Source organism: Phaseolus vulgaris, chromosome 3 (assembly GCF_051622355.1).
Source record: "Phaseolus vulgaris cultivar YP4 chromosome 3, ASM5162235v1, whole genome shotgun sequence".
NCBI classification, from domain to species: Eukaryota; Viridiplantae; Streptophyta; class Magnoliopsida; order Fabales; family Fabaceae; genus Phaseolus; species Phaseolus vulgaris.
Genome location: NC_143500.1, coordinates 49,440,071 through 49,728,428, shown reverse-complemented (window position 1 = coordinate 49,728,428; position 288,358 = coordinate 49,440,071). Strand labels below are relative to the sequence as shown.

The following is a 288,358-nucleotide window of genomic DNA, read 5'->3' as shown; positions in this document are numbered from 1 at the left end:
ATTAAAATATTGATAAAATTTATTATAGATATAGTGATTTCTTTATTCATATGAATTATGTTTTTTCTCAGATAAATGAGAATAGAGTTAGTATTACTTATATATTGGAGGCACCGATCAAAAATCATGATCTTTCCATATTTCATTTGACCTAAACATTAAATTGTTATTGTACAGTGTGTGTTATATTCTAAAGCTATGTTATTTTGCATTGGAAAGCTGGATCAGAAATTAGCATATAAATGGATACTTCTTTTAATTTTCTCATTACATCATTTTGAATTTTTTGTTGTTTTGAATAGCTCATGATAATTGTTCATCCAATAATCACGCGAACAAAAGTGTTTGACACAGCTGGACAGTCATTAATTAACAGTAGTTTTTTCAGACAACGTCAAAGAAAAATTAGAAATTCAGCCTTTCCATGCAGGGACATGCTACATGTGATATTGTTCATTAGGGTTGGCATGTTTCATCGAGGCTTCTTCCTTTTCCAATATATAAATATGTTAGAAACTCTTTCTTTAATATAAGAAAAATATATCAGACAAAAAAATATATATTAATAGACACTGCATACTATTAGATAAAAGCTTTACACAGTACATCCACTGGACTAATGCACCAATCCAAAATAGAGAAGAAGCGGCTGAAAAACCCATGACCTCAGCTTGGTCAGCTATATATTTAGAAGTTTATTCAAATTGGGTGAAAATGAGTTATAATGGTTGATGATAATCATGTATGATCTATATCGATTTTCACTCCCAAAAAATCACCCTAAAATTAGGTTTTTCTTTTTACCAGCGCATAGTTTAGGTTAAAGCTGGCTCCAACTGCTTTTCCTTTTCAGTTCTTCGAACCATTGGTTTTGTTTAAATTAATCTGTACTACCGGAAGACTTATTTTTATATTTTAAAGTAAAAAATGTTCGTAATTTTAGTTAATTGATACATTCACATTGCTATAAGGTGAATCCACATGACATACTTTCCGTGATATAATGAAATATTTTTACCTAGAAACTAGGCTCTTACCATGAAAGTGAATGCTTCCAACTCGTTTACTACCAATGCATTAATATTTTAAATTTTTGCACTGTCCTTTTAAGTTTATTTATACGAACTGAGATGAGCTGAAAACAGGAGTGTTTGTAGAATATAACAAATCATGCCATTAATGAATTACAGAGCAACATAGCTCATAACAAACTGCACTAATGGAACATGCATGCATGCATAATAATATATATATATATATATATATATATATATATATATATATATATATATATAACCTAAGCATAGGGAACAAAATGATAGTGGCTACAACGAACATAAACCTACCCAATTTCAGAAATACCAAAGCAGTAGAATGGATAACACACGACATTTGCTGCAAATGCAAATTTACTAATTGTTTGTTAATGGCCTACTCCAGGACTGTGCCCAGGAGTTGTGGGCCTAAAAGCTTCAACATCTCCAGCTAGGCTTCTAATGATACGGTAGCTTTGGCTTGCAATAGCACTTTTTGTGGTGCTTCTTACAATGCTCATTGCCTTGGTAGCATCAGATGAAGAATGAAGGCTTTCTCTCAAACTCCTTCCCTCACTGCCGAGTAGTTCATGGGACAAAACCAAGACTACAAGGAACACGCAAATGTGAGTGAGACGAGCCATGGATAATGTGAGAATGAGAGTAAAGAAACTGATTTCAAGGGTGGAAAAGAGAAGGGAGATTGTTGCTTGAAAGTTCTATTACCAAATACTATTTATAGACCCCAAAAGGTGTATAGCATATGTATGTCCTCCAAATTCTAAGGTGGAAAAAAATATAAAAAAGAATGAAGGACAAGTTAAAGCATTAAGGAGATTCCACATAAGGACTGACCTTCTTTCTTCTCAACTACGCGCGTGTAAAATAAAGTAATGGTAGAAAAAAATGGACGTATCATAAATAATATATGATACAATATAGAAAAAGAGAGGTAATAATTAGTGATAGTGAGAGATATTTGTAATTAAATATATTATTGATGTATAACGTGAAAAACACTATAATAAAATCAATGAAATATAAATAAATTTGTATAAACTAAAATAATTAGTTGTAATAATAATTAAATTAGAGACCATTTTAGAAATTAAAAAAAAAATTGATTTTCAAATTAATTTTTATCATTTTCTATTATTGTTAAATAGTTTCTAAATCCGTATCTAATTAGCAACCAAGGTTTTTTGCTACCAAATTTAGAAACTAAATAATTGGTAGTTAAAACCTTAATTGCTAATTAGATATCAATTTAGAAACTATTTAACAATAATAGAAACTAATTTAGAAACCCATTTTTTTTTAGTTTCTAAAATGGTCTCTATTTTAGTTTCTATTGTAACTAATTATTTTGATCTCTAAAAATTAGTTTCTATTTCATGATTTTCTTGAGAGAAAAAAGTTACATAAGATATTATTGTACATTAAACTCTATTCAATGCATGTTAGGATAATCGAGAGAAGATTAATGAGAGATTAAGCTCTATTTATACATGTACTGTAAACACAAGATCAACGGAGATAAAACTCTACTGTAGGATACAGAGCTTGTACACAAATAGTTTATCTTTGGTTTTGTGGGTATTGGTTGGAGGTGTAGATAGTTTATCTATCTCTTTTATATAAAAGTTGAAACACACTTCAAGTGTTGAATATTTATTTAATTAACTTTTTACCAATAAAAAATAGAGATAAATTAATGATAGAAGATACTTCATACTATTGTTAATGCTTTCAAAGTTAATAAAAATTATTCTCACTGGACAAATCAATATATTATTATTTTAATTATATATTTTAATATATATTATTATATGAGTGTAAAGTGAGAGTATTTTGTCTTATATAATTGTCAAATCATCATTTTTTTTATGTAAAATGTCTCATATGGAGTGAATTGGGATATATTAAAAAATATGTAAATTCTAATACTAATATCAAAGTTATCATTATAATGGAATTTCTCATAAGCTCCTCTATATAATATATCTCTTATATTCTTAAAATATAGATCCAAAATCTCAATATTTATTATCATCGTAAAAATAACTACTTGTCATTCTTTAGTTTTAGGCTTTTTTGTTATTTGAGTTGTTATTTTAGGGTGTTTTTTATTATAAAGGTTAAAAATAATCTTTATTTATTTATTTTTATTATTGATAAAAAAACTATTAAAAAAATAGTGAAAAGAAGAGAAATATAATATGATATAATTTGATAGAAAGAGAAAAATTAAAAAAATTAATAAAATGTTTAACTCCTATTTATAGATTTTCACTCAGTCAAATAAAAAACTGCCGATAAAAAAACAGTTAAAAACTATAAAGTTATTCATCGAACACCCCCAATTACAGGTGCAGAAGAAAGAAAGTATGAATATAAGTGACGTGATGAAATGAAAAATAATAATAATAATAATAATAATAATAATAATAATAATAATAATAAGTGTTTATGTAAGAGAGATGCCTATCGCTTGTTACTCTAAAACCCAAAAAGAGCAAAAGGACTTCTTTTCTTTGGGAGAAGCAACAAAAATTTATAGGTTGCAAGTTAATTTGTCCACACATACAACTTTATTACAGTTTTCTTATAAATAGTTGAGAGTAAAAAGTTTAAAAAAATCAATTCATATTTTTTTACAACATTTTCATATTAGGGGAGATCAAAAAAGGAAAATGTAATAAAACAATTGAGAGAAAACAACATAGAAAGATAAAAAGAAAATAAAAAATAACTACAAAATAATTTTTTTTTTCTTTGCGGATAAAAAAAGTTGTGGGCGAGAAATGAAAAAAAGTAGGCTGATAAAATGGACTAATGGGTTATCATAATATCTTGACAAATTTTAAGTGGTTGAAAGTGGGGAGTTCTTACTAAAAATGTATATTTTGCCACAAGGTCTTCGGATTACGTTTTAGGGACGGGAAAAAATTGTGGTTTTTTTTTCAGTAATAAATAAATTAAATGAGATAAAGAAATGAAGTTAAAACGGGAAATCTTATAAAACATGCATTCAGATTTGTAGTTAGAGATTATCTATGAACAAAATTGTGAATACTTCGTATCAATAATAATAGGATTTAAAAACACTAAAACGCTTCTCAGTCGATAATAATTATAATCTTTTACTTAATTAAATGTACTTGTTAATTAAATCAAATTCATTGCCTTTTTTTTCTGGCAAAACGTGACCTGCTAGCAGATATTTGGAGGGTATACTTCAAATATTTTCTTCTTTTTATTTTGTTTCTATTCGGCCAATCATTGTACAATTGAAAGTACGCTTGCAATTTAAAACAAAAATACAGCGGTAGCCATGAGATGTATTAAGGTGTTCTGGACTGTTTTTAAAAAGTAAATATTTTCAAATAAAGAAAAAATTGACAACAAAGTCAAAAGTTGATTTTAAATGTTTTTAATTACTTTCTATTTTTATTTTCTTTTTAATTTTAAATTTTCAGGACTTGAAAATAAAATATTCTAGACATTTTAAATTGAAAGAATTTTAAAATTAAAAAACACTAAAAATTTATAAAATCATTTTTAATTAATTTAAAATAAATTTGAACTTACAATAAATTATAAAGCGCTACTTAACAACATAGAATGTCTAGATTTGTTAATAATAAAAAAGCAGTTTTTATCAATATATTAAAAATACAACAGAATGACAAGATTTGTTAAATACAATAAATTGTGATTATAAATTTAAGTATAGCATTACTATAAAAGTTTCAATAAAAAAAAGTTCTATTAAGTTTCAAAATGTTCTTATACACAGAAAAATTACTATAAAAAAATATTAAAATAAAAATTAATTTAAAAAAAAAATTAATTAAGTTAGATATTATTTATGAATTAAAAAATTATTAATATCTAAATAATTTCTATTATTAATAAAAAATTTCAAAGTATTTTCATTATTATGTAATTAACTAATTGATTTTTTTTATCAACAATAAATTTATAAAATAAAAAGAAATACTTTAGGAATATCTAAATTCTTATAATAAATGACTCCTAATTTAAGCAATCATCAATACAAAACAAATTAAGTGAAACACCACTTAATTCAAAAAACTTAAACTATTTACAGGATCCGTTAATAGTTAATTATATATCAATTTAAAAATTAATTATAAACTTTTATTAATAATAAAAATTATTTTAATCTATAAAATAATATCTCAATATAATAATTAATTAATTTTTATTTAATATTTTTTTAAGTCAACAGTTTGTATTTTAAAAAATATACGTACATTTTACGCTACAGTTTTCTTTATTGTTTTAGAATAAAATTGATTTTGATAGGATCAATGTTGAACATAATTCAATTTAGTGAGAAAGTTAACTTAATTGCAAATTTAAACACGTACTTTCATAAGAATATATAACTTAAACTTACCGACAGCAAAGTACATCAACTTGTTTCTTCAAGACTTGAAAAGTTCATAAAATAAAGGTTTTGCAGGAGGAAATGTAGGTAGTGGTCGTAGGATGAGTTTGAAAGCAGGCCTTACAATTCTGAAGTTAGTCCTTAATAATTAGGAAAATGAAAAGGCAAATTTAGCACGTGGAGGCAGTTAGCAGTTGTATATTGATACTAAATCTTGGTGGCAGTGTGGAGTTGATAAATAATTAGAATGGAAAGAATCGGTTTAGTATATTCGCAATTTAAAATGCAAAGGCAGAGGAAGCTCTGTTGTGCAAGTTGCATAGTGTCTCATCTGTAACTAAGCAAACACTGACTAGAAACCAGTGTTGCACATGCTGCCGGATTTCACTCTTTTCTTCACCTCCACCTTTTCTGCCTTTTTATTCCTCTTGTCTTTTCACATATAGGGAATCTAGCTTATGCCCTAGACTACAACTTAGGATCACTCTAAGATTTGCGGCTCAACGGAATTACCAAACCAACCTTTTACATTTTAACATTTTTTTCTTAATTATTAGAGCCTTAATAATATTGAACCAAATCATCTCCTTGTTTTGTGAAGAGAGAGGAAGGTAAAGGTAAAAGAGTAAAACAGAATGAGAGTTTGAGAAAAGGAAAAATGTATATCAAATATTTATATCAAAGATTACAATTACAAGTGTATATAAAGGAGTTATAACCAATAGGTGGTTACAACAGAAAAGACTAAAAAGCAGTGAGATATATTATCTTTTTACATCCCCTTTAAACTTGTGGTGGGGATGTGTTCCATCATAAGTTTACTCCTAAAATTAAAAAAGGATGCTCCTAAAATAGGTTTAGTGAAAATGTCAGCTACTTGATATTGACCAGGAATGTGCACCAGATGAATGTGTTTTTGTTGAACTTTTCTCTGACAAAGTGTAAATCTAATTCAAAATGCTTAGTCTTGGAGTGCATGACAGGATTGGCAGCCATAAGAACAGCTCCTAGATTATCAGAGTATATTGTAGGAGGAGAGAAAACTTGTCGGAGTTCTATTAGAAGGGATTGAATCCATAACAGTTCGACGAGAACAGCAGCAACACTTCGATACTCAGCTTCTGTAGTGCTCCGAGAGACCAACTTTTGTTTTTTAGAAGACCATGAGATAAGATTCTTTCCCAAGTAGACACAATAGCCAGTTGTGGAGCGTCTATCATCCAAATCAGTTGCCCAATCAGCATCACTGAAACCCATTATGGATGATGTAGAACTGGGATGAAGATGGAGACCATGCGCAGTGGTGCCAGCAACATATCTTAGAATCCGTTTCACAACTTTCCAGTGGTGTTCTTGAGGAGCATGCATGAACTGACAGACTTTGTTCACAGAAAAAGCAAGTTCAGGACGTGTGATAGTGAGATATTGAAGTGCTCCAACAGTAGATCTGTAAACAGTGGGATCTGGAACGGTTGTGCTACCATCTTTAGTTAACCGCAAAGAAGAAATCATTGGTGTGGGCTGGGATTTGGCATGAAGCATATCAGTTTGCAGCAGAAGATCATTTGCATATTTTTCCTGAGACAAGAATAAACTACCATCTGGTAGTGATGAGACCTAAACACCAAGAAAATAATGCAATATTCCAAGATCTTTTAAAGGAAAAACAGTTTGTAGGGCATAAATAAATTTTTGAATTACATTAGATGAGTTACTGATAAGTGCCTAATTTCAGTAATATTTCATATTAAAATATAGAAACTTATGAGGATTTATTGCTAATTTACATATAAAATAATCCTTAATTTATGAATTTATACCTTTTTATATTTTTTATGATCTTTATTTGAATAAGAGTATTTTATTCCCAAATTTGGTGTTAATTGCAGATTTCTAAGGAAGATTGGAGATTTGGATTTAAGATGAATGATTTGAGCTAAAAAGATAAAGATAGAAGGTCCCAGAATGGAAAAAGATGAAAAGAAAGATTGAGCCTTTTTATGTTTTATCATTTAGCCCATTAGCGCGACATAGGAAGCAACCTAACCCTAGAAAACTAGGATAAATAGAGGGCTAGAGGCTCAATTGTAGTGTGCCAGATTGAGAGGAAAACACAATAGAGTGAATTGTAACTTAATTGGGAGAATGGAAGGTGATAGAAGTATGCGTGGCTAATTCTACCATTTGGGATTGTGAGTAATATGCTCAAACTCTTATGTATTGAGGTGATATCTTATATATTAATATTCAGTTCTTGATTGATTATTGGTATTGTTGTTTTACTTTTAATTTTCCGTGACAAATTGAGAATCTTAAATCTGATCGGGAGGTATTTTTAGGGTTTGGACCTAAACAACAATACTTAACATATTTGAGTGCTAGGAATAGACTTGAAATGTTAATTGCTATTAACGTCTGAGCTTTGTTCTAAGTTGTTTTATAATTATGCGAGGTATCGATAGTTAGGGAACATTCTTAAGGATTTTATATGCGAGGAATCGATATAAATGATTTTTATACGGGCATCAATTTCAATTAAAGAACTTAATATTGACATGTTAATCAAAATACATGAGAGTGAGAAAGATGAAACCTAATCCCTATTTTTCCAATTGAAACAACTAATTCTTTGTCTGTTTTCTTATTGATCATCGCCAACCCAACCACTTTCAATACACTTTTAATTGTTTTGTTTTATATTTAGCGATTATTGTACTTGATAATTCACTATTCCTTGTGGGATCGATATCCGTCCTTAGGGACAATTATTAGTTCTGACAAACGCGGTGCACTTGTCGTAAAAAGTCATCAGTTACCAGTAATAAGAATGTCATCAACATAGACAAGAATGAGTAAGACATTACCATCCCAGAACTTTATGAAAAGAGAAGAATCACTTTTAGAAGATTGAAAACCCATATGTGTAAGAGTGTGATGAAGCTTCTGAAACCAGGACCAAGGAGCTTGTTTTAGACCATATATAACTTTGTTCAGTTTGCATTCATGTTGAGGATGCGCAGATGAAACAAAACCAGGTGGTTGAGCCATGTATACATGTTCTTGTAAGTCTCCATGCAAAAAAGCATTGTCAATGTCTATTTGATGTAGTGGCCAATTGTGGGAAACAGCTAAAACAAGAACAATTCGAATTGTTGTAGGTCGAACAATAGGGCTGCATGTGTCATTATAATCTAGACCAGGAATTTGAGTAAAGCCTTTTGCTACAAGGTGTGCTTTGTTGCGATGAAAAGTCCCATCAAAAGAGACTCCATAGATTCACAAGATATATGTGCAGTGGTGCAAGCAGGAGCAGCAGAATTATTATTATTAGGAGCAGAATTATTATTAGGAGCAGATGGTAAAGAGGTGGATGAAGGAATAACAGTGAGGGGCACATTAGAATGAGTAGAAGATGACAAATCAGAATCAATAGAGAAAGGATTATTTGTAAGAGAAAAAGGAAAAACAGTTTCATTAAAGATGACATGGCGTGAGATAATTGTCTTACCAGAAGGCAACAAGTAAAGGTACCCTTTATGATTGGAATCATAGCCCAAAAACAGACATATAGAAGCATGATATTCAAATTTATGATGATTATACGGTCTAAGCAAAGGATAACAAGCACAACCAAAGACTTTAAAAAATTCATAAGTGGGTTTTTTGTTAAAAAGAACTTCATAAGGTGTATGATTGTTAAGCACAGAAGATGGTAAGTGATTAATAATAGTATTTGCAGTAAGAAAAGCTTCTCCCCAAAACTTATAAGGTAAAGAGGCAGTTGATAATAAGGCTAAACCTGTCTCAACAACATGTCTATGTTTTCTTTCAATTGCTCATGTGTGTGAGGACAAGTTAGCCTATGTTGTATCCCATTATTATGCAGGAAAGGTGTAAGAGCAAGAGATTCCTTAGCATTATCTGTTTGTAAGCTTTTTAATATGCATCCAGTTTGTTTTTCAGCCAAAATTTAAAAACGCTGGAAAACTGAAAAAACTTGAGATTTAGAGGAAATGAGATAAAGCCATGTAAAGAGCGAATAAGCATCAAGAAAGGCTAAGTAATACCGAGATCCATTAGAAGAATAGTATGGAGAAGGACCCCATATATCAACAAAAACAAGTTCAAGAGGACAAGTATAAACAGTTTCAGAATCATGAAAAGGTAATTGGTGATGTTTAGCAATAGTACAATTTTCACAAAAAACAGAGTGTTTAATACATGGTACGTTGCACAATTTCATTACTCTAGTAACAGTGTTATAGGAAGCATGACCAAGGCGATTATGCCATAGTTGAAACTTAGAACACACAGAATTAACACTAATATTGCATACAGAAGGTTTGAGTTTGTGAATAAACGGAGGAAACACATAAAGACCATCTTTAAGTTTTCCTTGTAGAATGATCCGCTTTGTATCATGTTGTTTGACAAGGCAATAATCAGAATAGAATTAAAAGAAGACATTATTGTCTTTAGCAAACTTAGAAACACTTATAAGATTTTTGGTGATGTTTGGAACATGAAGAAGTTGATGAAGATGAACGACAGTGTTATGGTAAGGAGTAATATAAGTGGCAGAGCCAATGTGAGTAATGGGAGTACCTGAACCATTACCTAACTTTACATTCTCGGTGCAATTATAATTGGATTTAGTGGTAAAAGCATTGAAGTCACTTGTGAGATGATGTGTAGCACCGCTGTCAAGATACCAGAGAGGATCGGTGACCGTAGATGGTGCTCCCAAAATAGATGGTTCAGCAGATTCATTCGATGAAGCAAAAAATTCAGTAGCATTAACATTGATAGAGGTATTTGAATCGGTGTCATACCTTTGCCAACAACGGAGAGTTGTGTGACCCATCTTTCCACAGATTTGGCACTGAGTCTTGAAATTAGGGTTTTTGTTTGATGCTCCAGAAATTCGATTTGACACTCCAGAGAAGCGATTTGGGGGTCGTCCACCACGACGACCACCTCTGTGAGTTTGATTCATCCATGGTTTGCTGTATGTGGGGTTTGACGGTTGCCAAGAAGCTGTTGAAAGATGTGCTTGAACAATACCAGAATCCAACAATCGATGTTTGTCAAAACGCTCCTCTTGAGCAAGCAGAAGAGCCTCAATGTCTTCCACTGTGTATGGATCGATGCGAGAGGTGACGGAAGTAATGAAACTGTCATATTCGTCAGGTAAGTCGTCCAGAATAGCTTCGATTTGATCATCGATCGAGATTGGGGCACCGACAGCAGCAAGTGTATCCACGATTTTCTTTTGATCAAGAAGATAGGTGGAAATGGAGCTATCTTTCTTAGGATTGTGTAACTGTACCTTGAGTTTCTTAATTTTGGCTCGAGACTGGGTGGCATAATACGTATGCAGTTTATTCCAGATTTGATACGCTCTGTGAAGACCCACCATTTTCGTCAAGATTGGCGTTGTCATGGACGCGAGAAGCCGGGCAACGAGAAGGTGATCCTGTTGCTGATGCCGAAGAAAAAGAGGATTAAGGGTGGACAATTTTGAATTTTTAGCAGTGAGAAATTCTGGGGGTGATGAAGAATCCTCGAAGAACCGTGAAAGGTTGAGACCATGTACAGTGGCAGTGACTTGTTGCTGCCAGAGAAGAAAGTTATCATCATCCAATTTCAATGAAATTGTAGTAGAGAAAGTATGAGGTGTGAAGGAGGAAACACCAAAAAAAATTTCAAGATTGGTACCCGAAGAAGAAGAAGGGGAAGACATGATGAAAAAAAGCTTTGTATACCATGTGAAGAGAAGGTAAAGGGTAAAAGAGTAAAATAGAGTGAGAGTTTGAGAAAAGGAAAAATGTATATCAAATATTCATATCAAAGATTACAATTACAAGTGAGATATATTACAACAGAAATAACCAATAGGTGATTACAACAGAAAAGACTAAAAAGCAGTGAGATATATTATCCCTTTACATGTTTTAACACAAAAAGGAACGAAAGAATCTGGCCAAACAAAATTTTACGTTTTGGGATCTTTCTATTATTTGGCGATGTTATAAGTAGAGATAGAGTAATTTATGCGTTTTTCAGATTGAAAAAACAATAAGATAAGAGCTTTTAAATGTAAAGCATACCAATACTTTCCACCAAAAACAGTTTCAACAACATAACTTAGGCCGACGAGAAGCATAGACCATGTTTTGAATCTCGTTAAAACTCATATTCAAACACTTTAGAGCTTATTGATCTTAGCTGATAAAAAAAAGAGCTTTTGGGTTAATAAGGTTTTCTCAATGCTAAAACTCACAAAATATGATAACATTAGTTCATCTTTTCACAGCACGTGAAGATCCTGGTGGTTTTAGGGTCTTACAGTTCTTTTATAAAAAAAAAATTAATTTTCTCTAACATCCAAGCGAATAATACTATTAACTCAGATTGAAAAGCGATCAAAATGTGCATTTGTATCTGTTTGTTTATTTATTAGGAGAGAAAAGCAATGATTTGCAAGAAAGTAGTAAAAACAATCTTCTATCTACAGCAAAGAAAAGAAAAAAAAAATTACATAATATTACGAGAAAATCAAAATTATCCTTGACCTTTTATACATATAAAATAACAAAAAAAAAATTTATATATATATATATATATTATAATAATAATAAATTATAAACAATAAAAATAAATATAAATTACATACTTAATAATAATTAAAATAAATTTATTAAATAATAATATTAACAATAATAAAAATTAATTTTTATTTTTATTTCATTTGATTTTAGGAAAATATTTTTATATATATTTATAAAATTTTAATTAACTAAAATTTATATAAAAAGTCTCATATTTTATTATTTAAATATTTTTTAAGAAAAGGGTAAATCTGTAAACTTACATTTTATATATTTAAAAATAAATAAAAATATTCTTACAACCATTATATCATACACAAATTTCAATAAATTTTCCTTACAAATTCACTCTAATATATTATAATCCAAACAACTTCACTTTCTTTACACTTTCTTCTCAAATCACTCCAAATTCACTCTATCAAATCCTCACTTCAATCCAAACACAACCTAAGATACTCTTACTTGATCGGGAAGTCAACCTGCTATATTCATTAGACTATATTCATTAGAGGAGCTTCATGCTTCGTAGATGATTGTAGCATGTCCTTTCATGTTTTTGTGTAGTAGGAGCTAGCATAGCCTTCTAAATTGGGAAAGATACACTAACTATGGTCTACAAGCAAACTAGGAGACTTCTAGGCTAATAAGTCTGGAAGTTGTTTATGTATATCGTCATATATATATATATATATATATATATATATATATATATATATATATATATATATATAATTCTTCCTGCATTTTTATATGTAATCAATTACTTCTACTCTGTGAATAAAAAGAATTTATTTATCTCAGTTCATGTTTTGATATTATTTAATATTGTATAACTAAATACAATAAAACTTTCATTTCTATATTTTTTTTTTCAATTTTTAAACTGTCATCAAAGAATTCAGTTCAATTAAACTACTATCTAAATGCTAATTTAACAGTTCAGTATTTAAAACTAAATTAACAAATTAGTTTAGTTTAATTTTTATTAAAAACACTTTAGTTTTTTTTAAAGTTTATTTTACTACAAATATTACAAGTTCAATTAGTTCAATTATTTTTGCCCACCTTAGATGTCGAATTACTACCACGAGTGAGAAAAACTCAAACGATCATCTTCAACGTAAAATAACATAACTAAAGAAATATTCTTAAGAATTCCAAAAAAAAAAATAAGCACAATAAAAAAATCATTAGTAAAAATATGGAACTTCTAGATTTATCAATAGTTGAAAGGAAATTGAGTTACTATAAATCAGAGACACTATAATGAAAGGTAGGTTAGATATATAGAATCCAAATTTTCTAAGAATAACTATATAAATAAATAGTTAGGAAGTAAACAATACCCTTTAGATATATGCATTTCGGATCATTTTTGTCTCGGCATTGAGGAGAAACATATAAATTAAGGATCAAAACCCTTTAAGTATTTATATGATAAAAGATTTGGAGATCTAATTAAGAATTCGTGGGATGCTTATATGGGGAATGTTGTGAAATGAAGTTATGAAAGGATAAACTGAAAAGATTGAAGCAATATTTGGAATAAAGAGATATTTGAGGACATAATACAGACAAAGGAAAAGATCTTTAGAAAGATCCCTCACTTGGATAATATAGATGATGATGATGACAATGAATCGGATGAAAGTTTTTGTAGAGCTTCCGTAACTTAATAATCAAATATGAATCCAAGTACTTCTGTTCTAAAATTAAGTGGAGAAAAACAAAGAACGAAATCTGAAAATACAAGTGTGAAGACTGAAATATTGTAAAGGGTATGATTCAAAAATACTATGAGAGCACGAGGGAATCAGTGTAACATCAAATTAGGAGATATAATATTTCTTCAATTACGATATAACAGAAGAGAATAACATATTCTCCAAATTTTCTGAAACTAAAATAAAAAGTACAGTATAAATTGTGAAAATGTCATGTGTTCTGATCTTTAAATTTTAGTAAAGAAAATAGATAAACTAACACAAAGTAATTAATAAATTATTTTGATTAAACTTGGGAATATGGCTTGTCATGAAAAAGAAGTTAGTTTTATTTGATCAACATGAGACATACACAACCCCACATTGTAAGCCCATTGGATGAAAGACATACACATCGTGGGCTCGAGTCTATGGGTCTATCACTCCCTAAACACACGAATTTAACCATCTGCATCACACTGTCACAGTTAACCACTGATTATACTAACTTTTTTTTTTCTAAACAATTGTGGTCTTAACTTTATTAAACTAAATAATTTTTATTGTAAAATTATTATTATTATTTTATTATTAATAATAATATTATTCGTAACTTATTTAAAATTTAATTAAAAAATAATAAATAATAATATTAACAATACTTAATAATATTAACAATATTACTAATATTATTAATATTTATAATATTAATAATATTTATAATATTAATAATATTTATAATATTTATATAATTAAAAATAATGATAATAAATATAATAAAAATTATAATATGATAGAAAAGAACTGTGGAGTAGTTAAAGTTTTTTTATAATAAAAAATTTGATTTCGGAAAGTTAGTATCTATATATATGAATCTTTAAAATTTATTTATTATTTTTTCTAGATAAAAAAGGAAATTATTATAATAGGTTATAAATAAAGAAAAAATACTAAAATATATTTTTCAATTAAAAAGTGATAGTTGTCAAATATTTTTTATTATCAATATATCATACATAAAATATAATCTCTCTCACTCTCCCCTATCATGTTACTAGCATGTCCCTTCTCTTTCGTTCTAAGTAACTATAGGTTATGATGGATTAAAGTCGCTTAGTAAACTACAGGTATCGATATGATAGATGTTTTTCTCCTTCTCAACTCATCCCATATGCACATCTTTAGCTCAAACTCACAGTACAAGTAAATGTTTATGTACCGGTAGGCATCGGACGAACACACGTGGCCGACTGACCGAATGCATAATAAATGTAAAGGCATTTATGTAACAAGCTAAGGTGGTTAAGATACACCTCCGAAGAATAAGGAATATGCGTTTAAAGAATATATGTTCCCCGGGTATTCCGGAGCACGACTGGCAAGACCTATCCACCATAACCACCCTGAGCCCAAGAGGTAGAAAGCCCATTAGGCAATCCTATAAATACTGTACTCAAATCAGAAAAAGGTACGTTTTCATTCACTCACTAAATCACACTTAAAATCTCATACTTACTTGAGCGTCGGAGTGCCTTCGCAGGTACCCTCCCCCGCCCGACCGAAGGAGACACCAAGAAGGAACGACCGACCGAAGGAGAAGAAGATCGACACGTCAGCAATTATACCACGTCAACCGACCGTGCCTGGGCCTCATCTCTCCATTCAGGTACAATTGGCGCCCACCGTGGGGCCGAAGAGGCTCCTTCGCCCATCAACTAGGGGGATCCACTCCCCTTAGACCTCGACTGGGGGGCTTGTTCCCGTATGCCAATACAGTCCCACATCGCTCAGGAATCGAGGTCAAGGACAGTTTATATACTCCATCTTCCCTTCACCCTTCGAGGTGCCTTTTAAGGACAAAACCGTGACGGAGCACCGACCTCCAAAGCAGACAATACCTCGAATGTGATGATTGACCCTAGCGATACTTTCCAACGATTTGAGGTTGGAACAGTTTATAATAACTACCTTTATCTTTTTGTGCTTACGTTAAATCCTGTAAACGAATCATTGAGTCTGTGATTTGGGCTTTAAGGTATATGGAAAATAAAATATGAGATAACACAGAAAAAGATAGAAAGCTAATTAACCAGTACCCACCACATTGTAAAACTAATATTATATACTACCGTGACCTTTCATCGAGTCCAAGCGCTGCAATTAAATATGCTATATTTTAAAATTTGAAGGTTTCAACTGGGTCGATTGATCACAGTACTAGATTGTTTTTTTCCACAGACAAGAATGAATTGAAGAATTATGAGAAACCAATAAAGAAGAACTGATCAACTCGCCCACAATCAAAATGGACCCACCAGAAAGATATGTTTGTACTTTTAATTAATCACTATAGTGCAAGTGAATGGTCTCTGTTTAATCTCAGAAATCTGTCTACTCTGGTGGACAAGTTTAAGTGAAAAAATCTATGTTTGTGGGATCCTCTCTGTTGTTTATGGGACTAACTTTCAAACGGCCTGTCTGGTTGTGCAGCCGTAGATTCAAAAGATAAAGAAAGAGAAAGATTCTTGTAGTCCTATTTTTGTTTGATTTGCATTAAGAATTGGTGCACTGCATTTATAGCCCATTTGATTGGAGAGACACCAAGAATTGCCATTGATCTTTAACCAACCTCTGCTTTGATCGAATCACAGTGTGTGACTTGAAACTGCACTTTAATGTACTTGTATTCAACATCGAAAAAATAAATAAAAAACCATGGTTTTGTGTGTTTATGTATATATTATCACCTCCAAACAATTCATAGTGGAACACTTGCTCTCGCTTAGTGCGTTACAATGCTATATATCTATCATTTCGGTTTCATTTAGAACTCAAATAATTCTGCAATATACTTAGCGTACAAGGGAAAAAAAATAGATGGTTTATGCATACGTGAACCATAGAAAGCACAATGGTTGTGCATAAGTGAACCGAGGAAAGCGACAACCGATTACAAAATAATAGATGGTTCTGTTAAGAAACATGATTTGATCGAATTCTAATAGCCTCTTGTCATAAACTAGTTTTAACATATTAGTTTATAAACTCTTACAATATTGAGAGTTTTAAGTTATTAGGGAGTGTTTTGAGTGAAAAAAAATACTTTTAATATTAATATTTTATTTATTTAAATTTTATTGTTAATAATAAATTCATCGAACATAACAAAGATGTGAATATATGTAGAGTTTTCTTTCTTAAATTTTACTTTCTTTTTTAAATTTTGCTTATATAAGTTGGTTTCGTGAGCAGAACAATCAGTATTTTCGGATACATAAAAAGACATTAACTCGCAATTTTTGAATAAAACAAGTCCATTTGATATTTTTTACAGAATAAATGCAGAAGAGATCAAAACGGACTCAAAACAACCTAAGTTATTATCACTAATATTATTTTCAAACAAATTGACACTTTATTTCAGTATTATCGATCTTACCTATCCGGACGTAAATAATAATTACCATATTCCCAAACTTGAAACAAAAAATATTTTTTAAATAAAATCATGATGGGATTTCTGAATTCTAAAATAAATAATATTTCAGATGTGGTGATTAATTAGAGATATTATCTCAATAAACTTGAAAATTGGAATATCAAACGTGAGAACGAAAATATTTTCTTAAACCTCTACTATGAGAATTCATTTCCTTAATCCTCAACTCTAGGCCGTTCTGTTTTGCATATGATTTTTTTCTCATGAAAATGATTTAATATCGATTACTCCGATAATAAATTAAAATATTATACATATTAGTTCATATATTTAAGAATATAAACAATTCTATTAGAAATGTTCTTGGTATCAATCAAATTATAAATATAAATGAAAAGAATAAAACTTTTTTTCCCAAAATTAATAATCAAACTGGCTGCTAGTTACCAGTACACTCATGTGCCTGAACTAACCAAATAAAAAATTGTGCTGAAAAAAGTGCAAAACAAATAAAGTCAAAATAGCAATATCTCACTGTCCCACCAATTCGAAATTGTCACCCTTCGAGTCATTATTGTAATCAATACTTTTTGCTAAGCAAACTCCTAATCAATAGCCGTCAAAAACAAGTTAACAAATTAATGAAGCAAATAAATAAAGTTGGGGTGGAAATGGAGAATCTTCCAACTGGTTGGCTCCTAGAATTTGGGAACCCTCACATCTCACTCTTTACCTAAAAATATTAGTTTAGGTACGGAGTATAGAGATTAAAGAAATAAATATAATATACACTACTGATATCAGATTCAAAACTTTATAAGTTTAAATTACATTTCAGTGACATTGTCATACTTTTTAATAAAACAAAATAATTCATTAATTACCGTCTTCAAGATACTTGTTAGCAAATGTTACACAATTTTTCTTCTCCGAAAAAATATCACATTAAATAGGATTTCTCAATCATATCACATAAAAGAAAATGATCACTGATGGATGAAAGATGAAAAATATGGTTATTTTAGCTTTAAAACGACATCTTTTAAATCAGTGTTTTTCAGTGCGTAGTTTATTATCTTTAAATAAAGAATCATCATGTTACATCAATCTAAAACGGCGACAATGGTAAAAGTCGTCGTTTTATTCTTTTCAATTAATAATCTTAAAAAAATTACAGTTATTTATTGAATGAGAAAAAACATGGTACCCTAATCTCACCGCACATGATGCCCTAATCTCAGCACACATGGTGTCCTAATCTCAACAACGATGATGGTGAAGAGCAGCGATGACAAATGGTAGTGGCGACAACGACTAGCGGTGACAAAGAGCCAATAGAGGCACAAAAAACAACCAATGAAGACAACGGTGGTGGAAGGCAATGAAAACATCTACCAATAATTGAGGACTGAAACGAATAAGAGAAAAAAAAAACAAATAAGCAATGGTGAGTGAACGAAAGAAACACTAGGAAAGAGCTTGAAGATGAAGAAGAAGCAGAAAGAGCACGAAGCAGAGAAGGAAGACAAAGCGCAAGAAGACAAAATAACTATGAAGGCATAATTAGGGTAATAAAATGAATGTAAAACGGCAGCTCTAAGGTAAATCTATTGTTTTAGATCAAAGCTCTCGGTTTACAAAGACGACTATTACATTACAATAAAATCATGAAATATAAACCAACTTTTAGAGGCCAAAATAATTAGTTGCAATAGTAACTAAATTAGAAACAATTTTAGAAACTAAAAAAATGTTGGTTTCTAAATTAATTTTTATTATTGTTAAATAGTTTCTAAATTTGTATCTAATTAGCAACCAAGGCTTTTGTTACCAAATTTAGAAACTAAATAATTGGTAGTTAAAACATTGGTTGCTAATTAGATACCAATTTAGAAACTATTTAACAATAATATAAACTAATTTAGAAACCAGTTTTTTTTTTAATTTCTAAAATGGTATCTAATTTAGTTACTATTGCAACTAATTATTTTGGTCTTTAAAATTTGATTTCTATTTTATGATTTTCTTGTAGTGTTAGTGGTAGTCGTTGTCTTAAAGCAAGTTTCTCTAAGACAACGACTACCATTATTAGTCGCCTTTGTAGATCAAACTCTTTGGTCTAAAACGACGCTTTAACTCATAGTCGTCGGACATACGTATCAGACACCGACATTCGTATGACAGTCATAGGACACGTATCACTGAAGTGTCTAATTCTAAAAATATTTGTTAGATTTTTGACAATTCTGACACAATTAAAAAAAATACATTAATTTTCTAAAAACTCAAATTTATTGTATAAGTTTTTATTATGATTATAAAAATAATGAATAAATTCTTTTGAACCAGTCATGAAAAATATTTTCTGCTAAAAAAATCTGAAACATATTTGTGCACATAAATCTTTATTGTCAATTTATATAATTCATAATTATGTAATATATAGATTTGTATCCTCGTATCTTATATTTTAGAAATTATACATATTTTTGTGTCTGTATCTGTATCGTATCAGTATCTGTATCAGTGTTTGTGTGTTTGTGTTACATAACTCGTATAGCTTAATTACCCTCCTCACTACTACTTAATATGTCAAAAGTTCTCATTTCTTCCTTTTGGAGCATATACGTAAGGTTTTTCCGTCTTCTATAGACTAAACAATTTTTTCAGGAAGATATGCGTTGTTGTAGCTTCTGTACACTGGTGTAACCTAAACAACAAATGTATGGCAAGGACTAGCAAAAGATAAAATTTCTCGCTCACCCACCGTTATATTAGAAGTTTTATATGTATTTTTCTTAATAAATTTAAAACAAGTTATTATATTTTATACTTTTAATTTCTAATGTTTTAACTTTATACTATATAACCAATTAATTTTAATATTTTATGTGAATAAAGTACTGCTTTTGAGTTTCTCTAACTGTAAGACAAGATATTATATATCGTTCTGTATTATGAAAATGAACATGCAAGCCCTTTATAAGCCTTTTTTTTCTATAATATTAAAATTTTACTTTAATTAAAAAAATACTTCAAATACAAACAAGATACTTTCTTGTACAAAGAGCATGTATGAACCCAGATGTTTTATGGTCTTATATATTCTACCAAAGTCACTGTGCGTGCCCTTGAGACTGCATGAAAGATTCCTTGTCTTTCCGTCAAAGGCGGCACGACAAATAAAAAAGTGAGCACTTCACAAACTTTCAGTTCCGATGGTCTGGCTACATTTGTCCCTTTCTCCCAATGCCAATAAAATATAAGGAAAGGTGAATAAAACTATAGTTGTGCTACTGCAACTTAGTAAAATATCTCTATAACTTTTCAACTACTTTGTTATATATTTTTAATGTAATTATTGTTAATGATATTTATGAGTATTGTTGAAGAAATTATTGAAAACTTAAAAGAACTACGATGGGAAAAACGCATGCGGAAGTAACTGTAGAAAATAAACAACACATGATTTAACGTGATTCAGTCGTCAACTGCAACCTACATCCACACAAACAACTATTAGGTTTTCATTTTGTCATGTTACACACCAATTACAAGTACAATGATATCTTTAAATAGAGATTATAAAATGGATACAATGATTAATCTCAATCCAATTGGTTCTGACTTCGTACCCAACAATCTCTCACATAAAGTCATGGAACAATGTTCACCTACGCTTAATTATATAAAATGATTAAGCTCACTCACTAAACATAGTGTCTAGTCAGCTCAACTCAATTGGTCATGGTTTCATACACAACAAACTATTGATTTCAGAAAAAAAAAAAATTGTTTTGAAATGGAAGGAGTAATAACAAAACCAACTTGGCTCCCTTTATATTCTATAGAGTTCCAACAAACAATATGTTAACATTTGAATCGATATAATTTTTAGTATATTCCAATTTGCAACTTTATTATTGAATGAAAAGCCAACATCATACATGCACTCCCCATGTTGGAATGTTCAAAGTACACTTTTTCTAGTTGTGCTTTGTGGTAATGATATCAACCATAAACACTTGGGGTGGTTATAAAATCACTTCAATGCCCAAGAATAAGATTATTTTTTACATTATATACATTCTATGTACCTGCAAAGAGAGTGCAAAACTCTATAGTAGCTGTAATTATTATAGATTGCGTATTGTAATTGATTTAAATTACCCCCACGGAACTTTATTTAATGCTTTGCAAAACTGGTTTCAGGTTGATTCAAATTGGATTTTATCAACATCAAGTAGTCAACTTGAGTGATATTCACCATTTAAGTTTTCTAATGAATTTTACCTGTTCAATTTGCATATAACTGAACTATCAGTTCTCTCAAATTATTCAACTGCGTATCACTATGATTTTTTTATCAGCGAAATAACATTTATATAAGTTTAAAAGAACACTTTCAGATATTCCAACCCGTTTACATATACTTATTAACCCACAAAATTGAATATCTTATTAATGGTGAAAACAAAAATTACTGTGTCTTTTTCTTTGCTTAACAATAACAGAGATAGTGTACGAGAAGTATAAAATATTTATGAAAAGTAATAAGTGCTGGTTGGAAAGGTACGTGCCTGCGTGCGCACTTTTTCCAAGATAGAGTATTAAAAGGTAAAAGAGTTATTATTATTATTTCTAAACCTAGGAGTTGAGTGGCATCTAGGGTCCACCCTCAGCCCTATAAAAAGTCACCATGGGATTCTTTCTAAACATCTCAACTGCTAGATTCCTGCTTCGTAGCTGAAGTCTAGACATTCCTCATTATTTATTCCGAAGAAAATCGTTGGTTCTTGTTTGCTACTTCAGCAACCTAAGTAATCTCCTTTCATTTCAAAAGTAAATTTGTCACCAAATATACATGGCACGGAACAAATTCATTTTCACTATGATTTTCTTTTCACTGATCATTTTCTGCCAGCGATTTCATTCCACTGAAGGAAGACATCTAAAACACAACAACCAAGTCCATAGTGACGTGCATGGTGGGATTTCAGCAACAAATGCAGCTACATTGAAAAACGTGGCTCCACTAACGCCATCAACAATGGTTGGTGCAACTCTGGCGGCACCGCCTCCAGGTCGTGGTGTTGAGGATTTTAGACCTACGACCCCAGGACACAGCCCTGGTGTAGGACACTCCGTTCGCACCTAGCTTCCACTTGCACGCTGTCATTAACTTTGTATCCTTGCATTCTTTAATTATTCACTAATGTCTCTTATTAGCAAGAAGTTGAAGAACAAAAAGGAGTGGTAATAGTCAGTGTAGTCCTGTACTTTTGTTTTTGCAGTGTGCTCAGACTTGTCTCAGATTAAATTCTTCTAGGAAGGTTCTAGTGTTGAGTCCTTTGAGTTTTAAAATATTCCTTGTTATGTTGTTCTAATTTTGTGCCTATATATATATATATATTCGTTGGTGACTTTATTAGATAAACTGATTGTTATTATTATAAATTTAAACCCTAAACCCTAAACCCAATTTAACTTCACATACAATAAAATATTTTTATTTTTAGTTGATTTGGGATCTCTAACCGGTCTTATTCGTTTTATGAATTTTTTAGAGTTTATTTGTTTAGAAAAAAGTGTTAAGAAGTGAGTTTTAAACCTAACTCAACCTCGTAAAATCGACTTATAAGTAAAGTCTGCACCCACTTATATACGATGAAATGTTTTCATCTCTAGTCAAGGTGGGATCTCCAAGAGAAAGCATAAAGGTGGGATCTCCAAGAGAAAGCATAAGGAAAAAAAAAGGAAAAAAAAAACACTGTTATGATGAATTTTAAGGAAAATCATATAGCCATGAAATGATGCACATAAAAATGTATAAAAAAAATCATGATTCAACCATATCAAGATATAAAATGAACTATTTCTAGTTTTAATATTAAAATAAAGATGGGAGTATAAGAGATTGCAGAAATTTGTCTGAGGAAGTTTGTATGGAATTTATTACGTGTAATAGGGGGGTTTTGTATGTGTTTTTTTATATGTTTTTTTTTTGCAATTTGAAGGGTGAAAAGTGTCTTAATTTAATTTATTTATTTGTTGATAATTTTTTTCATAATTACTATATTTTTAGAATTTTAAAATATTTTAAATTCAGTTTTCAATAAAACATTAACTTTTATTTCAATAATTTATATTTAAATTAAATATTATATCTATCTCCATGTAAAATTAATGTATCTATTGAAATGCTATTTTAATACCTTATTTAAAAAATTAACGTATTTAATGTTATTACTATTTTGGGAAAAAATAGTATATTAGTAAAGTAAATAATTTTTTTTAAAATATTTATTGTTATTATAATTATTATTTGGCATGAAAGAACATTAAATTCAGTGTGATTAAGGAAGTATAAGTCACCGTTTAAAAGATATTTAATTTTTTTTACAAGACATTTTATAATTTCTAGAAATTATTAAATTTACAATTTTTTTTCTCTATTTTCCCTTATGGTGGTGTGTAGCTTTTTCAAACTTTAACATCTTCACGTTACCCACGAAAGCTAATACATACTAATAAGGTATTATTGGTACATTAATATATAATTTCACGCTTGCCTAATTATGTTATAAGCATCTTACAATAGGATTGGACGGAGTAATAAAACTATTTAATATATTCCATAATTTTTAAGATATAAGTTTAAAATAATTTTGGAGTTTGAAAATTTTATGATTCTAACTACTATATTTTGATGACATAAAGAGTTGAAGATTTTGATAATGATTAATTTTGTAGTAATTTGTAATTTAAATATGTTGTGAGTAATTTATTAAACAATGTTTTAGCATTGTTGAAATGTTGAGTTCTAGCTTAGATATATTAATGTCCATCACGAACACTAGTTTTAAGTTAGACTTATGGTTAAAACATCTTTAAATGTTTTTATTTATTGATGATAAAAAAATCTTCATAATTTTTTTTTTAAAGATTAAATATGTTTTTCGTCCATATACTATGAAATTAATTTTTGTTCATAATCCAAAATTTAGGTCATCCAAATATTTGTAGTATGAAAATTATTGGAATAAGTTATTCTGTGTGTAAAATGATTGTTAATTCTTTTTAAAGATTGATAGTTTTTTCAAATAATTTATTGTTTTGATTGAAGATGGATGCTCATACTAACCACTTTCAATGGATTGTCAAATTGAACTAATTTCACATACAAAATGTTTCATTCTCATTCTAATCATTTCTATAGTACAATTACCTGAATGGTTTAAAGTTTAGATTAGTAATTTTTTTAATATATTCAAATCTTCATAAGGTTGTTGAGTTTTTAAGAGAATAGAAAATTTTAATCCACTGAAATTTTGTTTTAATTTATTAAAACCTCTTCAATATTTTCATGTTACATGTGCATTGTTTGAATAGATTAAACCAATGTTTTAATTGTTTAAAATTACTTAAATTGATATCTTAGTATTTTAATCCACTAAAAACGTGTTTTAAGGAATTAAAAGTTAGACCATGTTCTATTTTAATAGGATTAAAATATATTTTAATTCATTAAAACGTATAAGTTACCCCTGGTTATATAACTTAATGCAATCAATTTTTTTTTTAAAAAAATGTTTTGAATCATTTTAGGGTTTCAATTTATCAAAATAAACCATTTGGGGGCACAATCTTGTCCTTCCCATGGGGGAATAAGAGACGTAATTGATGACCTTAAAAAAAAGGACTTGCGACTAATTAGAGTGAATGATTTTGAACTGTCTCTACAATAATCTTATAGCAATGAAATAGAGTTGCTGTAAGATATAAAGTATAGGTGAGCAATAAAGGCTTTCCAATATCTCTATGATGAAAATGTGCTTTGTGAAAGTGATAGCTAATTTTAAAACTTTGGTGGGAATTGAAAAAAACAAAGAAATGAGACTTTTTTTTTATTGATTAAAATAAATAAATAAATATGGAAGTACTTGTGTACTCCAAGTCCATGTAAAAAACTTTTAAAAATGTACAAGCCAACTAATTGAAGCTATAAGCAGTCAGATCCTAGTAATAGTGAGAATATTCATTCTCCAAATTTGGTTAACACAAGAAGACCATCCATGCTACATAATACTTGAACTATAAATAAAAATAAAGGCACTCATCAAGAAAATATTGTCTACCCTATAAACAAATACCTTCAATGTTTTCCTTAATAAATTTCTCAAGTATTACTACTGTTCTGACAACTTGTATTCCAATACCAAAGTAGTTTTGCTGTAAGGTCTTTTTATCCATGAAATTCGATGCATCTTTACTATCTTGACCAGATTTTATGATAAATAGTTCTTCATTTCACAAGTGGTCCTGATGTAACTTATCTAGTATGTTGTATCACTATGAAAACATTTAAGATTACTTTGTTGCCCATATGCAAATACAAGATTTCAAAACAATTAAAGATTATGATGTACACGTTTGTGGTGCTCCATAGCTTTACAGACCTGATTTAGTCCTTGCATATATCTTGTATATTAACCCCGCACAACATTAGCCAAAGATATACGCTAAACGATTTCATATAACTACATTCTTTATAATTATTGTACAAAAACATAAGGAATGAGTCGACATAGACACCAATCAGAATATGAGAACATAATCTTATAATATTTGTTGGTTACTAATCAACGTGAATACTTCTATATCATTCATATTGTGATCATTAAAGATAATATTATTTTTATGTATCCACCAGGTCTACACTATAACAATCCACATAACTTTCTAAATTTAATTGTCTTTTCTATTCAAACCAACATGATGGAAACCTGAGATAAAATGCTTAAAATGGAACATTTTAGGGATATTCCACGCTTACACAAAATTTGACTTGATGTTAAAGTAACGAAAACAGTAGTTACTTACCAACTTCAGTTTGTGAGTAAATCCATAGGTAATTCAACCTATTTTATTTTTAAATTTTTCATTATTATTTGAATCTTTTTTATTATTTTCAATTATTATTTACAAATATTATTTATTTCTATTTTTAGGATTATTATTGACAATTATGGTATATGCTATTATAATTATTATTAATGTTAGAAATAAATTGCAGTGGGTAAGACCCGTCGAAACTAAGTCCTTTAAATGAACAAAAAAACTTTAATCATTACACAAATCAAGTTTTGTTGTCAATGTTATGATTATTATTACACTTATTAGTATGATTATCAATATTAATAATATAAAATTATTAATATTATTCATATGTTTAATATCATTCATATTATTAATTTTATTATTATTATTATTCAAATTAATAACATTATTAATTATTATAATAATATTATTTATAATTCTAAGATTATTATTATTCATAATATTAATAATATTATTAATGCACTACAAGAAAATCATGAAATAGAAACCAATTTTTAGATACCAAAATAATTAGTTGCAATAGTAACTAAATTAGAGACCATTTTATAAACTAAAAAAAAATGGTTTCTAAATTAATTTCTATTATTGTTAAATAGTTTCTAAATTGGTATCTAATTAGCAACCAAGGTTTTAGAAACCAAATTTAGAAACTAAATAATTGGTAGTTAAAACCTTGGTTGCTAATTAGATACCAATTTAGAAACTATTTAATAATAATAGAAACTAATTTAGAAACCAATTTTTTTTTTAGTTTCTAAAATGGTCTCTAATTTAGTTACTATTGCAACTAATTATTTTGGTCTTTAAAAATTGGTTTCTATTTCATGATTTTCTTGTAGTGATATTATTAAATATTATTAAGTATTATTAATATTATTAAATATTATTTATATTATTAAAATATTGAAAACTAATAAGATTATTTATATTTTTAACATTATTAATAAAAATATTTATATTAATAGTTTATAATAATGTTGAATTTATTTTTAGATATTTAATCATGGACAATGTAAAATTTATCTACGGATAAAGATTTGTGGATAATAATATGTAGGTAAGGCTGAATTTACCTACGGATTCAGATTCGTGAATAATATTCGAAGATAATTCTGAATTTATCTATGAAGTCATATCCGTGAGTAATATCTGTAGGTAATGTTAAATTTATCTTTGAATTCAAGTCTATAGAGAAAAATCTGTCGATAAATCTAAATTTGTTTTGTAGTGTACTTTAATAAATAAATTAGATAATAATTTTTAGACTACAAAAGTTATTAATATTTAAAGTAGTTTTTATTATTAAAAAATAGTTTCCAACTTTATACTAGCTACCAATTTTTTTTAATAGAAATTACTTTAGATACATTAGAAAAACTATTTATTAATAATAAAAATTACTTTAAATATCAATAATTTTTTTAATATCTAAAATGTAATCTAAATTTACTTAATATTGTAATCACTTGTTTTTTTCTCCAAAATTAGTTTATATTTAATTATTTTATTGTAGTGTATATAAAAAATAATTTTCATTAATATTGGTAAAAAAAATTCTAATAGATAAAGAATGTGTTTATGGTCAAAAAAATTGTGGTTGACTAACTAAACTAACAAATCTATGTTGGTGAAAAATAATGTGAATAAGGTTGGACAAAAAACAACTATTATTAACTTCAATGTGATTTTTTTTACATAACACTAATAAAAAAAATGATATTTTTTTGCCGACAAAGAAAATATATATATGTGAAGTATTGAACCCGTGTCTAAATATATAAAAGAAAAAGTTACCTCTATATTACAAAATCTATTGACAAGTTTTTGGCTCATCATCATCATAACCTTATGTCCCATTTGGCCTCAGCATACATATTTGTTATAGTTTAGAGTTAATGAGATCTTGATAATGATCTAGTTAATGACATTTTAATTGAGATCAAGCTAATATAACTCTACACCTCAACAGAGTTGACAATATTGTTTCGAATGAGACTGAAATAAGAAGAGAATATACATAAAAGAGACATGGATATCAGTGATGAAAGAATACCTCAATCGAGTTGATAATGTTTGAACTATACTGAGATAAGAAGAGAAAAAATTGACACAAATATAAGAGATGAAAGAGTAGCTCAAAGTTGAAAACGATTAGTTTGAAACTGGAATAAGAGGAAATATAACTAAAAGAAACATTGATACGACAGAGGTGAGAGACACACTTGCTGCTAAGTCCACACAATGCAAACACACATAACAGAACCTATATTGCCCCAAAAATCGCCGGCGCACTTGTTTTTCATTGATGTTATGCAATCTCGGCTTATAAAATGCAAATGTTATTCATTCCATCTTTGCCTGCTTGTGCACAATTGGACAAGTTAGTGTTACTGCACATGTTAATAATATGACTCAGCAAACAGTTTATCAACAAGAACAGCTAAATAGTCTGTTAAACTTGATAGAGATATGATCCAGTTGTTTAGTTGAGTCAAATAAGTTAGACAAAAAAGACCACTACTTAAGGCGACTATGGAATTAATTAAAAATTATTCACTACAACTAATTAATATTTTAATCCCTAAATAATATTGAATAGTTTTCTATTTTCAGTATAACAATACTTTCCAACATTTGTGTATCTATACGAGAAGAGATATAGTTTCTAAAAATAACAACTTTATTAATTTTCATTTGGGGTCACTATAACCCGACAATTGTAAATGGAGCAAATGCTGACTAGCATTTTGAACGATACATAAGAACCTGTTGAACGCAACCAATGATAAGCTAAGCTCATGCAACATGCATGATTATTGCAAGTGGCATGCAATGCATGAATAATACAGAATCTGAAATATGGAATGAAACATAGGACACTATTACATACGTTCAGATGCAACTGGACTAGTTTTGGAAACCTATAGGGAATTGCTTATTTACATTGCTAATTTACTGTCCAATTTGGTTGTGCTGAGCATGACCAACACCGGGACTGTGACCTGGGTTTGTAGGTTTGAAACCACTTTCTGTGCCCTCAGTAACGTGAACTTTAACATCAGGGCTTTCAACTGCTACCGTTGCTTTCATATCTTTATCTTGTGTTGCAAATTTTCGGTGACCTACACCAGGACTGTTCCCTGGTGTTGTGGGACGGAAAGCATTTGTGTCTCCAAAATTTTCAACATCATGTTTTGCTATCGCGAATGAGTCAACTTTCTTCTTCTCTGATGATGGAGTTGGAATATTAACACTGGCTTTAAGAAGAGGGGGTGGATTGTTCTCCAGCACTACAGTGTCTTTCTTTAACGACGAATGCTGGTTCAATGGTTTTATTTGTCTGCAATGAGTCAAAAGGGAACCATTGAAGGCAACTAGTGCTAGAAAAATCATAACACATTTTGGCTTGGCATGAAATATAGCCATGACTATAAGGGAGACTAAAGAGAGAACAATCAAATGGGAATTGAGCTAGTTAGCGAAAGATTCAGGAAGCAAATGTGAGAAGGTAGATGATATGACAAGTTCGGAGGATCATCGGGTATTTATAATGATGTTGAGTGTGTTGATATTCTGACTCAGTTTATTTGACTAATTATGTGGTGCGCATAAGATTTTAATGTAGGGTACGTAACACAGTCAACATCCCTAAATAATAATATTCGAACAATATTTATTTTATTTTTTAATTTAAATATATATTATTGTATTATTAAAGTGGGTTAAAAATATAATTTTTTTTAAAGAGTGTCAAAAAAGGAAACATTTTTCTTAAATGTAGTGCTTATATATGTCAAATAGTTTTTATTCTATGGCTCCTAGCTCTCGGGTGGTGGGCGAATATGTTCTTTGTGTACAAGTAAATACATTGGGTTATAATCTTTTATAGATTATTAACTCACTTGATGCATCTCTCTTTTGATATTCACCTCTTATTCTACTGCGTATGTAACCACTTTGAAAGTTAATTTGAAACTAAATTATCATTGACTATATTTTGGCTTTTAATGGTGTCCAACTTTTATATTTAGTATAATATATTCAGTTATTTGATAAATATTAGTGTGGTTTACAATTAAATGACTTAATTAAATAAAGAGCGTAGTAGTTACACGTGGAACAAACAGTTATAACTCCCGTTGAATAAGTTAAACACGTTCTCTAGAGCACTCCCTTGAATTCAGGGAGCTACCAGCCATAACTCAAAAATCACTAGCATGTCTCTAACCATTAGTTGCTTGGCCGCCAAGGCCCAAGTCAACCTACTAAAGGGTTTTCGGAAAGGGAAAAAATGTACGTTTTTCATGATATCAGAGAATTCTCATTGAGCACTATCGCTGACTTGAGCGTCGGAGTACAATAGCAGGTATCCCGCCGACTGGCCGAAGTACACGGAAAGGAAGAGAAACTCGAAGAATAAGACAACTAAAGACACAGTAATCATTGTATATCGATGTGGACCAACATCGTTCAGCCCCAATATCCATACCGCTACAATTAGTAAAAAAAAATTATACATTCTCTTATGCAGTTTTTTTTCTATTTTTATTTTTTTAATTAGTTTACTCAAAAAGTGTAAAAAACTATTAATAAATAGTTACTTTATTAAAATATTTTTCTGAAATAAATAAATAAAGATAAGACAGCACAACACCTTAGATCTATAAATGACGTATTAGATTTAAACTTTATTAATTTCTAAGGACGAACTTATTTTTGTTATCGTGTTGAGCTGGTAAATTATGTTATTTTGAGCATGCCTCTATACTCTCCAAATTTAAAATCGTTCTATCTTCTAAATAATTGTACCTAACCATTTAGCCAGGGATCTTACCCTCACCTCCATTTGTTAGGAATAAAACTATTGAAACAAATTTGGAAGATTTTTAATTCTGATTATGAATGAGTGCAATCGAGGAGGGCGAGGTTCTATCCTATTAGTATTTTATTACGAAATGAACTTTAAATTTAGATAAAAAAAATAATTAGTTACAATGACTAAATTAAATATTATTTTAGAGATTAAAAAGGTTTTGATTTCTAAATTAGTTTCTATGATTGTTAAATGATTTCTAAGTTTGTGTTTAATTAACAATCAAAATTTTTGTTATCAATTATTTAAATTTTAAATTTTTAGTAGGGTATATTTAATAATTATTTGAGTTAGTATGTATAAAATATAGATTATTATTAATTGGAATGTTGTAAACCGTGTGAATTTGTTTTAGCTGATCAGAACATACAATTTTTTTTTATTTCACTCTTTTTTATAAATCTCCTAATACTTATGTCTTTCATCCATCTTTTATATAAGTCTCCTAACACTTATGCCTTTCATTCATTATGAATGAATTTTGATCTTACAATAATCTCTTCATAAAACTCTTTCGACTTAACTCATGAGTTTTTTTTTTATTTGTGTTTTTTTTTTGTTGAAGATGACAATGAAAATATTGTACGAGAAACAAATTATGACAATGTCAATCATATCAACATAAATTAAATTAATATAAAAATAATTTTTTATTAAATAAATTTTAAAATAAAAATGTACTAATGTCGATTTGTTCAACACTAAATTTCTTCAATTAAAAATTAATTTAAAAATCAATAATAAATTAATGTTGACTTTAAAAAATTAACACTAATAAATTGACATTTATGATTTTAAAAAGTGTTACATATGTGATGCAATATGAAACTATTGACATCAACTTTCTCGTATAAGTATTTATTTTATTAATAAGAAAGATTTTCAGGATTTTTTTGTTCAGGGAATTAGTATAAATTATTTGGCTTTGGTTTCTTTTGGTGAACTATGTGTGCTAACTTTTTTTATAAGTACTGGAATATCTTTTAAATATTTTTTATTTTATTTTATTAATTTTTTACTGATAATTTTTTTTAAGGATATCTTTTGGACTCTAAGGCTATGTTTGTTTCTGGTTGTTCACTGTATATAAAGAAAGAAAGGCGGAAATTATGTACGTTTGTTTTCACTGATTTTTGTGTATTGGCGAGCGAAGAAAGGTGCTGAAACACATTTTTCTATCTTCACGGGTGTCCAAAGATTTGCCAAGAAAGCCACATGAATTAACTATATTACCCTTGATGTTATAAAATTATTTAATAATATTATTAATAATAATTAATTATAATAATAAAATAATAATAATAAATATAATTATTTATAACAAATGATAATTGATATAATAATAGTATTAAATATAAAAAATAATAATATAATATAGAAATAATTTTAAATTCATTTATATTTTTTTAAATGAAATATTTGATCAATTATATTTTAAAATGTATATATATATATATATATTAATAATAATAATAAATTATTAACAATAAAAATAAATATAAATATAAATTACATATTTAATAATAATTAAAATAAATTTATTAAATAATAATATTAACAAAAATAAAAATAAAAGTTAATTTTAATTTTGATTTAATTTGATTTGTGAAAATATTTTTTTTTAAAAAGGGTAAATTTGTAAACTTACATTTTATACAATTTAAAAAATAAATAAAAATTTCCTTACGACCATCCTACACACACAAACTTCAATAAACTTTCCTCGCAAATCCATTCTAATATATCCTAATTCAAACAACATCTTTCTTTACACTTTCCTCTCAAATAACTCTAAATTTACTCCCTCAAATCTTCTCCCCAATTCAAATCCAAACACAAGGCTACATGCAAGAAAAAAGTCTTCTCTCTTGATGTTTGTTTATTATACTAATTTTCTTATAGAATGGAATTCTTATCATATATTTGTCAATTATGGTTTAGATGATAAGTATAACTATGTCTGGTGGATCAAATCCCCGAATTTATTAGCTATAATTTTCTTACACATAGGAATGCGCTTCCCATATTTTCGTTTTCAATGATTTCTTCCCTTGCGTTAGGCCTCATCCCATCATAGCTTCTGTACACCTTTGTTTTGCTTTAATCTTCATTTTAATATGCTATAAATGATAAAAAGATCTTATGGAGTCTAATGTCAACCCTATGGAGTAATGCTTATGCAAGTCAACCTTTCATTTTAAAAAGAAGTTTGGTATAGACGTGTATTATTTGGAAAAATATTATTTAAATTTGACTAATAACTTTTAGTTTGATATATAAATAAATAAATATATATATTTCGTTAAATATACTTGAAAAATAAATTTTGTCACCCATCATTGTTTTACTCGGATTTTAATAAAATTAACTTGTGTATTACCAAAAATGAATTGTAAACCACCCATTGAAATCCTCTGTAGCACTAAATCAGTCCTAGTCATATATGCATAACCAGAGTCAATTGGAATAAAAAACTAATTAAATGACGGATTCAAAGATCTAAGAGAAAAAAAATAACATAATCTGGTTTTAATATGGGAAGATTTGAGAATATTAACGGCAAGCGCTTTAACTGTTTTTTAGTTTATATATGGCTTTTATTCTTAAAATTATCTCAAACATTTAATGAAAACTATCTTTATGATCTTGGGAGGAAAAATTAATATTTTTATAAGTAAAATTTATTAATAAATACTTATATGAGGAATATTATAACTTGAATACGAAAAATTCATAATAAAGTCATGTTACAAGAATAGAAAGCATAAGTTACAATATCAATACACTAATAAAAAAAACATTAAGCACCAGCTTTCTTGACGTAAAATTACGCCCACAGTTTAGTTTTTATTCTTGACGTAAAATTATGCCCACAGTTTAGTTTTTATTAAATAAAAAACTCGGTTATCCCAATCTATATAAAAGGAGGGTTAGGACACTTCCTTTTAATTTAATTATTCTTTGTAAAAAAACGGTTATTGCACTCAACGTAATACTTTAAAATAATATTTTTTATATGTATACTTCCTCCATTCCTTTTTTCTAATATACGGTAAAAAAAAATTGTTTTAACGGAGTTTACTTTTACATTATTCAGGGTTAAAACATCTATTATAAGTCATATATGCAGGGTTGCAGTTTCTCCCGCTTAATCATCCTTAGGAACGTGTTTTTTGGAGTTTTTTTAAATCTCAGGAAAAGCCTTTCAGAACCCATGTTAAATACCATAGGTTTAAAAACCTCCATAAAATACCATGTGTTTAAGAACCTCCGTTAAATACCATGTGTTTCAAAACCTCCGTAAAATATCTTGAGTTTAAGAACCTTAATATAATACCATGAGTTTCAAAATTTCTATAAAATGATTTGTCGTTTGAAATAACCTTCAACCCCATTTTTCACCATCTCTAACGATCCTCGTGACTTTTCTCTTCCACCATAGACACATTGCTCTCTGGTAAAATCTCAATGGTCGTCGACGGCAGTCCTAACAATGAATCATAATTCAATCACACTATGTCTATTATATCTAAGGAGAAGAAACACAAAATAAGACACTATCTTCTTCTTGTTCCAATATTGTTTCTTCCATTACCTTACTGTCTAACTTGGGTCACAAATCAATGTTACTTAACTCGACAACAACTAGTGTTTATCATTATTTTATAAATCCTAAATAATTGCATTATCTATCATATGTGGGATTCAAAGTCATGTTTGTTCTTGACAAAAGATTGCAAGAACATATTGCAAGGAGAAATTAACTTTATTACTTCTCACTTTCCTAATGAATTAATTATTAGATGCATTTTTAAAATAAAGGCTTAATTTAAAACTAAAACTAAAATTGCATATAAAATATACGTACATAAGAAAACTAAAACAAAATAAGTCAGGTTTTTTGAAGTATGAGTTCGTAAAAAAAAACTAGGAATTATATAAACCAATTACAATCAATCTTTAAAAATATGCAAATATTGTTGAAATACTTATTATCCAAGATTAGTTGTTGAAATACTTATTATCTAAGGTTATTTTGCTGAGTTTTTGAAATAAACTTTTGAAACTTTAAAAAATTTATTTGTAATGTAAAGTTAGACTTTTAAAATTTTAGAGAATTTAGTTACAAAATATATTAAAACTATGTAGTTTTTAATTATTTATTTATAAATAGATTTAATTATATTTATTTGTTATAGTTTGAAAAATCTTGAGTGTTTTATTGAGGTTTTACAATAAATCTTTGGAATTTAACGAAAGTTTAAAAAACCTCCATTATTTTGATGAGATTTTATAATAAATCTTTTGGAATTTAATGAAGGTTAAAAAACCTCCATTATTTTGCTGATATTTTAGAATATGAATCTTTAGAATTTAACCAAGGTTAAAAAAACCTACGATTTTTTGCTGAGGTTATAAAATAAACCTTTGAAATTTAACAAATGTTAAAAAAAAACCTTTGTTATTTTGCTGAACTTTTTGAATAACTTTTGAAACTTAACAAAGGTTAAAAGAACCTCCATTAATTAAATCAATTCCTAAAATTATATCAACATCTGCTAAATAACCTCTGTTAAAATAATTTTTCCACATAGTGTTATTTAAGATTATTTTTAAAAAAAATATTTTTTCTTGACTTTCATAAAATATTTGTAAAATATGATTGGATACCAAACACTATTTGAATATTCAAGAAAATCACTTATTTTATAGTTACTTTATTCTTAAACCTTTTTCTGTTGGTAAATTTTGTATAATTAACCATGAATCATCTCAAAGATCTCAAATCAACTAAAAATAAAAATATTTATAATAAATATAAATACAAATCTCTCACTCTATAAGTCGATTTTATAAGATTGAGTTAGGTTAAAATGTTCATTTCTTGATTACCAGAGTCACTTATAGTTTATTCTAACAAGAGTAATGAACTGCTATCAGATCATATATAAATATATAATTTTACACACAAATTAAATTAAGAATCTAGATGTGAGGAGATGTGTCAAAATTTCCAAATTAATTAAAAATAAAAAAATTTCATAGCATATAAGGAAATAAAAATCATATTTAGTTAAACTTAAAAGTGGAACACATGCAGCCAATGCATTTAAAGACAATTTCTTTTCTTTCCATAATTCACAACTGTTGCTTCAGCAATGAATTAAAACTTTCACAAGGTTCAAAATAAAAAAATTCTAAGAATTAAAAAAAAGTGTATTTAAACTTTTGTTTCTTTTTTCTCTCTCTAGTGCAAACAGGTTCAAGTTGAAGGATTATGTAAAAGAAATGATTAAAAAAATATTTGATCGACATGCGCACCATAAAAAATGGAGCCTGCAGCAAGAAATGGGCATTGCCCCAACCTTCCCCGTCCACTATAAGTGAATGGCCTCTGTTTCTCATCAGAAATCCTTTTTACTATGGTCGACCACTTCAACTGTGCACACATGTATGGGGTCCTCTCTGTCAAATACTATATACTATTTCTGTTCATGGGACCATTTTCAAATGCCTTGCATGATTATGCTGCCGCAAAGATTCTTGTATTTCTGTTTGACCTACATTTAGCATTTTATGCTACATTTAATTAAGACTCAACTTTCATTAATGTATGTTTACCTTCTTCAGCCGCAACTTTCTCAACATCATACAAAACCACGTCCTACGTTAGTGTTGCTTCTCTCTCGTCTCAACTCACCAAATTTTGTTTCATTTTCAACAAAATCGACTAAAATATTCTTCTGCATCATGCTCTAGAATAAAAATATATCAATGTTTCTAGCACGATGTGATGCATATCTGACAAAAAGCGACTACGGCTTCCAAAAGGATGGTTCATATGAGAACCATGATTTGACGGGGTTTCGTTAGTCATTATGGTGGGGTGAGATACGCATTCACTTTTCCGACACAATAATCTTATTATATAAACTTTCACAATAATCTCTATATGTAAACATTTTTTGGATCACTCTTTACATCATACTTTTGTCTTTCTTCTCACTTTATATCTCTTTATTAGATGTATACTTTCTTATTAAAATTTGATGTTTTATCACCAGTTGCCATACTCTGTCAAAAATTATTACTTGCATTTTGTGTTTTTTTATATAGCGGATACAATTACAAATATAAATTAATAAATAAGGAGAATTGTGTTTAATTAATTTAATCACAAGATTTATATGGTACTCTCTTCACTCAAATATAAAGAAAAAAATACCGTTAAATGTGGATTCAAATATAAATATATTTAGTTTTACCTTCCATTCCCTAAAATACTATTCATTTATTTGGAATTTTATTTTTAACGACTCTTTTATTCTTTATATCATGTTAAAAAAACATTTTACAAATATTATTTTTTAAAAATAAAATTGATATACAAATGTATGAAATTTACATTGTAATATGTGAGGTCGCGATACTTGCTAAACATCTTTTTAATTGGTACACGCTTATCTTTTTATAATTAATATAATTCTTGCTATTTTTTCTTATTGGCGACACCATATTCATAGTCTTCTCTTCCAATGTATCAACTGCGAATATACAAGATTCTAAGTCAATGCTATTTATCTCCTATTATAAAATTTTGTTTTCGTAATGCTTACTCTTTTTTTAAAAAAAATGTTTAAAATGATCACTTTATTCTTGTATTTGTGTATGGGTGAGTATTGTTCACCTGAATGAATTTTACTTACTTACCCTTCACCTTTGCTCACTTTTTCCATGTAAAGATTTGTTAAGAATACACATTGGGTTCATGCATGTTGCAACTACAATGTAACTGCAGCAACATAGATTCTTGATCAACGCGGGGATTCCTTCGACTGATTACAAGAGGAATTGATTATGACGATTACATAATCAATTATCAATGCTTTTTTAACAATTAATTATTCTTTAATATATAAACTAAAACTATTTTTTTATAAGAATAATCGATTAACTTTACTTACATATTCAATTATTAATTTATTTTGGAAGAATAATTTATTATTCTTGAAACATAACCGATTATCAATGTATTTTTTTTTAAGATAATCGATTAACTAGTTGCTTAATCGATTATAGATTATTTATTTTCCTGCATTTTGATGTTAGTGTTTTCCGTTTGCACGTTAATTAAGGTTTATATGGTTGGTTTACTGTATAAAACACAAATTTAACATTTTACAAACCATTTTTAATAATTTTGTACATCTATCAACTAGTGTGAAGCTGTGAAGGCAAGTTTGCATTGTTGTTGTTCTTGACTATTGTTGTTGTGGAGTTTGACCATAAAAAAAATTATTGTTGTGGAGTGTTCTTGAGGGATTGTTGATCTTGATAGTGTTTTTGAAGATTCTGTTGACTACAAAATCATGACATTGTATAAGAAAGATAGATTTTCGTATAAAAAATACACATATTAATTGTGACTCAGCTCTCTAATTCAGCCAGGTAAGGAATGTCCATTAAAATAATATAAATAGTACATATTTCAAGGATCAGGTACGTCATTACACATTATTCAGAATACTGAGTGTTGAATACTAAATTTGACTTGAGCGTCAGACTGTCTTCTGCAGGTATCATCCGAGCCTGAATTTCATAAGGGTCGAGGAGTGGAACGAGTAGAGAAGAGGAAAGAGCTTGCAAGAAAAGAAATTGGAGTGCAAATCGACTAAACGACCAAAAAATCAAAAAAGTAGTTTCAATTGTTTTTTAGGCCACAATCCCATTCGAAAACAACAACTAAATAAACTCACACATAACATTAAATTGATTCGATATCTTAGTATAATTATCGTAATATCATTGATATTAAATGGATTTCAAAGATATTTAAATGCATATTCAATGTTTTTAATCCTAAATATTTTTATCTAGAAATGAAAAAGAGCATTGATAGGAAAATTTGGAAAGAAGAAATTAAAGAAATAACAAATGATAGAGATCACCAAATGATTGCACGCATCAACTATGTGTGTGTGTTAATTAATCAATTAAGGAATCATGTTGCAGAGGGCAACAAAAGTAAAGTCAAGAAGGGCATGGTGGCATAGTCCCTACCACTTGAGATTGTCACTGTACGAGTCGTTTTTGTAATCAATGATGCACCAAATTACGAAAGAATGAATGAAGCAAATAAATAAATAAAGTAATGGTGGAGATGGAGAATCTTCCAAAAAAGTTGGCTTCCAGAGACTATGGAACCCTCACTTTTGCTTGGACTTCACTAAATGGAATAACTAAAGTACGGAGAATCAACGTGAGGGAATAAAAATAAGAGATTAATTAGTACTACTAATTTTTAATTCTCAACTTTATGTTTTTTATTTCAAAAATGAAATCATAAGATCCAAAGTGAATTAGGGTAGCTGTGATGGCTAGTGCCTAGATTTTGCGCTGTAGTGCACGAGGGGTGCTTATTTAATTGGTTATCATTAATCACCACTGTAAGATGGTCACACTCACTCACATTTAAAACAGAAAAAAAAATGAAGTTAGGCATTAGTGTTGACTGAAAGACAGAGGAATCTTTTGGGTCCCTTTCATCGAATCTCAACGGCATGCCCTTTCATCAAAGGTTAAATCGACAAAAAAAAACCTCAAACCAACTAATAATTTTTTTTTTGGATATATATTTCTCTGTATCAAGTTTTTATAGTTTCATTGAATAAAGTTAATGTTAGTGGAAGATAACAATTATAAATTTATCTTACGTATCAATTTGTGATTGACGCAACAATAAAATTATCCTATTATCAATCACATAATTTAGTTTATATTACACTAAAAGTGATTTAATATTTTTATAGTGTTTAAAATTTACTCTAAAAATGTATAAAAATTACACTACATCATAAATTATTCATACATCATTATTTTTAACTTGGAATCACTTTAATGATACTTTTGTTAAAAAAAGGAAAAAGTAAAAAAAAAATGGCTAAGTTCAATAGAAGGATTAGTCTTTCACGCCTTCATAAAGATGTTTGAATCTTTATTTAACGAGATGCTATTTTAATACCAATTGAATAAAGTTTTTTTTTTTTATGATTTGTTAAAATCAATCTCTTTCTAATTATTTATTAGATGCAAAAGATGAATTGCCATTTCTCAAGTAGGTTTTGTCAATAAACAAAAACTAGAATTCAAATCTCGATCACTTGCTAAAGGGATAGTCGCTTATCACAAAACTAACCACTTATAGGTTAAGAGCGAATTGTTTCATCATACTTTCAAAGAAATAATTATTTTATTATAAAAATAGACTAAGTTAATAAGAGAATTGTGTTCTTTACGACTATTTCACGTGAGGTGTGTTTTGTCCCTAATTAAGTGTTGTACCTACCAGGTGAGTATATATTTTATGTGACCAAGCACATCTAACTATAACCATTAGTATTCTCTGAGTTTTCTCATAGAGGTTGAAGATAGTCGGAATTTTGAATAAGTGTTTGTCATATGAAATTCTATCGGCAAGGCTAAAATATACTAAATAAGATTAGAAGTTTTGTTTTCAGATTTTCTTGAGAAACTTATTAAAACGGATTGCAAATATTATAAATAATTCTAAATCAAATATTTCCTATAGACTGGTAAAAATACTTCTAAGTACCAGGAAAATTTTCTAGTAAGCATGAAGAAAAAGAAGAAAGGGAAATATAATTGAATAATAGATACGTTTTATTTATTTTACAATTTGCATTACATACGAAGTTAACCCTGCAATTGTAAATAAAGTGCAAATTCTAACTAATTGAATAATACATTTACGTTCCTACGCATCCCAAGCAATAACAAATTAAAGCCATGCCCCCACTACGCTTATGGTTAGGCATGCATGCAAGAATATAGAGTCTTGTACAGAAGGAAAACCCAACATGAGCTTGACTAGTTTTGGCGCATCTTAATTTATAGTCTACATGCACTAATTTTGCTGTCCAATTTCGTTTTTGTAAGCATGACCAACGCCAGGGCTGTGACCAGGATCGGTAGGTTTAAAATCATCTTTTGACCCCTCAGTCACGGAAACTTCAGCATCTGGACTATGAACTGCTAACAATGATTTCGTGTTGTTGTCCTTTGATGTAATCATTTCATGCCCTACACCTGGACTCCCTCCTGGTGTAGTGGGTCGGAAGGCATTTGTGTTGCCTGCACCAGAATCTACCAATTTGCTAGCTTCCTCATAGTGTGGTGATTCAGAGTTGGTTTTATGTGATGGAACATAATTCGCTCCAGTTTTTGTGTTTGGTAGGGAATGTTGGTTCAATGGCTTTATATTCATTTTCCTGCCATATGCTAGAAGGGAACCGTGGTAGGCAACTAATGCAAGAAAAATGAAAAAATATTTGTGCAGGGTCTGCAATTTAGCCATGATCAGTGAAGAAGCAGGAAATAGGTTATGCAGAGACAAGAAATGAGATATTGTTATCTGAGATAAAGTGAGTATGAGAAGAGATGCTAAAGGAGATTGTATGAGCAGTTATAGATCCTTACGGTATTTATAATGTTGTTGTGTGTTAGTGCTCTCACCTATGATTCCAAATGCTAATTATAGAACTTGAGCATATGGAGTGTATGTGGACCGTTCATTTTTCAAACAGCTTTCTAATTAGACTCGGTCACTATTTTTATAAGTATATGCATTTGATTTTAATTTTGCTTCTTTTTATCTACGTTTCTTCTTTTGTTAATCTTCTATGTTTCATATACAGAGTATCTGACCTTAGTTAGTATACTTATAATCATATTATGAGAGGGGGAAACCTAATATATAGGTGGAATGTGTTTAGATGACTTAAAATAAAGTTCAAAATTTAAATATTACAGATGAATAAAAACATGTTTCAGAGTCAACTATAAAAGAAATAATAGTTGAAAAGGATATTTATTCAAAAATCATATCATCTATCACTCTCTTTTTTTCACTTTTTCTCCCTGGGTGTGTTAACTAGTATGAAGTAGTTAATACAGTATTTTACACAAATAAAAAAAATAAAGAGGAAGTAATTAATTTAAAACAAAGTTATTTGTATATTCTAATTGAAGGGGTGAATTAGGGGAAAATAGAGATGGCTAATTAAAAGCTTCTTAATTCTGTCTGACAAGTTCCTGGTATAGTGATATAAGATAGTGAAAACTTTCAAGAAAGCATAAAAATTTGGGGAAATTATGATTAAATTCCAGGACGATCTAAAGAGATAGTGAAAAATTACTACGTGAAAAAAAAAACATGTAAAAGCTATGGGAAGAAAAATATAGTAATAGATATATTCATATGTTTCCATATAATTGTATAATTTTTATCAATAAAAAATGTTATAAATCAGAACATTGAGGTGTGTCAACCATATAAAAAAATATACAGAAAAAAAAAAGTAGTGATAATTTCACACCAATGTTCCAAATTACATCCACTTTATGTTTATTATTTTACAAAATTACCCCTATCACATAAGTAATCTAAAGGTGTAATTTGGAGAAAAAGAAAAATGAGTGTAAAAAAATCATTTTTAAAAAAAAAAACTGTAACACATACAGCTAAACCGCACATAACACTCATATTGATGCAGCCATGTTACAGAACAGTTTATACATATAAGCTACACCTATACTATCAAACAGACGATTGCTACCATCCATTTAAACCTAAGAAAAATATAATGGTGTAAATTATAATATTTTCAACTATAATAACTTCATCTTGTTGATTCTTTTATTTCAACTTCTGTTTCCTTCTACATAACCTCTTAAAACTATTACACTTATTTGGTATATGGATTATAAAAAAATTATTTAAAATTGTATTGATCCATGGTAAACTGTTATTTTTTAAATTTGTGGTTATTAAACTAAGATTTTTCTTAGATTAATGTTTTGTTTAGATTTGATCGTAGATAGAGGATGTGAATTTGAGAGAAGAAATGATAGAGATTGAAATTATTTAAATTATGAAAAAATGATAAAAAATGAAGAAAAAAAATATGAAAGTTTGTGGATGATATAATTTATAAAAAAAAATTTAAATAGATAAAAATATAAAATTAAAATTTACGTTAAAATTAAATTAAAATAAAGTATAACTATTTTTTTGCATGGTCAATCAACTGTCAGTGACTTCTATTCACGGTGAAATTGTAACAAACCCACCATTGTAATTGAATAATAATATAAAATTGTTTAATCCTATTTTCTCTTCAATTAAAGTCATTCACCATATACATTATTTTACTAGAAAAATAAAAAAAGTATGATAAATTTGATTGATCATATAAAATAAATTTAATGATATATTAATATGTTTAGATAGTAATTTATAAAAAAAAATTAATATAAAAAGTAAATTTTGAAAATATAAATAAATTTTAAATTAAAATAAAAATTTATTATAAAACTTTAAAGTGGAAAATAGTATCTTCTGAACAACCAATAGATCTCAAACAAAATCAATTATTTTTTAATTTTTTAATGAATACTAAAAAAAATATTAAATAAAAATTAATTTAAAAAATAAAAAATAATTAGTTATTATATTGACTAAATTATTTATTATTTTACAGATTAAAAAAATTATTGGTATCTAAAGTAATTTATATTCTTAATAAAATTTATAAACTAAATTTTAAATTGATATCTAATTAATTAAGAAGATTTTAAGCTAGTTGGTAAATTTATAAACATTTGCATTTAACTTGATATATTATATATGTGCTAAAAAGGTTAAGTTTTTATGAGAGTTAGGTTGAATTTAGTCTAGGTTTTTATAAGGAAGTGGAGATATAGAGACGAAAATTACTAAGTTAGATAGAATGATTAATGTTGTCCAAAGGAACCAAGGAATTTTTTAGGTAAAAGATGTTAAAATCTTAATCTGTATTTAATTTTTTTTTATTTTTTAATTAAATTTGAAATAAGTTACATACGAATTTAATTTGTATGTAACAGTTTTTCTTTTAATTAAATTTTGAACATATTACATACAGATATAATCCGTATGTAATAATTTCTATATTTTGAATTAAATTTTAAATATTTTACATACTGATGTAAATATTTTAAATATTTTGAATCCACATGTAAATATTTGTATGTAATGTTCATTTTACATACAGATTTTTATCCATATGTAATAATCAGTATGTAATTTCATATTTTCTTGTAGTGATTATAAGGTGCCTATATATGAGAAAGTGGTTATAACAAACAAACTCCATAAGTCACACCACATGACACTCCAACAAAATATGACACCTAAAACATATGTTCCACACTTAAAAAAATAGTAAATATATAGACGATCTATTAAACAATAGACCCTTCTTGTTCTTAGAAGACAATTTGCGCAAGATACTAAATATATAAGAAGATCTTCATCACATGTTTTATAATAGTAGAAACTAAGCACTATTTTACATTTCTTGCTAAGTCAAACTCTATAGAAGTGTAGCTAGCTAAATGAGTTTGGAATATGTCCAATCAAAAGGATTTTGTGGTTCTATATTGGAAGAAAAAATATAGCCCTTGGAAAGATCTTTAGAGAAGGCATGATAAAAGTGTGAGTACATTTACGTGGTGTACAATCATAAATTGGTTTTGGAAAATGATCAAATAGAAAGTACAAGACATTATTAGTTTTTGGTTTTATTTTTAATGATGACACCTCCTATGATGTTATCATATGAGGACAAAAAAAGATAAGTTTATATGACTTATGATTTGCAATTGAAAAATTAAGACTTTCTTTTCATTCGACTTCTTCGTATCTCATCACATTTGGGAATTTGAAAAAAAATAAAACATCTTTGTCCAACTTATTTGAAGAAAAAGGTTGAAGGTTATGCTCTTTGCTGGAAAAATGAAGTTGCATAAATGACATAATTTATATTGAATTTTTCACTCATTTACATATCTTTATCACTATCATCTCTAGTGCAAATTAGACTTTCTTTTTTTGCATCAGAACAACATTATCATGATGATTCTAAAGATGAATAGTTTCTTTTGTATTTATTCAATTGTAATATTATAATGATTATTAGTAATGATTATATTACTATTAGTTTTAATATATGAAAAATAATTCATGTGCATGAAAGACAATTTTATGGTTGAAACAGGTTTCATTTTAATATTTATTAGTAATTTTCTTCATTTTAATATTGATCAATAGAATGTGTATTATTTTAGAAGTTCACACAAGTTACAATACTCATTTGCTTAAGCAACCTACCTACAACACTTAGGGTTTAGGTCTTTAAGTGATAGGTCTTTATTCCAAAGTATTGCTTAAGCGCATGTAAATTTGTATTAAGCCAAATACAACTCTCTTGCTTCACAATCTCTTGCTTCAGCGATCTTAACGCTTTAAGCGACACTTTATTTCTTTTGTTTACAACATCTTATATCTCACTTTAGATCACATGTTTTCATCTAAACAAGAATTACTTAAGGTGATAATATATTATTTAAATGACCAAATAATTTCGTGACAATTCTTTTGTTATAATTTGAAATAGATAACTATATACAATTTTTATATATTCTTGTAATAAAAGTAGACTTTTTAATGTCACTATTTGTGATTATAAAGATTTTATTACCATTTTTTTCATAATGTATTCATATTTTCTTACAAAATCTTTTACAATGATGTTTTCAATGTTTGTGATGAATTGTTTTCGTGACAAACAATGGTCTTTTTAATGCCACATCTTTAATGAGTAATTCGTAAATATTTTAAGTTTTAAGATGTTGACTTTAGTGAACTGTTGGAAACTCGTGAAATTTCATAACTATTTTAAGAAAATGATTTTGGTGTTTTTTAACCTCAATCACTATAATAGTACTTACTATCTTTCATTGATTTTATATCATGCAAGTGAGAAAAAAAGGTAGGCTTAACAGAGCATGCTCTTGAAAAATGTATTTCTAAAGGGGAGTAATAACTTCCTGGAGAAAAGTGCCTTGTAATATTTTAAACACATCTTTTATTCATTTTGTCTGCGATTATAAATAAAAATGCTAACAAATTGAATTATACATATCTGGGAGACCAACTCCTCCCAGGCAATAACAACTTAAAGCCAGTTTCATACTACCTATCCATGGTGATGCAAGATATACAGAATGTAATGCAGAGAAGGAAAACAAAGACTGATGTTATTACGTACATATGCATGCGTCTGCACTAGTTTTGGTGCTCCCAATTATAGCTTATTACACCACTAATTTCCCTGTCCAATTTTGTTTTGGTAATTAGGATGTCCAACGCCAGGGCTGTGACCTGGTCCTTCAGATTTGGAATCCTCTGCCACTGAAGATTTCATGTTGTTATGATCTTCTGATGTAATGATTCCATGGCCAACACCAGGACTTCCTCCTGGTGTAGTGGGTCGGAAAGCATTGATGGAGCCTTCACCTGAGTCTTCCAACTTACTAGATTTCTCATAGTGTGGTGATTCAACGTTTGTTTTAAGTGGTGGAAGGTGCACTTGGGGATCATTTGCTACAGTGTTTGTGTTTGTGTTTGTGTTTTGTAAGTAATGCTGGTTCAGTGCCTTTATATTCATTTTCCTGCCATGTGCTAGAAGGGAACCATGGCAGAGAACTAGAGCTAGAAAGATGAAAAAATATTTTTGCAAGGTCTGAAATTTAGCCATGGTCACTAAAGAAGCAAATAAGATGTAGGTATAATAAGTGAGAGAGAATGAAGTAGTTACCTCAGATAAGGAAGGTGATACCACAAGTTATGGGATCTTCACGGTATTTATAGCACGTTGAGTGTGAGTGATATCTCTTAAGATTCTTACTGATACTTAATGTAATTATGCAACTTGACTAAGTATGAGGAGTGCAGTGCATCATGATCTGCCACTGTCGACCGTTTATGTCAATTTGCTTTCAATTTAGTGGCCCACCAGCGCAGCCATTCTCTTTTCAACAAAATAAATTTTGCTCATCATTTTGTTTCCAAATGTATACATTTGATTTCATAATTTCTTCTTTTGCTGCATGTAAAAAAATTGCTTACATGAATTTGATTAATTGTCTTAGTTAGAATGAGATGATAATGCATGGTCTAATAGAGATGTGAGAAATGAAGTGAAGTTAAAAAGTTCATAATATGCTAATTTATGTGAATCAACTGGGGATAGGGATTTCTAGAGTTTCAATATCTTGTTTCGTAAAATTTCAAATTAGAGTGGCAGTGTGAGAAAGGAACACAGACAAGTTCACTAGATTATAAAAAAAACAGAGTAGTTCACTGCAACGGATTGACACTCACATGAAGGTCACTAATCAATCTGACATTTTTTAACCAAAATGGCTAATAAAATAAAATTTTAATTAGTATTTTAGTATTTGAAATTGTAATTTTTTTTAAAATTTAAAAAGTATTCATTTTATTCTTTACAAATATTATTTTAATCATTTTTAGACCTTTTATATATATATATATATGATTTTATAGACTTCTGAAGTAGGTTTTATATTTAGTTATGATATGATGTACGCTAACCATATATATGATAGTTATATAATATTATGAGATTATGTTTTATTTTCAACCACCCTTGCTAGTTTGCGTGATTAGTGTGATGGTCGTACTTAATATGAAAGTATATATTGTTACAAGAGGGGAAGAAGCAAACAAATTTCTACATAATGTACTAATTTTTTATATTTTGTTGCAACAAAAGGGAAAGATGCCAATAAAGTTCTAAATGATGTACTGTTTTTTAGTTAAGAGTTTATCTATGATTTAGTATTTTCTAGGACTAAAGATATTTGTGTATATATATATATTATGATAGGAATAAAAAAGAATTAGTAGACTTGCGCACCATCAGAATGGAGGCTGCAGAAAGATAGGGAGATTCTCCATAGTACATTCCCTCCACTTAGAGTGGTATAGTATTAATCTCAGATCTTTTACCTTGGTCCACAAGTTGCAGTGAAATCACATCATTGCATCAAGATTATGTATTAACATTTATCATGTCTTTCATTGGGTGTTGGACTCTACCATTACTTCTTCTGTAATTCATCAATTTCAGGCTAACACTTCATGTTTTAAAATTTGTCAATATTTCTAGAATGTGAATTATGGGAAGTTCCAAGTCTCAAGTGATTTTCATAGTAATATGTTATGCAAATTTTCATATTCCAAATTTCCTAGTTTACAAGTATTTTCGTCTATTTCAAATCCTTAAAAATACTTTTTAGTTAAATTTAAGGATCAAAATCAAGACTCAATTGATCAGATAGAATCAAACAATAAACATGAAACAAAAATACCAAAAAAAAATAGAAAATAAAATATTATATATACATATATATCACCAAGAATACATTTGAACCGAGTAAATTACATTCAATATCAAGTTAAAAAGCACTTAGTCATTCATAACAGTTCCTCCAATCTTTATTTTTGATCTAATTTGCATAAGAAGGGTTGATATGAGCAAATTCTTCTCCTAGAATAGAGTTCTCTTCCTCTTCTCTCACTAACCTCTCTCTATCAAAATCACTTCTTTTTTCACCGCCCCTGTTTTATATTTGTTCTAGAATTTATTTAATGAACTTTATCTCAAGCGAGTCAATCTAGCTTAAGCTAGATCATTCGGTGTTGTTTTAGCTTGAGCGAGCAATTCTAGCCTGAACTATATTAGTATTGCACTATTAATTTAATCTAGATACTTTTAGCTTGAGCTAAATCTTCTAGTTTGAACTAGATGTTTCCTTTATAGTTTTCTTCTTTGCTCCTTCTTGTGATCCAATTAAGTTTTTGTTTTCTTTCTTTTAATGTTTCATATTCATCTAAAATTTACATAAAAATTGAGATTAAATTTTTTCATTTGTTTTCTGGTTCAAAATATATAATTGGATTCAATCATTCTATTCCATTTTCTCAATCGTAAAAACTACACATTAACACTTATCAATTAGTGCAATTAATGCATATCACTTAATTTTCACGCGGTCACACTGAATAATGTGATATTTAACCCAAGAACAACATTAATCAAATCAAACTCAACATTTTAAGTGAATGTCATCTATTAAAATTTTGTAAACTTAAACATAGGAATGTTATTACTCATACAACACGAATAACACCACCACATATCAATAATCTCAATTAAGCATTGATCCACATATTTTAAGTTTACGTTTTATTCATCAAAACAACCATCTTAATGCAGAATATACTATTATATAACAGAGAATGTAAAAAAGTAAAATTTCTAAATTGAAGATTTTAAAATAAATTAAAAAAGCAACATCTAACTTCTATTGATTAACTTCATTTTCTTATTCCTTTAAAATTTATCATTAAAATATTTTGAGTTTTACATTAATTATAGAATATTTCAATTTTTTAAAATTCACTTTTAGTTTTTATAGTTTCGTGAATATATAATTTTAATTCTTATAAAATTTTAGTAGCAAATTTAGTTCTTTAAATTTTTAAAACTTAACAATTTTAATGCATTATTGATATTAACTGAAAATAGTACTGTACATGTAAGTAAAAATGATATATTAATAGTAGATAAAAATTGCTTAGTTTTAAAAAAGTTAAAGGACTAAATCTAGAATAGGGACAAAACTGAATTCAAGTTTTTTTTTTAATTATAAATAAAGCAAAATACATACATATAAATCTTAAATGTAAAATAAAAATCACCATTCTTTTTTTTTTATCAGCAATAAGAAATGAATAACCGGAGGGTGATTCAACCCTTATACATACCTATACAATATAATTCAGCTTCTCAAGCCACCCAAACCAGCACAATGGAAGAGCTCATATTAATCTACCACTAAAAACCCCGTACTAGCACAATACCAACCAAGTACAAACTCACTACGAACATATCAAGGAGCAAAAGAACAACAAGTTTTGGCCACCAATCCAACTACCAGCCCAACAATCCACAGACACCATCATCCAACAAAATAAATAAACCTGTCACCCTAAAAAAATCACCATTCTTTATTTTGTAATTAAGCGTTATAATAATATTTAAAATTATTTATAAGAAAGATTCCATTCTTGGTAACATGTTATTGTAAGATTGAGAGTAATCATTAGTAATATTGTTAAAGCATTGTAGTGTTTTCAAAAATTGCTGCTAACTTTTGGACTGAACCTTTTAAGACCACGTACTCAGCTACAATGAGCAATAAAGCAATTTACTATAAATAGTAACATTCCTAATGTCTTCATTTTATAATTTTTTTGCTTTTATAAGATTTAAGAGGTGGAAGCATTGATGAGTGTATGTGTAAATAAATACTAATTTTACAAATAAATATTCAGGGCACTCATGACAATTCTGAATATGCGCTAATTAATCAAATTAAGAAATGATGTTAAGGAGGGGAAGCAAAGTCAAGTCAAAAGTAGAGCATGGTCTCAGAGTCCCTACCACTTCAATATGTAACCCAGCCACTCACTTTGTCAATCACATTATATTTTATCAATATTTATTAAAGATGTGTTAATGGCACAATCTTTATTATGTTTTTTAATAAATATCTTATCATTAATTAAAGTTTATTAAAAACCTTAACATATATTAAAAAATCCACTTGAGAAGAAGTAAAGTATCCATTAAAAAGATCTCAATAAAGTTTATGAAAAGAAAAAGAAAGAAGGAGAAGCAGAGTAGGACTCTTTGGATGTAAGAGAATTGAATGAATTTAGGTATAAATTAGTATGAATATTTGAAGATGATTTGATCGATTAAATAAAATTAAAAAAATTAATATGAAAATATAATTTCAAAAAATATAAATTAAAATTAAAATAAATTATAGATTACTTATAATTGATTATCTAAACTTTCATGACAAATCTTCAGGTATTAGCAAATAAAGTTTAGTGTTATTTATATAGATTTCTGTAATTACACTTTTTAATACATTCTGTGTTTTACATTTTTTTTAATGCATCGATTTCTACACTTTCTCTTCATTAAATCCATATACGCATAGTTAACTCCCGGGACTGTGGAACAACCCCCACTTCTATGCCGACTAACTTACTAACTTAATTATTCATAAATAAACTAAGAATCAATCACTTGTTCTGTCAACAAATATAAACAGTTTATATATTGATTAAAATAAAAATTATAAATAATTACGTAGGATAAATTTACTAATTTTATAATAATTTTAAAAAAATTATATTAAAAACCATTTATCTTTGTTCAAGAGCATAATTTTCTTTATAAAATTAATTATATTCCCGTTAATCTCAATTGATTTCTAACAATTCTTATATCTGTCTTGTAACTTGAACCATGGTTGAGTAAAATATAGTTTTTAAAAGTTTATATATATATATATATATATATATATATATATTAGTAAAACAAATCTTGAAAAGACTTTCAACTTGCATTCAGCTAATTTGTTTAAAGGGTAGAGAGATTAACTTTTTATTTGATAAATAAGAAGGAAAGTGCATTAGGTTAGTTGGTCTGTGATGCCATAGCCAGTGGCTAGGTCGCATTGGTATTATATATGTTTATTAATTGAACTACTTTATTCACAAATGAGAACTACATTAATAATTCTTTTTCAGGTCTCTAGCTTTATTTTTTATAATAGTGTGATGTGACTTATTTATAACCTAATCCTTGTTGTTGTCTATGGTGTCATGTTTGTTGTCATTATCGGTGGAATTGAAATGTATATATTGCAAGGAGATTGGGGAAGTACTGAATATGAAATTTATTTATCATTGAATATGCCTCGTTTTCAAGCGATTTTCATTTTTTCTGTTGGGCGATCTTTCACTCTCAGAAATTTCAACAAAAATCAATATAAAATGAAGAGAGAAAAACTATCAAAAACTAAACTAATCTTTAGAGACTTTTATTTCTAAGAAAATTAAGATTAAAACGAAAAAGTTGTGATAAGTGTTGGAGATCCCACATCGACTAGAGATGAGAGCCTTTTATAGTATATAAGTGGGTGTAAACCTCATCTTATTGAGCCGGTTTTATGGGGTTGAGTTAGGCTTAAAGTCCACTTTCGTAATAATAAGATTGAATAACACTCTTTTTATATATATATATATATATATATATATATATATATATATTATAACTACTAATAACCTAAAAAAGTAGTTTGCTCAAATATATGTAGGTTGTTATTATTCGAAGAATTTGTAATTATATAGGGTTAATATATATATATATATATATATATATTATAACTACTAATAACCTAAAAAAGTAGTTTGCTCAAATATATGTAGGTTGTTATTATTCGAAGAATTTGTAATTATATAGGGTTATTTTTAATGAGGCAATGGTGTATGGGTAAATTTTAAATTTTCTAAGATAAATTTTTCATATACAATGTATTAATTTGTCTGCATGTTTAAATTCTACTCATTGACATTCTTGTTTTATCACATTTCTTCATATACAATGTATTAATTTGTCTGCATGTTTAAATTCTACTCATTGACATTCTTGTTTTATCACATTTCTACATATATTTAAAAGAATGATTTGTGAAGGACACACACAAAAACATATTGCAAGCACATGCAGAAAAAAAAAATTTGGTATCCAACTATTGGAAAGTGGGTTAACATAACAACTCTCAGTTTCATGTAAACATATAAACTTTTGAAGGAAAAAACACTATAACTGATAAAAAAAAATTAAATACAACTTTTTTCATTCTATTGTGTTTAATATATGTCAATTTTGTTCAAATACTCAACATGTCATTTTGAAATATAGAGATTTGATCTTCTATTTATAAGTTCAATTGATATAAAAAATTATTTATTACAACGGTAATTCATCTTCATATTATTTGACAGCAAAGGTAACTTTTTTTTATTGATCACATTGTATAAGTTGATAAGAAAGATTTAAATTTTTTTTACCAAATGAGAAAAATCAGTTAAAAAGAAGATTAAGTCAAATAACACGATTATTTCATTCCAGCAAGGTTGTGTTACATAAAAAAGAAGAGAAAATCAAGTGTTTTAAACAATAAGAAAATAAAGTTGTTCAAATTCGTATATTTATTAAATTTTAGATATCAAAAGCACTGAAAAAAATTTAGAGGTATAAATTTTAATACGAGTGAGTTTGCTGAGAACTAAAAGTCATTAAATCCATTTCTTTTGTTAGATATGATACTTTGTTTATCATAAAGAAAACTGAGTTAATTTTGAAAAAACAAATTTGTGCTTAAACATTTGGGCTACTCTGTTTCCTAGCCCAAAAAGGCACTATTACTTGCACGGTTATAATAAGGCAGTTTCTTCCTACACCCCTACATTTTTCTTCCTGCACCCCCATAATTTTGTAAATTCTGAAACTGACCTTCATCTGTTATTTGAATTTGGGATCTGTGAGTGTGATACGGATTTATCAATCCAGAAGTGAATCATGTTGCATTCTGGATGAGGGGGTGTTTCGGAAGCAAAGTTTGCATAAATTGTTGATTTTCGGATTGTTGAATCCAGAAGCTTAATTTCTATTACGGATTGGTGAATCCAGAATGATTTTTTTTCAATTATGGATTTCTGAATCCGGAATGCATATTTTGAATTATGGATTGGCGGATCTGGATTGATTTTTTCAATTATGGATGTTTTATATTTTTTTATTTTGGATTAACACTGTCATTCATGTACTACCGGAAGCACCAATACGAGAGATTACCGGACACGCCAATCTGAAATTTTACCGAAAGCGCCAATCCAAAAATTTACCAGATTTTATAATCCAGAATAAAAAAAACATAAATATACAGTTTTATATAGGGACAATTTTATCTTTGCACAACCTTGTGGGGTGCAGAAAAAAAAATGTAGGCGTGCAGGAAGAAACTGCCTTATAATAACTCTAACAAAACTCTTCATGGCCAATTCTTCCTGCACCCAATGAATTGTGTTCTATACTGGATTATTTTTAAACTTTTAACATTATCTTTCATTTTGGAAATAAAATTTGGAATAAAAAAATAAATTTCCAAAAATAAAATTCAGAATATATTTTTTTTATTCTGGAAATAAAATTTTAGAATAAAATTGTAAAATCAAAATCTCATTTTGTAAAATTAGTTCATGAATAAAAAATATATATTTTAAAAAAATATTATGAAAAAAAAATCTGAAAATGTATTCTTAAAAAAATATTACGAAATCCAAAAAAGTATTCTAAAAATCCAAATCTTAAAACATATTCTAAAAAATGAATTTTGTAATACATTTTGACTCGGACTCCCTTTCATCTAAGGACAATTTTTTTAAGGAAAATTTTGTCATTTTACGTAAGCATTGACGCAATCACAATTCATCCGGTGCAGAAAGTAATTCGGCCTCTTCCTGTATTGAAAAGAAACATAATGTTTGGAAATGGTAATTATGGATTGCTACTGGCACCTCCTTTTTTGCTATCTAATATTTATCTTTTCATCCTTTTATGTGTAATTGAGATTTTATACACAATGAAAATAAAGTTTAATTATTTTGTTGCATCCTGTATTACAATGAAAACATGCTTTTGTTACAAGGGAACACTCTCAACTATTCATGCTCATTCTCTTTGTGTGGAGTATCCTCATGCACGATAACCTTTTTTTAAAAAAAAATTATCAATAAAACTATCAACTTAGTATCCATTATTCAATGGGTATCAATATACCCTTATCCTTGCTTACTATTTTCTTTTAATTAAACAAAAGTATAATTTTACATTTTAATTGCACGGCGTAATATATAGAAAACTAAATTATTTATTTGGTTCCTACTTTTATATAATTGATCCAATTTAATTTCTACATTATTATAATTTTTAATTAATTTTCTTATTTTTTAAATTAACGTTAATTTGGACTTTTCATCAATTGTGACACAAACACGTTAGATTCATCAAGTAATCTAACATAAGGAACCAAATGAATAGTAATTTAAAAAGTGAAAGACTTTTAGAGCTTTTAATGTAACACTCTTGATTTTAATTTTATAGTAAATATTTTTCTTTTATTATTATATCTATAGGTATAATTTTTTTTTATCATAAAATCAGGCTCAAAATCTCATAATGTTGACATTCAATTAATTATAAAATGTTTTAATTTTGTTTAACTTTAATCGAAAGAATTATAAGATTTATTCGTTTATTTTCACTTTAATATAGATAAAAATATAAAATAGTGATATATTAAAAATTTATACAATATATTTGAAGTTTAAAAATATATATATTTAAATTTAAAAATATTTTAGAAATATATACTAAGAGTAAGTATTTGAGAGCTCACTTTTAATAAAATAAGGACGTGTGAAGAAAAGGAAAGTTATAATATTAAATAAAAACTAAAAATGTCCAATTATCATTAAACTTTTAATTCATCTCTTTCACTTTCTCATTGACTTTTTTTTTCTTTCTCAATTCTTATTAACCTATGCTTATTTTTTATACTGATTATTGACACTTTTGTGTTTATGGATTGTTCATTGATGAGTTTGAAGCCTATTTTTACTCCATCTTATTTTGAAAAATGACCCAAAATACGGGGGGAGAACTTTATAAAAAATTTAGAATGCAAATTCATAAATCTTTCAATTCAGACTTTGGTTAAGTATACATTAACAAAAATTCCATAACTTATATCTTACTTCACTATGTGATCTGAGATGTATTTTTTTTTTTAAATATACTTAAAAAATTTAATGTAAGATTTGAAATTACCCAAAAATGTTTTAAAATGAAAGAGTTATGAATATCAAAAGTCTTGTCTTGTTCAATTTGCATGTCAAGCAAATTATAAGAAGTGGTTTGGCAATTTGAAGCGTTCTCTTTTCTACGTGAACAGAAAATCACTACCACAGCGATTCTTGGTGTTGAAGTGATTTTACGACCATCGAAGTTGTTGAAGGTGGCGATCATTAGGGCACGCAGGAAAAATGTACTTTAAGCAATATAAGATGGAGAGTGTAGTAATGGTGTCAGCTTTAACAGTTTTTCAGTTATAAAACTCCCAAATTGGATTCAAATGTTTGGCTTTATGGAAGGAATCATGAAACGGGAATTTTAAGGGAGACACAACTTTGTCATCAAAGCAAGTTGCTTTTTTTTTTTTGTTTTTGGCCACTTTTTACTTTTACATAAACTATGGCCCTGCATAAAGTATTAACTTCATTATAATATGGAGCATATTTTTAAATTTAACAAAAAATAAATTGAACAAAGTGCAGGTTAAAGTTTGGTAATTATTATATTGAATGCAGAAGATTACATAATAATCTGGTGGTGATACAGAATTGGGGATCACTGATAATATTTTTTTAGGGCAAGGTATTATAGGTGATTTATGGATTTTTGAATTCATGTAGAGCTTAAATGTGATCATTAGAATTTATAGATATTATTAGGAAGTGAAAGTCTAACTTAAGTTTAGAATAATTTTATATATTATGAAATATTTTTATCATATGTATTTCAGAAAGAAAAAGAAATAGAATAGGTGAAGGAAGAAAAATAAGGAGATGTATAAGTATTTAGGTAATATTAGAGATTACGAATTTGTTTCAGGCAAGAATTGTTCTACCTCCATTTTTATTCATAACAAGGAAAAAAAACATCTTTTCTATAACAAAAAGTACATATAATATTATGGTAGTGTAATTAAATGTCAAATATTAATTAAAATTAAGGGTATTTATGAAAAGAATCATTAAATAAAATAAAAGTACATTATTTTTGCTTATGAAGGAAAAGGAAGGTATTATTTAGTAACAAGGCGACGGTTTTATATCAGCTATTATTTATTTATTATCTAAAAGGGAGGTGGATAACCACGAGAAAAAAAAGGTGTAGTTTTGGGCTTTGAATCGTCCAAGGTGGCCCTCTTTTATTGGGCCTCCTTTTTGCACCCTCTTAATTTCCATCTGCACTTCCACAATAAAATACCAAATTGCCTCTAAATCTTCTCTTTGTCCTTCTACATATAAAAATTGAATGAGATTCGGATATAATAATTTCTGCTACCACTCGGATTGTTTGCCTACATTTTTGGAAACTCTGTTTGATGTAATAGTTTCCATAATATGCAAAAAACACATTTTACATTCTGTTTAATCGGAAAACTTGATCTAATTTATAGCTTTTCTTTTTATATATTTTTAGTTGACATGTGCTAACAAAACATAGAAAATATGCTTTTAAAAAAAATATTAACCAATTGTTGACATATTGTAGGTGAGATGGAACGAGTTTTGCATTGGAAAGTTGAGAAACATTGGAGAAAGTCAAATTGATATGATGCTTAAGCAGATTCATTAAAGTAAATAAGTTGCTTGATTGATAACTACGCCTTTATTCATGAGGTAACGGTCTGATTCAACAAAGATATTTACATTTTGAGCAATTAAATTTGTGTCAGATAATGGAACTCCTTTGCACGTGACTACAAAACACTGACAATTTTTCAAGTTTGCGTTTCTAAGTCAAGGAAGAAAAAATCTCAAAAAATACTAAAAAGAACTCGATATTAAAAATTCTGTATCAAATTTCACAAAATAAAATCAATGGGCCAAGATCATAAGCTGTAAATGATGGGTGAAAACATCTTACATGTTAGGCAAATGGTTAGTTTTGAAGATAGTTGACTTAGTTAAAAGTTGTTTCAAAAAGCCAAATTATAAAATAACTATTCTTTTACATGGTGCCAAGAAACAGGAAGCAGTTGCCGTTGATGGAGGTAATCTGTGGAATCCTTCACCATATGTCTCCTGTGATTACAGGTTGTTGTAAGGTTGATGGCACTTGTGGGGCCATTGGTTAGTAAAAGTTGTAGTTTAATTTCCTATTCATTAATAAGCTGAAATTTATGGTTTCCCTGCCACCACACATTTATAATCTTCCATCCATTTGTCATGAAGACCATAACCATGATTTTAAAGAGTAACCACCAATTCTTAACAACAACGAATGCAAGACCCAAAATTTATTGTCCTAATGAGTTTTTAAGGTTTTTTTTCTTCTGTCGACTGAAAAGGTTTATGTGAAGCTACCTCATTTCGAGGCCAGTTTGCATTACCACTTTTACAATTACAGAAACTTATAATGGTGGTGGTTACCACAGGCCTCGTAATAACAAAAAAGTAATGCTCATCTTTGCTCATAAATTAGCTGGGCGTGTACAAAGTAATTAAAAAATGCTCAAAAATAAGATTACAAAGGAACGTACATCTCAAAAATGGAGTGAAAAAAATCAGAATGTGGAGACAGTTTTCTTACTGCAACCAGCAACAAAACTTTAAACTGCTTCCTGAGAGATATTTACACCTTTCCAGGAGTTAGAGGAGGTTAAGATGAATAATCAGTTTGGAGGAAACACTCATAAGCAGTTCCATGTAGTGTTTTGTTCACATCTTCCCAATTTTTAATGTGATCTGACAATTGTCCTTTGTGTATCTTAACCTGACGGCTTGCTAATTCCATCTGTGGCAATCCTAAAAAATCTTGCACGTCTTTCAGCTTCTGAATAAATGTGAAACAAATGTATTTTGTTAACTTCAAATGTATATATAAATTCATTTTCAAGAAACAAAAGTTTGCTATATCAACCATGTCACGGAACCATGTTAGAGGTTTAGTGAAATTCATTTTCAAGAAAGTTTTGCTACATCACTCACTTGCAGCTTCATTATTTCACATATACTTTGTTAAATATAGCTTTGTTTCACACAAAACAACTCTACATTCTTCAGCCTTAAAGTATGTGCAGGAAAATGACTTGGGGGAGAGAAGGAAGAAACTTCAGTAAAATTTGTGAGGAAATTGAAATTACTTCCTAGATTATCAAATAAAAGTTTTTAATAATAAATTGTGCTCGAATAATGCATCCAAAAAACTTTTAGTACAAAATGAGAGAGTTATATTGAGGCACTTACAGTACGATTTCTAATTAGATCTTCATAGTACAGGATCATATGCCTATTGGTGTTGAAGTATTGTAAAGCCTTTGCAGTTCTCATCTCCATATCCTTCAAATTAGCCAGCAATGATGTAGAATTAATGATAGGCTTGTACTTTGAAAGTGTATCTGCCTAAAAGAAGACAAATCAGTTTCATTTTATGTTCAAGATATAAAGGGAAAGGCAATACAAACACATATATATAGAGAGAGACCTCTTCTATGGAATGTACATGAGACTTATGAGCTCCATTCAAAAGTTTAGCATTTTGGTCATAGGAGTTGGCAAGCATTGATACCATTCTGCGTAATAAGTTTCTTCGAAAAAGAAATATGACAGAAACACCTCTACGGTTGAAGTAATCTGCTACTTCCTTAGGGTGCTCCATTAATCCCTGCACAAAATCAGAAGTCTTGATGCTTTTACTAAATACTAATCTATAAAACAGAAATGCAAAGCCTGAGCCACAAACGCATACCAAACAGCAAAATAAACTTTTGATTCCATAGTGTCACTGAAGTAGCTATGTAGGTGAAATAAGCATAACTATACTTTTGATTCTATAGTGTCACTGAAGTTAGATTTTGCTTCTGCCTGTTTTATTAGCTACAATGTTATTCCAGTAGTTTCCATATTGACACAATTTAGTCTCCTATCAGATTCATATTCATCCATATGGTCAGACATGTATAAAAATACATGCATTGTAAATCTTAAATGTTAGGTTATTATGTAATACACACCATGAGATTTAATGATATCACACTCAATACCCCTTCTTCTATTGACATTTAGATTTCGGCTCTACCAGACTTACTATCCATAATGTTATTCCTGTAATTTCCAAAGCAACGCAATTTAGCCTCCTATCCGGTTCATGTTAATCCATTTAATCTCCTTCTGGTAAAAAGTCGTCACTATTTCTATGATATAAACTAAAATACTTGCTCAATAAATCTCACATATTAGATTACAGGGCAAAATCCATTCAAACACCCTGTCATTTAATGATTTTACAATCAACACATTTTTTTTGGACATTGCACCGACCGACCTCAATTCGTATAAATCATAAGAAATCACAGGTGATCTGTACCAAACAGAAGGGTACACTACACAGTATTATGTTACTACAGAGGGTACAAAATGAGAGTATTATGTTACTACAGAGGGTACAAAATGAGAAGGACATCAGGGGTAATATCACTAAAACCACAGGGGGTATAAGCATAATTTTCCTAATATTTAATTATATTATACGCAACAAGGTGACCCTACTCTATTCAATGATCTGAACTGATAGACAGAAATTGATAACAGTGTTCCAGAGTCTCAGAAAAAGTACTTGTCCTCAAAGTCAAGCACATGGGTCAAGTTTAGACCCTTCGCATCAAATACACGAAGCGGTGGGGGCATCAAAATCACATTGAAACCACCTAAGCCATTAATATGCGTATCGTATGTTTACAAAACAAATAACGTTTCCCCTCTCTTGAAACACTTATGTTTAAGTACGTTTGTGACACATAAACTAGATCACTACACTCTGGAAAAAGACTCAACAGTGAGCACTTTTACCTGATTAAGCATCCACTTCAATCCAATTGCAGCTGAGCACTCATTCTTGGAAGCACTACTGAACCAATCCAGGTTGTAAACTTTATCCAAAGTCTGCACAATGGTAGAAACATTTACTCTTCTTTCTCTAACAGAAAAAATCTCCCCATTGGAGCTCACATTAATATGGCTATTCAAAAGGGTCTCAAACCACCCACTGCCTGATCTCTGATTTGACAAAATAGCAAAGAACCGCACAGGATTCCCAGCACACTCACTCCTACCAAAGCCAAAAGCCAAAAGCCAATTAACAACCAAAGCCAAAATGACCATAAAACACGGAAGCTTTTTCACATTACCTGTTGAAAGACACAGGATTGGGGTAATGCAACAAAGGAACATCTGTTAGGCCCAATCTATTCCGTGAAGGCTTCTCACTTTGCAACTCCATAAGAATAGTCCTAGCATGAGTGCTTACCTGCTTTAGACAAACTGAACAGATAAAAACACCACACACCATTGAAAAGATCAACACTGACATCCTTAAGAGCAAAGGTGATTTCTTTGGAGGCTTTGTAACCAGAATGTCCTACAACCGAAGTAAGAGAAAAACATTACAACCATGTCAAAGGAAAGAAAAAGGATACAGCGTAAAATAAAAATCGATGCTTCAAAAGATGAAATGCAGTAATTTTATTAGAACTTGTTCCAGTCACACAAGCCTAATCAAAAGAAAGTTACATTTAAGACTAATGGGTCAGATCGAAACATGCAGAAGGAGCTCAAAGCATTCATTTTTTCTCCTTCCCCGGTTTGGTCACAAAGTGAAAACAATAACTTTCAAAAATAAGTGTGAAGAGGGAAAAAAATAAGGTGAGAGCCAGTTTCAGCGTGTTTGAAAAGTTTTGGAAACGAAAAAAAAAAAAACATAAAAGAGGCATGATGGAAACTTGGAAGGATTGCCAAAAGAAGAAGCACATTGTTGCTCACAGCAGAAACGACAAATGGTTTTATTATAAGTGAGGACCGCACAGTAGCACCTTGTTGAAGAAACACATGTCTTTTAGTACCATTGCTGTTCCAGAAGAAACAAGAGAGATAGAGAGAGAGAGAGAGATAGAGATAGAGAGAGAGAGAGAGAAATCAATGGAGCTGAATGTTTGAATTAGCAAAGGAACATGACAACCTATGCACTTCTGGTTCAATCAAAAGTTTTATACAAGAGTATTTTTAATTCTGTGAGATTCAGATAATTAATAATTATGATTTTTAAACACGTTTAGTTAATGATAAATAATATGTTTATAGAAACTCGTTATATTTTTAGAGGGTTTTTTTAGAAAATATTTAGTATTATGATAAATTTTAAAATAAGGATGTCTTTTTTTTAGAAAATTTATATATTTTATAAGGAAATGTATTGTCTGGTGGTGAAATTTTTAAGAAAAATTGAAATTATAATAATTTATAAATGTATTGAAATTATTTAAATTTATAAAATTTCAATTTTACCAAAAAATAAATATTTTTAAATTATTCATGATTATTTTTTCTTTCTTTTTTATTTTTACCATTTTTATCGTCTTTTTTTTCTTTGTCCTCTCTATCAATATTGACGTAAATTAAGAACTATCAATTTTATACTCTTGGTGCTAAATGTTAAAATTACTTTGGAATTACTAAATGTTCAAAAATGAATTGATGAGTATCTCCAATAATATGTAATATTGAAATTTCAAAATTTTAAATGTATATTTAAAAAATTACTTAAAAATTAAATTGTCTCGTAAAAGTAAGAATTTAAAATTAATTTTTTTTAATTTAATGATAAAAAGTAATACAATAGAGTAATTTAAATTTCACACTTTCTGAAATTTCAATATTTTTATCAAAATATAAGTTAACAAAAATTTTAGTTCTCACCAAGGTTTCTTTTATTTTTAATTTGAGTTGTGAAAAAAGTTATTTATATATGTATTTAATTAATTAATTTTAATTTTCTTTCTTATCCTTTTATTTTAAATTCAAATTATTTTTATTTTTATTTAAAATAAAATTTTACAATTTAAATATAAAATATATAATTAAAATTATATAAAAAAAATATTATTATAAAATAATATAATTAATCATATTATATATATAATAAATTATAAATATAAATAGTAATAATAAATATAATTTTTAGTAATAAAGAAATAAATTTGTATAAGAATTATAGTAATTACAAAAAATAAAGATAAAAATAATATTATTATTTAATATAAAAATAAGTTTTTATTAAATATTTATAATTATAATTTATAAATAAATCAATTAAATAATTATAATTTATAAATAAATCAATTAAAATAACTTTTTAATAATTTTTAAATATAAAAAAGAAATTGTAAATTTACATTTTTTATCAATTAAAAAAAATAATTAAAATCACACACATCACATCATTTACAAATTTTCATAATTTTTTCATACATCCATTCAATTTACCTTAATCCAAATATCCTACATTGCTTTATACTTTCTCTTCAAATCAACTTAAATTCAATATCTTATTTTCATTCTCTAATCCAAACATAGTGTAAAAGAAAATATTCATGACAGTGATTTTTGTTTTAATATGTTTTTCTATATTTAAAACAAACCCCGCTATTTTCTTAAAAGTATATGCTGGTCTTTTCTAATTTCAAATATTGAGAATAAGTTGAATTATTAATTTAGTTATAAGATTTTCCTCAAAAAAATATCAGTATTGAATTATACTGTAAATTTGTAATTATTAAAGGCATGTTTATATTTCAAATTTCTATTAAATTCAATTTATTAATTCATAAATTTTGAATTGACATTTTAGGTTGTTTCTCTGAAAAAAAAAATAGGTCATGAAGATTAATTCTTTGGATTACAAACCTTATTAAAGAGGATTTTCCTTTTTCTTAAAAAAAAAAATAATTTTCTACAAAATTAAAAAAGTAACATAATATTTTCAAAGGAGCAACACAATACACTTATATCATAATATAATTTACATGTTTATCTATTATATGCGAGCTATGAGACCCGAATACTCTTTTTAAATGACGTGTTTGTGTTGGACACACGTATCGGACATCAATACTCGAAATAAAAATACTAAGAATTTTAACACGATTCTAATCCAAATTTAGAAAGAAAATACATTAATTTTCTAAAAACTCAATCTTATTTATAAATTTTTAATATGATTATAAATATAAAAAACAAATCCTTCTTAATTAACCATAAAAAATATTTTTCTGTTTCAAAATTGAAACATACTTATATATATATATAAATATTTATTATCAATTTATATAATTCATAATTATATAATATATAGATATGTATCTCATATCCTACATTTTAGATATTATACGTATCTTCATATTCGTGAGATTAGTGTCTGTTTATTACATTATTAATTATTTTGACGATATTTGTATTAGTGCAAAGCATATACTCAAATGTCAATGAATCTCGAAGGTTGTCATATTCAAAATGACTTGGTCAACAGTTTGATTTCAATGGCTCTGGATAAAGTAAAATTTCAAAGCATCACCTTAAATCAATAAAATAATTTGAAAATTCTCATAGAAAATGAGGTAAGTCGCTAAATACAAAAAAAATTGTGAAATAAGCAGACATGACTCATTCATTAAATGGAGTTAATTTTCTTTAAGTTTTTAATTAAAAATGTTAAACATGTAATTAAAGTTTTATCTTTTTGCTATGAAAATCATATTTTAAAATATGATTTTAGTTTTAATTTTAGTTTACTTATGGACTACAACAAATTTAACTTTTATTTATAAAAACAGTATTTATATTTTTTAAATTTTAACACAAATTTTGTTTATAGACGTGTTTGCAGCTTATTTATTTTGGCAATTTTTTAAAAAGTAACTCGATGATGCAAAGACGACTTTTATTTAGTTAGGAATATTATTTATAACTTGACGTTGACCTAAATTTGTAAAAGGTAGGGTACTTCAAAACGATGTTTCCATTTTTGGCCCTTAATTATTTTTCTAGTAATATTTTCTATAAGTGTCTCTCTGTCTTTTAGTTTCCGAATCCTCATTACTATAAAATAATAATGGCACTGCTGATATAATTACTTGTCATTAAAAAGTTACCTAATTACTTCTGTAGTTATGGCAATAAACATAATTTTTAGTAGTTTAAGTATCTTATTATAATTTTGTTTTTTTTAACTAGTTGCTATTACTTTTTATTTTTTTTATAAATATGTTTTTCAGGGTCAAATAAATATTTTTATCGAAAAATAAATGAATAAATTAGTCGGTGATAGTGGTTTCTAGCAAATTTACGAGGCTTTGTACAACTTTTATTTGATAAACCTAACAACAATCAATGGCGTGTACCAAATCCAACTATGATATTTTAATATATAAATCAATAAGTTTGATCAAATTAAAAGTTTCATAATTATTTTTTTATTTAAATAATTGCAAGAAGGTTATGGTTATCTCTTTGTAACTTTGTTACGATGAGATATGAATAACACTCAAGTGTCTAGAATTTCTTTACTTTTTATCCAAATATTTAAATTCATTATAACGTAATTATAGTTTGGGCTCAATCTTTAAATTTAATCATTTTGTACACGCTTAAATTTTTTAAAGTTTTTATTTATAATTTATCATAAAAAAAACTTAAGTAAATTTTGAATAATCATCATTGATTTATAAAAAATATATTATTTTTTCTTAGACATAATTTATATTAAATTCACTAATTAGGTATGTCTTGAAGTTTTGCATGTTGTTTCTCAAACACAATAATTTTTTTTTTTTATCTTATAATTCTTACAAAATATTCAAATTGTAACTTCTTATCGAACTAATGTATATGCTATAAAGTATCATATAAAATGTCACATAACATGATATTTACAATCTTAGACACAATTACAAACGATTCATAGAAGAAATAGAAATTTCCTTCCAATACTCCTTGCATCACAACAATATCACTCTTCTTCCTGATCTACATCACGTCACCCCTAATATGACTCTTCTACCACTTCATATCTAATGTTCCAATAAATATATGATTTTTCTTCAACTTTAGGATGTACCTAATGTTGGTCAATGTTTGAAAAATGTGTCACTATCCAAACAACAACTTTAAACTTAGTAAATTAGTCCCAATGAATACATATATGAAAGAAAGCAATTAGGTCTAGTATTTATTGGTAAGATAATTATTTCCTATATGTAACAACTAATACAAAGTCTTTATGTAATGTATCATTCTACACAATAGCCATTACTTGATATGTTTCTCTCAATTCTGGACAATTTTTCTTACAATGACCTAATTGTTTTGTGATATTTGCAAAAAAAATTAAAGTTAGCCATTATACTCCTATGCTTCTTGACCTTCTTGTTTTCTTTATCAACCTAAAAAATTATGCATCTCCATCATTTGAGACACAATTCTCTTGTATATAGTCTAAAACTTAACTTTTTCATGTATACATCATTTTCTATAGTCAACAAAATTATCAATTTTTTATAAGATGATAAGAAAGAGGCTAGCAGAATCATCAATACACCATCATATTCTACTTTAATATTTATGTCGCAAAGCTCCATCACAATAATATTGAGATCATCGAGGTAAGTCTTGAGTGACAGTCCACAAAATTATTTCTATAGTTTCTCTTTATCACTCTTTTCATTGTAGACAAATAAGACAATAAGCAAAACTAGAAGTTCTTACTCTCAAAGAGGTTTATTAAGAATGTCTACTTGTATAAGAAGGAAACGATAATTAAAATACTTAAAATAATCAAATTTACTATATTTTATTAAAAAAAATTTAAAGAAAAATTACATATAATCCACAAATGGCTCTCCTATATATACACATCAATTTCTACTTAATTATTTTGATAATTATTTATATTACTTGTTGTGATATTAATTATTAAACAAGACATTTATTAGGTCAAAAGTTATTACTAATAATTATGATTTAATTTATGTTCAGGACATAAACCTAAAAAAACCTAAAAAGAAAATAACCAAGACCATACAAAAAATATAATACAATATGAAACCTCACAACTAATCAAAATTAATCAATTACATATTTTATAGACAAAATCAAATATTTTCCTCGCACCCAAATTTTAGATTATTTACTTACAGATACATTGTATAGAGTACAAAAATTAAAATACAACTACAACAATTTTTTTTGAAATTATTTTCTTTGAAACTTTTACTTCCGGCAAGATATCCATAAGCCTTTCTTTTCCTAACAACAAATATTCATGCTTGTCTATTACTCTACTACCTTTACTAATCAATCCAAAATGTCTCTTATGCTATTTCCAAAACTACCACATCAAAAAATAAATCTCTACTACTTATAAAATATCTTTTTCTTTCAATGCACATATGATTCTCTCTTTCCAAATATACCAAACAATATATGCTCATGTTTATGCGGTCAAAAGCGTTCTTCTAAACTATACAAACTTCCACCCATCCATAATAGGTTCTTCACACCTAATCTGACATATCTGATATGACATAACACAAGTGAAAAAATAGTGAACCAATGATTTTGGTGTAACTTTACACATTGGACAGTTTATATTATCACTCAGATAATTGATTCCTGGTTGATACTTTATTTCTAATCATCCTTAAGTAATTTTTTTTTCATAACACTATATTTTATTTTGTTGATTGATATGTTTTTTCTTTTGAAATCACTCATGCAAATTTCATAGAATATTCCTTATTCATGCTCTTTTCCACTTCCATATATCTTAATTTTCTAACTTAATAACCACCCTTCTCAATATATTTTCCAACTTCTTTATACATTCCTTCTCTCATACAAATATTTTCTTCTCCACTTAAATTGTCATTTCCAACATTCTTCGTCCAAAAATATCATATAATTAAATAGTTTCACGTTAAAGACCCCTACTCTTTAGATTTTACCATCAAATGACTTAGTTACGACGCAAGTTTGCAAAACATACTCCAAAAGGACAAGTCTCTTGTCAAAATTGGAAAGCTTTAAGAAAAAATTGGCATAAAACTGTCATCCAACAAATAATAATCGCTCCAATGATTTCCTTGAAAGAATGAATGAATGTCGAAAAGGTCAAGGCTAAAATCAAGATATTTCTAATTGAACATATCATAACAAAGTAATAACTAAGAAAACACGCAATTGTTAAGATCGACCAAATTTTTTATAAAATAGAATACTATACTTGTGAACAAGATTGAATACATCATGAACGAACTAAGAGAACAACACCTAACACATCTTCCCCCCACAAGCTACAAGGAATCATCAACTCCAGTGACCTTTTGTGGTGTGATGAATGGACATAATCAAAACATTTCCTCCATACCAAGACAACATAAGTTCCTATTAGTTAGGGTAAATTACTTAGGTCAACCCCTAGCCAAGATTATGGCTAAATAAGTCCAAAATTTCATATGAAAGAATATCACTTGTCAATTTGGGGTCCTAACAATATTACTAACAAGACAATTCATCAACCGAAAACTTGGTGAATTCTTGAAGAGCCTCATCATCGAACACACCATGAGTTTAAGGGATCATTAGACGAATGGACAAATCGAAGCTAACAAAGTCACCCCTACTAAACTCAAATAACAATCAGAACCTAATGGACAAAAGAACAACTGAAAGTGTTATAGACGTACAAGTGCTCACCACACTCCGCTACCAAAAGTCACCCTATAACCTCACATATGAAACTGATGTCATGGTACTTGTAGAGTTTAGGGATCGACCATTGAACTTCAGTTGAATAATGAATACCTCTAAACCAAGCTAGGTCTGTTACAAGAAATATAAAACAAGGCCAAGTTATAAAAAGAGACTTGCAAAACTAGACAATAAACACTAAGACGAAGCCAAAAACTTTTCTAAAAGAAGACTTGATATAAAAAGTGATAAGTGATATCAAATAACGCCTTAATTGAGAAAACAAAACTTGTAGGATTGAACAACCAAGATGTGCCAAGAACATAAAAGAAAAATCACATGAAACTTTGTTTTGGTGGCAATATAAATAGGAATACTTTTCCTTACAACTGCTTATTTTCCTAACTTAACGAGACACTTGCGAAAATAAAATCTACATTTTCTAAATTACATTTTGAAAAAAAAAATACAACAACAAAATATCTCGATAAAGAAAACTTTCACACTAAATAAATCCATGTCATGATAAATATCATTCTCGATTCTGGAAGCTTTTAGAATGTAAAATTCTTACCGAAAAACGAAAATATCGCACCTAAACGACTTTCAACCTTGGATCTTTCACTTAAGTAAATCCGAGCCAAGAACAGATGAAAAATATAACTATCCAACGACGATAATTAATAATATTATTCATCCGATATATTTAAATAGTTATTACTTATACCATAAATGTTCCTGGAATATTTAACTTAATAAATTTCAATTGTCATTTAGTTAACGCAGATAAGTTCAAAGAAACATAATATATATATATATATATATATATATATATATATAACTTGTACCACCTTAAGATTAAAAAGGGGGAAAAGATTAAAGAAAATACATTAAAACCAAATTAATAAAAAGTTGCATTAGACCCTTAAGTTCAATGATATGTCAAATCTATGAATCAACCAATTTATCTTAGAAGTATATAATTTTTAATAATCATTATCAATTCAGTAAAAAAATCATTATGGATTCATTTGTTTCTTTATCATTCACCTTCTCCCCACTTGTTTTTCTTTTTTCATTGACAAGGTATTCGTTATAACATTAAATAATTAGTAAATTGTCGTAGTTGTCGTACACCTGCTAAAATTAAGAATTATTTACCTACATTCTAAATTAATATAAATATCTAATTCTTCGAGTTTGTTCATATCTTATTTATACATCCTGTCTATTAACTCACAGGTTTCTGAGTTCAAGGACAATTGTTATTCTACAAATTCAGTCCAACCAAAATTTAGGCCCTAACAAATATAGACATCATGAAAAGTGCCCTTCAATTGCAGCCATGTATGAACTGTGCAAACAAAAGCACGAAACAATCACCTTCACCAATGGTTATTACCAGTGAATACCGCTGCCCATGAAAAAAGTATATGCAAGTAATCATTATCTTGTGAATCCCCTTGAGTCACGCCAATGATTTTTTTATTAATTACATCTTTCTCATATTAAAACTGAGAGGTAATAATCAATAGATTCTGTACAGACGAGAGTAGTTTCCATGAATTCAGATTTTAAACATTACAGTGACTTCTTTGCAGCTATATATACAAAGGTATAAAAAAATCACAAATTTGAATAAAATAATATTTAAAAATAATAATTTTACCTAGGCAAATATCTGCTGAATGACTGTCTCTGCATTTCCGTTGTATTGTGCAAGCAGATGTATGGCATCAGCCCTAGGCAAAGCTAAAAACTCCTGCACTCACCAAAACTTCCAGCATTAGAACAGACCCTGTACCAAATAAGTTGTATGGAAAATGATTTTCAAAGCTAAAATACTCCTACAATAAGAATCATGTTGATGAGCAAAACTAAAATAACATTTATGACATGCCATTATTAAGTAACCATAAAAGAACAATTAATTATCATAGAATTGCATAGAAGTACAAATCAAGGAGAAAAACTTTAAGATACTGGCGCAAAATAGACACTCAAGTTCACAACAAAAACGGAAGTTTCATGCATGTTCAAAATGGTAAAATGTATACTTATGCATTTTATTTAATCTGGCTTGTAAAAGAATAAATAATATTTGATAACACAGCAATGAGAATGGGGTCTCAAACATACTAAAATAAAATGGGAATGGGATAGGATAACAGGAAAAAAGGAAGAAGCAAAATAATCTGTTTAACTACATTTTTATTGTTTTAAGAAATGCACATTTACATTACAGTGAAAACTAAACCTTTCCAGGGTTTAGGGTTTAGGGTTTATATTTATTTAAAAAATTTCATTATAAGTTGCAAAGCAAGATATAATTGGGAGATATCAAAATATCATCCTGGAAAGCTTCATAGGCCAGAGTCATGTCACGGTCCTTGAGATTTTAATTTTTATTATTGAAAAGAGTTAGCGGGAAGAATCCATAACTTACCATTACTTTAAGTATTGCACCTTCGTCACAGATGACATCCCTTGAAGATACTTGTGCTGGACTGCTACCATCTTCTGACGTCCTGGTTCCTGAAGATACTGTAGCCTGAGAAGATCCATTTGTGCAGCTATCAGCATAGGACTTGGATGCAGAGACTGGTGCAAGGAAGGGCGTGTTGGCTTCCTTCAAGGTATCAATCCTCAGAAGACCTTCAAAACGATCTTTGCACATTTGAAGTTTAAACCACTCATTATGAGTATAAAGAGTGGCCCGCATTATTTTCATAAGTTGAGGTTCTTCAACACCAAGCCTTCGACCAACTGCAACCTATTTAGTATAAAATAGCGTTACATAATGAAAGAAAAACATTCATATTGTATTACAGAAATTATAAATAATAGAACAAACCTTCACCATAGATACCGATGTGAAAGTTTTAAGGTACTTACATGAAACCAAACAGAAAAAGGAAATATCATACTATAAAGAACTCGTATGATAATAAGCCCCTGCACATAGTAATTGTAAATCCTAGAAGTGGATATTATTTAGCATGTTAAGCCATCAATGCTAAGTAGGTGGCCCTTTTTACACAAATGGGTTATTGTGAAAAAAATTACACGAGTGGGTAATTTTAAATTTATTATAAATATATATTGAATAATTAAAATATAAGTAAAGTATAAGCTGAAAATCAGAAAAGAAAACTCTAAATTCATGAGAAATAAAAACTTATACAAGTCATAGTTAAATACTGAATAAAAAACCAGAAACTAAAATCATAAGTAAATAAAAAAATAACAGTGGTCTTGAAAAACCAGACAAAAATCATAAGTAAAAAAACGAAAAAATAAAATAAATGAAGAGATTGAGAAAAAAAAAATCTAAAGTTGGATTGCTGGAGAGAGGTGGTGGCCAGAAAAGAGGATAGCTGTGAGAAGGAGAGAGAAAACGTGTTCAAGATCGAACACTTGAAGATGAAGAATACATGTGTTCAGAGTTCATGGTATATAGTTTGTTCATTTAGGTTGTGTTTGGACTGTGTGTGAGGATTTGAGGGAATGAACGTGCGAGAATTTGAGAGAAAAATGTGAAGAAAGTTTGTCGGTTTGGATTGGGATATGTTAAAATGGATTTGTGAGGAATGTTTATTAAAGTTTATGAGTGATGTGATACTTGTGAGTGATGTGATATTGTGAGTGATATGATGGTTGTGAATTTTATTTATTTTTGGTGTAAAATTACAAATTTACCTTTATCTTTAAAAAGATTGAATAATTAAATATTAGGTATTTTTATGTAAATTTGGATAAATTAAAATTATTAGTAGTATAATTCGATATAGTTCAATAATTAATTTATGAAAAAAATAAGAGTTACTTGATGAGAATATATGTAAAAATTGTCAATTGTTATATAGAAATAAATAATTTAAATATTCATAAATTTAAAATTTGTAATTAGAAAATCTTTTTGTATTAAATGTAAATAATATTATTATATTTATAATATTAATTATTATATAATTTGTTTATTATAAATAAATATATATTTTTGTATTAAATTTAATTTTATTATTCACTATTATTATTTTATTTTATTAAAATATTTGTGTTAGTTAAATTTATTTAATAAGGATAAATTGATGTGAGTTTCCCTTTGTTTCTCTTCATTTTAAAGGAAGAGGATATTTGTTGTTCACACTTATATCTTCTCCTTCACTCCCCTTCAAAACCCTAAATTCAAATAACAGATATCCTCTCATATCTTTACTTGTGAAGAGTACATCCACAGAAGCATCTAAATTTTAAAATTACCCATTGTTATAATTTTTTAACAAAATTAACCAGAGTAAAAAAGCCCCAAGTTGGTTTGTGTTCTAGCAAAAAGTATTAAGAAACTTTAAAGCTAAAAGCATTCAAATTATGTTACCTCCAAACTGATGATGTATGGATCTATTTATAGACTCAGAAACGGTCATACCCACTCTCTCTAAGGGATAGGGAGCCTTGTGCATCAAGGCACGGCTTGGCTCCCAAGTTACATTGTGGGGATTACCCAGCTAAAAAAGGTGTGTTTTTCGGACTAGTTAGTTTGTGCATCCAGGAATATCGAACCTACAAAAGAGGAATTTACTAGGTAATTAATTAGCTAGCTGAATCATATTTCGATAGGGCCATCACATCGGTTACATTCTGACCCCCCCAATTAGCGCATTGGGGTATTCGAGCTGTATGGAGACCTGACAGTACCTAACCCCCTAGTCCTAAGTGTAGGTGAAAAAACCATCAACCAGGTCGGCATAATGTCTATCGATACACATTGGGTACATAGCTAACTTGTAATAACATGCAAATTTATATTTAGGAATTGGACCCTAATCGAATTTAACAAGACACGACAGTACACTTCGTCAAATGTTATAAGCTTTCAACATGTATCTCTCACTTATTAACTCACCTACTGCAACTCCTTCCCATCTTTTATTTGTAATCCTACTCCATCTTAGAATAAAGAATCATACTTACCAACAATTTTATCACGACAATTCTAGACAAACACCATGATAAATAAAATCCTACTATCAGCAGATTTTAAAAAAGAGTATAGCAATTGAAATAATTAATGATACATTAGAGTGGAAAAAAAGCACAACACCTGCAGAGAAGCAGCTAGAGCATGTAAGGGTAATGCATTTCCAAGAGCATCTTCATTTGGCCGTAGTAAAGCCAAAAGAGTTTCCTTCAACGGCTTTAATAAGGCTGGATCACTAGAAGCTAAAGGACCCAAATGGGTGCAAGCAACCTTTAACGCAGCACTATAATCACCAGCGCTGACAAACTTGAGGAATTCAACCTATACCCAGGAATCCTCGTTAAAGATAGCATTCACAACACAACCAGAAAGCCTATGACATTCTCTGGGCCTCTCCTATACATTTAATGAAGAAACAGAAATTAAGAAATAGAAGCCACTTACCTGCTTGAGTTGGAAGAGCAAAACGGAGTTCTGGGCAAAGAAGTTGGGATCAATAGCATTAACCTCCTGGACTGCTTCAGCAGCCATTCCTCTGCTAGCTAAATCCTTCATTCCCAACAGAATATCGTATCTATCTTCCACAGTACTGACATCATGTACAGAAGGCTTTTCAGAGCCCTGCAAAACAATATTCTGTCAGTAATTATCTCCTAGATAGATTACCATCAAAATTATCAAACATGTACCTGTTTCTCCTTTGATATAGTTGAAACAACAGTACTTATGCTATGCTCTTGCTTGCTGTGCTCTTCCAAAGAAGCATTGGGCTCGTAACTATTGTCATCATATCGTCCTCTCCACCTCTTGCGCTTGCTCCTTTCTCCATTTCCAGGCAACCTGCTTCGCTGCAAAGCGGCTCCATTGTCATGTTGCTGTGAGCCACTGGTGCTGCAATCTTCATGGATGCTTGTGAGTTCTGAAGCATATCGTACTTCAAAATCAATTCCTCTCATGCTTGTCACATCAGCATTATTTTCAGGGGAACCATCATTCTGAGCATTGGTAACAGAAGTTTCACCATCAGAATGCTTGTTGGCATTACAATCAATCTCGAGAGAACCATCCCTTGATGAGCAATACCCAGGGTCTTGTCGGTTGAATTTCACGGGTTCTGAAATAGGTTGCTTCCCAGATGCTATGTTCATCACAAATTGGAAGGAAAAAAAATCAAACTTATATAAGATATATTGTAACTTAGAATAGGACTTGATATTCACAACACCATTTACTAGATTACAAAGCATAGATGAAATAACCAACTATAAATTAATTTTTAGTGATACTAGAAATCCTATGAAAATTAATATGAGAAAATGCCATGAAAAGTAAACTAACAGGAGCAAGTAGCATAAAAGTAATTGACACTTATCACACACAGAAAGAGCTAGGATTCAACAGAGATGTTTTACCAGAGTCAACAATGCCTCTGTAAACACAATACTCTCTAACAAGCTGATCAAGAAGTGGAACATCCAACCTCATCCGACATAATTCATTCTGCAACAAAAAAGTATACAATAAGAAAGCTATAAAGGTAAGATTGGTGAAAAAATTAAATATACCAATGCAGCCATAAGTTACCATTGAAACAGGTTGAAATCATTTGTCATTTTGCATTAACCAAAAACTGATTTTCCTTTTGACTACTTTTATATTCAAATTCCTATGGCCATCAAGGTGATGAGATCGTTCCTTTTTGGTGTGGATTTGGAAAGAAAAAAAGAAATTACTTGGAACCAGTTAATATGTGAAAGAAAATAAGTTTTTTCAATTGAATTACCAGAATCAATGTGATATTAAGTGAACAGTGGTTTTTTGAGTAATAGTGCAAGGACATATATTAACCTGAAGAGAAGAAGACTCAAAGAAGAATTTAAAAATGATAAGCTATAAATTTATTTTAAATCTTATTTTTCATCAAAAGAAATTGAGATTTTAAATTGTCTTTTTTATGAAAAGAAAAAGATAGTCTACACTTAACCAAATTATCTTTTTTAAAATCAATTTTAAAGTAATTTATATGTAATGGGAAATTCATTGCTAATAATTAAATTGAAGCAAAAGCAGAAGAATTAGTAGGATTATACGTAACCTGAAAGGCCAGGAACAGATCACCCTTACTGAATCTCAAGCTATCAATTGCCCCTTGTCTAGTAAGCTCTACAGCGTGTGCAAGAGCCTGTATGTCAACCTAGATTCCAAAGTAAAACATATAGCTTAAGCTGAAAAGTGATGCATGTATGAATGATGTACAAATACAATAAAAAAATTGTGGCCAACATGTGCTCATTTATACAAACGTGTAAAAGCAGATTCATCAATTTATCATCACAGAATGATAACATTCACCATTAACATACACATGAGTTTTATAAGACATGAACAAGTATAACAGTGCAGAAGAAATAATAGCAGAGGATTAAGACTCATTAGAGCATGTCTGAAAGGTGTGTAATAATCAGCATCATTATACAGTCAGTTTGTGTTGCAACAACCTGCTTGTGGCAAGCAGAAATGTAGATTGAGTGCAAATTCAGTAATGGAAATCAAATGAGGAGTCAAGAGAAAATGGGCAAGAAAAAACCGAGGAGGAGATTCAGTGCTCAACATTTCCTCTGTAAACCCATATACTATGTTCATATGCAAGTGATATCGCGCATCATGATAATTTGAGTGATAATATACACCATAGATACCATTTTCTTTCATTAATGTGATCCAGATTCTAACAATTTACAGAAGGAATTTCAGAATTATCAACATAGATATCTCACCTCATCAAATGGTGGAACTTCGTATAAAATGTCTTGCGGTGTTGCAGGAGGGTCCCGCTCTTCAAGGAGCAATCTTTCAGTCAGATCAGAGATGGGTGATGTAATACCTTGCCGTAAACAATACACCCTATGTATGCTGTAAAAAGACAGGAAATACAAAAGAAAAATAAAATGAAAAGTTTAGCAAGAGAATCCCAAAAAATTGCATAATCCATGGCAACTAAAATAGCACAATATGACCAATCACTGCAAATTGAATGAGGAAAACCTGATAGATAACCTTATTAAATATCTCAGAGCCATTGAAAAAATTGGGTCATAGGCATTTAAATGAGCCCTTAACATAGAGGACATATATCCGGCTAAGTCAAGCCTCCTCCGTTCTGACCACTGCATAAAATAAGCAAGCATGATCATGAGCTTAACAAATCCACTATTCACACAAAGCATATAACATCAAACACAAATCTCACAAACAGATTTCAGAAATAAAAAGGGATCAATACAATTTCCATTACTATTACTATCAAATGAATTGCATATTTTAATCAGTCAATCTAAATAAACATTCAAAAATGAAAAATGACTGCAAATAACATGTTCTGTCTTCTATATTATTTTTCTCACAAAAAGAAATAAGTTTTTGAAAGAGCATGGGCATATCGTTTAGAAAACAGTTGGCAAGATGCTGCAAAATGATGACGTCTCTCACTCACTTATAATGGTGCCCCAAAAGTAAAATAAAAACCATCCTACAAGTGTTTCTCCTTTCTACCACTGACAGTAAGCTAAGCACATAACACATAACCACAAAAGTCAGACATGACATCTACTATATCACAGATAATACACAACATAAAATCACAAAATGCTTTCATGTTTATATATTATATAATAGAAGAGTGAATGATTTACCCCAGGCATGACACTTACCAGCCTATGGTCCATGTGCTACACCACTACCAAATGGACATGTTGCATACTTAATAGTACAACAAATTTTCCATAGAAAACCATTCCATTTCAAACATTTGTTTATTTGCAAAAGCAGGAGCAAGAGATACCAACCCAGGACACCATGTCCCGGGCAGAGCACATCACTATTTCAATAGGACAGGTTTTAAAAAGTACAAAGGTTGACATCTCCTAACTCAGTTAAATTCCTATTCCGTATAACACCCTTATTTGTGGATGATACCCTTACTTAATTTTTTAACAAAGGGTCTTCAATAAGGGTGTAGAACAAGTTGAATTGAATCAAGTTTTCATTAAAGCTAAAGTTTGGCTTGTGAAAACAGAACATGCTACTTAAGCTTGCCAAATTTGTTTAATAGAGTCAGATTAAAGCTTGATATGATTGATTTTTATTTCCCTCTTACCATCCTTAAGTTTGACAACATTGGTTATGACTTGTGAGCTATGAGTTCTGTATGGAGTTTAGTTAATGACTTTCTTATGTTTATGAACTATAACTACGATTATAAACATAAGCTTAATAAAGTATTTGCTGGGATATATGGGTTTTTTCCCCTTATTGGTTTATGATATCTTATATCATATACATAAATTTTGTATATCTTGTAGAATCTTACGCTTTGTGCAACAATTCAACACTTATGATTCTATATCGCCTTCCTGAGTCTGAATAGAATCTCATGTTTGACTACCTTAGCCAGCACAGTGGTATAGTGCACAATAAATGACTATGCAAGGAATAAAAAAGGGTCGGTCTGCATACAGTTATTCTCTCACAGCCTCTTCTTCTTGAGTTGCATTGCAGTAATCGAACACAAAAGAGTTCTGTAGCTTTGAAACTACTACATGGATAACTAGGAAGCAGGTCCACCCCTTTCTATAAGATATTCCGTTTCCCCTCTCTATGACCAAATTCAAGGGCTAGGAGTGCAACGGATGACAAGCAAATAACGTTTTTCCGATAATCTTTTTTAAATAGTTGTGCATTTTAATATAGCATGCCTAAAAATATGAGAAAAAATAACTCCGTAATAAAGATGCTCCAGGTTAGTATAATTGTTTAATTAAACTTGGGAAAATGCAAACTGATGCCCGAAGGAACCTGGTTAAAGAATTAAAAGGTAAAAGGTTTTATTGAAAATCACATGGAAGTGCATTAAAATTATAGAGGAAAATATTATCATGCGTTTTTTAAATCATTACCATATTATATAATAAAAATTTCTGCCTTTGACTCCTTAACCAGTGCCCTTAGTGAACTAGTTAGCAAGACCCTTAAACTTAACACATAGTTACTGAGTTAAATAATGGAAGGATATGTTTGCCAAACTAATTGTGTTTAATTGAGTATCACAACTATACCGAACAACGTGTGTGCAAAAACACTACAACACGAAGTGTAATAAGGGAAAATCAATGTGCTTAGCACACATCAATGGATATCCCATTCAATTGCCATCTTCTAAGTATAAGTAGACTGAAAACCTATACCTCATTTGCCACGGGAGAAGCATTATCATCCTTGTCATATATAAACGCGAGCAGAACATGCTTGAATTCCTCATATGCTTCCTTAAATACAAAAGCCAACCGTCAAACCCAGACAAAAGAAAAAAAGCATAAATAGCGAATTCAAAAATGAACGATTCAGATACCGGATAAGCATCGAGCGCGCAAGGAGCGAGAGACGTCCTCAGACACTGGATAGCAGAGTCTCGATCCTCCGCAGTCCCCTTCCGAAGAAGCTCAATAAATTTCTACACAACAATTATAAAAAAAATGAGAACAATAAGTCGGATGTATGGTTAGTAATGAGGGGAGAAAGGGAGATACCTGTTTGTGGAGGCGGAAGAGAATCTTGTGGTCGGTGAGGATGGAGGGGGCGTGGAGGCGGAGGAGATTGACGGCGGCGTCAATGGCGCCGGTAAGGAGGGAGCGTCGGACGTGGCGGATGAGGAGGCGGGAGTGGTAGGAGGAGGAGGAGGGGGAAGGGGCGGAGGAATCTTCTTCGATTAGGTTTTCCGATTTGGCGAAATCGATGAGGAGAGCGTCGAGGGCTTCCCAATTAACCGGCGTAGATTCCATTATAGGGAGAATCTAAAATCTGAGTGTGTTGTGGTGTTATGTGAAATTGGAATAATGGATGATTGATTTGATTTTGGGTTCTCTCAGGGCAAGAAAGGCGGCGACGTGAGGTAAATAAGGATTGCGCTTCTCGGCTTTATAGCTGCCCGCCACCTGTCTCTTCTCTCTTTCTTACCATCATTCACCATTTCTCTTTTTATTTAACACATAATGCACTTATGTTTCCATCCAAAGCATTTCGTTTCATAGTGGGAAATTACAAAGCTCTATTCTGTTTTTTTGGGGGGATTTATGTGTCGAACAAGTATAGGTATATTTCACTTTTAATAATAAAAAAAAACATACATCTTATTATAAACACTTTAATTTTGTTGTGTTTGAAAACGGTTAATGTTTAAGCTAATTTAGTAAATGCTTGGTATGCATATAATTAATTTTGAAGGAAGTATTTATTTTTTGTTTCATATTTTTTTTTAATTTAAAAAATTTATTAACTTTTTCAAAATTAATTATATATTCATATTAATTTTTTATTTATTATATATATATATATATATTATTAAAGATTAAAGACATTTCTTTTTTCTATTATACTATATATTATTAATATTATAAACATTATTAATATTATAAATATTATTAAATATTATTAAGTATTATTAATATTTTTATTTTTATTATTAATATTATTAATATGATTATCACTTAATAATAAAAATGTATTATAATTAGTAATAAAAAAAATTATGCATTAAATATACATGACTTTAAATATTTATTTTTCTTGTTTTATGACATATGATATAAAATTTATAGAAAAAATAAGTAAAATATTATTTTTAAAAATATGATACGTAAACAAATAATATTTATCATATTACAAATAAATAACATTAAACTGACTTGATCTTAGCCAAAAGTTAAAAGGTTTTATCCACATTTTATTATAATATACAAAATTAAATATTACATAAATTTATTTAACAATTTTAAAAACATTTAATTATACTATTAAAAACAACATCTACTTATAAATAATAAAAATAATAAAATAAAATTATAATATAAACCCTAAACATAGTAGTATAAAATAATAAATGTATATAATAATAAATATTATTTTCATAAATTTTAATATAGTTAAAAAAAATATTTATATTATTCTATTATAGTTTTTATTTTATTTTTTAAAAAAAAATTATGAATATTATATATTATAAAAATCTAATTAATTCAAACTTTAAAAAAAATATCAGAATTTATTATTTAAATATTTTTTAATAATAAGAATAAATTTGTAAATCTATATTTTATATTTTTAAAATAATTTCTAAATTTCTTACCAACTATCACATCACTCACAAATTATGTTTTTTAATTAAATTTTAAATACATTACATACGAATTATATCCGTAACACCTTTTGTTATTTTTTAATTAAATTTGAAATAAGTTAAATTCGTATGTAACATTTTTTTAAATTAAAATTTTAATACATTACATACGGATATAATTCATATGTAACACTTTTTTATTATTTTTTAATTAAATTTAAAATAAGTTGTATATAGATTTTATCCGTATGTAATAATTTTTTTAATAAAATTTTTAATACATTATATACGGATATAATTCGTATATAACACTTTTTGCTATTTTTTAATTAATTTTGAAATAAGTTACATATGAATTATATATGTATGTAACTTTTTTTTTAATTAAATACATCTGTATATAATAATTTTTGTTTTTTTAATTAAATTTTAAATATCTTACATACGGATTATATTTGTATGTAATTTTTCTTGCTTCATGGCATGAAATTTACATACGGATTAATTGTATGTAATTATCTTTGGTTTATATAATAAAATTTGTATGTAAATATTTGTTATATAACGTTACTTTATATACGAATTTTTATCCGTATGTAAAAATTGGTATGTAATTCCATATTTTCTTGTAGTGTCATTTTCCAATTAACTCATTGCTAATTACATTCTTACTTTAATGAATATATTAAATGCATATTTTTATATGTAATATTTTTTAAGAAAAATACATCTTAAATTATACTTATGTGACCTATTTACAAAGATTACTAACTTTCATTTAGTTTAATCTGTATTGAATACTCTTGTGACTGATCAATTATTTTCTTTAAAGAACAACAATTCAACAAGAATAGGATTACCCGACTATATTAGAGGAAGTTAAAAATTCATTTACTTCTAGAATTTTTAATCACACACTTTATATTCATATTTTTTTGTAGAAGGCTTTCAAGAACAATTTATGTTCACTTTTATTATATTAATAAAAGTTGTAAATAAAAAAAAGTTTTATAGTAATTTTAGAAACGGTATTATAAAATTGAAAATAAGATTTGGATTTATATTGTATTAGGTGTGTTCTCAAAATCCATTCCAAATCAATACAAAAATCCAATTCCAATTTCTTCAGTTTTTAATTAATTTTAAATATTTTAATTTTATTTTGAATATCTTTACAAAGAATTGGATTAATGTGACATATTTTATAAGTGATTTATAAATATTTTATTTTATCATTGATTTAGAAGTGTTTTTATAGATATTCACTGAATCTCTAATTCAATGTGTGTGAAAATCTGTCATGTTATTGATCTATAAAAACATAGCTTAATGGACTAGAGGAAAACACATAATAGAAATAAATAAAAAGTTAATTGAATTTTGAGACATATATTAAACTTTCAAGTATGAGGACTTACATACTTAAACTTATGTTACGTGAAAAAAAGGGTAGATAACAACATAAAAAGAAGGATAATAAATTAAATATTTTAACAAAAAAAAGGAAATAATAGATAAAAGTATGTTTATACTTATTTGCTAAGATTTCGCATGGCTATATTACTAAAGTTTATGTATATTTTATCTTATGAACGGACACACTTTTTGGGTAAATCCTTTCTTATTAAATAAAGATAAAAAAAATACGTAAAATTATTATCTAAATTTTTAACATGAAGGGATTTAGCTTTTCTTTTGTTTATTTTGATACGTGGATTATGGACATTAAAAAATTGTTATTGCCAATGTACGAGAGCAACGTAAATCAAACTATTAAACAATGCGAAAAAATATCTAAATAGGTACCATACATAACTTTTAATCAATCTATTGTATAATTTTATTGAGAAAATCAAAACTATTTATTATTTTTTTCGTAGATACAAAACAATAATAAGCAAACAAAACAAAATAAAACAAAATAGAATAATGATACGGATAATTTTTAATGTGAAAGAATTTTCTCAATTTGAGAGGTAAATTCCACAACTTAGTTCAAAAGATATTTTCACTATTAAAGTATGATTACAATATTTGTTTGTCTCATTTTGTGAATATAACACCTAATCTTATTCAAGAAAGATGGAATATAAAGTTTCCTTAAGATTTATAATCTCACACTATAGTGAATATTTATTTTCTCATTTATCTCTATGTTGCTCTTCTTCTTTGTTTGCATTTCTCTTCCTCACAAATTCTATTTATATAGATAATGAGATAAAAGTTTATTCATAAAGATAATGGATAATCAATGTTTGTCGATAAGAATTCGTTAAGAAAAAAAAAATCCCTACAATACTTTTCTTATCTTTTTCTTCAATCAGGTAATGGATTGATTACACATAATTCAACACGTTGTTTAAAGTTTCATTAGTGACGTTAGTTTACAATTAAACTTTTATTGTATATTAGAATATTCACTTATTTATAGCAATGAATTTTGAATCTTCAATTGTACGAACATTTAGGCTAGATTCATTAATTATCTCTTAATCACAAAGTTATGTGCTGTATTCTTAAGTAAAAACGTTGAACTTCACCTATTAAGATAATAAAAATGTGGTGTATCAAATGCTGAATAAGCATACGACTTAAAGACCCCTAATAATACAAATACAATATAACTGTATTCAATTAATTAGTTCTCAGTCTACCCTTATTTTCACAATTAAGAAAAGTATGTTTAATTTCCTTTTCCTAAATGAGTTTGCATGACTCACAATCAAATAAAGTAGAGGTTGGGAGGAAATTAAACACATCTTTTCGGAGGGATGAATTTAGACACACTAAGCATTAATTGTAATAAAAAAAATCTTTCCAAAAACAGTTTAGCAAATTCTTTCACACTTATCACAAACAAAATATGGCCCCACAAATATCATGTAGCGGAAAGAGTACCTTTCATTATCTATGTAATTCTATAATTTATATAAACACATTTATGTAATACATAACACCTTTTATTTTTCGAACGACCATTAAATAAGGGGAACTATGAACATTTGATGATCTTATCAATTATCTTCCTTTTCAAAACCAAGTGAGCAAGTAATTAATGATACCAATTGTATGTTCTTTAGTGTTCAAATAATTTAGAGTAAACAGTAATTTTGACTTTCTAAATGTTAGAATTAATTTTACATATACCCCTACTAATATGCTTGTCAGACCCAAAATCCGTTCTCTTCATTTTTTTTCTTTCATAATTCATCTATTTCCAAATTCAATCACACCTTGTAGTAGTTGATTACATTTCTATCCGATCAGATTTTCAAACATAGTAAGTTCATTTTTATTCTATGATTTAGTCATCAATCTTAGTGGGACAAGTTGAGAAAAATGTTTATCTCAACTTGATTGAGCTCATAATAAATTTTGGTAATGTTTAGATAACTTGCTCTAGGTTCCTAAATTTTGGAGTGGTTCCTTGTTTGAGGTAGAATTTTCATTAGAATAAGAAATTTCAGGTAAAGGAAGTTAACTTTAACTTTCAATAGTATCCTAGGCTAGTTGATCTGGATGTGGAGGGGACATGGTCCCAATATTCAATTTCTCTCACAAGAATGTTGTTTGTTTATATATTGTGTTGTTTGTTTATATATTATTTAAACGGGTAGAAATATTAGATTTTTATGCTCTAGTATTTAAGTGTTGTTTTTTTATGTTAAATAGATTTTTGAATGTTGTGGGCCGCGTTTTGAATAACAATGTATAATGAAAATTGTATGGGATTGAAATCATACATTTGGGATAATGTATGGACTAATATTTGTTTGTGTATTAAGTATTGATGTCTATGTGATAACAAATATCTCCAAACTTCATTGACGATCTAAGTCACATAAACTAAAATATTAGGTGGTGAGAAGTTGATGGGGAAGTTCATGGACACCGTAACATATGAGATGCACGACTTAGGTTTTATTGAACGTATCCTGATCATTCATTTCTCTCGGATTCGCTGATAATTTAAGTCTTGGGTATTGGATCAAGTGTTAATCTCTGGTAGGACTTACTTAATACGGGTCATCCGGAAGGCGTCATTTGTTATTTTGTTTGTTGAATATTCTGGATGTATAGATCCATGTGGGATATATGTGATTGTTTTATGTTGGGATTTGAAGAAGGTTGAATAATTGAGAAATTGATCCATGTAATTTGATTTTCTCTTTTGGTTGAACTGTATATTATAAAATTTTATTTTCACTAGCTTACCCTTGCTTTTCTTGTTGTGTTGGGAACTACGATGACTGTACTATATACACAAGCAGATGATCATCCAGGTGAAAAAGGTTTTGGAGGGCTTTAAGATGTTGTTTTGAACCTTGTATTGTAAATATTTGTATTTCTATAAGTCATAATCATGTATTAGGAATGTTTTGAAAAAATTCTAAGCTTATATATCAACATGTAAGATTTGTATTGTAATAGTTAGATGTATTTATGAGGTGTTACAATGCTCAAGTTTGATAGAATAAAATTATTATTAGTAGCTCCTTAAAAAAATTATTATTACTAGTAAAAAAATTCTTTAAATATTTTCCTAAGTACTAATATCACATGAATTTAGTCTTTAAATATATAATGATGTTGAGAGCAACTTAGTCTTTTTATCATATAACTTAATATCAATATCATCTTTCTACATGCAAATTGTTTTTTATCAGCATGCAGAACACCGTTAAAGAAGACAATTTAGAGATTGATAGTTGTGATTGAAAGAATTAATGTGACTATATATATAATTTAAAAACTGATTTGAAGTCAATAATCATAAAATTTTGTTTGAAGTTCAAATTAATTGAGAGTTTCCCACACGCAAACTGAATATTAAAACATTAAATTAAATATTAATAAAAATAATTAATACTTGATCCAAAATCCACTTTGTATTAGTTTAGATTTTTTTTACTAATAGGTTAGAGCTCTCAATATTTCCTCTCTAATTTTAAAATAATTATTCATCTATTTTAATAAAATGATATTTATATATTTTTGTTTTGAATTAAAAAAATCATATCTTATGCTTTTAATAAATTATATTCAATTTCCTTATATTTTTTAATAAATGAAATTCACTTCTTATATTTTCTTAATAAAATAATACTAGTTTCTCTTATTTTATTTTAAAATATCATATTAATTAAATCTTAAATAAAAATGATAAAAAATAGATAAAATATGAGAGGTGGATATCACATTATTAAAATTATAAGGTATAAAGAAATTGATTGTTATTTATTAAAAATATGGAGACTATATGCCTATTTGAAAACTATAAAAATTACAAATGTAAAATCAAAATAGAGGGAGAAAGGTAAGAGCAATTTTATCTTAGTTTCATATTTTTTATTCGCATTAAGTATTAAGTGGGATTAAAATATTATTGATATCCACGAACTTAAAATTATAGTCCTCTTTCTAATTCTATGTTGTTCTTTATGTTTTACTTCTACTTCGACGTCTACCTAAATGACATAGTGTGCTTTAAGGAATTAAACACAAACAAAAAGCCATATAATTAAATTTGAAATGGAAGAAATGATACAAACCAAAGGCAAATTATATTCACGATGATGACCAATAAGACAGGGGAAGGGTATAGAATAAGAACCACAAGTTGTTTTTTCTTTTCTTTTCTACGTTGGTTTCTCTTAGATTCTTTGCATTGTGGAATATTATGTCTTTTTTGTGAGGCCTTTTCCAGTGATTTCTTTCACCTGTTAATTTCAGTATTTCTATAGACTAAATTTTTTAAACCGAGAGGGAATGACTTGAACACCTTCTAGTTTACCTTCATAACTTTCGTTGTATCATTGAATAGTATATTGAATATAAAGAACAACGTGAATGATCCCAGACAAAATCTGTACATGTGTAAAACCAAGTCCAAGACCTTATAAGACTAAAAGTACCCTGACCTAACAGTAGAAGTGTTCATAAACTAATTTTAGTAAACATTAACTGCAAAGCAGTCAAGGTTATACAGGTCACATCAGAGAGGATCAATAGCCAATTTTAGCCAGATTTGGTTACCTTGTAATTTGACTAAACCCCTTTCTGCATTTGTAAGTTTTATTAGCTTCCACAATGTTCTGGACCCTGCATTTGTCTAAGTGTCAGTCTTTTGGAAGTACTACAGTTTGTTTTCAATACCGTGAAGGCTAAATCTGTTAACAATGAAGACTGCCCCGTCTCATCTCAAGGCAACTCAATCCATAGTCACACACCTCTTACTCTTGGTGCCAATTTGACAATGCGTATTGATTTGATCAGATTGTGTTCCCCTTAGAGGCTAACTTCCAATACCAACCAAACTATGTCCTGACGGCTTTAGCAATGCATGGCCTTTCATCATCCTCCTTACTCTTGCAGCATCATCCCATCTTCCAGCTCTTGAGTATATATTTGATAGCGTCACATAATGACCAGCTTCTTGGGGTTCTAAACTGATCAATTTTTCTGCAGCTACTTTTCCAACACTAACATTTTGGTGTTCTTGGCAGGCAGCAAGTAAAGCTCCCCAAACATGTTTATCTGGTTCCTGGGGCATTTGGTTTATGAAATCAAAAGCCTCTTCAAGCCTACCAGCACGGGCAAGCATGTCAACGACACAAGAAAAGTGTTCCCTCACTGGTGTCAAACCCAAGTCTTTTGTCATTCTGTAGAAAAGTTTGATCCCTTCATCCACAAGTCCTGAATGACTACAAGCCGAAAGTACACACGAAAAGGTCACCAAATCAGGTCTAACACCTGAATCACTCATCTCCTGCAAAAGCTTCAGAGCAATTTGGCCAAGCCCGTGTGTTCCAAACCCTCCAATAATCGTGTTCCATGAAACCAAGTCCTTGGCCACCATGGTGGAAAACACAGCACATGCATACGCAATGCATCCACGGATCGAGTACATATGAACAAGCGCATTATTAACCGGAATCACAGAACTGAGACAGCATTTCCGAACATAAGCATGCATCTCTTTTCCACATCTCAAATCACAAACAGGCAATATAGTAGCCACAGTTGTGCCATCAATCCTCAGTCCCCTTTCCTGCATTTCTCTGAAACATTCAAGTGCCAGATCTCCCAACCCCACATCAACCAAACCAAAGATCATCGCATTCCACGTAACAACATCACTCATATCCATCCTCCGAAACACAACATCAGCACGATCAAGTCTCCCGCAACCGGCATACAATGCCAACAATGCAGCACCAGCAGACCTATAAAACACGTCCCCATACATGATTTTAAGGCCATAGCCATGAATCTCCATCCCACTAGCCAAAGCCCCCAAAGCCCTGCACGACACAAGCACCCCAGAAAGAGCATCCACATCAGGTGAAACCATGCCCACATTAACCATCTCCCTAAAAATCCCCAAAGAAACATGATGCCTCCCAACACTAGCATAACCCGAGATCAAAATCGTCCACGAAATCACATTAGGAATCTCAATCTCTCCAAAAACCCTCCAAGCCTCGCAGCACTTTCCCATCCTACAATAAGCATCCATCAGCGTGTTCCACGTGACAACATCCGGTGCACACTCACACCCATTCCCTTTCATAACCCGGAACACCTCCACAGCCCTCTGAGGAAACCCATTACACACGTAACCCGACATCATGGAATTCCACGAAAAAACATCTCTTTCAGGCATTTCATCGAAAACCTGTGTTGCACTCCAAACATCACCACATTTGGAGTACATATCCAACACGGAGTTGCGAACTTGCAAGTTGGACTCTGCCCCAAACACAATGACATCTTTGTACACAACAGTGCCGGTTCCCAAGCGCGATAACTGGGCACACGCTTTCAACACCTTGGGGAAGACGTAGCCATCGGGTACGACGCCGTTTTGCCTCAGTTTCGCGTAGGTTTGGATGCAGTGGTGTGGATGTCCATGCTTGGAATGGAAGGAGAGGATGGAAGTGAAGGCGAAGACGTTGGGTTGGGAGAGTTGGTGGAGAAGGGTGAGTGCGGAGCGAAGGTCGTTGCAATCGGCGTAGATTTGGATTAACTTGGTTACAAAGAAAGGGTTGCGGTGTGAAGCGGTTTGGAGAATGCAGTTGTGGAGTTGCTTTGCTTGGTTCAGAGTTTTGCAGGCTCCGAGCAGAGAGTTGAAACAGTGTGTGAGGTTATGCATGAATGAATGAACAATGAATCAATGAATGGGTTCTTTTTTCCTCATTCTTAACCATTTTTCTTTTTTATATATTAGTCATTTGCTGAGAGTTTCTTTTCGCTGCACCTTTTTCCCTGAAGAAGATTCTCAGAGTAATTCTCAAGGCCTCAATGTTGGAGATGCTGATGGCAAGGTGTGGGTCGCTCAGAGTTGTTCTCCTAGTTAAAATTCATTTCCATATTTAATAATTATGATTTTTTTGTACTTATATTCATGTCCACTAGAGAACACTTGTACCAATATCCACCTGATTTCTAAATATTAATTAAATAATATACTTTTATAAAAAATAAAAATATTTAATGTTAAAAATATACTTTTTTAAAATATTAAAAAAAATTATAATTATATAAATATCAAATAATAATTGAATAAAACTCAAATAATCATAAAAAATAAAAATTATCAAATAAATTATCATAAATTACGAAAGTAAGTATCAAATAAAATTTAATATATTTTTTAAGTATTTTAGTACTTTAAGACGGAGATAGATATGAGGGAAATATTAAGACGGGTATGAGGTTGAGGTTGGTTGAGGAGAAAACACATACTCATATATGTTCTTGATAAGTGTAATTATTTAATGAAATTTCAATTTCATGCAAAAAAAGAGTTAAATATATATTAATTTTAATTATTTATTAAGTTATGACTAATTTTAATTTGAAACATTTAAATATAATAATATATATTTTGAAGTTATGAGATTAATAATAAGAATTATTTATTTTTAAATTTGTGTTATTTTCAGGAATTTAATTTAATCAACAATTAAAATCAATAAATATATAAAATTTTACCTCAAAATTCATTAAATAATATTATTTATTAATTTTCATATTTTATTAATTATTATTATTGATATCCATATTCATACCCAGTTAATACATAAATTTTCCATAAAAATCAAAACAAATTCAAATAATATGCATGTCATCCCTAATTAATTGAATTGTCGTGGTTATTGAAAAATAGAAGAAAAAAAACGGATCATGGGTCCAAGAAGCAAAAGCCCACACAACTTACCATACAAGATGACAAAAAGAGGCCCAGACCAGAAAAGAGTGAAGGGGAATTTATTACTCAAACCAGTTTTTATTTAGTTCACCTTCAACTTGTTTTCCCTTTTACAAAAATATAAAGTATGCTTTTTTTGTGCACTTAGAAAAGGTTTGTGTTTATACTTAAAAGATCTATTAAACAAAAACATGCTTCTAATTTTACAAACTTATTTTTCAAAGGTTGGGTGATCTTAGAAAAGTCAGTGTGAGAATTACAAAGCCCAAGAGAAACAAACAAGGATAAGCCCATACAAGAGCAACGATCGTATGGCCCAAAAAGGAAAAATGTGCTAAGATATCAAACAATAAATTCTAACGAGGCCTGTTAGACAAAGTACAAATGGGTGATTCTATTCCTTTTTCACTTGACACCCTCTTCTTCCTTTTTTTAATTTTTTTTAATAAAAATACTCCTTCAATAAATTACTTTCTGACTTCTAAAACTTAGTGTCTGAATTTTAGTTTTACAATATTTTGAAAGCTAAATCCCAGTATGCTATAAGATTTCTTACATTCCAGAATCGTGAAATCTAGACCAAATTATTAAAGTATATTTAAAAATATGTTCTCGGAACATGATGGCTTTATAATAACTTGTAAACTAGTTTTCTAAATTAAGTTAATCGAAGCATGTTATAGATTTTTTTTTTCTAAATAGCTTATAACTCCAATGATTTGATAAATATAATTACACGCTGATGGTTTTTTAGACAAAAGTAAGAGTATCATGATAATTTAACATAAATGTATAAGATAAATGCAAAATATTTTAAATATAATAAAAAAATAAAATAGTTATTTATATTCCCTTCCTTATTTGAATATATATAATCACAGCTTAAAGTTGAATTGAATGTTGCTGAACATGTCTTAAGCATAAATAAGTTTAATAATATGAAGAAAATAATAATTTATAACCTATTATTAAATAGGTATAAATACAGAATATAGCATGCCAATAAGAGTATATAATGGGATGGAGGAAAATAGTAATAATAGTAATGTTCCAAAATCCATCAAAAGCATCACTAGAAAAGAAAAATAATAGAACTTGCTATGCACCCCCTAAGGAATATCTCAGTTTGTCATTATAAGAAAGTCAGGAATAGACTTTTGATTCTTAAAGCAACCTACAAAATTAGAATAAAAATATCAGACATCTAAAGTTGACCAAACTTCTTATCGGTCAACATATGATTCACTTTCCCTGAAAATGTTTTATGACATTCTTAACAACTTCTCGAATATCCAAATATGGGTTGTCAAGTATTCCAAAAAAAATCAAATGTTGAAACAATGCAAATTTGAGCATACATTAATTTCATGGCAGAAACATTTCAGACTTTTTGCATATCAATCACCTTTGCGTTATTTTGAATGAATTTTCACTTTTTGTATAAGTTCATTATATAAGAAATTAAACATTCATGTCAAACCTCTTCAAAATATTTTCAATAGATCCTTTTTGAGACAATTTTGTCTCAATCAAAATATTATCATTGACAAACAAAAAATTGTGATAACTTTTCACACTAATCTCATTGACATTTAAGTAAATATACTAATAAGCTATTTCCTTATTGAAGTAAAAAAAATAGTAATCTAAACAAACTTCAAGTATCATTCCCTAAATGCTTATAGTTTGTTTGATTGGGATTTTGATAAAATTAAGAAGAAAAGGGCATTAAAACAATAAGTATCAATATTCTAATGTTAACATGCTACCAAAAAAACTGGTTAGCATAAAAAGATAAACTTATTGTACAGTAACAATAACAATAATATACTTATAAAAATATAAATATTATTAATGGAATGATATTAATATAATTATTAACGGTTTAACATGTTGAATACAAAACCAAATTTCAAACTCTATAAAACTCATAAAAAAGACTAAATATGTACACAAAAAGTCTAAATCAATAATGAAGTATACAATGTGAAAATACTTCTATATACTAGATTAACAAAAATTTATCATATAAACTTCATAGGCAAACTCTCAATTTTTTGTATATGCAAAACTTTTCATAATTGGTTTCCAGAAAATGGATGGAGAAGAACTTACCTAAAAGAGATTCTAATTAAATATACTTGTTCTATTTTTCACCGAGAGATTTTTATCTTAAAAAAGATAGATGAATTTGTCAAAAATTTAGAGATAAATAAGAGATGGTAAAGGAAAAAATGTTGTAGAGAGATGATAATTTTTCTAAAATAAAATTTGATTAATTAATTTTGTTTTCATTTATAAATTTTGTTCTTAAATAAAAAATATTCATACTTCATATCAATTTACTCTAATTTTTTTTTCTAGGTCCTTACATGAAAAGTGAGATGAGAGGAGGTAAGTGAAAAATAAATAGAAAGTCGGTTAATTTAATAAAATAAATTTATTTATTTATTAATCGAATAGAAATAATTTATAAAATAATTTAATATGGAAAAAAATAAAAAATAAATAAAAGTTAAAATATTTTTTAAATTAAAATAAAAAAATTATAAACTTTAATCATATAAAAAAAAAGTTATATTTAAAATAATAACATAATAAAATGAATTATTTTTTCTTTATATTAAAGTTTAAATTAATTATATTAATGAATTATTGTAATATTAATTTTAGTTATTTATTTATAATATATAATCATTAATAAAATTTAATTATATTAAAAAAAACTGAATCTATTAAACAGAATTGTATATCGGTTATCTATGTAAATATTATATTATATTTATATACATTATCAACTACACAATAAAACATAATCGATTATATAAAAAAATTCTTTCCATTTTTCTTGCACTTTTAGAAAAACGTTATATTATATATATATATATATATATATATATTTATTTATTTTTCATTTTGAATATTTTTTGTGTGAATGTGTATCTTTTCGTCAGCTGACCTAAACAAAAAAAAAAACTTATGATCTTAAATTTTTGAACAGAAGCTAATATGATATAATATAAGTTTGGTATGTTGGGGTATGATTGGAGATAATCCAACACCCTTCCTTGGGTAACGACAAAGTGCGAAATCCAATGCCACTTTTGATGGTTGGAGTGAGGCCCTTTACCACTTTTTTTCTTTCGCCATAACCCATTTCGTGGGATCCACGGGCCCACTCTCAAGTTTATTGGGCTGGCTCACTCTCTCCGCATTTTTCAATTTCCAATGATTTTGTAGCGTTTGACTTTATGTTTGTAAGAAATAAGGGTCATTTTCTTCTTCGTTTTTTCTTTTGGGAGAAGGTCCACACCACCATTACCATAGCAGCCACCCACTGACTCACTCCCTACGGTTTACATCTGTTTTGACGGCGACACACCCCTGGAGCCACTTTACAATGTCTTTGAACTCTCTACACTCACCTCATCTCTCTCTTTCATCTTTCTTCTTTCTTCTTTCTTCTTTTTTTTCATATCCAACCACAAACATCATGCATCAATCACCAATCTTTAATCTATTAGCCAGTAGGTGCATTAGTGTTCATATTAGTTTCTACCCTTAAGGTATTTATTCTCTTTTACATATGATTTCATTTGAAGCACAATAAAATCTTTCTCAATTTATTATGCTGTTAAAAGAGTAAGTCTTTGTGTTGGAATCAACTCCTATTACTATATTGTTATTTAAATGGAAGAAAAATGTGTTTTGTGTAGAAAAGATAAGTAAAAACAAAAACTGTTTTGGAACAAATAATAGTATCATATTGTATAATAGTAATACAAATATATTAAATGGAGATATAAAGAAAAATAAGTCGGAAATGGAGTCACAAGCTTGGAATCATAGTTTTTTCGCTTCGAGTGCACCAACTATAAGAAAAGTCCATGTACTTAATAATTATCCTCATGTTCCAAGTGAGGGAAAGATGAAATGAGAATTATAATACGCTTTGAAAAATTAAAGTCATGTCTTAATATATTTTTTGTTGAATGTTGGTAGAAATAGTTCTTGAGGTGTGAAATCACATTAAATTTAATTGTGTAATTTTATTTGGGTGTGCTTCCCTTAAAACATATTATTTTTACGATGCAATTCTTATCACTATTAACATGTTTTTTAGCATCCAAAGAGAATAAGTAACTTAATAATTGACTACCATTTATGCTAATAAAAAATAGCATGAGAATATATATATATATATATATATATATATAATTTTTTTAATGTATTCAAAATGTGTCTTTGTAATGGTTGATGAATGAAAGTGAAAAAAATGTTAGTTTTCTATTTTTAAAAATATATATGTTTTTTTAATAAAATATTCTTTTATTATTAAATTTTATATTCAGATATCCTTATATATTATTTATAAAATTACAATTTTATTTTATATTTTAAAAAATACAAAGTTACATTAGAATTTGTATATGTAGTAATCTTTCTTTATTATTTCGTGATAATTTGCAAAATCTTTATCAGCAACTAAACTTGATTGGATATGAAATTGAGAACTAATTGGTTTAGAGAATGTTTAATTTTCTAGAATTGCTTTAAGTAAATATGTTATTGCATGAAAGTGATGGAACACTCAAAGTTTGTTAAAAGAAGTGAGCTAATTGTTGAAGAAAAATTGCTTAAAAATTAAATTAAATTAATTCCTTTAAGAAGCCAATAACATTAACAATTTCATCACTTTTAAAGCAACATGTTTGTTGACTTGACATTTGTTTTTTCTGACATGAAAGTCCATATTATTATGGAATGATCAATGACATTTTTTTTATATGTCTCCTACCATTTATATTAAATAATCTTAATCAATATGTTTCCTCTATGTATATAAAGACCATAGTAGTATTAAGAAAAAAAATTTGTAGGTAAATACAAATTTTCTTTTCTCTCTAGTCAATAAATATGTGTAAAAATATAATATAAATATGTATATATATAAACTTTAATCTCATATCTTACTGTTGCATTATTTGATAGAAATTATATCTCAAAAAACATAAATAATAATAACCTGAATGTGTTAAAAAAGTGTTACAAGGATGACTTAATTAAGAACAAAATTAGAGATACTTACGTAAATGTAACTTAAGCACAAAATTATAAAATTATTTGAAGTGTCCTTGCTTGAAGTCAATATAAAGATAACACTGTTTATATTTCAATGCAAGGCAAGTTTGTATCACCATCACACTTCAAAATTTATTTATGATAAATTTTGTGAGAAAGTAGTCAACAGCTATATAATATTATTTTAAAATTGTTTGTTGATTAACATTTATTATAAACTTTACAATTTTATTACAAAATCTATCATAATTTGTGAAAAATTAATTGTCAAAAAAAAATTTAGCAGTGGATAGATTTGATAATAATAAAAATCTTAGAAAGACTAACTTGGTAATTTCATTGGAAAATGATAGGTTGACAACTTTTGGAGTTGTATACAACCCTTGTGATAGGTTTAGAAATAAATATATGTAGTAAAGGGTAAATTTGTAATTAAATAATATAAAAAGTATTAAAATAATAGTATTGAAAGTTATAATGTGGTTGTATAAAATATTGGGGTTGTCCATATATCATTGCCTAATTTCATTTTAAGAGACTAGTTATGGAATATGTCAAAGGATTAAGCCCTAGCATGAACAACCAAATTAAAAGTTTCCCATCTTCTTCTAATATTACACTGTTTAAAATCATCACATTATATATATACTACTAAAAAAAATTATTAAATAAAAACTAATTTTATACACTAAAATAACTAGTCATTATATTAACTAAATTAGATAAATTTTATAAACTACAAAATTATTGATATTTATATTTAAAGTACTTTTTATTATTAATAAAAATTTATAAAATAATTTTTAAATTGGTATCTAAGCATTACCAAGGTTTTAGCTATTAACTACTTATGTTCTACATTAGTCTACCAAGTTTTAACTTATGTTCTACCTTAGTTTCTATTAGTCTTTTTAGAGACTAATTTAGAATCTAAAATATTAGTAGCTCTAAAATCTTAATAATAATTTAAATATCAATTTAAAAATTATTTTGTAATATTTTATTAATAACATAAATCACTTTAAATACCAATAATATTTTAGTTGATAAAATGTCTCTCTAATTTAGTTAATATGGTGATTAATTATTATTTTTTCTAATTTTACTTAATATTTAATTATTTTCTTATAGTGTACTATTCCCACGTTAATTTTTGATAAAAAAAAAATCATTTATATAAAAATAAAAAAGGAAAAAATAATTTAAAAAGTTTAATTATTATCTAAAACTAATTTTTAACAAAAGAACTTTTTTAATAAAATACATAAGCATATTGTTTTTATTAATCAAGTTAACAACAAATTGTGCTTAACAGTTTTTAACTAATAGGTTTAACTAGTTATGTATAGTAGCTTCAGTTTGCTTGGCGTAATAATTATATATACCAAATTTTTTTGTCTCTCTTTGAATTAATAGAATTTTTTTTTCTTTTCTTCACTCTCTTTATTACAGAGTACTCAACCTCCAGTTTGTTTCTTTGTCTTATTTAAAATTGACCCTAGCTAAAAAAAATTCTCTAGAAGGCTTTATCATGTAGATTCGGCTTTATTACTCTAATTTTACCAACAACTTAAAATACGCATAAGGAAATTATAAGACGTAAAGATAAAAATGTAAAATAAATAGAACCAACTTAAAATAAAATATGAAAAGAAGGAAAAAAAATATTTGTACAATTTTCGGCTTGTTCACATGAATATATTACATATATTTTAATTCCTTTGTTAAAAATCAAATTTTAAATTTAACTTTACTTTATAAAAACGACTTTTAAGGTGAGGTATACCCATTTTTATATTATAAATTGATTTTATTTCTAATCAATGTAAAATTTTTAACGTACTCCTCACGTTCAGGCCAATCAACACGGAGAAATTCTTCCTGGACCTCGATAGTTTCTTTTAATATTCCATATTTTCAAACATATTAAAATTACTCATTTCGAATTGTGAAATTCAGAATACAAAATTTGTATTATGAATTATACAATCAATAATACATGTATTACGAACATAATACATTTGTTATGAATTTTACAATTCAAAATAGATTATATTTTGAATTCTACAATTTAAGATACAAAATTTATATTTGAGATTCTAGAATTGGAAAGAAAAATTGTGTTCTAAATTTTAAAATCTGAAATACAATTTTTTCGACTTAAACAGTTAAGGTAAGGAGTTGTTGTGGAGGTGGCGAGATGGGAGCTACTGCGACGATGCACTGGAGGAGTGGAGCTACGATGGTGGAAGTTGGAGGTAGGAAGCTACATAGTGGAAGTTGGAGTTAGGATGCTGAATGGTAAAGATAAAATTGTAATTTCACTTCTTCTATCGAAGTGTTGGAGGAAGCCAGAAGGTGAAAAAAAAAAAAAGTCCATAAGTGAGACTATATATTTATGAATGATCCGATAATGGATGATACTATAAATATAATTTTTATTAAAATAAATTTTAAACGACTTTAATGCCATTTTAACAACTGAACTTCAAACTTAACTCAAATTTAAAAAATTTACTTATAAAATATGATTTATACCTAATTATATACTATAAACTAATCTTTTCTATGAAATATCAATCACAACTATCAACTTGCCTTGCCATATCAACTTGCCTTGCCAGCTTATAAACACGGTACACAAATTAACTTATACGAAGTCGGTATTTTCTAACAGATGTAGAAAAAGAGAGAATATTTTAAGAACTTGGTTCTGGTGAAACTGATATTGAAATGTTTTTCACAAATTATAAATGTGACTAAAAAAAGTCTAAAGTTTTGCACAAGACGAGATCGTATCAAGGTAAATTATTTAAAAGCTTAAAGGAATCCTAGTCTATTTTAATTGAATAGTACATAAACCTTTCTCCAAGTAGCGACCCACAGTTGAATAGTGTTTGTCCATGCAATATTGGAATTTTTGCATGACTTTGGAAAAGAGAAAAAGCCCTTGGCCACAAAAGTCACACTTTAAAAAGTGACCACACAGAGGGTCCTTCACAAAAACTACACTCCTCACTCCTTGGTATTCTCTTCTCTACCCTTCCAAAGTCACACATACATGCTTTAAGAAAATGATAGGACCATTACAGCACTAGCTACCATACAACACAAATGTGCTGTATATGAAACAATTCATTATATTTTAAAATGGCCTATTTAGTATTTTTTTTATCCCACGTCTACCATATATAATTTTAAATTTTATTTATAAATAATTATAATTTTTAAAATTTAATATTTAATATTTAAAAAAAAATTAATTGATAATATTAATATAATACTGTACAAAAAATTTGAAGAGCATTGCAAAGGGCTCTTTGAATCTTGAAATGTGTTTAAATTTAACTTATATAAACTTGTTTTAAGAATGAAACCTTAAAAAATATCTGTTAGAGTAACTTGAGATAAATTTTTTATCAGTATTGAAGTCAACAAAATGTTGTTTTGTTTTGTATGAAAGATAGATGTGAAAAGAAAAGAGGGTTACTTTAGTTGGTTTATTACTCCTTGAGATTCTTGATTTTGGTTTTGCGCCCCCACACCGAGCAACTTTCCGTCTTCATCTTTTGATCTTTTCTCACTCAAACTTTCTTTCTCTTAGCATTGCAATTCATTCTGTGGTCTATCATGATTCACAAAGTGATGGCAGAAACATAAAGTTCTTTGTCCTTTAGGAGTTTTGGATTGTGATCAAAGTTGTTCAATTATATCTGCTTATTTTTTTCTTCTTCTTTTGATCCGTGAAGTTTATTTTGTAGCGCTGGATCCACTCTGCATGTGCTTGTAGGTTTGACCTAAAGCGAGGAGCCATTGGTTTACTTCAAAAAGGGATAAATCTCTAATCATATCCAATTATGCTTCATATAGCAACTGCTCACCTAACAGCCAACTCTTCTAATATATCTCGGGAACACTGATTAATCATATCCCTTTTCTTTTACATTTTTCTAAATGTTATTGTAATACCCCATACCTAAATAATAAAGATTTACAAAAAATATCATATATTAATGGATGATAATCGCTAAACCAGTTAATGGATAATAATTGCTAAACCAGTTATGTCCATTTATCTTATAACTCACTTGTAATTATCTATTTTACACAATGTTTGGTCTTAATTACAAAATAACTGTCAAATCACCTTAATAACATCACATACATAAATATAAATGGACAAAGTATAAACTTTATATGGATCCTATTTAAGTCCATGAATATATAAATATATCAATTTTCTCGGAAATTAAATTTTATCTTATTATTTATTAACTTATACATAAATCATATGTATTTTTATATACTTGAACATCGAAAAATCTTTTACAGATACACCACTCATTGAAATAATTGAAATAATTCAAAAATTCTTACCATACCTCAATAAGAAGAGTCATTATTCCAACTTATTTTTATAGTTTTCACTTATTCATAAAATAATTTATACAATTAAAAGTGTAGAGGAATGTTAAAGGATGTCTTTTTATATGAATGGTTAAACATAAATTACCATAAGACAATAAAAATGGGTAAATTATTCTTATGGGACACAACTTTATGCATTAGAGGTTATTATCATAAAAGACGACTTCACGTTCAATATAAAAATAAATAAACAAATAAATTATTATAACGATACAACTTAGTTATGAAAAATGGAAGTCCAAAAGTGAAATAATGATCATTGAGCACAACTTTAATTTGCATTAATCATTTATTTGATTTTTTTTAAAGTAAAATAGTGCTACACAACTTTACTTTTATTTATTTTTTAATTTTTTATTTGCCTAAATTGGAAAATATTAGTGTAAGAAAGAAATATTGGATAAAAAAAATGAAAAAATATTACTATTTATTGAATAAATTAATTATTTTAATATTTTTATTTATTTATTTAAAGAATTGTTTAAGAAATTGATTATTATAATGTATTAATAGTAAGAAATGGGAATAAAAAAAGTGAGTTATTTAAAAATATAAAATAAAATAATTTCAAAAATTGTTTAGTAATTTGTTTGATTTATTTAACAAATTATTTAAAAAATGTGTTTGAGTTATTTTTTTAAAAATAGTAAATAATACGAGTTAATAACTAATAATACTATATATGGTTAATGGTTATAAGTATGAATTAATTATTTAATCAATTATTGAATAATAAGTTTGATTGTTCTATAAAAAAAATTAATGTGTTTGATTTTTTTTTAAATATTTAATAAAATAGTAATTATTTTGTAACTTTGTTATTTAAGTATGTGATTTAAATTTTGGAATATATTATATGGTTGTTTATGTTGATAATATTTATAGTTGTAAAGAATCACGAATGAAGTAAAAAAATTGGATAGTGTATGGTTGGACTGTTGGTACAGGTTCTTTTATTAATTTTTGGAATGATAAATGGTGCTCTACTACTTCTTTAGCAAATATTGCAGGATTATCTGATGGTGTTAGCATTCCGGATACAGTCTCTCAATTTTGGACAGGTTGTGATTGGAATATTCCCTTCTCTTTACAGCAGATGCCTCTTTTTTTTAATCATATCATGATTAGAGAGGACCAGGATATTCCTAACTGGATTCTAAATGAGTCTGGTCGTTTCACTCTTAAATCGGCTAGGACTTTTTTCTTGGAACCAGGAGTTCCAGGTGGTTGGGGTAAATTCATTTGGTCTTCATCTATTCCGCCTTCCAAAACTCTAGTACTCTGGAAAAATTTTCATGGGCGACTTCCTACAGATCAACATATTCAGAATAAGGGTTTGCATATATGTTCTATGTGTTCGCTTTGTGAAAAGCAAGAGGAATCTATTCAACATCTATTTTTTGAATGTTCTAACGCATTGCATATTTGGAGTTGGGTACGACAAATTTTTCTTACTTCTCATTTCTCTAATAAGGATGATCTACTTTCTTTTATTAAGAGTGATGGTAGTCCTTTGGTTAAATTGATTAAGCTTGCGGTGATAACCTTTTCTATATGGATGATATGGCGTATGAGGAATTATGCTAGATTTCAGGATAAGATTGGGGTTTCTAAGGCTATTTCGATAATTAAAGATTTAACTTGTCTAGTGGGAAATTCGTCTAAAGCTTCAATGAAGAATGATATGTTGGACTTCAACATGATTAAGTTTTTCGGTATTACGACTCGTAGTGGTAAAGTTCTTCGTCCTCTTCCTATTAGATGGGAATTTCCTTCACCAGGCTGGGTCAAAATTAATACTGATGGGGCTGCTAGGGGGTATCCTGGTCTTGCTACTTGTGGAGGTATTTTTCGTGGGAGTATGGGAGAATTTATTGGTGCTTTTTCAGCGTTTCTTGAAGTTCAAACTGCTTTGGTTGCTGAGTTTTATGGAGTTATACATGCTATGGAGGAAGCTCAAAAAATGGGACTTACTAATGTCTGGCTTGAATGTGATTCTGCCTTGGTTTGTGCTGCGTTTACTGCTAGGACTAATGTTCCGTGGATGCTTCAGAATCGATGGAATACTTGTCTTAATTTGTGTGGGACAATCAGGTTTAGGGTAACTCATATTTTTCGTGAAGGGAATGCGTGTGCTGATAAGTTGACTAATTTAGGATTTATTCATAGAGAATCTTTTCATTGGTATAATAGACTCCCAGCTAGTCTGTTTTTAGAATTCTTTATGAATAGGTATAATCTACCTATGTATCGTTTGTGTTAACATATGGGTTTTGGTCTAGTCCCCCCATATTTTTGTATTTTCTTTCTTTTTTCTTTTTTTAATAATATTTTTTTTTCATGTGATGGCAGATGATTGTTGTTACTTAAGGTGTCAATTTAGCTGAGATGTCAAGTTGCATAGTGATGCCTAACACGAAAACTTTATAAAAAAAAAACATTACAAAGCATGATATTTTCCTGTCTAAATATATATTCCAATTTTCCAATTAATCTATAAGTCCAACTTGTTTTATTTACTAATTATTTTAACCAGTTTGCACAAAATAATAAAATAATCCAAGACATTATTATCATATTTCATAAAATAACCAGATATATTATTAAAGATTTAATCACATTATTTTACTTCATATTTCTAAACCAACCTGTGAATTACTATTACATTTATTTTCTTATTATTAACTCAATTTATTTACTAATTTATTAAAAAAATTAAAAAAATAAAAAATATTAACAATTAAATTCTTACATAAATCAACAAAATTATCAAACATTTTTTTACATAATTTTATTTCATATTTTTAAACAACTTTCTGCATTCTTTTATATTAACAACATATTTCTCATTATTAATACATAATACTAAATCACTTTTAAATAATTATTTACATCAATAAAGTTTTTTACAAAATTTATGAAAATTTATTTTTCCATATTTTTATTAAATTAATATATTTTTTACAAATTGTTACACACTATTTCCTCACTTTTAATAAATTATAATAAATAATTAAGTTTTTAAAAAATAAATAAATAAAATTATCAAATTAATTGTTAAATCATTCAATCAAATTATATAATTTATTCAATAAATTGTATTAATGTTTTCCTATTTTTTTATCCAGTCTTTATTTTACCCTAACAATTTTCAATTTATACAAATTAAAAGAAATTTAAAAGATAAGGAGTTGAAGTCCTCATAGGAAACATATAATTTCAATGCAAAAATAATACACAAAAGTTGTCATACTCATGTAATTTTGCATGAAAAATCGTAAGACTCGTGCTTGTCTTCATATCTTTTTAAAATAGACCCAAATTAGTGATTAACACGAATGAAAGTCTTATGATTTTTAAGTTTTATGCTTCATATACATGACTTATTTATTTTCATAATTTTTTTAAATATGGTTATTCTCTTAATTTATATGCAAAATTGCACCTTTCATTTAAAAAGTCCTTTGAAGATCTATCTATATATGAGACTGAGTAAATATACATGCTATGCTAATATTGACACAAACAATTTGAAACTTGAATTTCTTAACTAAAGATTGAGGTTCGATATCTATTTAGATATGGATTTGTGACTCAACAATACAATTTTCTCTCATATTGGATTGACTGATAAAGATATTATTTGAATACTAGATATTAATAGCAGAGTTTGAGGGGAAGTTGGTCCTCTAATTTTTCATATATAAAAAATTGTATATAAGTTTTTTTAGTATATTTTATATATTTGATACCTCCAATATTTTGTACACCTATAAAATAAATTTGTTACCTATAAAATATTTTTTTTTACCCCTTATTTTTGAAGATTCGTCAGTAATAGATACCTCTATATTACATAAAAAAAAAGTTATTTAAACCACAATTAATTATTATTTATTTGAAACTATCAACATATTAATTTGAGCTTTGTTGTTTTTCAACACGTTTATGCATGCTATTCCATTATTGTGAGAGCAGTAGATTTTAACTTTGGATGGCTGATTTTTGCCGTTGTGTTGGGGACTCTTGTCTCCATCATATAGGCACCCAGCAACTCAAGCTAAAATGTGATATGAATGTTATCAATATGGAAATCACAATCATTAACTTTAGGCAAATGAGCAGCTATTCTTGTTTTGAAATAAGTTGAATACACACAATGCACAACCCCTAGGTAGGTAGGTAAACAAAAAAAAAAACTAAAATAATTCCTCTGGTGAAAGTTTTACCTCTTTTTTTTTATATAAAATATTTTATGTTAGACTTCAAAGTTTTATCTTTTACTTATAATTTGTTTCATTTTATATTAACATTAGTTTACTATATACAATTTAACTAAAATAGATTTTATTAATATGAATTATTAATAAATTAATTAATGTATGAATTGAAGTTGAAAGAAATGGAATAATAAAATCTCTTTATCTTCTCTTCAAAAATTACAATTCAAATAATTGAATTTGTTTAATTTCTGAAATCAAAGTTAAAAATTATAAAATTTGATGTTGGAGATCCTATATTGATTAAAGATAATGATATTTTATAGTATTTAAATGGATAAATTTTTTACTTATAAGTTAGTTTTATGAGATTGAATTAAATTTAAAGTTCATTTTGATAAATAGTGTTGGTTAAGGTTTAAAGGACAGAGGTGATTATTCCATATCTGCAGGGCAGATTCTCCCTGCACCAGATCATTTTGGACTGCACCCAATATATGCAAAGGAAAAGATCGAAATACCCTTAATGAAATGAAAATTAGGATTTAGGTAAAATGTGCACCCAACCCAGCAGTAATGTTTTTAGAATAAATCAAGGTTTCGCAGCAGTCCTTCTCTAGTGGCTCCGTTTCGTTCTCCAGTGGCTTCAATCCTTCTACAATGGTTTCGTTTGCTGTTGTCGTGGTGCCTCAACGCTGCTTTCAAGTTCCGATGTTGCCACAGTCACGAGAAGAATAAGAATGGAGGTGCTTGGGTTGCTCTTTGTTTAAGTTTCCAAGCTTCCGCGCACTGCTTCACACTGACCACATAAAAATGAAGGGTGCACTATTTGGGTGTGGGTTGGATACACATTTTACTTAAACCCTAATTTTCATTTCATTAATGGTATTTTGATCTTTTCCTTTACATATATTGGATGCAATTCAAAATGATATAGTGTAGGGAGAATCTGCCTATCTGCAGTTATAGCTCAAGAAGTCTAGGCCTCCATATACAAAATTGCTATTTGCTTTCGGTTTTATTTGTCTTTTGTTCAATTTTGATGTTGTATAGTGCTCCTCTAGAAATTGAAAGCTAGAAAAAAAAAACTTAAAATTTATTTTTTAATATAATATGAAATTCATTTATGATACTGTTAAAAGCCATTCCTTAATTGACTAATTAAAAAGTAGTTAATTTAATTTATGTTAAATAGGCTGCCGAGTCTATCAATCTTTTTCTGTATTTTTAAATCTTTATGCACAAACCATTTCCTTCTCCTTCATTTGTATTACTCTGTTTTTTTTCTCTCTCTCAAATTGGTAGAAGAGAGAATAAAGTGTACCCCACAAGCATAAACTAAAGTGAAATTTGACTTTGGAAAAATGAGAGGAAAAACAAATGCAAAAGCCGCGAGTAGCGAAACTAGGAATAAGGAAAGAATAAAGGCAATGAGCTTGCTATAGATGGGAATCAAAATGGAAATTATGACTGCAAGTGACAATGTCAAATTTGTTTGAAACATGATTGGCCTCTAATGATTACCTTTTGATATAACCCACTTATTAAAGGAAAGCTTACAAAAGGCACTTTCATATGCTAAAGTAATACTAACCAACCATGTATAATAAGGACACTAACTTCCACTCAAATCCCTTCTCTATTATAAGGCAAAAATACTCTAGTTTTCAGAGCCCACTCTATAAATCAAGGTTAGGTATCTCTTTTTTTATCCATTTTTTAGTACTTAATGGAATCTTAACCTTTAAAAATTCATAGTTTTTCACCTTTCATGTGAAGGGGTTTATTATAATGTTTGGTGAGACATTTTTCACCTTCTTCGTCAATTTTGACCAGTTTTTTTTACTAAAATAACCTTTTAACAGTTCATAACAATTGCATGCTTCTTTTAAAAAACTTGCAAAAAAAGTTATTTCGTTGTTTCTTACAAATTAAATAATAATTTCTGAAAATATTGAACATTATAGAATGGTTTATACTAAAAATAATTACTCAAATCAACCTTGCATAAATATATTTACTCTTTGCAGTTAAGTAAGAGAGTAAAATAAATGTATCTGAAACTTTTTATATTGTCATATTTCTTAACAAAGAATTTTTCCTGTGCATAGGATATATATGTTTATTTTATGTAATAAATGTTTATGATAAATAATTTCAAATATATAAATTATAATTAAAATTCTGAATAACTATTTTTTTACAATTATAAATTATAATTTAGTTTATAATGAGTAATTTATATTATGATGTAAAAAATACTTTTTGACTATTATTAATTTAAAAGTATTTAAATTAAATTTGAAAATAAAAAATGAAAGGGCTGAACTGAAATAGCAAGAGGTTAAAAAACATCTCTAAAAATATTCTCATTGAAAGAAAGACGTCTACAAAATAGTTCAATATAGTAATTTATATATTTTGAAGATTACATTTCTTCCAATACTTTTTATTGATGAACATATAGTATCCTACAACTAATAATCAGAAATAATTTGTGACTGTGCTACCTATATTGTTTTAACACTGCAGAATTGACCCTAAGACTAACAAATCAATAATCAATTATGTGATTTAGAACAGACCTTTTGTGTAATTAATATGACTAGTGTGGAAGTTTATTTTTTTTAATATTTTTATAATTAAAAGGTTTACATGAATTATTATAATGACTTTCAATAACTTGTTCAGTTAGAAGGTCTTCAATAACTGCGGTGTTGTGTTTATTTGTTGTGAATAGATATTCAAACGTATAATCTATTATAATCATATAATATAATCGATTATAATGAAAGAAAAATTAACATAATCAATTATCATGGAGTAATAAGAATGAATTCATTTAATGATTATGGTTTATCTAATAAAAAATAATAAAATAAAATAGCAATAATAATAAGAAGAAAATAAAAAATTATTTCAAAATAAAAATAAATAAAATACTAATACTAATAATAAATATTACAAAATAATTATAGTAAAAATAATAACAAGAAGAAAATTTTAGTAGTTTTATAAACATATCTTCTAATTTAAAAAAAAAAATTATTACATATATCAAATTTTCACAAATCTTCTGTTTATCATTTTGTTTAGTTTTCATTATCTTTTCCTTATTCCAAACAAACAACCACATTTTTCATTTTTTTTATTTCTCTCACTACTCATCAAATAACTTATTTAACATTTTCATTTTCATCCGCTTAGTAAATTTAAAAAAATCCTAACTAAGGAAAACTCCACATGAAAAAAAAAAAAAAACAGACGAGGGAAGAAAAAATTATACTTTGATTAATCATAAATGATCTTTATTTTACCATCATTTCACAGTCTGATCCAGAAAATAATGAGAATAATTAATTTTGAAAATTTAGGGTGAAGTAAAAATCAATTTAGTGAACTTTCTTTAGATAAATGATAAATTATTAAATAGTTAAAAAATAATTTATGTATTAAATAATTTAAAATTTTTATTTTTATTATTTTTAGAGTAATTTTACTAAACAAAAAATGGGTTTCACATAATTAAAAAAATGAAAACTATATGCAAGAAAAACCATTGAAAAATTGCATATGCCTCTTAATAAAAGACTAAAAAATACAATTGAGTTCTATTTGTGTTGTATTTTTTCTAATATGGTAATTTGATTTTATATTTATTCATTTTGAAATTAGATGGTGCAGAATTATGCTTTCTTTTAGATTGGTTATTCCAGCAGAGGGAGTTTTTTTTTTTTTTTCTTAAAATGAGTACAACTAAATGTTTTGGTGTTTAATTTTATAAAGTAATTTATGGTAACGAGGATCCAGTAAATCCAAAACTAGATGTATGCTTATTCATGCACATGGTTTTCAAAGTTATTTTTCTTATTTTGTTGAGAAAGATATTTTGGCATTGACATAATATTACTCTGCTCATAGCAGTAACTAGGAATTGGTTGTACCTCTGGGCTTGGTTTCCTGTGCTGTGAATATGTTGCTACTGCTTTAGTTATGTGGATTTGTCGCCTTATATATTTAGCTGCAGAATGCAGATCCTGCATGCATATAGCAGTTCTTCAATTTGTGTCTGTTCACACTTGACATAATAAATGCATGGAATGGACCCTATAGATGCAATCAGATTTCTGTCATTAATAACTGTTTTATAACTAATTATTAAAATAATCTTTTTTTTTAAAACTCTTTATATCAAGTTTATAAACACACTAACAAACTCTAAGTAAGACTCCGATTTGTTGTAATTTTAAAGAACGTATAACAAAAAAAAAAAACCGTTTTATGTCACTTCCTACCTTAGACGTGCAAAACGCAGGGTAGGTAGTTAAATGACTTTTCTGGCAGACCCTTTAACCAAGTTTTTTTCTTCAACTTTTTCTTTTAAGAAGTGTACGAACCTAAATAAGAAAGATTGCGATTAAGTGAAATATAAGAAATATAATAACAAAATGCACACCTTTACATTGGAGAATAAAAACATAGAAAATAATGTAAAAATAAATGTAAGAACTAAAAATTCAGGGTTGTATATGGTTAAAGAGAAATAAGTGAAAATTTGAGTACAGATATTTTTGTTTGAAAGTTGTTTAATTGAAAAGATTTGAGAAGTGAAGGAAAAATAGTGAAATATATTATCGTTGCTCGCTTATAGAAACTTTTCTTGTTGAACCTCTTAATTAGTTAGTTTGATTTTTGTGATAAATCCGTATTAACAAACTTAAGACATTATTTTCCTATCTCTTTCGTCAGCATGCTTTCAAGGCAATTTAATAGGGTTGATAATGGCTAATGCTTAGATAAAAGATACTAGAAATTAAATATTGTGTTCATTATTTTTATTTTCAAAAAGATCCCTTGTGGTACCTCCATGTCTATTCTCAATAAATACTTGCATATAGCAAACTGTTTTACGTACCTAGTAAAATAAATTATCATTTTAAATTAAAACCATATTAAAAAAAATCGTAAACAAAAACAATAATTAAAAATGAAATATCAAGCTTAATTAAAAGTCCATCCAAAGAAAAACTTAGGAAAATATTTTTATTTTAGTGACAAAAGGTCTGCTATAAGAGATGCTTCTGAACAAAATTTTTAATAGACAAAAAAAAATCCAATTGGCACGCTATAACGTTGGAAGAAGTTTATATAAACAGAAGTAAGAAGTAGAAATGAAGAGAGTTGATTATGAGAATGAAAATAGAGTGCGAAAAAGAAAATAGAAGCATTTGGAGTGGGTATAAATAGAAAGTGGAAGAAAAACATAAAAAAGGATGAATGGTTTGCATGGAAGATGAATGATACATATAGGGAAAGTACGTACGTAGGCATATCCAGAGAGGATCATTAATCGAGAAACAACCTAAACTTTTATGGCAGTGGTCCATATTTTGTCTGCCAATTTATATTTCATTCATCACACCCACGTGTAAGTAATTGCACGTATGCCACATGGGACATCTTAATCGTATTTTACACTACCTAATCATATTTGGTATCAAGTTTTTACATGTAACCATTAAAAAATGGCAAAGAGTCAAATGCAATCACAAAAAGATAAAAAAATAATAGAGAATGAAAAAGGCCCAATAAATTACATCAAAATTCTTTTACTTCTTTTGTAAGGCATTTAGGATGAAAAAAATATTCTGTTTGATACCTTTATTTAATTTTAAGTTTGCCTCACATTTAAGCCGTTACGGTCCTAAATTAAATGACCATGTGTGCCATGTCCCCTCTCCAACCATCTAAGCTTCTGTTTTATCATTTGGAAAATCCTTGTCTTCAATTGAAGGGCACACACGACAAAAGAAATATGAGCTGTATAGAAAAGAAAAGCCAACCCCCTAAATAAAAAACAAAACCATATGCTGACAAAATGTACAAGAATTTATCTCACCAAAATGTATAACCATTTAACTTTGGAATTAGTTTTGGTCACATCAACCATTTTGTTCATTATATACTTTAAATTTCCTTCACTTCTAATATGATTTTGCATAATTGCAACACTAAAGTTTCTCTTTTGAGACCCTTTCTTTCCCTTTTATAGTTTTCACTTCTTCTTATCTCACTCATTCTTCTTCTCATACCATCTTGTGAGAGACAAACCTTCATTCATCACTCATTTAGGGTTTTGTTTTCCACGAATTTTCTTTATATTATTCATTTAGAGTGTACACTATTAATACCTAAAGGAGTCATCTCTTATATTACAAATATAGAGATATTTATCTTCACAAATAAAAATCATAAAAACAAAAATCTCCAAAAGGAAAAAAAGGAAAAAACAAAAGAAAAGTATGAGATACAGAGAATAAAATGATATATATTTATATATGATCAACATAAATAGTATCCCTCAATTGATCCCTTAGTTGTTTGATTCTTTGCCTTTGGTAATAGATGAAAATATAAAAGAATATTATATAAGAACAATTGAATATAAAAGAAAATATTATAAAATATTCTGTAAGAGCATCTGTATATTATGCTAAAAAGAAGAATATGAATGGAGAAACTAACAACCAAATAAATCTCAAGAAAGAAAAGGATATAAGAGTAATTTGCTCGGAACACAATTATTTTGCTTGAGACCGGTTCTCTCTCCAATCTTCACTCGCGAAACCGAATTCAGACTCAGCCACCACAAAACAATCTATAAATGATTCTTCATTCCTAACCTCATGATTCTCGTTTACTCATTCCCCTCCCAACCGTATCATCAATTTCCGTTTCCGACACCCTCCACCGATACCTCCCGCCACGTGTCACTCCTCCATTAGCCTTCCCTCCGGTGCCTGTGATCACCGCCTCTCACAGCTATCAAACCCCCACCCTCCCTCCTCCTCTCCAACGCTTCAACCTTCCTTCCCTCTTCGTAACAATTTCCTCGTCGCACCAAAATACTACACAACACTTCCTCTCTCTATCTCTCTGTCTCTCTCTCTCCCTCACTCTCGCACACACACAGACACTCAACACTGAAATTGAGATTGCAGCATATTCATGGAGATGGCTCACGTGAAGACACGAGCTCGAACTGCATTGGGCGTTGGAGCTTCTGCGACTTCACCGAAGAGAAAGAAAATCGCCATTAACAACAGCAACAACATCTCACCGTCCTCCTTCGTTCAACTCAAGAGTTTGAGTAATACAGCGGCGTCGGAGACGGAGGAACGCTGTTCCGGCGACTCTCCGGCGTCGTGTTGCTCCAGCAACGGATCATTCGACGGAAAACGAATCATCAAATTCTCAGATCTGGAGGTGATTATTGTTAATTATTATCAACGAATCACCTAAATTTAATGTCGGCGCAGCGATTTAATTGAACTTCCGTTTTGTCTCTCCTTAAGTGCTTCCCATAAATGTGTAATGTGTATCGTAACGCATTTTTTTCAGGTAGAGAACGCTCAAGTTGAGACGTCGACGTGCAACTGCCGTGAACAACAAATAAGGTTCGAATTGAATTAAGTTTTAAATTATTATTGATAGTTTTAAATTCAAAAAAGGAAAAGTGACTTCCAATCGTTTCAAATCTTTAATGATTCCGTCAGTTTGAATTCAAATAATTAAAGGGGTGTGTGTGTATTGTATCGTATGTGCAAGTCATCATGATTATTTCTTCCGTTCAAAAATCTAATTCCTTAACTCTGACATGCATGAATCAATAATGCGCATAATATATATATATATACATTCTGAAAGTTAATTGAAACACTCAACATTGTGTCCGCGCAGGAGAGAGATGAGTCTCTCGAGCGAGCTTCGAATTCCGAATTCGCAGGAAGTGGATTCAGCGGAGAAGAAGACAACGATAACCAAATCTCGCTGCTGCGTTTCATCAGCGCTGCAGAAAAGGCCAACGGATTCGGAGCTCGAAGAATTCTTCGCCGCCGCGGAGAAGGACATTCATAAACGCTTCTCAGAAAAGTAAGATAATAATAATAATAATAATAATACATTTCCATTTCAAATGTGAAAAAGTAAAAACTGTGATAAACACTGATGTGTGTGTATTATATTCCTTGTGAATCTGCAGGTATAATTATGATATCGTGAAGGACGTGCCCTTGGAAGGACGATACGAGTGGGTGAAATTGAAGCCATAAAAGTGACCAAGCTTGAAGGAAGAAAACGGTGAAAACGCTACTTGCTGACATTATTCTTACATTAATTTACTTGAGGTACTTGATTTTAATTACTTTGGTTTTCTGTCTTCCACGGTAGGAGTACGCTTTTGATTGGTGTACAGTTATGTTTATTTTTCTTCTATGGTTTAATTAAGGAAGGTGAAAGGGGACTTATCTCCCTTTGTTATTTGTGTACGGGTTATAGATACGGAGAAGCTAGTTCTGTGCGGAATCGGTAAATTCCGTCGGTGATGACTGTAGCGCAAATGGTTCCTATAAGGCTATAACAAAATTAAAGCCTCAATTTTCTTTCTTTGTGCTTCCCCCCTAAAATTCGTGTCTGTTTCTCTGTTTTTAACTTTGAAGGTACAGCAAAGTCAGTAACTGTTATGCTATCTTCTCTTTTTTCTTTATCTTTTCTTTCCTTCTTCTTCTTTTCCCCTTTCCCATAACGTTAATTTAACCCGTCTTTATCTGTCTTGTCATTTCATTGATTTATAATTTTAGTGATGTTTTGTCTTTTTCCTTTTTTTTTTAAACAATGGAAAAACTTTGCCTTTTGTCCCTAAACTTTCTGCGATAACTTGGATGGGTGTTGTTTATGCGTGGTTGGCGAGGTCTTTTTCATTTTATATAAAATATTATATTAAATCAAAAGGGAACAATATAACACGGTGAATAATATTAGTAAGCATGGTGAAATGTTGGAGGAGGACGTGATTGTTTGTCTAATTATAGGAAATGGGTGAGTTACAGTTACAGAAATGTAGAGGGGATTGGACGGACAGGTGATCTTATTTACCTTTACCCCATGTGAGAAAAGTCTTCTAGTTTTGGAACCAAATTCATTCCACTTTCACAAGTACAACAAAATTAGTACACAGACTACAGAGTAAAACTCGAGCATTGTTATTTCTACTACACTTACCTCTTTCTAGCTTCTTACATAATTAAATAAATTGCGTATGAGATAGTACTATCTCTTGTTAGGTAAAATCAAAATCTGAAACTGTTAATCTTTTGAAATCTATATATTATTCACCGGCTGGAAAAGGATCATAAGATGCGAGGGTGGTCCTGCTGCTGCTCCATAGCATAACAGATAGTAATGTCTCAGCGAGTTCGGGACGTTGAAAGGGAATGAATGAATGACCAGTGGCGAGTTACCTAATTATTTCGGTCGTCCTTTTCTGGTAACTTTATAGTCAGTAATTTATGCCTATTTTTAAATTGGTGAGTAAGTATGGTTTCCTTTAAAATGTTATTAACAATATATATTTAAAACCTTTTATTACTTTCTTTCTACATTATTGTCATTATTAAATGAAAAATTAAATTAGCCCATTAAATATTTAAGGAAAATCTTTATGAGTGAAACTTTTTTTTATATTTAAAATTATGGTGCTACGTAGCGTGGAGAGAAAGAAGCGTTTATTCCGTACTAGCTAGCGGGAGTGGGTTAGCGCAGCACATGGGTTGAGATTCCCTGCTGCGCGTGAATTTCATGATGTGGAATGGGTCGTGAAGGCAGAGACGAAGGGGTACTTTATCACACACAGAAGCAGGAAGCAATATGCCTGAGCAATTCCAGCTTTACGTTATTCAATAATCATTGCATTGCATAAAACTTATTATCCCGGGGAATAATTCGAGTGAGATCTCCAATTTCTTCATCTCCAAAACTATGATATTCTTCTCCTAAAAATCAGGATATTCTTTAAAACAGTTTAAATTTCCATCTTTCACTCACTTTCTTCCCTTTCCAGTTTTCCCTACTGTCTGTTACTCTGCTCTACCACCGCCGGCCTAATGGCTCCTCCGGAATATATATACCTGGTTTCAAATAGATTCCCTTTCTGCTCCTCTCACTATTCAAAATGGACCCCACCACCATCACAACTTAGTTTCATAAATTTAGTTATACAATTTTCAAAATATAATAATACAAATAAAAATGAAATAACTACTTTCTAAAGATTAGATAATTTATTGACTGTGGTAGACGGGTCACATTATTAAACCGTGATTTTTTTTACTCAAAATTACTTATATATATAGCAAATTTTTAAAATATTAAATATAGGGATCTGTTGCAGTTGGAAATACGATCTTAGGAAGAGGTCATACTCTTAAATACACGTTATTATTTTTTAGAGAAGTCATACATTTAATATGACTTGTTTTTACCTCCATCTTTCTTATTCATAGAACCTTCAGAATCAATTATCCAACCCCACTTCTGCATGGCATCATACATAATTTTTACATGATGATAAACCTTAAAGTGTAGAAGAACACCTTTTGTACATCTCCAACCCCATTTATGAAAACGACGAGAGTGAAGGGAGTGGAGCAAATACCCATTTGAGACAGAAGACACTTCTCACCGCTACATATCATTTACGTTTGAAAAGAAGTGGTTCTTCTTAGGAGGATGAGGTAACCCTTGTGTCACTCACTCACAGCTATATCCCTCCTTTCACTCCAATGAAGAAGCTCCCTTCAGAGTGAAGAGATGCAAGGCCTTGGCCACTTCATGCAGTAATTCAGGTAGAAAAGTAAGTCCTGCATACAAACTTCGAATTTTTTCCCAGAATATATTTTTTTAAGAAAAATTAACAACATGGAGCCCTCTCCACTCTATTTCCATATACAATTTATTTGGATGACGGTGATTTTTTTTTTAATCGCCAGTGAATTAAATTATTTGGTGTATATAGATACTCCAACTCCTATACAATATTCTAAAAATGAAAAATGTTTTCTCTCCAAACAAACCTATTCTTCTCTAAACAAAGAATACCTAATTTATAGAACCAAATCATACCAACATCATAACTACAAACATCAATAAGCCTACTTACTTCTTACAAAACTTTTCACAAAAAACTCATAATTCATGTGGCAAAAACATTACTTAAAAAAACAAACATACCACTAATGAACAATCGCCTTTTATACCTTTTTGCTTTTGATGGTATTTAGGCATGATATAGTAACCAAGAGACCTTACCTGATCAAGCCCTCAGTTTTGCCATAGTAAAAATTTCCAGTTCTGATGTTACATTTCTGAAGACAATCTGATTTCCTTGCTTCCAGATTTCTACTACTATAATCACCACATACAAGTCCAAAGCTTTGTTTCTAGCCATCAACTTAAATATAGAAAATTGATAAAAGTGGCTCTTTGATGATAGTCCCACTGAAAAGGTTTGTGTACTGTGATTTATCGAAATATCATTTTCTTGAAATGACGGAAGATTTGAATAAAAATAAAAATGAATACTTATATATATAGATTTATACAATTTTTTTTTATATATTTATGTTTGAAATTTATAATTAAAAAATCATAATTATTTGTTTAAAATCATAATAAGTAAAGATACAATTAAAAGAGTATATTTTATTAATTTAAAAAAAGTTTGTTTTTGTAAACAAACATAATTTGTATTAGTTTATATTTAACATTTTGTATTTTAACATTGAATTATATAAAATACTTCGTATGATGAAATATAAATTAATTTAAGAAATTATATTAGCATTTAAATTAAAAATATATTTTTCTTAATGAAGATTTTTTTTTATATTTTACCATTGAATTTAGGAAAATACTTTGTTTTATATTATAGAAATAATTTCTACAACAAGTAATAAATCAAACAAATAATTTTAATATTTAAATTAAAAATGTAATTTTGTTGTTAAAAACAAAATTAATTTGTAATTTTTTATAATTAATATTTCGTAATTTAACATTCAATTCAGGAAAATGATTTTTTATGAAATATAAATAATTTATATAATAAGTAATAATTTAAAAAAGTTATTTTAACATTTAAATGTAAAATGTGGTTTCGTTGTTGAAAATCAAAAATAAACTTTGTATTTTTTTTTAAAATTAATATTTTATATTTTAACATTCAATTCAGGAAAATAATTTCTTTTATGAAAGAAATATATTTTTTTATAATAAGCAATAAATTATTTTAGCATTTAAATGATGCAAACACCTTGTGTAAAATACATGATATAAGTTGGTTTGTCTAAACGATCCTTTTGTGGTGAATTGAGTTGTAATCCTCTAAAGTATTTAATGTAATTCTTTGAGAGAGCAATTTTTTTTTAATAATGAACATAGATTGAACATGTTACTACTCAAATTGAATCACGTTGTTAACTTTTTGTGTGTTGTGCTCTTTCTTTCTTAATCAATTATTTGGGATAACTTAAGCTTAAATTTATAACATGAAAATAAAATGAAAAACTCTAAAATAAAATAATAAAGATCCAAAAATCTAGGATATATATTTGATAATCATTATTATTATACAATCTCTTAAAAAAATTATCCAAAAAACACACGCTATTAAATGTATATTTAATACATGCTATTACCATATATTCATTGGTATTATACATATATATATTATTGAAGAAAATACATGATTTAGTAATTTAGAAGTGATAAAAAATAATATTGAGATATGTTTTTCTAAACTAATAATATCAGACAATGTCTGAACAAAAGAATTAAAATAATAAAAGTATTAATACATGCCACTGTAATCACTATTCACTAACAGCGATGAAGAATAAAGTAAAACCTCTCTAGACTATTTTGAAACCACGAGAGATGTAGAATACCATAGCTAACAGCTAATTTACCAAAATATGCTCAACAAGACTTTAGAAACCTGTTCAAATCAAAGTAAGAGTTCCAAAACATGTCGGATTTTTTAAGAAAATTTTATTATGTTTAATTTTTTTGTGTAGAAAACGTGCTTTTAGTTGTTATATTTTTATTTTTCAGTCAAGACTATATATATATATATATATATATATATATATATATATATATATATTTTATGTTGTGAGTTACGACTATGTGTGGGGTTTTTCCCTACATATTCTCAATATGGAGTGGAGTTGATTTGCATGCATTTAGCAGCAAATTAAATAATTGTTTATGCACACAAATTCAACAACCAACTCATCACCCGTCCTCTCACGGGTCCTTTGTTAACAAAAACTACAATTAAGAACAGAAGGGGCAAGCTTTGGTACATTGTACATAAGACCCAAATTCTTAATAACTAAAAAATTAATGATTTCTTTCTGAAGAATTTATGTACCTTAGTTTTTTTTAGTCGAAAAAAAAATTAAAATAATAAGAAATATTTCACAAATACTTCAACTTAAGAACATCATTACTAACACTATCAATCAGGGTACCAAAGCGGGTTAGTGAGCGTTGAAGTTGTTCCATATAATGAATTGTCACCGAATATAAGTTTAAATTATAACTGTTAAACAAAACATTATGAATTCATATATCTACCGAAAACACATTCACTTAAAAAGATTTCATATTAAAAATGAAAAGTTTTGAATTTATGCAATAATTCTATTCGACCTCATTTTTCATATATCTTTAAATTTCACCTTTTCCTAACAGATATCCTTATTTTCAATTTTTTTTATTCTTATTAAATATTTCTTTCCATTCGAATCTTGCTAATATGTATACATGTCCAGATCCAAAAAAATTGAAAAAAAAGAGATTTTTTTATTGATTCAATTTTCAATCAATTTGTAAATTACAAACTGAATACGAGTTATTTGTGTCGATCTCATTAAAAATATCAATATACATATCAGATTCTTTCTTCCTACGTCTCCATACTTTCTTTCTTATGTCACCCTCATACTAAATGTGAAAATATCATTTTATCCTTTTTTTTTGTCACCTCTTTGAATTTGAAATAATAAGTTATGAATTATGTAATCCGGATATATTCTGAATTATATAATCCAGAAGTCAATCTCATATTTAGAAAAGCCTTCCATATTATGTAATCCGGAAGCTAATCACACATCTAAAAAAAAGGTTTCCAGATTACATAATCCAGAAGCAAATCTTATGTATAGAAAAGACTTTTGTATTACATAATCCAGAAGCTAATTATGAATCTAGAAAAAGACTTTCAGGTTATGTAATCCGAAATATTAAAAAGGATATTTTTGGAATAAAAAAACTTATGGTGTGAGACAAGAAGGTATGGAGGTGCTGGAAGAAGCAGCCTACATATCAATGTATACAAAAATAGTTTTTTTTTTCATTTACAACAAAATAAAGACAATTGCTTCCTGTACCATATCACTGCACCCAATTACAAGGGAAAAGACAAATGGATTCATATAAAATTACATTCTGAACCCCCTTTTCCAGAACACAATAATCTCCGGATAAATTTTTTTGGAATGTATTATTTTCAGTTCTAGATTTTTTTATCCAGAATGAGATTTTGATTTTTTGTTTCTGGATTTTTATATATGGAACACAATAATTTCTTCTAGATCTACTTTTCCAGAATGCATTGTTTTCAATTCTGAATTTTCATTTTCGGAATAAAGGGTATTTTCGGAATTTTGAAATTGTGTTGGGTGCAGGTTCAAAAGTGTTGGGTGCAGGAAGCAATTGCCCAAAATAAATCTAAAATAGGAGTGCTTCTTCCTGCACCTCCATCCCTTCTTCAGCCACCCCCATAGTAAACTTGATTTTACTATTATGCCCCTCAGTAAAATAATATTAAAAATTTAAAACTAAACCTAATTTTATCCCAACCCACTTTGTTTTATCTCTTTGCTTCGTTTCACCAGCAACAGCAGAAGGTGCGGCGACACCCACCCCTCTCATTCACCTCCTTTTCTTCAAACGACCAACAACCTCCATTCTCGCCCAACAGCCCCATCCTCGTCACCATTCACTTCCATTGTAACTCCAAATCATTGTTGAAGCATTGAGCCTCTTCATCCAACACAGAAAAGGTTAGTTCCAGATTTTTTTGTAAAGGAATTGTTTTAAAGCATGCATTGTTTTGTTCCGCATCACAAAGATTTTTAAATCCGGTAGTGTGTAGTTAGGTTCCATATTCAATAATCCGGTAGTCTTTTTCAATAGTTCCAAATTCGGTAGTCTTTTTGAATAGTTCCGGATTACATAGGTTTCAGATTAAATAATCCGGTAGTCTTTTTGAATAGTTCCGGATTACATAGGTTTTTGGATTAAATAATCCGATAGTCTTTTTGAATAGTTCCAGATTACATAGATTTTCGGATTAAATAATCCGGTAGTGATTAATTAGTTATATAATCCGGTATGTGTTTTTTAATTGTTGGTTTCGGATTACATAATCCGGTAGTATTAATTTTAGGATTTCAGATTAGCTAATCCGGAAGTGACTTTTTTTTGGAGTTTCACTTATGCAATCTTGTTTAGTTTATTTTGTTTCCAGTTGAAGAACTTTTTTTTTAGATTATGTGCCATGGTTCACCTATGATAGATATGGCTAAAACAAGAGGTGGTGGATCTCAAGGTCATGATCGAACAAGACCAACGACATCCGTCCGTAGAAGAGATCGAGGTGTTGTGGAGGAAAGAATTGGTGATGTTAATATTGATAATGACAATCAACAAGAATTACAAGATGATAGGCAAATGGACCAGGGAGAAGGGTTTCCTGGAGGACCTTCTGATATGTCTTTGCTGGTAAATTTTGCTGACCGTGTTGCTGTTAAGCTTTGGGATGGTGAGGTAAGAACGAAAAAACCTTCAATTAAATTGTTTTTGTTAATTATTGTTTAAATTGATTTAATTATATTAAATATATACAAATTTTGTATTAGGATCGGGGAGAACTTAAATTGGTATCTCACGGTAGGAAATTACGTAAATTTGGGATGCCTCATGCTGAGATTGAAATTCTTATACAAAATTCTGGATTATTTAGTCTGTGCAATATAAGCTATGAGGTGGGGGACAGGGGGTTGATTTCAGCCTTTGTTGAAAGGTGGCATGCTGAGACAAACTCCTTCCACCTTCCCATAGGTGAGATGACCATCACACTTGATGATGTGTCATCTTTTTTACACCTCCCCATTTTGGGTCAATTCCCTACGTATGTGCCCTTAGAGTACAACGGAGCTGCAACTATTTTAACTGAGTTATTAGGGGTGGAGGAGGCTCGTGGGAAGGCTAAGATGAGATAGTGTCGAGGTGTCCACGTGCGATTGAGTTGGCTTCGAGATATATATGCGGAATGTTGCGCTCAAGAGGCTTGGGAGTGTGGTGCTAGAGCTTACTTGTTGCATGTGGTTGGATGCACTATTTTTGCAGATTAAAGTGCCACATCTGTATCTGTTTCGTACTTGTTGTTATTCAACAATCTTCGTATGTGCGGTGGATACGCATGGGGAGCAGCAACACTTACACATTTATATGAGCAGTTGAAGGATGCCTCCTACTTTAACACAAAGCAGTTGGGCAGTTATGTGACACTTGTTCAGGTATGAAACCATACAAATAATTAGCAATCACATGTTACATTCCATAATTTTTTGTATTAAATATTTTATAATTAATATAATGGAATTACGCAGGCATGGATTTATGAGCACTTCTCGGGCATGGGAAGAAGGGATATTATCCCTCATATGACGAGGTACATCCACGGGCAGCACGATACATTGTTGCCCATCAGATTTGTGCGGGTGCATTTGGATGGGCTCACACACGATGATGTCAGCTGGACTCCATATGAGGACCACAGATTGAGCAGGCCATTTGAGACCATTTATTTATTCTTGGGTCACCTACGATTGGGCAGCTTATCACAGAGACATATGCCCGAGCGTGTGTTGCGCCAATTTGGCTACGAGTAGAGCATTCCACCATCACCGATGCCCACTGAGAGTCCTGGTGCACATGTCATTGATCAAAGGTGGTTGCAATTTGATCACCACTTGGTGACAGGTTTGACAGCTGCTTCTAGTCCATCTGCATGTGTTCCTGAGTACATGTCTTGGTTCAGGACGGTGCCACACCCATACATTTGCAGAGGTGAGCTTGGAGATCGACCCAGTGTTGTACCACGTCATCGCCTTTGTAGTCCAAATGCTGAGCAGGCAGGTCTCTCGTCTCAAGATGAGCGTGCACATTCGGTAAGTTTTTTTTTTTTTTTATTGTTATGTGATTAAACAATATATTTGAGAAGTTTAATTTATTTTGAAGTTGATGCAGGGTATATTTAGGCGCATTGTTAGTATTCTCCAACGCATGATAGATTGTCGTCAGGTCACTGAAGGCACTGATGCATATGAGAGTACAGAGGCAGCACTGCATTTAGCCCGAAGCGTGACAGATGGCGGGGCGGTGTACACTAGACGATCACGTAATGTTCGTGGACGTCGTTGATATTTTGTTTTATTACATGATTGTAATAATAATAACTTTGTATGTGTACAATATGGTTTAATTAATTTATGTTGTAGTGTTTGCTATTTTATTTTTATCTGACATAAACACGAATTCATTATGAATCGGAAATGAAGTAATAAATTATGAATCAGAAGTTAAGTAATAAATTATGAATAAGAACCCCACATTATAAATTATGTCTACATCAATCGTCTCCAAGGTTCACATATGTCAGACTAATACTAATTAATTGGGTAAAAGATTGCATCCTACCAACGTAATATGATGACCATAACCTTGCCTTTGGGTAACAATGTGTACACCATAAAATGTCAGCGGTAGGTATGGGACAATCATCAACCATTTTTACCTGCACAAAGTGTGAATCATATACATGACCAATACATAGTAATCGGTGTAGACCAACATCGGTAGGGGGTGCAGTACGTAATGGGAAAATAGTAATACTTTGTTTCAAAGACAAACAAACTAAGATAATATTGTATCTGCTTACTATTAAGTATCCCATATCCGGTATTGTCATTCATTTGTCAACACTAGCCTGCAAAATACAATAATGAAATTAGATAGCATACAAGTTCAATTAATCAATGCACATGACTCTTATGAATATACACTTCATCCACTAGTAGGGATCTCTTGATATGTTCTACCCGTTGATGACCACCTAATAATGTTGCGTATTCTTCATGCCACTGAGATATTTCTTTGAATAAATCCATTCTGATAAGTGGCCATGACTCTTCACCCATCCCCAACAAGGAGGCAATAGCACGAAACCCACAATGTCCATCTGCTTTAACATCTATTACATCCAAAATATAAGGGTGACATTTCAGATAAAATTGATTAAGCATGGGAATTGCATTGGTGTTGGCCGTCACCTTAACCTTTCCCTTAGGAGTCTTCAAAGATAATGAGCTATCATTTACAATATGGATGCGATCTACATGCTCAAAATATGAAGGGATGTGTTTTGTAGACCTTTGAAATTTGTTTGTTTGATTCTTTTGGGATCCTTTTGTCTTGACTACATTAAGTGGTGCACATAATGTTGTCATGTCTGGGTAGACAATTTCACGCAACTTGTTTTTAATTGTCACTTTGCCACACATGTCAACCTGTTTGAACCGGGATAGAATGACATCCCATTCTTGTTGAATTGACAACTCAGATGATGAATCACATTCAGATAAATCTGAAAAGCCTAGTCTCGTCCACATAACATGAACTTCATTAAGAGGAATGACACCCATAGTCCTCCATGAATCCATCACAACTTCCCAAGCCTCGACAGAATCAACCAACATTTTACACTTTGCTTTAACATTCTTATTGATATGAAACCGACAAAGAAGGTTTCTTGCTTTAAGAAACACAATATTGATGGCATTCATCAAAGCAAGATCTCTATCACAAACAATGACTTCAGGCCCCACATGCGATGTCAAAAGTGACCCTCTAAATTGTTGTAGTGCCCATATGAAGTTCTTTTCCTTCTCGCTAGATAAGAATGCAAAACCAGCAGAAAAGGACAAACCTGTACAAGTCACACCAAAAATCTCAAGCAAAGGCAGTCGATACTTGTTTGTTTTGTAAGTCGTATCCATCAAGAATACAATGTTAAATGCATTCAAAAGTTTCACAGCATCAGGATGGGTCCAAAAAATATCACTAACAATATTGGAAGACTCATGACACGTACTCCAGTGAAGATAGTTGTCACGGTCTAACAACATCATTAATTGTTGTAATTCAGTTCGTGGTCCTCTAACTGATCTCTTGTATGAGTATCTTGCATTGTATACTTGCTTTATTGTTGTCATATTATCCTCATTATTCTCCTTCAAAGTACGTAGTATGCTACTCGGTTTAACCATGCTTTTAGTCATATCAACAAGCATGGAATGTTCATTCGCTTTTAATCTGCCCGCATATGGATGACCAACTAATGTATCATACAAATCATGATTATGAGTACCACATATTACCTTAAGTACCCAACCTTGACCCTTTCCAATAGGTTTACCTTGCAATTTAAAGGGACATTGACATTTTCGAGTACCAGTTACAGTAACCTCCAAACCATCCTTATACTTTTTGTAACTACCCCCCCCCCCCCCCCCCCTTCACAACCTAACAAGACATATGTTTTTCTCCCTTACTTCCCATTTGCTATGTTAGACCTACTAATGACAATAACAAAACCAAGTCTATAAGCAACCCTACGGACCCATTCAAGTAAGTCTTCTCGCGAAGGAAAAACCTACACAAAGTTATTCCAACAATATTACAAAAACACTTCTTCAAATTATAAAGCAATAAACATAAATAGAATGAAATTTTATTCACCTCATCTGTTGTAAAATGAGTACCATAATCCTCTTCAACTAATTCATGTTGATGCACAAAATTCATTAATTCTTCCATATATATCATTTCTACTTCATCCGATCTTTTTGTAATCAATCCAACCTCCATGTCCATACTTACACCTTCATTCATAAAACATAAATTTCTATTTTATTCTAATTTTCATAAATTCACACAAGTATGCAAAATAAAAACAACATTCAATTACCCTTCCGGATAGTGTAATCCATAAGTAAAATAGTACCTTCCAGATTAGATAATCCGTAATGCATTTCACAACTTCAAAGTGACTTCCGGATTGTTTAATCCATAAGTCAAATTAAAACAGCAAATTGCATTCCGGATTACATAATCCATAAGTCATATTTAAAGTTCTAAAATGACTTCCGAATTACGTAATCCATAGTTCATTTTAATGTACCAGATTACACAATTCGGAAAAGTGAGTATGTTTGTTCCGGATCCGGTTTACCCCCGGTTTAACTAATCCGAAACACTTTAATGTTGTCTTACAGATTGTAAAAACATTCCGGATTATAGGGGTGGATAACATGAAGTTCATTGCACCGATTATACAATCCGGTGATCTAGCGGATTAACCCAATCCGGAGAAATAAGTGTTTAAAGCACAAAGACTTACCTACGAACGGAGAATACGAGCAGTGAAGACCACCCACCACAACAACAGCACCACCACCACAGTTACCACCACAAGCACCACTATCACCACCGGCAAGCACCAAGCACCAAACACCAAGGACCAAACACCTTCGTTTTCACTATGCGTAGAAAGGTAAAACAAATTTTCTATTTTTATCTTTTTTTACTGAAGGATAAATTTGGAATTTTAAAAGTATATGGGGTGGCTGAAGAAGGGATGGAGGTGCAGGAAGAAGCACGCCTAAAATAGATAGAAAAAGATACAACAGTTCACTTGTCCATCCTAAACTAGCCCAATACTGTAGCTACATTGGCTAGAATGGCTACAGCGTACAGTGTGAATTAGAATGAAGATATTTATTAATTCATTTTCATCTATAACAAATTTGATCTATTTAAAATTCATCAACAGTTTTTAGAAGATGGGACATCCAATGCACCCCTAATATAATATCTTAAAAAATAAAAAATATGTTTTCAGATTTATTTTTATAAAAAAAAAAAAATGCAAAAAATATTTAAAAACATATTTTGAAACCTTAATAAAAAGTTTGAAACTGTTTACAAACCATGAACCAAACCAAAATTGAAGTACAGCAGGGGAAAGGAATTTACAATGATTCATTGACAATGTCAGAAAAGAAAACTAGTCAAACATTTTCATCGGAGGCAACTGATACTATAGACCTATTGGATCTTCCAGCAGAATCTTTCTCCAGATCCAAATATTTAGTAACTAAAACCTTTTCACAAATATCTACTACATCCCCTGAATCAGTAGCTAAAGCCTTTCCTGAAACGTCTTTCTCCATAGAATGAGTAATCAAAGCTTTAACAATCTGACGAAATTTCCTTCTGTATGTTGGCAGCTTCGATACTCCTCTTATCATTCCAATCATCCTGACAATTAATGTATTCATCATTGCACACTCATCAGTCAAATTCATTAAAACTTTATCAAAATATATTCTTAGTATCATATCTTATGGTAAAAGATTTGTTCTTTTTATCTATCAAGCAATGATACTTCATAGAGTGAAAACGCCACCCTTAACAACATTTTACTCACACAACAAATCGAGAGATTGATTCTCTACTTCATTGATCACTTACCTTCTGGAAATTCCCTCCATTTGGGCAGCTTTAAGAGCATCAGGTATCATTAAACCACCGTTATCCCAAGCCTCCTGGCGTTGCTTGTTGCCTCCAAAGAGAACAACTTTTTCCAAGTATCTCACTTCAGCTTCCCCCAATTTGATGACCCTTATCTGTTCCTTCAGAACCATCACAGGATTGAAGAACCAATCCATCAACTTATCCTTTGGCCTGTTTAAGTAGGTAATCTCAAAGTCCTCAAGTAGCAATACACCACTTGAATTGGCTTTGATGGAGAAGATAAGTGCTTGTAGGAGTGAATAACAAGGCAACCCAACACCAACTATGGAAGCTTCATTTATATTCTTTCCCCTCATCCATTCACAGAGATCAGCAGCTGTAAGTACATTAGCATCCAATAATTCCTTGCCTCTCATCTCACAGTACTTCATCATATTTCCCCAGATCTGTACATTATGATTTAAAAACAACATATATTTAGTACCTCGTTTTTTTGTTTTGTTCTTTATAATTATTATAAAATCATTTCACAAGCTTTCTTCATTAACCCTTAGATGTGCCAAAGAGCCTATTTATTTCTTGGTTTGACTTAGGCAGGCAGCATCCATGCAGCTAATTGTGTAATCTAAGGATAACATTTTGAACAAAATTTACAGTTTCGGTTTAAAGTGGCATGATTGGAGAGTCTATTTGCTAATGTTTTAAACTAACCTAATCAACATTAGGTGAACAACTGCTTACCTGCACCATTTTCACTTCTTGAATGGCCTCTCTAACAGATCTTGAAGGAGCTAAGTTTGGCATAAAGATTGCAGGCGGGTCCATCGAAGTGTTTAATCTGCTTCCACCCACACTGGTTCCTCTCACAGAAAACTCTGATGATTGAGAAGCTTTTCTCTTTCGATACTGGGGCCTGGCTGCAAGCAAATTGAATGCTGATGTTAACGGAATAAATGGCAGATAGTAAAGAAGACTAATTGGGAAAGTGTGTACTTTGGTAAGAATGTCCCCTCCCGAAGATAGAGCCAATCGTTTGTATATTCATCAAATTCAGCAACCATTGCAATCAGATAGGCTAAACCTCTACGGAAAGATCTTTCCTACGCCCACAGGAAGGTTAAAAGGTGAGATAAAAGCAAAGATTCAGCAAAGGAAATAGGGAATGAAGAATAAAAAAAGCGATCAAACCTGAAATACTATAACAGTTGCATAAATTCCAAAAAAAATGCCTGATAAAATAGCCAATAATATGCTGGCAAGGACAACTAGTGGCCACACAAATATTGTCAAACCAGCAATGGGGACACAAACTGTTTCAAGGAATGGACCTTCTCTGCTAATCAAATCATGCAAAAGTCTGAACCAGCCCTTGAACAGCATGTAGGGGCTCTTTACTATAGCAATTGCAGTGAAAAGAGGAATCTCCACAACTAGCCCCAGTATTCCAACAATGACACATCCAGGAACATGAATCAACCTATAAAACAAGTTTCAAAGGTGAGTAAAGGCTACTCCTTTAATAAAAAATTTTGCAAATAAAAGTCAAAGCATTCAAAAGATATATGAATATGCAGTATGAATTTCCCTTTGAGTTAAAAGAAGCTAAAAATTTTCTATACTTTGAGATAACTGTCATTCAATAAATAAAAAATCACTCTAACTCGTACCAATCTATGATTAGATAACTGTATATAAATCTTTTACAATATTTACATTAACATTAAACTTAATATCATGACCTTTACCTTAGTCTCTGACGCTCATCTGAGGTAGGTGATTCTCGTAGTTCCTTTAAGAAACTTGGGTATGAATGGTAACACATATCTGCAAAATCCCTAACCACAGTGCAACTGCCTCTGATAGTTCCATATGTTCCATCCTGAGTTCAGTGAGAATCCACAAATGAACTAATAACTTGTACACTAAGCAAAAAACATGCTAATAAAATTTAACCAACAATCTTGATTAGTAAAGAACATCTCAGAAACTCACCACAATACAGTGAGAAAATTTCTTGGACTCGTTATCATGTCTGAAGGCCTCAAAAGTTGAAACCCAAGGGGTAAAGAAGCCATGCCCCACTCCGACAAGAACGCTTCCCGCTATGCCTAGACCCAACCACAAGACAAACAAGGCGGGCAAAGCAATCAAAATAGCAACTTTCAAGGCTGCATCAAACATATGAATCCTACAAAGACAAACACACCATCCTCATTCATCATATGAAATAGAATTGCTGAATTGAAATTCTAGAAAGGAAAGAGGGGAGCCGTAGAAATTATTTTACTTCAAAAGGGTGTAAACAGTCCAAGCCACATGTGCCGGAAACAGCGCCAGAATCACCCCAACGTTGCCTAAAATAAGAACCAGACCAGCAATAGGACCCACGACTATGCCTGCAGAACTTAAAGAAAAACTCAATAACCCACCATCCAAATTCACCTCAGATTTCACAACATGAGAAAAAAGCAGCAAAAGAAAGAAAAACCAAATCTTTAGAAGTCAATATTCAATCATGAACCATAAAGTGTGAAAAAAAAGTTAAAGAAAAAAGAACACCTTTTAAGGCACCCAGGAAGAAAGCATAGAGGAACACAGAGACCACATAAGAAGCCTTCATCCAACCTTTCAAAAAGCTAGGAAAATCCATGGTTCAAAATCAGATATACGTTGCAACAGAGGGAAGTTGAAAGCTGTAACGGAAATTGGAATGAGGCTTTGAAGGCATATGCAGAAAATGAATTGGCAAGTGAGACAAGTTAGTTGAGTCAAAAAACGAAATTGTAAAGCGGCAAAAGAGACTTGCGTTGCAAGAAGATGACAAAACTGAAACTCAGCTAAAAAACAAATCGTTTATTCAAGATGTTCGTAACCAAAAAGTAATATAAGCACGGAAAAGCGAGGACAAATCAGAGGCTGCTGACAATGACTTTTGATTATTGATTATTCAAATCATGATAAAGTTTATGTTTATGGAATTAATTTATACAAATCACAATAAGTGTCCAACTTTTATTACGTTTTTTTTTGTAAATTATTATACTTTTCAGTAATTATTTGTGGTGTGTACCACTTTTACTCGCAAATAATTTTCCTTTATTTTATTGACAAGACAACAGATTCGAATTGCAGTCTAATTCATTGAATCAACTGTTCTATTGGTGTTCAGTGCCATATATAAGATAAAATAAAAATTAACTTATACAATCAAAATTTAAACTTGTAGAATTTTTTATTAATTATTATAGTATTTAGTAATTATTTATTGGTGCAAACCAGATTTACTTACAACTAATCGTGGTAAAAACTTGGTTATTGTAGTGGTTTTTTAGTTACATTCTTTTATTAACAAGAGATTCGAGTTGTAATCTAATGCATTGAACCAACGGGTACATTGATGTGAAATATGAGATAAAATAAAACCTATTTCAATAATTAAAAACTATAAAAGACTAAGTTTAATTATTCTTTCTTAGACTAAGTGTAATTATTATTTGTTAGACTAATTGGATACCACTGTACTCTTTAGCGACATATTAATTAAATATTACAAGCTTATTTATATTATTTAGAAATCTCCATCGCATATGATAAGATTTTTTTAATAGAAACAAAATATTTTATTTTTTAATATTCTAATCCAATATATCCCTTACATTCATGGATAAAATGAAATGCAAAAAATTAAAAATGTTGTTAAGTTAAATTGATATCATGCAACAATTTTAAATTATACTTGTTTGAATTGCTTTATGTTATTTTTTTACCTGAACTCTATAAATTTTGTTCTTAAAAGAGGAAAACAAGATGTTTAAGTTAGTTTTAATGGTGGAAAATAATTATATATGATAGATAAATAGTGGATTAAGTGTAAGTTGACATACAACTCTATATCACCATTAGATATTCATCTATCATCTTCTAACTTTAAGGTATAATATGTTATAGAAAAAATGTTACTATAACTGTATAGTAAAAATAAGTTTACTAGAATAAGTTTATATATAGCTAATCTCCATTTCCAATATAAAATAAGTTGCATCAAACAATTTTATATTGCCTATCTTATTCTTTTATAAGTAATTATTAAAATTAAACTCTTATTTTATTTAGTCTTCTGTACATTTATTTTAAAAAAGTTGGTTTACTATAATTTTTTTGCGAAAAAATGGTTTATAAGATATAAATCTTTAATAGACACAATTTGAGTTGATGAGAAACATATTATATATGTTTTAAGATATATCTTGAAAAGTACTAAGAAAAATATTTAAATATTTTTATGTATATAGTAACTGTATTTTAGAAAAACACAAAATAATCTCAGCTTTAAACATATTTATTTATTTAAATTTTTCAAAAATAAAACATTAGCTTTATAAAGAAAGTGAAGGACGAGAAGGTCAAACACAATTATTGTACATAACGTAAGGGCTTAACTAATCCTAACACTTAAACAAAAAACTAATACTAATATTCAAATGCCTTATTTAACAGCTGGTTTCACATAATACAGGTTAGTCAGCTGAAGTTGTGGGATTCCGTTTTTCCTTTCATGTTTCTTCTTTTATTGGAATTACATGTGTATTTTATTTTTGGTGTCTCATATTCTAAAAGGGAAATTTAATTTGTTGAAAAATACCCACAAATCTCAAACCTAATGAAAGTCAATTTAATATAAATATATATTTAAGAAAGGAAAACTAAAAAATAATATGACTTATAATAAATTTCAAATTATTAATATAAATGTATTTAGAAAGTGTGATAGAAAATATATTACAAACATTTTTTTTGAGACGTCTATTATTTTTAGGCATGCTATGTTAAGACGTGCTAAAAGATGTAATCACGTTGCAATCTATAAAATGATAATAATTCGGAGGATATGGCTTTTGTTTTTTTTTCTCATGATTACAAGAACTTGTTTTTTCATGATAATAATTCGGAGGATAATTGATTATCCTAAAGGGAAATCAACCATCATAAGTAAATAGCATATTGTTTGGGTCGATTTTATGCTATCAACATTTAAATTTAATCAATTAGATGTAATAACAAGTTTTAGATTTTTGTTCTTAAAGATAATTAATTAGACATAGTAAATTATGTGTGAAATCAATTAAAAGATCATATACTTTTTAATTCCTAATGCTTTATAGATTAGCTGAGATTGATGTTATATTAATGTATGCAACATTCTTCTTAATGTGACAAGACTTTTGGAAGAATAAAAAAACTTCTAATGACAATTTACTCTTAAAATGTCATAAAATTAAAGTGAATTTTTATTAATTTAAAAATTTATTAACTTTTAATACCTTTCGATTTATACTTGAAAAGTGTAGATAAAAAAGGACATTGTATATAAATATTGAGAGATTTTTTTTAAAAGAATTAATAAAATGTAGGATGAGATATGATTTTAAATACGTGAAAACGCTAGTAAAACATGGTTTGAGAATCAAAGGAAGGTTTCTACATTTCATTAGATCAAAGATTGGGACATCAAGTGACATGCATACATGACATGATGGCGAGTTATAAGTGACGAGATCACTTGAGCAAAAACTTCTACAATGGGAGAAATGTCTCTATTTTGTAAATTTGTATTTCGTGGACCTTTATAGTGTATTTTTAGTGAAGAAACTAGATGATCATAAGGATTGTTAATTTTGGGAGTGTGGTATTGAATTGTGATGAAAGATCACATAATTGATTGAGAACACCAATAACAATATGACTCATCATTTAGTTTGTGAGAATCCATATTGCTAGTTGTTCCCACATCTCTTATTGAGTTGCACCACCAAACCTTAGTAGGAGAAATGCTTGGACATAGAGGAAAAGGACTTGGATAAAGACCTAGACGAGTATCTTGAGTTAGATGAAAATAACTAAGGATAAATAGAATCAAAATATGTTGATGAAATTATCTAACCATGACACTAAGATAAAAGATGAATCTCGCGGGATCTAAGGTAAAAGACATGGGTGATTCCATTTAGTCAATATTTTTTTTTATTTGACTTGGATATATCTAGATTCAAATATTTTGTACTTATCAATCATCTTCTTTTTTATACTTTAACATTTGATTTGTTAGATGTGAATGTTAGTTATTATTCATTATAACATGTATGTTTTTTACTTTGCTTTATGTGTTATGAAGAATTTTAGTTTAAAGCATATCACGTAAAAATATTTGATAATTGAGTAAATGAATAAGAATAACAAATAGGTAACAAGGATAAAATCATAAAATCATTGTTTGAATACTTCATGTATAGTTATTTATTTTAAGGTGTTATAGAAATAGTTTAGTAAAATAACTTTGTTTAGAAAGAAAAAACCGGTTAAATTTTTTTAGTCATTCACTTTTTCTAAAATATCTAAAATTAATTAAAAAAATTAAAAAAATTAGATCTTAAGGTTAATTTTATCTTTGAATGAGAACTGCAAACAACTCACATACTATGCATGATGACTGTACTTATTGTGATGTTGAATCACTAATTCAACGAAGAATTATGAATATTTATGACCAGTCTGTTATTAGTTACAAATTAATGATTATATAAGTTAGTTAAAAACTTCTCTCTTAATATGATTGAAATACTGAATTATTTTTTTTATCTTTCTCTTTATTATATGATACTCAATTAGTCTGTGTGTGAGATTTTGAGTGTGTTAACTCTATTGTGGTTGCTATCTTCACAATAGTATCTAAAGCAAGGTTCTTGATCGCGAACCTGTGAGACAAAAAGAATGTTGACTGGAAATCATGATCAACGATGAGTTTTCGATGTCAATACCGTTCTTAATGACAAGAGCTATGATAGGTGGTGTATCCAAATGAAGGGGTTGATACGAGTCATGTGCCTTGGCGATCAAGTTGTTGGAGACAATATGACTGAAGCCCAGAAGTTCATCTTCAAATTTCCAAGAAGAAGGATGGTAAGACATTATTCTTGATTCATCAGTGTGTCGATGATGTGAATTTTGAGAAGATTTTCGGTGTGGCAAATCAAGAAGGTGAAGTTTTCTAGATAATGTAAAAACAATATGAACTTTTGTGGACACCATCTTTAATTACTTCACTAAGATTCGATCCTTGACAAACCACTTGAAGGGATGCGAATAGGTGATGAAAGTTGCTGGTTGAGAAAGTCTTCGAACATTAACTTCAAAATTCTCGATCATATTGTGGTTGCGATATAGGAGTCAAAGTATCTTGAGTCCCTCAAGATTGAGGAACTGCAAAATTCCTTAGAGGTACATGAACAGAGGATTAAGGAGAGGAATCCTGGCAGGAACTCTTATCAAACTTTAGAGACACAAGTGGGCAAAAGGTTATCTAGACAAAGGAACATGCAAAGAAAAGGAAAAGGCAATTGGAAAAATGATAAAAGAAAGAACTACGAAGAAGCCAATCAAGACCCAAGTTCATAGTTCTTATTCAAAAAGAACAAGAAAACTGATAAAAAAAAATGATACAAGGTTTCAATTTTAGAAACTTTGACCACTTTGCATCTAAGTGCAAATTTAATCTTGACAATGGCGGAAAGGATGCCAAAACAAGAATGGCTCAGGGGCAGAGTCAGAAAAGGGGTTAGTGTTGCTCATGGTCACAACCATAGATGAGCATGGCAAGAGTGATTACTTGTATCTTGATACTGGGTCCCAAGGAGTGGTTCGTGAGTTGATGAGATTGACAAGAACAAAGTGAAATTTGCAGATCATATTTTCATTGATGCAGAGAGAATAGGAAAAATTTCAATTTAGAAGAAAGATGACACACACTCATACATTTCCAATGTAATGTATGTTCGTAAGATGGAGAGTAACTTGCTAAGTCTTGGTTAACTGCTGAAAGAAAAGCTATACATTATCAATAAAAGATAGAGTGTGGAAGGTTTTTGATGTCAACAACAACATATTGAAATTGAAAGCTCCACTATATAGCAATAGAACTTCCAGGTTTGGAATTCAGGTGGATGGACTATCATGAAAGCTGGAAATGGCACCAAAGGTATGGTTATTTGAATTTCAAGAGCCTTGACATGCTCAATAAAATTGGTATTGTGATTGAAATACCTGCTATTAGAACCCCTAATGAGTTATGTAGCGAGTGTCTTACAAGTATGTAGACTAGGAACTCACTTGTCAGTCAAAACACTAGAGACAGTATATTCAGATGTTTGTGGTCCTTTTGAGGTGAACTCATCAAGTGGTAATAGGTATTTTATGAAGTTATCTTAATAGTTGTTGGCATTCTGAATAAATGTCCTACAAGGAGATTTAATGAAATCACTCCTAAAGAAGCATGGTCAGGGTTGAAACCAAATGTTAGTCACTTGAGAATCTTTGACTCTATTTGCTACTAACATGTCCCTGATTAGACACTTGAGAATCTTTGACTCTATTTGCTACAAACATGTCCCTGATTTGTCACTTAAGAATCTTTGACTGTATTTGCTACAAACATATCCCTGATGTGCAGAGAAAGAAATTGAATTATAGGGATGAAAATTTGATTTTGCTTGGATATCATTCTACAAGTGCATCTAGAGTACAATAGTCTGACTCAGCATGATGCTTAGTACAGACTTGAAGATTGATGAAACTCGGTACTCGAATTGGAATGATAGAAATAACGATCCAGGAAGACAAACAATGATGAACAACAACCAGGATCAGAAATTCATAATGAAAGAAGACCTCAAAAAATGAGACAAGCTCCATTAAGATTAAGTGACTATGAAGTCTTTCTAGACTTACAAGTCCCAGCTGAAGGTGACTTGGAACCAATGAGCTTTGAGGAAGCAGTGAAGGAGACACGATTGAGAAGAATCACAATTGAAGACTCACTCCACTGCTAATGGGGAGGAAAGCAATTGTTGTGAGATACGTGTATAAAGTGAAATTAAATCCAAAGGGTGAGGTAGTCAAATACAAGGGTAGGCTTGTAACAAAAGGTTTGTTCCAAAAACAATCTTGGACCATGATGAAGTTTTTATCTTGGTTGCAAGACTAGAAACCATAAAACTAGTGGTCTTTGTGGCAAGTTATCTCTGCTGTTCAACACACCATATGGATGTAAAATTTGCCTTCTTAAATGGACCACTAGAGGAGAAAGTATGTGTCAGAGCCAGTTAAAGACAAAGTAGAGCAAGTGTACAAATTGCATAAAGAGCCTAGAACATAATGACTTACCGCAGCTTGGATTTGTGAAGTGCACCATGAATATCGTATATACATAAAGGGATTGATATGATTGACTTGTTAATAGTGTGTTTACATCTTGATGACCTATTAGTAACAGGAAGCAAAGGAAGAAATGATGCATTCAAGCATATGATATGAAGGCTGAATTTGAAATGAATGGAAAAATCTCTTATTTTCTTCAAATACAGTTCAAAGAAAATAAAGGTGGAATTTTCTTCCTCAAAGCGAATATAATATTGATATGTTGGAAAGATTTTCAAATGTAAGAGTTGCAGTCCAACACTTGTTGATACTGAAAATACACTCGACAAGTCTGAAGGAGATCAAATTGTGGACAATACTCTATACTGGCAAATGGTGGGTTCTCTAAGATGTGTCTGCTATACAATAATACAAGGCTTGATATTGAGACACCAAAGCGATTTCATTTGCTTGCTGTTAAGAGGTTGATCAGGTATGCTAAAGGAATAATTGAGTAGAGACTAATGTTTCCTAACATATTTAGCGGCTCTAATCACGATATGATTTGATACTCATATGTTGATTGGTATGGAGACAAAATTGACAAGAAAAGCTTTATGCATTCATGCTTTGTGGTTTTGTCTTCATGTAAGACTGAGTATATAACTGCTAGTATGTGTGCTTGCTAAGCTCTATGGCCGAAAACATTGCTTGAAAGATTGAAGATAACGACTGAGGAAAGCATGTTGTTAATGGTGGATATCAAACCATCAATAAATCTAACAAAAAATCCAGCAGTACATGGTAGAAGTAAACATATTTTTTTAAACTTTATTTTTTTTATCAATCCTTTTCTTATATTTTGGTCCACTCCGATCACTCTATCAATAAAAACATTTTTTAGTGATATATTTGAATTAAACACAGCCTATTACATTGACGGATGGAAAGTATTTTCGGAATTATCTTATTTTTAAAATATTGTTTTGGAAAGTACGTTTAGTAATATTTAAAAATAAAAATTCTAAAATATTACTTTTATTAATATTATAACAATGTTGTCTTTTTTATTATGTTTATTTTAGTTTTTTAATATTATATTTTTATTATTTGGATTTCAGGCTATTTTTTTAGTTTGTCATTATTTTAGATATTTATATCAATTTACAATCACTTTCTTTTATATATTTTATACTAGTACCATATATATATATATATATATATCAAAGACAGGTGTTAATTATGTGTCTGTCTCATATTTCTATTTTGAAGGTTGTTTTTAAAATCTATTTTTCCATGCTCCTATGTTGTATGCATTCCATTGCAAAATCTGAAGTTCTTGTTGGCAATTACCAACCAATTTTTACAACACCAACCCAAAGACACAACATCTAAGGTGGTGAATCCAACAGTGTCAACGTTACTGGCACATTTTGTTTTTTCTCTCTCGTCAACGATCAACCATCCATGTTGTAAACTTCTTTTCTCATTCTCTTTAAAGGTGTTGGTGATTAATTCTTTCATTCACATTTGAAACTGAAAAGGGACTCGTCTAAGAAGGTTGAAAATGGTGGTGATTGATGAAAGGAACCGCGATCGTGCGAATAGGAGGGACGTGGTGGAGTTTCCACAATATGATCAAGCTGTGACTGTGGCATATTATGGGGAGGAGTTGCATGGGGGCGTACCACTACCCCACTCCTCAAGAATGTCTCCTTTAAACATGGTTTTATTCTATCTTCTCTATCTAATAGTTTACAAAAATGTCCCAATTTTACATTTTTCTTTTTCTTTATTGTGTGTTTTGCACGTTGTGGAACAAAGGCTTTGGTGGGCGTCTTCATTCATCTTCTTGACCTTACATAGTATCAGTTTTTCATTTTGATATAAAGTAGTTCTTTCTGAGTTTGACAGTGATGAGTTGTAGCCATGTTGCACTGTTTGCAGGATAAACAAAACAAGGTGGTGGAGAATAAATACAAACGATTGAATAATAATCAGACCAAGCAAGTAAGATTTTTTATTTTTTTATTTTATCTTTCGTGCTTGCTTTTATGTTAGACTTGTAAGATTTCTGCCTTCCGTGAATTCGTGCAATTTTTTCTTTCCTTCATAGTTTTTAATAGCAAAAGGGATAGGACTTTCTAAAAAGCTAAGCCAATATGTTTGACAAGTAAAATTATTTTTGTCGCTTACAATGGAGTATCTGAGTGTTTGATTTGGTATCAATCAATATGCCCTCATTGTAGCTTAGACTTCATTGAGGAATTTGACGAGACCTTTTTCTTTCAAAATGTGTATACAAACCAAACACATTATATGTTTGCATTAGAGAATATGTCACTGCAAACTCAAGTTGTGATGATGCAAGGGATAATACTAGAGAAGTATTATGTCTGTCTGGAAATTGTGATGGAAACAACTTGAAATCATTGCAGAAAAATAATGCTCTAAATTTGCTATTAACATAGGCAACTTAAACTTTGTTGATAATGATATCCAAATAACATTTGGCTATAAGTATTTTATATTTCCTTTTTAGATCCAAGTTTAGACATTATTATGCAAGTGTATTATAAATTCTAAATCAATCACTCTTCAGAGTGTACAACTTCTGTGTGAGTTAAATGAACTCTGGCACAATTAACTGAAATTCAAAGTCTAATTGTTTTATTATTCTAACAAATTCTTCTACAGGCAACGCCTGCTGAGGCTCAGAAGTTTTCAAGGTAAGCAAATCAGCATAGTGTTGTTTAGATAATAAATTTCTTCTTTATTTGACTTAACTACGGTAAAATTGGAACATGGTATTTGCTTCCAGTTCCATGAAGGCTGCAGTAGAAGGAACATCCTCTCGTGGCGAGGTCATGTCATCTGCAGTTCTTCAAGCAGAGGAGGTCCAATCAAATTTGAGACCAGAATTTCCTAGTTTTGTGAAGTCTTTAATTAGATCACATGTTGCTAGTTGTTTTGGGATGGTGAGTATCTCAATACGCTGAAATAAAAATACTTCTATTTTAGAAACCTTATGTCATTACGTTTCACTCTCGTGTCTTCTGATTTCTTTTTGCAGGGCCTTCCTGTGTCCTTCTGCAAAAGACACTTACCGGATAAGGATACAACAATCATTTTGGAAGATGAATATGGTAAAGAATACAATACAAAATTCATTGCCTGTAAGATGGTATTGAGTGCTGGATGGAGACAGTTTTCTGCTGAGCACAAATTGCAGGAAGGTGATGCGGTGGTCTTTCAATTAGTTGAACCAACCAAATTTAAGGTGATGTTTCACATTTTTTTTGTTTAAATTTTTGTAATGGTGATTCGACATTTCGAACAGAGCATGAAGACTATGTTGCAATTAAAAAAGTTTAACAATGACGTGTGTATATCATTCACTTGCCCTTTGTGTTAGTTAGACTCGTGGCAATGTAATAGATACAATCATAACAACAAATCCCAAATATCTAACAATTGATAAATATAATTTTGGGATCACCTTGTTATTGGGTACTAATCCGTTGTGGAGGTCAATGTTATTGAAAATATATTTTCCATGGGTCCTAAACATTATATCCAGATGATAAAAGGCCATGATCTATTGCATTAGCAACATGCTTTGACAGGTACATTGTTTATCCATCATGAGCCGCTAACTGATGTGGAGGGTTTAATCACTCTCTTCCTTACTCTCTTTGTTTGGGTTCAGGGGTAAATCCAACACTATCTTTTTACCACCTTGTACAGTAAAAATGATTAAAGATTTAGGCCTTATTGATGTTATCATTTATCAACAAACAGAGCTATTTTCTTATAAAAATAGGAAAAAAAACATATATGCCATCTCTGAAGATTGTGACAAGGAGTTGGGGACAGAGAAACTTATTTTCTAGTGACTAGTGTGCTTCTGTTGGTGTGTTATACATGTTATTTTAGTGTGGGAACACTTGCAACTAAAGAAAAATATGGAGGCCTTATGGCATAATGGCAACAGTTGTGGGGCTTAAATGGTATCAGGCAAACTTCGTACTGCTAAAATGACAATCATATCCTGATTGCTATGGTTATTTTATTTGTGACAAGGAGTTGGGGACAGAGAAACTTATTTTCTAGTGACTAGTGTGCTTCTGTTGGTGTGTTATACATGTTATTTTAGTGTGGGAACACTTGCAACTAAAGAAAAATATGGAGGCCTTATGGCATAATGGCAACAGTTGTGGGGCTTAAATGGTATCAGGCAAACTTCGTACTGCTAAAATGACAATCATATCCTGATTGCTATGGTTATTTTATTTGTGACAAGGAGTTGGGGACAGAGAAACTTATTTTCTAGTGACTAGTGTGCTTCTGTTGGTGTGTTATACATGTTATTTTAGTGTGGGAACACTTGCAACTAAAGAAAAATATGGAGGCCTTATGGCATAATGGCAACAGTTGTGGGGCTTAAATGGTATCAGGCAAACTTCGTACTGCTAAAATGACAATCATATCCTGATTGCTATGGTTATTTTATTTGTGACAAGGAGTTGGGGACAGAGAAACTTATTTTCTAGTGACTAGTGTGCTTCTGTTGGTGTGTTATACATGTTATTTTAGTGTGGGAACACTTGCAACTAAAGAAAAATATGGAGGCCTTATGGCATAATGGCAACAGTTGTGGGGCTTAAATGGTATCAGGCAAACTTCGTACTGCTAAAATGACAATCATATCCTGATTGCTATGGTTATTTTATTTGGAGCTATATAGAATGTCATATGGTAGCAATGATGCAGATTCTTGGTGAAATAGGGCACTGTTACAATGACAACTACTGTTCCCTGATTATTAAGACAATTATCCTCTGGTCTGGACCTCTGTTAAAGAGTGTTCAAGTCCATGATTTTGCCCAAGAAGTATTCTTTGGAGTATTGGGAAAATGGGTCATTATATTGGCATACCACTTATTGTATATTTTGGGACAATAGCTGGAGTTAGTAAAAAGCTTCTCTCTTTTTTCACTTTCATAGATACTATTTTTCCTTTACTATGTAAAAGCTGATTTTGTTGTTATATCCAACTGAAACTGGTCTTTATATTGCTTTTCAGAAAACTTAAGCAAAACTTATTTTTATGCTTTTGTTTAGGTCAGGCCACTAATTGTTATACTTGATTTTCAGATTTATATAATAAGAGCTAATAATACGAGGGAACTAGACGGGGCCTTTCTGAATCTTGATAGTTGCACAAAACAAAAAATGGGAGGCAAGACTTGTTTCTCTATGCTTTTAGTTCTTTTATTATATGAATCATGAATCATCAATGTTATGGATTCTTTCTTTTGCTCATTGTTCTCAGGCAAAGATAGCACAGATACTGATGTTGTGACATGCAATAGCTCAAAGAGAAAGCATGGCAAATCTGTCCCACTAGATATCCAAAAGAAAAAGAAGGCAAACTTGTCGAGATTGAGACCCAAGGCCGGGCCATCAGTAGAACAATCAGAAAATGATAGCGAGGAAGCTCTTTCAGAAGTTGTGGAGGAGTTTAAAATGCTTGAGTTTGAAGATATGAGAGGCTTTGAAAATTTTAGCATCATAGTTGAGGGAGTGTCAATAGATGTTGAATTTCCTACCGAAGTTAGAAACAAGTACTACAGGCTATGCTGCAGTCAGCATGCATTTCTTCATGAGAATCTCATCAAGGGCATGAACTATAAGCTGATTGCTGGAATTATATCTGAAACTGTCAACATTGCTGATGCCATAAGGGTTAGTGTGATATGCACCCCACGTTTTGAATTTGCTAACTGGGACAAAACATTGCTAGCCTTTGAGCATCTGGGCATGAATGTTGAGTTTCTAAGGATCCGATTACGCCGGCTTGTAAGCATTGCTTATGAGAAAAATGATGTCTCAGAGGCCAAAAAGTACTTGGCATATAGAAATGAGCCCAGTCGTGCAGACGATGAAATAAGGATCATGGAAGTCAAGCTTGAAGAATTGAAGGGAGCATGTAATGGTTTTGGTGCTTATCTTGGGAGTTTGAAGGGCAAAGCTGAAAACTATCAGATGAAGTTTCGAAGAGAGGTCGATGCTCCTTGGTGAAACTATATATGTTTTGTGAGAAAATGTATATATTTATTGGCTCTCGTGGTTAAACATAATCTCTGGATTCTGTGACCTTAGACGGAAAATATGCTATTGTAGTATATGTTGTGGCATTTAGCATAACCATTAATATTCGCGCTCGCTTGTATGTCTTGATATTGGAGTAATTTTATATTGTGCTTGTAAACTTTCTTTTATCAACGGTATTTAGATCATGGTGTTTATCAACTGCATAATGAAATTCTTGTGATTGGAAAATTTTATTTCTGCGTTCAAACATTGGTGTTTAAACTTTGAGCAAGAGTCTGCTGTGTAAGTCATGAACCCGCTTTTCGGTGTTTCGGCCATTCCTATATATATCAAATATTAGAGAAGGAAGCATGCACCTAAATTAAAGAGTTAAATTGGTAGGGATTGTGGGGTATAAAAACTATATACCTTTCAAATGAGTGAGTCCACATAAGTGTTAACACATCAATAATTTGAATATGTTATTGTTACTGTAACTCAGAGAGAGGAAAGGAAATGTTATCATATTAACTGATGTGTGTTACAGTGTGTTGATAAAGAAGTAATTTATATACAAGGTAACACATGGATACCCTTAACACCCCCTTAAATCATGGTTGGATTAGTCATAATCATGAGTTTATCCCGTACATGAAGAAACAATATGCCAGAAACAGGCTTGGTAAGGGGATCAACAACTTGAAAGCGTGCTGGAAGATGAAGCAGTTGAATTTTTTGATTACGAACTTGATCACGAACAAAGTGGAGGTCCAGTTCAAAATGTTTCGTTTTAGAGTGCATAACGGGATTTGCACTGAGCAGAACAACTCCAAGATTATCATAATACAGCTTTGGTTTTAAACCTTGAATGCGCAACTCAGAAAGAAGGGATTGAATCCACACAATTTCAGCAAGGAGAGCTGCAACTGCCCAGTATTCTGCTTCCGTACTACTTCTGGAAACCATTTTATGTTTGTGAGAGGACCAGGAAACAAGATTAGACCCATGTAAATACAATAGCCAGTGATGGATTTGCGGTCGTCAATGTCAGCACCCCAATCTGCATCCGCAAAACCAATAAGAGAGGTCGTCGAGTTGTGGCGAAGGAACAATCCATGTGTAATGGTGCCAACTAAATAACGAAGAATTCTCTTCACAGCTTGCCAGTGGTGAAGTTTCGGATCATGCATAAAATGAAAAACACGATTAATAGAGTAAGAGAGTTCAGGCCTAGTTATAAGAAGATATTGAAGTGTACCAACAACTGACCTATACAGGGAAGGATCATTGAATGATTTAGAAGAATTTTGTTGGAGACGCGAATAGGATGTCATAGGTGTGGGTTGAGATTTAGCATGGAGCATATTTTTTTTTTGTAACAACTCACATATGTATTGGTCCTGAGAGAGATGCATGTCACTAGTAGATGTTCGAGAAACTTGAATTCCTAAAAAATGATGAAGACTACCTAAATCTTTTAATGCAAAAGAAGAACGCAAAGTGGTAATGAGGTTAGTAATTTCAGTAGGTGAAGATGTAGTGATGATTATATCATCAACATAAACCAGGACAAACATAGTATAAGATGAAGTGAATTTAGTAAACACAGAGGTATCACTTATGATAGGACAAAAACCAAGATCACATAAAGTTGTGCTAAGTTTAGAAAACGAGGACCTGGGTGCTTGCTTGAGGCCATAGATAGCCTTGTGTAATTGACATACAAGAGTGGGATCATGGGAGATAAAACCTGGTGGTTATTGGATATACACACGTTCATTGAGATCACCATGGAGGAAAGCATTATCGATGTCCACTTGACGAATAGCCCAGTTATTTGTAACAGCATGCGAAAGAACAATATGAATCATGGTGGGTTTGACTACAGGACTAAAGGTTTCACTGTAGTCAAGTCCCTCAGTTTGATTGAAGCCTTTGGCAACAAGGCGTGCCTTGCAACGCTGAAAAGAGCCATCTGCATGCAATTTGGTTTTAAAAATCCATTTACAACCTACCAGAGAGGCATTGGATGGGAGAGCAGTGAGAGTCCACGTCTTGTTTTTTAGGAGAGCTTGATACTCATCAGTCATTGCTTGGGACCATACAGGAGAAGCCATAGCTTCCTTGACACAAGAAGGAGGAGAAGGAATAGTAGAAACAACAGTATAAATTTTGGGTTTAACGATGCCTGCCTTGGCACGAGTGGTCATGGGATGAGTGTTAGTAAGGGCAGGAATAGAAGGAAGACATTCAATATTACCAGTTGCTGAAGCACCAATGTTAGTAATAGAATTGCCAATGGTACCAATTGCAGAAGCACCAATGTTAGTAGTAGAATTGCTATCAGAAACAATATGCTCATTAACAGAATTAGTATTTGTATGAACAACAGTCAAAGTGGGTGAAATATCATGTGAGTGCTTATGAGAAACAGTAGGCATAACAAAACTATTTGAGTTTTCATTATATGGAAAAGTAGTTTCATCAAAACGAACAAGACGAGAAACAATAATCTTACCAGTGGGCATGGGACAAATATAGCCTCTATTAGTTGGACTGTATCCAAGAAAGAGAGAACACTGTGATCTAAAATCAAACTTATTATTATTATAGGGACGTAAATTTGGATAACAAGCACAACTAAACACTTTGAAAACATTATAATCAGGTTTGCGTTTAAACAACCTAGCATAAGGATTATCACCATTCAACACAGGGGTGGGAAGAGCATTGATAATGTGGGTGGAAGTGATGAAGGCTTCTGCCCAGAAACGACGAGGCAATGAAGTAGTGGCAAGAAGCGTTAGGCCCATATCAACAATATGCCTGTGCTTTCGTTCAACAAATCCATTTTGTTCGTGGGTGTGGGGACATGTAAGTCTATGGTGAATGCCATAATGTTCAAGAAAAGGTTTAAGACAAAGAAATTCTTTGGCATTATTAGTTTGAATAGATCAAAGTTCAGAATTTGTTTGGTTTTAGCAAAGCTTTTGAATTTTTTAAACACGAAGGAAACTTGAGATTTGGTATGAAGAACGTATATCCATGTATATTTGGTGTAAGCATCAAGAAAAGAGATGTAATACCTTGCACCATTAAAAGCAGGTATAGGAGCAGGGCCCAAACATCAACAAACACAAGCTCCAATGGACGAGAGTAAATGGTAACAGAAGAAGTAAAAGGAAGCTATTTATTTTTACCAAGCATACAAACATAGCAAAATTTGATATCAGAAGAACAACGTATATTACAATTCTGTAAAATTTGTTTTAATGTGCCAGCATGACAGTGACCAAAGCGTTCATGCCAAATATTGGCTATGAGTTTATTATCAACAAAAGAAGTATGAAAAACAGAGGACATATGAGGGGTGTGCATGGTTGGAAAAGTGTAGAGACCATCCTTAAGAATGCCGCGAAGAAGAACTTTGTTCGTAGCCTGATCAACAACACAACAATGGTTAGCATGGAATTGAAAATACACATGATTGTCACGAGCAAACTGAGAAACACTAAGTAAGTTCTTGGTTATCATCAGAACATGTAATAGATTGCGCAGTAAGAAGGGTTTATCCGTGAGAGAAGAACGAAAAATTGCAGATCCAGTATTAGCAATAAACAAACCTGAGCCGTTACCCATTTTAATAGTTTCAGTGTTGTGGTAAGGTTGCTTGGTTGAGTAGAAAGTGGGATCTTTCGTTACATGATGTGTAGCACCACTATCGGGGTACCAAAGTGGATCCTCAGTAGCGGAAGGAATGCCCATAAGAGACGCATCGTTGGGTTTAGGGTCCAAGATCGAATACTGAGAAAAATTAGCACGAGGAGGTGGATTGGGTTTGTGGTCATACCATTGCCAGCATTGGAGAGCAGCATGACCATATTTGCCACAAACTTGACACGTTGGTTTGGAAGAGGTCCAAGAACCACGAGCTTGAGAACGAGAGAAGCGAGAACCACGTGCAAAATTTTGAGAGCGAGAAAACCCACGACCACCACGATTGCTATGGAACTTGAAATTGGCTTTGTCATTGGTTGGATTTGAAGGCGTCCAAGTTGAGAGAGCGGTAGTGGCAGGAAAACTGAGAGGATCGAGTTGATGATGGCGTTCAAGACGTTCTTCTTGTACCAGAAGCAGAGCTTCAATCTCTGCAACTTTGTAAGGATCAATTCTGGACAGAATGGAAGATACAAAGGGATCAAAATCAGGAGGAAGACCATCAAGAATGGTTACGATGTGATCTTCAATAGAAATTGGGGCACCGACTGCAGCCAACGCATCCACCACGCGTTTGATATCCAAACATATGCGGAGATAGAACGATCTTTCTTTGGATTCTTTAAAAGGAGTTTCAATTTCTTGATCTGGGCTCGAGCGTGAGAAGAAAAATACGTGTTCAGCGTGTGCCAGATCTGTGCGGCAGAGGTAAGACCCACCATTTGGGTTAAAATCGGAGTGGTCATGGATGCCAGAAAACACGCAACCAACAAATTATCTTGTTGCTTGTAAGAGATGAATCTGAGATTGGGGCTGAGGGTTCCATCGGCCGCAGAAAGACAGCGCGTAGGAACGTAAGTTCCGTCAAGAAACGAGGAGAGCAGCAACCCATCAACAGTGGCCAGAACCTGTTGTTTCCACAACAGAAAATTTTCGTCATCCAGTTTGAGTGGAATAAGAGTGGTAAGGTGATGAAGGGAGACAGAGGATGTAGAAGAAGAAGCCAAAGCCATGAAAGAAAAGCGGAAAGAAAAAAAAAGCTCTCTAGTTAATGATACCATGTTACAAAATGGACTTTAAGCCTAACTCAACTAGGGGTGGCAAAACGGGGCGGGTTCTATTTTCTGACCCGCCAACCCACTTAAGCCCGCCCCGCATAACCCGCGGCCCGTGCGGGCTTACGACGGGGCGGGGCGGGCTGACCCGCCAACCCGCTTATGAAGTTCTGTGTGCATTAGGGGTTCGCATGTGTTGAGCTGATGTTGCTGTGCTGGTGCCTTTTTTTCCCCCAAATTCACATTCAATTGAAACCCTAAAATACCAACAGCATATGCGACTACCACGAGCGGCACCTGCGATCGACTACCACTGCGAAGCAAACGACACCGTTTTCGCCGTCCTCCACCGCCAGCCGCTACCATTCTTCCTTCACAAACACGTTTTCGCCGTCCTCCACCGCCAGCCGTTGTCATTCTTCCTCTCGATTCCTTCTCTCCACCGCGAACACCACCATACTGCGAACGTCGTCGTCCACCGCCAACACCACCATCTGCGACCGTTGCCCTCCACCGCCGTCTTCCTCCAGATTTAATCCCTTCCTCCTTAAACTTCCACCATTTTCATATTACATCTATATATAATTTTTATTTGTAAAAGTTATGCGGGCCAGCCCGCACGCGGGGCGGGTCACGAAAACTGGCCCGCATTATTTTTGCGGGGCGGGCCAACCCGGTCCGCATTTTGCGGGCCAAAGCGGGGCGGACCAACCCGCTTTGCCACCCCTAAACTCAACCCCATAAAACCGGCTCAATGAGGTGAGATTTGCACCCACTTATATACTATGAAAGGCTCAGATCTCCAACACCCTCCCTCACGCCGAGAGTGACAACAGCTCGTGCGTGGGATAACATATTATGGGTGGTGGTCTGATAAACCCAAAAAATACTCGTTAGGATAGGCTCGAAAATGACTCTGATACCATGTTACTGTAACTCAGAGAGAGGAAAGGAAATGTTATCATATTAACTTATGTGTGTTACAGTGTGTTGATAAAGAAGTAATTTATACACAAGGTAACACATGGGTACCCTCAACATAGTTTAAAATGAACGTGTGAAGCTTGTACTTCAGATTTTACTTAATTCATATGATCAAAACATTATCAATATAACAAATAATAATATTGATGGGCACCTACACTTTGAGGATGTTGTCAGAGTGAAGAAGAATCCAAGTAAAAAAATAAGGTAGAAAAGGTGGAAAGATTAAAGAAATGTGGCTCAGGTAAAATCTGCATACGATTTTTTTAAGGAAGATGCTCGGGTGGACAAGAGGGATTTGTTTCAGGGTTTCTGAAGGATAAAGGCACAACTATCATCTCATCTCACAGCATGGAGGGTTTTGGAAGACAAAATAACGTCTAAGGCAAATTTGGCCAGAAAGGGAGTTTACGTGACGGATAATATCTGTTATATGTGTGGGGAGGAAGAGGAAAACACGTCTCACCTTTTTTGTATGTGCAGATTTGCCTGGTTTGTGTGGGTTAAGTGCTATGAGTGGATGGGGTTGGCAGCGACGGACCATCAGGAGCCTAAAAAGCACTTTGCTAGTTACAAGGTGAGCAGAGTCAAAGATAGTGTTAATCTGATTTGGGGTTGTGTGTGAATAACAATGGTAAGAGAATTATGGAAACACAGGAACAATAGGATCTTTAGAGGTGGAAGGATAAATCATAATGAGATTTTTACTCTAGCTCAACTAAAGGCCTGGTCTTGGATAAAGTCCAAAACACATGTGGTATGTTTCTTCTACTCTGATTGGTGCCTGGAATCACTGGTTTGTATGAAGTCTGTCAAAAACTTTTAGGAGGACTTTTTTTATTTGTGGGGCTATGCTTGTTAGTTATGTCTTGTATGATAGGTTGTTTTAAGGCTTTTCACTATGTAATGAGGTAGGAGGGTGAATTTCTTAGAAAGGTCTTTTGTATACGGGTTGAGGTATCCCTGAAATATCTCGTATTTATTCATTCATTTTTTGTTGATAAAAAAAATCAAGAAATGTGACTCTAATGAGAGTCAAACTCATGGTAGATCAAAGTCTCTAAGGAAGAAACGTCTCAAATGCTATCATTGTGGCAATAGAATGCATGTAAAAAATATTGTTGGCATATGAAGAATGGAGAAAAGAACTCTGAAGCATCAAACTCACAAGGTTGTGTTGCAAGTACCTCAGAAGACAGAGATAGAGAAGAAGCATTCAGATGATTCTTTTGAGTCAAAAGAGGAGCATGAAGAACAATAGCCAAATGAGGTTACAAATGGAAGACTCTAACAATCAACAAGAGAAAAGGTTAAACCATCTTGGCACTCACAATAAGTTATGACAAGTCATGATGGGTATTGTCTTCTAAAAGAAGAAGGAGAGCCTTCAACATTTGAAGAGGTTGTGAGTGGTTCAGGTGCTTCATTATGGATGACGATGATGTAATAAGAAAAAAAGTTTTTCACAAAAATAAGACATGGAAGCTTGTTTAACTTCCAAAAGGTCGGAAAGCCATTGGTTGCAAATGGGTATATTAGATTAAACTATATGACAATGATCAATTGGAATGGTATCATGCTAGAATGATAATAAAGATATATGTTCAGAAAGAAGACTGTTGGAAATCCCACATCGACTAGAGATGAGGATATTTTATTGTATATAAGTAGGTGCAAACCTTATCTTATAAGCCGGTTTTATGAGACTGAATTAGGCTTAAAGTCTGCTTCTTAGTATGGTAACAGAGCCATTTCAAGCCTATCTAACAATTATTTGTTGGGCTTATTAGGTCACCCGCTATCAGGCCGTGTCACTCTCGGCGTGAGGGGGTGTGTTGGAGATCTCACATCGACTAGAGATAAGGACATTTCATTGTATATAAGTGGGTGCAAACCTCACCTTATACACTTATATGTCAGTTTTTATGAGGTTGAGTTAGTTTTAAAGTTCACTTCTTAATAAAGACATTGACTTTAGTGATATATTCTCACTAGTTGTTAGATTGTTAGATTGACAACAATTAGAGTTGTTTTGGTTTTATGTGTTGCATTTGATTTATATCTTGAGCAATTGGATGCAAAAAGTGTTTTTTCTTCATGGAGAAGAGGAAATATATATGCTCAAATTATAAGGCTATAAAGAATAAGAAAACTTGGTTTGCATGTTGACCAAATCTTTATACAATTTGAAGAAGATGCCCAGGTGTTAGACTGTCAATACCATCATTTATTTAGTGTTAGACAATCTAACATTGTGTTAAACAGTCAATACTAAGTTTGTTTTTTAGTTTGATTGTGAAACGGTAACGATAAGAGGAACAATAAGTTGGTTATCCAAGTTACAACATGGTGTAACTTTGTCTAGAGAAGCTTAGTACATGGTAACTACGCAAACATGCTAGGAAGTTTTCTGAATTCAAAAGTTAATGGAGATACAAGTAGAAATTTTTTATTGTATATTGTAACCGTCAAAGTACCTTGCACATTATAAAAAATCCTACCTTGAAAATTTTCATTTTGTCTTTGCCAAAAGTTTCAAACCTTTCTAAGCTTTCTTCCATCCATTCATTTCACCAAACATTTCAAACCTACATGACCATTTCACATATCAAACTGGTTTTAAAAACATCAAATGTTAAAACATACTACTAAATCAAAACAAAATTAAAGACACATTTCAAAACAAAACACTGGGTTGCCTCCCAGCAAGCGCTCGTTTAACGTCATATAGCTTGACGCCTGATTTACTTAAGGATCATTGAAGTGGATCATAGTGGTGTGCCTTTCAACTTCACCACCAAAATAATGCTTCAATCTTTGTCCATTAACCACCCAACTTCTTTTTGAGACAGGATCTTCCAATTTCACTGCTTCATATGGTTTTACTTGTTTGACTTAGAATGGTCCTGACCATTTTGATTTGAGTTTTCCATTGAAAAGCCTCAACCTGGAATTAAATAACAACACCAATTGACCTGATTCAAAAGTTCTTTTCAAAAAATTTCTGTCATGATAAAATTTGACTCGATCTTTATAAAGTTTTGAAGATCGGTAAGCATTGAATCTCATTTCTTCAAGTTCATGAAGTTGCACTTTTCTCTTCTCTCCAGCAACTTTAGGATCAAAGTTTAGAAACTTGATTGCCCAGTATGCTTTGTGTTCCAGTTCTACCGAAAGATGACATGTTTTACCATAAATCAATTGGAATGGAGACAGAGATGTAGGTGTCTTAAATGTTGTTCTATAAGCTCAGAGAGCTTCCTCAAGCTTGTTAGACCAATCCTTTCTGGAAGAAGATACTATTTTTTTCCAAAATCTTCTTAATTTCCCGGTTAGAAACCTCTGCATGACCATTAGTTTGAGGATGGTAGGTTGTTGCTACTTTATGTCTAACTCCATAATGTTCTAAAACCTTTTAAAGTTGAGCATTACAAAAATGTGAACCTCCATCACTTATCAAAACTCTAGGAGTACCAAACCTGGTGAAAATATTTCTCTTGAGAAATTTGATTACAGTTTTGGCATCAGCTTTCTGAGTTGCAGCTGCTTCCACCCATCTAAAGACATACTCAACTGCTAGTAAAATATATTCATTTGAGAATGATGATGGCAGTGGTCTTATAAAATCAACTCCCCAACAATCAAATATTTCAATTTCTTGAATGTTCTGCAATGGCATTTCATGCCTTCTTGTAATAGCTCCTGTTCTTTGACAACTATCACACTTCTGAACATGTTCATGTGCATCTTTGAACAGAGTTGGCCAATAAAATCCAGATTGTAACACTTTAGCTGTTGTCCTTTGTCCATTGAAATGACCTCCATATGGTGAATTGTACAATGCCATAGAATATTTTTAGCTTCATTTCTTGTAACACACCGCCTTATCAAGTTATCTGCACCAATTTTGAATAGATAAGGGTCATCCCATACATAATGATTAGCATCTTTGAAAAAAAAATTCTTTTGATGCCATCCAAAATCTTCAGGAACTACTCCTGCAGCTTTAAAATTTGCCAAATCTGCAAACCATGACCTTTCTTGAATTGCAAGGAGTTTTTCATAAGGAAACTCATCTATCACTTCTGATTCAAGTGCAGTTACTTCCTCATTTGCAAGTCTTGATAGGTGATCTGCCACATTGTTTTCACTGCCCTTTTTATCCTTTATTTCTAAATCAAATTCCTGTAGCAGAAGAATTCATCTTATTAGTCTTGGCTTGGAATCTGATTTTGTCAACAAGTACCTAATTGCAGCATGGTCAGTAAAAACAATCACTTTAGAACCAATAAGGTAAGATCTAAATTTTTCAAGTGCATACACTATAGCAAGCAATTCTTTTTCAGTAGTTGTATAATTACTTTGAGCATCATTTAAGACTTTACTTGCATAGTGTATCACATGAAAATTTTTCTCTTTTCTTTGTCCCAATACTGCTCCTACTGCATAATCACTAGCATCACACATAAGTTCAAAATGATGAAGCCAATTAGGTGTAGTGATTATGGTTGCAGAAATGAGTTTTTCTTTTAAATTCTTAAAAGCAATTAAACAGTTTTCATCAAAATTAAATGCAGTATCCTTATTCAGTAAATTGCAGAGAGGTTTTGCAATCTTTGAAAAATCCTTGATGAATCTCCTGTAAAAACCAGCATGACCCAGAAAACTTCTGATTCCTTTGATGTTGACTGGTGGAGGTAGCTTTTCAATAATTTCAACTTTGGCTCTATCTACCTCAATCCCTTTGCTAGAGATTTTGTGTCCTAAAACTATGTTTTCTCTCACCATAAAGTGACATTTTTCCCAATTGAGAACAAGATTGGTCTCCACACACCGTTTTAGTACGGTATCTAAATTCTTCAAACAAGAACTAAAAGTAGCTCCATAAACTTCAATGCCCTTTTCTAATAGATCTGCAAAAGTAGCAAACATGCATCTTTGAAAAGTTGTTGGAGCATTACACAGTCCAAATGGCATCTTTCTATATGCAAAAATACCAAAAGGACAAGTGAAAGCAGTCTTTTCTTGATCTTCTAGATTTACAACAATCTGATTATAACCTGAATAACCATCCAAAAAGCAATAATAAGCCTTGTCTGCCAATCTCTCCAGCATTTGATCCATGAAGGGTAGTGGAAAATGATCTTTTCTTGTGGCTTGATTGAGTTTTCTATAATCAATACACATCCTCCAACCTGTGACTGTTCTTGTTGGAATTAACTCATTTTTGTCATTATGAATTACTGTCATGCCACATTTCTTTGGAACTACTTGCACAAGACTGACCCAGGCACTATCTGATATAGGATAAATCATCCATGCTTCCAACAGCTTCTGAACTTCTTTCTTTACTGCTTCCTTCATAGTAGGATGTAGGCGTCTTTGAGGTTGAGCTACAAGTTTGAAGTCTTGTTCCATGTGAATTTTGTGCATACAATAAGAAGGACTTATGCCTTTCAAATCAGATAGAGTCCATCATATTGCTCCTTTATTTGACTTTAACACTTTCACTACTTCCTCTTCTTCTTCTGCTGTTAGAGAGTTGCTGAGAATGACTGGTTTCTCCCCATTTTCTGCCAGAAAAACATATTTCAAATGAGTTGGTAGTTGTTTCAATTCTATCTTCTGAGGTTGAGAAATTTCTTCTTTGATTAGATTTTGCTTTTGACTAACATCATAAAGAATCTCTTTAGCCTTATCTAACTCTTCAACACCGTCTTGTATTTCTTTTCTTTCCCCTTCATCTATGTCTTCAATACTATCCATGATAACTTTCATTAAAGGTTCAACTGTTAAACAATTTTTTTGAGTTTCAAAACAAATATCATCAATCACATCCACTCTGAAACACTCTTTTTGATCATTTGAATACTTCATTGCTTCAAAAACATTGAAGCTTACTTCTTCATCTTGAACACAAACCTTTAATTTTCCTTTGTCTACATCAATTGGCAGTTTTCATAAATGGTCTTCCCAATATCAAAGGTACTTCAACATCTTCTTCAATATCCATAACAACAAAATCTACTGGAAAGAGAAATTTATCCACCTTTACCAACAAATCTTCAACTATTCCATGTGGATATTTGATTGATCTATTAGCCAACTGCAAAGTCATTCTTGTTGGTCTCACTTCTACATCTCCAATTTTCTTTAGCATTGATAAAGGCATCAAATTAATACTAGCTCCAAGATCCAATAATGTCTTTCCAACAGTGAGATTTCATATGGTAACTGGCAAAGTGAAACTCACAGGATCTATGGATTTCTGTGGTAATGATTTTTGAATTATAGCACTGCATCCAGCTTCCAATTCAACTATTTCCTGGTCATTGAACTTTCTTTTCTTTGTCAATAATTCCTTCATGAATTTAGCATATGTAGGCATCTGCTCTAAAGCTTCAGTAAATGGAATGTTAATTTGCAATCTTTTGAGAATATCCATAAATCTTGCAAATTGTCTTTCCTTGCATTTCTTTGTAGGAGCATGTGGATAAGGTACATCTTTGATGGGAACACTCCTCTCTTGTTTCTCACTTTTTTCATTTTTTTCTATTTTCTCTCTGTTCCGACCGGTTGACTCGGGGACGTCTTTGTGCGCAACCTTGCCCGTCAGCTAAGGACACCTTCCCTCTGGCAATCTGTGAACACCTGCAAAGAAGGACAAATGGGCGCCCTAGCGGCCGTTTGCACTCCGACGCTCAAGTCAGCTGGCAAGAAACACCAAAACTCTAAAAAGAGTTGTGTATTGTGTATCTTTTCTTCCTCTGGCAAAAAACCTTTCTCTAGTCCCTTGTGCGTAGCCTCAAGACTCGAGCAAGCAACTAGAGTGTATTCTGGGAAAATTTGCCAAAAGTCTAAACCCCGTTTCCAACATTCAAGGTTCTATTTAAACGACTCTAGCATTTAAAGCGTCTTAAAGCGCATTTAAGGTTACGAAACGTTCAACGCCTTTAAGACGTTAAATCGCTTGAAGCATTTAAAGTCCCTTAAACGCTCGAAACGTAAACTTTAATTATCTCATACCTGACAAATTGATGTTTCTGTTCTGACCTGGCTGCTATTACACATGGAGGGCCTCACAGCACCGTGACCCAACTCAGGGGTATTTCGTCGTGTGAGTCCTCCTTCCTTGGAGTGCATCTGGCGCAAGGGGTGACTTTTTGGGTGCCAACTCATCCCCCCAAACCTCTAGTCACTCGCTTTGAGAGCGTATCTACCTTCCTCTCGTACCCTGCACCTGGTTACCCCTGGGCGTGACCCTCTCATGAGTCGTATCTATCCCAAGGGCCTCTCTAGGGTGACATGGGCATTTCGCGAGTCAGATTGCTCTCCACTGGCGCTAGTATTATGGCCTTGAAGCCACCATTCTCTTCACTTTATCATTGTTCCTGCGCTTGGCGCGACCGAAGCCTCCATGGCGCCACTCCCTCCGTGGTCTTTCCTACCCACGGGTATCGGGGAGTGACATTGCTGGTGGCTTGTTGGGCGACACCTTATCTTGGCGACACCTTGCTTGGGCGACGCCTTATCTTGGCGACACTATGTTAAGGCGATGCCCTTCTTTGGCGACGCCTTGTCCTAGCGACGCCTCGTTTAATTATTCTGCTGACTTCCTTTCTTTGACCCCTTTGCAGGGTCTCGCCACATGTTGACCTTGGCCCCGACGTTGACTTTGACTTTGGTCAACGCCCGGGGGCGGGACAGTACACTCTCCCATATCTACAACATCTTCTTTATTCCTTCCTTCTCCTCCCTCACACTAAATTTGTTCTTTTTCACTCTTTATATCTTTTAAAACCTCCTCTTCAACAACTAAATTATCTCCAACTTCTTTTCCTATAACTTTCCCACTTCTAGTAGTGATAGACATGCAATGCTCATTGGGATTGGTTTGTGTATTGGCTGAAAATTGACTTCCTTGATTATCAGCTAATTGTTTAGCCAATTGCCCCACCTGTGTCTCTAAATTTCTTATTGATGCTTCAGTATTTTTCTGATTGGATAGAGAGGCTTGCATGAACTTCTCAAAAGTATCTTCTAATTTGGATGTTCTCTCATGAATGGAAGGATAATGTGGTTGCTGCTGATAAGGAATTTGTCTGTTAGATGATCCAGCCTTTTGCTTCCACCCAAATCCTTGATTTGGATTATTCCTCCATCCTTGAGTCATGTTATTTGGATAATTATATGCAAAGCCACCTTGCCTTCCTTGATTATTCATATACTGAACCTCTTCCTCTGATGAATTTTGGTAAGAGCATTGGCCATTAAGATGATCTCCCCCACAAAAATCACACTTCAAAGCTTGATTTTGCATTGAGGGAGAATTTACTGCATGTAATTGTTGAGGCAGTTTTGACATTTGCTTGGTTAATGCCTCAATTTGCTGAGTCAAAATCTTATTTTGTGCTAAAATTGCGTCTGAAGTATTAAGATCCAGCACCCCTTGCTTTTGCAATGTATATCTATCGTGTTGAGCTTGGTAATCTGTTGAGGCTAAGGCATCAATGATTCTTGTAGCTTGTTCTGCATCAACACTCATCAGTGTACTTCATGCTGCAGCATCCAAGATCATTTTAGTATCAGACCTCAAACCATTGTGGAACATGTTCAACTGAGCAATATCCTCAAAGCCATGATTAGGACATCTTCTTAACATCACTTTAAAGCGTTCCCAAGCTTCACAAAAAGGTTCATCTGGCCCTTGCCTGAATGTGGAGATATCAGACTTAGCCTTGATATATCGAGAGAGTGGGAAGAATCTGTGTAGGAATTTCTCTTCTACATCATTCCAACTACTTAGACTCTGGTTTGGATGCGACTTTAACCATTCTTTTGCTTTTCCTGCAAGTGAGAAAGGAAATAGACGCAAATAAACAAATTCAATATCATTTTCCTCGAAGCCCATGGTCACAACCAACTCATATAATGTGGATAAATGAGTATAAGGGTCTTCATGATCCATTCCAGTGAATTGATGAGTGCTGATTAAGCTAAGAAAAGCTGGCTTCATTTCTAATGATTTGGTGGCAGAAGGTATGGCTATGCTGGAGAAATGTCTTGGTCCTTGTTGCATAACATAGTCTCCTAATGTCCTTCTAGGTGGATTTTGTCTATTTTCAGCCATTTGGAACTCTGTTTGATTGTGTGAGTTGAGAGTGTTGGAAGATTCTCCTTTTGCTTGTCCTTACTTCTTCTTTTCTTCTCTCTTCTTGCTCTGATTTTTTCTAGCTGTCTTCTCAATTTCTGGATCAAACTCCAATTGATCTTCAGGAACCTGTCCTCTCAATAACATGTATCTAAGACAACTCAAGCAAGAATTAGCACAGGATAAAAGAATAAGATCTAAACAAGTGTCTATTCACAAAGAAAACAAAATATTCACAATACTCAATGAGTTATACTTCAGAAATTCTTAAAAGAAATTGTTCCCCGGCAACGACGCCAAAAACTTATTGATTTTTCTCGGCAAGTGTACCGAATCAACTGTAATATAGTACTCTTTAAAGTACGAATGTCGAACCCACAGGGAACAATTCTAATTAAGATGTTCTGTTATAAAACTCATTAAGTATAGAAAATAATTTTGAGACTTTGTTCATAACCAAATTCGGAGAGTTAGGGTTTGATTCAGGACGTAACAAAACCAACTTATCAAATATAGAGAAAGATACTTGGGATTGAATTGCGTCTATCTCAATCATCTGTTTTTTGAATAATACAATATATAATACTCAAAACTACTTATTCTTGATGCTTAATTTAAAGTCATTCATCTTGATTCCTCACAGATGAAATTCATAAGATAATTTCTCAAACACTGATTCCTCAGATATTTAACAAATCATCCAACTTTAGGAACAAAATTATAATGCAATCAATAACCTGGAATCTATTCCTAGCATTACAAGTTATCAAGTATTTTCGTTTATTTCAGATCCTTAAAGGTACTTTCCAGTTAAATTTAAGGATCAAAATCAAGACTCTATTGATCAGACAGAATCAAGCAATAAGCATAAAATGAAAATACCAAGAACAAGTAGAAAAGAGAATTTTATATATAGATCACCAAGAATACATTTGATCAAGGTAAATTACATTCAATCCCAAGTTAGAAAGAACTTAGCCACTCATGACAGCTCCTTCAATCTTCATTCTTGATCTGGATTGCATAAGAAGGGTTGATCTAAGCAAGTTCTTCTCCTAAGATCAGAGGTTTCTTCTCTTTCTCTCACTAGTCTCTCTCTATAAAAACCCAATTTTTTTCCCCACGCTCGTTTTGAGTTATGTTTCAGAATTTATATAATCAACTTTAGCTCAAGCTAGCCCGTTTTAGCTTAAGCTAGATCTTTTGGTGCATTTTTAGCTTGAGCTAGCGATTCTAGCCTGAGCTAGATCAGTACTGCACCTTTAAGCAACTCTGGACAGTTTTAGCTTGAGCTAGCAATTCTAGCCTGGGCTAGAATTGTACTGCACCTTTAATCAACTCTGGACAGTTTTAGTTTGAGCTAAATCTTCTTGTGATCCAATTAAGTTTTTACTTTTTTTTCTTTCAATGCCAGCTTGAATACATTCTTTCAATGCTTCATATTCATCTGCAATTTACACAAAAATTGAGATTAAATTTCTTCATTTGTTTCTTGGTTCAAAAAATATATAATCAGCTTCAATAATTCTCATATTAGGATAATTTTCTTACATTAAGCAACAATTAAGTTCCAAAGTGTTCAATTTTCTCAATCATAAAAATTACACATTGACACTTATCAAGCACATAGGTATATAATATACCACTTTGTTTGAGAAGTAATAAAGGAAAGAATTATGGATATGCAAAAGATTTACACCAATAAAAATCTAACTAATGTTATGAAAAAGTCTATTAGAATTGACATGTTTATATGAGAATCAATTTTAGTTTGCCTATCCCAAAAATAAGCAGCAAGATGCATAAAATAAAGCACGATATGAAAATTTGGTTCATTTCATTAAAATATTGAAATAGAAGAAATGTGAGATGAGAAAAGAAGTTTCACATGAAAAAATTTACTTTCCGATGGAATAGTCACTTTCATACTTACTTTTATTGTTATAAAAGGAACACAATGTTTTCTTAGTATACCACATTAAAATCATTTCATTTTTTTTTTTTTGTTGCTTTAGTGCTTAAGAGAAAAATAAAAAGATAAAAAATAATTTATGTTTATAATTGTTTTTCTTATTTTCAAAAGAAAGTATTATTATTTTTTCTTTAAAATTAAAGTGAAAAGTATTACAATTTTATTTATATTACCTAGTATTTATTTTGTTTATTTTGTTTATCTTTTATTTTAGTTGTGAATATATAAGATATCAACATTTTATTATTTTATAAGTTTGTAAGTTTCAATTATTTACCTTTTAATTTGTTTTAATACTAAAATTTCTTGTTTCAATAGTCTCAAAAGACTAAAGTTTTTTTTTCAAAAGCATTTATATTGATCTCTTTTACCAAACCTTTTTTAAGGAAATATATGTAACATTTCTAATGTTATTGTTTTTTTTAAATTATCAAAATTATAAACCTATAACACATAAATTTAAAATTATTTTTAAAAAAAAAAATCAAAAGTTGGGTTGATTAATTGTTGTCAGAAAAAAAAAATATTTCTAAATATTTTTTATATTTTCTATTTAATTAATTATTCTTTTCTAAATAAAATTTAGATGTCATTGGAATGGTAGTGGAAAATAATTAATAATTTTTATTATTTTATTATTTTTATAAATAAATAATTAAAAAATTAATACACTTTAATATATATATATATATATATTTGTAACATAATGTTAAAAAATTATATAATTATTATTTTTTTAAAGAAAAGTTATTTAGTTATTTTAAAATTATTTAATTATTTATTTTATTAAATAAAAGAATAAATTATCTTTATTTATTGAAAGATAAAATTATCCAATTAAAAGATAATGCAGAAAGATTAAAAATTTAAATAGTGTATTTTCTTTATATGATATAGATTATAAAAATTCACGGGATTAATAAAGTATGTTTACTGAATCTGTTACATTCAAATGAACTTAAATTTCAAAGTTTGTATACAATATGAATTGATGTGAACTAAATATTCATTTCTATAAATAATATGTTAATTTATTAGGTATAAAATAATTTTTTTAATGCACCACATAGACACAATTTATGTCAACCTCAATATTATAAGAATGTTACACAATATTTAATTTAAATGAAAATGGTATTAAATAAATTGAATTGTATTAAAAAAGTTAAATTGTTAAAAAAATATTAAATTAATATATTAATTTAGTTTACAAATATTGAATTGATCTTAAACAGAATTGTTTGAACTAATTCAAATAATTTAAAATATTTCTATTTAGTTTAGTTAATTCTAATCATGGAGTTCTTTATTTAAATAATTATGTAATTTGGTTTAGATATTTCAAATTACTTTTAAATTTGGTTCAGTTTTACAGTAATTTGTCTATTCATTTTCAAGACACGCAATTAATTAACATTTTAATTCTATCAATAGATTGTAAAGTTAGTGGATTTGGAAGGAAAGAAATGAGGTAATACATTATTTAAATTGTTAGGATTGAGAAAAGAATGAAAAAAGAAATAAAAGAAGGAAGATTGCAGAAAATAAAAAATATTAAAATTGAAGGAAAGAGTGTGAAATGAGAAAAAAAATATTAAATAAATTTATTTATTATAAATACTTTATTTTTTAATTTAAATAATTTTAGTTTTAATTATTGAGTTTATTATAATAAAGAACTACATAAATATTAATAAAAAAATTAATGACATAATTAATTATATTAAAAAATAATGGACTATATATTAAATTTTTCCATAAATTATTTTTTTAAGAAAATATAAATCTCAATTTTTGTGTTTTTAATGACTATACACATCTTTTTTTTTTAATTTTCTTTCTTTTGTTCTTATCTTCTTTACTCTATCTATAGAAACAAACACAAACTTAATATAATTCAACTGAAAAATTCAATTCTAGATATATTGAATTCAATATTTCATAAAAAGTCAATTACGTATTGAATACGAGCTTCTGGAGGTAATAGTTGGGCACAAGCATCATTCACGTTTTCAAAGCACCAACAGAGCATTAAAGATTGTAATTCCCCACTGCAATTTCAAATACTGACACCAAAGATTGAGAGAGCATTAAAAGAAATAGAAAATGAAATATTAGTATTTTAAATATAAATGTTTAAAAGTTTCAGTATTTTTCTTAATTTTTGTAATTGGAGTTTATGTGTCTGTTTTCATGATAAAGTATAATAATTTTAAATTAATGTAGAGGTTGAGAGACTTTGGTAAGAGAGATGGGGTTGTGAGGGAAAGAATAGAAAAGCTTATGGAAGGGTGTGTCTGCCACATCAGCACGACATATCATCAGTTAATGGAGCCACGTCAGTAACAAGTCCAGTCAACAGAAAATGGGATCTTGGTCAAACACATGGGTCAAATCAACCAACACTGGTTGTGTGAAATTTCAAAACGGAACTGGTCAGGAACCGGAGAACAGAGATTGGTGTATGGAAGAAACCACAAGCTAATCCTGGGTTAAGAGTTCAATGGAGATGATAATGTGTAAAGTTCATGTTATTCATACTCTAAGCTCAAATTCTATCACTATAAATCAATCAAGTTACTATGATTATGATGACGTTGAAGAGAAATTAGTAACATTGACAAGGTAGGGTTTGTTTGCAAGAGATCTGAACCAAAAACTCTTCTTTCTTCCCAACATTAATTAAAGCCAAATGAAATGAATTCACGTACAAACATTTCGTACCCCACCACTCTCCTTCATCCATCTCATGCATATAACAATGGAAGATTTTAACCAAGACTGAAATATCGCTAGCTTAAGAAGGTGCAACACTAAAAAGTAAAGAAAGAGGATTCAATCCTTTTCTTTTTGCTGGCCTTCTCAATTCAACTGCAAATAATTTGTACAACAAACAGTGAAATCCTAACCACTAGGTGGACCAAAAATCAGAGAATTATGGAAGAATCAAAGCTGACAAACAAAAGCCTAATAGCATAATTTCACCGCCGTGGTTTGGTTCTGAAACTGAAGGAAAAAAAAAATGCCCCGTCACCCTACAAAGAGAGATGAAAACAAAAAACCAACAGTAAATAAATACATATTGAAAGGCCATGTATCACTCCTGTTCCTACACAGCACAAATCCAATACCTTCTTCAGTTAACTCTATAACCCAATCTCAACATCCCTACGACCTGATCCTCCTTCATTCAACAACTCCTGCATCGTACCAAAATATAAAAGATCTACATTAACTCCAGCAAAAATTTAGAAGACAAGCACACTAAAACCTTAAATGTAGGAGATCCATGTAAGTTATGATATGATCAAAATAATGTACATAAATGAGAGGCAACACTCTTTCGAGGTTGAACAAGGTTGTAACACAGATTCAAAGAATAAAAACATGTGAGGGGGAACTAACCTGTGAATTCACATTAAGCCTAGCTCCTTCATTGAACAAACCAGCTCTTCTTGTTTCAACAGCTGTGTCAGAGGAGCCTTCACTCTTGTCAACCTTCTTGGATCCAAGGTGACTTTTTCTAAGACCCAGAAAGCCTTTCCACCTAGTGGAGGAGCCTTTGGGAGGCCTGAGAGAGAAGTCTTGGTACCCCTCATCGTCGTCGTCATCATGCACAAGGAGCTCTTCCCTGAGAGTGGTGGTGGCCCTCTTGGTATCCTTGAAGGGCAACAACCTTCCTTTGAAAAAAAGCTCATCAGCACTCATCATTGAGTAGTTGGTCACAGAAAACTCGAAGTCTGAGGACACTGCAGGAGCCTCTGATCTGCTGGCGCTGCTGTGTTCCTGCTTTGTGGCTTGCTGAGCATCCACAAAGTCGTTCGAGAAAGAAATTCTGGGACTCACTGGAGCGCAGTGATGATGGTGATGGCGACCCTTGTGCTCCGAGTTGTACATCTCTAAGCATGCCATGAGACCAAGAATAACAACATGGAAATTATAAGAGTGCAAAATGGATCGATATGTGATGTGAGGCACAACCAAAGAGCCTATTAAATTCTACTTGGGACCCCTCTCACTGTTACATCTTACAACCCACTCTAACATGTTTGTATTTATATTCACTAATCTTATGTTCTCTAATAAATCTTGATTCTATCTTCTAATAAGATGATTAATAAGAGAATGTGATATGTAAAACCTTTACGAATTAGTATTTGTATAAAACTAAACAATTTAAGTAACTGAGTATAAGTTTTGTCGTTATTCATTTATACATACATCAAATATACCTATTTTTTGAAAATGTTTCACCTTTTCTAAAAAAAATCACATCGTTGATGCCATGAGATGATGTTCTATGAAAACAAAAGAGTTGTTTTAAAAGGATGCTTTTCTTTTTAAGAAAGCATAGATGTAAGAGTGTAGACATATGTTTAAAGTTTAATAAAGATGTTGATATGGTTTGTATTAAATGAAATGGTGTAGAATTAAAGTTTACATTAAATGGAACTGGTGTGTGTTGTCACAAGATGTTAATTTAGCGTTCAATAGAAGGAATGTACTGTCTCTCGAGTTACACCAGCTCACACTTTGGGAGTAAGTGAAGCCGCTGAAACTGCCAACAGAGGTCATTTTCTTTTGTTTCTTTCTTTTACCCCACGGGTAACTGATGCGAAGATTGCCTTTTTAGGCCAATCCCTTTCGCTTCCATGTTTATTAAATGATAAACAAAGTTTTGGGAAGATTCTAAGAACTTGCACTTGGAACGATGTCATCTCAACATCCAATGCATGAGCATGATAACAAGACACATAAATCCATTTTCTTTTGGTGACAACTTCGATAATAAAATTTCTATGGTTGTATGATTCTATTGGCGAGTTGGTGGCAGTGAAAGGGTAAACAAATATCAGTAACGTGAATGCAATTTAACATATCTATTGTTCTCTTCTTCTCAACTCATGAACTCATGACATGTAGGAACAAAGTTATATATTCTTCTGCAGATAAATAAATGGTAGTGGTCCAAGGGGAAGCAGTTAAAAAGTTGAAATGGTGATGGTTAATTTAATACTGAAGGGTGAAAACATAAATGAGTGTGTTAAAAATGGGAGGTGAATTTGGCAGGTTTTGGAGATAGTAAGTTGAAAACAGTTACCATTTGTGGTACAGAAAGCGACAGCATTGAGGGTTTGTGGAGGGTTAAATGCTTTGAATGTTTTGAGCTAAGTTTTAAGGCCTCACAGCACAGTGACTCAGAGGCACAGTGGCAGAGTTACAGCTTACAGAGAGGGCCAGCATGCATGCACAGCTATGCCATTTGACCATGCTTTGACTCCCAAAGTAAAAAGCACGCTATGAGCTGGCGATACTGACGGATCAAACTCACCACGTGACCCGGGATATTGCCTTTCAATTTAATAGCAAATTTAACCCTAACTTAAAACCCTACTATTTAATACGTTTCAAACTTCGCCACCACTTCAAATAATAATAATATTTATATTACTGGTAGGGTGACAACTACTACTTTCAACATTTTCTCATCATTTTTTTTAACTCTCACCAACTTCGACCTTATCTTTTTAATTTAAAGATTGAAGTTTTTCATTGAAATTTCTAAAATTATATATTTTGCTTATAATAATGTAATTTTTATATTTTTAAAATAACATTTAGGTGTTTACCTTTTTTAAGATGTATTTATTTTTTTATGATAAATTTTGAATAACTTAGATTTAATAAATTGAGTTTTGTTAATGTAATTAAAAGTTGAAATAGATTATGGATAATATTTAAAAATATGTTATCGTTTTAAAAATAACATTATAGTGTAGATTATATTTTAAAGCATACATCAATATGTTTATTAATGTAAAGATTAAAATTATTTAATGTATGATGACTATACTATTAATAGAGATTGAAAGTATTTAAATCCTAAAATTTGCAATCATAGAAAAAAAGTTTGTTACACTTGTTTGTCAATAGTTAGTTCTCCTAATTACAGGGACCTAAACTCAATTTAAATAGTTTCTATCACGTTATTTGTCCTTTTTTTATTAGACACGCTACAAGGTGAAACAACTCATAAATAGTGTAATAAGAAATTATTTTCTACAATTATTTTATTATAATCACATATAAATAATACTCGTGATAAACCTTATCTTCCTTTGAAAGTGTCATTCATTGATTTGTAAATTGGAAAACAAAAATGCATGTTTCTGAATTTTTAAAGGCTACCATATTCACTTTAGCAACCCAATAAATTAATATTTTAATTATATTTAATTTATTTTTTAATTTAAAATATTATTATAATAGGTTGTTAACTAGATGTTATTTTATTTTATTTTTGTCAAAATATTTTTTTCCATTTTGAAATGATTGAACAAAGACCAATATGGAACACTACTCTTTATATATCAATACAAGAAAATCATTAAATAAAAATCAATTTTAGAGATTCTATAAATAATTAGTTACTTAATTAATAGCTAAAATCTTGGTAATTAATTAGATACCTATTTAAAAACTAGTTTATAAATTTTATTAGTAATAGAAATTACTTTAGATACCAAAAAAATTTTAATCTCTAAAATAGTATATTAGTTTTTGTCTCTAAAATTGATTTCTATTAATGATTCTCTTGTAGTTTATAAAGATGTAACCTACTACCAGTTTATTGAATATTTTGCTGGAATGATGTGTTGATTTAGCAGTTATTTCTTTGAAAGAGATCAGTTGGTTTGGTTAGGGTGTACTACATGTCGATCATTATATCTAGAGTATATTTTGGTTTCTTTATGAACCATGTAGAATTGCTGATTTTTTTTTAAAAGGGTTGGAACATCCATAATACTCTCATTTAATATATTTTCTATTACTGATAAAAAAATTAACTTTTTGAACAATAATGTAATAAGTGTCTAATTTCAGTAATATTTCATATTAAAATATAGGCATTTATGAGGATTTATTGCTAATTTACATATAAAATAATCCCTAATTTATGAATTTATACCTTTTTACATTTTTTATGATCTTTATTTGAATAAGAGTATTTTATTCCCAAATTTGGTGTTAATTGCAGATTTCTAAGGAAGATTGGAGATTTGGATTAAAGATTAATGATTTGAGCTAAAAAGATAAAGATAGAAGGTCCCAGAATGGAAAAGATGCAAAGAAAGATTGGGCCTTTTTTTATGTTTTATCATTTAGCCCATTAGCGCGACACAATAAACAACCTAACCCTAGAAAACTAGGATAAATAGAGGGCTAGAGGCTCAAACTTAGTGTGCCAGATTGAGAGGAAAACACCATAGAGTGAATTGTAACCCAATTGGGAGAATGGAAGGTGATAGAAGTATGCGTGGCTAATTCTACCCTTTGGGGTTGGGAGTAATCAGCTCAAACTCTTATGTATTGAGGTGATATTTTATATATTAATATTCAGTTCTTGATTGATTATTGGTATTGTTGTTTTACTTTTAATTCTCCGTGACAAATTGAGAATCTTAAATCTGACCGGGAGGTATTTTTAGGGTTCGGACCTAAACAACAATACTTAACATATTTGAGTGCTAGGAATAGACTTGAAATGTTAATTGCTATTAAACGTCTGAGCTTCGTTCTAAGTTGTTCTTATAAGTATGCGAGGGATCGATAGTTAGGGAACATTCTTAAGGATTTTATATGCGAGGAATCGATATAAATGATTTTTATACGGGCATCAATTTCAATTAAAGAACTTGATATTAACATGCTAATCAAAATACATGAGAGTGAGAGAGATGAAACTTAATCCCAATTTTTCCAATTGAAGCAACTAATTCTTTGTTTGTTTTCTTATTAATCAGTGCCAACATAATCACTTCACACTCTCTGTTGTTATATTTAGCGAATATTGTACTCGATGATTCACTGTTCTTTGTGGGATCGATATCCGTCCTTAGGGACAATTATTACTTCTGACAAACGCGGTGCACTTGCCGTAAAAAGTCATCATAATGTTATGCATTATCACATTTTTTGTTGAATTTTTTTCTACACTTGAATCTTATGATTTGAGTCTTAAAGTTAGCATGTTCTAATAACCTCCTATTACACTATGAGAAAAAATGGTTCTAAAACCAACTTTAATGTTCACTTTTAACTTCATGAAAAAGTTAAATATATAATTTTTTTAATAAAATTGTAAGCCCAAAGTTGTCATTCAATGGACGACTTTAGTGTAACAAAAACTTAAACCAAAGTCATTAAAATGTGGATGACTTCAGTGTTGGTTTATTGTGAAGTAAAGTCATCATCATTCATTCACTGGCTTCTTTATGCCTTCCATTGAACAAAAGTTGTCACTCCTTGGGCAACTTTTGCCATGAACCAAGGACCAAAGTCATCATAAGATGTATGACTTCCTTCTAGCTAAAGTCTCCCTTTTATGGGCGACGTATTCCTTGTACTCATTGCCTAAATTCTCCATTGCATGAATGACTTCTTCTTTGCATTCATAGGCGTAAAGTTTTCATTAAATCGATGACTTCAACTTCCATTACGACCACATGATTGGTCTTATATGTGACGACTTGCTTTGAGTTCCTTCTTTTGCATTACTCGTCCTTGATATGTGTATTGATTTGTTTAATTGTAGAGTTGTAAGAATTTATGAAATAAATTAATTCATTCATAAAGTTGTGACATTGATTGAATCCAAGCACATGACCTTCCATCAGTGTGCTCGTTTATAGCATATGATTCTCTTCACAAACTACACAAACTATCTAGCATGTTCAATATAGTCAAAAGTCATTGGGTTTAGCTAGAAATACATATTTCTTGATGGACAAGAATACCATAACATTGTTAACATATATTTTAGTGTTTCAACTTTGTTTTAATTTTTATCAAGCCATAATTATAAGCAAGTATGTAAGAATAATTAAATGTATTCTCGACTTTATATTGTATTATATTTTCATGTTAGAACTTGAGAATATTGGATACTAATTAAATTACAAATATTTTTGTGATAAAGAGTTTCAATAACCAACTTTCATTTGAAATGTTTCTATTGTGATTCAGAGACAAATATGTAACTAAATCTTTGTAGGAAGTCTATGAAAGAGTCATCACCCATGACGATGTTCATTTGGATCATAAAGAATTTAAGCTTGCTAGACGAATAGGTAGAAAAATTAATACATGAAGTTGGATTTGGTCACTTTGTTAATCACCATAAATTTAGTTAAAGGATGAATAAAAAAATTATATATTTTATTTTATTTTCTTTAAAATTCATAGTAACATTAAAATATGTAATCTTGCCTCTTAGTCTTCCCATTAACGAAAGACTATCACTAGTATGAGTAGTGGTACTTGTGACTTTTTATTAATCTTTATTGGGTTTTTTCTCCATCCTCGTGTGTATTAAAAGGAAATTGAAGCAAATTATTGTGGTTGAACATCAATTTTTGACATTTTCCTTGTGATATGAATGACTTTCTCAAAGCTAAACATGTATGAGCTCGCTTAAGACCATCATTGGAAGCTTTATGTTGAATACATTAGATTCTAGAGTCCATTTTATATATTTGTTACTATTGCAAGACCTAATTAATGTTCAAGTTATAGTCAGGATTCGATAAACCTAATTTGTCTTCAATCTCTACATCATAGTGATCATTACAGGAAAATCACTAAATAGCAACTAATTTTAAAGAGAGAAAATTAGTTACTATATTGATTAAGTTAGATATTATTTTTTAAACTAAAAAATTATTGGTATCTAAAGCAGTTCTTTTATTAATGAAAAATTATAAATTAGTTTCTAAATTGGTATGTAACATTCTCTACTGAAGTTTTGGTTACTAACTACTTTAAATTCTAAATTAGTTAGTATAAGACAAGTACATTAACGTATGTCATACATTTTTTGTGTTACCCATTTCACCCTTATCTCAATTAAATGGGGTTATTAGTTAATCATAGTGTAATTACCATTTTTTTTAAACCTTAATTATAATGTGTTGTCATGAAATTGCCGAATGTTTGTGTTGCAGTTTTGTGGACTTTTAACGATAAATATACATTGAGACGTTGAATAAATATTGATGTTTCTTCTGTTAGTTGAGTTGTTGTGCCTCTCGTATATTTTACAACCATCAAGTTGAGAAAGTTTGACCTTCGACGGACTATTCTCCAAGACCTGTTAAACTTAGATTAATGACATCAAGCAGATACAAAAAGAAGAACAAATACATATTGACCTCACAAGTGTGGATTGCAATATGTGATGATTGTCATAGTCAATTAATTCACAAAAATGAGTTCCCATGAAAATATCCATTTATATGAAAATACAGAATATGTATTGTAATGGTATATTCAATACACTATAGGATATATATCACACACAATCATTATTAATGATGAAGATGTAAGTCTACAATCTTATACTTTGTTTCAATATTTTTATGTTAAACTTATCTGACATTTATGTTTTCAATAGTATGATACTCGTATAAGCATCTACAACTCACACCAGAACATAATTGTCAACATATTGGGTTTTCTTTAAGGACACACCAACATCAACAATAATATATGTTAGATCACTTTAATTTTTAACCCTATCATTTATTCGATTCTATGGACCATTGTCATAATCTACCTTATCCATACACATTTTAAGAAGTTACTTAATTTTTCATCTTGATGAAATTTTTTTCACCACATCAAATATATTTGTCACATCTTCCATGACACCATCAAGATATCATCCAACATCATCAACACATTATTAACCGTGTATATCTAAACTAATATCTAGTCATACCATAAATGAAGATAATAATAATATTAGAATGATGGACATGGTCATAAAATGAAAAGGAAAATTCAATCACTTACACCAGCATAAAAAAAAAACTACCCAACAAACTAGAAGATTGATATATAGAATAACCTCTCAAATAATTTGATTACACTATTTAGTTCAAGATCTTAAATAATGCATGTATTCAATAATAAATTCTACTTTGTCTTAAAATATTTACCATAATTTAGTTCAATTTTTATTTCAACTTTTAAGTCACATAACAAAACTCAATTTAGCAAGACTAAATTAAAAAAATAAAAATAAAAAAATTAACATTTAAAAATAACCAACTACATTTTGGAAAAACAAACACCAAAAATATTATTTTAAAAAATACAAAAAAAAAATAACATTATTATAATTATAACATTTAATTAGAAAATTTTAATTAAAAATTTCAATTTCTATATATATATAAAAAATTCATAAATGTAAAATTAAAAATAAAAAGTTAAGATAGAGATGATGAAATTTAAATACAAAAGTTAAAGTTGTAATAATTTAAAAAAAAAGAAAGTTAAATGACAACTTATTAGTAAAAATTGAAAATGATCCATTTCTTTAAGATAAAGTTGCACAAGCGTGAATAACAAACTTATCTATCTTTTTGTAAAGATTTAAAAGTGAACTAAATGATTAAATTGATATAAGAATTGGAGTATTTGAGTGCAAAAAGCTCAAGCCATGCAGTATGTCGATATCAAAAATGGGGTGATCGCATTAAGGGGTGATGATGGGGCATTTGAATCTGCTTCCCTGTTCCTACTCACTCGCTCCTCATGCTGTGCTTATACTGTAAGGAATCACGTGCTCTCTTCCACAAACCCTTCACTTCCTAAGCTAGACCAACTCTGCCCTTCACCAACTCATACAAATGTTTCTATCTTTAATATCTAAACTTTCCTCCACGGGGACCCAATGCCTTTCTGCCCCACCTTCTGCTTTTGCCAATCATACCCGTCGAAACCAAACAAATGCAGCCTCCACACAAATATAATATTTAAAACTTCTAATCATGGTTACTTTGCACTTTTTGCAAATGACCTAATATTTCAGTTAAGTTATTATGCTATGAGCTTGTTCATATATTGATTCTTCTTCGTATTTGGAACCACGCCAGTAAGGGTTAAAAAAAACTTTGAAGTTGGAGCCTAAGGACAGGGTTGTCACTCACGTGGGTTGAGAGTGGCCACCCTAAGGAGGGTTATGCCACGTGGTTGATTTGCACATATAATAGCATTCCAACATGCAGCAGTCAAAACATAATCAGCAAATTCTTAGAGTTAAAAAGTGATGGAATTGGCCTTAGAAGCTGCATCCAGGTTTTGGTCTCCCATCTCGTCAACAATTTATAACTTCCATCTTATTGGTTCGGCTGCTACTATCTCAAACCCCGAGTTTAAATTTCATGTTATCTTTTGACTCTTGAACTTAATGTTAAAGCTCATTTTCCAATGTCAGATCAGAAGAAACATCGGCTAGTTAAGGGTCGCATTCAGACTGTTTTATCAAGGGACTGCTTTAGGAAAGTTTTTATATATATATATATATTTCCATCTTCAAAACAAACAAAAAAAAAAAAAACAATTTGGTTATCTGTAGATAAAAAGTAATAAGAATGTCCTTTTAAATATGTTAATGTACTTTTTAGAATTTTAAGGTATATAATGAAGAAGAAAAAATTACTTGTAACAATTTAAAAATATTTTTATTTTTTTTTAATTATAAGCTTTACAATTTAAAACCATACTAATTATTTTTTGTTATTTCTATTTTTACATTTTATTTAATTTTTAATTAGTTTACATATTGCATTTATTATGATGTAAACATAAAATTGTAAAATAGAAATTTTTCTTATATTTTTTTGTTTATAAAAAACCTTAAACAGCATTTAAAAAGTTATTATACTTTTTATTCAGAAAAATAAGTTCAACAACATTTAAAGGAATCGAAGTATTTAACTACTACAACTTTTTTGAAGTAAAAAATATTTTAAAATTCCTTGAAGTAACATTTAATGAGACTAATTTGAGAAAAGAAAAAGAAAATTTTCCCTCATTTTATAAGGTGGCTCTTTCTCTTTGGGAAAAGTCCTTTGTGTAGTAGCTAAATCCATCAGACAATTACCCTTTCTCTGTGTTGGTTTTGAAAAGATCATTGATTATTTTGACCATCTGAAAGAGTTTTTTGAAAAACATGCTTAAATATAAAGTAGTAGTGCACATTGGAGTCATAATTGTGAACATTAGTTGCTGATCAGAAGAAATTGAGTAAATGTTGTATAAATATCTGATGATCCTTCCATTGAGTTTCCTTGATGAAATCTATGTTTTGGGAAGGTTGAACTTAATGTTCTTTAATTTCTTATATCCTCCAGAACCCTAATGAAGAAGTAACCAAAGATAATTAATTAAGGAGATAAAAAAGGATAGTAGAGAATTTTAAGGAAGGGAATGGATTTAATTTAAAATCTCAAACTTTGTGCAGCAAAAGGTGGAATGGGGAATTTGTATTATTTTTAGTTACTCTATCCAAGAAATATTTCAGGAACAAATCTCAAGCTTCCATATAAAAAAAAGAGAGTATTATTGAAGGTTCCAAAGATGAAAATTAGGTTGAAGAAAAGAAAGCATAAAATAGGGTACATTCACCAAAAGAAGAATCTTGGACAGTCTTCTGTTATTTATTTTTCCGTATGCACACGGATTGTACATAGATAGAAAAAAGCGCCACGATAAGCGATATATATGCTTTAAGATTTCAAAATTCACACCCACCTACCTCTATACAGACAATAATGAGACAAGTGCTCTGAAGTATGAAGTAATTCAAAACCAACTCTCCTTAGATATTTAAATAAATAAAAAAGTAAGAATCAAATAAGTTTTTCTTTTAAGTTTTTTAAATATGGTTTGTGCTTGTAAGGGAAGAATAATATAATATTGTATATTGGCTTTCACAATTGATTCTTCTCTTTCAATCGCGTTTTTTTATTTGAGTTCGGACTTTTAGTTAAAAATGTATATGTAAAAATTAATCAATGTTTAAATAAGGATTTGGTATTTAGTATTTTAATGTTATTAATATTGTAACAATGATTTATATATTTGTTATTTGAGTTTGGACTTTTAGTTAAAAAGTATATGTAAAAATTAATCAATGTTTAAATAAGAATTTGGTATTTGGTATTTTAATGTTATTAATATTGTAACAATGATTTATATATTTGTCAATGATTTATATATTTGTCATAAAGAGTGTTTCAGAGTGGATATGAATATTGTTGAACCTTCAATGATGTTAATCAGGCGTCAAGCTATATGACGTTAAACGAGCGCTTGCTGGGAGGCAACCTAGTGTTTTGTTTTGAAATGTGTCTTTAATTTTTGTTTTGAAATGTGTCTTTAATTTTTGTTTTGATTTAGTAGTATGTTTTAATATTTGATGTCTTTAAAACCAGTTTGATATGTGAAATGGTCATGTAGGTTTGAAATGTTAGGTGAAATGAATAGATGGAAGAAAGCTTAGAAAGGTTTGAAACTTTTGGCAAAGACAAAATGAAAATTTTCAAGAAAATTTCATTGCAGGGTAATTTTAGCTTAAGCTAGAACTTTTAGCCTAAGCTAGTTATGCAGAAAAAGAAGAAAAAAAATTTGTTCTACAACTTTCGCTTGAGCTAAAAAGAGCTAGCTTGAGCTAAAACAAATTTGTTGCTCTCTGCCAAACTTTAGCCTAAGCTAAAATGAGCTAGCTTGAGCTAAAGCAAATCTGTTGCTCTCTGCCAAATTTTAGCCTGAGCTAAAATGAGCTAGCTTGAGCTAGAAAACTCTGTTGCTCTCTGCCAAATTTTAGCTTAAGCTAAAAAGAGCTAGCTTGAGCTAGAAAACTTTGTTGCTCTCTGCCAAACTTTAGCTTAAGCTAAAACGAGCTAGCTTGAGCTAGAGCAAATTTGTTGCTCTCTGCCAAATTTTAGCCTGAGCTAAGAAGCTCTAGCCTAAGCTAGTGAGATTTCTAAAAAAAAAAAAAAACTGCAACATTTTATAAAAATCACATTTTGAAAACCCTGCAACCTAACTCAGTTTCAGAAGCACCCTCTGTTCTAAAAAATTCCCAAAGCTTCCATCTACATAATCATTCTCAAACAAACATTTCATCTACATTGCCATTATCAAGGTAAGTAATTACTCATCTCCATAATCATTTTCATTGTCATTTCCATTCAACCAAGTCCAGTCATGCGTGTTTCTGCTTCCAGTTCACTGTTTCGTTTTTAAATTGAAAGATTCAATCTTTTTGAAATTTCAATGTCTTGATGTTGAATAGGATTGTGGAATAGGATAATCAAAGTTAAGTACGGTTTCCATGGATAAAATACCAAAACAAAAAGTACTCATTCAATTTCATTTTATACATTGCATATCAAGTGTTTGTTGAAATGTCAATCAAATAAAACACTTTGATTTGAGAAATGTTTATTCTTACTTGTGCAGAAAAATGAGTCGCACCAAATCCACAACTGGTATTAAATAATCTGTCGTTGACACCCACTAAATTTGATGATTATCTATCTTGGCATGGGGACATGCACAGTTTTTCAGGGGAGGCAAGAGAATTTGGAGTTGGGACTAGTTGAAGATACACCAGAAATGGCAGCTGAACCAACTGGAGCAGCAACAGGTGATGAACATTCAAGTTCAGAATGATGATGTTGGCACAGATTGGAACAAAGTCATAAGAGGAGATTGATACTTCTCATGCACAATGAACAGAAAACTGGTTTTATCTTTTTGTTTAACTTTACTTTTAGTTTAATTTAGTAAGTTGATTTTAGCAGTTTAGCTTAATATTTCTTACTTTAGCTTTTGTTGATGGCAAGCTTAAGTTAGTATAGTGGTTGATGTTTGCATATTTTGTGAAGTGAAATCTTGTATATAGATAGATGATGGTATAAATTTTTGGATAAAGAAATCAAACCATAGTTCTAAATTAGAACAACCAAATGGATTGATCAGGGACTTAATTTGAAAAAGAATTTGTGGCTGGAACCATCACTCAAATTGAGAAAGGATATTAATGTGTAAAAGTTGGAACAAGGTAAATAGTTGAAAGCAATGTTTGAGAACAAATGAGGAATTGAATTTAGCCAACCAAGTGAGAGTGTGAAACCTTTAAACAGTTTGAGAGACTTTCACTAGTGGAGAGTTAATTGAGGTTGCCTAATTTTCTAGTCAATTTGCATCACAAAATCAAATATGGAGATGATTGAGGCATGTTTAATAGAGTTGGAGGTGAGAAAACTCAGAACCAAACAGCTAACCTTTGCAATATATGATGAAATGTGCAGAAAAATAACCCTTTTTGAGCCAAATTTGTTTTATTGCACCCTAGCTTATGATATACATATATTGTCCTACCTTGTGGTATGCTAACAAAAGGAGAGCATAGGTGCAATTCAAATTTCTATAATTAAAAGAATTGGGTTTGGTGTGGCTGCTGGGACTTTGAGAATGAAAAAAAAAAAGAAAAAAAAAGGGAATGACAAAATTATCCAAATTCTCATTCTCTTTTTTAAAAAAAAAAGAAAGAAAAGGAAAAGCAAAAGGGATTACAAGAATAGAAAAAGAAGTAATGTGGATGAATCTTATGGAAGGGATAATGGATAACACAATTAGAAAGTGAATTGCAAATATGCTAATCTTTTGTTAAGTGTGCATTTTGTTATCCTGGAAAAACCAAATTTTCTTTGTAACCCAGCCACATTACAACCTGAAAAAGACCTCAAGATCTATGTTTGTGAAAGTGTTTGTAATCAACTGGAAATGAAGGGCAACCTTAAATTAACTTGGAATTCAGTGGAAAAAAAAAAGAGGGAAAACACTCACCAGTGAGGAATGAAGAGAGAAATTCCTTAGTTTGATTCTCAGTGAAGAGTAACAATTGTTTACCTTGGAAATTGAATACATTTTTATCCTGTCTTGGTTTGAATTGATAGGAAACACCATAATTTTTTGTTGAATTATCTTGTGCTCTTTCCATGAAGTTGTTCTGATATTAAACTATAAATTTGATTTCTAAGGATTTTGGGGAAGAATGAACTCATTTTTTTTGGGATTCAATTACTTTGCTTGAGGACAAGCAAGATTCTAGGTTGGGGGGAATTTGATAAGTGCCAATGTGTAGTTTTTATGATTGAGAAAATTGAACACTTTGGAACTTAATTGTTGCTTAATGAAAGAAAATTACCCTAATCTGAGAATTATTGAATCTGATTATATATTTTTTGAACCAAGAAACAAATGAAGAAATTTAATCTCAATTTTTGTGTAAATTGCAGATGAATATGAAGCATTGAAAGAATGTATTCAAGCTGGCATTGAAAGAAAAAAAAGTAAAAACTGAATTGGATCACAAGAAGATTTAGCTCAAGCTAGAGGATTTAGCTCAAGCTAAAACTGTCCAGAGTTGATTAAAGGTGCAGTACAATTTTAGCCCAGGCTAGAATTGCTAGCTCAAGCTAAAACTGTCCAGAGTTGATTAAGGTGCAGTACTGATCTAGCTCAAGCGAGAATCGTTAGCTCAAGCTAAAAATGCACCGAAAGATCTAGCTCAAGCTAAAACGGGCTAGCTTGAGCTAAAGTTGATTATATAAATTCTGAAACATAACTCAAAACCAGCGGTGGAAAACAGATTGGGTTTTTTAGAGAGAGACTAGTGAGAGAAAGAGAAGAAACCTCTGTTCTTAGGAGAAGAACTTGCTCAGATCAGCCCTTCTTATGCAATCCAGATCAAGAATGAAGATTGGAGGAGTTGTCATGAGTGGCTAAGTTCTTTCTAACTTGGGATTGAATGTAATTTATCTTGATCAAATGTATTCTTGGTGATATATATATATATATATATATATATATATAATTCTCTTTTCTACTTGTTCTTGGTATTTTCGTTTTATGCTTATTGCTTGATTCTGTCTGATCAATAGAGTCTTGATTTTGATCCTTAAATTTAACTGGAAAGTACCTTTAAGGATCTGAAATAAACGAAAATACTTGATAACTTGTAATGCTAGGAATAGATTCCAGGTTATTGATTGCATTATAATTCTGTTCCTAAAGCTGGATGATTTGTTAAATATCTGAGGAATCAGTGTTTGAGAAATTATCTTATGAATTTCATCTGTGAGGAATCAAGATGAATGACTTTAAATTAAGCTTCAAGAATAAGTAGTTTTGAGTATTATATATTGTATTATTCAAAATACAGATGATTGAGATAAACGCAATTCAATCCCAAGTATTTTTCTCTATATTTGATAAGTTGGTTTTGTTACATCCAGAATCAAACCCTAAATCTTTGAGTTCTTGTGAAATCTTTAATTTGGTTATGAACAAAGTCTCAAAATTATTTTCTATACTTAATGAGTTTTAAAACAGAACATCTTAATTAGAATTGTTCCCTGTGGGTTCGACATTCGTACTTTAAAGAGTACTATATTACAGTTGATTCGGTACACTTGCCGAGAAACATCAACAGATATGTTGAAGATCTCACATTGATTAGATGTAAGAACATTTCATAGTGTATAAGCGGGTGCAAACCTCACATTATAAATTTGTTTTATTAAGCTTAAAGTTCACTTTTTAGTATAAGAGCAGGTAAGTTCATTCTACACCAGAAACTATATAGGTTTTCTCTTTAGTTGTTTGTGTTCTAAATGTTAGATAACAATTTAATTAATATAATAACTAATTATTTTTATTTCTAAAATTAATTTAATTATTTGTTTTCAGTAGCACTCATAAGAAGCACCTAAATATGGATAAGAGATTTGGTGATGGAAAAGAAATGAAATTTTGTATTTAGACTAGTTGTTGGGACGTTTGGAGGGGAACATTTTTTGTGAAGACTCTTTGTTAAGTATGTATGTGAACCCATCTAATGTTAGCCTTATACAGGGGTATTTAGGGTATTCATCAGATATAGTTAGTTTTCTGAATATACTGTATTGTTGTATTCTATAAATATACCCTTAGTGGTATATTTTCATATAATACAGAATTACTGTTTTTTGCTTCTTAAAACTCTGTTTCTTCTTCTCTGTTTTCCTTACACGGTATCCAGAGCTTATTTTTTTCTTCAGCCATGTCTTCCGCTACTACGTCTTCTTCTTCTACATCTTCCACCATCAATTCTTCATCTTCCTCTTTTCTCATGGGGTCTCTTCTACCACATCAGTTCACTATTCCCATCACCCTAAAACTGGATAATGACAATTTTCTTCTTTGGAAGCAGCAAGTTCTGGCTACAATTAGGGGTCTTAATCTTGAACATTTTCTTGACGGTAGTGGTGTCCCTGATCGGTACCTACCGTCCACCGCTGGTCAACCTCACAAACCTAACGATGCCTATCTTCATTATACCCAACAAGATCACTTGATTGTTGCCTGGCTCCTTGCGTCAATGACGTCCACTGTTCTTACGAAGATGGTTGGTCTCGAGAAATCCACTGACATTTGGAAACGCCTCTGCACTTCATACGCATCTCGTACCAGGGCCACAATCAAGAAACTGAAGCTTCTTCTCAAAACCCCCAAAAATGATAAGTCTGTATCCACTTATCTTCTGGATATAAAGAAAACGGTAGATAATTTGGCAGCGGTGGGTGCTGATATCTCCACTGAGGAACACATCGAAGCGATTCTTGATGGGCTCTCCGATGAGTATGATGGTTTCATTACATCAATTTTATCACGCACAGATCCATATAGTGTTGATGATCTTGAAGCCTTGCTACTTGCTCAAGAAGAGCGTTTTGAAAAGCACAAAACGCAATCGTCTCTTCTCCAGGCCAATACTGTTTCGGGAAATATCAATGTTACAAACCCTACAAATTCTCGTTCTCGGTTTAACCCTAATTCTTCTCGTGGTGGCCGTATGCCTTCAAGAAACCATGGTTCTTCTCGCTCCAATCGCTTTACCAATACTCGTATTCCCAACAACAATGCTTCAAATTTCAATATGCCTTGACACACCGTTAAACATCCGTGCCAGATTTGTGGCAAAATTCCTTACACTCTTGTATCTTCCTTCCATATTCTTCTTCTTCTCATCTCATTCTCTGTTTTCTTTTTTTTTCCCTCACCTTACTTTCTTCTCCGTAAACAAGTCCTCTGAGTCTCATATTCTTTCAAAATTGTATCCTCTCTTTCTCTGTTAGTCTCTGAAATAACTGTATTACCCAAAACCAACTGATTCAATAAGTTGAACATAAATCAGAAACCACGCTTACTCATAGTTTACTCTGTTTTTATGTTGTCATACTTATTTTAGTAGTGTTTCATCCATCCTCGTAATTTGTGGTCTTTTGTCTGTTTTGGTTATAGTTGCGGATTTTCATAGCACTTTATATCTGGTTTTTACTGAAAGAGATCACGCCTGATTACAAAACAGGAGATTTAGAAAAATCAAAGAGAAAATATACATGCATAGATTTAACTAAAAGATCAATGTAGCAACCTAAGATGCAGAGGAAAAGACAGACACATGACCACGCCAAAACATATGATCTCTTAGGTGAGTTTCTTGCCACTCATCATCATCCTCATAAACTCATTCAAGTCTATAAAGCCATCTCCATTTCCATCTACCCCCATCACCATTTTCTTACAAGCATTGAGGCTGCAACTCTCGCCTAGGCTTTTCAGAACATGTGACAACTCCTCGGCACTGATTTTCCCATCTCCATTCAAATCAAACACTTGGAAAGCACTCTTGATCTCCGTTTCCTTCACCCTCTCCTCTACGTTGAACATTTCCATGAACTCTTTGAAATCAATGGAGCCATCTCCATCAGAGTCCATCACCTGAAAAGACTCCACAGCCTCACTGCCTCCAATTCCCCACCCCATTGTCCTCACAGCTGCTTTGTACTCTTCAAGGGAAATCTTGCCATCTTTGTTGGTGTCAAACCTGTCAAACACCCATTTCATTTCCTCCGATCTTGGCTGAAAATTGCATCCCATATTTGATGTCTGGTTTGATTTGAAGTTGTTGCTGTTTGGAACTGCACTTTTGGGTTGAGAGGAGTGCCCCAAAGAGCTGCTATTCTGAATCTTAAGGAAACTCATATTGCACAAGGCCTGTGTTCTGGGACTAAGAAACACACAAATGTTTAGCTTCGATGTTGCTGCAACTAAGGTTATGATTTGTATGTATTTATAAGCTATCAGTTTTTGGTTTTTGAGAGGAAGAGTGATAGAATTGGAATTGTGTACATTCCAATTAACGCGTTGAGGTGACTCTTCCTTTAATCTCGTTGTTAGTTCCCTTTATTGATACACACTTCTCTGGGATGCCAAAATTCGAAAAAAAGTTTGGTGGAAAGCATTGATTCACCACACATGGTGGGGGAAAGACGATTCTCTGTGGTTCAAGTTGAACGAAACACTCCTTTGAAGTGGATTATCCATCTTTTTGGGAAACCGCGTATTCACCACCATACCCCACTTACTAGACTCAATCTTTATCCTATGTCACACTCCGTGTATCAAACACCAATGAAATGCTTAGTCACCACACCATGATTCAACTTCCTCATCAACACTTTTATGTATGTTTCATTTCTTCTCTTCTTACTTCCAATCCACTCTTAAAAGAAACATTTATGTTGAAAGCATTCGTGTTCAAAGTAAGGTACCATGAATATATATACTCGCTAGTAAGATAAGATAACATTTTATTTTATTAGTTCATAAGTTAATTTTATCAATACAGTCTTTAGTAAAGTTTTTTAAATTAGATTATTTAAAAAATAATTACATAGCAACTACTTTCTAACTTGTTTAAGCCTGGTAGTTACCATTCTTTATATTTAAGATATTTTTCTATTGTCTTTAATTTTTTATTTATCATTACCTAATTCAATTTTATAGAAATAAATATTTCTTATATTATTTTTAGTATTTATTGATCGAATTTTAATTTTTTTGTGTAGTTAAATTAAAAATTTAATATTATAAATTGAAAGAATTAATATTTTATTATATAATTCTTTTTAAAGATTATTATAATGAAAATTATAAAAAAAACATTTAATTTAACAGTACTTTAAATTAAAAAAAATCAAAAATAAATAAAACCTAAACTATATTATTTTAAAAAATATAATTATAATAATCTATTTTTAAAGAGATACGTGTTGTATTTAAATAATAAAACTTAAATAATTATATTATATTATTTTATTTTTTATTTACTAATTATTTATCAGCTAACTTTACTAAACAACTCTAATGCAATAAATTATCTTATTAATACAAAATTTATAAAGTAAAAACTTATTCGCTACGGACTACTTTTAATGATCCAGAAAATAGTTTTATAATAGAAATTGTCTTAATATTTTATTATTAGATTGAAAACGTATATAAATATAAAAATCAATTATTTAAGTTTCATTTTAATATAATCATCATCTCTATATAAATTTTTTTATTTTTCTTCTTTGTCTTCTCTCTAAATTTTTAGTTTTATCCTTTATCAAATTGACAATCAGAGGTTATCTTTGGACTCTTAGCAAAGAGTAGAGCAAAACTCTTATCAAAATTTTGATTAGAGTAAGTTCATTTTTGCTCATTTTCCCTTTGAGTCAATTTTGAGCTGTATTGTTTGCCTAAGTAGATGTGTTTGTATGTGGTACTTGAGACTTCACGATGAGTCTTTATTAGTTCAGAGTCTTAATGATATGTTTGGATCATTAATCAGAACTATGTGGTGCATGTTAGGTTATACTTGTTTTCTTTAGGAGTTGTAACTCTTTATGAGTATGTCTACTTCTTATTAGGGAAGGGAAGGTAGTTTTACTTTTTAACAAAATCCTAGATTAGAAGATTTAGATGTGAAGATGACGCAACTAAGGATGTTACATCTAATGGCATCAGAGCAGTTCATCCATAGGATAACCAGAGGGTAATGGATTTGTTGTGTTTCTTTTGCTTATAGATATTTTTTGAGTCTAAAGTAAAGATATATTGAAAAGTTATTGAATGTTTGAAGATGGTTTTTGAAACAATGTTTGAACTTGAATTAAATGTATGTTTTAAATGAGAATAAAATTATTAAGAATGAAAAAATCTTGATCAAGTGGTGAGGGTGCACACTCATCACTAAATTAAGATGATTTTCTACCTTAATTCTAAAAGTTTGGTGTTAAGCATATGTTTAAGTCGTGCATGATATGTTTCATTTTATTAAGTATTTGTTTACTTATTTGGAAGTTGTCTATTAGATATATAGTTTTACACCAATAATTATTTTGGTGTAGTACTTTTATATGTTATAGGTGTTTTGTTATTGTTGATGGACTCAAATTCGAACTGAGTCTGAGACGCTTACTTTTGAAACATCTAGATATTATCTTTTAGATGAATTTATTCTTTATCAATTTCATTCTTATCGCTTGAGGAATAGAAAACAATATATTCAAGATCACGGGAATGTGAAATGAATAGTTACCCAACAAGGATGGAATAAGTTGCAAGTTAAAGTTAGTTATATCATGGTTCAATTTCAAATAGATATAAATTGTAAGAATAGATAAGTTAGAGTATAAAATATATAATAGATCAAAAATCAAAAAATCATATGTAAAAAAAGAATTAAAAAATGTTCATAGTTAAAAAACTAAAAAATTATCATTTGCTTAAGTTTCAAGATAATTATTACAAAAGTTAATGAACTATTTAGATGAGAATATAATACAATTAGTTTTACTATCAATACCTCAACTATTTATTTATAAATATATTATATTTAATAAATAATTAGTATATTAATTAAATATTGTATTGTGAATATAATACGCGGTGAAATTATTACATTTAAAAATAAGAGATAATTTATTAAATATATTTGTACTTTTATTAGTAATATTATACTAGTGTATTTGACTTTTTATTTTAAAATATGGTTTATAAGCCAATGTTTTAATAATCAAATTTTAATAGATGTTTGGATATATTAAATGTAATAATTATTTTTCATACAAATTTTAATAGATGTTTGGATATATTTATTGCATTTAATAATTTTAATATTTAATAATACCATCAAGTTAATTGCCTATTATATTAAATAAAAAATATAACCAGTCAATACATTATAAGCAAAATTGACTGTAAAATATTATTCAATACTTTATGATATTTAATAATTTCCAAATTAAATATTTATTAAATTTATAAAAAGATACTATATTTATAAAATTTCATTATTTTTCTAAAATTTAATACATAATAAAACAATAAAGATATTGTTAGTTATTATATTTATTAAATATGATACTTTTTTATTGAATAAAGAAGTTAAGGAGAGATATTAAATACAGGCTACAATGATTAATACAAAGATGAAATTGAAAATAAATTTCACATTTAAAAGGTGTATATGTATTCAAGTTTATATTACTGATTGGTATAGATATATAAATGTAATACATTTGTGTCACTAAAAGTTTAAATTAAATTATATTCAAAATATCTTCTGCTTCAAAATAGTGATTGAATAAAGAATAAAGAAAGTATAAAATAAGTTTTGTCAAAGAAGCTTTTCCTGGGTTTCTTTAGTGCACAAGTTGAAGAGGAAAAATCTGTTTTTGTTGGATCTTGAAGGAAGCCCAGTGAAGATATGAAAGTAAAGTAGGCACTTTTATTGTGCATTTCAAAGATCCAACTTATCATGTTGGAAGTGACTATATCTATATTTGCTTAACCTTTGTCATCTAATATGATTTAACATATTTGAGCTTTATGATGATATTAACTTTAAACATGTCTTTTTTGAAAGATATCATACAGAATAAGATCTGAATTTTTCATTAAGGGAAAATTGATAACATAACAAAGACTCTTGACAAAAAGAAAACAGGACAAGCACTTGAAAAACATGAAAAACATGAACAACACTTGAACAGAAATAAAAAACAGGAACAACACTTGAACAGAAAGGAAAAAACAGAAAGAAACAACATCTTTATTAACTTAACACCAGCAGCAGCAAAGGTTGATTCAGCAGACAGAAGGGGCTCCATCAGTTTCTTCATTATTTTCTCCATTAGTCTCTCTGATTCCACTTATTAACTTCTTGGCCCTGTTTGCTTCCTCCTTCCAATTAGTTCGAATCAACACGGTGACCATAGAAGAAGCACACACTATTTGAGCCACCAACAAGCCCGAAAAAAGGCCCAACAAGCCGAAATGAAAGGAGAAACACATCAAAAGTGCGAAAGGCAAGCCCACAACATAAAACGATGTAAAGTTGATGTTGGCACCCAAACCAGGCCTAGCACTCCCATTCAGCATCCCACAAATTGTAGTCTGAGGACAGTTCCCAAGCTCACAAAGGCCCACAAGAGGCAATACTGTTGTGAGTAGAGACAGAATAGCTTCATCGTGAGTAAACAGTAGTCCCCAGAAACGGCTCATAGTCATCATCAACGACATAGCCACAATGGCTGTCAAACAAGCGCATAGTAAAGCAGTGAATGATGATGCCTTGGCCTTGTTAGGCTTATTGGCTCCAAGTGCAGTCCCTACTTTTGTTGAAAGTGCCAAACTTAATGCATTAGGAAAATTATACATAAGTGCAGTGGCCTGAATAATTATTCCATAGGCGGATACTGTATCTGCTGCATTGTGTAGGAGCCCTGAAAAAAGTACCAATAACTCATACCACCACCACTCTAAGCAAACAGAGGCACAACTTGGGACTCCTTGAGCAAGAATAGGCCTCCAGTGTTTGAGGCCTTTCCTTGACCAACCCGGCCAACATTGAGAACAAGCACCAGAGAACCATAGGTAAAGGACAAGGATAAGTATAACGTTTAGATTAGTGAAGGCTCCAACCAAGGAAATCCCTTGAATTCCCAAACCTAAAATCTGGATGGCCACATAAGTGGTAATTGCATGCAGTAATAGTGTGAGACCTGCACTATACATGAGAGGGTGGGTCACACCTTGGATTCTCATGAAAATTTTCAGAGGGTTGATTAGGGATTGGCAAACTAGGTCAGGTATAGAGAATGCAAGATAGGTGGCGGCAATGGATGAGATGGTGGCGTTTTGGCCAATTAACAAAAGGATCGGTTCAACGTTGAGCCAAAAGATTGAAATGGGAATGCATGCCATGATCAGAATCATGACGGTGGATTGGAGGGTTTCCCCAACAAGGTTCCATTGTCGGGCTCCACAAGCTTGAGAGGAGATACCCTCCATACCTGTTGCAAGGCCAGAAATGACAGAATAACCAGTGATGTTGGCTATGCCAATGGCTAGGCTTCCACCAGCTAATGCCTCTTTACCTAGCTTCCCTAAGAAATGCATGGATATTGCAGACTTTCCATAGGTTAGAAGCCCTGTGATAATTACTGGGAGGGCAATGGTATACAAGTCTTTTATTTCCGCCACTACCTGTGAAAAAACTCTAGATCAGTTTCATTATTTGCATGAATATGCACTCAAAAGAAAAACATATGAATAAAATTCAAGGTTAAACAACTAACCTCTGGAATCATAGAGGATCCGCTCCTCTCACTATCAGTTTCATTTTTTGCATGCATATGCATCGAAAAGAAAAACATATAAACAGAATTAAAAGCTAAACAACTAACCTCTGAAATCCTAGAGGATCCGCTCCTCTCATTATCAGTATCATCATTCAAACCAGTGGTCTTATTTTCGCTGCCATCAGAGTAATTTGACAGAAGAGGACTGGAAACTGGATGATCCTCCTCCGTCATGCTATTAACTCTTTGCACTGAAGAGATCATTTGAAAGAAAAATATCACTTTCTCGTAAATTGATCTGAGAGAGAAAGTCATTTTGAATGTGGTTCTTTTTCACAACTAAAATGCATGTTATATAGAAGATGAGTCTCACTTCATGTACACCTGTATTCACAAACTTCTGCATGCTCCTCTTGTAGTTCTGTCCATGGTGTCACTAGGGAATATTTTTTTTTCTTCAAGGTGTGATGGACCAGAAATGGACATCTGTGTGAAAGATAAGGATGCGGAGAAGATGCCTGAATCAATTCTTGTCGTATTGTTAATGCATTACATATATTGTTTGTGGCAGTCTCTACAAAATACAAATGCCAAAGCTATGAAAAGGGTGTCAACTTATTTGCATGAAAATCAGTGTAAATTTTCAAAACAATGGGTTTTTCCTTTTTTTACTGGTTTTCTAGACGGTCTGGTTTATTGTTATGTGTTTCTAAACAACAAGATTATTATTAATATTTACTTAATGTATGGTTAGATGTTATTAATATATAAAATTAATTGAAAGTTATATAAATATTGATCAAATCATACACAAATGTTACATTTGAATTCCTAAACATGCACCTAGTATAGGTGACATTTGGCCTTACACGTGCTTTCAAGGATGGAAGGAAGGAAACACTCAAACTGTGTGCTATTATACTATTTGTATCTGTTTCAAAAGTTTGATACAGAATCTGACCTTGGTCTGTGCAATTTTACCTGACTACTTTGCTCTGCATTTGTATCTATTCAACAAGACAATCTGCAGCAGTATACCTCATGCCAATTTTCTCAAATAGAGTGCATATTCCACAACTAAGCAGCATATATATGATTTACTTCCTTAAATGGGAAATTTATGTTCTTTAATAGTGTTTAAATTAACTACAAAAATGATAATTTGATAAAGATGAGATTTGTTACTGATTAAAAGAGGGAAAATCATTATTCACAAAACTGAATTTAAGGAAATAGAATGACTTTTTTGAGTAAAAATTCTACCTGTCTATTATGTTTGTGTGATATAACAAAGCAAGCAAAATAGAGTGAATCTTGTCTTTCTTATTTAAATAATGTTTATATTGTGTGGATACATATAATATTCGGTAGGTAAAAACGGTTGTGTTCGGTACTGTTGAATGTTTGTTCGGTACGATGTTGGATCGGTACGGTTGGATGGTACCGTTGGATGTATGTTCGGTACGGTTGGATGTACGGATATGTAACGGTTAGACAAAGACTACACGAATTTATTTTTTAAGAATTTCAGAGTTCAAACTCCTATGCTGTTTGGATTCAAATCAAAAAATTAATAATGTTTGAAGATGTTACACGTACAAAAAAAAAAGTTAAGAACTCAACTAGATTAAAAATATAAGAAAAGAAAAACCAAACTAAAAAAAGGAAAACTTTACAAGTTAAAAAAACACCATACTTATTGCTGAAAAAAAAACACCATACTTTCTCTAAAGAGAAAACTCTAGGAAATAAATTATTTTTCTTTCTTAATTTAACTATTTAACTGTACAAGTAAACAAAGATAATATAAAAGAAATTAGAATGATTATTAAAAATCCATCAAACTCCTTTATGTAATAAAAGTTGGGGGGCTTAGCATGAAGTCTCACCCGTATGGGACTTCCACTTCAAACCTCATTTTTATAAAGTCTAAATCCAATTAATTGAGAGAGAAAAAATTAAATGCTTAAAATTGAAAATAATTCCTTTTTAGTGTATTTTTCAAATGTTATCATTTCTATCAGATTTAAGGTGTTATGAAGATCATATTGATTTTATCGAGGTTTATGTTTAAAAGCGCGGATGAGGATGAGACTACTAAAAGCAAATATTATTATTGTGGTTCACTATATAAATACAGTGTGTGTTTAAAATAATTATTTCATAAGTAATTGCTAAATAATAAATAAAAAATAGTTTCATAAGTTATTTTATAAAAACCTTTTTATACTACTTTCTTAAAATTTATATTTTTAATTTTGTTAATTTGATCTCATAAAAAAAGTATTTCATTTTTTAAATTCTGTAAATATTTATAGAGAATTTTATCCCAATAAATTTAAATTCAAATAAATAATTGATATGTCAGAAATAATTCAGTGTGGTCCACCACAAAGATAAAAGTTAGGTAAATTACTTATTAAACATTAAAGGCTAAAGGTGTCAAAATATTAAAAAAAAAAAATCACTTTCAAATTTGAGTATTTCATAAAAATAAAGATTTACACTACTGTAAGTATAACCATCAAAAAAATCTTAAAAGATTAATAATTTATTTACTACAAGTAAATAAGAAGTTATATTATAAAAAAAATTATTAAAGGGCATCATGTAATAAAATTTAGATATTTAGATTTTCACAAGTAAATATATGATATTAATAAAAATAAAATTATAAATAATACTACACAACAATAAAAGATTAAAAAATAATGAAGTATGTATAGGGTGGATCACCCTATGTAGATTACGAGATATGTGTGGGACTCAGGTTGACGGACTTAAATATTGAGTTCTTCCACACTTTTTTCATAGTAGTCGGGTTAATCTGCATAGTCATCATTCCTAAATTTATATCATCCCTAAATTAAATGAATTGGGTCCAAAAGCCAACAAAATGAATTAGACTAGAAAAAAAATGGTATAATTAGGTCAATCTATGTTTGGTACAATCAATCTATTTTTTAAAATAATAATTATATTTTTAAATATTAAAAATAATATCATATATATATAAGATATAATTTATATATCAAATCATTTAATCTAAAAATTAAAATTAGTTTCACTAAGTTTTAAAAACATTTTTTTTATTTTTTGGATATAATTTTTTTAAGCTGGGCAAAATTATCTATTAACCTGATATAAGGCCACCTATTTTAATACTCTTATTTGCCATGAACAAAATCTAATAAAATATAGAGTTATCGACATTTATATGTATTATTGTTATTATTGGATTGGATAAGTTTTTGACAAATAATAGGTAAAAAATTATAAGAAAAATAAGTTACACACTATTAAGAGAGTGTAAATTAGTCTGTGAAAAAAATTCTTAACACACTTATTAAATAATTAAAATAAAAAAAATACATCGCAAACTATCAAGAACGTGTAAAGAATACAAAAGTAAGAAAAAAAGACAGAGAAAAAAAACATTTTTTTAAAAATTAGTTGAATTCTTCCCAAATTTACATTTTTCAAATCTACATTTAGTCTCAACAACTAAAATATGAGTGAGTGAGATTGTTTCACTAATGTTAAATGTTTATAAACATACTTGACATACAAAAATGCAATCATAAATGTATGCAACTTCTTGAAGATAATATATTATTATATTTATAATAATCAATTACAGTATATGATAATTAAATATATGTACAGACACAATTTTTTCCATTGCAAGATAATTAAATACATTTTAATAATTTATTATTATATTCTAGAACTTTCCGGGAAATATTTAGCTTTTATCAGAGATTCAGAAATAGTATGCAATAGATAAATCAAAGCAATTTAAAACTAATGCATGACACAAACATTACACATAGAAACAAAACCAACACTTCATAATTGTTTAAGGTAGATTATCAAAACATAATCCTTTTATTCTAAGAAAAAATCTTCAAAAGTCTTTTTCAATAAAAATAAATTAAATGAATTAAAATTTAATGATCACTTTAGTATATTTTTTATTTGGCATTGTTTTAAGAAGGTTGGATGGGAAATTAGTGCTGTATATGAGCATTAATACATTATTGATTCTACTGAGTTTTTGCTTGGATGCATGAATGACAAAGAGACTAATTACTACTAAACTAATTGCAAATATTAAGGTCCAACATTATATGTCATGATTAAAGTCTAAAACAAATTATGTACCCATAACATATAACGATCAACTATTCAGGGTATTATTGTTGTTGTTAATGAGTAGTTATTCAATGAAAACTAAAGTAAATTAAATGAATTAAATTTTAATTCTTTCTAGTATATTTTTCAAATGTTGATGCCTTTAATAAGGTTTAATGGGAAACGAATGGCCTGTAAAAACACGGTATTGGTTCCATGGCTTGGTAAGGTTTAATACAAAGTTTATACTATTTTGAGTGGCCTAATCAATCAAAAGTTTAACTTGCTTATTTGAATTAAAATAGAAATAAAATATGGATAAAAACATTAGAGAATAAAATTTACCATATCTAGTAAACATAATTAAAATCAAATTATTTTGAAAAAAAAAAACTAAATATGTATTAAAATGGAAAAGTTAGAAATTAAAATAAATCAAACAATATCTCAAACATAGAATAATTATGAGATTCTTTTAGTAAAGAAACCTATAAAAATATATAAGGGAGAAATCATCTAATTTGATTTTGGAAGATGTTCATAAAATAGATCATTAGCTTTTTTCTTAGTTTTTTTTTTTAATTCTTCTATTTTACACCTTCATGTGAAAGACTATGATTTTTCAATTAATTATATTTTATTCTTCAATATATGTAATAAATTGTGTTAGATGGTCTAGTATTCTTGAATTCTAATTTATGTTATTGGTAACGCATGTTGATTATTCAATTGTGTACTTTAGGTAAAATTCTTATATTGTTTGAATTATTATGGAGGATCTCTTGTTTGCTTACTTACTTGAGAATAATTTAGAAAATATTCTCAACTTGCTTTTAGTATTTTTATAGTTTATTATATTTTATTTTTCTATATAATAATTCCAAACTCCATTTACTTTAGTGTTTATTTTTACTGAATTTTATCACTTGTAGATATTTTTTAACTTTGTTTAACTAGATTTACAAAAAAAAATCATGTAAAAATATTTTAAAATTTCTGTATTTAGATCTAACAAGAATTAACCTTACACGTATTTCTATTTGCAATAGAAAATATTAAGGTTCATGTAGTTCTCTATTAAAAGATTATTGTGTTGATTGATATTTTTAATTATTGTAAATAAATAATTTTATGTTAAAAAGTTTAGTTGTCAAGTAAGTCTCAGAGTTAAATTGATAATTAAAAAAAACTTATGAAATGAGTTTGAAACTCAACAAAATAATTTTTGAAATTTTACAAAAATAAAATCTTAATTATGAAACGAGTCTGACACTAAACATGATTATTTTCAAAAAAATCATGAAAATGAAGATTTTCAAAATTATTGTTAAAATTTGATAATGGGCTTAAAAAACTGAACCCAGATTTTAATAAAAGTAAACAAAAGATTAAAAGAGGGAAGAATGATGACCCCACATGCAGCACACTAAGACGTATCTGCATGGAAAACAAAGGATGGTGGCCCCGCCTGCAGTATGATACAGAAAAGAAAAGAGGAGCAGAGAATCCCTAATAAAAGTAGTGGACCCAAAGTTAACTAGGCACCAAAATTGTGGTCCCATTCACCAATTTTCCCCACTTTCTTCTTCAAACACTCTATAATACTGTCCAATCCTTCCCAGGTTCAACCCTTCCATAGGTAGATCAGTATACACAGCTTTCAGAGGTCCCTCTTTCACGTTCTTCATCACAGCTTCTCCATACAAATACGAAAATAAACTGTAGCTGCCTCTTTATATTGATCTACGTGCCTTTTAGCTTTTCTACCCACCACAAACCATGTCGTGTTGCATTTGGCTAACCCAATGATCTAATGTGAGATAAGGCAAATTCACAGTCTCCTAAGATGAGAGCATAGATTCCCAGACACCGTGCCAATTAGGTGCCTCTGTGGTTCTCGATCAGAGAACTCCAATAAAGAATCATCTCCACTGTAGTTTTTTGTACATTCTTCAAGTTTTTACTCTCGGAAGCATCTAGGCTCAAATTTGTAAACCTGTTGGAGGGTAAACAAATCACATTTTCAACTTCATTTACACTACTGCTACTCTCGGGAATAAGGGAGAAATTAGTAATGTTGCATTCTCTTTAATTGCTCTGACACTTTAGATGAATTATATCTGACATTTTTCACTCCATTACATTTATGAGAAACGGGGCGAAGCATGATGAGTTTTGCAAGTTGTTCTACTCAACAGTAACAAAATTCAGAAAACCAAACTGCACTTGATTATTCCCCTTCAACCTAGTCTTTACCACACTCACATTATGAAGTCCCCTGTAGAGAAAGTGGTAATGGTTATGGTGTTTGATACTTAGAATCAGTTATTCTTACAGAGGTTAATGGTGCCTAATCTACGGTTTCCATTGCTGAGTACAGCAGTGGCTACAAGTGTCCTTTAGATTTAAGAAGAATTTCTTCGTGATATGAACTAGGTTGTCTCTCCAGATTGACGACAGTGCCTCAAGCTGCAATATTAGGTTTTCTACCACCATTGGGCTATTTTTTTTTTCATTTTTTACTAAAGAGGAATCGTTTTTTAGAAAATTGCATAGTGGCACGACTTTTTACAATTTGACACTGAGTTTGATAACACCCCACACAGGAGACCACATTATAATAATATAATAAATTTTAAAATAAAAATAATTAAAATATTGTTTAATTAATTTATAAAATGTATGTTTTTTACTGTTCACCATCTTAATATATCACCACTCTTAATATATATATATATATTTTATTCAACTACTATCTAAATTAATTTTTTTTATCAACAAAGAATTAAGTAAAATTAGGATATTTAGAGTATTCCAACCCATATACAATACAATATAAATTAATTATAAATAATTTTTTCTCAATAAAACTAACAACCTAATTTGTAACTTAATCCTAATGATTTTTTCATAACAATGGTTTTAAACACAATTTTATTATTTTATTAAAATACTACTTCTATAAAATTATATTATATATTAATATTATCATTTACATAAATTATATATTAATATCTTATATAACACTTGTGTTCAGGTTCTATAGCTGGTGAGACTATGATGGAATTGTCTGCAGAATATAATGGGAAGAAGGAAGTAGTTTGGAGGAAGGTGGGAGGCTAGAATTGGAAAGTGAAGCTCGAACCAGGATAAAGCTACCATCTAAGCCCAAGAATTAATGGCTAATGTGTTTTTAGACTGATTTAAATGCATAATTCTATTTTTTTTAATTCTCTACTGTAGCTAGGTTTTTTGGGTTCTGTTTTTATGCAGTTTATCTTTAAAAGCCATGGTTTTGTTAGTATAGATTGGGTTCTCAGTATTTGTGGATATGTAAGCATGATGGTTGGATTGTAGATTTTTTTATAAGGGTTGAGATATCAAAGTATCCCACTAATTTATTTTATTATTTACTGATAAAAAAAAGTAAACATGAAAATTTTATTATCAAATTAATTTTAAATATTGTATATCATTACTCAATTTTAATTAATTTTAATTGTAACTAAGCAATTAATAATATATATTTATTTAAAAACAAAAATATTTTAAAAAATATTTTTTAAAACAAAATTTTAATTGAAACTTCAAGATTACATATACGTGTAACACGACTTTATTACAATTAATAATATATATATATATATATTTGTTTAAAAATAAGAATATTTAAAAAATAATTTAATCAGACTTTAGGGTGACATGGATAAAATTGTGTCAACTTAACACAATTTCAGGATGACCTAGTCAAGGCACAATTTTTATAAATGAAATCATGACAATTTGATACCATTGGTCTGTGGTTTTTTTTAAAGTAATACTTCTTTGGAAAAAAATAACACTATGGTGGTCAATAAACTGCAATATTATCTTCCTGCACAAAGAGTGAGGACATAGATGTTGCAGACTTTTAGGACACGTTGCAGGAGCATTGATGGACCTTGGACTTAAGGGTGGTGAGGCTTGATAACCATTTTACAGCAAGTGTACCATGTCAGAAGTAATAAATTTGTCTCTAAGAACGGATATTGAACCCACAAGAAACAGTTGAACTCTCAAGTGTAATATTCATTAAATAGAAAATAATATGTAAAAGTTTGTTGGAAGTTTGTTGTTTGAATTTGCAAAAATGTAAATAAATCAAGGTAAAAGATTTGTTTGATTCAATTGGGATTGGGGTTCATCATTCTCACTTGTTTGTATTTTTACAAAAAGATTTTCAGTCTTGATTGGTATTGATGTACATATAAAAATCATTCATATCAATTCTTCGCATACAAAATTATTAAGAGAGCCTCCTAAATATTGATTCATCACATATTTATAAAGCTCCATTATGAACTAATGTTATAAAACAATTAACATTCAAATCTATTCCTAATATTCAAATATGTTAAGACATTATCATTTAGGTCAGATTCTTAAAAATACTTTTCAGTCAGAGCTAAGGATCAAAATCATGAATAATTCAAGTTTTGAGAATAAAATAATATTATCAATCATCAAGAACTAGAATAGATTACTCACAATCTCAAAGAGAAGAATTAGTCACTCATGTTGGTCATTACAAGCATGGAGAGCAAGAAAAGAATATCTAGGATGTTTCTCCTTTATGAGGGACTCCTTTGGGGTTTTCTACAGTTAAGTCTAAGACTCATGTGATAGTATTTTTCTCTACTTTAAAATTACAATTTTATAAATTATTATTTTATTGTAATAAGTGTGAAGATGAAACGTGAAGCATGAACGATGAACGGTGAGAGTGTGTAGGGGAGAAGTCTTAAGGAGTGTGTGTGTGAATGATAGTGAAGGAAAACCCACTCGAGTGATAGTATTTTTCTTAACTTTAAAATTACAATTTTATAAATTATTATTTTATTATAATAAACGTGAATTGTGAATGTGAAGCATGAAACTTAATGATTGCACAACACTCACTTATTCCTTGATATAACCATTTAGAAATGAACTTCTTACATTGATATAAAAAAAAAAGCTTGCTTAATTGAGAATGATTTTAAAAGTGGTAAAATTATTTTTATGAAGAAAAGTTAGAGTGAAATTTGTTCAATTCAGATATCTGTTGATGATATATATTTTGGCTAAACTAATTTTTTTAGTGAAAATTTTGCTAGTATTATGGAAGAGAAATTTGAAATGTCCTTGAGAATTAACTTTCTTTCTTGGTCTTAGAAATCAAACAACTAAAATTTGGCCATTTCATTAGTAAAACCAAGTATTCCCTTGAAACTCTAAAGAAGTTTGTCATGGAAAACTCAAAAAGGAATAAAAAAACACCAATGATTACCGCATGTTATCTTAATGTTGATAAAGGAAGGTAAAAATGTATATATAAAATCAATTACAAAGGTATAATTGGTTCACTTTTATACTTAAATGCTAAAATACTTAATATTATGCATAATGTTTTGTGTTTATGTTATTTTTTAAGCATCACCTAAAGAGTCTAGTCTAATTGTAGATACTAGAAACATAGGTTTTTGGTATCTTAGAGGGGCATCTATTAGCTTTACAGGTTATTCATATTTTGACTTCAGTGGTTGTAAGATGGATAAAGAGTATTAGTGGCACATGTCATATGTTAGGATATTCATTAGTTTCATGACATTATAAGAAGCAAACATTTTTTCTCTCTTTTTACAATTGAGATAGAGTATATTATTGTTGAAAGTTTTTGTGCTCAAATCCTTTGGATAAAACATCAACTAGACGACAAAATCCTTTGTTACTACATTCCTTATAAGTATGAGAACACTAGAGTTATTAACCTTACTAGTAATGCAATCATGCCTTTAAACATATAGAAAAATGAATCAACTCATTAGAGATAATTTGCTTAAAGGATATGTAAAAACTAAGTTAAATACACAATAAGGGGGTTGAATTGTGTATCAAAACTTTTCAAAATTTTCACTAAGGTTGGGTTTGATGGAGTGATGATAGACACATGTTTTTGAACTTGACAAACGATTTGTCAAAAACGTTTCTACAAACTTAGTTTTTTAAAAACTCTAATTCTTTTGTTATAACAGTTTTAATAACATGCAATTTAAACAAGCTTAAATAAACACAAAAAGGATTCACTTTTTATATTTTTATATTAGTTTGTTTGTAAACATAAACTATGTCAATTTCTTGATAAACTTAGTTAAGTTCCACTAGGTGGACTAATGTTGGAAAGTTACTGCAAAATATTGTTTGAAACTTAGTTCCTCCTTTTACGTACAGTTGGCTCTAGAAGGGAGAGTTGAATGGAACTTTAGAATCTTTCACAATGGGTAAAAAAAATGTCTAGCAAACCATCTAGTTGACCATCTAACATATAATCTTATAGAAAAAAAAATGTAGAATCATCTAACAAGAAGAATAAAGTAAACAACAAGGTTACAACGAGTATTCACACATTTCTAGGTTACACCTTCTTAACCTCTCATTGAGATTAAAAACTCTCAAGAAAACAAAATAACACTTTCAAAGAGAGGACAAAGAGATCTCATAGAGGTATAATTTCACAATGTGAAGAATTACAATGGTTTAGCACTCAACCCAAAAGACTATACACTATAACAACTTAGTTAGACACTCACTATGGCTTTTTGTATTTTCAATAATATCACTTTAATAGCTTGAATTGATTGGCTTGGCTTACTTCCGTTATTCACCTTTAATGTAGTTATATTGCTTTTCAAATCTATCATTTAATACTTGAATTGGTTAAGTTTGAATTTTGCATTATGTTCATCTTTTGGGTGATAGACGCTTAAAACAAAAAGCTTGGATTTGCAATCTTTCAATTTTTATAGTTTAGAAATTTCTTACTCCCCTCTTAATTATTAAGGTTATTTCATTTATTTTCTTTGAACAAAGTGTATAGTTTAGGAGGTTGCAAAGTTTAGACCAATTGGAATTGATAAGATTTTTATTATGCTTAATTTTTTCTCTTTGACAAATTTTTAATACCGATTTTTATTTTCTTTTGTATGGATGTATTTTTTTATGTCATGTGTGTTAAAGGAGTTGACCAGATAAATTTTTTAGTCCTAGTCCTTGATGATATGTTAGATCTTTGAATTAGGTCTCTGAAAACAAGTTAGGACTTTCTTAAGCTTGATGGTATTGGTGTAAATCTTGAAGAACACATGAATTATGGTAAATAAATTTAACTTAATATTTGTTTATAAAATAATTGATAATTGTGACAATAAAACTCTGATGAAATTGAACCTTTTAATAAATAGTTATTATCAAATTGGTATTGTTGAATCTACTATTATATTGGATTGTTTTAATTAAGCCGTTCAGAAGTTTAAAAAATAAATTAAAATTCTTGCTTATGAACATTTGAATTGATATTGAATTCTGTGAATGATTTCATGTTAGTATTTTAAGATATTATAGTTGTTCTAGTAAAAAAATACTTTAACATGAGATTTAGGTTTCCTAGATAGAGTATTCAAAATTCAGTTTCTTTAATTCAAAGTGAATTGAATTGAGGGGTTTATTTTATAGACTATTACTAATTTCGTTTCCCCAAATTTTAGTTGAATATTTCTTATTCAATAAATATGTCATAACTCCCTAACCGGTTCTCAAGGACCATAAATGAATATTTTGATGTTTTTTAATCTAAAATTTTAGATAATCTTTTAAGTCCTTACCTTATTTTTCAATCAACCTTTTAATTTATCCTTTTGTCAACTATATTTTATGATCTTATCATATCATTCAAACTATTCATACACAAGTTCTCGAGTTTTAAGTCTAAAAGTCAAGTAGACTTAAGTAGTTTTATAAGATAAACTTGAATTATTTTATAATGTGAATAAATCACTATTTAATTAACTGCATAACTTATGCACATAAAGTCTATCATATTTTTATTCTATAATTCTTTAAATAAGGGAAATCGAAACATTTTTTTACACTGTATTAAAAATGTAAAAGTAAACATATGTCCATACCATGATCTCCAACAATCACATTCCTTAATTACGTTATCCAAATGCTTCCTCTAAAAAAATCCTCAGTTATCAATTTAAGTAACCTTCACCCCTCTTCTTCTTCTCTACTAATTTCACTGAATAATTTTCCTTCCCCCTCAACTTTGTTTTAAACATTGCATTGAATCTCCTCTGAGTACTTTTTCAAATTCTTATTCTCCCATGTTTATCTGTGTACGAGACTAATTCTTATTGTCTGCTTTTACTGTTTGAACCTTTGGATTTGCGACTATGCATGCGTAATTTTTGGGTTGTTTCTATTGAATTTGACCTTTTTATGGGTTTGTCTCTCTTGAACCACTATTTTCGGGGCCTATGGTTTTTTTTTAAGTTAGCTTCATACTGTTTTTGCATTCATGGCTTTATTATGGCAAGACATTGGCAAATTCTCACTGCACCGTATCAATTCCAACATACACCTAATTTGCTATTCAAAATGACAAAAAGGTCCCTTCAAAATTATGAAAATAACCTTAAATAAAAAAAAGAATACAAATAAAAATTACTTTTAAAACTCTTTATCGAGAAATATTTCGGATTTGGATTTTCATAACACTTTTTAAATTTTGAAAATTTTTATCCTGCGTATATTTTCAATTTTGTGTTTCAGATTTTTTTTACATAATGTATTTTTTAAATTTTAAATTGTATTTATTATTTTGAATTTTCAAATCTAGAATAAATATATTTTTGAAAATTAAAAAAAAAAATAGGATGCAAGTTAAAATTGATATGGTGAGGAATAAATTGCCCAACATATAATAACTAGCCTTGGGCCAAAACAGAAATCACCCATGAAACTTGGGTATACCTCCCTTAGATATCTTAAACAAGGCAATTTCTCTCTGCACCATACCAATTCTAACATATACCCAATCTATTATTTGAAATGACATAATTGCCCCTCAAAAATACGAAAATAACCTTAGATAATGAAAAGTGTGGATAAAAAGTACTTCCGAATCTTTTTTTCTATAAATATTCCGGATTTAAATTTTCAAAACATATTTTTGAATTCCAGATTTTTTTATCCATAATGCATTTTTAATTTTTGTGTTTTGAATTTTTTTATCCAAAATGTATTCTTTTTAGTTTTAAATTATATTTATTATTTCAGATTTTCAAATCCAGAATAAGGTTAATTTTGAGAATTTTAAAAAATGATAGGGTGCGGTTAAAAGTGATATGGTGCAGGAAGAAATTACCCTTAAACAATTTTTCAAATCTTTTTGAATACTTTGTACCCATTTCAACATAAATGGACTATTTTTTTCTGCACCTCCATAGGTTTTTCTACCACCCCATATATAACGTGAAAATACTTTTTTAGCTTCTTTGTGTCACCCCATAGAGTAGTTTCTGGATTATGTAATCTGGACACGTATTTGAGAAAAAAAGACTTATGAATTATGTAATCTGTAAGTCAAAAAAGACTTCCAAATTATATAATTTGGAAACTAATCATGCATTTGAAAAAAAGCTTTCGGATTATGTAATCTGAAATCTAATTACGAATTTGAAAAATAAACTTTCAGATTACATAATTCGAAATATTACAAAGGGGTTTTTTTGGAAATATGAAAATGTATGGAGGTGGGACAATAATATATGGAGGTGGAGGAACAAAAGCTTTCCATCTGCCACCGTGCTATTTTACTTTTTCAGATATAAAGCCCCTCCAAGAGGACATCATGGGCTTCAGTTAATAGTGTTGCTTGTAACACCCTTGCTTTTTATTTTTAAGATAAATCATAATTGTTTTTTCTAATAAAATAACAATAAATAAATATGTAAATAAAAATAAAAGATTAAAAGAAAGGAATTTCAAAAAATATATTTCCTTCATTCAATTCAAAACTTTGAGTTCTATTTAATTATGATTTCTAATAGACTTCAGACGTTAAAATGACAATTTTACCTATATTCCATAGTCTAAATGACTAGTATGAGAAAAATTACTCAAATAATCTTTAGATGGATAAATAAACCTAGAATCACATTAAATGTAATTTTGTATGATTTTAGAAAATTTTCCAGCTCTTTAGATAACTTTCATAAAAATTGTCAATAAAGATGATCTATTATAAAAAAAAATAAAAAGTTGATGGAATTAATAAAGTGAGTTTATTTATAGGTAAATCGTGTAAAAATATAATTTCTAACCGTTAATAAATAACTTATCAATTTTTAAAATGAATAATTTATGATAAAAAAAAATTAGTAATATTGTCCTAAATAATCTATATGCGGTTGCAGTTAAAATAATGAAGCAAATAGTATAACTTTTTAATATTTACAAACTTGATAGAATATATGTATATATACACATGTATAAAATAAGAGAGTATTATTGGGGAAAAAAATCAAATAATATAATAATAGCGACGATAATAAATATAATATTATTGTTATTATGTTTATGTCTATCAGAATTATCTGTAATATTGAATTACTTATAAAGGTATATACATTCTTTCACGTACTCATTAAGTCAAGGTTAGAAATATCCTTAACTGAATATGAATAGTTATGAAATTAAAATTATAAACGTAAAAATTAATCATTAATATTAATAGATTTTTTGAATTTTTATTGTTTTTAATGAGTAATGTGTTGTGAAGAGGAATGCATGGTGTTAAGGCGTTAGTGCTAGACGGTTCAATAATTGTTAGATAGTCTCTAACCCAATAGATAATTTCGTGATACAAGCGTCTAAATATTTTGATGATAGCAAATATTATAAGTTATGTAGAAAATATCAATAAACAAGATTTAATAGACAAATAAACAATGAAAGTCTTGTCAAATGATCCTACCATACATAATTAATCTCATCAAAAGATTAGGAAAAATGAGTAAGACTCGTTAAACAAGCAAGATTCACTAGATGAACTTACTGAAGAAAATACAAATATGTACTAGACAGTCCAAGTGTGAAGAAATGCATCAAACAGTCTCGTAGTCTTGGAACTTGTCAAACGGTCTTCACAAATGCTTCCAAGGGACACCACAAAGAAGATGACTCCAAAGCACAACAAAAGACTATCAAGAAAGTGCTTATGGACACACTAAATAGTCGTTGAAGTTTGCACAATCACTTATTCTTTTACTTGTTAGATGATATACTATATCAGGGAATGCATATACTTAACTTTTGCATTCATAAAACACTTTCTATTATTGTGTTAAATTTTCAAGACTTATTTACTAATAATATTTCATATAAAACTTAGTTTTCAAATAAGATTTGTGATTGAATGGGTTTATAAAGTTTTCGTAATTGTAAACATAAAATAGAACACACTGAAAAAAATATGAAATGTTATGTGCTTTAATGTTCATATCTAAGGATTAAAAAGAAATTATTTGAATTACCATATTAAGCATCTAACTTCTATAAGAAAGAAGAAATTCAAAGCTTCAACAATCACATTTATGAAGACTATATAAAGATCTTGAGGATGAAAAACACAACAACGAAGGTATATAGAGCGATTAAAAAATGTCATTATCAAGTGATATTCATTTGTTTGATTAGAATAGTGCTTATACAGTTTCCATATGCTATTAAAAAGCGAATTGTGAGATTGGGTAGTGAACTTAACCATTGTAAATCTTTCACTCTGTAAATTATACCCTTTGAGATTTCATTATTATCTTTGTAGAGAGTTTTACTCGTATTGTTGAGAAGTCTTGATCTTATGAAGTATGATTGTTTTATCTAAAGAGGTGTAAGAATACTTGGTGACCTGAAGAGTTGTAAGAATATTTGTGTACCTAGAGAGGTGGAGAATACTTGGTGATTTGAAGAGGTGTAAGAATACTTTTGTACCTGGAGAGATGTAGAATACTTGTGTTAGTGAAAGACTCTTAAGCGTATTTCTTGAAGGGATGAGAGTTAACTCTTGTTGTTGAGTAAACCACTATAAGTATTGTGTTTATTTCTTTCTTTCTCTCTCTCTCTCTCTCTCCTTTTATCTGTTAAACATTGTGTTTTCTTCACATGGGACACAAATGTTGTAGGCGAGACAAGTTACAGTCAAATCGTGACCCTTATGTTGCTACACTTTTAAGTAGAAAGAGTTATTTCCTAACTATCAATTATAATTTTTGGCTTAGCGGTAAATACCCAATCCAACAATTGGTATCATATCCAAGGTCATGACTTCACTTCACAATAGGGTAATTATTCAGGAGGTGATTGTTGTGCAAAGAAGAAAAACCATTTGATATTGCTTAATATTATATGGTAATGACTCAAGGGTAGGTGGTTGACAAATCTAGATACAATATTGATTACCTATTGAGGGTAGTTACATCTATATGTAGACATTAACTTAAGTTTTAGGCATGCAAGAGTTTTCTTTTAAGATTACTCTTAGGATCTGTTGTTGAATAGAGGAACATGGTAAATAGGTCTTTTGACGTACTTTTGACTATTTTTCTTTATGCAAAATATAAGCTAAAAACTTTTACTTTTGTCTAACTTATGTATAATTTGAACTTATGCATATATAAATATATGGGTATGATTGTGGTTTATTTCACATTTTATTTAAGATATTTATCTTTTAATTTATATATAATATTTTGTACAAATTAGTGATACAAATTCTATTTTTTAGGTATGATTAGAGTAGTTGAATGTAACGAGATGTTATTGCTAGTCCTAGTTTGTTAATATTGTTATTGTCTATTATAAATATTTCAAAAAGGAAAATATGTGAAAGTTTTAGCTCCTTTTCATAATTCATTCATCTTAGAAGGTTATATTTTTTTTTTCTTGAAATCCAAACCTTGTCATCCCCTCTATCAAAAGATTAGTTGTTTTAGAGGTTGAAGAAACCCAACATTATGTGTTACTAGAACAACTTAACACCATCTTTAACACTAACTCCTTATTAAAGCTATATTATATATCAATGTCATAATCTTGACTTGTTGAAAGAACTTAAAGCCAAAATGTGGTGAAATGGAAGCAAGCAATCATTAACTTATAGAACAAAGACCTAAGGAGTGAGATAATACATGATTCGATCTTATACTAAAAAGAAAATATAGGAAATCTTATGATAAATTGTTGTGAAAGAAATTATTGATATATATTCTTTAAGAGTACAATTAGAACACTCAACTTTGGATGATCACACTTATGATATAGAAATAGAAGATATTTTGCAATCTAGTAAAGAAAAAATCAAAAGTAATATTACAATACCTTAATAAATATATAATTCCAAAAATATAAGTAATACCTCTATATAACTCATATCTCAAATATAACTCACATCTCAATCTCAATATATTGACAAATATATTGGGATGATCTTACATGCACCTCTTTCACTTTCTTATATTCATCATTTTAGTATGATAAAAAATATAAAATATGAAAAAATTATTAAAAAACTTTTAAACAATATTTAATTTAAAAATTGATTTTATGAAAAAATAATTGATTATGTTAAATTCATAATTGTTTATCTTTTTGCGAACCAAAACTGGATTTCACTTGATTCACTTATAATCAATTGTCTCAAAATCTAATTGTTACATTAATTAAAAATAGTTCTCTATTTTTTTTGCAAATAATAAGTTATTTAAAAAAATAATAGATTATGTTAAACAATTTAAAAAACTTTAACTTTATACATAAAGAATTATGTTTAACAATAATCGAATTAAAAATACTTGTCAGATTACATTAACAACATAATAATTCATTATAATTAATAATAATGAATTATTTTAGTCAATTACTTCAAAACTTTTTAAAAAGAAATCTTTTCAATTTGTCTATACAAAATACACTTCCAATATTTTTCAAAAAACAAGTTCGTGGGCTTCTAAAGAAAGTTTTTCTAAAAGAATTTTCTCTACATTTTATTCAAGATCAATGTAACAAAAACTTACAGAAAATATTTATTACATCCTGGTTACATCTGTCATTTTCTTTATACCTCTATGAATTATTATACACCATTGTGTTATGTATTTGTCGGTAATTAAATATTTTTATTATATTAAAGTTTTTCTTTAAGAAGTGTTGTATAATTCTGATTTTAGTTAAGTACGTGTTCTTGCATTTGAATAATTTAAAATTATAATAGAAAATATAGTTGCTTGAATTAAATTGGATGTAAATTCTCCAACATAGTATAAAAATGTATGTATTTTTTTTATCTTTATTATATTATCTTGATATTTTTATTTATTATAACCATTGTCATTGTTTATTTAAACTCTCTCTGTACAAAAACTTTTAATTTCTTTTAATTACAATTAAGTTTTTAAACCAATTCACCCTGTGATTTTAGCTATAATTTATTTTACGGAATACATCATCTTCAAAATGGTTAATAAGTAATAATAATAATAATAAAAATTAATAATAATAATAATAAATATATATTTAAGTTTTGCTAAAAAGTTATTACTTTAGTTCCAACTAATAACCACAAATTGAAATTTAATTAAATATTTGTTTAACATCTTAGAAAAATTCCAAACATAGTAACTTTTTTTCACACATAGAAATTTATATGTAAATTGATTAGTATAAAAATGAATAATTTTTAAAAAACACATTGGTATATAAATTGATATAGATTTTTATTATTATATTTTTACTATCTTCTGTTCATATTTTAGTAAATATTCTATCTAAGCAAAATGTTTGATTTTATCTAAAGAATTTATATTTAGTAACAAATAAAAATTAATGCATTTATTATCATATCTATAAAAGGTTAATATCAAATTTCAAAATTTTAGGAAACAATTATTTATTATTTAACTAAATCATTGAAAATTACTTTTACCTAGATAAATTAATATCTTTTATATATATAAAATGTAAAGTACGGAATGATTTCTTACACAAAAATGTAGAAAATTTTACATAATTCACAATGTGAATAATTTGATAGTGTTAAAACTTCTAATTTTTTTTTATCAAGGAAACATTTTTATTGCAACTAACTTTTAAATATTTAACATATTTAAAACTATTTCTTATAATTTTAACCATTTAACTTATGAATAAGCATTATAAATTTACTTAGATAGATGATATATAGAAGAGTTAAAAGTTTTTTTTATAAAATCTTTAAAAATTTTATTTTCATAAGTTAATATTAATTTATGTGCATGCTAACAAGAATTAAAAAAACATATTAAGAAATTTGTATACATTTATTTAAATATTCTAATGTTAAATACTCTATATACTAATTTTGTAGTTAGATGGAACATATTTAACTATTTATCTAGAAGAATTTATAAAAAAAGTGGTGTTTGAATAAAGTAGACTAGTGCTCTCATATTATTAAATCTAGTGAAATAAAGATTCTTTATATCTCTTAGAAAACAAAAAAAAATGAACTATAGTTACATAAAAACAGTGAATGATCTACATTGTGTAATTATTTTCATTATACAAATAATTTATATTTATATTTATTAAAAGTTTAAAATATAAGTAAAGATAAAACAGAAATATAAAATATATACACCAAGATTAGAATCTGATCATAAGTTGTTATAGATGTTATAAATTATTAAAAAAAAAAGAATTAAAATGTTAAATTAAAAATAAAATTTTAATTCCTGGAGAAGCGACATAAAGGGAGATAGAAGAAAAGAGAGGCATTGTTGTTTACCTTATTCATTGAGCTCGTAGTTCTCAATCTTAAGGTTAAGAGTTTCTTCCTGGTCTAGAGTAGGGCTTGTCCTATTGGTCGCACTTCTAACCAGCGCCGCTTGAAGCTCTATCTATTTTCCTCATACCTCACCTCTTCTCCCTTTCCCTTTTCCCTTCTAATTTGAACCCTAATTATAAGCAAAAAGCAAAAATATATTCATCTCAGATCCCTCCTTTGTATCATTCCATCACCTTGCTTGTATAACAACTGGATTAGGGTTAGGGTTCAAATTTGATCATCAACTAATTGGATCACAACAAACAGTGGCAGGGTTTTCATGCTTTGGCGATTTGCACTTGGTTCGCGATGGCGGCCAATTCTGGCACCAAATATGTCTCAGTGAATCTGAACAAGTCCTATGGCCAGCATTCCACCTCCCTTGGATCCGTCCGTACGCAGCGCCCAGGAGCCGCAGTGGCTCCTTCGCGGCCACGCAGTTCACACAAGGCTGGGCCCAAACTTTCCGTTCCGCCCCCCTTGAACCTTCCTTCTCTGCGGAAGGAGCATGAGCGCTTCGATTCGCTGGGATCAGGAGGTGGGCCTGCTGGCCCCGGTGGTTCTGGAAGCGGTTCGAGGCCAAGTTCGGCAGGTTTGGGCTGGACCAAACCCGTGACGGAGGATGTGTCGCGGCCTGTAATCCAAGGCAAACCCACCGTGGCCGCCGCTGCACCGGTTTTGTCTGCTGTTTTGAGAGGAGAGGATTTTCCTTCCCTGCGGGCCACCTTGGCACCTGTGCCCGGCCCAAATCAGAAGATCCAGGAGAATTTGAATTCCATTCCGATTCCGAAGCAGAAATATTCACTTGCTGATGAAAATGTGTTTATTGAGGAGAAGAAGGAGGGTCCTTCTGTTAATGATCATTCCAGTGTTTCTCGCAGTGTGAATGTGGTTGGTGGTGGTGATGATGGGCGTGGTTCTCGGGTTGTGAATACGAAGTATGGTGTTGGGAGGAAGCAGGAGGAGTATTTTCCGGGTCCTCTTCCGCTGGTTAGGTTGAATCCACGGTCAGATTGGGCAGATGATGAGCGTGACACGGGCCATGGTTTGATCAGGGAAGGTAGGGATCATGGTTTTTCCAAGGGGGAGGCTTATTGGGATTTTGATATGCCTAGGGTTGGTGTTTTGCCTCATAAGCATGATAAGAGGGGACCACTGAGGGGCAGTGAAGTGGGAAAGGTTTTGAACAGTGAAGTAGAGGCTTTTGATAGAATGGGTCCTGAAGGGAATTCCTGGAAGACTTCGAATTTGTCCATTCCTAAGGATGCTGGAAATGAGAGAAATGGTATTGGTGTTGGAGCGAGGCCGTCAAGTGGGAGTCGAGATGTGGGGAAGGATGGTAACAAGTATGTTCCTTCACCTTTTAGAGATGATGATGTTGGAAAGAGGGATTTTGGAAGGAGAGATGGTCAGGGTGGGAAACAGAAGCCTTGGAATAATGTGGTGGAACCTTATGGTGATCGGACTCGTGAGCAACTCAACAGAAACAGAGCTGATTCTGTCCAGAGCTCGGTTTCAAGATCTGCATTTTCCTCGGGTGGTAAGGGTCTGTCTGTTAATGATCCTCTGCTTAATTTTGGTAGAGAGAAGCGGGCTTTGCCTAAGAGTGAAAAGAATTTGTTGGAGGATCCGTTTATGAAAGATTTTACAGGTTCTGGTTTTGATGGAAGGGATTTGTTTTCGGGTGGTCTTGTTGGGGTGGTTAAGAAGAAGAAGGATGTGCTGAAGCAAACTGATTTTCATGATCCTGTGAGAGAATCCTTTGAGGCTGAGCTTGAAAGGGTTCAGAGGATGCAAGAACAGGAGCGACAGCGAATAATTGAGGAGCAAGAAAGGGCAATGGAGTTGGCTCGCAGAGAAGAGGAGGAAAGATTAAGGCAGGCTAGAGAACAGGAAGAGAGGCAGAGGAGATTGGAAGAAGAAGCGAGAGAGGCAGCATGGAGAGCGGAACAAGAGAGAATGGAAGCTTTGCGGAAGGCTGAAGAGCAGAGGTTAGCCAGGGAAGAGGAGAAACAAAGGATCATTTTAGAAGAAGATAGGAGGAAACATGCTGCAAAGCAGAAGCTTTTAGAATTGGAGCAAAAGATTGCTAGGAGGCAGGCTGAGGCAGCCAAAAGTGGCAGTAATGCTATTGTTGTGGAAGAGAAAATGCCTGCAATAGTGAATGAGAAAGAAACATGTAGAGCTACAGATGGGGGTGATTGGGAAGATAGTGAAAGAATGGTAGATAGGATATTGACTTCGGCATCTTCTGATTCGTCAAGTGTGAGTAGGCCATTGGAGATGGGCTCTAGGTCTCATTTCTCTAGAGATTTATCTTCCACCTTTGTGGATAGAGGAAAACCACTTAATTCATGGAGAAGAGATACATATGAGAATTGGAACAGCTCTGCGTTTTTTCCACAAGAGCAGGAGAATAGTCATAACAGTCCCCGCAGAGATTTATCAATTGGTGGAAAGACATTTATGAGGAAAGAATATAATGGCGGGTCTGGATTGGTGTCTTCTAGGACGTATTATAAAGGAACAATTTCCGAGCCTCATTTAGATGAATATGCTCATGTAAAACCGCAGAGGTGGAATCAATCTGCAGATGGAGATCATCTTAGCAGAAATACAGCAGATATTGATTCTGATTTTCATGAAAATTATTTTGAAAGATTTGGGGATGGTTGGACGCAGGGCCGCACCCGTGGCAATCCATTTCCTCAATTCCCTGAGCGTACATATTCAAATTCTGAATCAGATGGACCCTATGCCTTGGGAAGGTCACGGTATTCTGTGAGGCAGCCTCGAGTACCTCCTCCTCCTTCAGTAGGTTCCGTACATAGAACTTACAAGAATGAAAATGAACACCCTGGCCCTTCTGCTTTCCTAGAAAATGAGATGCATTATAATCAAGCAACCAGGAGTGACTCTATCCTGCCAACTGGTTATGACAATGGGAATCGAGGACAACCTGAAGTAGGGGATGGCCGGCCAGAGACTGCCGAGAACGAGGACCATAAAGTGGAAACCACCCCTAGGTGTGATTCTCAGTCCTCACTCTCTGTTTCAAGCCCCCCAAGTTCTCCAACACATCTCTCCCATGATGATTTGGATGACTCGGGAGATTCCCATACCATACCGACTTCTGAAGATAGCAAAAGTGCTCCCCTCACAGCACCAGATAATGAATCCATTACAACACCGGCTGGAGCTGGAAATGACAATGTAGTTACTCCATGTGCTGTCTCTAGTGGTGAAGATGATGAATGGACTACTGAGAATAATGAGCAGTTCCAGGAACAAGAAGAATATGAAGATGAAGATTATCAGGAGGAAGATGAAGTGCATGAAGGAGATGACCATGCTCAACTTAACCAGGATTTCGACGATATGCATTTGCAGGAGAAAGGTTTGCCCCACCTGATGGATAATCTGGTATTAGGATTTGATGAGGGTGTCCAGGTTGGGATGCCTAATGAAGAGTTTGAAAGGATATCGAAAGACGAAGAAACTACATTTATGGCTCAAGCTTCTGGCCTCACCCTAGAAGAACGCATATCTTATGACGAAGACCACACGAACCTCCAACCTGTTAATGAAACTTCTCAGGTCAATAGCACTTCCAGTGTGTTCCAGGAATCAGAGAAGCCAGCTCAGGATTTGGTCATTCAGCCTAGTAATGTGGTATCTGACAGTTTAGGTAATGTGGAAGCTTCTAATGGCCTGTTGACCCACCATAGTACACCAAGTTCAGTTACTATTGCCCCTTACTATTCGTCTTCTGGTCAAGCTGTTACCTCTAATGTAGCTGCTGCTCCAAGTCAAGCTGAGGTACCCATTAAGCTTCAATTTGGTCTGTTTTCTGGTCCATCTTTGATACCGTCACCCGTACCAGCCATACAGATTGGTTCTATACAGATGCCATTGCATCTGCATCCACAGGTTGGCACACCCCTTTCTCACATGCATCCATCACAGCCTCCTTTGTTTCAATTTGGCCAGCTAAGATATACATCTCCCATATCACAAGGTATAATGCCTCTTGGTCCTCAATCAATGTCATTTGTTCAGCCTAATATGCCATCCACTTTCTCTTATAATCAACAACCTGGGGGTCAAATGCCAGTTCAAACTGGTCCAGAAACTTCTGACTCCTTTATAAAAAATGAGATGAGGCACCATTCTGTTGACAGCCAAGCAGGTAATTCTAGAAATAAGTTACCACAAGGATCACTGCCAAGGGAGGATGCAGGAAATATCACTGGAATAAAGCAGGGTCGAATTGAGGCTGCCCATGATTCTAATAATAGCACCAGGACTTCTACTAGTTTCCCATTGGACAAGCAGGGGAACCAAAATGTAGTTGGGAAGAACAGCAATATTCCATCCAATTCTAAAGAATCAGATGTTCATGCCACCATTAGAGATTCTCAGCATCATTCAGTTTCAAAGGAGAATTTTACTGAGTCAAGAACTCAATTTCCCGCATCTGGTGGTAGGGGAAAGCGATATATCTTTACTGTGAAAAATTCAAACTCAAGACCATCAGGCCCATCTGCAAGGGTTAATCGCCCAGAACCTGGAGGATTTATGAGGAGGCCTCGTCGGAATATGCAGCGCACTGAGTTTCGAGTTCGGGAAAGTGGTGATAAGAGGCAGTCTACTAGTTCTGTTTTGACTGATCAGTTTGGGTTGGAGAACAAGTCAAATACCAATGGAAGGGGAGCAGGCATACCTGGAAGGCCTGGTCCTAGGAAGGGTACGAACAATAAATTGGGAAAACAGATTGTAGAATCAGCTACAGAAAACACACAAGGGATGGATTCTGGAAGCAGAGTTGAAAAGGTTGATGGAAAAGAATCAACAAAGACTCAGAATTTCTCACATACTGGAAATCTCAAAAGGAACTTGTGTTCTGAGGATGATGTTGATGCTCCATTGCAAAGTGGAGTTATACGTGTGTTTGAGCAACCTGGAATTGAAGCTCCTAGTGATGAAGATGACTTTATTGAAGTTCGATCAAAGAGGCAAATGTTAAATGATCGACGAGAACAGAGAGAGAAAGAAATTAAGGCCAAGTCTCGGGTTGCAAAGGTTTTAATTCCTATCTGTAATTTATGACCTTAAGTCAAATTATTGCATCTTTCTTCATTGGCTTTTATTTAATGCTAGGTCCAAAGGAGACCCCGTTCCAGTTCACAAAGTGTTGTGGCCGTGGCCAATCCTACCAAAGGATCCATGACTCCAGTTGAAGTGGTTAACAGTATCCATGCTGCTTTTGTTGCTGCTGAAGTGCGTGGAATGGCGAAGATGGATGCCTCATCTGGATTTAATTCAAGCATATTGTCCCAAGCATTACCTCCAATAGGAACACCTCCTTTGAAAATTGATTCTCAAACTGATTTAAGATCTCAGATAAGCAGGTAGTTGCCGTCTTGTAAGATATCTTGATGGCTATCACTGGACAAAAAATCAAATGTATTTTTTACTTCTTACAGGTCACTTCAGACAAGTGTTCCAGCAGTTTCTGGTAGTGAAAATGACCCTGGGTCCGGTGTGATATTTGAAAGCAAGAACAAGGTTTTAGATAATGTTCAGACATCTTTGGGCTCTTGGAGTAATGCACAAATTAGTCAACAGGTTTGAACTTTCCTCCCTCACTTTGTTAGATAACGATGGCAATTAAAACTGTATCATTTCTGATTTCCTGTGTATTTTGGATTTGGATTCAACAATTCTAGCAACATGGTTTAATTTCATGTATGTGGCTTCCTTTTGTTTCGTAGTTGCACTTTAACTCCTTCAAAATTTAGAACTTGTTTTTTTCTTCAATATACAGTTTAGTTCCACTGAGGAGTTATCCGATGATCAAATTTTGCCTTTTTTTGTTTTTGGAGGGGCTGAAATATTGTTTTCTCCAGGACTAACTTAGTAGTTCTGAATTTTTTATATGTGGGATGTTTGGGGATTAAAATGGTGTAATTTAATTAGCAGTTTTGAATTCAGGCGTATGCTTAAATATTTTATTTGTTCTACCCTTTTGTTGTGAATCTAAAATAAATAAAATTTTATGACAGGTAATGGCACTTACACAGACACAACTTGATGAGGCTATGAAGCCTCAACAGTTTGATTCACAGGTTTCTGTTGGCAATATAACAGGCGCTGTTAATGAACCCAGTTTGCCAACATCTTCCATTTTGACAAAGGAGAAAACCTTCTCGTCTGCAGCCAGTCCAATTAATTCCTTGCTTGCTGGAGAGAAAATTCAGTTTGGTTAGTAAATAAATTTTGCATGTGATTTCTGTAGTCATTCATTTATTATAGTAACATTAATAATAAGTTTCTTGCAGTTTGAGGCAATATTTTTGGATTTTCAGTTGCCTTACTGATGGGTTATTTTCATTTTGTATTCAGGGGCAGTGACATCTCCAACCGTTCTTCCATCTAGCAGCCGTGTTGTGTCTCATGGCATTGGTCCACCTCGATCATCTAGATCGGACATGCAAATGACCCACACTCTTGCTGGATCGGATAATGATTGCAGTCTTTTCTTTGATAAGGAGAAACATGGTAATAAATCTCATGGTCATTTGGAAGATTGCGATGCAGAAGCTGAAGCTGAAGCTGCTGCTTCAGCTGTTGCTGTTGCTGCCATTAGTAGTGATGAGATTGTCGGAAGTGGATTGGGTAATTGTTCCGTCCCTGCTACAGATGGTAAAAGTTTTGTAGCTGCTGATATTGATAGGGTGGTAGCAGGTGAATCTTCTCCTTCATTATTAGACATTGGTATTGTTTTTCTTTCTCTGAACGTCTGCTAATAATTTGACATGACATCAATTTATATTCTGGATCTTCGTATTTATCTATTAGCTACTTGGGCAGGAGTAGGTGTTGAGAAGCAGTCAGGTAGTCAATCTAGATCCGAGGAGCCTCTTAGTGTATCCCTTCCAGCCGACTTATCTGTTGAGACTCCACCAATATCCTTGTGGCCTCCATTACCAAGTACACGAAATTCCTCGGGTCAAATGATTTCCCATTTTCCTTCTGTCCCTCCTCATTTTCCTTCAGGCCCTCCCTCTCATTTTCCTTTCTATGAAATGAATCCGATGATGGGTGGTCCTGTCTTTGCTTTTGGACCACATGACGAATCTGCATCTACAACACAGTCACAGCCTCAAAATAGTACTACATCAGCGTCAAGGCCGATTGGAAGCTGGCAACAGTGCCATTCCGGTGTGGAATCTTTTTATGGACCTCCAACTGGATTTACTGGCCCTTTTATTGCTCCTCCCGGAGGCATTCCAGGAGTCCAGGGGCCACCACACATGGTTGTTTATAACCACTTCGCTCCTGTTGGACAATTTGGTCAAGTTGGCTTGAGTTTCATGGGTACTACTTATATCCCTTCTGGAAAGCAGCCTGATTGGAAACACGTCCCTACTTCTTCTGCCACAGGGGCAGGTGAAGGGGATATGAACAGTATGAATATGGCATCTTCGCAGCGGAATCCTGCTAACATGCCATCTCCAATTCAACATCTTGCCCCTGGTTCACCACTTATGCCAATGGCCTCTCCTGTGGCTATGTTTGACGTTTCGCCTTTCCAGGTAAATTTTGGATGTGTCTTGCGGTTGGTTTGTGCAATAAGCATATATATATATATATATAATATATATATATATATATATATATATATATATATATATATATATTCTTCTATACTTGTTTTACAGTACCTAGGGTAATATGGTACTTAATTTGTGAATATTATAATTTAACTTTGTACGCAAAGACAGTAAAAGTCATCAATAACTCGTTTAATATTATGTTCTGTTTAATGTAGTAGTTTTTCTTAGTAATTAAATATTGTAAATTTTGCCAGCCCTCGACTGAGATGTCAGTACAAGCTCGATGGCCACATGTTCCTAATTCGCAACTACCTCTGTCAATGCCATTGCAGCAACTAGAAGGGGTGCAGACTTCTCAATTCAGCCATGGCCCTTCTGTTGACCAGCCGTTAAATGCCAAGAGGTTTACTGGTTCTCGAGCTTCAACATCATCAGATGGTGATAGGAGTTTTCCTAGAACTGCAGATGTGAATGTTAACCAATTGCCTGATGAACTTGGATTGGTGGATACTTCAAACTCTACTGCTACCAAGAATGCACAGAGTGTTGTGAACAAGACTCCATCCGTGATTCCCATTACAGAAGCTGTGAAGGTTGATGTTCAGAATGGCAGTGGTAACCAGCATGCAAGTTCTTCTTTTAAGAATCAGCCCTCACAAGTTAATATTTCGGCCCAGCAGTCTGACCATTCCTCAGGACATACTAATTATCAGAGGGGTGGTGTTTCTCAGAGAAATAATTCTGGTGGTGAATGGTCGCATCGTAGAGGGCACCAGGGAAGAAATCAATCTCTGGGTTCAGACAAGAACTTTTCCTCGACAAAGGTAAAGCAAATATATGTGGCTAAACAGACTATTAGTGGGGCATCAACAGTATCATGAGGAGCAATAAATATCAGCTGGATTTGAAAAAAACTGAGGAAGGCTTTATTATTAATTTTTGGTCTGGCAGAAATAAATTTTTTGATTAAGTTGCTTCTACTTGGGACGTTGATTGTAGATTGAGATTTTTGCTGGCCACACACAACAAATTCCATACCGGGTGGTAGTGTGGCTTTGATGGACACGTTCTCGTTTTGCAATGGTGTATCTATCAACCAAGCTTGGTCATCTTTGTTTTCTTTTGTCCGTAAAAAAACAAACCAGGCAGATTATTTATTGGGTTTTGTGTATTGAAATCATTAGTTGCCCTCGTATATTCTTTCCATTAATAAGTGGGAAGTATCAGTTTTGAGGAATGCTAGTTTTATGTTGTGCTTGAATACTTGGTTTCCGAGTGTTTTGAACTCTTTTTGTTTTAGAATACCGAGACCAATTACTGGTTGATCATGGGTTGGGTTTTAGTTTTATTAATTTAAAAACAGTTGAATGGTCTGGCAAATTTCTGTAAGTTCATGTAATTGTGAATCTACGTCCTTGCAGCCCTTGCCGGAGTTTCTTTATGCATGCATTGTGTTTGTCAATCTCAATGTCTCTATGTTCGGTGATAAATGCAAACCTATAATTGCCAGAAGTACAATAAATTCGATGATAAATAAAAATCCAAATCTTAGAGAATGCTATTAAAGCTATAAACTGAGTCTTGGTCTTCATTCCACTTTATATGCAAATACTCATTCATATGCTCTCCAAATATTTTGAAGATAAATTTGATTTTACAATGTGAGAAGGAGGAGGGTAAGGTTGCACTTCTAACAACTTACAAAAATACAGAGATTAATTGTCATTTTGTTAGGAAGAAGGTCAATTCTAGTTTCATTTGCAGTCAAATCTCACGGTTAATTAATTGGCTTCTTACCACTTCCACAGTTCGAGTTTTTGTTCTTCAATAAGGCTGTTTCAAATATCTGCCTACCATTTTGAGGGAGTAGTACAAGTTCATGTTTTGGTTAAGTTTGTCATCAATTTAGTTTTATTAAATGTATTATTAACTGTTGTATATATAGATTTGCAAAGTTTTATACACATGGGTGCAACTTTTAAGGAGAATAAGAATTTTTCTTTTCTTTTCTCATAGTCTTTGAAATATTCATTTTATTCAACGGATAATAATAGTTTCTCAGAGTGGAAGATAACGTGAGCTCCCCCACCCCTGTTAAAGTAGAAATAATGAGGGTGAAAGAAGAAAAAGAAGGAAATAGGTAGTTTGTTGAAGATGAAATATGTGGAAACTTTTAGACCTTGTTTGATTCTAAAGTTGGTATGATTAAAGTGAATAAAGAAAAGAAACTCTTGGAGGTGCGACGTAAGTGTTCTACGAAGAAACGAATTATGAAACGAGAAAATTGGCATGGAGAGTGTGGAAAGACGAACGTTGTGGGAAAATCTTAATTGCTCTAAGCACTGTCGCTTCGGTCATTTTTTCAAGTATTGAAAGTTTTGATAGAAGAAACCAACAAGTATTGAAAGTTTTGATAGAAGACATCCTCAATTACTAATTTTTTTTACCAAATAACAATTAATTTTAAAAATAAAAATTAATTAGCTATTTTGATTAAGTTACGTATTATTTTATAATTAAAAAATTATTATTATTTAAAATATTATTTATAAATTTTTTAAATTAATTTTTAAATTGGTATCTAAGTTATAAATATTTTAACTATTAACTATTTTATCCGATTAGAAAAATAATAAAATAAAGTAATTTACAATAATAAAATAATTGAACATATAAAAAAATAACTTAATTTATCCGATTTGAAAAAACTAAAAAATATCCACTTAATTAAAATATTCAAAATTCATTTATAATATGAATGTAGATTAAAATATTAAGTAATAAAAATGTAAATGAGATTTATACATCTAATTTAGATAAATAAGTGTAGAAATTACGGTATAGTACAAAATAATATTTTTGTCAGATATGTTTAATATTGATATATTCTAGAAAATGTCCTGATGATTTTACCTCTAATAAAATATTTTGATATTTTATTGATAATATTTAAAATTGTTCATTAAAAGTATAGTTAAAATATACTTTCATCTTATTGACAATGCATATTGAATTTATTATATAACGTAAGTATTATTTTAAAAGACTTTTTAAGATAATTTTATTTTAAATAAAAGATATTAGTATACATATGCATATAAATAAATATTTTATTATATTCTATAAACTATTAATGGTAATTATGAAGAAAGTTAAACTTTTGGTCTATATTTTTTTTCATAATAAATTTTAACATATTGTAAGGAAACGGTGAATATCTCAATCATATTAGAATGTAAGATTAATCTATTAGTAAAAGAAATTAACTATAAGATGCTTTTTAATATTTTTTTATGATTTGTTTTAATACTTGCATTAGATGAAACATCTCTGAAGTTTTTTCTTTAATTTTTCCTTTAATGAGAAAAATAAAATGTAAATAAGGAATATTAAGAATAATTTTAAAAAGTATTTTATGATAAAACAGAAAAATCAGATATATTTAACCAACATTCTTAATCAATATAAAAAAGTAAATATTCTTACTATATTTAATTTAAAAAAATAAAAGTTTTAACCACCACTGATTATGATTGACAATGATTAGACAAAGATGCAATTGGGAATCTTCCGATTTTGTATTTGTGCTCTTGTTTTCCAAAATGTTATATAAAAAAAAGAAAGCAGTAGAAATTAAGTTTAGAATATTGGATGCGTTAGTTGAGAGAGAATGAAGAGAAAATGAAGAAGGGCGAAACCTCTGGAGTCATTGCTATGCTACTATAGCCTGTTCCACGCAATCATGTGCTTCTCAGACCTTAAATGTCAAATATCTTAATTAATACTACTATTAAAAACAGACAAATCGCATTTAAATCCAATCATACAAATTAATGTTTATACACATTATCATAATCTTCATCATTATTAGTACCAATTAACAACTGCCATTTTATATATTAAAAAAACTAAAAAAACAACTGAAAAGCCATTCATGTTCCATGATGACCCAGAGAAGATTCTAGATATCACTATGATGTCTTAAAATAGAAAGCAGAGGAACCTTATAGAGTGTGTCCTACACAAGGGTTTTCAGCTCCTTCGCAGTGCCGGCCATAGGGTCATCGCGCCCTCTCTTGCGCCAGTTAGTACCAATCTTCACTTTATCTTCTTCATTCCCATTTTCGCCCTTCAACCAAACACCGAACAGTTTCAAACTTTCTCCACCTCTTTCATCATCGACTTTGGCTCCACACTCACCTACCGCATTTTCGTCGTCATCATCACGAATACATTCAAAACGCACCGCATCGTCGCTGGACCCACACGTTCCTTGCCGAATGATGCGGTTGATCACATCGGGACACACGTTCAGTGACTCCCTCAGAAACGACACCAGTTCGTTGCACTGCTTCTTCGCACGCGCCAGCTCGCCGCTCAATTTCTCGTTGTCCTTCTTCAATTTTTCGTTCTCGCCCGATAAATCCGCGCACTGCGACGTCGTTGCACCCTCCACCGACCCCGTCGACGTTGACCCCATGTCGTCTCCGCCGGAGTTAGACGCCGAGATGTTCCCTCCGCCGGAGTTTCCGGTCGCCGGAGATTGCAGCACTGTCTTCCGCCGCTTGATCTCGGCAAGGAGCTCCTTTTGCCCTCGCTTGAAACACTCGTTGGCGAATTCCCATTTGTCGGGAACGATCTTTCGGAACCCCTGAATCAATTCCACGTTCAAAAACACACAAATGCATCTTCAGCAACAAATTTATAATACATTAAAAATCGAATTAATAATGCAAGACCTTACTTTATGCCATTACACTGTTAAATAACCATTACACTTTAACAATATATAAATGACATTTACAAAATATAATCCATATCCCCTTGCATATTATTAAAAACAAACATTTAGTATGTTGCATAATTTGTTCAACAAATAGTATAACGATGAAAAAAAATTTACTTGGTAAAATCCTACCAGAGGCATAAGAAACAAAATCCTTAATGAGTGACATATGAAAATATGAAAAAATAAATGCATATTAACACTCAATATTTAATTATTTAAAATTAAATAAATATAATGTATGTTTGAAAATATATGCTAGAAAAGTCTTATCCTCCTTTGAACTTCAATTAATGATTTTTTAAATAATTCATCAGTGAGGAATAACGGCTAAAAACACATTTATTACTTATTTACATCTCTCTTTTTTCCTCTTTGAGTAATTAAAAAAAAATCTGTAAAACGAGAGAAAATTATATAAAACATGATCCGCTGAATCCGCCATTAGCCCACAGTCTAGCATAATCGGACCGGTTTATACAGCGGCCGCGCAACTACTGTCGTCACTATTCAGTTTGCATTTAAACAAATGCAAGTGGTAGCTACCATTTGCATTCAACCAAACTTATACTTATTAATGGATTTTAGCCACCAACCCCACTTTCTATAGTATCATTTCTTCATCATATAATACACTTTATCTTTTACCAACCATTATTTTACCTTTGAAACAATCATCACCACAATCAACCTCATTATATTCAAAGCAATTTAACACTAATAATCGTATCCATGCATTACATGGAAGGTGTTTTTACAGAAGATAAGAACAAGAGTTTGATGATTTTACACCAAGTTACACAAAAAATATTAGTATAAATTTTAAAAAATATTATAAAATTTAATAAAAAAAATTATATATTAATTTATATATAAAAATATATTTCACCCTCGATAAACAACATATTTTTCGCTATAACTATTTTCTTTTATGTCATAAAAAAGAACGTCCTTATCCTATTCTCTTGCAAATTTATTTATTTATTTCATTGACTTTTCCATAATTACGCTTTTCATATTTCTTCTATATTTTCTTTGAAGTTTGAAAATAAAAAGCACTTTAAGGGCTTGGACTGCAGAATTAGGCCACCTAACAGAAAACATCTAAAGCACAAAGCATCACGTGCCTTCTACCACACATAAATCTCCTCTTCAAATCCTACAGCGTGTGTAGTAGTAATCTTCCACGAAACAGAATATTGGGTATGTAAAAATACTTTAAAAACACTGATCTAATCTAACAACGATGCTTCAACAATCAATAGACAAATCCAAAGCAACCAATCCTCCATAATTTACAACACACTTTTTTGTATTCGATATACGCCAAAATGATCCTTGGGTTGAAACTTCCACACAAGATTCCAATCCCAGGCTTTTATTCATTTAAATAACCAACCAAAACCATCATGCGTTATTAATTTACTCCACACAAAATCCGTTACGCAAATACGATGAAATGCACCAAAGTTGGTTTCCACAATTGACTAAAATTAAGACCCTAAGAAAAGGTTATGGTGCAAACTATGCAATAATTTGCTTAAGGCTAGACGACAGAGAAAGACATAGACAAAAATTAAAAGGAGAAAGAAAAGGGGAGAGAAACTTACATAGGTGTTGAGTTGGCGAACGAAGCTGGAGAAATTGTTGTGTTTGAAGTATTTGGGAAGCAAATCCTTAGCGAAATCGGCGTGTTTCCAAACGACAAAAGTGTTTCCCAATTCGCTCCACGAAATAACGTCGTCGGTGGCAGGGTCATCCACCAACATATACGTCTTCGTCAAAAATGGCGCTGGCGTTGATCGCTGGGACATTCCTTCCCGATCTACCCTTCACCTACCTCACAATTTCTTTATAAAATAAAAATAAAAGCAAAAACCTATGTCTCCTTTGTTTGCTTGAACACCTTGTGATGTAGTAATAATAATAAAATTAAAAAAAAAGAGAGTGAAGGATTAGGAAGAGGAACTAAAGAGGAGGAGAGCGGTTAAGAACTCCCAGTCCCAGCAATAGAAACCGAAGAGAAAGAAGCGAGAGTGAAACAAGGTAGAGTTTCTGGGACGATCAGAATCCATGGGTCCAAAGCAGAACCAGTTGTGTGAAATGAATGACAAATACCATAACTTGTTGTTCCAGAGAGAGGAGAGAGAAAGAAGGGAATGGTGAAGAAAGGGTGTTAATCTTTCTGGATTCTTGCAGCAGACTCTTGTGTGAGTATAAATATATATGGATTATAGAAAAAGAAAAGCAACGCAAGGCCACAAAGTGACGTGGGTTCTAGAAATTTTTAGAGGCACTCAAGTCTAAAATTAATCACAGCGACGAGACCAGACGAAATAAAACCAACCCAGTTTCAAGGATTCTTGGCCCCACTTTCTTTGACTACACCTAATCAACACTTCATTCAATTTTATATTTTCAATACATCCTTTCACACTTCCTTATTCTCTTTAACACAATTACGATTTAATACTCATCAATTTTTATATAACCTATTCATTTTTTAAAATATCTTCTAAAACACCACTACAAAACTTTTTTTTCAATTTTTTTAATAAGCTGTTATCATTTTTTATATTTCTATTTCATTTTTTTAAGCAAAAAAATACTTTTATGTGCTTCTCATTAAACAATACCATGCTTTGCTTTACCGTCTACTGTGCCTATTTTCTCCTGTCATAGTGGCAGTCGCTTTTAAATAATATTTCTTCCCTTTTTTCAATATAGCCTCTAAAGGTACTTTAAAAAAAAAATCTTTTAGGTCACAAGTAATTTAAACTGTTTTTTTATATAAACTGTTTTATAAAATTCATATATTTTAAATGAATTTCAGTATTTTATTTTTAAACTGTTATTAATTATTTATTTTAAAATTCTGACTGCCTTAAAAATATTTATTGTTATTATTTTCTTCATATAAAAAAATAGATAGGGTGAGTCAATACTCATAATTAATAAGTATATACTCTAAATAAATTTTCCTACCTTTTGTACATCCAAAAAACACAACTAACTTCATTATTTGTCAACAATCTCATCCATATCGCTTAAAAGTATGCGATTAAGTATTTACTACCTAATTATAACTTATTACTTAAACATTTATTATTACTTAAAACTTAACATGTACAACTTTAATTTTTTTTTTATAATTATGTCCTCAATAGTTATCATCTTAATACCGTTAGAGTTTACAGTGACGGTCAATACAAATCCATTCTACAGGGAATTTCCATCTTCGAATCTAGTTTTCCAAAACCTATTATGACTACTTGTGCATTCAAAGATTCAAAAGCATTATCAAAATATTTTTATACACTTTTAATTTTTATTTAAAAGTGTATTCATTAGTTTATATTTTGCTAAAATTCGTAGTTGAAATATTATAAAAAAGTTAAAAGAGTTAATATCCCAACTAGTATATATAGCTATTAATGCACAATAATAATTATAAGGGTGAAGCTGGCTAGAAAAAACGAAAAACTGCACAGGCTGCTGGGAAGTAATGTGGTGATGTTTTTCTTCAAGAGTTAGTTTATGTTATGGAAGGGAAAGTTGGAGGATTTTTCTTTCCCTTAATTTGGAAAGTTTTTCTTTGTTGGAAAAGAAGAGCGTGCAATGTGTATTAGTTTTGATTATGTGTGGACGTGTGATAGATTCTTTTATTTTAGTTTATCTAATATAATAGAAGAGACCAACAAGGATGGGAATGAGTAAGAAGCTTATCGAAGTGGGTAAGGTGACTTTTTCTTCCATCGACCCACCTACCACTTTCCATTGCATTTCTCAATTGCTTATATTCATAGCTATTCTTCTTTTGAATATTATCATTTATTTTTTATTATGTGTAACTCTTGTTTCTTCAACTTCTACTTCTTTCTCTCTCATCCTCTTCTATTTCCACATTTTTGCCCTTCTGACTGCCCAACAATAATAGAATTGACCATCGACACAAAAATCATAACTAAGCCAATAAAATTAATAATACTAATATATTCTTTTCAGTTAGTCATTATTGAGAGATTGGAGGTGATTATGAGAACAGCATGGGAAGTTGGGTAATATGGTTAAAGTATGGAGACGGGGAAATTTGTCAAAAGATGAAGCTGATAAAAATAACATTATACAGAAGGTGGGTAGAAGAGAATGAATATTCAAATGAATGTATGGAAAGACTAAAGTTATATTCTTCCTGATGGTTTAAGGATTATGATATAGGAGATGAACCAATGTGTTTAAATATTATACATGTTAAATTTCTAGATGTTATAATTGAACATCTTATCTTTCACATGTTTGTGTAGTTATTTATTATTGTTATGGAAGGTTGCAACAGAAGGAGCTGAGCTTGATGTACATATATGGTAGAATGTTGATTTTTTTTTTCATTTTCCTCTGTTTTGTTTCATAATTATCTATTATTTATAAATATTTATAGATAAATACCAGGTGTAAACACCTTATATAATAGATTTTATTTTATTTTTTATCAACAAAGAATAAATAAAATAAAATGAAACACTCCAGGAGTACTTTAATCTTTATACAAAAATCAAAATCAGTTTCATTGCACCCAACTAAGAATCCAACAGACCTTGCACCTCATTACCCAAAATTATAAACTAAAACAAGATACAGAATACCTAATAACATTAACTCATTCGTGAAACACACCTATGATAGACACAGAAACCAACACTTAAACCATGTATTTGTCAGCCGTTTGACATACGCCAAAACCTAATTGTCAAAAAACAATAAACAAACCTGAGAGAAGAAATCATAAGCTAGACAGACCTGGACACAACACAAACACCTTCCAAACACAATCCATTGACATACACATCAATCCAACCATGTGAGGTAGAAGGACCCAATGAAACCTACACAAACAATTTTACATTGTTTTAGGATTATGTACTCACAATTCTACATTGATTTATATTAACTTTTATACCACTTTTTATATATATATATAATAGTTTATGTTGTTAGGAGAAAAATACTAATTCATTCTCCTTCTAATTTTAAACTATTATTAAAAAAATAAGAACAAAACGTAAATGCAAACAGTTTTATTTTCTAATTAAGTTTAAAAGTTTACTTTGTAAATCTTACTAAATGCATTACATATTGCTGCAAAATGAAACTCTAATTTTAATTAAAAAATAATATTAATACCAACACATATTTTGTCGTATACTTTACACTACCATTATATAAATATTATATTGTAATATACAGTCTTTTTTTTTTCTGAACCTACAAATATATTTCCCCTTTAATCAGACTCTTAATTTGTCCCTAATTTATACTTTTAATTATTATTTTAAATAAATCAATATGAATTCTGTAAATTTAATAGTATATTTAAAAAATATTTATTTCTAATTATTATTTTCATAAATACATTTCAGATTAATCAAATTGAGATAATATTTAATATATATATATAAACTAATATTTTAATATATAATTAATTATTATAATTATTAAATGTAGTATTTCATCATAGTTAAAAAAAATATTCATTGCATATAGTGTATTGATTAATTCAATCAATGTAAAGTTAATATTCATATACTAGAGACTCATTTACACCATTAAATAATTTAATCAATGTAATGTTAATATTTATATGATAAAGACACCATTAATTTTAATCAATGTAATGTTAAATCATTTGGTGCTCATAAGAACATAATAAGATAAAAAAAAATAATTATTTTTTTAGTATTTAATGCACATTTGATAATATCAAGTAATGATACACAATGGTAACGTAATAATAGTAACGGTGATGATAAAAATAATGATTCCGTTGTTAATTTAATTTGCTCAACATTATCTTAATTATATTGATCACTTTAACTATAATTTTTTTTATGAATTAGTAAACGAAGACACAATTTATTTGCATTCTAACAAAAAAAATGAATAAAATCTTCACTCATCCAATCTATCTACGTAAAAACCTTCTCATGTGATATCCTTATGTTACAAAATCAAAATTATTTTTTTCTGACATTTATCAATTTGAATATATATATATATATATATATATATATTAATGCTAATGTTAAAGTTATAAAACCTTCATTAGTATCAATTAATTGAATTATATATTTTATAATATAATAAACTAATAGAAAATCACGTGCATGTACTTTGAAAAACTGAATAAAATATCTCATGCTACATTTTTCTACATGGCGAAATCTTCTGTACTTTGGTTAGTCATTTATGTTCTACTTGAACCGGTCTAATGCTTTGAATCATCTTCGCTTCGAAATATACAATGAAAAAGACTTCTTAACAGTTGTACAATGTTTTGAATAATTGATATTTTTTTATGCATTAACTACTCTTTGAAAAAAAATGTACTTACACGTTGATTATAATAACAGAATTCTATAAAAATATATTTTTAATATTTAACTTCTTTGATTTTTAAATTACACACAACACTTCTTATCTACCATGTTAAACGAAATATTTTACTTAAGAGAAAGAGTCTAAATAATACTCAAATAACTTGTTGATGGAACACAATTTTATTTGAATCAGGTTGAATAATTTATATAATTAAGAATTTTTTTAAATTTCCAATGCATATATGTACTTAATTTGAACTCAAAATTACTATTTAAATTAAATTATTTTATATAGGTTGATTTATGTGTTCAATGATATTAAACTTCTATTTACATATTAATGAAAAAAGTATTTTGAATAAACTATTCTAAATGTTTTTAAATAAGTAAATTTTAATTTTGGTTCCACAATATTTTCCTTTGACTTTTAACCGTAAGTGATATGAAAATATTGTTTTCAGTAACTTTATTAATTATTAATATATTTATTGGAAGGTGACAATATTCTTCAAAGTATCGGACATATGATAGTACCATATTAATATATGATATTTTTAAAACTATATATTTAAAATATTTTTATTTATTTATTCATTTTAAAATGAATGTAAGAGATTAAAAAAATAATTTCAGATATTGAAAGAAGGAAATTTTAAAAATATATTTTACCATGATCAAGATTAAAATTTACTTATTTTTCAGGTAAAAAAAAATAATTTAATGATAATATTCAAAATCAAAATTCATGTATTTTATCGAGAATAAAAATATCTATATATTTCTTGCTCACAGCTAAGACAAGCACGGATTCATACCTTAATTGGAATAATGTGAAAACAACTTCTCTAATGTTTAGAGAAGTCAATGCTCTAGAAAGTGAAAATGACATGTGTTTTTCAGGGAAATTGTTTTCAATCTGGACTTTCACACTCAAGGGCATTATTAGAAATATGAATATTTAACAACATTATGAAAACCGTATTAAATTACTAAATATATTAAAAAACAAATTCTTTTTTTAAATAAATATAATTTTATTTATACGGGTTTCATTTTTAATTTTCAACTTATAAATTTATTAATTTTTGTTCTATTCTTAAGTAAACTTGGATTTATTTTGACTTTTAATTCGTCGCAAGATTTAATATATTTTGAAAATTTTACAACGTACTTGACTTTTTATTTAATAAGCTTAAGATTCCAAATGAATAAATTATTATCAAAGGACTTCACCTATTACTTTTGGAAATGTATTCATATTTTCCATCAATGAAATTTCCTTTTCTCTAACAAAAGTAAAACATTGTCACTTAAAAAATATTAGAAAAATATGACAAAATATAAATAATAGAGGCAATCTAACTCAATGCATATAAATAAATTCAAATAAAATTACAATACAAGCTATTTAATAAATAAATATGATCTTAAAACCTATTTAAATCAAAGCACATAAAGTAAAATTCGAACTTTGTGATCGTTGGTGGCCAAAAAGAAAGACAAAATATGTACGAGATATTCGTTAATAAAAATATTGTATATGTATTAAATTTTGCAGCCATTGATCTGTTCAGCTATCAAAATATATGCAGGTGAAGGTGGTGTAGTCAATTTTGCAGCAATTCATGTTTAGCAGCTGTTACCAGATAATTTCAAACATCTCAACTCCTATAAAAATCCTATTACACTTAACACCCAAATTTGTTAATATACATATCAATTAAACTTACATTTGTGATTTTTCCCTCGAAAAAATTTCTTCCTTTTTTTATCACGTGTCCAAGTCACTTCTCTATTCTTCAATAAGGTTCATTAGTCACATTTTATCTTTTACGTGCATAGTTATAAAAATTTGATTCGTAAATCTATATATATGGAAAAAAAAAATGTTAACAAAAGAAAAGTTTCTAAAAAAGAACTCAATATATTATAGAAGTGATTTTTACTTCTAACATAAAACATATCTTAGATTAATAATAATAATAATAATAATAATAATAAATCTCTTAAGATCTTAAGATTGGACTAGAACTTAACACACTTCATTTGCCAAACATGACAATAGAAAGAAATAATCAAAGAAGTTTAAGGACACACGTAAAACATAATATAGGAGTAAATTCCTTGTAGTCATAAATCATTTTATAATTTTTCATTTTTCTTTTTCTATCTTCTCTTTAAGTTTTTAGAGTTATTGTTTATTATTTTTTCAACAAATTTCACCAATAAAACACTAACACAGAATAAAAAATAATTCTAATAGAGTAAGTTTAATTATGTTTTATATTTTTTTAAATTTTTTAGGATTATGTAGATATTGTTGAACTTCACAAGTTTGTAACGTGATAGATGATATTTTATTGATATCATTATTTTTTATGTTGATGTTTTGGATGTTTTCTCGGTAATTAGAGCTTTTAAGAGTAGTTTATGACCTTTTTATATCCTGAAATTTTCTGAGCTTGGAAGACAAACATTCATCAAGTAAGGTGAGTTAACTTGATTTGTGAGACATTTTTTTTAGTAGAATTAATAAGTATAAGTTATGGAGGAATTGACTTCGGATGTTCTCTTTGATAGTTGTTATTTAGAATTTGCTCATATGTGTATTTTGTATCTTGAATACATATGTTGAGTTTTGAATAAACAAATTAATGGTAAATAACTAGTTGAATAGATGATGTGAACTAAGTAGGGTAAAAACACATTTCAAACTTGGTATAAATGAATTGAAGAGCTTAAGAGTTGTTCAAAATTATTAAATTTTAAAAGAAAGTGAATTAAATTGGGCCGTTTTAAAGTTGTTTTTGAGTGTTGAATAGTCATAAATTATTTATGGTATCATAAATTCATTTTGAAGAGATAATGTTTAATTTGTGGTTTAAAACCTATAAGAGTTAAATTTGATTACTTTGGAAGGTATCTATTAAGACTAATTATGGAAAGTTTGTAATTCTACATAATTCACTTAGTAGATAAAAAATCATTCAAATAATTATATCAAAAATTTTAAAAAATTGTTCTAAAAGTAAATTATTTAGCACTTATTAAATCGATTAACGGTTTTCAACCTAAGATACTATATTAATATTTTGATATTCTATATTAATTTTATAGCAATAAAATATTTATATGTAGAGTAGAGACAGAAAGAGGGAGACGTATTTGCGTGTGGGATTAAGATTGAAAACTAATTCTGGAATACATTCTATTATAACAGATTTAGCATGGGTCTTTAACTTAACCAACTTACCAAAATAGAGTTGTACACAAAACATTCTATCAGTTGTCAAAAGTATTCTCTACGTTGCCGTGATTTAGCTAAGAACCCGCCTTATCCATTGCACCAACAAAATACTCCTTATTAATCTCATACCAAACCTTTTATAGCAAGTCATTACGCGTCTTGTCCTTTCTTCACACCATACCCAAGCCTAGTTCACCATATCCACTTTACAAAACAATTTGATTTTATTGTTAATTGAGATAACATAAAATATTGTGTTGCATTGTCTTTGTATTTTCAGATGGTTGATTTTATTTCTAGTTTTAATAATTAATTTTAACAGACAAAAATATATTGTCTGTAAAGATGATTAGAAATAAAAAAAAAATATTTTAATTGTTGTCTAAATTCATGGTATATTGTACTTGACATGGTATTGTATTTGAGATTCGACGTAGATGGAATTGTACTTGAGATTCGACGTGTTTGACAGAGAGGAAACACCTGCACTATAAGCACAACATCACAAATTAGGTTAGCAATAAAATTGAAGCTCTAACCCTAATTATCTTTACTAAAAGCAACATTGTTTTGTTTTATTAAATTAAATACTAAAATAATAAATAAAACTAATAATGATGGTGCAAAATAATGACTATGTTATTCCAATAGATGACAAAATTAAATGAGAGATATTCAATTAAAATATATAAATATTTTGTATACTTAATAAAAAATAATTTAAAATATTTAAATTTTATATAATTTAAAATTTAATTAAACCTAAATTTTAAAAAGAATTTACATACTCATATAAATGATATTATACAACAGTGTATTATATAACAATGGCATCATTGTTTCATTGATAATTTAATTCGTGAACATTATTTATCAATTTTTTTTACCAGTAATGTATAAAACATATTAGTATCTTACAAACATAGATTTAAAGTAGAGGGCTAGCAGCCTTTCATTTTGTGGTTAGTATATTGTAGCAGCCCGTATTGTTCATCATCATGTTGGTTCGGGTTTCTAGAAGCAGCCTGTATTGAATCGCTGACCCAATTTTACACTTTTTTACGGATCCAATGTATTTTTCCTATTTAATTTTTTTAATTGTTTAAAAATTGTATTTCGAGAAATATAGGAATCATGTATATACTAATCACATGCACTTATGGTTCATCCACTTTTAACCCAACTTACTAATTGAGACTTAAGATTTTAATATGCGAACGGTCTTCTCTTCAATTTACACGTAAGTATATACTTAATACAAACACATTATTAGATCCTACCACCAGCCCCTAACAATGAGCAATGAGCCCTTAATAATTCTGTATATCTTAAAAAATTGTTACTTAGAAAATAAGAAACTACAGCTAACTGTACACTTACAACCTATGATAGATATCCTATAATAGATATTGGATCATAACAACTCACATATATGGATAAATAAATGTCCAAATTTTTACATAATAACTATAATTTACATTGAATATTTTAATTAAATCTAAGAATTCTTTAGAAATATTTTAGATGCAATATTCTGACATTCACTTTAAGGTGAAGCATGAACACCTTATTAATTATGTGAGATACTAGATTGCACAATTCACACGTCTATAAGTATATGCCAAATTCTTACAAAAATAACTTGTTTCACATTGAATGTTTCGACTAGTCCAAGAATTTTTCGAAAAAATCTTTTAGATAAAATATTTTAATGTTCATCGTAAAGAAGAGAGAAAGATAAGTAAAACCACTCCTATACAAACATGAGAATACAAGGTTCAAGAAACATTATGTCTTTAAGACAACAATGAAGGAAAAACCTCACACTACAACAAATAATGACAACTAAGAATTTGCAAGATCCAATAGAGAGTGTAAAATTCCTACACATAAAACCAAATGTTGCTCAAATACATAACCATATATACCACTAACATCTAAAAATCAAAATGCCACAGATAATCATATCTTTATCTGCAGTTTTTGTAGTTAAATGGGCTTTAAAACGAACAAAAATAGTTTTCCGAGGCGTGAGTAATCACTGTCTGTAAGGACTTATCCGCGGTGTATTCCGCAAGTTCCCCAGGATACAACAGGAACTTCCCGATAATTTCCGAGGATCAGAACTAGCAAGTCTCTTTAAAAGAGTAATATCAAATAGAACCCAGAAATATTATAATATTAAAATAAAGAGGAGAGAGAAAGTGAAAAATGGAAATTGGGGAAAGGAGAAAATGGTGATTGGAGGAAGAAGATGAAGAGGTGTGTGGGAGAGATGCGATTTTTGAATGAAGAAAACCCTTGCTTATATAGGGAAAATGGTAGCAGCCCAAACGGCCACAATCCACGTTCCAGCAGCCATTGGTGGCGCGATTTCAGGTTCCAACGACACCACTTCTTCAACCTCCGAAAATCCAGCAAAGCAGGGGCGGAACGACGAAAGACTTCTCCACACGACTTTTCCACTGCAACAATGATTCCAAAAGACCAGGTGAAGCAGAACGTGCACTTACAACGGTAACTGAAAGAATATTTTCTGTTTTATTCAATCTGTCCTTCATCTATAGCCATGATACATATATATAACCATAGCATTAGAACCGTACAGAACCGTACAGATTCTTTTTCTAACATAACATCTGTAATTAAGACTAATTATAGACCCATTAATAGTGATTATATTCCTATAATTAAGTCTAATTATAGACTCATTAATAGTGATTATATTCCTGTAATTAAGTCTAATAATGATTTTGTCCAGTAATATCCCCTCAAGTTGGAGCATGTAAGTCTTGAATGCCCAACTTGACCAAGATGGCTCCAAACTTTTTAGCACCGAGAGCTTTGGTGAAAAGGTCAGCTAGTTGTGTATGTGTGGGCACATAGGATGGAAGAAGGCGCTTGTGAATGATTTCATCTCGAACAAGGTGGCAGTCAACTTCAATGTGTTTGGTGCGTTCGTGGAAGACCGGGTTTTTAACAATGTGAAGTGCTGCTTGACTATCACAATAAAGACGAATTGGGTCAGGATGAGGAACATGTAGAGAAGCGAGAATGTCTTTAATTCACTTTAATTCTCGGGTGGTCTTAGCCATTGATCGATATTCAGCCTCAGCAGAGGAGGCAGAAACCGTTTGTTGTTTCTGGGTTTTCCAAGAGATTGGGGAAGTGTTAGTGGACAACTTGCCCAATCAGAATCACACCACCCAAAGAGTTGTAAGTTGTTCTCTCGAGGTAGGAGTATTCCTTGTCCAGGATGCCCCTTTAAATATCGAACAACACGAAGAGCAGCTTGCCAATGCTCGAAGCGTGGATTTTGCATAAATTGAGATAAAGCTTGGACATTGTAGGCAAGGTCAGGTCGAGTGAAACACAGATAAATTAACCTCCCAACAAGTCTACGATAAGTAGCCGGGTCAGAAAGAAAAGAACCAGAAGCGGAGCTCAATTTGTGATTTTCTTCACATGGTGTAGTGGCGGGCTTCGCACCCAACAATCCGACTTCAGTAATGATATCTAAGGCATATTTCCTCTGACAAAGGAAGATTCCGTTGGGGGAGCGAGCAACTTCAACCCCTAGGAAGTACTTGAGGCGGCCTAAATCTTTCATATGAAAGTATTGATTTAAGTAGCCTTTAAAACATTGGATGGCAGTACCATTATTCCCTGCAATCACAAGATCATCAACGCAGACTAGCACAACCAACTGTATGTCATTATTATTGAGAGTAAACAGGGAATGATCCTTCGGGGATTGTTGGAAGCCGTAACGAGTGAGAGAAGAAGATAGTTTAGCAAACCAACACCTGGGGGCCTGTCGGAGGCCATATAGAGACTTTTGAAGCTTGCACACTGCCCCTGGTTGAGATTCTTGGAAGCCAGGAGGGAGTTTCATATAAACCTCATCATCAAGATCACCATGGAGAAACGCATTGTGAACGTCCATCTGATGAAGCTCCCAATCTTTTGCGGCTGCTACTGCTAGAGTTGTGCGAATGGTTACCGTCTTTACGACAGGAGAAAACGTCTCGTTGTAATCCAAACCCTCCACTTGATGATTGCCAAGAATTACCAATCGAGCCTTGAATCTTTCAATTGTTCCATCCGAGTTGTATTTGATTTTGTAGATCCATTTACACCCAAGTGCCTTCTTTCCAGGAGGGAGAGCGGTGAGTTTCCAGGTGTCATTGAGTTCGAGAGCATGAATCTCCTGTGCCATAGCATCACGCCACCGGGGTTCTCGGACCGCTTGAGAAAAGAACAGGGGTTCCTGCTCGGTGTGTAAAGAGGCAAGAAAACTTTGATGATGTTTAGAAAAGGAATCACAATTCACAAAATCATGTATAGGATACGAAACACCTGAGGATTCTTTTGAAGGAGGTGACGGAACAGAGGGGCTTGACGGTATCGTGGTGGCTGCGACAAAATCGTGTAACCGTACGGAAGGCAGCTTCGCGCGATGCCCTCGCTCAAGGGGAACCGCGGCCGTCAGCGGTGGTGAAGAAACCGACGGCGCCGTCTCCGTCGGACGCGGCGGTGGATCCGCGGGTAGCGTCGAGGCTTCTATACACGGATCGAAGTCGTTGATAGTGTGGTCGAAGTCATCTGTGAGGGTAGCATCCTCCTTGGCTGGGATGGGAGATGCAATGGGTTGGTTGACGATGCATTCATCTAGGTTTGAGGAGGCAACTTCATGAAGAAAATGTGGGTCCGTTCCAGTTTCTAAAGAGTTGGCAATAATTGGGTTTTGCAATGGTGGTGCAGTGAACATCTTTTTGGCTTCAAAATATGGAAATTTATTTTCGAAAAAATGTACATCACGAGAGACAAAGAAAGTTTCTGTTTCCAAATCAAATAATTTCCATCCTTTTTGGCCATATGGATACCCGACAAACACACATTTTCGGCTACGACTATCAAATTTATCCCGTTGTCTATTTTGATTATGAGCATAACATAATGAACCAAATACTCGTAAGTGCGCGTAACTGGGTACACATCCATGGATCACTTCATAAGGGGTTTTTCCTTTTAGAATGGAGGATGGTGTGAGATTGATTAAGTAGCCTGCAGTCAAAACGCATTCCCCCCAAAATTTAATGGGAAGATTGCCTTGAAACCGTAATGACCGAGCAACATTCAGAATATGCCGATGCTTGCGTTCGACGCGTCCATTTTGTTGCGGGGTCCCGACACAGGAAGTTTGGTGAAGGATACCTTGTTGAATGAAATATTGTTTTAGACACATGAATTCGGTTCCATTGTCAGAGCGAACCATTTTAACACATTTGTTGTATTGCCTCTCAACGAGTGTGAATTTTTTTTTCAAAGTCACTGATACCTCTGTTTTTCTTTTAACAAATAGATCCAAACTGCCCGTGAACAATCATCCACAGGATGAAGGAGTTTTATAAGGACCCCATAAGTCACAATGAATTAAATAAAAAATATTCAAAGCTTGATGCGCACTTAAGAAAAACTTATCTCTCGTTTGTTTCGATTTTTCACAAACTTCACAAACTTTATTCAACTCATCACGAGTACATTTCCCACTTATATCAGGAAGCATTTGCACAATCTTAAATGACGGATGTCCTAATCTTTGGTGCCAAAGTGCTAGACAGTTTTGGATTTCGCAACAAAAATCTCAATGCGTTTGATTTTAGGGTTTTGTCGCATGCCCTATTTTTATTTGCAATACCGGAGCTTCGTTTTACAATCGGTGCATAAAAAAACCCTTCATCCACCTATTTCTTCTGCAGCTAAACCTTTGGCATTTGACAGACGTCATGGTGTCTTTTCTCTTCACTGACTTGGCAGCTGAGGCTTCTCACTAACACAAACCAATTTTTGTTTCAATGATTCCACTCTATGAAACAGGATGATTCTACTTGCCACTGATACGTAGTACCATTTATGAATGTCTTCATATTTACTATTTTTTTATTGAAGGCTTCAAACCAACAAACTAATGAAGTCACCAAACTTATGAAAAATACAACTTATTTTCCACGGAGGAATTTGTGATAGTAGAAGATCTATAGCTTTTTGGCTATTTTGGCCTACTCTGAAGGAAAATAGTTGAAGTTTGTTAAAAAGTGTGACAAAATGTTAATTCCATGCAAATTTTCACTTATTCTCCCTCCACCTTTCTTAATTCAGATTCAATTTTCTCTATTACGATCACTACAATAAAATCATTAAACAATAACTAAATTTAAAAAAAAATAAAAAAAATCATTATATTAACTAAATTATATATTATTTTATAAATTAAAAAAAATTATTGATATCTAGAATATTTTTTATTATTAATAAAAATTTATAAAATAATTTATAAATTGGTATTTAAATTAGTTTACCAAATTTTAATTACTAATAATTTTAAATCATAAATTAATCTCTAAAAGATTAATAAAGATTAATTTAGAATATATGTAAGTTAGTAGCTAGATACAAATTTACGGTTAACTCAGCCTATTTTCAGGTTAAGAAGGATAAAGTTGAGGAGATTTCTCCAGTTTACAGTAAGTTGTGGAGGTGCAAAGCTTTGCCTTCCGCTTTGGTCACTGCTTGGAGGGTGATGGAGAATAAGATTGCTACTAGGGTAAATTTGGAAAGGCGAGGGGTGGTGGTAGAGAATCTGGTGTGTGGTTTGTGTGGGAAGGTGGAAGAGTCGTCCTGTCATCTATTTTCCGTCTGTGAGTTTACCTGGCGGGTGTGGTGTCTTTGTTTTGAGTGACTTGGAGTGTCGTTTGTTATTCACAAGGACCCTTTGGTAAACTTCCAACAATTCAGGTTGTGTTCAGCTTCTGAAGTGGTTAATGACGTTTGGGGGGCGATTTGGGTTGGTGTTGTGAGTGGAATTTGGAGACATAGGAACTCGGTGACCTTCGACAGGGGCGTGGTAGATGCGCTCAAGGTATTTGCACTGGTACGGGTAAATGTTTGATCTTGGATTTTTGCAAAGTCTTGTTGTAATTCCTTTACGTACCCCAACTGGGTTTTGAACCCAGTGGATTGTATGAGGCTGGTTGTTTAATGCTTTCTTTAGTAACTCTGGTTGTTCCTGATTTAAATTGGAAGGTGTTCCTTGGTTGGAGGTTGGTAAGGCGCTAGCTATTTATGTATAAGGGTTAGATCACCCCTGAAGTGATTCCCATTTATTTATTTTTTATTGCTGTTAAAAAAAAAGCTAGATACAAATTTAGAAACTATTTTATAATTTTTTATTAATAATAAACTATTTTAGATATCAATAATTTTTTAATTTATAAAATGATCTTTAATTTAATTAATATAATAATTAATTATTTTAATTTTTTAAAAATAATTTTTATTTAATATGAATGCTAACATTAAAGTGTGAGTGTGCAAATTTTGGTACTGAAGCAACTTTTTATTTTATGGCCCTTACCTCCTCATCTTTTTTCAAAAAATTAATTATGTGGTGTGTTTTTTTCTAACTGAGTATGATATCTACATATGTATTTTTCAAAGAGTGAGATTATTAGTTCTCACACTTGGAAACAATTTCGACTTCTTTCTCCTCTAATTTTCTTGGGTGTCGTGTTGTGTTTTTTTTTTTAAATATCGACATTTGATTTTTTTTTTTACCGACAAAACATTCTAGTTATTTAAGAAAATTTGAACAAAACAAATATAACACTTTAGAGACATATGGATTAAGACTTTCAGGTTCGATATTCTAGTTATAACAATCATAAAATATTATATTCAATGGGTCCAACATCAAGCTATGGTTGAGTTCATATTTATCTAATACAAGCTTAAGAATGTTTATTTTGTATCCAATACAACACTAACCTCTAGTAAAGTTGGAATATGTTTAGAAACTTGGAGTTGTAATTCTAGCTAAATAAAAAGGAGGTAATGAAAAAGAAGGTTACTTCATCGACCTAGGAATCCTTATAAACGAGGTCCTCCAAGAAATAAAGTTTTATCATTACATCCTTTTTTTTTTTTCTCATTTTACGGTTTGGCTGTTTCTTAGTGTCCTAACCTTTTTCTCAAAAGATATATCAGAAGTGTTCCTAGTAATATCTAACTTCGTGATACACGAAATAATAATCCATTTCCTAAAACAATTTTTAACCAGAAATAATTATAATGTGTATAACAACCTAAATAGGAATAGACAAAAATAGAAAGGAAGAATGAGGAAAAAGGTTTTGGGGGCATAGATCAGGGTGTTGGAGAATAGCTTTTAAAGACAAGACAACTTTGTGCAAATGCTTTAAAGATTTGAAAGAAGGCTACAGAGTGAGAACATAGCTTTTTATAGACCCGTTTGTTGTGCAACATTCAATATTCTCGTAAGAGCTCAGAAAATAAGCAAATCTGAATATGGCATATGGTGTTAGTGCACCAACCTTTGAGTGAGCCAATATGACGTTTCAACAATCCTTTCAGTGGCTTGCATTTAATACTTTATGTCTTTTTGCAATGAAAGGAGAATCTTGATGTTTCTATTGCCTATTGCCTATTAGATGGACAATGTATTAGGGGCGGGTTGGCCCGTCCCTTCCATAATATCAATCGGGTTAGTTTGCCCACTTAAATAATATTGTCTCAATTTATTGGTTTATTTTGTATTAGAGATAACTCGTATAAAAAATTAAAAATAAAAAAAATATTAATGTATTTATAATATATATAGAAAATAAAAGTTGGAGAAAACACTTTTATATTTTGTATTAGGATGTTTTTTTTTCTTGTATCTCATTAAATTTCTTTTTACAGTTCATAAATTTTAAAATTTAATATTCATAACATAAAAGTTAATTTGGGAAATGAAAATGTATAAGAGAAAAAAGATATTTTGAAATAATCTTTTTCGAACAACTATTTCATCTTATGGAATCTAGAACAATTATTATACTTTTTAAAATTTGTTTTCTAAAATTGATAGGGTGCATACAGAAATTTGTGAGTTGCAAAAAGAAACAACTTTTTATTTTTATGATAATGTATAATGTATCAAATGAGAACAATATATGAGCAGCATTAAAGACCCAGACCCGTATAAGTTTAAAAATAAATTATTATAAAATTTCATGTGTTACATATATAGAGAATTTAGTGGTTAATCATGTTAAGTTATTTAGTTAAGTTAGCACACAATTTTTTTATGATAATGGAGAATCACTCCAATTTTTATATGAATTAGGGTAGACACGTGACATTAGTGCAAAAATGATGTTTTTTTATCTTAAAGTACAAAACTTCATGTTTTTCAATATTATAATACAATGGTTAACAAAGTGCAAGATTTTGGTTAAATTAGTACACTACTTACAGTAATGAAAAGTCATTGTAATTTTACATGAGTTGAAGTAGACCCATGGCAGTGCAAAAGTGATGCTTCTGTGTGCCAAAATACAGGTAAAGTACAAAACTTTATGTTTATGAGTATTAAAAATTGGTTAACGAAGTAGTATATTTTGGTTAAATTAGTACAAAAGTTGGCTAACCCAAGTTAGTTCCCTTTGGTACTACAATTTGTATCAGATGGGAACACCTTGTACGCATTGTGGGCATTCCTGAAAGCAAAATAAAACCGCAAAAAAGAGTGTTGGCAGCAAAGACATTTAACTCAAACTCATTTTTTCTAATGTGAGAATAAAGTAGAAAAATGATAACTTGACACAAAACTTGAGAAGGAATGAGAATGTGAAAGAGTTGGGATAAATGGCCGGAGAGGAAGAGAGCATTGACTTGAAGAGGGAGAGAGGGGGCGTAGTGAGGGGTTTGGCAGACGACAATACCAAGCGAAACTGCGCACAAAGAATAGAAACACGAATACGAGAACGAGTAGAGAAGAAACTGTATATGTAAATCAAAGAAAATGAAAGAAATATGTAACGTCAAAAAATGAAAGATGTTTAAGTGAAAAATAAAATTATCTGAAAGTGTAGATTTGCAATATGTGACATGGATATGTATGCTTATCATAACTCATATTAAATTTTAAGTGATATTGTTAGTAATATATAAATTCATTAAACAAAATAAATTAATCATAATATTATTTATTTTATTTTACTACTGGTTGTTATTTCATGTATATATTTTTTTACATATAATTTATATAAAGGAGAGATAGAAGAAGAAGAAACTGTGAGATAAGCCTAGTATATTAAAATGTTTTTGAAAATAACATTATATAAAAATGATTCGTGGTCCAACAAAAGTCGTTTGGAAGGTTTTGGTTGGATTACTACAATCTTTGATTCTTTTCTAATACAAGCAATCGTTTGGTGCTACCATTTTATTATTGCTGCGTAGTGAAAAGGTCCTCACGAATCAAGACCAAAAGAAACTTATCATACACTATGGTGTTTAAATATCACATAATCAAATTTATACATATTTATTAATACACCACAAGAAAATTGTTACTTTGATAAGCCCTCAAAAAGACTTTCGTCTTTGAGACAATCTCCTCCATATTCAACATTTTAAAATAATGTTTAAATAAAAGTCCACACTCTTTGTATTTATTTAATTTTTATGAGGAAATACCGTTTTTATTTTCAACGGTTAATAATCCAAACTCATGTCATGTATTAGAATTACAAAGTGAAGTGGTTGGTGTTTCTTTCTCTTGATACCAATAGCCTTCAAAATTCTCAACATTATCATGATTTTATATTACTTTGTAGTTGCTTTACAATGCAAATTTAGACCATAGACATCACTAAGCACACTTAAATCAAACCAACCACGCTTAAGATACGATTAAGATACTTTCTTCCTCATTTGCCCTCAAAACTTCTCAATCATTTGCTGCTCATTTTTCTTTTCCTCACTACCTACAACACCTTGCTTATGTGAAGTGTTTCAATAAATTTCCCATAAATATTTTCTTTATAAGTTGCAATTAATTTGTACACGAGTTCTTTAAAGTTAAATATTAGATAACTTTAATGAAAATTACGTGCATAAATTATTTTTTTTGTTTAAAAGAAACACAATTCGTTTTATATATTTTTTATTTTCTTCTTTTGTAGATAAAATAAACATGATAATAAATGTCATGCTAAACTCTCTTTATCCATTTTTTTTCTATATATCAATAGAAAACTAGTATATCATGTCCTTAAAAAAAAGAAAACACCATTATTACAGAACAAAAATGCTTGATTGTATTTTTATTATCCTTTTTGTTTCTTTTATTTTTCTTTCATTTGGTAGGTGATGTCTGCATTGTGTTAACCCTCTTCTCTATTAAATTTTAGTCGGTTGGGTTGCATAGTAACCCATTAGAACAATTTTTTGTTCTTTTGTTATTGCTAGATTGGTTTTAGGATGGTCATAATTAATGGTTCTCATTTTTTTTATAATTTTTCACACTTAGCAATTTGCTTCGTTGTTTTATTTATATTTCAAAATTATCTTGTATGATATTTCATTTACACTATCGGTGTTATTAATTATTTTTATATAAGATTAATAAATATTTAGTTAGAATGTAAAAATAATTATTAATTTGCTTATGTATTTGAAAGTATACCTTGTGAGCTATTTGATGAATATAAGTACGTGATTTTTGGAAGGAAATGGATATTGATGATATATTTTGTGTGAGATACTAGTTACCGAAAGGTGATATTATTTTGTGTTAACCTAAAGTAAGTATTAAGTTATAAATATTGTGGATGAATGAAATATTCAAGCATAATAGTATGAATCGAATCTTATAGATGAAAGGACACTTTGAAGAAAAACTAAGGTTGTTGTCACTTATTTGACATATGAATGCCATATGAATTGAATTGGAACTAGAAAATCAAAGATTTTTCAATGGATGATGTGGATTAGGTGGTTAGAAGACTAGACCTTTTATGTAAGATATAGAAGACGTTATTTCCAAATATTTATACTCAATATAATCTTTTAAAATTCGTCTATATAGTTTGAATTTGATTACTAAGTGTCTTTTGGTGAGACAAACATTATAGTTTATCTATTTGTTTTATTTATGGTTTAATATGAAACTTAATATAACTGTGATTGATATTTTATATATTATTTTTTTAGTTTATAAATTCATTTAACAACAGAAGATATCATTATCAACTAATGAAGTTTATTTTGTTTTTTAAAATTTCTTTCATCCTCAAAAATCTAAAAAAATTATTTAGTATTTATTATCATGTGACATTTATTAATTATTTATTATGGAAGATAAGGTGTAAAAGTAAGTCATGATTAATATGATTGATCTAAAAACAAGTTAACTTAAACTTTGTTTTAAATATTTATTATAATATAATTAAAGTGACTTGACTTACTTATTTATAACAGTACAATGAAGGTGACCTATCTTTCTAAGTATTAATCACAATTAAGAAGTAATATCATAAAAATACTAATTGAAATTAAAGTACTAACCTTTATAATTGGACAAATAAATTAAGTGTTGGAATAATTCAAACACGGTTAAACAACATTCAAGTCTTAAAAATGACCAAATTGTCAACCTACGTAATTACAAGTAGATAATTATAATAAAAAATTAAAAAAAGATAAATGAATTGTTATTTGATTACAATCAACCTACCTACGACTCAAATCTGTTTAACACAAATTAAGTAAATTGGATTTAGTTTAATTTACATTAAAAAAAGATTTTTTTTCTAACCTAACTCAATTCGAATCGTAGTGTCCTGAGTGAGTTAGCTCACAAATTTCAATGAATTTTAACATCTTAATAAGATGAAATAAACTTATTATGTGATAACAACCGGTGTATTTAATATTTTTCAACATAGCCACTTTTAAAAGAATTCAAATTCTTGACATAAATGTTATTGTTCCAAGCTTTTTAGAAAAAAATATTCTTTTAATTGAAGCCAAAATAAAATTTGTTTATTTTATATGAACTAAAAACAATAACTTTTAATTTTGGAAAAATGAAAATTAAATAATAGTCTAAACAACCAAGATCAAAACTCTTCATTTTATAAGTAATCTAATGTAATTATATTTAAGTTTTCAATGAAAGTAGAAAACAAAATTAATCAAGACAACCAAAAAATAACTTGATCTTAAGGGTAGTTGATGAGTACAATAATTTTGTGCAGTTGACCAAAAACAATATTGTGTGCATCTTAAAGCAGAACATAATTTATGAACAGAATTTTCCCCCAATAAAATTTTCTGATAGAAGTAAACTCACCAATGGTTTATGGGCCGGAAGAGTCACCGTTTTCTCTATGGGCTTTTTGACAATATATTTTTTTCTTGTCTTGCATTGTGCAATTGTATATTTTGATCCCTTAATAATGGACTAAAGAAGATATTCTGATATGGCAAATTCTCCCTCCACTTTCATATTAATTATAAAAAGTTGGTTTCAACTTTTTAAAATAATCTTAAATTAAATATAATTTCAATTTTTTAAATAACATCAACTGCCCCATCACACTCTTGTACTGTCTTTTCTGTCGTAATAACACTTTTATTCTTCTTTAATCACAGTGTATGGAATTTCAGTTATATCAATTGAGCGGGATAAGAATGTTGATGAAAAGATTTGTTGTATTTGACATTTTTCAATGTAATTTTTTTTTTAATTTTATACTTTATTTTTTGTACCTTGCTGTTTTTTTTTGGATTTTGTGGTTTTTTAAAAAAATGAAAAAAAGCGACAAAAACAAAACCATCACAGTAAAAACACTACAAAACTTATTTCAACTACCAATATTCATCACCAATATTCATCACCAGCCACCATAAACAACCACCAACATTCACCACTTGAAAATGAAGAAAACACATCATACTCAGAAAGTTATTGTTAAAATTAAAAAAAAATGTACAGAGATGCAGAAGAAGGTATGGAAGTGCATGGAGAATTTGCCTCCCCAGATTCATGCAGATGGCATATTGATTTGGGCCCATCGGGCCTTGTTGCATTATACTTTGCTTGGTCCTTTCAATACATGAACGTGCCTCTAATCCCGGGTTTTAAATTCAAAAAATCTCACTAATTTGGGAGTGAAATTCACTAAATGCTGAATGGACTAATTTTAGTAATATTATTTGTTTAACCAATTCGATTGAGTGATATGGGTTAATTTTTTATTACTAAATTAAAGAAACAATAACCCGTGTAATAACTGCATAACCACTACAACACCTATAACAAATTGAAAAACTTTTTTTAAAGACATTGCATAAATTTCACTGAACTGAAGAGAGTATATTAAAAAGAGATTGTGTTAAACATTGATTAAGACTATTTTCATTTAAGTAACACTTTTTATTTCTCTTTTATCTTTTGGGAGTTTTTTTTTTTCTCAATTGGTGCCGCTATGTTATACATGATTTATTTAAACTTCTTTATAATTTAAACAAAATAAATATGCACCATGAAGGTGTCATAAATTTTTTTCATAAGAAACTTACTCAGTACAAATAATAGTTTTTAATATTGAAAGACATTTGTGATATATACAAATTGTTTCCTGTAACTTAACTTCACGCATTCCATCGTTTGAATTTGTCAACCATCAAATTGACATGATATCACATGCGAAAAATTGTTGAAAATTTGAAGAATTGCACGAGATGTGAAAATTACATTATCGACTTTTTGAATCATTTTCAAAACCAGAAAACTACATTTATTCTAAACTTATTTTAAGTTTAATGAATATTTTATGCTAGTTTTGTTTGTCTATATATGAGAGCTTGTAGTAAATTAAACCAACTTCATCATTTCATTTCCTAGACAGATAGTCAAAGACAATCTTGGAGTGAAGAAGGTGGACTAATTATAATTTTTTTTTTCACGAAATAAGTACATATTTATGTTCTTCTTTTTGTTCTTTGTGTGCAGTGGACAACGAAAATCAATTGCGTATGACATAAGTAGATACTTTGAGTCAGCAGTGTGAAGCATATCTGATTAGTGCTTTGAATTGCGCATGCATGCGAGACCAAAGTTGAAACTAGATTTTGCTTTAGACAAAATAAAGAAAGTGGTGATATTGATGAATGATGATGATGATAGTGTTGCATTGGATTTGACAGTGGGAGTGAAAGAAAGTAAGGTTAAAGAGAATGAAAGTACGAAAGGCAAAGGCTAAGACAGAGTAACTCAGTCATGACAAACTCTAAGTAATTATGTTTCAATAATCTTGTCTGCTTCCAGATTCCACTACCCCATTTCAGACATCCATCTTTTAAATTGTTTCAATTTCTGTGTAGAGAAAACCATATCATTCCAACTTTGATCATTGCTCATTTCAGTTTTTCCTATTCTGTCATCAATATCACTCCTCACCTTTTTCTTTCTCACACTCACTTTGGATGGGAGAAAAGGATCAGAGAGGAAGAAAGTAAGTGAAAATAGAATAAAATAAAAAACATACCAGAAATAAAATAAGAATACAATTGTTTAGTGAGAGAAAATATAAGATAAATATGTTTGATAAGTGGTTAGATTGGAAAGAATAAAAGAAAATAAACATTTCTAGTTTACATTATCAAATTAGCTTTGTCACCAGCTAGGTAGATTTTTTTTAATAAAAATAATTGGCTATTAGAATTGATATTGATAACTATTACTTACTATATGTAGCTACATTAATTAATTAAGCTAACATATGATTGATTAAGAATATGCATGTTGAACTCAATTGATTATATTATACTAAGTTTAAACTTCAAATTTGAGGCGAAACAGCCATTGACCTATAAGTCTGACAATGGGTAGTTTAGGTTCAAACTCATTGGACAATGAAGATTATAGATTTTGCTGCATCTATCTTCTTCTATCACTAAATATATAGTCGTGGGTCTTACTTTTTTTTTATTAAATTCATTATCCTTTAACTTTTTCATGTACTTCTACATTTTTATATTTAAAGTATTTTTTATTAATAATAAAAATTTATAAAATAATTTTTAATTAATATTTAATATTAATTATTAAAATTTTAGTTACTAACTACTTTAAATTTTAAATTAATTCAGTGACTAATTTAAAATATAATAATTAAAAATTAAAAATTTAGTAACTATCAATTTAAAAACTACTAAACTTATATCAATAATAAAGATTACTTTATAATTTTTTAATGAACTCTTTATACGGATCCTTAAAGTTAAGTAATTTTAAATATTATTAAAATAAATAAATTTTACAGTATCAATATTGCTTAAAAATTATAAACAATTTTCAAAATCAGCATAAGGATTTGAATAAGAGTGAAAAATATAAAATAAGACCCACTAAAACAACTGAAATACTAGAGTTTGAGAATGAAAATGAATTAATAGAATTTTTTAAATTCTAAACTCTAAGCATATAATTGTATTCTAGACGCAGGTAGCTGATAAATATCCTTTTCCTTGAATGATGAACAATGTTTTAAGGATAATTCTTCTACGTAGCTTTGAAGACATATATATAGATAAAACTAAAAGATGATGAATACTTAGTATGCAGAAATGATTGTTGATGAAGAGTAATCAGTATGGAGGGGCCTTTCTGATTATTGAATGGAATATGTTGTTTAAAAGCAGCACATGGATGTGGTGCAACAAAGTAGGAGTGGTTGGCTAAAATATGCACAAAGTCGATGAAAATCTTCTACTCGGGAAAACATGATAAGAAAACAAAGCAAGAAACGGCGGTGCCAAAAGGTACACCTTAATTTTCTTCACCAAGTACCGTGGAATCATGGACCATGCAGACTGAAATCTCTAACAAAGTCAAATTCTTCACATGCATGGTAACACCCTAACAACCATTTTTACCTCTGTCTCCTAAGTCGCATCATTTATTACTTATGAATTATGAACATTTCGGATATAAATAGGCCAGGTAAAACACAAATCATGTCTAAGAAACATGTGAATATGTTATAATCCCCAAATCCAAATGCACTGTTTACTCGTGAGGGAAATCATTGGATTAGAACATCTCAAATTTAGGGTGAATAAATAGGTACAATAGAAATATAAAGAAAGAAAAGGAAATAATGGTAAAAGAAGGAACATATAATTAGTGATGCACTGCAAAGTTAAAAAAAAGTGAGATGAAAATATAAAAAATAAATGCATATTTATATTATTATGCAATAAAAAGTGGTGTACAATGATAGCTTCTCACCAATACTTTAAAATTGAGACAATAGTTTAAAATGGAGAGAGGGAAAAGAAGAGACAGGTACCATGTGATTGTAACACTTCAACTTTTTTCTAAATCTAGCTAAACCAAATGGGCTGGAGTGGATTAGTACTTTAAGTTTAATTGAAGTGCACATATTTGACTCCAATAGTTTAACAGTGTTGGAGGAAATTATAAGATGTTAACACCATAAAATTTGTTAGTCCTTTCATCAAAAGGGTGAAGATGGAAATGGGAATTGATGATAGAATTAAGCATGCCTTGTATTTGAGAGACAAGTGAATTGTTGATGAGTAATGATTAGAAGGATTTTACCATTGGCATCATGCATGTTTCTTGGTATAAATGAAGAAACAAATAAAGATTACAGTGAGGAGACATTAATAAAAAGGTGAGTTTCTGGCTAACCTTGGATCAACAACAATGTGCAATTATGATTGCTTGCTTAGCTTTTATTTCCCCTGCCAAACAAATGCATGATTGCTTATGGGCCATAAACACCTTCTGGGTACACCCAGAACCAAACATTAACTTCAAATCAATTTAAATCAAACCGATCAAAAAGTTGAGCCATTTAATTAATCAGAGATTCAGAGCATATATTAATTGCACCGCATGGTAGCTTTTGCAGTGTCACCTTGATAGACAACCTTCCCTAGTTTCCTGCAAGGGATAAAACACAAGTTTCAACATTAACGGTTGTTCAACTACCATTCTACAATACTTTTTATATTTTTATTTTATTTTCTTATTGTAGAAAATTTATATAAATATATAGTCTAAATGCATGAAGATTACATGGAATTTAGAAATAGTAAACAATTTAATATGAATTGTGACTTTGTTGTGAAGTAGTGGATTGGTGTGAAATAGTTTTGAGGTTAAAGAGGAGGAATCGGAAAGTGAAAACACAAGAAGAAAAGCTGAAGAAGGAATGAACTCATTAATAATCATGACAGTTGAGTACCAATTAATTGGTTGTCATTTTTTTTGTTAAGACCTTTGGGCTCTTTTTCTTATAATACTTTTTATATTAAATTAAATTTGTATATGTTTTCTTTCACTTCATTATTGAATTGCTTAGTTTGCTTTACTTAGTTTTATTTATACACTTTCATTCTAACCTGAAACATTTGAATTGAACAGGTGTTTGATCCTTGTGTTTCTCATATGATAGTGCAGTGCATGATTGAACGATGGTTTCTCTGGATGGTCACTTATGTAAAAGAAAAAAAAAATCATCTTTGGCCGAGGTTAACTCGAAAGGACAAATAAGGGACGAACATCCTTAGTTGAGGTTTGTCGAGGAGAGAGTTTGTGTAAAATAAATGTATAAGTTGTATAGTTATAAGCAAACAATAGTCTTTATATTGATGAATGAGTATTGAATAAAAAAAATTCTTTTTTTATAGACTCGATAACACTTGCACTAACTCTAATAAAACTTCAAATAAGTTTTTTCATGTTTTTGGTATAACTTATCGAGATAAATGTTCTTGGCGCAACACACCATATTTTAGTGTCTCTTTTACTCTAAAAGGACCTTTCTATTAAGTTGCTAACTTAACTTTGCAGGACTCGACATGTATGTCCACACCAAGTCTTCTTTATCGAAATCTCTTGGTGAAACAATTTTAAAATATATTTATGGAATACTTTTTACTTATTTCTAAGTTTTAATAACTTTTATCTTCTAATAGTTTGAATGAAAGAAAATTATGAGGAAATGAAAAAAAATAAAAAGCTTAAAATTAAATTTTTCTCTTTACCTAGACATATTAAAATAATAAGTTGTGAACGTGGAAAATAAGAAAAAAAAGGAAAAGGGGGACCCATTTGCTTGTGCTATAAATAAGGAGTGATTTTAGCATGAGACCAAAGTCGCGAAACTCCGCGGAAAGCTGGGTCTGAGGATCTGCAACCTCCTTCTCATACTTGATCCTTTTCTATTTATAGAACTTCCAAACCCAATCCAAATCACATCATACAACAATGGTCGACGTCGACCGCAGACCCACCGGTCCCAATCCGGCTCACCTCGCCGGTCTCAGACGCCTCTCGGCTCGAGCCGCTTCCGTTTCCGCCCCAACCGTTCGTAACGGCCTTCTCTCATTCTCTGCTCTCTCCGAAAAAGTCATAACCCATCTCCGCAACTCGGGCCACGCCGAGTTCGCTCGCTCTGACTCCCACTCCGACCCGGTTCTCAAAAAGCAGAGATCCGTCGCCGAGAAACACTCCGCCTCCAAATGCCCCCTCCCCACTTTCTCCCGCCGCAGTCTCGACGCCGCCGTCGACCGCCACCGGAGAGCCTCGCCGGAGTGGTTGGAGGGCTACGTGGGGCTCATGGGATCCGTTCTGAGGGAAGGAGGGTGGAGCGAATCGGATATATCGGAAATGGTTTCCGGCTCCGGTTCGGATTTGGGTTCGGTTTTGACGGATAATGAAGGGGTAATGGACGCGCTGGTTTCGAAGGCGGAAAGGTTTTCGGACTCGTTGAGGAAATCCGGGTGGAGCTCCGAAGAGGTTTCGGATGCCTTGGGTTTGGGATTCGATTTGCGACCGGAGAAGGGGAGGAGACCGCCTAAGAAGGTGCCCCCTCAGCTGGTGGAAAGAATAGGGAAACTGGTGGAGTCGGTTTCCCGGTGATGACACTTGGAAGTGGGATTAATTGCATTTGTATTTGGTTTCACGATTTATTTGGAACGTGGAAATCGCCTTTGTAACATGAAACAGTGCGAACACAAAATAAATCCTAGTAGGTTTCTGAAATTACAAAATGTCTATTAGTACCATCCCAATCTTCTGTATACTTGTATATATGATAATAAAATCATGATAAACAATGAACAGTAAAATACTATGTCTGTGTGCTTTTTCTATTTTTAAATTATATATTCCTGCTTCAGTGTTGAAGATTAGAAGAGTTAAGATGGGTCTGGTTTCTAAGACCCAATTTTCAAGAGTTTATGAACACACCTTATAAGAATGAATGGTTGTTTTGCTTCCTGACTTGTATTATTTATCTAATAGTTTATACATGTTTGATCTGGAGTGGGCACATTGATACACGTTGTTGTCATTTTGATTAGTTTTTTGTCTAATGAATGATTAATTTATGTTATAGGTTGAAATAATTTGAAATGAATGATATATATGAAGTGTGATTTTGTTAGTTTATAAGTGTATGAGTGGAGGAGGACAGAGAAAAAAGAGAGGAAGCACGTGAGTGGGGGTGGTTGTTGGGGAATAAGAAGTGAAGTTGAAAGGTAATTTTGTGTGGTTTGGACTATTGTCCTGTGTTTGGAAACAATTGTGGGAGCAAAACATATTAACACTTAATTCAAGTAGGTGTTCGTGTGATGGGGCGTGAGATTAATGCAGGGATAAGGTGCATAGGATTTGGTTTCTACCTTTCAATTTCAAATAACTTCTATCTAATTATTTCATATCTGCCATTTTAATTTGACGTGCCAGATGGTATCAGACGTATATTAAATCATCTGCACAGGCCATTATTTAAACAAAAAACACTGTAGACAAATTTATCATGTTGTTCAAATATTTCATTTTACCCTCATCCCAATTCGATTAGATGATGCTCTTCTTTTAACCAATTGCACAAACTCAAGCTTTTATTGTAGATTAGATGAGTGGTGGAACTAGAAAATGCTGTATTCGTTTTCGTGTGGATGCAAGATAGACCAACCCAAGTTTTATAACCAGTAAGTAATTAAATCAAAAGGGGCATAAAGAAACTCTAGTGATTCTATAAATAAGCAAAATCTAAAAGTTATTTTGGGGTTTTTTTTTTTGCATAAAAAAAAATAGTTTTCACAATCTAGAAATCAGTAACATAAACACATAACAAACACAAATCTCAATACTTAAAATTGAAGATAAATGTAGGATATCGTGTGTGGAAGGGTGATAATTTCAACAAAAGATTATGAGAAATTAATGTAACAAGAAAAATGATAATGATACTAGAAATTTTTAGGTGAAAAACTCATTTAAATAGAAATAAAAAATCATTGGCGAAAGAGCCAAAACTTCTACTATAATGGTACTGGAAGTACAATAAAAAGAGAGAGATATAAGTATAGATATAAACAAGTGTATGTTGCTATTTGTTGTGTTACATTGTTGAAGGAAACCAATATATATATATATATATATTGATTCTAGGAGACAACAATAATAAAAATAATTAATGGTAATTAACCTCCCTTTAATAATAATTAATTGTGAACAGTAAGTAACCTCCAAATAATTTCAATTAATTGTGAACGGTAACTAACCTTCTAATTATGCCAAGAAAACGATAAATATGAGTCATATCCCACCATAACAACAATTTCAAATGATTTTTTTGTCATTTTTTTTATTTTATATATTTGAATCATGTACCAAGATTAAGATATATAAATTATCACTATTTATGTAAATTAATATTGATAATATTTTATAAAATAAAATAAAATAAAATAAGACACTTAATTCTTATACAAATACTCATCAGTGTTCCAACCTTATACACTACTTTGTTTCTTTATCATTAGTTTTGTACTTTAAATCTTTTGGGAAGCTTTTATCAGATGAATAATGAAAAAAGATACCATTTTCATCTATTGAAAAAAATTCAGAAGATTCAGTTTCTTCGATCTTAAAAACCGTTGTGATGCTAGGAGATTCAGCTTGACAGAGGAACATAGGACTTCACTTCCATATTTTTCACCAAACTTCTTTGTCTTTTGTGTAGACTGCATAGGAGACCTTAATTGTACTCTGCATTGGCTGCTTTGTACTAAAGAGCTATGGGAGGTTCTGTTCTTTCTTATTTCTACTTTTTAAACCAAATAATCTACCTACCTGAACTAAATGCAACTAAGTAAACTTAACTTCGAAGATTACAATAAAATTATTTTATAATATATATAAGTGGAGTTAATCCTTATTTTCTGATATATTAAAGAATAAAAAATCCATAATGATTAATGAGAAGATGTTTATAGAAGTTTCGGAATGTATTTTAGTTTATAGGAGAAATTATAGAGAAATAAAGTTAAACGAAAGTTCTGGTAAAGGATAGAAGTTAATGGAAGCGACTTTGAATCGTTTGTGTCTGGGAGGATGCAGGCACAGCACGAGAGTGAAACACCCAGTGAAGGTACCCATAGGGTCCATGTCCACCTGCAGGTGCCACGTCTGCATGTTTTTGATCCCAGTGGTGAAAAGTGTAATGAGTGTGAAATGGAGATGAAGGTGAAGGTATATGTCAAAGTTTTTGTGTCATGTATGTCTGGTGTAGAGGGTCATGGTGGTCACCACTTTTTGCAAACCTAGGCAGGTATCAGTTTGGTTTAATGGGTCCAGTGGTTGAGATTGTGACCATATCATCTTCATCTTCATATTAAGCTAAGATTCTTCACTCTTTCACAATATATATTTTCTGCCTTACCATATCTGGATTATTTGGCCTTTCACATCTCATTTTCTCATTTATGCATTCATCTCAATTACCTTTTTCTCATCATCAATGTTAACCATCCTTATTTCTGCATACATTTCATATTATTTTCCTTCATTTTAGTTAAAATCATATTTATCATAGATCGTTTATGTTTGTATACTTTTATCCAAAATCTAAAATTTGATAAAGTAAATGCTATTTAAGATAATTACTTATAGAAGGGTACGTCTTACAACTAAAAAAATTCAAGAAAGGCCTCTCGCTTCACTAATGGAAACACAAAAGAACCATCCTCTAAGAATAAAACTTCTGTAATATAAACTATTCAACTTTTTTTTTTTATTGAGAAGGAATGAATAAATTAAATTAAATATTTATGAGATATTTTAATCTATATAAAAAAATTAGAGAAAGGTGTTTCTCTCAAATAAAATATATCTCCAACTAACAAATATTTTTATAACAGATAAAAAAACGTGACAGTTATATGTAATGAAAACATTTTTTTTTGTTTTTTTGCAATTGTAATATATTTTTTAAGTTTTCAAATTGCACAATTTATAATGTATTAATGTACCATCCAAAATGTATATTTAGATTTAAAATTGTATTATGATTATACAATACATTATACATTATATTATTGAAAAATACGTACCAAATTGTGAAATCTAGAATATAATTTTGGATTTTGAAATGCATTTTGGATTGAAAATTTGGAATATATTTTTCAATAACATAATAAATTATGAATTTTATGCATTTTTATTTTTAAAATTAACTTTATTAAATTGTTTTTTTTTATTATATATGAATTATGTTAATATACAAAGTTATGGCTACGAGGTGTTTCCTCTCAAGGTGATGATAGACAAAGATCTATGTTGTCAGTTTATCGAAAAGATCATGAATAAGTTGTTCATGGTAATGGTGCTGATATGATGAATGCACATGCACTAGAACATATTACTAGAAAAAAAAATTGGAGAACCTTTTGATATATACTAGTCAATTTTCTTGATCATGCTACCTTAATACCATGGAAGAGAGAGGTAAGAAAGAGAAACTACACTTAATTGTGAATTTGGTCATGTGATATTATTTTTACTTACCAAAACCCATTTGACAAGTTTTACAAGTTTATTAATCATAAGTAATGAATCCACCAAAATGCATAACCTTTTATGTCTATATCTTAACAAATTTTGACCCATAAGACATTCACATATTCAAAGAATAATGGTCATGACGAACAAATAACTCCAAAATGATTAACACATCTCAGGAATGCATCACAATTTGCATATTACATCATAGATACTCATGCATTCATAACAACTTAGCAAGCATGTATAAAACTCGCTAACATTTGACACTTTGTTTATCGTTCTTATTAATGTGGAACTGATAGAGAATGTTGGAAGTTTTAGGAAAGAAAAATGCTAATTGGTTTTCTTATATAAGATCTTGTATCATTAACAAAATTATTTGAGGGAATACAAATTTGTATTTCAAATTATACAATTTGAAAATCAAATCAAATTTATATTTTGAATCGCACAAACTTAAAAATACTTAAAAAAATATATTTAATATTATATTTAATGTAATCCAAGAAATGTCTGAATGGTACAATTCTAAAGTTAAATGAATGCCTCCGCAAGTAATTTAATTTCACAAGGGAAAATTTGGAGTTTTTAAATTTATGGGGGTGCAGATTGAAAGTATGAGGGTGTAGAAAGAAAGGGCCTAATGTGGGCCATTCAATAATAAACAAAGAATAGTTCCTACTCGAGAAGAGTTAGAAAAATAGTGGTTAAACGATTTAATTTGCTATTCTTATATTAACGAAAATATAGTTTCAATATATAAATCACAATTAAAAGAGAGAAAAAATTCTTAGGTTGGCGTTGCCTACTCCATTCAACATTAATTTGGTGCAAGTTTCATTGATGTTATAAAACTATTTAACTAACAAATGTTATTACACAAAAAGTATTGGAGTGGGGTAACGAATTTATAACCAACAACCCCTCTTAAAAGTCCATATAGACATGTACAATACCCCATCCTAAAGTAACCCAGATAATAATGATCTACAAATTTAATTTTTCCCTGTATAACTTTTCCATTACTTGCAAATTGCAACTGAACAGAACCACTCACACTTCCTGCAATGTTAAAGGCCTTTCATTCTCTGGTGTTCTTGGGACGGATCTTGTTACCTTAACACGGAATGAAACCTGCACATAAATGCTTAAACATCACAACTAATGCACCATTCAAAATAAAACTGCACCTTTTCAGGCATGTGTAGTTGATAGTATGCATTGGAGATTGTATGTTATTGTCAGTGAATGAGTAGAAATATTTTTCTAAGAAAAAGAGGAGGGAAATGTGGAATGTCACTTGGATATTTTTGTGCACATCTCCTTAAATAAAGTAACAGCTGAAATTTCGGCATTGATTACAAGATCAAATAAATTAATAGTTTTGTGTTGGACCATTGAGTGTGTGAGATACAATGTGAGCAAGTAACCCTACTAAATGTGACATTGAACCATCCAACTATTAATGTGCAATTCTTATAGGCTGTGAATGAAACTAGTGATCAGTGAATCAAGCAAACGTGTAGTCTTTCTGATAATGATTAGTGGTATCTCATATACCAAATATAAGTTCTAGAAGGTGAAAATGTGTAATATGAAAACTGCAACTGTTTTTTAGAACCTCTCATCTCACCTTCTCAGAACCAAACTGAATAGCATCAGATGGACGAATGCGAGCAGGATAATTAGGAGGTACTCGGTATTGCTTTCCTTCATTGCTGAAGACATGATCAGAATGATGTTAAATAGATTTGTCAAGAGTGTAGAACTTCAAGTAAAACAAAGCACTTTTCTTTTCTTTTCTTTTACTTACTCAATGATCCAGGTGCCATGTTCACTCCGCAAATCAATCAAGAAGAAGGCACCGTCCTTATAGTTAATTCGAGCATGCCTTGGAGAAACCTTAAAAAGATAATTTGTTGATTATGTTACATGATGTTGAAGAGTGTCAAGTGTGGAATCGGGTTTGATTCAGGTCATGATAAATTGTGCTACCTGAGGGGAAGGTATTGTAACTGAAGTGCCAGGATGATCTTGCGTTGGTGCACTCCTGCAATTACAAAAACATACAAGAAAATGGGTAAAAAATTAGTTTTTTTAATAGTTAGCAATGGTACTGCTCAGCAACCAGAAATTAAGATCATCGTTTATGTTTCAAAGGGTACATCCAAAATCAATTCTATATTAAATTTATTTAAATTGGAGGTAAAATCTAAGAACTATTATGTCACACTGCATTGTAAGTAGGTGCAGCAATAGGCATACCCGATTATGAAGGGTTTCATCTCATTTCGACTTAAAACTATAGGCTTTAAAAGACTTGTTCCATCTCCATGCGGTAATAAAATCCACCTAATTGAAACAACAACGATGGACAAAAAGTAATGTGATCTACATTTGTGGTTAGAAATATGTAAGGGATGATACTCATGCATATTTGGTCGAAGACATACTCTCCATTAATAGCACGCTCAAGGGCTTCATCGTCTTCAAACCATTGGCGTAACTGATCATTTGCCTTCATAAATAATCAAATAGCTATATGTTAAGATCCAGATCACAGCAAATCCAATAGATGTGAACATACAAATTACCAGATGTACATTATCTTCTCAGCAACAAAGTACAAAAGTAATTCTATTTGAGCAACGTACTTTGTCTGAGAGTCTGCAACTTAGTGGTCTACCCTCAAGTTTGGAGCTGTAAAAGTAGCATCATTTTTCACTTGTAAGCAATGAAACTGCACAACTTAACATATGATCATAAATAATATTTCTGTCTTATTGGCCATAAGTAAATACTGAACATTGTTTTCAATATAATCAGTTTCTTGAAACTTCTCATCATGTATCCATTGGCACAGGTTTCTAACTGCATGTTGAATGAGAGGACCCGAGTATGAAAAATAAAGCATGTCTACTACCAACAAAGAAAAATGGGCTCTAAACATTACCTATTTCCACCTAAGACCCAACTCAGCATAGAAGGCATCATGATGTCAACGAAAAACCTTCCACCAACTCTTCCAGGATGTGGTATGCGAAACTTGGTCAAAAACTGCAGAGTAAGGGAAGCAACAATGAAGTGTCAAATTCCCTATACTTTTCATTCTCTAATTGATAAAATTTGAGTTCTTACTTCTAAAGGGCCAAGACCAACACCCAGATATGCCTTGTAAGTGGAAGCCATGAGAGCGGCCATTCTGGCCATTCCATGAATAATGGCAACTCGTAGTCTTCTTTCTCTCTCGTAGCTGAAAGTATTAATGGGCACCAATCACCAAAGAGATTTATCATCAACTTTACCAATGTGTAAACGATGAAAATTTAACTATTGGACCATGGCTGAAATGAGAAACTGTCTTTCTGTTCAAATCAAGTCCTTAATTAATTAATATCATCATTTGTTTTTACATGTACGCAAAATGGTATATTACCTCCTTAGGGAAGAATCAACGTCAATTGGACTCCCTGATTTAATACTTTGTTCCCATGCAGTTTCCAACTCCAGTGCAAGTTGATAACTGTCCTGAAATGATAAAACAAGCTTGTTAGAAAGGGTTTCTGCCTCACTTTTCAAGTGTTTCTTTGAGTACCAGTCCCATTTGGATTCTCAGAGGGAAGTTGAGATGGTTTGACATTGTAGATCTTCATCTCGTTTTGAAGTGTAAAATATTTTAATTTTATGCATGTTTTTGTGAATTGTGTAAATCTATCATCAGAGGCACGACAATAAAATTGTTTATTTGAAACCCTCGCCAAGGAAAAGTGAACAAATTTCAGTACAAGTTTGGATTAGTATACAGCATAGTAAATAAACAAATGAAGGGTTTAATAGTCATAATAGAAAATAATATTTCATTACTTTGCTGAAAAAATTGATATTGACTTAATCATAGATGAAATTTATGACAAGAAATAACATTGTGCTCACTTCTAAAAAGTATTTATTCAAACTAATAATTTTCATTTATCTTGTACAATCCTGCATCCCCTAGTATGTCAATTCCTCCATCAATTCCTAGTTATGCATAAAGGAAATTTCTGAAACTAATCGTGAACCCATGATAATTTCATACTTCATTTGAGAGAGAGGATGAATAGACAAAGGCCTATTTAGATACAAAAAGAATTTGAGAGTTTGCTAATGGAAATATAGAGATTTTTTGGAGAAACTCTCAAAAGTTCTTATAACTTGTATCCATACAAACTTAAAATACCAGATGAAAAGAATAAATATATACCTCAATAGCCATGCACCCTCCTTGGCCCATATTTGGCTGCATGGCATGGACGGAATCCCCAAGCAAAGTCACACGACCCTTTCCCCATGTCAATGTTGGTATCCTGTCATATATGTCTCTTCTTAGAATTGCATCTTCTTCTGTAGCAAGTATCAGATCTACAGCATTATCACACCAACCCTCAAATATCTTAAGCAGTCTTTCCTTTTTTCCTGCCATGAAGAAAGAAGATGATTGAACTTATTTTCCTCTTAGAAAAGGATGAAAATAAAGACACACTTCTATTTGTATTTTTTCAAGGTCATCATTTTTCTGCAATAGAGCATTTCCAATGGTAAATTTTTGTTATAGAACCCAGCCACTTTGATTAGCTATCATGGTCATGATACAAGCCTGATAAACATAATACAGTCTATTCCATGTCTAAAGAGATAGATGAGGATTAAGTAATAGAAGAAAATGAGTAAGACACAATGGACGGGATACGTATATATGTAACTCCACAAATTCAAACTAAGAGCACAATTACCAAAGACAAAATAGAAACTATTAGTTATAGTCATCATAAATCACAACCTACTGCCTACAAACAAGAATGATATTAAACTCATTTCTTCCTAAAGAGGACACCTTCCATGTCTGGTCAACAAAGAGACTATGCTATATGTTTCACCCACTAGAAGTGAAATACAAAGAAAAGGATGTGTGTTAACAGTGTTAATGGAGGAGATTTAATCAGAGTAAACACGAAATAAATTTTGATGGATCATAGATGAAATAAAAATGTAGAAGAAAGGCTTCATATATTATGAGAAAATGATATTTCACAACTGCAAGAATTTCAACTATTTCTAATGAACCCCAAGAGTTGCTTTTATAGGCGTTTAGTGTCTTGCTTTTCATTGGGTAAAACATAATTATTACAAGTGTTCTCCTTTACTCAATAGGTAATGTGTTGGTAAAAGAAAAAACATAAATAAAGTAAACTATACATATTCTCCAACACAACCAGAAACAACCTATTTTTCATTAAATGAACAATAAATTATGAAAAAAACAAATGCATTGTCTGATGACAATAAGCCCCTCAAACAAAACCGGGTGGCACACTTCAAAATTGTGATTTGATGTAGATAGTGAACAGCAATGAATACTATTTTGATACATAATTAATGAAGTGCCCAAGATTATCAATATTAGATACATATCCAATAGCAATTCATGAAACAAATGCATTGATGTTTCAAAGGTGTGAAGAATGCCTTGTTTTTTCCTTTTTTATATATAACCCCGCTAACTGTTTACTATTTCTAGAAACTAGTCCCAACATATTTAATAATCAATGGTCCTCAGCATAGAAATGATCTTAGCTCAAAATGTCAAACAAATAATTAATTTGCCATTACCACAGCAGTTGAAAATTCTTTTCAAGTTCAATTGATTCAAAGACGGCATCAGTATCTAAAAGCCAGTAGAAACAATTTAAAAAGTATGTCTTTAAGTAAACCACATAGAAAGTTTAATGTTTGTGAAGACTGCTTCTAACATGTGTAAAATCTCAAACGCATAGAATGCATACCGTTGGGGCCATCAACACCACCTGGAGGTTCTTTGTGAAATGCATACCATTGCATCTTTCCAGCACCAACATCTGAAGATACAAAGTATTGTTTGTGTCCCAAGAATACTCGGTATCTTCCAGCAAAATAGTTCAAGTAAGCTTCTCAACTCAATATAAATAAATATACAATACAAGAGTCAACATACCCAACAGTTTCAATGTCAGCAGGCACAAAATCTGCAATGCCAGTGTAACAAGTATAGCCAGAGTAAACAGCTTCTTTGTGCCCAAATAATTGCTTCCTCACCTATACATAAAATCTACAATAAGATTAAATGCATAATTTATAATTGTATGAATCTCTTACATACAGAATGACTGAAAGAATTCACTACTTCACAATGAAAGAACAAGGCTAACACACATTTGATCCACTCTATTTGTCATGTTAAGGCACGACTTTTACTATCATATGGGAAAAATTATTTGCTAAAGAATAAGATCATAATCAGAGAAGAACTAATAAGACCTTGGACCATATACCATCCGCTCCAATCAATACATCGCCTTCATATTTCTGACCATTCTCAAGTTCTACTGTTACCTGAAATTGTGGAATGCTGGATGAGAAAGTAGTATATGTCAATCAAATGATGTTTAATCATCTTAGTCAACCAATGCATATTCAATTAGAAAGAAATAAAAGCTCCAGAAAATGCATATCATAATGAGGAGAATCTTAACAAGCTTTCTTTAATTACCTTGTTTCCATCATCCACAAAATTAACAACATTACTAGCATTCATAATGACATCTTCCCCAACTGCGCAGGCAAGGATCTCTTGTAAAACCATTCGACTAATAACCCTTGTGACTGGAAGCCCACGTTCCACAGCAGGAGTGAATGTATCAAACTTGACGTACCTGACGAACTATATATCAATTCATAGCACCAAATGCTATATAAATTCTTTAAGAAAGTTGTAGAAAGATTTTTTTTTTTCTGAACTTGATATCAAAGGAGCAAGATTGTTGTTTATGAAAGAAAGGCAAATTTACATTATCAGAACTACCCTTTTCATGTTTGCTACAATAGAAGTAATTACATGATTAATTTAGTTCAACAGAATCTTATTAAGCCACTGAGCTTTCCCAACTTTAAAATCAAGCATTTACTCACTAATTGTAATCAATCTCATTAACAAAACATTATAAAATATCTGAATTTGCCTTGCAGTTGAGTTTACTCCTGCTGTTGTTAGATTTCAGTGTTTTTAGTAGGGTACTTCTTGCAAAGGTCATGATATTTTGTCTAATCAAAGTTCTCAATTGATATTAATGCACTTATTTTCCCTTAACCATGATTTTTTCTCAATTAGTTTTCCTAATAAAGTTTTTAATGAGGCAATATTTAGTAAATAAGGATGCACTTTATTTTTTCCTTCACTGGGTTTTTATTACAGAGGGTTTGAAATTTTTAACAGGATACATTCTTAGGTAATGAACATGCAAGGGGAGTGTTAAAAACATCATTATTTTGTAAATGTATCATCTGTTAGATTTGAATTGATCCTTTCTGATAAAGATATGACTTAATTTGTTGCCTTTAATAAGGATATGACTTAATTTGTTTCCTTTAATAAGGATATGACAGAAGATTCCAAGCAAACATAGTGATAAATCAACTTTCAAACGATCATGCCGATCAATTGTGGAAAATAGGTTTCAATCACCATATATCCTAATGTTGCCAATAATGAATACTGTTGCCTCACAGTTCAAACTAACTAATTAGTTTCTGATGGTCCAGCTCCAGCACCTTAAATGCCTAGTCATTTCCGATTCAACATTTATTAAGGTTAAACCAGTATGAGCATCCCTGTTGCATGCCTAAAGATAGAACAAGAAGAAAAAAAAAATAGACACTTAAATCACTGATTCAATTCAAATATAAACTTAACCTCTTCACTTACCATGAACCAGAAACCCCATCTACAAGTCCATTGATTCTATCACCCGTGATGCAACCAGCTCTCATAACTTCCTCTGCGACCTCTGAATCTATAGCTTCCAAAGCAGCCAAAGCATTGCTCTGAATCTGAATTGGACCCCTATACTGTCCCTCCCCTCTTACAGCACTCAGGTCCTTCTCAAACACTACCACGTCAAACCCCTTTCTCTTTGCAGCCAACGCAAAAACCAACCCTCCAATCCCTCCACCAGCAACAAGTACCCGAAGCTGCTTCTTTGAAGGGCCCCCACTCCTACCTTGTGATGAGGGTGAAACACTTGGTGGAGCCTCTACCATCGCACCTTTCACATACATCACTTTTCTCCTCTGCTTCCTGGTTCTGCATCCCAGGGGACAGTTATAGCTAACAAGAGGTGAAGCATCCAGTGGAAGCTCTTTATTCACGGGAACTGAGAAGTGGGTTCTTGAGAAAGCAGTTGTTGAAGGGTTAAGAGAATTGTAACACAAAGTAGAAGCCATGGTTGTTGGTGCGTGTCTGAATGTGTCTTGTGTGGCTCAGACTCAACTCACATACTAAGTTGCATTAATCAAGTGAAGTTATATTTATATGATTACAGGCTGAAGTTTTGAGAATGAATGGAAGTAGCAAAATATAATGACGATAAACATGGACAACAGAATCAGTGGTTTGAAGTTAATGGGCAGAAAAATCAGGAGAATGAAGATGTTGAAAACATTGTAAGTTGTAATTAAGGTTTGAGAAGTGAGGTCTGTGGTTGCTAGTGTTGGGTGACTGTGACAGACACATTTTAGTATCTTAATTGTGGTCATGAATGGTAGTGTTGTGTATGTTGTAAACTCGCCCACGTATGGATTCAAACCCATAGCGTGATCAAACAATCCATTTTTATTGGCGTATGCTACTTTCCTATGTGGATAAGGACGTCTATCCATTCGTTTAGCTTTTTTTAAAAAATCATTAGAATTTATTTTCTTACTTTCTCACAACAAGTGACGATGAAAATTTAACAAAAAAATTAATATTTAATTTTATGCTATAAATCGTAATATCTAAATTGAAGAGAAGTTCACACGCTCTTTAAATTACAAGATATTGCAGATATTTAATATTTTCTTTCCCTGGATATGTATTTTCCACATTATTTTTACAATTAACTTATCTTTTAATCATCTCAGAAATTATTTGTCACAAATCTAAAATGTAATTTACATATTCAAAACATCTAAATTATCAATTTTAATTGTAATATAATTTATAAATTTAAAAATACTTATGTATTATGAATTATAATTATATAAAAAGAAATATTTATGTAGTGTGATCAGATTAACAAATACCGATAATTATACTTATTTTAATTATTTATATATTCAATTTTTTAAAATATTGAACCAACTATAACTATAGATATTGATACTACTACTTTTATGTTAATTCTTATAGTTATTTCTAGATAGGTATTGATCTCAATTTCAATGGATATTTCTTCCCATTGTAATTATTGAGAGATCAAATTTTAAATTACTAAAACCATAATCTGAAAAAAATCTTAAGAGTATTAAAAAAAATGAAATCATTGCTTCATGAGGTCTTTATAAAAATATATATGATTTGTAAGTTGTTACAAACGTGAAAAGTACTATTATGAAAAAGAGGATTTACGATAATGTAAGAGTTATTTAACTATCATAAAATAAATGAGTGTCAAAAATTCAAAGTATTTTTTTCTAATAATTATGATTGTTTGTATTTTACTTATTTAGGAATGTCTATCTTTGTTGGTGTTCAAAAATATCGACTTTTTCAATCTTTTGCTGATAAAGTCAAATTGATGTTACTATCTTGGAAGGGTAAATATCTTAGCATGATGAGTCAGATTCAATTGATCAATACGGTGATTAATGAATTTCTTGCTTTAATATGTATAAATGGTTTGTTTCACTTCTTAAACAAATTGAGTAGTGGTGTCGAAATTTTATTTGGACTGGTGATATTTTTAAAAAAAGGCATAGCTACTGTTAATTGGGATACGATTTGTTCTCCTCCTGAGAATGGAGGTTTGAAAATTATTAACCTTCATCATGAAAATAATGTAATGCGTATTTTCTTAAGCTTGCTTGGAACTTTACTTATAGCAACAGACCTTGGTCTTTTCTCCTGAAAGTCAGGGTTCTTAAATCAAAATACGAGTTTAAAAAGGTTTATAGATCCTCATCTCTTTGGTCTGGAATTAAGCAGTTTTATGCTATTTTACTTGATTATACTTCTTGGACTGTTGATACATGCACTTTTATTAATTTCTAGAATGATAAATGGTGTTCTTCTACTTCTTTAGCAAATATTGTAGGGTTGTCTGATGGTGCTAGCATTTCGAATACCGTCTATCGGTTTTGGACTGGTTGTGATTGGAATATTCCCTTGTTTTTACAGCAGATGCCTCATTTTTTTAATCATATCATGGTTAGGGAGGAACAAGATATTCCTAATATTGGATTCTATATGGGTTTGTTCGTTTCACTTTTAAATCGGCTGAAACTTTTTTCTTGGAACCAAGTGTTCCTTGTGATTGGGGTAAATTGATTTGGTCTTCATATATTCTACCTTCTAGTACTATGGAAAGTTTTTCATGAGCAGCTTCCTAGAGATCAACATAATCAAAATAAAGGTTTACATATATATAGATACTAATTTAAAAACTAAAAAATTATTCATAGTAATTTCTATTATTAATAAAAATTTATAAAATAATTTCTAAATTTGTATCTAAATTAGCTACTTAAGTTTTAACGACTAATATTTTAGATTTTAAATTGGTCTCTAAAAGATTAATAAAGACTTAGAATATAAAGTAGTAAGTAACTAAAACTTTGGTAGCTTAATGGTTAGATACCAATTTAGAAACCATTTTATAAATTTTTATTAATAATAGAAACTATTTTAGATACCAATAATGTTTTTAGTTTATAAAATGGTTTCTAATTTAATCAAACAGTAACTAATTATTTTGGTATCTAAAACTAATTTTTATTTAATGATTTTTTGTTTTATTTCTTTAGAAAAATTGATGAAAAATAAGAAGAAATAATATTGTGTTTTACTCTTGAAAACAAAATGAGATGAATAAGTGACGAGAGTAAATATAAAAAATATTTTAATTTTTATTATATTTTAACATTTATTAAACTTAAATTGATGCATTATACAATAAATTAAAAAATCTCTTAATTTAATTTCCATTATTATATACACTGAATTCTAATAAATATGAGAAAATGCATTAGAGATTCCCCTTAACTAGAGATAAGTAAATCTAGTATGTAATTGGTGCAAACCTCACCTTATGCGTTTGTTTTATAAGATTGAATTAGACTTAAAGTTCACTACTTAATATGGTGTCGAGTCATTTTGATTTTATCCTAGTGAGAGTTTGTTGAACTTATCATGCCACCTATTACCGGACCGCTATTAGACCACCCATAAATATATAGTCTTATGCACGAGTTTGATATTTCGACATGAACAAAATATGTTAGAGATCTCATATTTCTTAAAATAAAAACATTTCATATCATATAAGTGGATAATAAGAAAGAATGATGTCATCATTGTCTATATAATACTTCGACTACTTATTTATAAACTAGTTGAATACATAAATCCTTTGATAGATTAGTTGATTAATTTTTTTATAATTCTTATATTCTCCAATCTCAAGTGATAAACTATTTTATTTTTAAAATTATCTTCTTATAATTTTTATATTCTCCAATCTCAATTGATAAATTATTATTTTTTTCTCTGAAAAGATAGAACCATAGCTCCAGATAGAAAAAAGTATTATTCTAGTTATCTCGGGATCTTATGATTGAGTATAATATATCATTATCATATCATTATGGTTGAGTATAACAGTAAAAGAAAAATTGGTTGTTTTCTCTTATTCTGATTGGTGTTTGGAACCTCTCTGTTGTATGAGGTATTTGAAAGACTGATTACTTGTTTTATTTAACTAACGTTTTTGTTTCCCGTCCTGGTAGTCGTGGTGTGGTTTTGTGCAGGTCTCTTTGGTAAATCCTATCTGGCAAGGTTGGATTGATGTTATGCCTTATATTGGTTTGTTGTGCTTGACACTTGGGTATGGTATTTCAACCTGTTGCCAAAGACTTTGTTGTAGTTGTTAGATATTTTTAGTTGTTGGATGTATGTCCTTGATTGAGGGTGTGACATATTTGGTTGGGTGAGGTAAATGTATTTGTAGGTCTCTGTATCCTGTCTGGAATTTTATCTTTGACCTGTAGTGCATTGTCTGTCGGATTCCCAGTTGACAGGGTACTAGGAAACTTGGTTCTGGGGTTTTGTATAAGGGTTGAGACACGAAGTGTCTCGTTTTATTCTATTTATTCTTTGCTGATAAAAAAAAATCATTATCAATTCATATGTTGAATTATACAAGTGAAGCTTTTGGATAGCTGAAGTTAATTTTATTATAATAAATTATTGCATACGTATGTATATTATGTCTTTTATTTTAAGCCAATGGTTTTTCTATTCTTTACAGGAGATTCTCAGCTATAAAGTTGTTCACCTAGATAATTTTAAAATAAAAAGTCTTGTAACTGTTACATTAATTATGTTTATGCTATTAAATATGTTTATTTTTATTTATATGGTGAGACAATTTAGGATAACTTAACCGAACTCCCAAGCACCAATGTTAGTCTAGGTTGTTATTTTCAAAGTAGTATAAGTTCAATCATTGACAGGTTAAAGGATGGGTTGGATTGATTTGTCTTTTAAACTAAAGGAAACGAGGCTTCTAGAAAGCAAAAAGAGAGGAAATGAAAGCATGAAAAAGAAAAACTCAAATGCATTTATAAACAAAGACACTTGGAGGCACAAGAAGCACCCCACGAAGTAATGATTGAAGAAATAAAATGAATGTGATAAACAAGGTATCTCAAAGCAATAATTACTATACATGTGGCTGAAAGCAACCACAAGTGTGAGGTGAAATATTGCACATTTCATCCATTATTGTCACCAATGACTTTTCCAATATTCTAAGGACGCGGCAATGTATCTCTTTAGAAATATGATATCAGATTCTCTTAATTAATAATCCTTCTGATATGTTAATGTTAACCCTTCTTCGAATTTCCTCATACTTGACTACACCTAGGTTGAGAGCCACCATGTCACGTGGGCTAGCCATCCATGGTTTGACAAAAAAAGGGGTGAAGCTATAATAGAGATTGTCATGATTGTGACTCATTTAACATTAGATGATGCTAAGTTCTTGATACTGTACTACAATTTTGCTTTCGAGATCTTAGATTGTGCAAAGATTTTAATAGTGATATATACTTGAATTACATTCTAGATGGACATGTTTTTTTTATAAACTTTTAGATATGTTTTATCCTCATTTGAGGCTGTATAAACAAATTGAGACTTGAAAAAGTACATAAATTTCAACACCTAATAATATACCCAACTTTAAGTGTTCTTGTAGGTCTCAACTAATTAGATTTGTATTGAATGATTTTGATATTCATTATCATTTGAGCAATATGCATATTCCTTTCCCTGTTCCTTCATCACAACAACACCACCCATTTCCTTGATCTACATCACTCCAACCTCAACAACATGACATCCATTCATATCCAAGATCTAGAAAATATAAGGTTCTTCTTCATCTCGAAAGTAATGCTCACATGCTTTTCTCCTTGAACAAAACCCTCATCTTAATTTTTCATGGGTTAAAATTATTCTTCTCGTTCAAATTTTCGTTCTTGCAAACCTTTTATCACGAGCAATGTAAAAAAGTTGAATAGACTCCGATGTAAGTTTAGTATACACTAGATACTAAAATGAAACCAAAAAACATTAAAAAAAATTGTGGAAAACAAATTGTTGAATTAAACAAAATAAAATGAAAGAACAAAAACCAAACATATAACAAAAATAAAGATAGAAAACACATAATCATTTAGAAAATCAAAATGAAAATCTAAAGTGATTTTTTTTCGTGAAGGTCTATTTGTACCGGTTGTATGGCTTATTTTAAAAACTTTCAATCCAAGGGAATTGGTATCCGGGTTAAATATACGTGTTTAAGAATTTTGACGAAATCAATTTTAAAATAGTAAATATTAAATTTATTACATTAATAACAATAAAAAAAAAGTTCTGCGCGTGCACAACTCTCATCTCATAAAATGATTTTATGATGTTTGTTCCTCTGTAAGTTTGGTTGGAATGTATCTAGATACAGTTTCTCTACTCTTGATGAAATATGGTCTTTGATCCCCTATTTTCCTTATCTCGTTCACCTTTTTCAAGGATTTGGTATGAGTCTTTGGGATTCTCAAATCAAACAAAGACATTGGGATAAAGAATCTCAAATAATAACATAATATTTTGTGATATCAAATAATAATATAATATTTTTTATTTTTACGTTATTTTTTATGTAATAAAGAAAAAACGCATATAAATTCAAATTCTCGAACAGTAATATATGGATCAGATTAGGGTCACATCTCAAAAGGATAGAATTTTAAATTAGACTCAAATTCGTATTTTAAGATAGTAATAGAAATGATTATAGACGTGTTTGAAACCAAACACATTAGAGGTGATAACGTGTATATTTCCTTCTTATGAATTTTGTAATTAGCAGCTCAGAAATGTCACCGCTACTGTAATTAAAATTGAAAGCAAATAGGGTTTCATGGTGTGAAAAATAAAACATGTGAGAGGCTGCGGTCCACTGCATGTGAGTGGCATTTGGAGTATAGAGACGACACGACAAGTGCAAGGATGGGTTTCTTGGAAGTCTACAAAATGTTTCATAGATGATGTCCACGTCTTGCTCCCTCTAACGCCACCTTCCTCACTTATTATTCCATCTTCAATGAATGGTTCTTTTCCTATGAAAAATAGTTACTTCGCTGGGGTTGGACCAACGTGACATGTCTCCTCTCACAATATGTAACATGTCCACATTCCGGTAATGTCGATGCCTTCGCAAAACGTTGCTTATAATCCATTAAACATCAGTCTCATCACTACACAAACTAAGACCGGTAATTAACTACTACCATGCTTAGCAACAAATCAAATTAGTTAGTACCTACCTACTCTTGATTTTCTGGTTTCAACTTTGTTGTGACATATTACAATGTGTTTCACAATTTGTACAACTTGTTACCTGTTATTACCCTCTTCTTTGGTGTAACAAAACAAAGTGGTTGAGTGATGAGCATGACTGGTCAAAATCTAACGTTGTTTCTTTTTGGGTACAACGAATCTGATCAGATTTAAGTACACCGCGATTTCAACCTCACGATTAAAGTAGAATGTAGAAAGAGGGTTAACATAGATGATGGGTCAAAACATGCTCAGCTTTCCATTTTTGTAGTGGGATTTTCTGTTCTTGCATCTCTCTCGATCGGCAAGATAATTAACTGTCTCACTGAGTGTCATGAAGAAGAGTTCTTCATCTTCTTTCCAGAACTTGGGTTCTTTCCCAAGTCCAGGGGCACCATATTATAGAGAGAGAAGCGTTGGGAGCCAAAAGGGGTGGAGTTCAGAGAGAGTTTCAAAGGCTCCAAGCAGCAGCAACTGCATCAGTAGAAGGCACACTATGGCAGGGTTGATAACACCTTTCAGTGGTGGAAGAACAATGCCCTCTAAATGGGATGAGGCTGAGAGGTGGATTTGTAGTCCAGTTTCAGCCTATGCTGAGAGCAGAAGTTCACATGCTCAACTTCAGCGCAGACCAAAATCAATAAGTGGCCCAATTGTGCCTCCTGAAGTAGCTGCTTTATACTCAAATTACTCACCTGTGGTTCCACTGCGCCAAGGGTTGGTTGTGAGAAACTTGGTAGTGGGTTCCCCCTTCTCAACTGGGGTGTTGGCACCAGTTGCTGTTTCTGTTCACCACTATGATGCACATGATACCACTGTTTTTGGTTATGACATGCACAATAGGATCCAGTTTTCTAGTCCTGTGCTCAACGAGAATGGTGTGGTGCTTTCTTCATTGTCCACTGCACCCACCACATGTTCTGAACTACCATGTGACCAATCATCTCCTATCTCTCAAGGTAAATACATTATGGTGCTCTGACATGCCATTCTCACTATAATTACATGAGACTGTTTGTCATCCTTGGAAATTTTAGAGTTTTGGTATTTGTTTGATAGTTTATTGATATATAATAATAAGAGATGGGGTTTCTCACCATTAATACTAAAAGCTTTGAATTTTCTAAGGTAGAATTTCACTAATGCATTGCATATTCCATACTTATAATATGCTTTATCAATGTATTAATTGATCAGTTAGAGGAGAAACTTTTTCTGACACGTGATGGCTACTGTTTATGCCTAGTTTTTACGGGATAATTAATGCACACTGTGTTGTATGCAGATCACACTGCCCAACAAGACAAATTCATTCATAAACGAAATATACAATTTTTCAAAGAACATGCAGATCACCCGGTGAGGTGGTCACCACACCTTTTACAACATGATTCTTTTAATTGCAGTAACTAGGGCTTTAAATCTTTCGTAAGACATCGAGCTACTCCTGGGTTTCGAATGTTTAGGTGAACTGTGAAACTAGTTTTCAGTTTGAAGTTTAGCCGTGTTTGAAATACTTATTTCTTAGAAGATGTTTAACGTTCGTATAAAAGTCCTTTCTGGTGAGCTTAGCATGGGTTACCAACATACTTGTTGGATTCTAGCACATAATTTATATACTAGTACTTGTTGAAATAGGAGAATCTACTTGTTTAAAACGATTCTATTGTTTTAATTTACAGATGAGAAACATGATGAAACGATGAATGAGGAAAATGTGGCCTCTAATTTCTCAAGATGTGACAAAGGTACCCAAATGAGCCCTGCAGAGACAGAGAACGATGCACATTCATCTCCTATGTCTTCTGCTGCCACTTCAGTTGTGGATCAACAAAAACGCCATTCTCCTAAATTAGAGGTCAGAGATGTGCAAGTTGACAGTCAAGCTACTATTATCAGATGGTCCAAGAGGCATGCAACCAAATTGGCCAAAAAAGACATACTGCACAACAAAGACTCAAGAGAGACTAGTGCACAAGCCCCAGCTTCATGTTGGGAAATTGACGAGTCAAACATAGAACCTTCCAAGTATCTTGCTTATCTACTGAAAACCATATATTTTAAAACTCATTACATTAGTACCTTTGGTTCCTTGGCTAAAGGGTAGCAGCTGAACAATTTCTGGATATAGAATCAGTTTGGAGGCTGCAAATAATGCTTTTCAGTTCCTTAAGTCATCTTCTGACATGATCTTTGAATCTCTTCAATATTCAGAGAGCAAAGTCCATATGATGCTATTGTTTTACTTGTGCATTTATCCATAAATTTCTGCTTTGGCGCAGGTTAAAGAGAGAAGAAGCCAAAATCATTGCATGGGAGAATTTGCAGAAAGCAAAGGCTGAAACTTCTATACGGAAACTTGAGGTTTTTTCTGTTTATCTCAATTAGTAAATGGTAGTTTCTTATACCATGTTTGTATGGAGTCCAACACCAATTCGTATTCATGTTATCATTGGTGAAAAGCAAGATATTGAATTCATTGAAGAAGGTTGCTATACTTCGTATATACTATATAGTAGAGCCGAGAAAATATTTGTAGAAGGTGTAGTATATATAGTACAACAAATTTATCTCTTCTGACCATGACATTTGTCACAGATGAAATTAGAAAAGAAGAGATCAACATCAATGGATAAGATTCTAAGCAAGCTGAGAAAAGCACAGTTGAAAGCTGAAAATATGAGAAGCACAATGCCTGTACAACAGAGCCAAGAGGTTTCCAAGTGCAGAGTATTTTCCTTCTCCAAATATGCACCGATATGGTCTCCAAGTAGCTGTTTCGGCACTAATGCTCAGTGATCGATCCCATCTAAAATCCCAAGTCATAAAGGTTTTGACCAGTTTTCAAAACAATATATTTTACATTGACTTTATGAGAATTTGATGTAATTGAATCTGCATCTGTTAGAAAGCCTTACACCATTATTTGGACCTAGGGACGTATGTATTCTGTGTAAATAAAAAGCACAGTCATCGCCACCAACTTTCTTTTTCTCACTCACGCCCGGCAAAATTATCATACGATTCAGAATTACATAGGCAAGTTCATATCTACATAACCTTTTGTTAGGCTTTAGTAACTCTCAGATAAATTTAAAAGTTTGGTTAGAGATAATCACCATATCTAAGATATTGATTTATTGCTCTCGGGATTTACTTCTTAAAAGCATTTTGAGTAACTTCTTGTATAGACAAGTTAACCCGAATCCTAAATAATATGAGACTTTGAAGGTATCAGAATATGATTCTTGTGATATATTTTTCATATTCAACTCACTTATCATTTCATACAAATACAAATTAAATTGAACATTTCATATGACATAAATGAAACTTCCGAAACAGCTAAAATTTAAAGAAAATTAGTTTTATACACAAGTCAAAAGCACTAATTTTAAAAAAAATTATAATAAAGAACTTCTATAAGTTAGTTTATCCATACACAAATTTTAGTTTCTAGAAAAGTTAATTTTAATTTTTCTTTTCTATAAATGATTTTTTAAGTATCTAAACGACACTTTAAACAAAACACGGATTATACAAATTTTATTACACGATTACATGATACATTATCATTTGATGCAAAAGATATCTAATTTTGAAATGTGAGAAATATATGAATCAACAATTTTAAGCGGGCCTAGATTCTTGACATGATATCCAAGTTTTTTTATACCTGATGCATTTTAGTTATAAAAGCATTAATGTGTCACACTCTCTCACACCATAAAAGTTTAGGCTACCGTTCATCTTCCTAGTCTTTTAAATGGTATAAGAGTGTCATTTATCTTTAAGGATTTGCCAAAGAGAAAATCAAAGTTAAAGAGAAAACTTATTAAAAATATTTAAACACAAATTTCTATAAATAAAAAGTAAGAACTTAATATACCTCCATTACTAGCAGCTAAAAGGAGGAATCAAGATAAATAAGTGACAAAGGAAGACATTGCCATTATTGAAGTAGCACCTCAAGCACCACGTGATTACGCAATTATAAAAGACTATAATCTTGAGAGTGAAAAACACGCATGAGACAAGTTGAATGAGAAGTTTCAATATTGTAAGAGAAAAAAAAATTGGAGGTTTGCATTTGGAAGAGTTTGAAGCAGATGAAAATGAAACATTTTTTTTTTGTTGAAGATTTTTGTTCTAGCCAACTTAAGGTCGGTCGGAATCTAGATGAGCTTCTGGTGGTGGTGTTCCTTTAAGTGATTCAACATTTGCGAAACGAGAGAGGCTCCTCCTACGATGACACTCTGACGCTCAAGTCAGTAAGAGCATAAACATAATGAGTATAATATGAAATAGGAGTTGAAAATACTTCTTGTGTTGTTTATTAGAAGATGATTAAATCAGATATTAGATAATCCTCTTTTTTGTAGAGTATAATCAAGCATATATAGACTGAACTGTAACCTCTCTACCTTTAGTAATGATTATGTTTTAATTGAGTCATTAAGGATGATTAAGTCTAATTGATTGAGATCCCTTAACTTACGTTATCTCATAATGTTAGATACTCAGATCAAGAAACGACCCCTAAATGACCAAACATCGGGTCAGGCCATCACCTAACAATTTTATTAAGAAACTTTTAAAGATAGTTACATAAAGGAAATTGCATAGTGACGAACAAAGTGATTGCTTCTGCAGAATCTTGGTGACTGCTAAAGAGATTTAAATAAGTTATGGGAAAAGGTAATTTGGTACGTAAGATAAAATGAAAAGTGTTGAAAAAAAAAAAAAAGTAAAACAGCAAGAAAAGAGTTGGAAATAAGTTTTACTAAAAAAATAATATCAGTGATGGAAGAAATGCCTCAAAAAATATTCTCACAACTCATTGAAATAAAAGATTAAATATATTTTTCTTTCACAAATTATGACCCAAATAATTTTCACAAAGTGCGACATACATTGATTACCTCACAAAATGATGGATTAATAGGTATTGTATATTTTGTCATAAAATAAATAAATTTTAAATTTATCAAAATATTTATTTGAATTTTTTTGTTATTTATTTGTTTTATACATGTCAAATATATATTTTTTATTTAATTATGAAATATTATTTAAACTTATTATTTTCATCATATTGCTTTCCAATCAAATATTAAATGTGAAGATCTAATAAAGACAAACAAAATTCTAGTTATAAGGTGAAAAGACGTGAACAACAAAACATAAACCAAAAACACAAGAAGCAAAACATCACATGCACCAATTCTAAGAAAAAAACACAAACTTGAAGTGTGAATGAATCCATAAATCCCCAAACAATCCAAGAATGTCTTCGTTCCAATAATCCGTAGAGGTGTCTGAGAACTCTAAATCCCCAAATCACTGAACGAATCCCCATTTCCATCCAACCTTCCGCGCAAGCACTGTAATTGATTGTCCGTGAGAGCTTTGAAATGACCGCCAAAAACGCCGAGAAGCAGATCTCGTCGGAGCCGCACTGGGCCTTCTGTTACACTATGCTCCACAAGGTTTCTAGAAGCTTCGCCCTCGTCATTCAGCAACTCGGTACCGACCTTCGGAACGCGGTTAGTTCCTTTCGATTCCCCCCCTCATTTTCCGCTTTCAATTCCGCTTTTTCTCAACTAACCTCATTTTATTGTTTTGTTTTTTATAGCTTCTGATGATGAATGAAGGTTAATACTATCGATTTTGGGTTAGTGTTTTCCAAATGCATGTTTTGATTAAATAATTTATTTTCTAAAAAAGGGTGAATATTTAGCTCCAGCGGCTGTTTTTTATTTGGACATCATGAATGGTTACTATAATATGATTACGTATTGATGATCTTTACTTCCCTACATCATCAATTTGGCTTCCAACACTACACAGGGGTTTTATAAAGATTGATGCCAAGAAGGTTAGCCTTAATGGTCTTTCTTTATCGTCTCTTGTTCTTTATCTTTCTTTTTTACATTGTACCTACCAAATCATGATTGAATAGGTTGTTCAATGCATGCTACCATATCATATTGCTCTTAATCTCATTTTAAGTTTGCTCCTTGGTAACACTAACAACTTCAAGCCTTCAGGTTAGGTTGTTTGCTGACAGTTAAGATGCATTTCCCCTTTGATAACACCTGTTCTCTTACCTTCCTTTGAAAGTACAGATGCATAATGTGTCAAAAACCATAATATCTATCAATATGAAGAGTTGTTATTGATATAAGATATGAAACCTGACCTGTCAAAACACTTAATTTATCTCAGTTTGCTGCACTAAATTAGTTAAGAAATATATTTGGCCTAGTAAACGTGAAGTACAAGCCATTTCAGTTAATTTTACGGAGACTTGCACAGGTTGCTTTAGAGGGTGAGTTAGAGATGGCAGACAACAAAGCAACCTTCCTTCAAAATCTGTGTGATGAACTTTATGATGTAAAACTTTTGAGGTTTATTGGAAGTTTATCATATTTGAAGGCTTGGATTATTAAACATGTCACGATCTGTCAGTTTATATTTATGTGCAATTCTTAAATCTTATGCTTGTTAACTTGTAATGTAATATTCAATTTTGTTTCTGCTTTCTCAGTTGTTGAGATGGTGAACTTTTAGCATTTGTTAACTTTTTTATATTATATTTACTTATTTTAAACACAATCTAATGATAGTTTATTATTATTAAGAAATTTATCGGCAAAAGCTTCAGAAATGTGCTGTTGATGGGAAAGCTTATTGATGAGGATGTTTCTGCTTTATTGAGGTTGCTGGTAAAGCTCTGCATACCTCAACCAATTGTGGAAGCAGCTTAGTCCTACATCTGTGGCAGTTTGTTTGAAAAGGTAGGTGTCAACTTCGTGAAATTACAGATTTCCTGCTATGAAGAAGTGTGATTCATTCATGTTTTGTGACGAACTAATACTATGTTGTAATCTTGTATTGGTGTTGTCCACACTCCAGAGCAGTTGACGTGTTAATAAGAATGGTTTGTTTTGTAGGAGGCATAGAAGGGTTTCATTCAGGCAGGGTATTCATGTTTTCGAATGTAGCTTCTCTGTGCCAATTCCATGTTACTTTCTATTTAAATATTGGTAGCATGAGAAGTTTCAACTGTTACATTTTAATGTAGCAATAATTTTGGTAATGCTTTTATTTACTGGTAGCATGGAGACCAAGACCATGAATCTATCGCCCCAACATTTTTTTTATCTTACTTACATAAAGGATACACTGTTGTAGTGTCTAAACATGATAGGATTTATCTAGAGTTTATAAAATGTGTATCAATTGGAATTTGGAATTGTTATTATGAACTTCTTGAAATCTATTGGGCATTGTCTTTTAAATTTGTATACCTGTATCTACTTGCTATTAAATCTATTTGTTGGTTGATTGTCCTATATCAAATTTTTAGAAGTTTAGAACACTTGACTGATATTGATATGTAAAGGAATGGGGTTGCTCTTTTTATTTTGCTTTATCTTCAGATGTTTCAATAATATAGGATATGATGCTGATATCCAGAAATCAGTAAGAAAAACAACACATGGCCTGCGACTCACTAGGGAGATTGTTGTGTCTAATGCAAGCAAGGCAGTGAGTATCGGTTATTAAGAAAATGAACACTCTTTTATAAAGATTTGAGTAGGCTTAAAGATGATCTTCCTGAAAGGCATAGGAACATATTTGGCATAGAATTTGAGTCCCTAACAATCTGCTGGTTATTGCTTCCATTTCTTTGAACGATACATGTTTAGCTTCAAGTTATTCTATAGAGTAATTCTTCCATTCTTACATGTATATGTATATATTTATATATATGTATGTATATGTATTTAAATTTCAATCTCTTTAATAATTTTTATGTTATGTTTTCCTGCAGTAGATAATAATTGTGTGTTTGAAGCAAATGTTGAAGGTGTTTTGAGAGGAACCATGAAGGGGAAATAATTTTTTTGCAGACTGTAATTAAATGTTGTTGGTGTTAATATGTGAGTCAATTCAAATTAAAACAAGATATTTCAGCTACAGTTTTATACAGTATTTCAATTTTGATTTTTTAGACATGATAGGATATATGACCCAACGAATACATTGTATGTTCCTGCAATCCCACATTAATAAGTGATTTTTTTAGTTGTTTACTGCTGCATCACTAACTTTATCTCACCGTTTCTTTTTCGTGTCTGCCATTTCTAGTCACATGCAATCTTTCAGAATTCTATGTCCACTATAAGCTTTAAGTTAAATATATTAAAACTAAATTTAAAATTATAACCTTTTACAATTCACGGTATAACATAATATTAATTTAAAATTATTGAAACTAAATTTAGAAATAAATATAAAATATGAAAGATTAAGCAAACAATTATGGAAGTAAAATATATTTTAAAACAATTTTTTATTATTTAGAGACCAATAAGGTTGTATTTTTGGATATTTATATATTTAGTCCCTAAATGAGTTTTTATATATTTAATGCCAAATTGGTTTGGATGAAAGTGATTGTTAAATTAGTTTCTATATAATTAGTTATTAAATTAATTTTTATAAAATTAGTTTTTATATTTTTAATTACTAAATTTTTATTTAATAATAATTAAATTGGTTTCTGAATCAGTATCAAATTTTTAACTATTTACTATTATTAAATTTTAAATTTAATTTTATTATTTTAGAAATTAATAAACTAGTTTCTAAAACCATTTTTTTATAATATATTATGTGGACTACCGTTAGAGTTGATGTCTGTTGTATATATCATATTAGATTGAATTGATGTAGTATATATATTGATTCCAATAACAATAGTTCAAAATATAAATTATATAGTAAGTAATTCTAGAAGTAAGTGAATAAGTGTTAATTTATTTACAAAATTATTAGTGTATTTATTTTTACATATGTTTATCAATTAATCATTTTGACAAAGTATTAAGTGTATTGATTATATATGGGAGCATGTTAAAAAAATGATTCCATTACTAGATAGAAGAAAAAGATAATTATACAAATTAATCATGAGTCTAATCTTCACAGTTGAGTTGATGAAGCAATTAATCAATCCAAATGTAAGGGAATCCCCAGGCGAGTAATATTAACGTAATCCTGAGGACAATGAGCTGGTATTCCTGCAGGAAGTACTAAGCCCAAAACCCTAACAAATCTTAGAAGCCATCCTTCTTCATACTCATCTCCATATTTATACACGATAGTGAAGCTCCTTACAAGTTCCCAGAAAGCATTAACCTTCTTCTCTATCATACCCTTCCACGAGAAGTAGTTTTTATTAGGCTCCTCTTCCATTTTCTACATTAATTGTACACAACAAATCATTTTTTCTACTCGCCAACTATTAACTTATATATATTTAATATAAAATATCTCTTTCCACAAAAATACAAGTTCATCACAATCATCTATATATATGTATGTACCTTGCCGTTATAGCTCCTGTCAAAATACAGACATGATCCAAAGTGCTCGAATTTCAGGATACCATCATCGAAGGGCAACCTAGGAACAATATCGTTGCAGTAAACAAACCTGAAATACTTAATGCTATAATGTTTCAAGTTTTTATCCATGTAACTTGCAAATGTTTTATTTCCAACTCTAGGTTGTCCAAATGTATACACCCCTTCAAGTCTTTCCAAGAGAAATGTCTCGTCGTGCAGCATAAGCATTGCGGGAAACAGAATTGCAAGAGCTCCACCAAGACTATGGCCTGTCAAACTAAACTTTGCTTTCTCATTTCCATTCAGATGCTTCTTTAGTAAATCCCTTATGAAGTAATAGGCACGTGGACGGTTCTCGTCGGTTTCTATTTTCTTAGGCCATATCAACTCTTCTTTCTTCAAGTCTAGTGGTAACCCTAGGGCTTTCATGAAACCAGCGTGAATTCTTCCTACACCAGGAATTTCTAACCATGAGATATCCACATCAGTGGACCATGCATCAGCATCAAAGAGTTCTGTTCCTCTGAAAGCCACCATGTACGTATGGTGCTCTTCACGTTTGTCTAACATGATAAAAGCCTGAGTTGTAGCTTTTTCTTGATAATCTGCAAAATTTCGAGCACAACCAAATTATTAATCTTTCAGAAGCTGACAAACACGTTATGTTTTAAATTATTTGAAAATAAAAAATTGGAAACAAATATTAAATAAGAAATGATAATTATCAAAATTTGTAATTTTTAATAAATTTTAGACAATTGTATTAGTTGTCACTTTGTCCAACTCAACTTTACAAAATCTACCCATGCATCACACACATAACCGATAACAAATTCGATATCTGATAACAAATTGTATAGTTTGATTTTCCAAGGATGAATTATTTTAAGAAAATGCTTTATGTTTACTTTTTTTCTGTTTTCAATAAAGTTTGTATAAAGTTAATGGAAAATATTTGTATTCTTTTATATTGCTACCTTTTCTATAAAAAAATGAAATTAAAAGACAAAATGAAAAGTACACTCTGTAATTAAAAATAAAAGTGAACAAAAAAACATTTTCTTAAACCAAATCCCCTCTATATAAATTATTACCATTCCAGTAGTCACGATATTCAACCAGCTCCATCTACGTGAGAGCAAAAAAATAGCATGAGTGTAAGATTGAGATACTCTAATTCAATTAGCTTAACCTTTCTGGTAATTTAAAGAATGTAAAAAAAAGTATCAATACTTAGAAGCTGAGAATTTTTATTTGTTACTTACGCATCCTAAAATTCTTCTGCAGTTTCTTGAGGTAAATAACTTGTAAAAGATTAGTCTGATGATTTAATTTTTTCCTATCCTTCTAAAGCTTCGTTATTAACAATCCTTTGAAAACTAATTAATGAGTGAACTTGGAAACTTTTGGAAATAACAATTTAACTAAACAGAGCATCGTAAGTGGTGTGAGGATCCTATTATTGTGAAGAAGGAGGTGAAAACATTCTTTGGAAAAAGGTTAAGTGAAAAGTCGTGTCTTGATATCAAATTGGGAAATGTAGAGTTTAGTACAATATCGGAAGAGAACAATAGGATGTTGATGAACAACTTTACTGAATTGGAAGTCAAAGAAACAGTGTGGAATTATGATGGTCAAAAGAGATCAAGCCTTGATGATTTAACTTTACTTTTATTAAAAAGTTTTGGAAGACTATCAAAGTAGATAATATGAAAGCGGTCAATGATTTCCAAAGCAATGGGAAACTATAACGGGGATGTAATGCTTCCTTAAACCAAAAGGGAGACACCCGGACAAAGTTTAGATGAGTTTATGCCAATATTCTTGGTAGTGAGTGTTTATATGATTATATCAAAAACCTTATCAATTAGGTTGAAAATAATTTTACCTTGAGTCATTGACCTGTCTCAATCAATATTTATTCATGATTGAATGATGATAGAATGATGTTAGATAGTGTGCTGGCAGTAAATGAAATAATAGATGGATAGTAAGGTGTAATTTTCTTTATTATATGATGGAAAAATTAGGGTTTCATATTAAGTGGATCACTTGGATAGAAGGATGTTTGACATTATCATCAATATCTATTTTTGTAAATGGAAGTTCAACCTAAGAGTTCAAACCCTCGTTAGGAATTAAAAATGGGATTGTCTAGCACCATTCATATTTTCTAATAGTTGCAAAAGAATTATCAGAGCTAGTAAGACATATAATTTCAAAAATATATGTTAGAAAGGATAAAGGTAGGAATATGTTAAGATTAATTTGTTGCAATTTATCGATGACATATTATTTTCTGTGTACGACAAAATTAGATAATGTTTTTGTTATAAAAAACATAATGAGATGCTTTGATCTTACATCATGGTATAGTAGATTAACTTTCATAAAAGTAAGCTGGGTGGAGAGACATATTTTAGATTAATTTTCAAAAGTACACAATTGCAGGATCATGACTATACCATTCATATATTTAGATTTACTAATAGGGGGAATCCAAGGAGGCTTAGCTTTTGGAATGTGGTACTAAATAAAATTAGGAAGAGAATGTCAAGACGGAAAGGAAGATAACTATCCTTTGCAAGGAAGAATTTGTATAATAAAGTCTGTAATCACAACACCCTCTTATATGAGTCATTCTTTCAAATGTCATGTTGGGTAGGGAAAAAATTAGGAAAAATGGAGAGATTTTCTTTGAAGTTATGGTAGAAAAATAGTGTAGGTTAAGTGGGAAAATGTTTGCAAACCAAAAAATCAGGGTGGATTAGGTGTGAAAGACCTAGAGAAGTTTAATATAATTCTCCTAACAAAGTGGAAATGGAGGCTAGAAAAAAAAAAGGCAAGAAATGTGAAAGAATGTTCTATAGTCTAAATATGATAACTATAGAAATTTAAAGGACTCATATGGAGTGAGACATGACTCATGCTAGTGGAGAGACTTGAGAAATGCATTTGAAAATTAATTGGTTTGATTATCACATTTCATAGGATAGGGTTGAAATTAGATTTTGGAAGGATAAATATATAGAAGAATAATGATTAATATGCAAATTTCCAAGACTGTATGCAAATTTAATCTGTAAGACACCTACATTAAGGAAAATGGGTAGATGAAATGAGAATGGTTGAGAGTGGAACCCAAAAAATGGAAGAGTGATTGGTTTGAAAGGGAAATGATACAAATATCACAATTATTGCAAGAATTGGCTTTGAGAGTGCATCTGGAAAAAAGATGATGAAATACAAACATGTATATAATTTATCTATCAAAAAAAACGAAATAAAGGTTAAATTCTATTTTATTCAATTTTCCATTTCATTTAGTCCCTTTCCATGCATTCAAACGCACACTAACTAAAATGTTTATGACAAAAGAAACATGAAATGTAATTTTATATATACCTTCCAGTGATCAACCACAACATCGTGAACGAAAGCTTTATTCTCGTACGATACTTTAGAAGCCATCATAGACAAAACAGCATTGTACCTATCGGGGTCTTCAATTTTGATGCTATTCTCTAACAACTCTAGTCGCTTGTCCAAATGACCAATTATTGACACATAATTTTTACAATCTTTATTCACTAGCTCCTTACCTGTACGTAAAAGTGGATCAAATACACAAAGTATAAACTTTATTAGTCCCATTCAAATTTAAATGCTTATTTTACTAATAATTTGAGAAGTTATAATTACCATAAACTCTTAATTATGTTTTAAGTTCTTTAAAGTTGGAGCGAATTCAATATTAGTTTCCCAAATGTAAAAAAAAAAACTTTAAATTTAAAAATTATATGTAGTTTTAATCCCTCAAATTAATTAATTGTTTAAAGACTACTTACTTTTAAAAATATATCATTTTAGTTTCTTTAATTTAGTAATTAAAGATTGAAAACATATTTTTCAAATTTAAAGACTTAAATGATTTTTTAAATATAAGAAATAATAATTACTTTAAATTTTAGACACTAAAAATATACTTAAAACTAAAAAAAATATTTTATCAACAGTGTCTGATACTTTTTTTTTTTCAAGGTACAGAAATAGTTAAAATTGAGTCTTTCTTGAACTAAAGTTTTTCCATTAATCTCAATAGTACTCATACTTCTAACAACATCATGAAGAATTCAACTATATATATACCAAATGTGTTAGATTTTGGTGGTACTGTTCCATAGAAAATCAAAACATAAAGTTCAGCACACAAGGAGGATGATAACAGACCTCGGATAGAGTTGAATAGCAGCATGAGGAGATTGTTGTGGAGAGAAGCCTGTGGGTTCAGAAGAGCCTCAATGATATCTCCAATACATTTTAAGATATTAGCCATGGAGTGCAGTAGCTTTTGTGCTAAGAGCGATGAAAATATACGCCATTTTGGGTAGAACCTTGGCTCCACAATGAACTCAACACAGTGCGCAAACATCTTTTGCTGCAAATATCTCACAAACAAGACCAGACAGAGTTGAAAGAAACTCATGCATTTGGTACAGGAAAAAGGACCACTCATGACTAACGAGAGAATAACAAGAAGGGAGAAGAAAAGAGAATTTTCTGATGCCTTTGATTGTCTCAAGACTTCAACGTTCCCCACGTTTATTTATGTACAAGACCAAGATGAACAAACAAAAAGGAACAAACTAATAAATAAACAAAATAAGGATGAGTGATCAAGCTATTTCATTACACCAACAACCAAAATTCATTTGTTAAAGTGTCCATATTAGAGGAACATTCTCCTTCTTAATTGGTCTCTATCAACATCAATAGTCTTATTTCTTATACTTCTTTTTCCTTTCCTCTCTCCTTTTATCAAACAAAAAATAAAATACAAATCTTCCAAGACATATTATTGGTTGAAAAAATATTCTTTGACAACATCCTTTTTATCTAAATCCATTTCAACAATGATTATTTATAATAAAATATTATATTATAATAATAAAAATAACCATAAACTAATAATTTATAAAATTATAATTTTGAGTATAAGAAAAAAATAAAAGTGTCAAAATAGCAAATTGAGAGAAATTGCCACTTTAACCTCTGAGGATATTTCAATCTATTAGTCTCTTATAAAACGAAATGATAATGTGGAGAAAAAGATAAGTGACGTAATATTTTTTAATCAATAAAAATAATTTTTGAGTTCATAATAAAAGTTTCATTGATAATTTATCTTAATAAAATATTTTCAACCTTTTAGAGTCCTGTATGATATTTGACAACTCATCATGTGTTCGTCGTAGTGGTTAACTAGATTCTTGTAACTTGGAGAAGGAAAGCATAAAAATACTTATTTTTTTAGTAAATTTGTAATGCCAACCATCGAAAAAATACCTCTTTTTTTTAGTAAATTTGTAATGCCAACCATCGGATTGAGTGTCGTAATTGATTTAGAATCTTGATAGATTTATGAGATTATCTTCCAACAACGAAAAAGGAAAAGAACGATCTTTGACGTATCTAATACGCTACTAATGAACATGTAACATGGTTTACTAGATAACCAAATCTTTTAAATATGCAAATTATTTGGTTAGGAAAAGTCTCAATTACTATATGTAATTAATTTTAGTTTTATAATAAAATATTTTCTATTACATATATGGTTTAATTACCTTTTTCGTCCCTATATTTATAGCCAATAGTCAATTTGGTACCGTGGTTTTTAAAAAATTCAATTTGGTCCCTAAGTTTTTTAAAATGTATTCAAAATGGTCATTTCTGTTAAATATCACCAAATGGCGTTAAGTGGTGCTTATGTGGCAAACACGTGTAAGTTACGTGGATGGTGCAAACAGATTAGGATCATGAACAATTAAAAACTTTGATTTGGACAACACAGCAAGAAAATTCAGAGCAAGCAGAGGCCAATCTCATCAAAGACTAAATAAATGAAGGAAAACTGTGATGTTATAATAATATAAAGGTAAAGTAGGTAAAAGGTAAAGGATATGTAATATATTAGAACATAAAACACAAGCAGATTTTCTTCACTAATGAATCCATAAGAGCTACCACAGTTTGGTCCTATAATAATTGTTTTTCAAAATACATATGTTTAGAAATGAGTGAGTTCACCATGGGGACGCAACTCACCATCGTAACTCACGATCGCACCACAAAATTGAATGAGGGGAGCACACCTCCGAATGGAATCGAAGCAGGGAAGCGCACCACAGAATCCAACCAAGGGAGCAATCCTAGTATCAGAAACCCTAAATCAGAAATTTGAAATCCCCAATTTGAATAACCTAAACCCTAATTCAGTATTCACCAAAGTAATGTAAGCACAATCCACGTAACTTACACGTGTCTGCCACATAAGCACGTTTGGTGATATTTAACTGAAAGGACCATTTTGAATACATTTTAAAAAACTTAGGGACCAAATTGAATTTTTTAAAAACCACTGTACCAAATTGACTATTGGCTATAAATATAGGGACGAAAAAGGTAATTAAATCTACATATATTATATTGTTTAATGTAATAATTGTTTTGATAAAGGTATTTATTATAATTTATGATTTATTATAAAGTAGTTAGTAGATAAAATTTTGATAATTAATGCTAGATACCAATTTATAAATTAATTTATAAATTTTTGTTAATAATAGAAACTAATTAAAATATTAATTAGTTCATTAAGTAAGTAGTATATAACTTAATTAGTATATGAATGAATTATTTTTGGATAAAAATTGATATATTTCACTTCTTAATTTATATATATAATATAGACATAAAAATGTGACTCAAATGAGATTTTTAATAATTATTAATATTTTACAATGTAAATAGAATTATTTTAAAAAAATTACATATTTTCTTTAATATAAATTATAATGTTAATTAGCAAGTTGTTTATTGTAAATATTAATTTTCGACACACGTAGAGCACTAATTCAACTATATTGAATATAGTTAATGATGATATGACGTGATAGTTTTTAATGAGTGAATTCTAGATTTTTATGAAATCATTTCTTTGTTTTAGTTGAAGATTTGAGTTTCGCTCAGGTTTAAGTTTTCCTCAACTAGTTTTTATTTTTCTGATTGGTGTCTCACCCCTTTGATTTGCCTGTATTCTCTTTAGTGGGATGTCGAAGAAAGTTTTTATCAGGTTTTGTCAGGTTATATTAGGAGCTGCTTTATTTCTTAAATGTTTGAAATGTGTTATGCAGTTAGGTTGCTCATACCTTTTTGTATAAGGGTTGAATCACAAGGATTGAATCACCCCAAAGGTGATTCTTGTGTATATATATTCTTGATTGCTGATAAATAAAAAAAAAATCTAACTCTTCATTTCAGTGTTGTACATATTCAAACTCTGAACTTATGTTAATAGGGATAAATCTAACTTATTGCAGTTTTGTCTTAAAATTTAGGAAAATATTTCTTTAATATTCAAAAATTAAAATACATATACTTTAACAAACCATTATAATAATATAATAATATTTTAAATTAAAGAAATAAAAAATAAATTAAAATATTGATATGTGAAGTGTGTGTATTTTATTGTGAATGGTGGTAACATATGAGATCCTAAAATTTAATGGCCTTTGACATCTTAGAAACTAAATAATTGGTAGTTAAGACATTGGTTGTTAATTAAATACTAATTTAAAAACTATTTTAAAATAATATAAACTTATTTAGAAACAAATGTCTTTTTAGTTTCTAAGATGGTCTCTAATTTAGTTACTATTGCAACTAATTTTTTTATCTCTAAAAATTGGTTTTTATTTTATGATTTTTTTGTAGTGTAATTATATTTTTTTGTCAGAGGAGGGAGGCTTATGTTTTTCTCATGAAGGTTAAAATATTTCTAAAATATTTTGTTTATTTATTTTATTCTTTTTCAATAAAAAATATTTTACTTTAAGAATACTTAAATTTTATACTGATATTTATTATAATATATGAATTGATTTAACCTCCTCATAAAACTAATCTAAAAATTCCACCTCATTTTTACACTGAACACATAAATTTAATCAGAACAAATATTTTGACACTCCAAAAAGATACTTAACAACCAACTTTTATAATATAATAATATATATTAAAATTTTAAATTAAAAAATAAACGAATGGGTTTATTCTAAGAATGTCGAATGAATGTAATTTGTGTGTCAAAATCGCCACTCAAATTTAAAAAGCTTAGCTTTCTTATGCTAAACAAATATAATAATAGAATTTCACAATTAAAAGAATGTCTTGTAAGTTAAAGTAATCCTAGACTGAAACTTTTTGTTTGGATTTGAAGTTGGAATTATAAAGCATGAATGCACTTCGTGGTCATTTATGACTCTACTTTGAAGTGCTTTTCAATGGTTCCTAAAAGAGTGGAATTAATGTAATCTTGGGGACCATGAGCAGGTAGACCAGGTATTATTATCCCTATAGTCCTGAAAGCAAACAGAAACCATCCTTCTCTGTAGTAAGGTCCACTTTGGTAGACAATAACGAAGCTCCTTACCAGCTCTAAGATTGCGTTCAACATCATGGGTATCACGCACCACGGTGAGAAGTAATTCTTATTCGGTTCCTCTTCAACAACCTGCATTCAAATATAAATATAACAACACTCTCAACATATGCCTACAAATTAAAAAAAAAAAAAAAACTAATAAACTTCTGAATATTTTACTAAGTTACCTGAAGTTCATAGCGCCTGTTAAAGAAAAGACATGTCCCAAAGTGCTTGAACATCATTTCCTGGTCATCGTAGGGCAACCTCGGAACAAGGTCGTTGCAGTAAACAAACCTACAATACCTGACAGAATGTTCCTTTAATTTTCGTTTCATATACTTTGCATACACTCCATCTCCAACCCTTGGTTGCCCAAAGGTGTAGATCCCTTCCAGCCTCTCCAACAACAACGTCTCCTCGTGCAAACACAAGATCGTCCCAAACAGTATTGAGAGTGCTCCTCCCAAACTGTGCCCTGTCACTATGAACTTTGCCTTTTCGTTTTCGCTCAAAGCTTTTCTTAGAATGTCCCTGATGAGGTAGTAGGCTAAGGGTGGAACACTCTCGTCTCGTTCTCCAATTTCCTTTGTCCACCCAACGCTCTTCTGTAGCCCTAAGGCTTTCATAAACCCACCATGAATTCTCCCAACGCCGGGAATCCCATACCAGGAGATATCAAGATCAGTGCACCATGCATCAGCATCGAAGGGTTCCGTTCCTCTGAAGGCTACAACATATGTGTCTTGATCTTCATGCTTATCCAAAGCAATCAAGACTTGAGTTGTGGTCTTTCCTTGATAATCTGCCAGTACAACTCAAAAAAATTAGTTTATTGTATAATAACGTAATAATTTTTGGAAAACTACACTTACTTACCCTGGACGGACTCATTATGTTTCAATTGTAGTTATTTGTGGGATTTGAAACTATAAAAAATAAGCGCATTTTTAAAGGGAAAGTGATAGTGAAAAATTTTCATTGGTTTAACTAAAAGTTTGCTTATGGATTATAACTAAATTTACTTCTAATTGTTTCTTTTTATTGGTGTTTTAATCCGGTTACTTGTTTGTTTTTTGTTTTATCAGCAATAAAGCAATATATACAAGGGAATCACTTCTGGATGATCTAACCTATTTACATAAACAAAGATAACCTAGTAAAAATCATCATAACCTAATCTCAAAACGCCTTCCAGATAAATGCTCAAAAACTATCTTTGTCATAAAACAAACACCAGCACAATTGAAGAGAATAAAGACAAACTAAAGGATCAATACACCAGTTAAAAAAATTAAAATTGTTTGTTTGATTGTTTGTTTTTTTATCAAAAGTCTTTATTAATTTTGAGTAGGTTGATTTAGGTTGATTTTGTGGTGTATTTTTTTTCTATTCTTTTTTATTTTGAGTTGACAAATTTTATTAAACTTATAAGGTCTTTATTTTAAAAAAAAAGTTGTTTTATAAAAAGGTCTCCTCAATGATTCATATTTATTTATTTTTATTAATAAAATAAAATACTTATCCTCCTAATATATTTCGCTTGCCAATGATATTTTCCAATTATTATCTCTAATTATTATCTCTAAGTTAACTGTTAAAAAAAATTAAATTGACATTTTAAAACTTTTCAACAATATTTCATTGTATATCCCCTAAGAATAATATAGAAAACATTATAAACCTTAAAAAGATGAAAATTGTGTACAGTTGAAAAACTGAACAATTTATTCAACGTTGTTAAACTAATTCTCAGAGACTTATTCAATTAAAAACAACCATCCGCGTAATTTCAAAAGTCACCATATCAAATTTGAATAATAAAAAACGTGTGCTAGGTAGTCTGTCTTTTTCTCAATTTTGGAACTATGCTAGCATTTAATTTGAAAGTTTAGGATATGGTTTTCAGTTCTTACCATTCATGCAGTTGTAAAATCCGACAAATTCCATCTGTTAAATTCCAATCAGAAAACAAATAGAATTAGATATACATTAAAATGAACTTGTGGATAAAAGGATCATCAAAACACAACAATTAACGTCAATTTTGTTTAGTTGATTTATGTAACTAAACAAAGGATTGTTTTTTTCATTCAAAAACTATTTATTGCATAAGAAAATTAAACTTAAAATAATGACATTAACATACTAATTATTTAATACCTTCCAATTATCTTCCACAGTAGTTTTAAGGAAAGCTTGGTTCTCATAGGATGCTTTAGAAGCCATCATAGAAAGTGCAGGATAGTACTTATAACCTTCACGCGCGACGGCATCCAGCTTTACTCGCACATCCAAATTTCCAATTACAGACAAATATTTTTCTGATTTAGGATCGGGCAAGACCAATGCACCTACTTATATAAATACATTCTTTTATGTTAGGCAGAACATAATATTATATATATACTGTTAAATGACGTAATCATATTTCCATCAGCCAAAAAAATCTCATGAAACTTAAACACTTTATAAATAAAGTTTATTTAACACTTTAATACTAAAACTAATTATTTTTTAACCATTTTATAATAAAATATTATATTAAAATAAAATAATAATTTATTTAAATATCAAGTGCACGAAATTGATGTCTAAAATATTATTGTCCGTATTATATCTCTCATAACACCTGATCGCCTTTTCTTAATTTTTTCCCGCTACACCATGGAGTAGCTAACCTCCTTTTTTCTGACATTCTCATAAAACTTCCAATTTGAAGAAATAATACTAGAATAGAAAGAGAATACTTTATCCAAATAAAAGAGAAAGAGTATGGTTTATTTGGTTTTTCATAAATAATTGTAGTATCAATCTTTTATATTTTATTTATAAAGAGTAAATATATTTTTCGTCTTAGTGTAAAATTAATTTTTGTTCCTAATTTAAATTTTAGATTTTTAAGTAAATATTTGTATAAAAGAAATTATTGAAAATAGTCTATTTAATATTTTCTATTATATACAAACAAATTTTTAACTATATTAAAATATTATAACAAATTCAACATGTTAGTTTATATTGAATATACGTTTATTACGTAACAAAATTTTGACAAATGTATAAAGTTTTAAAGTTTAAACTACGAATAAAAATTATTTTTAAAAAATATATATACTTAACCTTAATTTTTAAATATATGTTCATTAAATAATGAAAATTACTAAAGTTGTTGGAGCAGACAATTTAGACGAGGTCCAATTTAACAATGAATACAAAGAACCTGAAATAAAAACTAAACCGGGCTCCTAAAAACTAAACTTGAAACATGGAGTCTGATTAAGCTTTTGCCTAATGGATTTGACGGGTCAAAAACTCCTAATAAAAAAACCTTTAAAATATAGACATATTTAGCTTGACCTTATTATCATTTTTTATTTTATTTTTAATAGATTTACATATATATAAACTAGGATTGACTCGCACGTTGACCCAGAATAGTGCAAAGCTGGTGAGCCACTAGATTCTAACATTTTAATGGAAATTCAGCTGGGTCTTATTATTCACTTTGGCTTTGTTTGCTTTTTTGTATCTCTTAAAAGCGATACATCTCAATAATCGAGGGTCAAGTCAAGTGTTAATTTGTTTCTAAAAAGAAAGCAATGGTTATACCAACACGAAATATACTATGAAAATCTCGTCAGTGTAGGGATTTAAGTTTTTCTTATCTTGGTTGTCTGGCTTGTTACTTTAGATATTGTTTTAAGATGTGATAGCTTTTTTTTTAGTGTTTTGGTTTTTTCTATTAGATGTTGGCACTTGTGGGTAAAATCTCGTCGAAAATACTACTTCGTATTTAAATTTTTAGTATTTGATTTCAGGTAAAAAATCAATTGAGTTCATTATTCCTTTTAAGCCGAAATAATTTAGTTGAATTCTTGTTTATAAAAAAAATGTTTACAGGTAAGAATTTTTTTACCAATTCTATAACATGTTAAGAGAGAAGTTAGGAATAGGGACAAACCTCTGATAAAGTTAGGAACAAGCCAGAATACACCACCATTGAGGGCAATGAGGTTGATCAAAAGTTCAACGCAAGCTCCAAATAGTGACAATGGCTTAGCCATAAGCTGCAAAAGCTTCTGAGCCAAAATAGAAATAAATATGAGCCATCGATGACCCAAAGTTTCGTTCAAATCATCGTCTGCATGGCTTTCCACAAACTTCCTTTGCGATATGTTTCTGAAAATTAAGACACGGAGAAGATCAAAGTAACCTGCTTCTTCGGGCTTCAATAACATGTAACTGTCCGCAAAGCCCTTGTTACAGTTGCAATTGGTTTCCATGGCGTAGGAAGTAACAAGGAGCAATAATTTAAGGATAGAGTTTTTCTATTAGCTGTGTTCCTTCCTCACAAACTCTTTCTTATTTATATAGAACCATAATAGCCAAAGGAACTTTCCCAGTAAAATAAATAAATAAATAATTAATAATGTAGTAGTTGACACGAATAATGGTTCTTCGAAAATAAAGTTTGAATATATCGCATCACGTTTTTGTTACTGCAATATTATAAAATCTAAAAGTCCTACTTAAAAATCTTAATTAATGTTAGAAATTTCTTACCTTACTTTCTTGAAGTCTAAGGACGAATAGTGGAGCCATCAAACCGAATAATGGGTCAATGGCGCATAAATATGAAGAATAAATTATTATTGCGCATGACTATTACTGCATAGATAGTGAACTTGTATATCAACACTAAGAGCACCAAAGCAATTTTTTCTTTGAGGGAAAAGAAGCAAGTCGAGGGATTTTGTATAATTTATGCAGAATTTGTTAATTACTAAATTAAATCTGTACCGGTACTGGGCGAGGCCGGGACCCACCTGCCTGCCCGACTCCCAGTCAAGCCTGACCGAGAGACTGATAAGTCAAGATCTTCAGAAATCTGACCGAACGGCCGGCAAACCTAGACCTTTATATACTTGGCCGACTGACGAATGGCCGAGACCTTTGTATACTTGGCCGACTGACGAATGGCCGAGACCTTTGTATACTTGGCCGACTGATGAGTGGCCGAGACCTTTGCATACTTGGCCGACTGACGAGTGGCCGAGACCTTTGGATACTTGGCCGACTGACGAGTGGCCGAGACCTTTCGAGACTTAACTGAGATGGTCGAAGACCACATTTATTTGGCCGATGGCCTACCCTCACCGTGAGAATTTGGCCGATGGCCGAACCCTATTACGATTAACGCTCAAACCGAGATCAGTAAAGCTAATCCATCATCAAGAATTAGGTAATGCAACCCTAAGCGGTATCCACCTCGATACACGGGCCCAACAAGGTAGGCCCATTAGAATAATATAAATAGCACGCATTCCAAGGAGTAAGGTATGTCATTATTACTGTTCACCTACCTGAGAGCTAACCACCCGCTTTACTGACTTGAGCGTCGGAGTGCCTTCGCAGGTACCCCCACCATCCGGTGTTCCCCCGACGACCGAGTCCCGAGCGCCGAAGGATAAGCAGGAGGACGAGAAGAATCCCAGGTCATCACCCAGTCACCTGCCCGACCGAAGGAAGACGAAGAAGACTCCAATAGTTCTCTAGGTCCCATCTCCCTAGCAGGAACAATTGGCGCCCACCGTGGGGCCGAGGGAAACTAGCTGAAGGAAAAAAGTAGATGGTTTCGACAAGAAGCATGGAAAGAATGACTGAAGCCGACCAAACAATGTTGCTGCTGTCTCTCCAGAGGGAGATGGCCGAGATGCGAAGAAAGGCCGAGGAGGCCGCTCAGAAAAATGAGCAAGAGCTGCAGGTTCTCCGCAGGGAGAACGAAGATATGAGAAAGAAGCTGGGGGAGGGAGGACCCTTTGTCATACCGACGAACGTGGTCGGCAAGTCCTACACCTCTCCCCCCAACCCGGATGTGGCCGAGGGGACGAGAGGCCGACCCCCTCCCCGCGAGACTGAAACGGGCGACGAATCGTGCCTAATTAGATCCACCCGGACGACCCTGACGGCCGACCCGAACCGTCGTTACCCCTTTATAAACAACATCATCGAAGTCCCACTTCCTGAGAAGTGGAAGGGTTTCAACCGAGACCGATACGACGGGTCGACCGACCCGGACGAGCATATGGACGCCTACACCACCCATATGAGTCTCTACACCTCGGACGACGCCGTCTTGTGCCGAGTGTTCCCCACATCCTTGAAGGGTGCAGCCCTTAGTTGGTTCACCAAGCTCTCACCCAACTCCATAGATAGCTTTGCCACGCTCATCGCAAAGTTCGAAACACAGCTCGCGACCAGCCGGCCGCACCATCTGACCTCAATCGCCCTGGTAGGCATCTGCTAGGAGAAGGGAGAGTCGCTGAGAACCTTCGTAGATAGGTTCAGTAAAGTAGCAATGAGCATCCGAAATCTGAGTCCGGATGTCGCCATGCACCAC

The 288,358-nt window shown here is 30.6% G+C and overlaps 21 protein-coding genes, 2 long non-coding RNA genes and 2 pseudogenes across 49 annotated transcripts; 9 read left to right on the top strand and 16 right to left on the bottom strand.

Annotated features, from left to right (window-relative positions):
* Positions 1–28,776: 28,776 nt before the first annotated feature.
* On the bottom strand, positions 28,777–29,609 carry LOC137808312 (uncharacterized). The gene has a single exon (XM_068609356.2). The coding sequence runs from the start codon at positions 29,532–29,534 to the stop codon at positions 29,061–29,063; it is 474 nt and encodes a 157-aa protein (XP_068465457.1). The 5' UTR covers positions 29,535–29,609; the 3' UTR covers positions 28,777–29,060.
* An 11,035-nt stretch (positions 29,610–40,644) lies between these two features.
* Positions 40,645–41,463, bottom strand: LOC137808313 (uncharacterized). Its single transcript, XM_068609357.2, has one exon. The coding sequence runs from the start codon at positions 41,354–41,356 to the stop codon at positions 40,907–40,909; it is 450 nt and encodes a 149-aa protein (XP_068465458.1). The 5' UTR covers positions 41,357–41,463; the 3' UTR covers positions 40,645–40,906.
* A 4,484-nt stretch (positions 41,464–45,947) lies between these two features.
* On the bottom strand, positions 45,948–46,713 carry LOC150028899 (uncharacterized). Its single transcript, XM_090300455.1, has one exon. It carries the CDS (start codon positions 46,638–46,640, stop codon positions 46,206–46,208), a length of 435 nt encoding a protein of 144 aa, XP_090156581.1. The 5' UTR covers positions 46,641–46,713; the 3' UTR covers positions 45,948–46,205.
* An 11,418-nt stretch (positions 46,714–58,131) lies between these two features.
* Positions 58,132–61,702, bottom strand: LOC137808311 (uncharacterized). Of its 6 annotated transcripts, none has more exons than XM_068609355.2 (6): positions 61,505–61,702; positions 60,874–61,103; positions 60,536–60,794; positions 59,172–59,351; positions 58,934–59,089; positions 58,132–58,520 (listed from the first exon to the last, which is right to left on the bottom strand). In XM_068609355.2, exons 2-6 carry the CDS (start codon positions 61,053–61,055, stop codon positions 58,347–58,349), a joined length of 951 nt encoding a protein of 316 aa, XP_068465456.1. In that variant the 5' UTR covers positions 61,056–61,103; positions 61,505–61,702; the 3' UTR covers positions 58,132–58,346. The 6 variants fall into 6 exon arrangements, with proteins under 6 accessions (XP_068465456.1, XP_068465454.1, XP_068465453.1 ...); XM_068609353.2 differs by having other exon boundaries at positions 61,555–61,689; XM_068609352.2 differs by lacking the exon at positions 61,505–61,702 and adding an exon at positions 61,256–61,498.
* A 6,476-nt stretch (positions 61,703–68,178) lies between these two features.
* Positions 68,179–79,299, bottom strand: LOC137808310 (Ran-binding protein in the microtubule-organising centre protein). Of its 9 annotated transcripts, none has more exons than XM_068609350.2 (13): positions 78,830–79,299; positions 78,652–78,753; positions 78,488–78,568; positions 76,302–76,411; positions 76,022–76,157; positions 75,340–75,438; positions 74,657–74,744; positions 73,934–74,382; positions 73,689–73,865; positions 73,368–73,565; positions 70,710–71,036; positions 69,933–70,025; positions 68,179–68,395 (listed from the first exon to the last, which is right to left on the bottom strand). In XM_068609350.2, exons 1-12 carry the CDS (start codon positions 79,079–79,081, stop codon positions 69,933–69,935), a joined length of 2,112 nt encoding a protein of 703 aa, XP_068465451.1. In that variant the 5' UTR covers positions 79,082–79,299; the 3' UTR covers positions 68,179–68,395. The 9 variants fall into 9 exon arrangements, 8 of the variants coding, with proteins under 8 accessions (XP_068465451.1, XP_090155832.1, XP_068465449.1 ...); XM_090299706.1 differs by having other exon boundaries at positions 68,376–68,395; positions 76,290–76,411; positions 78,830–79,272; XM_068609348.2 differs by lacking the exon at positions 68,179–68,395 and adding an exon at positions 69,328–69,677.
* A 6,905-nt stretch (positions 79,300–86,204) lies between these two features.
* Positions 86,205–88,770, bottom strand: LOC137808309 (pentatricopeptide repeat-containing protein At5g39350). The gene has a single exon (XM_068609347.2). It carries the CDS (start codon positions 88,568–88,570, stop codon positions 86,711–86,713), a length of 1,860 nt encoding a protein of 619 aa, XP_068465448.2. The 5' UTR covers positions 88,571–88,770; the 3' UTR covers positions 86,205–86,710.
* A 21,102-nt stretch (positions 88,771–109,872) lies between these two features.
* LOC137808308 (cyclin-dependent kinase inhibitor 7) lies at positions 109,873–111,904 on the top strand. The gene is made up of 4 exons (XM_068609346.2): positions 109,873–110,625; positions 110,761–110,816; positions 111,100–111,291; positions 111,401–111,904. The coding sequence occupies exons 1-4, from the start codon at positions 110,368–110,370 to the stop codon at positions 111,468–111,470; spliced, it is 576 nt and encodes a 191-aa protein (XP_068465447.2). The 5' UTR covers positions 109,873–110,367; the 3' UTR covers positions 111,471–111,904.
* Positions 111,905–117,280: 5,376 nt separating this feature from the next.
* LOC150028898 (uncharacterized) lies at positions 117,281–120,791 on the top strand. Its single transcript, XM_090299703.1, has 3 exons — positions 117,281–119,843; positions 119,937–120,497; positions 120,577–120,791. The coding sequence occupies exons 2-3, from the start codon at positions 120,237–120,239 to the stop codon at positions 120,748–120,750; spliced, it is 435 nt and encodes a 144-aa protein (XP_090155829.1). The 5' UTR covers positions 117,281–119,843; positions 119,937–120,236; the 3' UTR covers positions 120,751–120,791.
* A 570-nt stretch (positions 120,792–121,361) lies between these two features.
* LOC137805681 (protein FAR1-RELATED SEQUENCE 5-like) lies at positions 121,362–122,654 on the bottom strand. Its single transcript, XM_068605620.2, has one exon. The coding sequence runs from the start codon at positions 122,652–122,654 to the stop codon at positions 121,362–121,364; it is 1,293 nt and encodes a 430-aa protein (XP_068461721.2).
* A 1,670-nt stretch (positions 122,655–124,324) lies between these two features.
* On the bottom strand, positions 124,325–127,782 carry LOC137808307 (putative membrane protein At3g27390). Of its 2 annotated transcripts, none has more exons than XR_016519257.1 (9): positions 127,483–127,782; positions 127,211–127,319; positions 126,916–127,111; positions 126,669–126,802; positions 126,112–126,400; positions 125,917–126,023; positions 125,665–125,840; positions 124,921–125,369; positions 124,325–124,707 (listed from the first exon to the last, which is right to left on the bottom strand). XR_016519257.1 is itself a non-coding variant. In XM_068609345.2 (9 exons), the coding sequence occupies exons 1-9, from the start codon at positions 127,571–127,573 to the stop codon at positions 124,458–124,460; spliced, it is 1,797 nt and encodes a 598-aa protein (XP_068465446.1). In that variant the 5' UTR covers positions 127,574–127,777; the 3' UTR covers positions 124,325–124,457. The 2 variants fall into 2 exon arrangements, 1 of the variants encoding a protein (XP_068465446.1); XM_068609345.2 differs by having other exon boundaries at positions 125,665–125,836; positions 127,483–127,777.
* Positions 127,783–135,464: 7,682 nt separating this feature from the next.
* LOC137808306 (B3 domain-containing protein Os01g0234100) lies at positions 135,465–140,417 on the top strand. Its single transcript, XM_068609344.2, has 7 exons — positions 135,465–135,838; positions 136,060–136,122; positions 136,810–136,841; positions 136,934–137,090; positions 137,186–137,392; positions 139,270–139,354; positions 139,448–140,417. Exons 1-7 carry the CDS (start codon positions 135,680–135,682, stop codon positions 140,194–140,196), a joined length of 1,452 nt encoding a protein of 483 aa, XP_068465445.1. The 5' UTR covers positions 135,465–135,679; the 3' UTR covers positions 140,197–140,417.
* An 8,295-nt stretch (positions 140,418–148,712) lies between these two features.
* Positions 148,713–155,250, bottom strand: LOC150028897 (uncharacterized; annotated as a pseudogene).
* LOC137808870 (small nucleolar RNA R71) lies at positions 154,598–154,703 on the top strand (annotated as a pseudogene).
* A 4,658-nt stretch (positions 155,251–159,908) lies between the features above and the next one.
* On the bottom strand, positions 159,909–161,399 carry LOC137808305 (membrane-associated kinase regulator-like protein). Its single transcript, XM_068609343.2, has 3 exons — positions 160,493–161,399; positions 160,219–160,287; positions 159,909–160,122 (listed from the first exon to the last, which is right to left on the bottom strand). The coding sequence occupies exons 1-2, from the start codon at positions 160,997–160,999 to the stop codon at positions 160,234–160,236; spliced, it is 561 nt and encodes a 186-aa protein (XP_068465444.1). The 5' UTR covers positions 161,000–161,399; the 3' UTR covers positions 159,909–160,122; positions 160,219–160,233.
* A 15,900-nt stretch (positions 161,400–177,299) lies between these two features.
* On the bottom strand, positions 177,300–178,549 carry LOC137808304 (calmodulin-like protein 30). The gene has a single exon (XM_068609342.2). It carries the CDS (start codon positions 178,034–178,036, stop codon positions 177,479–177,481), a length of 558 nt encoding a protein of 185 aa, XP_068465443.1. The 5' UTR covers positions 178,037–178,549; the 3' UTR covers positions 177,300–177,478.
* Positions 178,550–181,757: 3,208 nt separating this feature from the next.
* On the bottom strand, positions 181,758–184,021 carry LOC137808303 (protein DETOXIFICATION 49). The gene is made up of 2 exons (XM_068609341.2): positions 183,574–184,021; positions 181,758–183,373 (listed from the first exon to the last, which is right to left on the bottom strand). Exons 1-2 carry the CDS (start codon positions 183,781–183,783, stop codon positions 181,973–181,975), a joined length of 1,611 nt encoding a protein of 536 aa, XP_068465442.1. The 5' UTR covers positions 183,784–184,021; the 3' UTR covers positions 181,758–181,972.
* A 19,231-nt stretch (positions 184,022–203,252) lies between these two features.
* Positions 203,253–212,383, top strand: LOC137808301 (uncharacterized). Of its 8 annotated transcripts, none has more exons than XM_068609339.2 (7): positions 203,253–208,405; positions 208,484–208,734; positions 208,810–208,951; positions 209,389–209,587; positions 209,729–210,070; positions 210,203–210,921; positions 211,275–212,383. In XM_068609339.2, the coding sequence occupies exons 1-7, from the start codon at positions 203,633–203,635 to the stop codon at positions 211,821–211,823; spliced, it is 6,975 nt and encodes a 2,324-aa protein (XP_068465440.2). In that variant the 5' UTR covers positions 203,253–203,632; the 3' UTR covers positions 211,824–212,383. The 8 variants fall into 8 exon arrangements, with proteins under 8 accessions (XP_068465440.2, XP_068465436.2, XP_068465439.2 ...); XM_068609335.2 differs by having other exon boundaries at positions 211,197–212,383; XM_068609338.2 differs by having other exon boundaries at positions 210,197–210,921.
* Positions 212,384–214,732: 2,349 nt separating this feature from the next.
* Positions 214,733–218,112, bottom strand: LOC137808302 (heat shock factor protein HSF24). Its single transcript, XM_068609340.2, has 2 exons — positions 217,339–218,112; positions 214,733–215,593 (listed from the first exon to the last, which is right to left on the bottom strand). Exons 1-2 carry the CDS (start codon positions 217,540–217,542, stop codon positions 214,961–214,963), a joined length of 837 nt encoding a protein of 278 aa, XP_068465441.2. The 5' UTR covers positions 217,543–218,112; the 3' UTR covers positions 214,733–214,960.
* Positions 218,113–244,384: 26,272 nt separating this feature from the next.
* Positions 244,385–245,371, top strand: LOC137805679 (uncharacterized). Its single transcript, XM_068605618.2, has one exon. The coding sequence runs from the start codon at positions 244,509–244,511 to the stop codon at positions 245,160–245,162; it is 654 nt and encodes a 217-aa protein (XP_068461719.1). The 5' UTR covers positions 244,385–244,508; the 3' UTR covers positions 245,163–245,371.
* A 4,537-nt stretch (positions 245,372–249,908) lies between these two features.
* LOC137808300 (zeaxanthin epoxidase, chloroplastic) lies at positions 249,909–257,742 on the bottom strand. Of its 2 annotated transcripts, none has more exons than XR_016519256.1 (16): positions 256,873–257,721; positions 255,661–255,823; positions 255,429–255,503; positions 255,106–255,206; positions 254,918–255,033; positions 253,339–253,550; positions 252,532–252,623; positions 252,234–252,348; positions 252,049–252,152; positions 251,690–251,795; positions 251,549–251,613; positions 251,361–251,447; positions 251,091–251,145; positions 250,909–250,997; positions 250,729–250,813; positions 249,909–250,229 (listed from the first exon to the last, which is right to left on the bottom strand). XR_016519256.1 is itself a non-coding variant. In XM_068609331.2 (16 exons), the coding sequence occupies exons 1-16, from the start codon at positions 257,388–257,390 to the stop codon at positions 250,149–250,151; spliced, it is 2,004 nt and encodes a 667-aa protein (XP_068465432.2). In that variant the 5' UTR covers positions 257,391–257,742; the 3' UTR covers positions 249,909–250,148. The 2 variants fall into 2 exon arrangements, 1 of the variants encoding a protein (XP_068465432.2); XM_068609331.2 differs by having other exon boundaries at positions 251,750–251,795; positions 256,873–257,742.
* A 6,036-nt stretch (positions 257,743–263,778) lies between these two features.
* LOC137808299 (uncharacterized) lies at positions 263,779–267,045 on the top strand. Of its 3 annotated transcripts, XR_016519255.1 has the most exons (5): positions 264,248–265,007; positions 265,334–265,407; positions 265,731–266,076; positions 266,331–266,412; positions 266,647–267,045. XR_016519255.1 is itself a non-coding variant. In XM_068609330.2 (4 exons), exons 1-4 carry the CDS (start codon positions 264,383–264,385, stop codon positions 266,845–266,847), a joined length of 1,254 nt encoding a protein of 417 aa, XP_068465431.2. In that variant the 5' UTR covers positions 263,779–264,382; the 3' UTR covers positions 266,848–267,045. The 3 variants fall into 3 exon arrangements, 2 of the variants coding, with proteins under 2 accessions (XP_068465431.2, XP_090155826.1); XM_068609330.2 differs by lacking the exon at positions 265,334–265,407 and having other exon boundaries at positions 263,779–265,007; XM_090299700.1 differs by lacking the exons at positions 266,331–266,412; positions 266,647–267,045 and having other exon boundaries at positions 265,334–265,412; positions 265,731–265,863.
* A 2,410-nt stretch (positions 267,046–269,455) lies between these two features.
* Positions 269,456–270,429, top strand: LOC150028896 (uncharacterized). 2 transcript variants are annotated; one of them, XR_016519254.1, is made up of 4 exons: positions 269,456–269,594; positions 269,684–269,722; positions 269,912–269,926; positions 270,367–270,429. It is a non-coding gene; the product is annotated as an uncharacterized LOC150028896 (long non-coding RNA). The 2 variants fall into 2 exon arrangements; XR_016519253.1 differs by lacking the exons at positions 269,912–269,926; positions 270,367–270,429 and having other exon boundaries at positions 269,684–269,788.
* Positions 270,430–270,712: 283 nt separating this feature from the next.
* LOC137808298 (uncharacterized) lies at positions 270,713–271,352 on the top strand. The gene is made up of 2 exons (XR_011080692.2): positions 270,713–270,848; positions 271,005–271,352. It is a non-coding gene; the product is annotated as an uncharacterized LOC137808298 (long non-coding RNA).
* Positions 271,353–273,023: 1,671 nt separating this feature from the next.
* Positions 273,024–278,037, bottom strand: LOC137805966 (triacylglycerol lipase OBL1). The gene is made up of 5 exons (XM_068605841.2): positions 277,698–278,037; positions 276,873–277,069; positions 274,562–274,595; positions 273,447–274,072; positions 273,024–273,318 (listed from the first exon to the last, which is right to left on the bottom strand). Exons 1-5 carry the CDS (start codon positions 277,981–277,983, stop codon positions 273,070–273,072), a joined length of 1,392 nt encoding a protein of 463 aa, XP_068461942.1. The 5' UTR covers positions 277,984–278,037; the 3' UTR covers positions 273,024–273,069.
* A 3,572-nt stretch (positions 278,038–281,609) lies between these two features.
* On the bottom strand, positions 281,610–286,302 carry LOC137808297 (triacylglycerol lipase OBL1). Of its 2 annotated transcripts, none has more exons than XM_068609329.2 (5): positions 285,920–286,302; positions 284,119–284,309; positions 283,872–283,905; positions 282,144–282,760; positions 281,610–282,045 (listed from the first exon to the last, which is right to left on the bottom strand). In XM_068609329.2, exons 1-5 carry the CDS (start codon positions 286,239–286,241, stop codon positions 281,788–281,790), a joined length of 1,422 nt encoding a protein of 473 aa, XP_068465430.1. In that variant the 5' UTR covers positions 286,242–286,302; the 3' UTR covers positions 281,610–281,787. The 2 variants fall into 2 exon arrangements, with proteins under 2 accessions (XP_068465430.1, XP_090155824.1); XM_090299698.1 differs by having other exon boundaries at positions 284,119–284,312; positions 285,920–286,282.
* Positions 286,303–288,358: the final 2,056 nt, after the last annotated feature.

What these genes read in the sequence shown, in the direction of transcription:
- LOC137808313 (XM_068609357.2), bottom strand. Translation starts at nt 41,356, where the DNA reads ATGGCTAAATTGCAGACCCTGCACAAATATTTTTTCATTTTTCTTGCA.
- LOC137808299 (XM_068609330.2), top strand. Translation starts at nt 264,383, where the DNA reads ATGAAGAAGAGTTCTTCATCTTCTTTCCAGAACTTGGGTTCTTTCCCA. An exon ending in ATCATCTCCTATCTCTCAAG is followed by an intron (nt 265,008 to 265,730) that starts GTAAATACATTA and finishes TTTAATTTACAG; the next exon opens with ATGAGAAACATGATGAAACG. An exon ending in CTTCTATACGGAAACTTGAG is followed by an intron (nt 266,413 to 266,646) that starts GTTTTTTCTGTT and finishes CATTTGTCACAG; the next exon opens with ATGAAATTAGAAAAGAAGAG.
- LOC137808312 (XM_068609356.2), bottom strand. Translation starts at nt 29,534, where the DNA reads ATGGCTATATTTCATGCCAAGCCAAAATGTGTTATGATTTTTCTAGCA.
- LOC137808310 (XM_090299706.1), bottom strand. Translation starts at nt 79,081, where the DNA reads ATGGAATCTACGCCGGTTAATTGGGAAGCCCTCGACGCTCTCCTCATC. An exon ending in TTAATAAGGTTATCTATCAG is followed by an intron (nt 76,158 to 76,289) that starts GTTTTCCTCATT and finishes GTCTTTTTACAG; the next exon opens with CATACATAGGGTGTATTGTT. An exon ending in CAGAGGCATTGTTGACTCTG is followed by an intron (nt 74,383 to 74,656) that starts GTAAAACATCTC and finishes TGATGAACATAG; the next exon opens with CATCTGGGAAGCAACCTATT.
- LOC150028899 (XM_090300455.1), bottom strand. Translation starts at nt 46,640, where the DNA reads ATGGCTAAATTTCAGACCTTGCAAAAATATTTTTTCATCTTTCTAGCT.
- LOC137808301 (XM_068609332.2), top strand. Translation starts at nt 203,633, where the DNA reads ATGGCGGCCAATTCTGGCACCAAATATGTCTCAGTGAATCTGAACAAG. An exon ending in TTAAGATCTCAGATAAGCAG is followed by an intron (nt 208,735 to 208,809) that starts GTAGTTGCCGTC and finishes TACTTCTTACAG; the next exon opens with GTCACTTCAGACAAGTGTTC. An exon ending in TGGAGAGAAAATTCAGTTTG is followed by an intron (nt 209,588 to 209,728) that starts GTTAGTAAATAA and finishes TTTTGTATTCAG; the next exon opens with GGGCAGTGACATCTCCAACC.
- LOC150028898 (XM_090299703.1), top strand. Translation starts at nt 120,237, where the DNA reads ATGCCCACTGAGAGTCCTGGTGCACATGTCATTGATCAAAGGTGGTTG. An exon ending in AAGATGAGCGTGCACATTCG is followed by an intron (nt 120,498 to 120,576) that starts GTAAGTTTTTTT and finishes AAGTTGATGCAG; the next exon opens with GGTATATTTAGGCGCATTGT.
- LOC137808305 (XM_068609343.2), bottom strand. Translation starts at nt 160,999, where the DNA reads ATGGCATGCTTAGAGATGTACAACTCGGAGCACAAGGGTCGCCATCAC. An exon ending in GGCTTAATGTGAATTCACAG is followed by an intron (nt 160,288 to 160,492) that starts GTTAGTTCCCCC and finishes GGTACGATGCAG; the next exon opens with GAGTTGTTGAATGAAGGAGG.
- LOC137805966 (XM_068605841.2), bottom strand. Translation starts at nt 277,983, where the DNA reads ATGAGTGGTCCTTTTTCCTGTACCAAATGCATGAGTTTCTTTCAACTC. An exon ending in TTGTGGTTGATCACTGGAAG is followed by an intron (nt 274,596 to 276,872) that starts GTATATATAAAA and finishes GCTCTCACGTAG; the next exon opens with ATGGAGCTGGTTGAATATCG. An exon ending in ACAGGAGCTATAACGGCAAG is followed by an intron (nt 273,319 to 273,446) that starts GTACATACATAT and finishes CAATTAATGTAG; the next exon opens with AAAATGGAAGAGGAGCCTAA.
- LOC137808304 (XM_068609342.2), bottom strand. Translation starts at nt 178,036, where the DNA reads ATGAGTTTCCTTAAGATTCAGAATAGCAGCTCTTTGGGGCACTCCTCT.
- LOC137808297 (XM_090299698.1), bottom strand. Translation starts at nt 286,241, where the DNA reads ATGGAAACCAATTGCAACTGTAACAAGGGCTTTGCGGACAGTTACATG. An exon ending in CTGTGGAAGATAATTGGAAG is followed by an intron (nt 283,906 to 284,118) that starts GTATTAAATAAT and finishes GGAATTTAACAG; the next exon opens with ATGGAATTTGTCGGATTTTA. An exon ending in ACAGGCGCTATGAACTTCAG is followed by an intron (nt 282,046 to 282,143) that starts GTAACTTAGTAA and finishes ATTTGAATGCAG; the next exon opens with GTTGTTGAAGAGGAACCGAA.
- LOC137808302 (XM_068609340.2), bottom strand. Translation starts at nt 217,542, where the DNA reads ATGTCCCAGCGATCAACGCCAGCGCCATTTTTGACGAAGACGTATATG. An exon ending in TTCGCCAACTCAACACCTAT is followed by an intron (nt 215,594 to 217,338) that starts GTAAGTTTCTCT and finishes GAATTGATTCAG; the next exon opens with GGGTTCCGAAAGATCGTTCC.
- LOC137808307 (XM_068609345.2), bottom strand. Translation starts at nt 127,573, where the DNA reads ATGGATTTTCCTAGCTTTTTGAAAGGTTGGATGAAGGCTTCTTATGTG. An exon ending in GAGGGGACATTCTTACCAAA is followed by an intron (nt 125,837 to 125,916) that starts GTACACACTTTC and finishes GCTTGCAGCCAG; the next exon opens with GCCCCAGTATCGAAAGAGAA. An exon ending in AAGAAGTGAAAATGGTGCAG is followed by an intron (nt 125,370 to 125,664) that starts GTAAGCAGTTGT and finishes CATAATGTACAG; the next exon opens with ATCTGGGGAAATATGATGAA.
- LOC137808311 (XM_068609352.2), bottom strand. Translation starts at nt 61,309, where the DNA reads ATGAATGCTTTGAGCTCCTTCTGCATGTTTCGATCTGACCCATTAGTC. An exon ending in AATCCTGTGTCTTTCAACAG is followed by an intron (nt 60,795 to 60,873) that starts GTAATGTGAAAA and finishes TGGCTTTGGTAG; the next exon opens with GAGTGAGTGTGCTGGGAATC. An exon ending in ATCTAATTAGAAATCGTACT is followed by an intron (nt 58,521 to 58,933) that starts GTAAGTGCCTCA and finishes ACATTTATTCAG; the next exon opens with AAGCTGAAAGACGTGCAAGA.
- LOC137805681 (XM_068605620.2), bottom strand. Translation starts at nt 122,654, where the DNA reads ATGGTTAAACCGAGTAGCATACTACGTACTTTGAAGGAGAATAATGAG.
- LOC137808306 (XM_068609344.2), top strand. Translation starts at nt 135,680, where the DNA reads ATGGTGGTGATTGATGAAAGGAACCGCGATCGTGCGAATAGGAGGGAC. An exon ending in ATAATAATCAGACCAAGCAA is followed by an intron (nt 136,123 to 136,809) that starts GTAAGATTTTTT and finishes ATTCTTCTACAG; the next exon opens with GCAACGCCTGCTGAGGCTCA. An exon ending in TTGAACCAACCAAATTTAAG is followed by an intron (nt 137,393 to 139,269) that starts GTGATGTTTCAC and finishes CTTGATTTTCAG; the next exon opens with ATTTATATAATAAGAGCTAA.
- LOC137808308 (XM_068609346.2), top strand. Translation starts at nt 110,368, where the DNA reads ATGGAGATGGCTCACGTGAAGACACGAGCTCGAACTGCATTGGGCGTT. An exon ending in TGCCGTGAACAACAAATAAG is followed by an intron (nt 110,817 to 111,099) that starts GTTCGAATTGAA and finishes GTGTCCGCGCAG; the next exon opens with GAGAGAGATGAGTCTCTCGA. An exon ending in CATAAACGCTTCTCAGAAAA is followed by an intron (nt 111,292 to 111,400) that starts GTAAGATAATAA and finishes GTGAATCTGCAG; the next exon opens with GTATAATTATGATATCGTGA.
- LOC137805679 (XM_068605618.2), top strand. Translation starts at nt 244,509, where the DNA reads ATGGTCGACGTCGACCGCAGACCCACCGGTCCCAATCCGGCTCACCTC.
- LOC137808303 (XM_068609341.2), bottom strand. Translation starts at nt 183,783, where the DNA reads ATGACTTTCTCTCTCAGATCAATTTACGAGAAAGTGATATTTTTCTTT. An exon ending in GATCCTCTAGGATTTCAGAG is followed by an intron (nt 183,374 to 183,573) that starts GTTAGTTGTTTA and finishes GTTTTTTCACAG; the next exon opens with GTAGTGGCGGAAATAAAAGA.
- LOC137808300 (XM_068609331.2), bottom strand. Translation starts at nt 257,390, where the DNA reads ATGGCTTCTACTTTGTGTTACAATTCTCTTAACCCTTCAACAACTGCT. An exon ending in TTGTGGATGATGGAAACAAG is followed by an intron (nt 255,504 to 255,660) that starts GTAATTAAAGAA and finishes CCACAATTTCAG; the next exon opens with GTAACAGTAGAACTTGAGAA. An exon ending in GTTGCAGACTCTCAGACAAA is followed by an intron (nt 251,614 to 251,749) that starts GTACGTTGCTCA and finishes TTATTTATGAAG; the next exon opens with GCAAATGATCAGTTACGCCA.
- LOC137808309 (XM_068609347.2), bottom strand. Translation starts at nt 88,570, where the DNA reads ATGCATAACCTCACACACTGTTTCAACTCTCTGCTCGGAGCCTGCAAA.